At 44.2% G+C, this 288,358-nt stretch overlaps 3 protein-coding genes across 3 annotated transcripts; 1 reads left to right on the top strand and 2 right to left on the bottom strand.

Annotated features, from left to right (window-relative positions):
* Positions 1-75,914: 75,914 nt before the first annotated feature.
* Positions 75,915-169,058, bottom strand: LOC308308347 (1-acyl-sn-glycerol-3-phosphate acyltransferase gamma-like). The gene is made up of 10 exons (XM_080753767.1): positions 168,928-169,058; positions 121,342-121,399; positions 114,112-114,324; positions 110,883-111,052; positions 107,386-107,547; positions 101,310-101,463; positions 99,353-99,455; positions 97,491-97,566; positions 91,939-92,137; positions 75,915-76,265 (listed from the first exon to the last, which is right to left on the bottom strand). The coding sequence occupies exons 3-10, from the start codon at positions 114,284-114,286 to the stop codon at positions 76,174-76,176; spliced, it is 1,131 nt and encodes a 376-aa protein (XP_080609893.1). The 5' UTR covers positions 114,287-114,324; positions 121,342-121,399; positions 168,928-169,058; the 3' UTR covers positions 75,915-76,173.
* A 3,274-nt stretch (positions 169,059-172,332) lies between these two features.
* LOC308307868 (pyridoxal kinase-like) lies at positions 172,333-202,488 on the bottom strand. The gene is made up of 11 exons (XM_080753185.1): positions 202,285-202,488; positions 199,503-199,557; positions 193,704-193,808; positions 187,595-187,678; positions 186,458-186,492; positions 180,899-180,984; positions 178,762-178,807; positions 177,901-178,012; positions 177,278-177,414; positions 175,905-175,971; positions 172,333-175,338 (listed from the first exon to the last, which is right to left on the bottom strand). The coding sequence occupies exons 1-11, from the start codon at positions 202,366-202,368 to the stop codon at positions 175,226-175,228; spliced, it is 924 nt and encodes a 307-aa protein (XP_080609311.1). The 5' UTR covers positions 202,369-202,488; the 3' UTR covers positions 172,333-175,225.
* A 12,252-nt stretch (positions 202,489-214,740) lies between these two features.
* On the top strand, positions 214,741-232,998 carry LOC308307747 (mannose-1-phosphate guanylyltransferase regulatory subunit alpha-A). The gene is made up of 12 exons (XM_080753023.1): positions 214,741-214,895; positions 216,193-216,290; positions 216,963-217,066; positions 218,213-218,405; positions 219,133-219,192; positions 221,029-221,159; positions 225,240-225,374; positions 226,797-226,894; positions 227,014-227,060; positions 227,726-227,818; positions 229,144-229,312; positions 231,966-232,998. Exons 1-12 carry the CDS (start codon positions 214,856-214,858, stop codon positions 232,064-232,066), a joined length of 1,269 nt encoding a protein of 422 aa, XP_080609149.1. The 5' UTR covers positions 214,741-214,855; the 3' UTR covers positions 232,067-232,998.
* The last annotated feature ends 55,360 nt before the right edge of the window (positions 232,999-288,358 follow it).

Raw genomic sequence — 288,358 nt, forward strand, 5'->3', positions numbered from 1 at the left:
GAAAATAGCAGATCTACAAGCTCGAGCGACGCGTTGTGAGCTTGTAGATTGGCTATTTTCAGCATGCAACTAAGTGTAAAATCAGTCATTACGATGCCATCAAGGCCTGCCACAATACATTTTAGTTGACTAAATCAGCTGTAGATTTAGTCAACTAAAATCTCATGATATTTAGTCGACTAAAATTAGACTAAAACTAAAACTTTTCAGGAGACTAAATTATGACTAAAACTTAATGAGATTTTATTCAAAAGACTATGACTAAAACTAAATTTGCTGTCAAAAACAACACTGAGTAACAGTACAAGTTATGCTTTCAAAGTAACTTCCCCAACACTGTCAATTGGGTATGCAGCTGCGATACCCTGGGTCCAGGGGGGGGAAATAAAAGTTACTTTTAAATATAAATTCATGAATGTCTCTTTGTCTATCTGTGCTGGTTATTATGTTGTTACAGTAAAATAACTATAAATGCAAAATTTAACAAAATGGTCACTTTAACAAGGTAGGCTATTATTATTATATTCTCCACACTTGTATTCTCCCCATCTTGACAAAATGGTATATTCCCAGGTTCCGCAGGTCAGCTGCACAGGTGCAATTCATTATTGTTAATTGTGGCACATTTTAGTTACTAACATGCGCTGCCATATGCAAAATAAAATGTACTTCTTAAACTAAATGTATCATGCCTGTTGCTAAGGTATGTACCTTCGCTTTTTCTGAACTGACGCCACTGTCCTTGATGGGGTAACAGTCTAAGTCTACACAATGTAGAATAATTTATATTTTGACTAATGTTTACCTGTGGCACCACGTCAAACAATGGAGCATTAAGTTTTGGGTCTGAGAGGCTAGATCAGCCTACGCTGCTATGCCTTGTGACCTCGTAGGCCTATGCAGTACTGTGGGTGACACAAAGGACAAAACAAAGAAAAGATAGATAGGTCTACATTGTTTATTTGCAATAGATGCCAAAATCCCTTTTGTGTCAGTTATTGGGGCACACCCCCCTTCAGAGGTGGCGTTCTTCGGGACTGATGACTTGATGCCAGGGCCGGAATGCCTTTAGCACTAGGTGGGGCAGGAAGAAATGATAGGGGGACACTTATAAAAGAAATGGGGGGACAAACCGCCTAACACCTGAAATGCATAGAAAACTAAGCATTTTGGCACACCTATACCTATAACACGCAATACAAACAGCAGGTCTTACACCTATCTCTCTCTCTCTCTCTCTCTCTCTCTCTCTCTCTAATATCTTATCAGTTTATATATCCGGCATCTACCTAGTTGTAGCATAACATTTTCAAATAGTTTAATATTTTTGAAATTTTAGACTTTTGCATGCCATCATGTTTGGTGGGGCAGACAGGGCATTGCCCCCCCCCCCCCCCCCCCCCCCCCCTTGCCTATCCTAGATCTGGCCCTGCTTGATGCGCTGCATGGCTGCTGCCCCCCTGCACGTATCGATACACACACAAAGACAACACAAAAACAGAATCATGTCATGATTAGTCACCATGCATGCATGCACTCCCCTCCCTCGGTGGTGTGGTGGCCTCTGGCAGTCTGGCGGCAGTGTGTGTGTGTGTGTGTGTGTGTGTGTGTGTGTGTGTGTGTGTGTGTGTGTGTGTGTGTGTGTGTGTGTGTGTGTGTGTGTGTGGTGCTGCTGCTGCTGCTGTGGAGTTGTTGTTTTCTTTTTTTTTAGTTTTCACTGTGTGCAGTTTCAGAGGCATGTGCTGTACTGTACTACAGTAAAGCTCCAACCAATCACAATTAACTGTGTCAGCAGCACCACAAGCCAGTTGCCATGCAGAGGAGAGGAGAGGAGAGGAGAGGAGAGTAGAGGAGAGGAGAGGAGAGGAGAGGAGAGGAGAGGATGTCTGCACTGTAGTGGAGAGGAGAGGAGACACTGCCGTATCTTAGCCAGTTTTCATCTGTTACTATTTCTATTAACCCATTTAGGCCTAGAATTATTGACTGCTTTAACTATTGAAAAACAGCTGAGAGAAAGTACCAAATTGATTACAGGCATCAGTGGTTCTCAAACTGGAGTCCGGGGACCCCCAGTGGTCCCTAGGGGGGGTCCCAGAGGGTCTGCAGCAAAATGAGGAACAGCTGAAACACTTTCCGACTATTCAAACATTGAGGCCGGCTTTACACTGCCACTGAAATCTAGCCTGAATCAGATCTGAGTCACTTCAAAAGTGGAATCCGATTTTTTTAAAATAGTCTAAATCCAAACATGTCACATTCAGGTCACATGAAATCCGATTTTGAAAAACCACATCCAGAGGTAGTTTCAAATCCGATCCATATCGGATCTGAGGACATCTGACTCAGTCTGAAAGCAGCAACCACATCCACCCCATAGAGTTATATGCAGGTCACATTCAAGTCACATCAAACTGGCCAAGCGCCACTTGCTGCGCGAGCAGCGCGACCCGAGCGCGGCTGTAAATTACATCATTACAGAGCGCGAGTATTTACTATTTGATTACAGCGCACTGAGCACATGAGAAAAACAAAAGAGAAGAGAGAAAACATGTGAGCTAAACAGTGAAAACGAGAGAGAAGAACGAAACACAAGAGTAAAGAAAAGAAGAGAGAAAAACAATATTAACGTGTGTTTACTATGGTCTATTATGTCGCATTTCCTGAACGTAATCAGAACGTAATCAACCAGCGTCGACGTAGTGACGTAACGTCATGACGCCTACGTCGTTACCACGGTAACCAAAGCATAGACCCAGAGTCGTCTAATCAGAGAGTTACGTCACTTACGTCGACTCCCATAGTAAGCGTGGAAAGCCTATTTACTCTATGGTGGGAAGCTAACTTAGCCTAGCTTACTGGAGCCTGTTCTCATTCTTAGCGAGCCTCTGCCCCGTCCGCCCCCATTCATTTTGTCACTCGCTGGTAAGTAGACTAAATTACGTCTTTTTCACTCTTTTAATAATGTTTTCTACCTTAGCGAGGCCCGTGAATGCGTTACAATGGTGAAAAAGACGTGATTTGGTCTACTTCCAGCGATTTTAAATGCCTCGGCTAGAATGGGGGCGGACGGGGCAGAGGCTCGCTAGGAATGAGAACGGCTCCATGCGAAGCCACTTCCGGTCTGTGGCGAGTTCAAAGCGTGACGCCACTCTCCTATAGATCGCTCTGCATAGACCTACATGTCGCTGCAGGGCAGCTTTGGGCTGACGCTGTCTGAACGCACAGATCAGATCTGTGTCACTTGCAAATGCTTTGTGAAAACTCTGGCCAAAAGATCAGATTTGACATCAAATCGGATTTGGGCTGGATTTGACTGCAGTGTAAAGCCGGCCTGAAGACACACATATTCTCTTGTGGGGTCCTTCACACAACATACTTTTAGACAGGGGGGGGGGGGGGGGGGGGTCCATGGCCAAATACATATCAGTTTGAGGGTCCTTGATATGGAAATGTTGAGTAACCCTGGCCTATACAGTGTCACTATTTGCAAAGCTAAAAGAATAAGACTGGGGAATGTGGACCTTCCCTCAGTCATCAATGTGTAACAAAAAACTAAAAATGCTTATATGCGTGCATGCGCGTGTATGTGCTAACGCACGCACGTACGCACGCACGCACGCACGCACGCACGCACGCACGCACGCACGCACGCACGCACGCACGCACGCACACACACACACACAAACACACACAGAAGCTGAAGAGTTTCAACAGTTTCCCCAGGGCTCCCGAGGCAGACGTCTTTGTAGAACATGAGTGACACCCCAACCCACGCGGGGGGGGGGGGGGGGCTATGAAAACAAGAGACAACAGACATGCTATCTATTATTGAACACAGACAGCACTGCAGAGACACTACTGTAGTGTAGTGCATAGTGTGGGGTGGCATAGCTGATGGCTCTAGTGAAGCATGCGGTGCAGTCATCAGGGGTGTCACAAGGGGGAGGGGGGAGTGGGACTGAGTTACCAGGGCCCAAGGTGGAGGGGCCTTAATTATTTGATACTTTAGCTATTGAAAAATGTGACTATCTAATGCTGTTTTCAAAAGACTCTTTAGACATGATAAAGACATTCTGCATAATGAGTTGTACTTTTACTTTTGGTACCGTCTTTAAGTATATTTTGATGCTGAAACTGTAGTACATTTTGAATACGGTACTTCTACTTGCGAGTAATTTTTCCACCACTGGTAAACTGCACTCCAGGCACGTGCAGAGAATGTTAGAGAGGCAAGGGGCTGAAAAGGGCCTTTTGGTGAAAATATCGAAAATATCGAAAATAGCAGACCTCCAAGCTCACAACGCGTCGCAGCACGACACGTTGTGAGCTTGGAGGTCGGCTATTTTCGGTGCTTGATACCACACTAAACTAAGCATAAATAATCAAGTCAATACTGGAGATGTGGCGTAACGGCATGGATTTCTACACAGAGAGGGCAATTCTTTCACCATAAGATGCTGCATTCAAGTTCAGGAGAGTTTGGACAAGGCAATTCTCTTCAACGCTGCCTTTGGGTATGGAATGAAAAGAGGGACATTTGCATTTCTTTCAGCATAGTAAAAACTGCATTCTAGCACTTTTTCTAGTCACATGTTCAAATACTGGATTCTGATTGGCTAAATTCCGGAGGTTATGGCAGAACAACCGCCGCAGTTGTGTGAGGACGAGATCAATGCGCCTCAGTGTACATCCGGGGACTTCAGGAGGTAGTCGGAACACCTTTCCCCCAACCAACATATGACGGTCGTAGCGGTCCTATGTTTACTAACGTGCGTACGACGTCGCCGATTTATTTGGATCCAATGCAATCCGCCAACTTTAAAGCCCCTTTTCTCTGAACCTATGCCTTTCTGGAAGCGAACAGCCTCTATTTACGGCCGGAACGGTCCTTCTAACTGACGTTAGCTTAGCTGTATGCTAGACATCTTTCTCTGCATGGAGTTGGCGTCATCTGGTGGTGAGTAGAAGATGTTGTTTGTGGAACTATTTGCTGTCGTCGCGGAAGTTTTATAGGCAATAATGATTGTAACTTAATATCCTTGCAAGTTACAACTATGTGTTTTCTTTCATGTATACGGAAAAAAGTGGTAGAAAAGCTATTTACCACTCGGGGTCGGACATTATGCTCTGATAATGTCCTGTGTGAGGGTGTTATCGGACTCGGCTTCGCCTCGTCCGATCACACCCTCACACAGGACATTATCAGAGCATAATGTCCTCTCACTCGGGGTAAATTGCTTACTTCATGGTCTGGAGAGGGCACTTTTTACAGACGCATAAAAGGGCAGGGGCTCAAGCCCCCTTTGATGTCTATGTGTGCACGTGCCTGCTGCACGCACACACACACACACACACACACACACACACACACACACACACACACACACACACACACACACACACACACACACACACACACACACACACACACACACACAGTAACTCTGAAGCATCACTGCATCCATACACCTGCATGCAGAACAAGCTCAACCAGATGTCAGAGACTGCATGGCTCCTTTGTAGTGAATGCCAGCACAACATCAGGATGGTGTTAGGGTTAGAACTGTGTCCATAACCAAACCCCACACCGCAAAAACACTGTGTTCATTTAAACCATGAGAGTGTACAAATGGACCAAATGGACCATATGTGCATTTGTACACCATACCCTCAGGGGTTTAAATTTGATACATTATAAGAGCATTTCACCCATTTTCAAGCTTAAAAGCGAAACTATGTAACTTTTTTTTTATAAAAAAATAATATTGCTTGGAGATAAGATTAGTAATGGGGAGAGTCGGATGAACGCAACGTCAAAGTGATGCGTGTCGGAAACAACAACGCGCACCTTTGCCGTCTCTCCTACAACTGAACCTGTCACAGCGCTTTACAATGATTGTGCATTGCGTTCACTGGTGGCAGAGGAAACCGTGCAAGTCACTATACCCTGCTCATTTGGAGAATAGAAATGAGGGGTTCGATCAGCGTCTTGCTCAAAGACACTTCGACACTAAACTCTGACGCAGCCCGGGATCGAACCCCTCTCGCACTGTGCAGTGAAAACCCACAGTTCCTCACCATGTATTTAATACTCTCAGGCCCAAATTAAAAGTTAGTTGTAGTGCAGAGAGCTCTGAAGCACCAGAAAATCCTTCAGCAGTGAACACAATTCATCATACAACTACAGGCCGCGCAGGTCTCTCTGCATAGCAGGGACGTGCTGGGCTCCTGATTCAGCCCGGGAAAAAGAGTTGCAGAGGCCCTCATTGCGCGCTATAGAGAGAGATCTCTCTCTATAGCGCTGCTGCTACTCAAAGATTTGTGACAAAGTGACAAGCCAGTGGGCCAATTACATGAGTTATATTTCGTCATTGTCGAGTGGAAACATTCTATGTCCAAAACCATTTTAAAAATGATTTAAACTAGTGAAAACAGCCGATCTACAAGCACACAACGCCTCGCACCGCGAGGCGTTGTGTGCTTGTAGATCTGCTGTTGTCACTACTTTTGTGCGACGGCCTTGTATGATGAAGCAAGGCTTTGCTTTGCAGAAAAATGTACAAATTTGAAACTTGGAGATACGAGGTTTCTGCCCGACAGTGACGATTTACTTTGTTGGCCGCCCAGCCCCCAAAATGGAACAAAGGCAGACTTTTTTTTTTTTTTTTTTTCGAATGGCCGGCCGAGAATGAACCGGCCGTTCGGGAGTTGTCCCACTTTTGCCATTGGCCAGCACGTCCCTGCTACATAGCTTGCATTCACGCAGGTCTCATGTTTCCAACAGATGGAGATACGGTGGGTAAAAAGACCTTTGTAAAAAAAAAAAAACATCTGTCATATAATGCTGTATCTACTGTATCTCTCATCTGTCCTCCATTAGTACTGAAGTGGATATTCCAGGCTACTCTTTAAGAAAGAAAGAACGTATGAAGAATATTATAACCCAAAACCTGTGTGTGCACCAGTTGATACAATCAGGTGTTGACAGACATTAACGGTTGCCGACTGGCAGGTAAATAAAACGTTCGGGCAAGTGGTGCTTGTTTTCAGGTTGGCACGTGCCTCTGAGACCTCAGTGTCAACCCCCTGATAATTCTGTACACCTTCTGATAGCTATGAAGCCACAGGACTTCAGAAAATATAGATAGACTACTACAAAGATGCAATTCTAGGAAATTGCGTTTCCGTTTCTTGAATTTTCCCATTCAAGTCAATGGGGTTAGCCTACTACTTCATAGAATACATTTTAGCCAATGAGGAAGCAGCATAAAGGTGATATGGGCATACGTCAACGAGTTTACGGAGTAATATTTAGCCAATGAGGAAGCAGCAAAAACTGCTTTTATCCAATGAGGAAGCTGTATAACGGTGACTTCCTCGTCACCCTGGGCAAGATATGACTTCCGCTTGGTTCCAAGATTTCTAGCGGAAGTGCTGCGCTTAATGGACATTACGTCATGCGGTGCGGGTCTGTTTACATTCCCCAGCGAAAAAACTAAAATAGATTGTAGCTCTTAACTCGCTCTTAATACTTGTAACATCGCCTGAATCAATGTTTTATTTTATATGTTGTTTATTGCTAACAGAGCAGGAGACGTAGACCAGAGTTTTCCCAGTGGGGAACACGTTTGCAGGAACACCGCACTGTGAAGAAAATACAACTTCCGGGAAAATTCCTAGAACGGTCTCTGCCTCATATCTTGACCAGGCCTTTCTCTTGATGATGAGCAGATGAGTAAGCCTGGCTACGCGAGGCTACTTCCTCGTTGGCTAAACGTAACTCTGTAAACTCGGACCGAGAACAAAACCACTGAGTCGGGACCCATTTGTGGGTCGCAGACAGATTTTTATGGGCCCCTTAATTCTTTGTTTCCTAGATTTATACCGTATATTTAAAAAAAATACATTCACCAAAAAAATGCTGTTTTTCATGAATTAAAAACAAAATGTATTATGATTCATCAATAATTTCATGAAGAAATCAAAGAAAAATCAATGGCATTTCATAAATTAGAAAACAAATGTTTAAATCTACAAGCTCATACGCGTCGCGTTGTGAGCTTTGTAGATCTGCTGTTCTCATTAGTGTGGGTCCTGGGCTAACGTCTAATTTATCTTTTGGGTCACGGGCTAAAAAGTTTGGGAACCCCTGCCCTATGGCCTACACCAGGGGTCTTCAACGTTTTCAGTCCAAGGACCCCTTATAGTTGAGAGAGAGATGAAGCAGGGACCCCCACAACCTTTTCAGGGATTCCCATAGTTTCATCGTTTGACAGCACAATCATCAGTGTATTTTGGATTCATGTCAATTTGTGTTTTCAGATATTTAACCACTTAACAACTGTAATACTTAATAAACTTTACCTTTCACTCTGTACTTAGTCTGCTCTTTTCCCCCCTACACTAAAGCTCTTTGCCAAAAATAGCTGATCTAACAGCTCATAATGCCATGTAGATCTGCTATTTTTGGCTAAAGTTCTCAAAATATGGACATTAGGGTTCAAGTGGTTAATATAAAAAAGAAGAAAAAGGTTTCTGTCACTCAAAGATTTGGAGGACCCCTTGTAGTAACTCTGAGGACCCCCTAGGGGTCCCGGACCCCCTGTTGAAGACCCATGGCCTACACCATACATGGGCACCTGGCGGCCCGGGGGCCACATGCGGCCCTCACCTTCACTTAATGCGGCCCTCAGGTTCATATCTGAATACTGATATATTGACTTCAGCTGTTACAATTCCAAACATGTAAACATGACCCGCTTTAATTACTTCAGTCTATATTAGTAGCTTAACGACTAATAACTAGTCTTGTTTATGTCCAATGTATTTGTATTTAAGTTCAAAAAGTGAACATAAGAACATAGCATTTGAAATTAAATAAAATGTTACTTTCCAATTAAAAAAAAATGCAAAAATAGCAGATCTACAAGCTGAAAACGCGTTGCAGTGCGACGCGTTTTCAGCTTGTAGATCTGCTATTTTTGCTATTTTTGACTGTATAATGCATTGTGGCCCTCTGGAGTGAGTGTGAAAATAGTGGCCTGTGGCCCTCTCCATCATCAAAGTTGCTCACCCCTGGCTACACTGTATCCTTCTTTGAGTGGAGTGCTATATTCAGCTCCTTTCCCCCTCTTTACCAAATCTCGTAGCCCAAAATAGACAATCTACACAATGTCAGCTTGTAGATCGTCTATTTTCACTGAATAGTCGTCCCTGGTCATTTTTCCACCACCGCTAACTGTTCCGTGCAGTAAAGGGGGACCTCTCGTCTCAACAATACTTCTACACTCATTCAGTATTTATTATGGGGGGAGGGGGGGGGGGTGACCTTAGTGTTGTCTGAAGTTCAATCTGAGAAGGACATATTCAGTGTCCCGAAGACAAACGGTACAGCATGAGGCCATCGTCTCCCGCTTTGCCTTTAAAATGACTGCTATAAATCTTGCCTATATGAGCTCAAGGTGAACCCACAAGGAACTGCAGAGGTGTGTGTGTGTGTGTGTGTGTGCGTGTGCGTGTGCGTGTGCGTGTGCGTGTGCGTGTGCGTGTGTGTGTGTGTGTGTGTGTGTGTGTGTGTGTGTGCCTGTGCGTGTGTGTATATATTTGTATATAATACTATAATTAAGTATATCATATTTTGTGTGCTGACGTATTCTATCATATAAATACCCTCTTGTTTCATGACCACAGTGCTTTTAATGTGCTGCTTTGAGCCGACTGATGAAGCATTATGCTGACTCATGGTCCTTATATGAACTCACTCGTATCAAAGAGGCCGTTCCTTTGAGTCCCACTCAACCCAACTCTAAGAGCAAGAAGACTCCCTTTGAACCTGTGTGCTGGCTGGCTGACTGGCTGGCTGGCTGACTGACTGACTGGCTGGCTGGCTGACTGGCTGGCTGGCTGGCTGGCTGGCTGGCTGGCTGGCTGGCTGACTGGCTGGCTGGCTGGCTGGCTGACTGGCTGGCTGGCTGGCTGGCTGGCTGGCTGGCTGGCTGGCTGGCTGGCTGACTGACTGACTGACTGACTGGCTGGCTGGCTGGCTGGCTGGCTGGCTGGCTGGCTGGCTGGCTGGCTGACTGACTGACTGACTGACTGTGTTGCCACAATGTCACTTATTATAAGTGGGAATTTGTGTATTGAATTCGTTTTTCCAGATTTTGTTCTTTTCTTTTCTTTTCTTCTGTAAAAAGCCAATGCATTGGGTTAAAGTGGTAAAGCTGATGGTGGTAAAGAAGTCACTGACTGCAGTCAGTCAGCCAGTGAGCTCCAGTGATTTCAAGGAGCTTTCTGATCGCTGAGGCAGAGACAGTGTGGCCTCATCCATGTCAGCACACATCAAGAGCTCCTTGCAGCTAGCGAGGCCCCTCCCCCGGTCTGAAGTAGTAGGCTGGGTTCACACTGTAATGAGACCCCTGCAATGTGGCCCCTCCCCCGGTCTAAAGTAGTAGGCTGGGTTCACACTGTAATGAGACCCCTGCAATGTGGCCCCTCCCCCGGTCTAAAGTAGTAGGCTGGGTTCACACTGTAATGAGACCCCTGCAATGTGGCCCCTCCCCCGGTCTAAAGTAGTAGGCTGGGTTCACACTGTAATGAGACCCCTGCAATGTGGCCCCTCCCCCGGTCTAAAGTAGTAGGCTGGGTTCACACTGTAATGAGACCCCTGCAATGTGGCCGCACTCAAGGCCCCTTTTGCACGCTTCCTCACAGCAGCTGCTCAGAAGATAGGATACTGTAGCTTTCACACGGTGGTTTGTGTCCCACATTATTTTTATAACTTCCAACTTTGAAATGAAACCCTCTGTGGAATCCTTGGGGTTTTGTATATACATATACACACACATATACATACATATACATATATATATATATATATATATATATATATATATATATATGTCATAGTATATTAGAGAAACAGCACATTCGAGACGCGGAGCACTCGTGGTGCGGCACGGGGCGGAGCAAGCGGTCGCCACAACAACGTACTCCAGGCGGTGCGCCGCTCTATTGTCCACGACACTGCGAGCGGCTACCGAAGCCCCCCTGTATCCACGAAGCCCAAACGAGTTACGAGGCCCCCCTGGGTCCACGAAGCCCCAAGCGGCGCGAAGGCCAGCGGACCTTGGTCCTGCTCTTCGCCCCCGAGCGCCGCAGGCGCGAGTGGCCGCGAAGAGCGGGCCAGGGCCGCGCGGCCGGCGGAGCGCCGCGCGAGTTACGAAGCCGTGGTGAATGCAATCGTTATATTTATGCCCAGGCCGTAAGGCCTGGGCAAGCGCACGTTAAACGCCCTGTCCAAGTGACTACAATGGAGCTAATGGCTAGGCTAGGCTAGGCTAGGCTAGGCTAGGCTAGTAAATAAAGAGTAAACACTTCCGGTCTGCGGCGAGTTCAAAGCGTGACGTAACTCTCTTATATACACTCTGGTGAATGGCAGAGCAGTGGCTGACGTTGCCATCTGGTGGTGATTAGTGTGTGGTGAACGTCAAAACGAGTGCTCCTTGACAACTTTTACTGGTTTCTTGAACATACTGTAACATATATACACACACACACACACACTGTGTATGTGTATAGCTGCTATAACTAGCTGCTGGCGGGTGGAAACCTTATATGTCCAAAACTGCTCCTTTTTGTAAATGATTACTTTGAAAACATTTTAAAATAGTGAAAATGTTTTCACGTTTGTGTGACATTATTGTATGATGAATATAGGGCATTAATTTACCAAAAAAAGAGAGAGAGAGAGAGGGAGAGAAAATAAGTTGAAACATGTAGACTTAAAGAGGCGGTGCCATAGTTGTGTTCTTATGCTGGTTTTCACGTGTCTAAGAGGTTGACAGTACTTCATTAGACCCCCTGGTGTGGTTATTATGAGCAATTATGTATTCCCTTTGTATTTGGGGTTTCTTTCTGGAGGCTGACACCTTGTGGGTCAAAAGTGCCAATCCAAAAACACAGATAAAATGACATCATAAACTCATCCCCTCCCCTTTTACCATTCACCCAACACTGTGGGTGTGGCTAACTTCAGCTGGGTCACCACCCACCATGACAACCAGGCATACCAATGAACTGGTGGGTGTGGCCACATAAAAACCCAACTTTAACTTTCTGTACACCTTTTTGGAAATAATCTTCCTCCTAGTATAATCATAATACCTGATCATAATGTTTTGGGGGAGGGGGAAAATCATGGCACTGCATCTTTAAGACACACGCTATACTAATGCCTGAGTTGCACTGTACTTGGTACACTGTTTTTTCTCATCTACACCGGAAAATAAATCCATCTATAAACTCACAACGCGTTGTTGTGAGCTTGTACGTCGCAGAGGTCCAGGCAGGTACGCTGGACGCAAGGCTTTGAGGCCTCTTGACTCTTCTCTTCTTAACCACTTAAAACCCAATGTGGTTGAGCGGTGTCCCTCAGGGGGACGCGAGGCGTTGTGAGCATGTGGATCTGCTATTTTCACAATGTTCGCCTCTTGCTTACTTAATATTCGACAGTTAAAACGGTCTTGAAAGTCCTTAAATTGTCACTTTAGAAATGTGCAGATACCATGTATACACTTATACTGTGTCTTGGTTTGTTTGCCATTGAGTGAGAAAAAATAAAAAACGACATTAAGCTAATCATCTGGGGACCCCACAAAATAATTTGGGTCCCAACCCCAAGTTTGAGAACCACTGGTCTACGCCAATACAATTGATCCATGTGTTCGGGCAGGGAGGAGGGGGATGTTTTGTGACTGCATGTATTCCTTCAGGCGGAGAGTGTTGGGCTGGAGGAGTGGGACGGAGGCTCTACATCCTCCCGGTGAGGGCTCCTCACTGGTAGGTGAGTCAGGGGGATGCAACAGCAGCGACAACACAAGTAAGCCTTGCAGAGCCATGAGGCCCAAAGGGCAGGAGCCCACATCCTGTTTCTGGAGCTTGAGGCAGTTTGATGTAAGTACACCCGCTGGACATGAAGCTAGTATGTTGCAGGGACTTAATACCACCCCCAATCCAACCCTTGATGCTGAGTGCCAAGCAGGGAAGGCATTGGGTCTTTAATATGACCCGGCCGGGGATCGGACCCGACCTCCCAGTATCTGGGTGGACACTCTAACTACAAGGACCTTCCTGTGGGGAGGAAGTGATTGAAAGGATTGACTAAATTGGGAGAGAAAAGCGGTAAAAAGCAAATGTGCGGGGAATTCAAAATGTTTGGGTAAAATCCTCGGGTTTCCTGTTATTTTTGTCCCTTTCTCCACCTCAGTGTGATAGGATTCAGAAAGCTGCTGTCTTTCTGATGTGCAGGGAATCCAATGAGGAGTGCGCCTCCCCCTTCTCTCTATCTCTCTCTATCTCTCTCTCTCTCTCTCTCTCTCTCTCTCTCTCTCTCTCTCTCTCTCTCTCTCTCTCTGTCTCCTCTATTCTCCGTTTCTCCAAGTGATCAAAGCCCCATGGTGCTCGCTGCTGCAGGAGGCACGGTCTCTCCCCCGCCACGGTCTCTCCCCCGCCACGGTCTCTCCCCCGCCACGGTCTCTCCCCCGCCACGGTCTCCCCCCCGCCACGCCAACATCGTGCAGTCTTTGAGGCACGGAAATGAAAGGAGCCGCGCTGCACACATGGCCCACATCCAGTCATTACAACCAATGCATCAAATTGGCTTTTCTCTCAGTGCTTTGAGAGCAGAGGAAAATATCAAAGGGGGTTCGAGCCGTGGAGGTAGGTGTTCAAAGGCTCCGTTCCGAAAGGTGTGAAGATTAAAACGTGGAGAAAAAAAAAGAAAAGCGTTGCGCAAATCCCCCCCCTGTTCTGAGTGCATACAGTCACCGGGTCAACAAATGTCACTAGGTCAAAGAGTTACTTACCTACTTAATAAACTTTGTTGTACGATGAATGGTGAAGACAGCCCATCATGCCAAGCCAGGTGTTGTGAGCCTGTACTGTATGCCTGCTATTCTTTTTCCAGGGGGTAAAGGAGATAAAACAAAAAACGAATTACCCGAGATAAGATATAAAGGTGAGAGAGCACAAGATATATGTATACTGTGCATACTAGGGCATAAAAAAAAAGTCGACAAGTCGACTTCATTACACAAGTCGACTCCCACCAGAGAAAGTCGAAAAAAAATCCTTAGTATTTTTTTCTATCATTATTTTTGCTCCATGTACATCTGTACAGCAGTCAAACAGTAGGGTTGCTTATTGTTAAGGACAGAATGATCCAATATTAGTGTGCTACATTACATTTGGTATAACATGGTTCTATTGTGAAAATAGCAGATCTACATGCTCGGAACGCCTCGCGATGCGAGGCGTTGTGAGCATGTAGATCGGCTATTTTCACAATTTCTGCCTCTATATATTTGACAATTTGGACAATGTTTAATTTGTCATTTTAGAGGTATTAAAAAGTTCTTAAATTGGCACTTTAGAAATGTGAAGATACCCTCTATACACTTAAACTTTATTATTATAAAATAATTGGGGGGTCGTGTGTGATGTGATGACGTCATCAAACGATAAAGTCGACTTCAACTCAACTTTTTACTGAGTCGAGTCGACTTGCAAAAATCTCAAGTCGTTAATGCCCTAGTCTAGTGCATACTCACATGTACTTATATGCACTTGTCCCTGGCAGGGGCGCTGCAACCCATTTTGGTGCCCTACGCACAACTGCCGTGCGCACACCAAATTGTGTGGGTTTTTTCGAGTCTTGCGCGCTGTAACAGCAACCATGAGCCAGCACTGCCAAAGTTGATATAGTTGTTTTCCAACTAGATCTAAATAAGAATCAGAAAGAGCTGGGCAGAGATAACTTAATTCACATCACATGGAGAAACGTTTGATTCTAATTTTGTCCGATTTTTGTCGATTCTAAAAAAGTCGAAGGGAGCCCAACTTGATTTGGCCGCTGTGGCGACCCCGAAGGTCGCCGACTCGGGCGCCCTAGCTAAATCATTAGAGCATGCCCTGGGCTACATCTGTGCAACATTTGGCGCTTTTAGACGGATTAGCACGAAAAATCCCCAAGGCCTCCGACTAACTGTGGGTGAGTGTCTGTCTGAGAAAGAGTGAGAGGCAGACTGCGCCCCCAGTTCAAATGGATGAAACCATGGCAGGCATCACAACCATTGATCAGGCATGACGCACGCCATGGTTGCTTTTAGGCGGAGCAAATACATATTAGTTATTATGACGATGATCGGCTTGCTTGGCTCTTCTTCTTTTCTTTTTTTGGAGCCCTTCGGCAGCGTGATGCAATCAGAACACGTCATCAAATCGAACGAAGCTCTGAAGACCGAATGTCTGTAGAGCGCAGGGGGTTTGTGTTTGGCCCTGGAGTTCAATTTGCACCATAGGTTTTTGATCGGGTTCACACCCATGGGGAGCCAATGGGATGATGCACGCTCTGTGCAGTCACAGTGGCAGCCATCCAGTCCCCCCCCCTCTCTCTCTCTCTCTCTCTCTCTCTAAAAGGGACTTTTGGTGGAAATATCGAAAATAGCAGACCTCCAAGCTCACAACGCGTCGGCTATTTTCACTGCTTGATACCACACTGAACTAAGCACAATCAAGTTACTTCTGGAGATGTGGGATAACAGCATGGATTGCTACACAGAAAGCAATTCTTTCAACATAAGATGCTGTATTCAAGTTTAGGAAAGTTTGGTCAAGGCAATTCTCTTGAATGCTGCCTTCAGGTATGGCATGGAAAGAGGGCATTTGCTTTCTTTCACCACAGTACAAACTGCATTCTCTCTCTCTCTCTCTCTCTCTCTCTCTCTCTCTCTCTCTCTCTCTCTCTCTCTCTCTCTCTCTCTCTCTCTCTCTCGACACTGCTGCTTGTTGCCAGGCGGGTTGCTTGTGCCCTGCAGGGAAGGAGAGGTGCAACTGGAGCACGACGTGTTGTAATGGAGGAGATGCATTCTGCCACCTGCATGCTGTAGGGCTGAGATGCATCCACTCTACTTCTGCCATCTGCAGTGGTCGGGGAAAAAAAAGGTATTCAAATGTCTTTTTACGTAAGTAAAAGCATCAATACTGCAACCTAGAAATACCCTGTTACAACTTACTCAAGTAAAAATATTGGTACTATCAACATATACTTAAAGTAACACAAGTAGAGAGAACTCGTTATGCAGAATGTCCCATTTCACAGGTGTTCAGATGTGGGCCCAAAAGAAACCTTTGAAAATAGCAACAGACCTGAAGTTTGAGGTTAAAATGCCAAAGATATGGGGGTACAGTAGCAATTGGTCCCAAATGACACCCCTGGTCTCTACTATAGTTTCTGATGGCTCCTCTTCACTCTCCCGGTGTGTCTTGAGTGAAGTGACGAGATGAAAGAGATGCCAACCTGGTTCCTGTTCTGCTGTTCACTTGCATTCTTCATGACCTACATTCCTTTATCACTGCACGGCGGAAACGCTGTGTGAATACATTCAGAGACATTCTCTTCCCTGTGACATAAACTGTATCTTAGGGGTATATTAAAGTCTTAATAATAAATGAGCATGCCGTCTAAAAGTGGTCTAATACCATCTATATTTAGACGACTATTAGACATCTATTAGTCGTCTAGTCTAAGTTTAGACAACTAAAAAACGTTCAAATCTATACCACTATTAGACCACTTTTAGATGGTATGCTCAGTGGGGAATGCGTCTTCTTCAGACGGCGTTTCTGAACACAATCACATGATTGATGACATCTTTGTGTGATTGGAACTTATTTTATTTTTCTTAACATTAACCACTTGTCTTGAACCGTACCTCGCATCCCTATTCTAGGCTCACAATGCGCATGTTCTGAGCTTACAGATCGGCTAATTTCGGCAAACTTTTGACGACGATGTTTGGTGTAGACTGTAGAGGGGAAAAAAAAGAGCAGACCAAGAACTAAGGTCAAGTTTGCAGAGTGGGTTGAGGGTTTAAGTGATTTAATGTCTGAAAACACACATTTAACAATCCAATACGTAGTGAAGAGCCCTGCTGTAGTTCATGGTTCTGACAGTGAACAACAACACTGTAGAATGGAGTTCTGCACCAGGGACGTGCTGGCCATTGGGAAAAGCGGGACAACTCCCGAAAGGCCGGTTCATTCCCGGCCGGTCCAGGCTGGCCATTTGGAAAAAAATGTAAATAAAATGTCAGCCTTCGTTCCATTTTGGGGGCTGGGCCGCCAACAAAGTAAATCGTCGTATCTCCAAGTTTCAAATTTGTACATTTTTTCGCAAAGCAAAGCCCTGCTTCATCATAGAAGGCCGTCGCACAAAAGTAGTGAAAACAGCCGATCTACAAGCACACAACGAGGCGTTGTGTGCTTGTAGATCGGCTGTTTTCACTAGTTTAAATCATTTTTAAAATGGTTTCGGAAGTACAAGGTTTCCACCCGACAACGACGAAATATAACTCATGTAATTGGCCCACTGGCTTGTCACTTTGTCATGATCTGAAATGGCAAATCTTTGAGTAGCAGCAGAGCGCAACGAGGGCCTCTACAACTCTTTTTCCCGGGCTGAATCAGGGGCCCAGCACGTCCCTGTTCTGCACTGTTTAAGGTATCTCATTCCAACAGGAAGTATCATGCCACGCATTATTACTTAAGAGCACTTCCCTTTTCCACTTACATTTCCTGTTCAGAGCATGTTCCTTCTCGGTCGTAGCATAAACCGTCTCCAGGCGGCTTTGAAAGAAAGAAAATAAAGCTAGATGTTCCATTCAAAACGTCTACGCCAGGCAGCCCTTTGTTTATGGAGAGTTGTGGGAATAAATCTCCACTGGAATGTGCACTGTGCCAAAGCGTATAGGCCAGGGTACTGCACGGTGCATTCCCAAAGCATAGAGGGTACTGCAAAGAGGCCAAACATGTCTGAGAACCCTGTCTGCAGGATGCAGACGGCATGCATTGAGAACTTTAAAGTACCACATCTTCACGCTCGTGTCACATCTCGGTGGGGGCTCCTCACTGGCAGGTGAGCCAGTAGGATACAACAGTGTTAATAATAAAAACCTTAGCGGTGCTAAGCCACATACCTAAGATGTGGATGATCTAATCTGACACCCAAAAGGCGAGTTTCTCATAAAAAAAGGAGGGGGGGGGGGGGGGGGTGAAACTCTAAATCCTTGTAGCTGCTTCTCAACATTGGGTCTGAGGACCCCCAAGGGTCCTTTAGGAGGAGTAAAGGGTTTTGCACACAGGCCCGTTGCGTTCTTTCCGTTTGCTGCATGATTAAAACGCATTGGATTTGGTGTGCAATGTAGTGCGGAATCCCTCACTGCGGATCCGAAAAGGAGTCATAAAAGGAGCCAATGAGTTTTTACCGCATGCGAAAAGACGCACAAATCGAACTGGGTTCGATCGGGAAAAAAAGCGCACTGCCGCAGCTACTTGTCGCATGGCAAATTCGGAGGAGGTGTGCATGCGGTCATAGAGAATCTTTTGTTTTCTTTAAAAAAAATTAAATCGTCCGATTTTTCAGTGCGAAAAATCGCGCCTGTCTGCAAAGCCGTTTACAGGCCTTGACCTCTGAGGAGGTTTTCTAGAAAAATAAAAAAGTTTGGCCATCGTTGTCCTATGGTTCAAAGCTTTCTCATTGGTTCAGATCATAAGGCCCCTCCCACTTGTGTGTTCACTTAAAGATGCTCACGTATCCGCTTACGACCCTCCTTCTTCCTGGTTCGGGTAAAGAAAACTCTAAATTGAGAAAAAGCCTCCGACGTCATTTTCTCTAAGCTGCAAAAAGATTCATCGGACACTGGGTGGAGAACTCACAACGGAAGTTCTGTGAAATAACATTGGTGGCTACGTGAGCCACCTGGACAGCGTGTGAGCAAACATTATTTCTGAACGATAGAAACCTTTAAATCGGCTCAGGAAAAGAAGACATCACACATTGCTTTCTGCTGTGTTGCTTTTCGATGTGTACAATGTATCATTTTATAGAGGCATCCAAAGAGCACACCGTTTCTGAACGTGCCAAGTATTGCGAGACCAGCATTATCACCATTATCTGATAACCATGATCTCGCGATACCTCTTAGACAGAAAAGATACCTGCCACTGTTTAGGTGCCTCAATAAAATGTTGTACGGTGCACATTGAAAAGCAAGTGATTATAAAACAACCTGTGAAATGTATTCTTTTATATTCTTGAACCGATTATATGATAAAGGTCGTAATCATTCATAAATGTGTTTGTTCATGAGCTGGTCCAGCCGGCTCAATTCACTGCCATGTATTTCTTCGAACTTCTGTGTTTCGCCACCCATGAGCCTCATGGCGCATGCCCGGCTTCCAAGCAGGTCCTTTCCAGGCACGTGCACACATAGACATGAAAGGGGGCTTGAGCCCCTGCCCTTTTATTCGTCTGTAAAAAGTGCCCTCTCCAGACAGAAAATAGCCGACCTCCAAGCTCACAACGCGTCGCAGCATGACGCATTGTGAGCTTGGAGGTCTACTAGGAGGTCTGCTATTTTCAATACAGTATTTTCACCAAAAGGCCCCTTTCGAGATTTCAGCCCCTGTCTCTCTAACATTCTCTGCACGTCCCTGGTCCTTTCCTTTCATTTGTTCTTTTTTTATTTTATTTTTATACAAATCTTTTTGGGGGGGGTTGTATGCCCCCATTGTTAGAACAGTAGACGGACAGGAAATAGGGAGAGAGATGGGGAGCGACTTGCAGCAAAGGCTGGGTCGATGGCTTTGATGACATCACAGGTTTCATGAGCATGAGCAGCAGCGTCATCGTCATGAACCGCCTGTGAGTCCAAAAGCCTGAAGCGGTCGAGCAAGGAACGCCTTTCCACTGCTTCATGTTTTAGCTTCAGAACCCCCCTCCCCCCCTGATCCCAGGGGGCGTGGTTCAAATGGGGTTGGGGCGGGGCCTAGCGCTCGTCATGTCGACCATCAAGGACGGTGAATGCCATCCTGCTGAGTAAACCTGAGAAGCTGTGGAAGTAAACTTCCTGCAAACAGAAGTTCTTCCGGGTTGTTCACTTCCTGCTAATGGAAGTTCTTCCTGGCAGACTTCCCGCTTGTCTACTTCCTCCTAGAAGCAGACTTCCTGGTTGTCTACTTCCTCCTAGAAGCAGACTTCCTGGTTGTCTATTCCTCCTAGAAGCAGACTTCCTGGTTGTCTACTTCCTCATAGCAGACTTCCTGGTTGTCTACTTCCTCATAGAAGCAGACTTCCTGGTTGTCTACTTCCTCCTAGAAGCAGACTTCCTGGTTGTCTACTTCCTCATAGAAACAGACTTCCTGGTTGTCTACTTCCTCCTAGAAGCAGACTTCCTGGTTGTCTACTTCCTCCTAGAAGCAGACTTCCTGGTTGTCTACTTCCTCCTAGAAGCAGACTTCCTGGTTGTCTACTTCCTCCTAGAAGCAGACTTCCTGATTGTCCTCCTAGAAGCAGACTTCCTCCTAGAAGCAGACCTCCTGGTTGTCTATTCCTCCTAGAAGCAGACTTCCTGGTTGTCTACTTCCTCCTAGCAGACTTCCTGGTTGTCTACTTCCTCATAGAAGCAGACTTCCTGGTTGTCTACTTCCTCATAGAAGCAGACTTCCTGATTGGCTACTTCCTCATAGAAGCAGACTTCCTGGTTGTCTACTTCCTCCTAGAAGCAGACTTCCTGGTTGTCTACTTCCTCCTAGAAGCAGACTTCCTGGTTGTCTACTTCCTCCTAGAAGCAGACTTCCTGGTTGTCTACTTCCTCATAGCAGACTTCCTGGTTGTCTACTTCCTCCTAGAAGCAGACTTCCTGATTGTCCTCCTAGAAGCAGACTTCCTGGTTATCTACTTCCTCATAGAAGCAGACTTCCTGATTGTCCTCCTAGAAGCAGACTTCCTGCTCCTCTCTAGCGCCTCCTCACCCTGCTCCTCCTGCGGACGGTCCTCCTCCTGACCCTCCTGGGAGCGGACCTCCTCCTGACCCTCCTGGTCCTCCTCACCGCCCTGGTCCTCCTGCGGACGCTCCTCCTCCTCCTCTTGGGTGCGGCGCGCCTCCTCCTCCTCCCGGCTGCCCTCCTCTTGGGCCGGGCCACTCTGCGCCTCCTCCTGCGTCCCACCCTCCTCCTCTTGCGTCCGGCGGCTCTGCGCCTCCTCCTGGCGGGCCTCCTGGCCCTCTTGGCCAGGGCCTTCCTGTCCACCTTGAAGGAGCCGGAGGCGCCCTTCCCCCGGGTCCGGAGCAGCCAGCCCTTGCCCACCAGGCTCTTGACGGAGATGCGGATGCGGGCCTTGTTCCTGTTGACGTCGTAGCCCTGGGCGGCCAGGGCCTTCTTGAGGGCGGCCAGCGACATGCCCTTCCTCTCGCGGGAGTCGCTCACCGCCGAGACGATCAGCTCGCTGACCGTGGGGCCCGTCCTGCGGCGCCGCTGCTTGGCCAGGACCTTGGTGGGGGAGGCGGCGGCCGGAACTGGAGCTACCTCTGCCATTGCTGTTGTTAAATGCTCAACTCTCTTTATCGGTTTGTTGGCTAAGCCGTTCGTTTCTTTTTTACAATCTCTTTTAAAATCCCTTTCACAACAAAGTTCTTCTACAATCTCCTACAATGAAGAATGATTAACGCTTTTATGTTCTGTAGGAGGGGACTCATGGCGTCATATGTCTGGGTACCATATATGTACATATATAATACTGGATTTATAGATCTATAGAGATAGATGTATAGATCTATGATAGATTGTGTCTGGGTATCCTATATGGACATACCGTACTTACTTCGGCAGAACCCAAAACAAATTGGTGGTTCATTAAACCGGGGGCAGTGGACGCGATATCACACGCGGCAGAAGCGGGCGTCCTCGATCATCCCTCTGAACTCCTCCCGGTATGGGTAATGTGTATGGGTATGGGTACGGTATGGGTAATGTGTATGGGTATGGGTACGGTATGGGTAATGTGTATGGGTATGGGTACGGTATGGGTAATGTGTATGGGTATGGGTACGGTATGGGTAATGTGTATGGGTATGGGTACGGTATGGGTAATGTGTATGGGTATGGGTACGGTATGGGTAATGTGCGGATGCTCTCCCCCAGGTACCGGTAGGACGTCCAGTCGCCGCCGATCACCTCTCCCAGCAGCACCCAGGGGCGCATATGGCATTTATAAAGTGGAGGGGTCCACACGACTCTACATTTCAAGTGAGTTTTAAGCAAGTCTTTAAAACAATCGACTGACTCAGCATTTTTTATAAGCAGTGGGAGGTTGTTCCATAATGTAGGAGCAACAACTGCAAAAGCCCTGTCACCCTTGGTTTTAAGATTGGATGAGGGGATGTCCAGGAGGCCTTTGTTCCAGGACCTAAGAGATCTAACTAGTACTGTATGTAGGCTAGAGTCACTTGTGTATGATTAATACAGAACTTCATCATTTGCCAGATTGGGCTTAAATTAATGATCCTTTGAAGCATGAATGCTAGCTGGCCTATCAGAACCAGCGGGGGTCAGAGCCCAATTATAAAGCCCCCCCGCTGGGCTGAGGCCAACTTCAAGACGCCTCTGAGCAGTGAGCACGCGACCGAGACCCAGGCCAAAGGGTTAAGTCTTTATACGTCTTTAACGTCCACTCTGAGCTTCCCTTTGTGGGGTAGGATCAGGGGCATAGTTCTGCCGATTTAAAATGACTCCATTACGGAAGTAAAACTTCCTATGATTGGCCGCTAGTTGCTGTTTTCCCCCCCGGCCAATCGCAAAAAGAATTGCTCTGCATTGGATCCCATTAATTTTCCCCTTTCGTTTTCTAACCTTAATTAACATTTTCATGAATACTGTATGGTTCCTATCGCTAGTTAAAAATTGCCTTTCAATCACCATCATATTCGTTTTGTTGAAATGTGGTCCAATTTATTTTTAAATAAATGATAAAGTTGCGGGGGGGGGCGTGGCCAACTAAACTGATACCAGCCGGCAGAGTTCTTCTTCGTGTGCTGTATTTCGGGAGGCTCAGACCACATTCGCCCATGTATCCCTGCCTTGCACGTGACCGTTGGCAGCCAATAGCATCTCTGATGCCTTTACAATTCTATGATGGCGACACCCATTCAAACGGTAGAAAAGGGCCATTTGCGCTGCATAGAAACCAATGGCTTCGCATCGTCCATATTTTTCTACAGTCTATGGGTGGAACCTTGTCAGGTCGCCGTGTTCTCAACGTCTTTGCCCCCAAGTGATCAGTCAGGCTCTGGGACAGCCTTACATAACGTGGCTGTCAAACCAAAACCATTCCTTGTTATGATTTTTTCCTTTTTATTAAAACGACTGTTTAACTTTGAAATAGAATTTTGTCTAAGCAGTGTGGTGGAGTATGTTAATGCAAAATAACTCATGCAATTGGGGTGGTTGTATTTTGTCTCCCACGCTCTTCTACATGAAGATTATTATTTTGAAGATTATTTTGTCTCATCACAACGGGTTGTGCGCTGTTTATTTTTGTTTTACTTATAGGGTGCGTTCGGAAACCCGCACCGGGTGTGTGCTCAGTGTAGTCGTGAGTGCAGTGGGCGTGACGTTGTAAAGTGCGTTCAGTGTGGCTTATTTACGAACGACCAGTTAAGAGGCAGCTGTGTGCTTTTTCACTCTGAACTCTGAAGGTAAACTTTCTGAAAAGCAGCAGTTGCTAACGTAACGTTGCTATTGAAAGGAGATGTAATTCATAACATTGGCATACCTGCTGTTAGTTTACATGTTGATGTGTGTGAAACTATCAAGCCCAAACGACCAATTAAGCTGCAAGTGCTGCATTTTGCGGTAATTTCCTCCATTGTTCACAGCTGAGAAGCGCTCGAGACACGGCCATGAAACCACCAATCAAAACACCGCACTGACACACCACACTGTCAAACCCCATCTTCTGAGTAGGGTCGGTGAGTGGGTGCCCTCAGCACACCGGTGCGCCGCGCACTGGATTTCCGAACGACAACGCACCAAGCGCACCGAATAAACGAACGACAACATGGCACACCAGTGCGTTGAGTGCGCATTTCTGAACGCACCCATAGTTGAAGCACGCAGTGACCACTTATTATGGTGACTTAATCAAGTTGTAATATTTACGGTTTCTTATACAGATATCCACAGTTTTGCTGTCATATAAGTAGTACTGTATGTTTTTAAGCATTATAGGGATGCATAGCAAGTGTTAACAAAAGGTTTGACAAAATCAGAGTACTTTTACTTTGGTACTTAGAGTAAAGAAATCAGAATCCTTCTTCCACCACTGCTGGTGTCGTGCGAACGGTAGGGCTACTTGTTTTTGAACGTGTCTGAAAAGGGACTCGGCGTACCGACCCAAGCACACGTACAACATAACATTTCCCCTGCTCAGCAGCCTGTGTGTTGATTCTGGATGAGGTGGTCTGTAGCTGCAGATAGCAGCCGGCTGCGGCGGTGCCCAGGAGTGCATTAACCTGGCTCATGTGTGTTATCGCTCAGCTCGCGTTCCGCTGCAGATTGGAGTCTGTACAAAAACACTCAAGATGTGAGACACATTGAACCACTTGAACCCTATTCTGGCCATGTCCTGATACAGAGGTTCTCAACCTGTGGGTCGGGACCCCCAGGGGGGTCCCCAAATTATGTATGGGGGTCCCCAGATGATTAACTTAATGTGCAATGTTGTTTTTTCACTCAACTGTAAACAAGCCAACATAAAGTTTTAAGTGTATGGAGGGTATCTATGTACACATTTCTAAAGTGACAATTTAGGGACTTTTTAATACCTCTAAAATTAAACATTGTGAAAATAGCCGATCTACATGCTTACAACGCCTTGCAACGCGTTGTGAGCATGTAGATCAGCTATTTTCACAATAGAACCGTGTTATACAAAATGTAATGCCTCAACTCTTAGTGCTCGTCAGGGTCGGGGGGTCCCCAGTTAAAATATGATTATTTTTGGGGTCGCGGCCTGAAATGGTTGAGAACCACTATCCTAATAGACTAACTTGTTTGCAAAACATAGCATAATCTCCTTCTTAAACTAATGGCCTGTGTTTTTTGTCAGCTTCTCATGCCACTGGCCACCTCTGGTAAAATCACCTGGTTGAAAAGGATCATGCTGTTCCTGCCCCTTTCAGTATAATGGCCTATCTCCATAGTGTAACTGAGTACATTTTATTTTGGAAAGTAAATAGAATGTCCATTTTGGCCCAAGTCAAATAAATCATTTTGCCTAAATCATATTTTAATTTAGCCATGCAGCAAACAACAACATAATAGATGTTTGTTCTTGTTGACGTTATCAAACACGTTTAGGTGTCCAGTCTGTGTGTCCAGGGGCCTGTTTCACGAAGGAAGGATTAAAGGAGTAGTTCACCCCCAAAATGACTTTTTTTCTATTGATTAGTCACGCCATGGAGAGTAGAGTTCAATAATATTTTTTGGTTTTAGTCACATTCCTAAGACAAAAATTTGATTCGAGTAAATTTACCCCCATTGATTCCGGATGGTGACCCGTTTCGAAACGGGTCACCATCCGGAATGAATGGGGGTAAATTTATTGTTATCACATTTTTGTCTTAGGAATGCGACAAAAACCAAAAAATATTATTGAACTCTACTCTCCATGGCGTGACTAATCAATAGAAAAAAAGTCATTTTGGGGGTGAACTACTCCTTTAAGGTTTAAACCTGGATTAACCAGCTAGCCAGATTAAAGTTAGCCGTGGTCAGGGCTCAATCGGTTTCACGAAAGCTGAATTATCTTGGCAGATTAACCTTGCCAGTAAACCTTTTTTTTCATGAAAGTTACTGTATCCCACATTAGTTACCATGTAGATGAACCTGTGAAGCTAGCCTGCTCTGGAGCAGGCTAGAAACCAAGATTAGTTAATCCAGTGCCTTTTGTGCAAGTTTTGTGAAATGGCTGGGGACGGAAGAATGCCGCTCTGTTTGGTTCCATGATTGGTCACGATCAAGGAATCTGCACTCGACCGCATGGGCTTTTCAAGGGATACGTGAACAAGCTTTTAGCCAGCTTCAATGATCCTGGCTCGCTAAAGCTGCTGCTTCTCAGCCTGGCTTGGCGTTAGTGGAACGGAATAAACCAGGCTAAACGGAGGAGGCTTTGGCAAACCTGGATTAGGCTTAGATCCGGGATTAACTCAACCTCTGTTAGTGAAACAGGCCCCTGCTGCCGTCCATGACGGGAACGGGGAGTTCAGCTGAGCCTCTTTCATTCAGCTGGTTCTCAGGACATCCAAAGACACAAATTAGTACCCTTCCCTTCCGCCCCACAGCAGCCTGCCTTCCAGGGACGTGCTGGCCATTGGGAAAAGCGGGACAACTCCCGAACGGCCGGTTCATTCCCGGCCGGTCCGGCCATTATGAAAAAAAATTAAATAAAAAGTCGGCCTTCGTTCCATTTTTGGGGGCTGGGCGGCCAACAAAGTAAATCGTCACTGTCGGGCAGAAACCTCGTATCTCCAAGTTTCAAATTTGTACATTTTTTTCGCAAAGCAAAGCCCTGCTTCATCATACAAGGCCGTTGCACAAAAGTAGTGAAAACAGCAGATCTACAAGCACACTGTGTGCTTGTAGATCGGCTGTTTTCACTAGTTTAAATCATTTTTAAAATGATAAATACAAAACAAACGGTTTTGGACATACAAGGTTTCCACCCGACAACGACGAAATATAATAACTCATGTAATTGGCCCACTGGCTTGTCACTTGTCATGATCTGAAATGGCAAATCTTTGAGTAGCAGAGATCTCTCTCTATAGATCGCAATGAGGGCCTCTCCAACTCTTTTTCCCGGGCTGAATCAGGGGCCCAGCACGTCCCTGTTCTCAGGACATCCAAAGACCCAAATTAGTACCCTTCCCTTCCGCCCCAGAGCCGCCTGGAGCTTTGAACTGCTGCAGAGCGCAGGTTTAGTTCCACTTCCATTAGCTGTCACTTCCCATCCACACCCTGGGACTCTGAGGGTTGGTGGGTTTCTTTGAGTTTGATTTTAGAGAGCAAGGTTTACGTGTGTGCAGGGACGTGCAGAGAATGTTAGAGAGGCAGGGGCTGACATTTCTAAAAGGGCCTGTTGGTGGAAATATGGAAATTAGCAGACATCCGAGGAGGAGGAGGAGGTCTTCTTGATACCACACTAAACGAAGCATAATCCAGTGAATACTGAGCGTTTGGACGAGGCATTTCTCTTGAATTTGTGCTTCTATTCTTTCACCCTAGTAAAAACTGCATTCAGGATGCCTGGAGAGGGCACTTTTTACAGAGGGATAAAAGGACAGGGGCTCAAGCCCCCTTTGATGTCTATGTGTGCAAGTGCCTGTGTGTGTGTGTGTGGGGGGGGGGGGGGGGATAATGAGTGAGGGGCTTAAGGACAGGGCAAAAATGTGTTGAGATGAATGGAGAGCAGATAATAGGGGGCTCACGGGTAACAGGTGACCTTTAGTACAACACGTTGTGAACAGAGGAGGCTCTCCAGAGGTCACCGTGTCCCGTATCATAGTCGGGTCCGCGGTGGAAGGCTTTACACCGCGGTGTAGTCTTTTCGATCTTTTTGAGTCATGAAACTACAACGTTACATCATTCCTCGTGGTGGAGAGCTTTCCACCGTGAGTCCCAACACATCTCTCTGTTTTTACTATCAGACAGACAGGCTCTACACCCCGTTCACTGATTGGTCGACCTGAACCGGTCTAGACGGGGTAAAGGACTTCACCGTGGGCCGTGACTATGATGGCCTGCACTTATTTTCTGACTTGAGGTGGAAAGCTTTCCACCTCAAGTCTCCACCGTAGACTCTGATACGGGCTTGACTCTAAACAGAGGAGGCTCTCCAGAGGTTACCGCGTGACTCTAAACAGGGGAATGAACGGCGGTTCTCTTCCGTTTCAGGCAAAAATGTCACCGCATTCAAACGGAGAGGAAAGTAAGCGAACGTTGGATTAAATCCTCGGTAGCATTCCTGAGAAGGGTGTCAGAGAAACAAGTTCTCTGTTTCCTCAAGGAGTGTGCGATTACTTTTTCCTGTGGATGTGAATCCCGAGTAGACTGACTGACTGAATTTCTTTCTTTCTTTCTTTCTTTCTTTCTTTCTTTCTTTCTTTCTGATTATAGGAGTAGGAAAGGCTTGGCCACGCCTGTGCAGCCAATTAAGCCTTATTAACAGTCAAAACAGTACAGTCTCCAACCCCAGTAATTAGTGTGGTTGCTAGGCAACACCCTATTGTTCTTGGTCCGAGAACTTTTGTGCCAGCTTAAGTGAACCTGTCTTTAAATCCCTGCCTTTTGGTGAATGGACAAAAGGCTTGTCCAGATAGTCTCCCCTAAACCGAACTTTCTGTCGGAAAGGTCCTGTTCAACTACAAAATGGCCAGGGAACTGGTGGCCAGGGGGAGGCATTATTGAGACCAGGATTACTGCATGTTTTTGTGAGGGTATCAACCCTATAGGAGACACGGGGAGAACATGCAAACTCCACACAGAAAGGCCGTATCGCCAACCCCACCTAGGGTGTGGGCGCTGATGATGCGGAGGAGGAACACGCCCAGCCCCAAGGCCATCGTGTGTTTGTCGAGGTCGCGGCAATAGGAAATGATATCCGCCAATCATAGTAAACCACACACACCGGACAACTAGATCGAGTCCAGACGGAGCCTTTATACCATAACGTAACCATAACACATTAACATGAACGTGACATGAAGTAATACTGCCCTGTCCCTGTGATTTTTATATGCAAACTGCTATTAAAGTATTCAATCAAAAGAACGAGAGATTTATCTGGGTGACTTACAGTGCGTGCGCCGCCGTTTTGGCAGAGGCGCGAGAGATTTGACTGGTCCGTTTTCCGGCGTAGCGTCGGGAAACGGGGACCGCGTTTGGCCCGCCAACCTCGACAGAGAAGTCACAGCAGGCGCCACCGTGCCCCTTAGAGGTTCCTTTTGACATGAATAAAACACACTGACCCTCTAGAGTGGCAGAAACCTCTTATCTCCACACTCTTTTGTTTACTTTTTTTGAACGCCCGACTTGATCATAATATACTACAGCGTCACAGCATCAAAAGTATAGCAGATCCGCATGAAGCTCGAAATGCGGCTGCGAAGAGACGCGCTATGAGCTGCTATACTTCTGAATCTGAATTCTGAAAAGCAGGGACGTGCAGAGAATGTTAGAGAGGCAGGGGCTAACATTTCTAAAAATGGATGCTTAGTTAAACATCGTTGAAGGGTCACGACGCACTTGGCCTTGCAGTTGGTTTTGGAACAGAGGGAGGTGGCCCGGGTGTAAATAAGTATTCAAATGTTTTACTGAAGTAAAAGTATCAATACTGCAATGTAGAAATCCTGTTACAAACAGTCCACAATTCAAACAAAAGTACAAAAGTATTGGTGTCAAAATGTACTTAAAGGTCCAAAAGTAATTATGCACAAAGTCCTGTTTCACAAGTTCTCAAATGCATATAAACATCTTTTGAAAATAGCAGATCTACAAGATCACAATGCATCGTGAGGCTTGTAGATCGGCCATTTTCAAATGGCCGAAATGTATGGTTGAAATGGTTAATGTACCCCTACCAGTCAGAAGTTTGGACACAGCTTCCCACACACATTGAATGAGAGCTGTGTCCAAACTTTTGACTGGTGGTAGGTTTTGTAATAATAGTCCTAATATTCAAAGTAACTCAAAGTTTTCAAATAACTGTAGTGGAGTAAAAGTAAAAATGTTGCCTCTGAGATGTAGCAGGGTAGAAGTAAACGTACTGACAACTGACAAAAAATACCTCAAAATGTACTTAAGTACAGTACTTGAGTAAATGTACTTAGTTACTTTACAGCACTGGGGAGAGGTGGGGGTGGAGGAAGGAGGGGTTCCATCATGACGAAGCCCGTCTGCACGGGGCGGGTCGGAGCCACAGTTGACGGGGCTGCTTTCTGCTTTTCATGAATCATTTTAACTTCCCGTTACTCATAGCCTCATAACCTCCACATCCACAGCCAAGATAAAGGGGCGGCGTTATTATTGCATGTTTGTTATGAGTGTCCACGGGGACATTCTTTATGATGTGGTTTATTAGAGCAGTAGCCTAATATACAGTTCCCAAACTGCTCAGCTCCAGACATAAAAGATAAACCTTCGTGAATTGATCACTTATTAAGCCCTATTTAAAAATAATTGTGAAAATGGTAGATCCACAAGCTCAGAAACAGTAAAATGGTCGGTATCATGATCAGTATGGTCAGTAGCATGTCAGTTGCATTGTCAGTATCATGTCAGTATTATGGTCAGTATCATGTCAGTATCATGTCAGTATCATGGTCAGTATGGTCAGTAGCATGTCAGTAGCATGGTCAGTATCATGTCAGTATCATGTCAGTATAATGTCAGTATCATGGTCAGTATGGTCAGTAGCATGTCAGTTGCATTTTCAGTATCATGTCAGTATTATGGTCAGTATCATGTCAGTATCATCAATCAATCAATCAATCAATCTTTATTTGTCACATCACATTACAGGTAATATGGGTGAAATTCTTATTTGTGTAGACCCATCATTGCAGTGAAGAAAAGATAAAAAAGCATAAAAAGCAAGAGCATAGGGGGAAAGGAGACAATAAAGTGCATGATACCACTAATCTGCCTAATAAATAAAATAGGAATGTATCTAGTGCTTGTTAATAAGATATATATATATATATATATATGTGCAAATTCTGTTAAACACAGTGCAATCCAATCAGTCTCTGAGGTGGCAAAGATTAGCTCTTATTCAGCCTTCTGATAGCTGATAGGTAAAAACTGTTCAGGAGTCTTGTGGTGCTGCTCCCGATGCTCGTGTATCGTTTGCCTGGTCGGGGATGTGGGAGTGGTTTAAACAGACCGTGGCTGGGGTGGTTAATTATACTGCCAGCCTTAGCCACACAGCGTTTCTCGTGTATGGCCAGGAGGGGAGGAAGCTCACTTCCCACAATTCGCTGCGCAGTGCGCACCACTCTCTGCAACGCCTTCTGTTCAGCAGTGGTGCAGTTTCCGAACCAGGCAGTAGAGCCGCTCATCAGAACGCTCTCGATGGTGCTGGTGTAAAAGGCCTTGAGGATGCGTGGGCTCACCCGGAATTTCTTCAGGCGTCGTAGGCAGTAGAGGCGTTGTTGTGCCTTTTTCACCACCTGTGTGGTACGTGTGGCCCACTTAAGGTCTTGGGAAATGTTAATTCCGAGGAATTTAAAGTCACAGACCTGTTCCACTGCCACGCCGTCGATGAAAATAGGTGTGTGCTCTCTCTTCTGTTTCCTGAAGTCCACAATCAACTCTTTGGTTTTGCTGACGTTAAGAGCGAGGTTGTTTTCCTGGCACCACTTTGTCAGCTTGCCGACCTCAGCTCTGTAGGCCGTCTCATCGTTGTTTTCAATATGGCCCATCACTGTCGTATCGTCTGCATACTTAATGATGACGTTTGAGCTGTCTGTGGCTGTACAATCATGTGTGTACAGCGAATACAGAAGAGGGCTTAGCACACAGCCCTGTGGGGCTCCTGTGTTGAGGATCAAGGGGTCAGATGTGGTGTTCCCCATTCTAACCACCTGTCGGCGGCCCGATAGAAAGTCCAGTATCCAGCTGCACATGGATGTGTGCAGGCCCAGGTCCCTGAGCTTCTTGTCCAGTCTGGTGGGAATGATGGTGTTAAAAGCAGAACTGTAGTCTACAAATAGCATTCGGACACATCTGTTCTTCCCCTTATCAAGGTAGGTGAGTGCAGAATGTAGAGCCAAAGCAACAGCGTCATCGGTGGATCGATTCTGCCGATATGCAAATTGCCATGGGTCCAAGTCGGCCGGCAGCACAGAGCAGATGTAGTTCCTCACCAGTCTTTCGAACACCTTACTGACTTACTGACTTACTGTCATGGTCAGTATGGTCAGTAGCATGTCAGTTGCATTGTCAGTATCATGTCAGTATCATGGTCAGTATCATGTCAGTATCATGGTCACTATGATGTCAGTAGCATGGTCAGTATCATGGTCAGTATCATGTCAGTAGCATTGTCAGTATCATGTCAGTATCATGGTCAGTATCATGTCAGTATCATGGTCACTATGATGTCAGTAGCATGGTCAGTATCATGGTCAGTATCATGTCAGTATCATGTCAGTAGCATGGTCAGTATAATGTCAGTAGCATGGTCAGTAGCATGGTCAGTATCGTGTCAGTAGCGTTGATCAGTGTCATGGTCAGTATCATGTCAGTATCATGTCAGTAGCGTGGTCAGTATCATGGTCAGTATCATGTCAGTATCATGTCAGTATCATGTCAGTATCATGTCAGTATCATGGTCAGTATCATGGTCAGTATCATGTCAGTATCATATCAGTATCATGTCAGTATCATGGTCAGTATCATGTCAGTATCATGTCAGTATCATGTCAGTTAGTAGCATGGTCAGTATCATGTCAGTAGCATGCTCAGTAGCATGGTCAGTATCATGTCAGTAGCGTTGATCAGTGTCATGGTCAGTATCATGTCAGTATCATGGTCAGTGTCATGTCGGTATCATGTCAGTATCATGGTCAGTATCATGTCAGTATCATGTCAGTATCATGGTCAGTATCATGGTCAGTATCATGTCAGTATCATGTCAGTGTCATGGTCAGTATCATGGTCAGTATCATGTCAGTATCATGTCAGTGTCATGGTCAGTATCATGTCAGTATCATGGTCAGTGTCATGTCAGTATCGTGTCAGTATCATGGTCAGTATCATGTCAGTATCATGTCAGTATCACGGTCAGTATCATGTCAGTATCATGGTCAGTATCATGGTCAGTATCATGTCAGTATCATGGTCAGTATCATGTCAGTTAGTAGCATGGTCAGTATCATGTCAGTATCATGGTCAGTATCATGTCAGTTAGTAGCATGGTCAGTATCATGTCAGTATCATATCAGTATCATGTCAGTATCATGGTCAGTATCATGGTCAGTATCATGTCAGTTTCATGGTCAGTATCATATCAGTATCATGTCAGTATCATGTCAGTATCATGGTCAGTGTCATGTCAGTATCATGTCAGTATCATGTCAGTATCATGTCAGTATCATGTCAGTATCATGGTCAGTATCATGTCAGTATCATGGTCAGTATCATGGTCAGTATCATGTCAGTATCATGGTCAGTATCATGTCAGTATCATGTCAGTATCATGGTCAGTATCATGGTCAGTATCATGTCAGTATCATGGTCAGTATCATGTCAGTATCATGTCAGTATCATGTCAGTATCATGGTCAGTATCATGTCAGTATCATGTCAGTATCATGGTCAGTATCATGGTCAGTATCATGGTCAGTATCATGTCAGTATCATGGTCAGTATCATGTCAGTATCATGGTCAGTATCATGTCAGTATCATGTCAGTATCATGGTCAGTATCATGGTCAGTATCATGGTCAGTATCATGTCAGTATCATGTCAGTATCATGGTCAGTATCATGTCAGTTTCATGGTCAGTATCATATCAGTATCATGTCAGTATCACGTCAGTATCATGGTCAGTGTCATGTCAGTATCATGTCAGTATCATGTCAGTATCATGTCAGTATCATGTCAGTATCATGGTCAGTATCATGTCAGTATCATGGTCAGTATCATGGTCAGTATCATGTCAGTATCATGGTCAGTATCATGTCAGTATCATGTCAGTATCATGTCAGTATCATGTCAGTATCATGGTCAGTATCAGTATACAGTATCAGTATCATGGTCAGCATTTGTTTTTGTTTTTTAGGTTTCTTTAGAACTTTGATTATATTGTGTTTTCTCTAGATAGATATCCATTTACATTGTTATATTGCTGTTAATGTACTGACCTATTATCTTGTTTATTATTGTGATGTTGTATCTGCTTATTGTAAATCGCTTTGGAGTAAAAGCGTCTGCTAAATGCCTAAACTGTAAACTGTAAACTGTATCATGTCAGTATCATGGTCAGTATCATGTCAGTATCATGGTCAGTATCATGTCAGTATCATGGTCAGTATCATGTCAGTATCATGTCAGTATCATGGTCAGTATCATGGTCAGTATCATGTCAGTATCATGTCAGTTTCATGGTCAGTATCATGTCAGTATCATGTCAGTATCATGGTCAGTATCATGTCAGTATCATGGTCAGTATCATGTCAGTATCATGTCAGTATCATGGTCAGTATCATGGTCAGTATCATGTCAGTATCATGTCAGTATCATGTCAGTTAGTAGCATGGTCAGTATCATGTCAGTTAGTAGCATGGTCAGTATCATGGTCAGTATCATGTCAGTATCATGTCAGTTAGTAGCATGGTCAGTATCATGTCAGTATCATGTCAGTTAGTAGCATGGTCAGTATAATGTCAGTATCATGGTCAGTGTCATATGAGTATCCAAATGTGTCTCTATCTAGTACAGCACACTTGTCACTGTTGGGCAGAAACCCCGTCTCCAAGTTTCAAATGTGTACGTTTTTTCGCAAAGCAAAGCCCTGCTTCATCATACAAGGCTGTCGCACAAAGGTAGTGAAAACAGCTGATCTACAAGCACACAGCGCCTCGCACCGCAAGCCGTTGTGTGCTTTAGATCATTTTGTGTGCTTTAGGCATTTTGTGTGCTTTAGGCATTTTAGATCATGTTTAAAATGATTAACACAAAACGAACACTTTCTCTTCTTTCCTGGGAGGCCCATTGAAACGTTCTGACTGCTATCATCAGAAACGAGGAGGGAGATGAGAAACACACATTGTGCTGAGAACATTCTGCAAGTCATTAAATCCGCTGGGAAGGACATCAAAGGGAAAATGCCGACTCACTCCACCACGCTCCGCATACTTTTCTAAACTCCCTGGCCTCCGTCCACCGGGTGCACGTCTCACCGCTTTATCTCAGAAACCTGAGGACTGGGAGCACTTCCAGGGGTGTCGCACCAAATCCTGGGCCCTGGGTACAAGGATTCACCGCGGGCCCCCCCCCCCATGAATGTTAACTATTGAAAAATAGCAGATATTTTTGAAAAATCATGAAAATCTTTGAATATTTCAAATCCTTCTGAGTTTTTTTTTGAAAAACCTATGTTTCTATGTCAGTGGAGCTCAAACCTTTTCATGTGAAGGACCCCCAAAATGTTATATATTTGGCCACGGAACCCATCTCAAAATATTGAGTTCAGGGACCCCCCCAGAAGCAAAATTTGAGTTACAAATGTTCGCTTAAAAAATACATATATTCAAATATTTGCGACTTTTCAAAAATAGCAGATCTACAAGCTTGCAGCGTGGCACTCGGTGCCGCGCTGTGAGCTTGTATATCTGCTATTTTTCAATAGCTAAAAGTATAAAATAATTAAGGCCCCTCCACCACCTTGGGCCCTGGTAACTCAGTCCCACTTTCCTACCCCTTGTGACGACCCTGAGCACTTCCATTCCAAACGGGAACGGCGGTGCAATTATTACCCTCTGTGACTGTGACTCTGTGACTGTGACTCTGTGACAGCGCGACCACATCACAGCTAGTGATGCCGACAGTGATGGAAAAAAGTACCCACATTTCTTACTTAAGTAAAAGTCCGGAATTAAAAATGTACTTAAGTAAAGGTACAAAAGTATTGGCATCAAAATTTACCAAAAGTAGGCTCGTCGTGTAGAATGTCCCATTTCCGGTTCATATCTGATAACGCAGCGTCCAAATGACACGCGTGTGTGTACTTCAAGTACTATGAATGAGAGGCTCAAAAGTAGAATTTGAGAAATATCAGGAGGACAGTCTTCCTGATCCTCACAAGAGAAATTTATATTTTATGGCAAAAGGATTAGATATAATAGAGGTTAGGTTTAGGGGTTAACTTGGAGCCAAAACTGAGGCTACGTTTACACGGCAACGATCAGAACAGAAAACGGCAAGGCGCGTGCACATTTTATTCGGAGACAGTAGTGCTTGAAAACGCTGTAGTGCGCAGGCCAGGTGGCCAGGTGGCGGTGACGCACTGCTAGATAGATTCTCACGCATGCATTCTATCACATCTGGCCGTTTGTTGTGTACATCCATGGCGTGTGCGTGAACCGACGTGAGCCATGACGCCTCGCGTTTTGTTGTTTCCTCTGTTTTGTCTCTTTTACATGGAGACGGGACCCAGCGAGTCTTCAAAGATTTCCACTTCGGAAGGTGGTTCCACTTTTTGCAGATTAATGTCCTTACAAGTATAGCAATAAAACCTGTGTGTGTGTGTGTGTGTGTGCGTGCGTGCGTGCGTGCGTGCGTGCGTGCGTGCGTGCGTGCGTGCGTGCGTGCGTGCGTGCGTGTGTGTGTGTGTGTTGAGTGATGATGACATACTCTCTGCAGGAATGTATAACACATAGCGGTGTAATGCTGTGGTGACTGATAAAGTGTAAGAGTGTTTATACGAGCAGCCGGAGGAACTGACAGGAGATTCCGGCTGCGGTGCCGACCGTACTAAACACTTCTGCACTGTCCTCGGGTGTTGTTTGGAGAATGGCACAATGCGTCGTCTAGGCTGCCTGCAATTAACTCTGGGCTGACCAAGTGCTTTCAACCAGGCATGTGCACACATAGACATCAAAGGGGGCTTGAGCTCTTTATCCGTCTGTAAAAAGTGCCCCCTCCAGACCATAGATGCAGTTTTTACTAAGGTGAAAGAAATGCAAATGCCTCCTTTCCATGCCATACCTGAAGGCAGCATTCAAGAGAACTGCCTTGTCTAAACTCTCCTGAACTTGAATGCAGCATCTTATGTTGAAAGAATTGCCCTCTCTGTGTAGAATGGGGGGGGGGGGCTGTATGCCAAATGTCCAGTATTGCTGACCTCCAAGCTCACAAAGCTCATAAGCTTGGAGCGCTGCTATTTTCAATATTTTCACCGAAAGGCCCTTTTAGAAATGTCAGCCCCTGCCTCTCAAACATTCTCTGCACGTCCCTGCTTTCAACCACTTTGAACCTGGCGTCCTCTATTTTGAAATCTGTTTCTTTTCAGGATTCAAAAATATCAAAAGTAGCGGTAACGCAAGCTGAAGACGTGTCGCTTCAGGCGTGTTTTGAGCTTGTGGATCTGCTACATTTGAATTTGATGCTTTCGTTTGGCACCGTAGAACGATAACAGACATCAGGGACGTGCTGGGCCCCTGATTCAGCCCGGGAAAAAGAGTTGGAGAGGCCCTCATTGCACGCTATAGAGAGAGATCTCTCTCTATAGCGCTGCTGCTACTCAAAGATTTGCCATTTCAGATCATGACAAGTGACAAGCCAGTGGGCCAATTACTGTACATGAGTTATATTTCGTCATTGTCGGGTGGAAACCTTGTATGTCCAAAACCATTTTAAAAATGATCTAAACTAGTGAAAACAGCCGATCTACAAGCACACAACGCCTCGCGGTGCGAGGCGTTGTGTGCTTGTAGATCGGCTGTTTTCACTACTTTTGTGCGACGGCCTTGTATGATGAAGCAGGGCTTTGCTTTGCGAAAAAATGTACAAATTTGAAACTTGGAGATACGAGGTTTCTGCCCGACAGTGACGATTTACTTTGTTGGCTGCCCAGCCCCCAAAATGGAACAAAGGCAGACATTTTATTTATATTTTTTTCCTAATGGCCGGACTGGACCGGCCGGGAATGAACCGGCCCTTCGGGAGTTGTCCCGCTTTTCCCAATGGCCAGCACGTCCCTGACAGACATCCCAACCTGGAGATTTTCATTTCCGGGAGGTCCTGGTGGGCCCAATGTGTGCGCAAATGTTTTTGAAGAACATTCCTACTCAATCTCTGCATCTTAGACCAGTTGTTGGTCACTGTTAGACAGGCTGGTAAGCTGAGTAGAAGGCGACAGACATGGACCACCTGTAAATCATGTCATGGACCATTAGTGGTCCATGGACCACTACTTGAGCAGTGTACTAAATGACCCAGTGACCTAAAGATGACGAGTCAATGAAGTCAATTACTGGAAAGTCCAAGGTCAACTCAAGACCTTCCATAGAGAAGGGAGAAGGTGTCATAGGACATGTGGACGTTTGTTGTCATGTGTTTGCTCACTCATAAATGTTACACATCAGTAGTATCAGTTAACATGAGTTTGAAAGGTTGGATACAGTAAGAGAACTAGATAAGGTTGGATACAGTAAGAGAACTAGATAAGATGGGATACAGTAAGATAACTAGATAAGGTGGGATACAGTAAGAGAACTAGATAAGGTTGGATACAGTAAGAGAACGAGATAAGGTTGGATACAGTAAGAGAACTAGATAAGGTTGGATACAGTAAGAGAAGTAGATAAGGTTGGATACAGTAAGAGAACTAGATAAGGTTGGATACAGTAAGAGAACTAGATAAGGTTGGATACAGTAAGAGAAGTAGATAAGGTTGGATACAGTAAGAGAAGTAGATAAATGAAGCGACTCCGTTAGTTTATGCAGGACATGGGAGTCAGCTGTCAGTCAGCTCTGTTCTCATTCCTCATTCTCATATCTGCTGGTCACATGACTGCCATACTCCAATTAAATACGTCTTGCGTCCTCTACCTATGCTTGGTTTCCGAAGCTTCGGAATCATTCGCTGCTAGCTGCCTCCTCCACCCCAGCCACCACCTTTGCCCGATCAGTCTGGCTAAGCTCAAATATTTGTGATTGTCGGATTAAGTTACATGTCAATGTTGTTAAGCTCAAATACTGGGATTTTGACTAAGTTACATGTCAAAGTATTGATATTGTTCTGCTATTGTATCCCTATGTGGGGTATTGCTTGGCATTCCCCGATTTTGCTTAGCATGCTCAAAACGAATGCACAAAATTCAGGGAACATCTCCGAATGCGGAGCCCATTTAACGCCAAGATTAACTGTATTCCATTTATGCAATAAATGGTTAAATCTACTTAGACGTGAGTGTTCCTGACTAAAGTGGTTGTTTCTCAACCTTTCTGAAGCGCTGGATCACTAGCATATTTCAACCAATCTTCACCACGCCATCAGCCCTGTCATAATGGCTGCGTTTATATGGGCAGGTACAATATATTCCACTTGTATTCAGAATGACTGCTCATTCAGAATGAAAATGCTCATGTAAACACCTCAGAATGCAATCAAATATTGCATTCTGATTCAGGTTTGGAGGGGTGGTAAGGTATATGCCGCTTGATACTTTTATTCAGGTTCCATGCAAACACTTGGATATGAATCTCTGTTCGGAATGAGTTCATTCTGAATGAATAAATATTGTAACCGCAGCCATTGACAGACAGTGAGGGAATAGAATAGACTAGACTAGACTAGACTAGACTAAACTAGACTAGAATAGAATAGAATAGACTAGAATAGAATAGAATACTCTATTGGCAGTTTAAATAAATCACATCAATGTCACCGTTTAAAAAATGCCAACGTAGATTGTACACCCAAAAAGCCGAAGCTTGTTTCTATTGTGGTTCCACCTTGAGAATTGGAACACGCTATTGGACAAACAACCCATGAAACCCAGAAAATGTAATCCTTATATAAAAGTTAGAAGCGATACATATATAGGACAAAAGGTACCCTACGAGAAGAACCCAATGCAGAGTGGGCTATCCGGGGTGCTTTTTTGGAATCCGTAGGAGAAGCTTGTGGAAGGAGCGTTTGTTTTCGGGTCACCAGCGTCGGCAGGTTAGCTACTCGCCAGCGTCAGGGTTACTGAGGTTAGGGTTTGGGTTAGGTTTAGGCATAGAGGTTAGATAGATAGATACCTTTATTATCCCAAGGGGGAAATTCAGTTGTCCAGTTGTAGCACAGCAGTTTACAGTTATTTACAAAGTTACAGAGAAGTAAGAAAAAAGATAGATAAGAGGAAAAAACAAGAGCAGTACAGTACCAATAAAGAGAAGGTGCATCAATAGAGGGGGTGAATAATATATAAGTATATATACATAAAGTGTCTTACAAAAAGAGACCATGGCAGTCAATGCTAGTTAGAGCAACAATTATCTCTGTCATTGTTAAACAAAGCAAAATACTCAGAAACTACCAACACAACCTAATAGTGCACCAGTGTCGACCAGTTCGCTTTTCACCAGGTTTACATTCACTCGCGTGGTCCAAGTGAACACAGAGGAGCTCCTCCCGACCTCCGCTCCAGCCAATCAGCCGTGCCTTACTGCCTCCTAATTTATTCAACCCCGCCTCCGGGGGAGGGATCTAACTATGACCAGTTAGTGTTTTGCGATGGAGCATTGATTTAACGTTGGAGTTTGGAAGCGCTCGTAGGAAATCACTCAGTGCTCCTGTGTACCACCTGCGGTGGTAGCGGGACGTTGCGTTATTGAAAGCAAGCGCTTCCAAAGTTCAACACTTTATAATCACTTAATAATCACCTGCATGGAATTTATTGACAGAAAGTTAAAAAAAAATCCACCATAGACATGTGTCTATGGTGGATTTTTATGAAACAAACACTTTGCAGATAGAAAGAGGATAATTCAAGCTATTATGTCTTTAAAGTCTTGCTGCTACAGTTTGGGTGCGTTCAGAAATGCACAATTTGAACTAACACACTATTTAGTCTTGGTCTTCTGAAATTGTTTAGTTTTAGTCAACTAAATATCAAAATCTTAATCCTATAGCCAACCAAATGAACACTGACCCACATAATGCGAATTCCCACCGCCTGATGACGTAAAAACTACAAAGGTTATTTCCGCTCCCGACCGGATAAGAAACACGGAAATGGTAATTGATCTCTGGCTCCACTTTAGTACTTTGTGGTGAATCAAAATGTAAAGAGAAGTGGAAGAGAAGAGCAGGCATAAGCCTACTTTTATTGAGCAACCTAATACTGCCCTCTAGTGACCAAGTCCTGCTTATTGCATGTTGATGCAAATGTGAGCAAAAGCACAGTAAGTACAGTGGGCCTACACTGAATAAATAAACAACTGTTTGTGCGCATGCGTGCTTTCAGGTCCCCATAGGCACTGTGGTTCGTACTACGCCTTGTGAGCTTGTAGATCGGCTATTGTTTAAAGATTTTGACCAATTATGAAAAAAAAGAACAAGAAAAATGCGTGTGGTTGCCGCAACGCAATAGGTCACACTTGCAAATGAATTCTGTCCTTGTCCCTTTTATTCCCATACATACAGTATATGGCTGTACTAACTATGGGGGCTACACTTGCAACAGCTAAAATGCTGGTAGAGAAGAAGTTAGGGGGGAGGTTGTTGAGGGCCCTTTTCTTGAGCAGAAGCCAGTGAGGGTCTTGGAGGTCTGCTGTGTTGTGGTCGGTGCTGATGTAAAGTGAGCAGATGGGTGCTGAACATGTTGGAGTTGCAGTAGTCAAGCCGGGCTTTTGTGATTTGACTCTTCTCCTCCTTATAGTCTATGATCTTGAAACAAGACAAAGAACATGTATTTATGGGGTAAAATAAAATCAATTTACTCTGAGAATGGACACATTGAATGAGATTGCCAAAAGTTACCTTAATGCCTCCCACCATTCACTGGCCTCCCACCATTTACTCCTCCACAATGTCCACCAGATACCGGAGATCAAGGTCAGCCGGCTCTGAGGACGAGAGAAAAGAACAAATTACAGCCTTCACTGACTGTAGGCCTACCTGGTAGTGATGCGCGGGTCATCTTTTTTTCATAACCCGCACGACCCACAGCCCGCACGGAACCTAACCTGCCCACGCCCGCGCCGCAGAACAATATAGACCTACAAATCAACGAATCCGCCCGCCCCGCAACCTGCATAAAAAAAAAAGATGGTATATCATCTCCACAATAGCTCATCTTTATATACGGCTCTTCTAAGTACCCAAAGTCGCTTTACAGAAACGTTTACAGTAGCACAACATAGTCATGGGCTAAATAAACAAACGTGTTGTTCAAATTGGGGTTTAGCCTAAAAGACATTCATTCAAAGACGTTCATTCTCTTTCCCTCTAAATCGCCGGGCATCGTCGGGGTAAGAATGGCGGTTTTATGTCAATCATATTTATACAGCGCCTCGCACTTTAAACAAACAGCAAAAGACGGACAATATTAAATCCTGTTGGTTATTGATTAATCACCAGATTGGAGAGATGGGAGCGACTCGAGGTAAGCGTGGTTGGTTCATTCAGTCAAAAAATCCGCCTCACTTGCGAAAGTTGTGTTTGAAATCGTATCCGTTGACTGGCTGGTTATATAACTTAACCGACACATAGTATTTATAAACAGACTTGTGTGGATGATCCTGATCAGCGACACGCGCTGAATTGTTTGTGCATCTTCTCTGCTGTGCTCATGTTGTGTCAAATGTTGGCAAGATGTGGTTCGCGGCCCCAACAGGAGCGGAATTGGGACGGTCCTCGCACCAAAGGAGCGGAGGAGAAACCTCGCTCCTCTCTGGCGCATTTTAAAACTCGCTCGTTCATGCTCGTATTCAAACATTGTATTCTTATTCTTATAGGCCTACTCTTATTAAGAATAAAAGGCAAATAAGAACAGGTGATTATTCGTATTTATTTTTTGCACGTGATTGTGGTGATAACCCGCCCGCCCGCCGCCCGCCTGAAAAGGTCTGAAACCTTGACCCACCCACCCGCTTGCGGGCGGGTTGGCGGGTGGGTGGGGGCACCGGGTCAGCCCGCGCACCACTAGTACCTGGTCATTAAACCATAAACAGACAAACAGCACATATTGGTGGAAATTAAAAAGGTTTGAGAACCACTGATCTACAGTTTGTTTGTTTGTTTAGTCCTCTTGCACTTCAAGGCGCGTAGAGCCAACCATGGCAACCAGGTCTCTCCATCTGGGTCTGTCGTGGGCAAGGTGTTGAGCTTGTGCCAGTGTCATATTGCATGACTCTATAATTCCAAACCCACCTCCTGGCACTGAGCCAACAGCAGCTGGCAGACCGGGGCAGGCAGAGCTGCTCCCACCAAACTGGATTAAGCACAGGCCAGTTTTGACGATGGATCTGATCCACTCCTCGAACCGGTCCACTCGGGCATAGATGCCGGGCAGTCCGGGACGAGCACAGCCATCACCCCAGCTAACAACTCCAGACTGGACCCATTCATTCCACGGTTGCATGCGGCTGACCATTGGACCTCCAGAATCGCCCTGATAAGACAGATTTCTATTTTTTTTTTACTATTCACTTCTACTCAGTTATGGCTAATAGTTGAATGGAAGAATGGCAAATTATACCTGACACGAGTCTTTGCCTCCCTCCCGCAAACCAGCACAGATCATGTCGTTGGTGATCTGTCCTTCATAGCTACGGTTGCAGGATTCGTTGTCAACAACTGGAACCTGGACTTGCTGCAGAACCTCAGGGTAAGGCAGAGGGTCTGTGGATGGAGACAATACACAGAACAGATCAGTGTGCAGCCTCTCACTGACTGTAGTGGCTGCCTTAAGACAGTTATAGTATTAATCACTTTCAACCTTGCGCCCATATTTTGTATCCTGACTTGGCCAAATGGTGGCATATGGAGTGGCTAGTGAGGAACTCAATGCGCCACCATCTGGCGGAGTCAGGTTACATATTTTGGGCATGTACTATTAACAACTTGCCAGTCTGTCAAAATATTCAATAGAATTCTATTTAACTTTTGGATGACTTGGTCACCAAGTTGTCATTTTCACACCACTTCAAGTGACATTGTGACGTCACGCTCACCTCCCTCGTGTATGTTACCCCAGCCAAGGACCCAGCTGGGAGTGCCGTGGCTGAACACGCTGCCAGCGGCTGCCAGACACACAGGTTTGATCGTGTAATTGAACGAGACCGGTGAAGTCAGCCGGAGGAGAGCCACGTCCATGGTTGGATGACCGTCTGTGAAGTTAAATTTTGGATGAGGCAGAATTTCAGCCACACCTCTGGACACTCCAGGTGGGCCAGTCATCAGGTTTAGCTTCCCCAAGACGACGCGCAGACCTTCTGTGCTGGAAAACAGAACATGAAATATTACGTTACTTGTCTTTGTGTTCATCTTTTCTGGAAACTAGCATCAGATCTGGAAACTAGCAGATCTGCAAGCTCACAACGTGTCACATTACGACACTTTGCATATGAGTCTGTACCCTAACCCCCATTTTAACTGTTTGAAACAAGTGGCAGAAAAATGTGGGGAACGGCTGCACTTAGAAGTTACTTGTTCTATCAAAGTCAGGCCCCCGTTTCCAAAGTTTAGGTCAGGGGTCAGCAACCTTTTTGAAATGACGAATGTGTGTTTGTGTTTCTAGATAGTCAGTGTGCCATGTCGACATACATTTTAATGACACGCCATCAAAAATTCAGACACATTTTGATTGGCAGGACATTGTCATAACGATCATTAGCAATAATATACACATATCTCCCCGACTCCCTCCCCAGTCAGAGTTCAACGAGACTCATGATGGTCGCTTGCCAAGGCCTAATTGGATTACCTAGGACAACTGTTACCTTGCACTACTGGAACAAAAGTTGTACTGACTCTGTCCTCTAACGTACTTTTCCCTGAGAGGGTTGCTGTGGCGTCTTGCTGTGGCTCCCATTATTGCTTTAAAAGGAAAAAAATATATATATATATATATTCTTGACTTATTTGCACTGACTTTGGTCACTTTTTTTCAGGCCCTGCACTATTGGGTTGTGTTGGTTGTACTGTGTATTATTGCGGTGTTGATATGGCGGTGCGATACTTGTGTTGCATGACTGCATTGACTAGCAGTGACTGTTATGTGCACTCTTTTGTTTGGCACTGTTTGCTAAGTTATGCTTGAGTATAGCTTTTTTTTGTGTGTGTGTGACGTGTCACTTATGAGCGTTGAATGTTTCGTGGTCACTTTATGTATATATTCTTCTTCTCTTTTTGCAATAGCTTTCGACACTTTATGTTTTATTTATCTTTTTTTTTGTGCTTGCTCTTTGGACTGTACACTACAGTACTCTTTTTCTTTTTCTTACTTCTCTGTAACTTGTAACCTTAGCTGCTGTGCTGCCTCTGGGCAACTGAATTTCCCCTGTGGGATAATAAAGGTATCTATCTATCTATCTATCTATTTATCTATCTATCTAGAGTTTTAAAAAGGTATTATGTGCAGGATTCCATTTGCTGTAAATTAGGTGACTTCATTTAATTGAAAATGTCTCTCTCACACTTCCGCCAGTGTGCCAGTGATCACCCTCCACTGTGCCAATGTTGGCACCCGTGCCCAAGGTTAAGTGATTCATTCATAACAATTGTTTTTTTGTTTCGTTTTTAAACTTTTCTGTCTAAACTGAAACAATTAGCTGAAAGATATGGGGAACGGCTGCACTTAGAAGTTGCTTGTCCTATCACAACTCAGGCCCCTGTTGCCAAAGTTTAGGCTATAAATTACCTGTTCTGTCTCGTGTACCTTGTTCTGCCCGCGACGCAGTGTCCAGCAGTGAGTATCCATTCACTGTTGATCAGTGAACCACCACAGAAATGTTCACCATCCGACTGAAGACTGACCATGAAGGGCCAGCTTCCTTCCTTGGCATCGTCTCCTCCAACTATGGAGACTTTGTTGTCCAAGGAGGTTCCAGGTCCAGGAGCAGCTGTTGCAGGACCTGGGGAAGAGATCAGTGATATCAGATTCATATATGAATGATATAATGTGTTCATACAGTACAGTATATATTGGACTCCATTATAAAGTTACATTTATAGTACAGCCTGCTATATACCAAGTTACCAACCAAGGGTTAAAAAGTGAAAGTAGGCTACCTAATACGGTAATATTACTAATAGCATACTGTATATCATCACTGTCGGGCAGAAACCTTGTATCTCCAAGTCTCAAATTTGTATATTTCTTTGGTAAAGTAAAGCCCTGCTTCATCATACAAGGCCGTCACACAAAAGTAGTGAAAACGGCAGATCTACAAGCACACAACGCCACTAGTTTAAATCTTTTTTTAAATGATAAATGCAAAATGAACGGTTTTGGACATACGAGGTTTTCACCCGACAACGACGATATGCTATTGTACCATGAACATTATTAAATAAATATGTGTGTGTGTGTGTGTGTGTGTGTGTGTGTGTGTGTGTGTGTGTGTGTGTGTGTGTGTGTGCGTGCGTGCGTGCGTGCGTGCGTGCGTGCGTGTGTGTGTGTGTGTGTGTGTGTGTGTGTGTGTGTGTGCGTGCGTGCGTGTAAATAATAAAACACAGTTATGACTTGTCTTACAGCTGAAGCCAACGATCAAGCCGATGATGCCGAGAAGCCTTCCAGCAAAGCAGGCGTAACGACTGGACCATCTGAAGTGGGCTGGACGACCTGGAGAGATGGAGGAGAGCAGAGGGTAAAATCTTTGATCCTAACATGTAGTTTAGTTGTATTTGTCTGTCATTTCTAGTTGTAGTAACCAAGGTTATAATAGTTTGGGATTTTTCCTTTAGTTTTTATTTTTATTAGTTTTGAGGTTTTGTTTTCAATTACAGTTTAGTTTTAAGGGTTAGGGTTCGTTTTTAATGTGAGGTTGCTAGTTTCGTTTTGTTTTTTGAAAATGCTTAGTTTTAGTTTCGTTTTTATTTAGTTTTAGTATTAGTTTTAGTCTTTTACGTAATATGGGGTATTTGTCAAGGGTGAGATTAAAAAAAGCTCCGGAAAAAGTATTGTCTAATAAAGAAAATCAACAAAACATCATATTGTTGTGAGTGGCAGTTGTGAGTGTTGAGACATACAACTTCTCTCTTTGACCTCACCAACTGGTGTTTTTTATGTTTTATTTCCACAATAGACAAAAGACGAAAACTAAGGAGATTTTCTCTTTAATTTAATTTTATTTTAGTACGTTTTGTCAACACACAATACCGTTTCAGTTAGTTTTCGTTTTTTTTTAAGCTTAGTTTTTATTTTTATTTCAGTTAACTAAAATGTTTTCGTTTTTTAGTTAGTTTTCGTTTACTATAATAACCTTGGTAGTAACATCTCTTACCATCTGTCTCTTCAGCAGCATTGCCAGTCAATTCAAGCTCAGAGCCTTGCGTGCTGCCGATAGCCATGATGCCGTCTGGTCTGTGTCACCAACAAGATACGTCTCCCGTCTTTTATACACGTTCTGACATTCATGAGGGGAAACTCCTACGCTACCAAACTCTTACTTCCTAAAATGACATTTTGGACGAGAGGAAAAGAGGATGCATCTCTGAGAGATGGTATTTCCTGCCACACCGGTTTATACCTGAAGAATATTCATATTCATACAGAAAATTAAAAATTAAAAAACTCTGTCTCTGACCACCACTATCGCCAAGAACATACAGACACGGACCACCTGTAATCATGCAATTGAATAGACCATTAGTCACTTCTTGAGAAGTCAATGAAGTCACTTACTGGAAAGTCCGCACACTCCCTTTAACATGTGCCTGTCATAGCGCTACCAGGATCCACCGTGTGTAACCAAATTTCCCTTAATTTTCCCATCTACAGTAGGCCTATATGACCATCTACAGTAGGCCTATATGACCATCTACAGTAGGCCTATATGACCATCTACAGTAGGCCTATATGACATCTACAGTAAGCCTATATGACCATCTACAGTAGGCCTATATGACCATCTACAGTAGGCCTATATGACATCTACAGTAAGCCTATATGACCATCTACAGTAGGCCTATATGACCATCTACAGTAGGCCTATATGACATCTACAGTAGGCCTATATGACCATCTACAGTAGGCCTATATGACAATTCCTTTGCAAGACAATTCTTTTAAGTGTTATTCAACCCATTTAGACCTGGTGCTACCTATACATTGTTTTACCTTTATGGCCGGGGGTGACCTGTGTCTCACATTAGTATTTGCTATACATACGGCAACATCGTTTATTTTACATTTTGGGAATACAAATTTGAAGGTTTTCAGAAACCTCCGGTTGGGAAGATTAAAAGTCAGCTGATTCACCAATAGATATGATTTCAGTTCCTTGTTTATTTTTCTCAGTTCTCTATCTGCTGGAAAGCTTTAGTCAAATGATTTGTGGTTTGTCAGAAAGTGTCGTTCCAAGTTCCCTTTCTTCACCATCACGGCATAGTTTTTGGCCCAAAAAATATTGTCTTGTCTTTTGGCTCATGACGTCTGTTCCCCAACTCATTAGCTGTGGTTGAAAATAGCAGCTTAATAAACCGGTAACACATCTGTAGGGGAGAACAGGGTAAGATGAACCACTTTTCGCTTAAGTTACCCTGGATGCAAGAAAAAGTGAGATGGCAGTAAATTATAAACATCTAGACATATTTCAGGATGTCTTCTATAGTTTGAAATTCACCCTTTGTTAGCCTTCTGGTTGGTCCCTGACTGACCAACCAGCAGGCTCTATCTGCCCTGGTTCCGCCTTTTTTATGTTGAATTTGCTAAAACATAAATTTTAGGGAAATAAACACATTTAAAAACATGCTGAGTCACAATACTGCCACTGAGCAGCTCCATTTGACTGAAACCAAGTTTGAAATTAGAATTGAACACACAGAATAACAATACGAAGCAACTGAATTACAATGGTAGTGGATGGAGTGTCCCACCGAATGTCCCACCAAGACACAGCAACCAATGGGTGTGAAGAGGGGCGGGACAACGGGCGGGATTTGACAAAGGGTGAATTACGAGTAACCATCTATGACAAAGGGCCATGAAAATATGACTTATTAAAAAAAATTCTAACCTCAGTTCGAAGTGGAGCGGTGAATTTGAGCAGCCATACCCTGTTTGTGTGTGTGCGTGCGTGCGTGCGTGCGTGCGTGCGTGCGTGTGCGTGCGTGCGTGTGTGTGTGTGTGTGTGTCTAGCCTGCACAACAGTGGTCTTCTCATTCTGTTCCTGTTTTCATAGTTTAAAAATCCGGCCACGCACCGTTGTACTAATGAAACATAACTCCAGCCAAGCACCGTTGTACTAATGAAACATAACTCCGGCCACGCACCGTTGTACTAATGAAACATAACTCCGGCCACGCACCGTTGTACTAATGAAACATAACTCCAGCCAAGCACCGTTGTACTAATGAAACATAACTCCGGCCTTACACCATTGTACTAATGAAACATAACTCCGGCCATATATGATGTACTAATGAAATATAACTCCAGCCATATACGATGTACTAATGAAATATAACTCCAGCCTTACACCGTTGTACTTATGAAACATAACTCCGGCCATATACCATGTACTAATGAAATATAACTCCGGCCATATACGATGTACTAATGAAATATAACTCCGGCCATATACGATGTACTAATGAAATATAACTCCGGCCATATACGATGTACAAATGAAATATAACTCCGGCCATATACGATGTACAAATGAAATATAACTCCGACCATATACGATGTACAAATGAAATATAACTCCGACCATATACGATGTACAAATGAAATATAACTCCGACCATATACGATGTACAAATGAAATATAACTCCGACCATGCACCGTTGTACTAAAGAAACAGCGCGCCTAGTGTGTGTGTGTGTGCTCTGATGCAAGCCTTGACAGCGTGTCGCAGGTTCGAGTTCCGATCCTGACGACCTTTGCTGCATGTCGCTCCCCATCTCTCTCCCCATTTCCTGTCAGTCTACTGTCCTATCAATAAAGGCACAAAAGCCTCAAAACAAATCTTAAAAAATAGAGAAAAGAAAAATAAAGTGATGAAGTTGTCCTTTGAAACCCAGGGCTGTTAAACCTAGATAATCGGGGGATATCTTCAAAAGTCCTGGAATAAATTCCTTATCAAAACATTTCTTCACCAATGTGTTTGTAAAGGTGTCTAGTAACATATCTAACAAAGACTGAAATTCAGTTTCCCTAGGAAAGTCTTTGACAGCTAGGGTAATTCTGGGTCTCATTCACTCACTATATATTATACTATAGGGAAAAAAATCACTCCCAAAGAATATGCTTTAAGTGGGATGTGAGGGGTGAGAGGTGTTTTTAATTATTCTGAATCCATTGCAAGCATTTGTTTTGCACAAAAAAACATTCATTGGGTTAAAAACAGCCCATAAAATGATGGTTTAGTGATGAGTCATCACTTTTTACAGTGGTATGGGCGTCCATTTCTAGCCCACGGAATGTTTTTGGTGCAAAACAAATGCTTGCAATGGATTCAGAATAATTAAAAACACCTAGTTAGACACCTCACTTTCCCACTTAAAGCATATTTTTTGGGAGTGATATTTTCCCCTATAGTAGTGTATAGTGAGTGAATGAGACCCAGAATTACCCTAGCTGTCAAAGATTTTCCTAGGGAAACTGAATTTCAGTCTTTGTGAGATGTGTTACTAGACACCTCTACAAACACATTGGTGAAGATTTTTTTTGGTAAGGAATTTATTCAAGGATTTGACACTATTTCTAAAGATATCCCCCGATTAAGAGCCCACCACCCAGTGTCTAATAATACTCCAGAATAATCTAATAATATACCATCATCATAAGGACTCCTGGTCAATGGAACCAGCCTTTGTCTCTAAAATGAAATTAAATAAAAAGTTAATCTATACAGAAATCTGAAAGATCCTGGTCATAACATAAAATGGTGTGCAGTCTCATAATCGTTAAACTGATAACTGCATGATAACTTATGCAGATGATTTTCTCCACTACTAATACCTTTATTTTATTATACTAGAAGCTGGGCCGCCCTTCGGGCGGCCCAGCGTCTAGTCGGCGACCTGGCCAACTCGGAACAATGTAAATAGGGAATGAATGCCCCGCCCTTTAATGCAAACCCCATTATACCTGTTTTCATAGGACCCGTTTTGACCATTTGTCTGCCTGTGTCCATTTATGCCCATATATGGAGATATCTGTATCTGTCTGTCTGTCGGTGTCCATTTTATGTCCATATATGGAGATCACTGCAGTTATAGTTCTGGGTCCATTTTATGCCCATATATGCCCATATATGGAGATATCTGTCTATCTGCGTCCATTTTATGCCCATATATGGAGATCTCTGTATCTGTCTGTTTGTGTCCCTTTTATGCCCGTATATGGAGATCTTTGTGATTCTGCATCCATTGTATGCCCATATATGCCATATATGGAGATATCTGTTTATCTGCGTCCATTTTATGCCCATATATGAGATTTCTGTCGCTTTTTCAAACAGATGGTCAAAACGGGTCCTATGACAACAGGTATAATGGGGTTTGCATTAAAGGGGGAACCGGCACTGTGTCTGCAACACAGTCGGAGGCACAGACAGATACAGAGATCTCCATAATGGGAATAAAGGGACACAGACAAACAGATGGAGGAGGAGACAAACTTAATGCAAACCCCATTATACCTGTTGTCATAGGACCCGTTTTGACCATCTGTTTGCCTGTGTCCATTTATGCCCATATATGGAGATATCTGTATCTGTCTGTCTGCGTCCACTTTATGCCCATATATGGAGATCTTTGACCATCTGTTTGCCTGTGTCCATTTATGCCCATATATGGAGATATCTGTATTTGTCTGTCTGCATCCATTTTATGCCCATATATGGAGATCTATGCAGACACAGTGCCAGTTCCGGAAAATCCTGATGTCAGACATCAGAATCCGAACCTTTCGTGCTGGTTCCAGAAAATCGTGTATCGGGTCGGGTCGGGTCGAGGCCGAGCACTGCACTACCTGCTGCGGTGGGGAACGCACGTGCCGAATTTGAAATAGGGAATGAATGCCCCACCCTTTAATGCAAACCCCATGAATGCCCCACCCTTTAATGCAAACCCCAATATACCTGTTGTCATAGGACCCGTTTTGACCATCTGTTTGTCTTTGTCCACTTATGCCCATATATGAAGATCTCTGCACACACAGTACCGGTTGCAGAAAACTCTGATGTCAGACTTTATGCCCATATCTGGAGAACGCGCGTGCCGGTGGGAAGAAGGGTTCTCGAGATACGCGGATTACATACATACATACACATTCACAGAGATTTTTTGTTGACTCCTGGCGTACGTGATGTCAGAGCCTTTTATGAAGTGATGTCACAATGAGTCAGCGATTGTGCCGATTTCCTCAGGAACAGCCTGATGTTAACAATCAGCTCCGCGTAAGGAGATTCCGAACGTTTCGCGCCGCTTCGGGAAAACCGCATGCCGAGTCGGGCCGAGGCCCGGCACTGCACTCCGCGCCGCAGCGGGGAACGCGCGTGCCGAATCTGAAGCCGGTGGGACGAACGGTTCTCGAGATACGCGGATTACAAACAAACAGACAGACAGACAGACAGAGATTTGTCGCATTTATAGATAGATTATAATGTGTCTTGTCTTGCACTTTGTGCACTGCACTTTGTGGTGAATCAAAATATGTAAAACAGAGTGGAGGGAAATATATATATTTTTTTATTGAGCAACGTAATACTGCCCTCTAGTGACCAAGTCCTGCTTATTGCACGTAGGTACAGTAGTACACTGAATAAATAAATGACTGGAAGTGCCAACATTTTCTTCAACTGAAGTCATTGTTTTAAAAAAAAGAAGAAAAAAGCTCCTCATGTACTGTAGGTATAACTGATGTTAAAAACCACAAACCAAATCTTGGTGTAGTCATGAACTCACATTGTTTACATAAGTATATATATATATATATATATATATATATATATATATATATCTTACTATTACACAAGCAAATGTCCGTCCGTCCGTCCGTCCGTCCGTCCGTCCGTCCGTCCGTCCGTCCGTCCGTCCGTCCGTCCGTCCGTCCGTCCCATGAGGAGGGGAGGACAGGAGAAGTGAGGAGGGGGAGGTGAGGACTAGGGTGAAGTGAGGAGGGGGAGGTGAGGACTAGGGTGAAGTGAGGAGGGGGAGGACTTCTCGGTGTCTTGCGTTTCCTCGTTGGAATCAAGGAATATTTTAAGAAGGAATGGAAACATGTGACCACCGGGCATGCGCCATGTCTGGCTATGAAGCTCACCATGGGTGCCAGAACTCGCACCGGAAGTGCGATAAAATACATGTCAGTGAAGCCACCGCAGTTTTCCCAATGACCCTGAGCGCAACGGTGGGGGCCGATGGGCAATATCGCCGTGGACTGAAGACTCACCTTTTCAGACTCCACCTAAACCCTTAGCACTACAGTAAAATCAATGACCATACATGAAGCTAGTTAACATTTGTTTTTTAGGTTTCTTTAGAACTTGATTATATTGTGTTTTTCTCTAGATAGATATCCATTTACATTGTTATATTGCTGTTAATGTACTGACCTATTATCTTGTTTATTATTGTGATGTTGTATCTGCTTATTGTAAATCGCTTTGGATTAAAAGCGTCTGCTAAATGCCTAAACTGTAAACTGTAAACTGTAAACTGCAATAGGCTTCCCACACTCCTGCGCCCCCACTGTTGCGCTCAGGGTCGTTGGGAAAACCGCGGTCGCGTCAGTGAATGGAGCCGGCTTGATCAGCTCATGAACAAACCTGGAACAAAAACTATTTATGAACGACTGAGACCTTTGTCATATAATCTGTTCAGGAATATAAAAGAAGACATATCAAAGGTATTTTTACAATCACTTAATTTTCGATGTGCACAGGACATAATGAAATAATAATAATAACAGTAAATAATCATTGTTTCTGTCTCCGAAGTATCGCAAGACAGGAAACGGTGGATAGTCTCGCGATACTTGGCACGTTTAGAAACATACTTTTTGCTCTTTAGATACTGCTATAAAATGACACAGTGCACACATCGAAAATCCACACAGCACAAAAAAAATGTGTGACATGCCTTCTTTTATTTTCCTGAGCTGAGTATGTTATAAAGGTCTCACTTTTTCATAAATAGTGTTTGTTCATGTTCATGTGAGCTGCTGGGAGGCTGCTCCACAGTCTTCCACCGAACATCGGAATACTTCCGCCTACAATACGTTATGTCCTAGTATGAGCGAATAGCGAAGTGGATCACCGTCACATGATATGTTCGGCCATTTTCACCCAGTAAGGAAAGCGATGAGATTCCGAGACAGCTTGAGTAAACATTAATTTATTGTAAACATAATATGGACTAACACATGCCGACGAGTGGACGGGTCGGTAGAAAACTGTTTGGACAATGCGGTGAGCACCTTATATATTGATTTGTACTTGTTTTGAGCCGAAAATGGACGGAAAGGCTCAACCAGCAAGAGCCTTCTGACTCCCCTTTATAACTCTTGTAGAGAGATAACGTCCCAAAATAAAAGCACTCTACAAGAGTTATGATTTATGGCTTAAAGGACAACTTTAGTTTCTTACAACAAGGGTTCATATTTTAGATTGTAATTAAAGAATATTAACACATCTGCCGCCTTACACGTTTATAAACGTTCTATTTTGCCCAGCTATCTACCGCCTTACACGTTACTGTACGTTCTACCGTTTTTGGCCACTGGGGGGCACTGTTCACTAATATATGAGACAGCAATGTGTTCACAGCTCTTTGGGCAGCCTGTGATGCTGATAAAAAATTATAAAAATGTTATTCATGTAATCAGCTTTCTGCACACCTTCTTCAAGATGGCTGCCAAAATGGCCACCATCCACATGCTGTAATTGTTTGTGTGTGTTAATCTAAAAATAGATTTTTCTTGGGGTTGATTATATTTTTCTGCCAACTGCAAGGGGGCAATGGACATCTTCTGAGAGCTTATTTTTTTTCAAAAAATGTTTAATTTTTTATTTATTTTCATTTTAATTTTTTGTAAAAAGCCGGGCAGTACTAAGATAGATTTTTTTTTAACCCTTGGCAGGCATTGTGTTAAAGATGAGTGTTAAAATTATTTCATTTACTTCTTTCTATTGTTTTAGAGATTCTTATTTCAGTGGTTGGGGGCATGCGTACAAGTGGCTAAATATGTCATTTTCACACAGAATAAGCCCATTCCCAAGATACAACGCAACCTTTCATGGTTGGATGTGACTTATGGGGGCTAGAAGTGTTACTGTAAATAGCAATAAAGAAACTGCTGGCTTATTGTGTCTAAAAGTACATATTTAGCCACTTGTACGCATGCCCCCATGCGTACGCATGGAACACGATAAAACAATAGAACGAAGCAAATGAAAACATTTTAACACTCACTTTTTCTTTTCTCTAATTACAATCTAAAATATGAACCCTTGTTGTAAAAAAACAAAGTTGTACTTTAATGCTGCTGTATGATTCTGTACAAACTCATTTGCAGCTGGTCTCTGACTCCACAGTCCTCCGCCGAGGCCTGGCCTCTTGTATGCAGGGGCGTCACAAGGGGTAGGAAAGTGGGACTGAGTTACTAGGGCCCAAGGTGGAGGGGCCCTAATAACTTTATCTATTGGAAAATAGCAGATATACAAGCTCACAGCGCGGCACCGAGTGCCGCGCTGCGAGCATGTAGATCTGCTATTTTTGAAAAGTTGTGAAAATGTGTGAAAATCTTTGAATATATGTATTTTTAAGCGAACATTTCTAACTCAAATTTTGCTTCTGGGGGTCCCTGTAACTAAATATTTTGAGATCGGGGTCCGTGGCCAAATACATATCATCTTGGGGGTCTTTGACATAGGTTTCTTGCACACATTTTCCTGATTTTTCAAAAATAGCAGATATACAAGCTCGCAGCGCGGCACTCGGTGCCGCGCTGTGAGCTTGTATATCTGCTACTTTTCAATAGTTAACATTCATGGGGGGCCCGCAGTGAATCCTTGTACCCAGGGCCCAGAATTTGGTGTGACGCCCCTGCTTGTATGAGCAACGTCCCCAGCAGAGCCCCGGTCGCGGCCCCTACAGCCGCCCCCATGGCCGCCCGCAGAGGGGCTCCGACGGAGCCTGCAGCCATGATGGCCCCGAAGGCTGCTCCCAGCGCAGCCCCTCCGCTCCACCACCATGGCTCTTTAAAAGCCTCTCCTCGCTGCCAGACACTCCTTCTCATTCCTCCCCCTGCGGTCTCTCTCTGCGTCCCTGCATCAACCTCTTCACCTGGCAAAACAAGTGCATCTGTCTGCAGGCGCTCCGCTTGCTGATGTCGCTGTGTCTCTGTGACAGAGTGAGGGAGAGAGAGAGAGAGAGAGAGAGAGGGAGAGAGAGAGAGAGAGAGAGAGAGAGAGAGAGAAAAGTTCAAAAAAGGTTCAGTCAGTTACTGTAACATAAGTCCACATCCTGCACATAATTCTACATTCATCAAACAGATAACTCTGAATGGGTAGGGAGTCTGGGACATAGGTGGGTTATAGTCTAATGATAATTACATCCTGATGTGAAAGAAAATAATAGTATGTCTAAAGAATAATAATAATATTCATAAATGTTGTTGTGTATATTGCCTATGGACAATCAAAATCAGTTGGAAATATTTCAATGTGATGAGGTGTCACAATGAAACTTGGCACGCTGACTATCAAGGAAATGAAAGCATGGCACTACATGTCAAAACGGTTGCCGACCCCCCTGCTTTAGTGAATCAAAGGAAGGGGTGAAACTGTATAATAATCACCCATGGGTTTTATAAACAGATCAATGGTGAGTATCTCTTACTGAGATCTGTGACGTCCGTCTGGCCATTCAGAGGCACTCTGAGCGCCCACGTCTGCTTCCTGGCGAACTCGTCCTTCACAGAGATGACGCTAAACCTCACTCCGCCGCAGCCGCTACCCTTGAGCAGGTTCGTCTCGAGCCGGGTCGGTGCCGTTCTCTCCTTTGCGCCGTCTTCTTTGCCACTCTCTTGTTCCTGGAAGTGCTTCTTCTGCGTTCCCTCTGCGGCGGCTTTCAGCATCCGCTCTTTCTTTTCCCTCTCCAGTCGCTCCGTCGCGTCTCTGAGTTCCTCCGTTTGTCTTTGGTGCGCCGTCTTCATGCGCTCCACCTCCTCGTCTTTCCTCTCGCACGTTTCCTTGAGGGCGTCGATTTCGCGTTGGCGTTTGGTCCTCTCCTCCTCCAGTCGTTTCTCTCTAGCCTGATGTTAGGGGTGGGCGATATGGTGATAATTATCGTTGAGACGATACAATGTCTCCACGATATGCCTTTTCAGAGATATCGTATATATCGTGATACAATTGAGAGAGCCTTGTAAAAGATCTAGTCTAATCGTTAATACAGAGATTTCATTGCAGAATTCAATTAAACCTGCATTTTGGTCAAAATCATCAGTTCTCAAACTTTAAAATGTCAAGGTCTTAAAGGAGACATCCAGACCAAAACACATATAGGTTAAATCTGCCTTTTATCATACCCCTTCATACCTGCTTTAGTCGATTTTTTTCATTGCGGCCCCTGTTGCTAGATTTCGGCTGCCCCTGTTGCTAGATTTCGCGGGCTCTCTCATAACTAACACAGTGGATTGTCCTTAGACTAGTGCGGTTATTTCTTTAGCTTCAAAGTTAGTATTTTTTGATTGGATTGTGTTTACACAACGTCCTGAGACCAACCAAACCGCTGTTTTGACCTCACAGGCACCCTTACTTGTCAAACGGCTTCTGCTCTGCACCAGAGCAGGGAGAGGAGAGGCTAGAAAGGGAGGGGAGGGAGGGGTCTGTTTGACAATTAAAGGTAACTGTGAGGTCAAAACAGCGGTTTGGTTGGTCTCAGGACGTTGTGTAAACACAATCCAATCAAAAAATACTAACTTTGAAGCTAAAGAAATAACCGCACTAGCCTAAGGACAATCCACTCTGTTAGTTATGAGAGAGCCCGCGAAATCTAGCAACAGGGGCAGCCGAAATCTAGCAACAGGGGCAGCTATGAAAAAAATCGACTAAAGCAGGTATGAAGGGGTATGATAAAAGGCAGATTTAACCCTATATGTGTTTTGCTCTGGATGTCTCCTTTAACTTTGACAGTATACAAATGAAATACTGTCAGAGTTACATACTTGTAAAGTTCAATTTAGACATCCCAAAAGGAACCCAGAGAGTCTAGTTTTCGTCAAGTAACTTGACAAAGAATCGTGATAGAACATGAAAACATGAAAAAGAATCGTGTATCGTGATACAGCTTGGGAAAATATCGTGATATTGTATTTTTTCATATCGCCCACCCCTACCTGATGTCTCTGCTTGGTCTCGTTCATCTGTTCATCTCCCTCTGCACATCTGCAGTGCAGCTGGCTCACCTCCATGTCCTTCTCTAAAACGATGCGCTTTAGCTCGTCGCGCTCCCTCTCAAACTGCAGCGATCGCGTGTGGATCTCTCGCTCATAGTCTCTGGTCCTCTCCTCCTCATAGTCTCTGGTCCTCTCCTCCTCATAGTCTCTGGTCCTCTCCTCCTCATAGTCTCTGGTCCTCTCCTCCTCATAGTCTCTGGTCCTCTCCTCCTCATAGTCTCTGGTCCTCTCCTCCTCATAGTCTCTGGTCCTCTCCTCCTCATAGTCTCTGGTCCTCTCCTCCTCATAGTCTCTGGTCCTCTCCTCCGTTTGCCTCTCCGCCACGGTTCCTCTCTGAGTCAGGGCCTTTATGTCTGCATCTCTCTCCGCTGATGTCCTCCTCATGTCTTCCATCATCCCGTCCTTCTCCGCGAGCATCTGCGTCAAGCGCTCGTTTTCCATCTCAGCTTTCTGGAGTCTGTCTGTGATCTCTGTGGAGCTGCACGCCAGCTTCTCGTTGCGTTCCTGGAGCTTCCGGAACACGCTGAGAAGGTGTTCCGTGTCGCTCCCAGCCGCGGTCTCCTCGATCTTGTCCAATAGTTCCGTAACTTGAGCGTCTCCTCCAGCCGTCTTTTCGCTGTCCAAAACGTGGTACCTGTTCCCACATTTATCCACCAACCGCCGAAGCGCGGGCCACGTCTCGATGTGCTGCTCGATGGCCGTGGCGCCGAGCTTGTCCCCCCAGGTGAACAGCACGACGGCTCGCGACCACGCCCAGTGTCCAAACAAGCTCAAGAGTTCGCTCACTTCGAGGCCGTCGGTTTCGGTGAAGGTTTCGTCGCAGCGTATCGCCACGAGGAAGGCGTGCGGGAAGGGGGCACACAGAGACGCGCCGTGCGCGATCTGGTGCCGCACGTCCTGCGGCGTGTCGCCAGAGCAGTATCTGCCGTGCCAGCCAGGCGTGTCGACCACTGTGACCCGTCTAGCGCCACCCACGTCCTCGCCCCGGGCCTTTGTGCTGCCGGGTGTCGGGTGCCCGGAGCTGAAGACCCTCTGGCCTAGGATGGTGTCTCCAGCGGAGCTCTTCCCAGCTTGCTTCGGTCCCACCAGCAGAATCCGAAATTCTGAAATGCGGTTTGACTTTCCTAAAAAAGAAAAACAGAAAACAGAACTGAATTTTTTTTTTTTTAGTCAGTAAAAAGTGAAATTGTTTACATGCACCTTTTTTTTAAGTGAATATAAAATGAAGGCTCAGGGATTGGTTAGGTTTTAGGGCAGGGGTGGGCAACTTTGATGATGCAAGGGCCACTTTCCACTTTCACTCCAGAGGGCCACATTGCATATTGCTACATTCTAGTATCTCATACAAAAGAAGCAAAAATAGCAGATCTACAAGCTCAAAACGCATCGCGTAGCTTGTAGATCGGCTATTTTTGCTTCTTTTTACGCATTTAGTTATATATTCATGCTAACTTTGATGCTGAACTTTATGAACCTAAATACAAATACGTACATTGGACATACAAAAAAATACATTTTAATACTACTATACTAGTCATTAAGCTACTAATATAGACTGACGGAATTAAAGGTCATTTTTGGAATTGTAACAGCTGAAACCAATAACATATCAGTATTCCGGTATTAACCTGCGGGCCGCATGAAGTGAAGGTGGGGGCCGCATGTGGCCCCCGGGCCGCCAGTTGCCCATGTATGTTTTAGGGGATCCATTAGATTGTCCAAAGCGGTGACTTTTTTTTAGAAATTCCGAAATAGCAAAAGTAGCAGATCGACAAGGATCTGCTACTTTTGATGCTTTCGTGTAAAACTGTATAGAATGATCAAGTAAATAAGTAAGCAAGCCACGCCTTACCGAGCCACGCGGCCCATAGGGCCCATAGGGCCCATAGGGCCCATCTCCTGTTTCTGTAGAGGGAGGCAGCATGATGGACAAGTACACCCCCTGGACATGATTTCTTTATTTTTAAGATTTGTTTTGGGGCTTTTTTATGCCTTTATTGGACAATACAGTAGACTGACAGGAAACGGGGGGGAGAGAGACGGGGAGAGACATGGGGCAAAGGTCGTCCGGGTCGGGAATCGAACCGGCGACGCCGCCAGGCATCAATGCCTATATGGTATGCGCTTAGACCAGTAGGCCACCGGGCGCCCCAGCCCCTGGACATGACATAACCCTAATCCAACCCTTGATGCTGAGTGACAAGCAGGGAGACACTGAGGCCACATTCTCATAATATAATTCGGTTTAGTCGTGCGAATGGGAGGGGTGAAGTTGCCACATTCTTGCATATTTAATTGATACGTTTGCCCTCACACTGCACATTATCATCCGAAACAAGGAATCACTGAGTCCACGTCTGTCCACGGGACATACAGTATATCCAAGCTGCATAATAATGCCTCCTCCATCTCCCTGTGTTTATTAATTCTTCAAGTTCAACTCACAATGTAACCACAGGACCCCTGCAAAATTTGCCGCGCAGGCGTTAGCCGATTTATCTGCGGTCGAAGGTCGTCAACGAGCGATCACAAAATAAAACCAGCGGAGGGCGGAGGGACTCCCAAAATCTACCAGCAATAAACCAGACAGCAAATACTTTTAATTGCAAGATATGAATATCTACGAAGAGGAGGACGTCAACGTCTCTCTCTCTCTCTCTCTCTCTCTCTCTCTCTCTCTTGCCCTCCGCTGGCTGGCTCCCTCTGCGCTCCGCGCATAACAGCGTTAAGCGTCTCCATTTGGACATGATTTGGCACAGAGAGCGCGCGCGCCAGCAAGGGCGAGAGAGCCACACATCGGCCTATATTTTATTAGGCCTATAGCCTATATATGATATACAAGTGACTCCAGTGGCACTTTCCTTTTATCTAACTGTGAGCAACAACTCCTCACAAATAATACACCATGTGCGATCGAGGGAGCGGTGATCAGAAATCAATGAGGGGAGGAGGCGGCCAGAATCGTCAGAAATCTAATGAGAACAGACGGGGGGATTTAACCTTTTATAAATAACTATGGATTTAACCCGCACATGGCTCTATATAGCCTACCACAATGTTTCATTGCCTGTATTTGAGACGGATGGATTCACACCAACAGGGAAGCGTTTGCGGTAGCGCATCGAAACCACCGTTTTTTTGTGGATTTGCATTCGTTTCTTTTATTCGAAAAAGAATACGGATGCGTCTTCACACATGCCCAACCGTTGTGTATTTTCCAACAATACGTTATAGGATTCGTTTTAATCGTCATAAAACGTGCCTGTGTGAATGTCGCCTGAGTCGCATTCAGATTCTGATCTGAGTCTTTGGTATGACCCGACCGGGGATCGAACCCCAACCTCCCAGGTTCAGGCCAGACACTCTAACCACAAGGCATTTGATCAAGTATGATTAAGTAGGAGCATTCATTGAAATATGGAGATAAGGTTAGGGCTGTCAGATATGACATTTTACATGACGATTAATTGTCACTCAAATAATTGGCGATCAGCGATTTAATTGTGTTTTGTCGTTGATAATTTTACATCTCTGTTTGGCTTTTAGGCTTTGAAGTTGTACATGGTAGATGTGACACATAACCTAAATATACAAAGAAATTACTGACATATTTGACAACTTACTACTTAAAAAATAACTTTGATTGTGGAAATAGCCGAACCACAAGCTCACAACGCGTCGCGATGCGACGCGTTGTGAGCTTGTAGATCTGCTATTTCCACTATTTCGGACATTTTTCAACATTCACGATTATGACGATTATGACAAAATAATTGCGATAATGTCAAATAATCACGATTGGACGATTATGTAATAATTGTGACAGCCCTAGATAAGGTTATAACGACATGGTTGTACCCATCAGAGACGTCAACGTGGTCCTGGTCCGCTGCATCCTCGCCCGCCTCAGTGTCGCCCTATCGTCCACCTCCGCCCTCCTCCCGGCCATCGTCGCCCGGTTCCACCCGTCGATCGCCGGCACGTGACCCTCTCCGTCGCCCGCTTCTTCCTTCGCGCTCCTCGCGACCATCGCGTCGACCTTCCCCAAGATCTCCGTGACCTGGGCCACGTCGCCTTCCCCCCAGGTGCTGGTGTCCAGGGCGTGGTACCTGTGGCCGCACCTCTCCAAGGCGGCCTGGAGGAAGCCGTGCGCGGCGACGTAGCCCTCCACGGGCGAACCCCTCAGCCGCTCGTGTCGGGTGAACACCTAGTCCGGTAAAATTAAGGCAGAGGTTGGACAAAATTTTATTATTTAGTTTTTCAACTGATTCTGTTAGGAAATTAGGTCTACTAGCCAGGATAAAAAAATCTACCATGATCTGCTCACTGCAAATACCCACAGTGGCCAAATCAAGTTGGGCTCCCATCGACTTTCTATACAGGAGGAAAATACACAGAAAAAAAATCTGCTTTAAGTAGGATGTGAGGGGTCTAACTAGGGGTTTGTCATGATGCTGAATCCATTGCAAGCATTTGTATTTGCAGTGAGCAGATTATGGTAGATGTTTTTATCCTGGCTAGTAGTAGACCTAATTTCCTAACAGAATCAGTTGAAAAACAAAATAATAACATTTTGTCCAACCTGAGTGTATTTTTTCCCTAAATTTACTAGACTAACCACGAGTGTGTTCCTCCAGACGCCGACGCGGTCCAGCAGCTCCAGCAGTCCCTCCACCCTCCACTCCCTGCCTCTGTGAGCGCCCGCGGCCGCGCCCCCCACGGGGATGACCAGGAGGAAGGCGTGAGGCCCCGGGCGGCACAGGGCCGCGCACTCCGCCACGTTGCGCTCCACCAGGCCGGGGTCGCCCACGGAATAGCGGATCCACCGCTCGGGCGTGTTGACCACGGTGAGCCGGCGTCCCGTGGCCCCGTGGACGCCCTGTCTCCTCACGCACATGTCCACGTCCCGCGTGGTGTCGAACAGCCGTCTGCCCAGGAGGGTGTTTCCTGTTCACGACATACAGGGTTATCAATCATCATCACGACCACCACATTTGGTAATTATGTCCAAAACGGTTAATTTTCAGAATAAGGATGAAAAAGAAAGATCAGATCTAAAGTAGCAACAAGCTCAAAACGCTTCACGTTTCGATCTTGTGGATCCTTTTGCACAAAGTAGCGCATTGCAAGATAGAGGGCGCCATATCCCTTTTAGTCACACTGTGCCACTACTTCCTGTTCATCCACAGAGCATTGATTCTAGTTGTTTTCTCCATTAGATTAAAGTGCTTTCTTTTCACTTTTTTCAACTTTTATTACTTGTCAAAATACATTGTATTTGTCTGCCTCATCTTTTTTACCATCCCATCTAATACAAGTTGAAAAAGGTGAAAAGATCTAATGGAGAAAACAACTAGAATCAATGCTCTGTGGATGAACAGGAAGTAGTGGTAGGGTGTGACTAAAAGGGATCTGGCGCCCTCTATCTTGCAATGCACTACTTTGTGCAAAAGGAGAATAAGTTAAAATATGGAGATTAGAGCAACAATATGCAAAGAAAGGACTGAAGATGACTGGTACAGAAAACCAAACATGAATAATGTTGTTCTATGGCCAAAATAGTGATAATCTCACATGACTGCGATTGTGGAATAATCGTGACAGTGCTACCCAGTGTTGCCATGTCTGCTTATTATAAGAGACTTTGGGGCTTGTGTAAATATTGGTTAGTTGAGGGTTGCAGTTTTTGGGGGGGCTCGTTTCTAAAGTGTAGTTTGGACTTGCTTCCTAATGCTGTTTAAACCAGTGGTTCTCAATCATTTTCATGTGAAGGACCCCCCAAATGATATGCTTCGTCCATGGACCCCCCAAATGATATGCTTCTTCCATGGACCCCCCAAATGATATGCTTCGTCCATGGACCCCCCAAATGATATGCTTCGTCCATGGACCCCCCAAATGATATGCTTCTTCCATGGACCCCCCAAATGATATGCTTCGTCCATGGACCCCATACAAGATTATTTTTTTGTTACAATGTTTAAAAAAAGATTAAACATTTTTCAAGATTCGTTTTGAAAATGGCAGATCTATATGCTCACAACGCGTCACATCGCGTTGTGTTGTAAGTAAACCTATAGATCATAGCTATTTTCAGATAGCCGATGTATGTACTGTAGGTTTAAAGTGCTCATGTGGCCTATAAAAGACGCTTCCTTTTGGGCTGGTTTTCATAGGCCTAGTTGCTTATTCCTCTCCTACCAACCTGTCAAACTCTTCTCCAGCCAATCACGGCCCAGCAGAACTATCCTCTGGTCCTGATGACCGCCACGCTGGTTTCCTGTGAAAGGTCAAAGTTCATCATGGCTCGGGTTCTTATCAGTGTGAAAACAATGAGTGCATCATCATCATCAGGTTAATGAGTAGCAAAGGAACTCGTGCACAGAAACTATTATATGATGTTTAGAAGACTTGAGCAACAAGCTTCTGACAAATTGACAAAACTATCCTGTGTTTCAGACAGAAAGACCCACCCTAACATAGACAGACGGACACACACACACACACACAGATGATTAACTTAATGTGAAACATTGTTTTCTCACTCAACAGTAAACAAACCAACATAAAGTTTAAGTGTATAGAGGGTATCTGCACATTTCTAATGTGACAATTTAAGTACTTTTTAATACCTCTAAAATGACAAATTAAACATTGGCCAAATTGTCAAATATATAGAGGCAGAAATTGTGAAAATAGACGATCTACATGCTCAAACGCGAGGCGTTATGAGCATGTAGATCTGCTATTTTCACAATAGATTTTTTTTTTTTTTACTTCGACTTTCTCTGGTGGGAGTCGACTTGTGCAATGAAGTCGACTGAGTCGACTTTTTCGTTAAATGCCCTAACACGCACGCACGCCCTAACACGCGCGCGCGCGCACGCACACATTTTCAGATTGTTTACACACCATGATTCATGCTCCCATGAGTGTAAGGACCTTTAAACGCGACATTAAATAAACACATGCAGTCACAGACGATGCTGTAAGACACATTAAATAAACATGCAGTCACAGACGATGCTGTCAGACACATTAAATAAACATGCAGTCACAGACGATGCTGTAAGACACATTAAATAAACATGCAGTCACAGACGATGCTGTAAGACACATTAAATAAACATGCAGTCACAGACGATGCTGTAAGACACATTAAATAAACATGCAGTCACAGACGATGCTGTAAGACACATTAAATAAACATGCAGTCACAGACGATGCTGTAAGACACATTAAATAAACACATGCAGTCACAGACGATGCTGTAAGACACATTAAATAAACATGCAGTCACAGACGATGCTGTAAGACACATTAAATAAACATGCAGTCACAGACGATGCTGTAAGACACATAAGAGTGACGTACCAATAAGAGTGACGTACCAACCTTTCATTGGGTCTCCTCCTCTGCTGCACATCTTAATGTTGTCTTCAAGGATTCATTGCAAACCGTCATCCATTTACAGTAGGTTGATACCACACACACAGTCTCACAGTGAGGCCACCTTTACACTCCACGTTCAATACCTCTACTACTTTCTTTTATCTGTATCTGCTTGTGACCGAGGGTCAAATTCCACCCCCTCCCCCCCCCCATGTAAAGCTTAAGACTACAAAGGAGAACCTTAACGAAAACATTAATCATAGACCAATCATAGATACCTTTAGAAATGGTGTTGATGAAGTAGCTTAGTGTGGGAGAGTATCAGTGAGCTCTGTGGCTAAATGCGTTTATAGCTCATCAAGTAGGCCTAATAGAATAGTCCCAACTCTTTGGGGTGTTTTTTTGTCGTGTGTGTGTGTGTGTGTGTGTGTGTGTGTGTGTGTGTGTGTGTGTGAGAGAGAGAGATATTCTGTATTTTCACTACTTCTTAAACATTTTTATTTATTTATGAAAATGTTTTTAATTTTATTTATGAAATACTTCAGAAATATGTTTGATTTCATTCAATTGATGAAAAGTTGTGATACAAAGGCCTATGAAATACGCTTTCTTAAAAGATTCAAGACAAAAACACAAATTTACTCGCGGCCCATACAACATCTGGTCGGCGACCCAAACATGGGTCCTGGCCCACTGTTTGGGAAACACAGTGTTAGTTTATGAACGACCAAATCATGTGTACCAAGTGAAGACAATAAGACATCAGAAAATACAAAATACAAAAACTCATTCACCTTCTTCAAAAAGCCTTTTTATTCAGATTCATATTGAGATTGAACGAAGCGGCTGTTCCATTGTCCGACCGAGTCTGTAAAGGAATCATCGAGTTTGAATCAACTCATTTTTGGTGTCTGTACAATAACTGCACAGCATGCAAAAACAAACAAAAAAAACTAAACCAATAAAAGGTCTACAGGTAGGGCTGTCACGATATGACAAATTACATGACGATTAATTGTCACTCAAATAATTGGCGATTAACGATTTAATTTTGTTTTTGTCATTGACAATTACATTTCTGTTTGGCTTTTAGGCTTTGAAGTTGCACATGGCAGATATGACACAAAACCTAAATACACGAAGAAATTACTGACATAATTGACAACTTACTACTTAAAAAATAACATTGATAGTGGAAATAGCCGATCTACAAGCTCACAACGCATCGCGATGCGTTGTGAGCTTGCAGATCTGCTATTTCCACTATTTCTGACATTTTTCAACATTCACGATTATGACGATTATGACAAAATAATTGTGATGTCAAATAATCACGATTAGACGATCATGTAACAATTGTGACAGCCCTATCTACAGGTGCTTAATTCTGTAAGAAAACCAAATTACAAAGTCATTGTTGGGGGGAAAAGAAAAAGGCTTCATAAGCAGCCAGGTTCAGGACAAGAGCTCCCCCTTGCTGCAGGGCGTTGGCATGACGGGAGTTGCTGAAGATATTTACAGCTCAAATAAACGCCGAGTCATACTGTGCCAGAAACGGCAGACCTACAGTACCTGCTCACGAGATTTATGGCCCTATCATAGTGTGGTCCACGGTGATGGTTTATCATCGTGGTGTAGTCTTTTAAAGTCAGAAAACTACAGCCTTACGTCATTAGCCGCAGACCTAGACACATCTCTCCTCTGTTTTTACCATAGAGTATATATATAATAGAGAGTGGACCAGCCCCGCCCCCAGCTATCATTTCAATGCAAGTGCTCAGTGGCGTTTTGAAGCAGAATCCAGGTGCATTCTGGGGGAAATTGGTCTCTACCTAGAGGCCAAAATATTTGACGTCGAGACGTAATGACGTCACGAACGACGTCGACGTCCATTGAACCCTATTGTAGACCCCAGCGGCGAACTCTTATGCTCGTGCATGTATGTTTCACCCCGCCTGAAATTCCAGCTTCGGCCAGTAGGGCGGCCGCTTCAATGTTTACAAGCCGTTCTGGGGGCTTGGTTTTTACTTTCAGACATCTCCCCATCACCCCGTTCACTGATTGGTCGATCCCATCAGTGTGCCCCCTGGTTTTAGAGGCGCGGTGATAGGACTTCACCGTGAGTCCATCACATTGTTAGGTGATAGCTTATCACCTAAAAGTTGAGGTGATAGCTCTTCACCTCAGACTCTGATAGAGGCTTCAGAGAGAGGCTGCAGTGTTGCCAGATTTCGCGAGAGAAATCAGCAACCGGGCCTATGAAAACAAGCCCAAATTAAGAGACTATAATAGGCCACACGAGCACTTGTCGGCTTGTTGCGGGTTGCGTTTATTTTTTGGGGTCTCGTTTCCAAATCACAAGCAAACTTTACGGAAAAACAAGCCCTAAGGCGCTTATAATAAGCAGCCCTGGCAACACTGGTAGGTAGGTCTGCCAACCCAATCATTGGAGCATAATACTACTGCATACAGGCTCATAACTGTAGCTGTAGCTTCACTATTCCAGAAGGTGGCGTACCTGTTCCAGTTCATTTAGCGGTCAGCTTCATTTGATTGGCTGAGAACTGGAAAACAGGTGCTTTTGTTTCTTTTTTCTGTTCCAAATCTTCTGCTGAGCCAATCAGAATGAAGCACCTGCATGGAAAACTGATCCGGATCAAGAAAAGGGTTTATGCCATCTTCTGTAAGCAGGGTCGTCACAAGGGGTAGGAAAGTGGGACTGAGTTACCAGGGCCCAAGGTGGTGGAGGGGCCCTAGTAACTTTAGCTATTGAAAAATAGCAGATATACAAGCTCACAGCGCGGCTGCGAGCTTGTAGATCTGCTATTTTTGAAAAGTCGTGAAAATGAGCGCAAATCTTTGAATATATGTATTTTTTAAGTGAACATTTGTAACTCAAATTTTGCTTCTGGAGGGTCCCTGGAACTAAATATTTTGAGATGGGGGGGGGGGGGGGGTCCTTCACATGAAAAAGTTTGAGCATCACTGACATGGAAAGGTTTCTTGGCACACATTTTCACAATTTTTCAAAAATAGCAGATATACAAGCTCTTGTATATCTGCTATTTTTCAATAGTTAACATTCATGGGGGGCCCGCAGTGAATCCTTGTACCCAGGGCCCAGAATTTGGTGTGACGCCTCTGTCTGTAAGGAAATACAAAATAATAAATATAGCATTTTTTATAACGATTACTCACCCAAGGAGACTTGAATTCATGCCCATTTTTAGTTTTTGTCTGAGCCTCCTTTGTTGTTGCCTGGAACACACGTCTCCTAAAATTATTAGCTTAGGAATGCGATAAAAAAATGATATCTATGAATTCAAGTCTTCATGTGGTAAGAGTAATTGATAGAGAAAAAAATATATATTTTTCGGGGTGAACTTTTAAAGGATAACTTTGTTTTTTTACAACAAGGGTTCATATTTTAGATTGTAATTAGAGAAAAGATAAGATGAGTTTTAAAATGTTTTCATTTTGGCCTACTGGCTTTCTATTGTTTTAGCAAGTTTAGCTATTTTGATTTCAGTAATTAGGCGAGTGATTTCTTTATTACTAAGGAGCACTATTATCCCCCATAAGTCATATCTGCCCATGAAAGATTGTGGTGCATCTTGGGATTGGTCTTACATATTTAGCCACTTGTATGCATGCCCCAAACCACTGAAAGCAAAATCACTCAAATGGCTAAAACAATAGAAAGCAGTAAATGAAAAATGTTTTAAGACTCAGCTTTTCTTTTCTCCAATTACTAAAATCTAAAATATAAACCCATGTTGTAAAAAAAGACAAAGTTGTCCTTTAAGCATTGAGTCTATTAGGCTTTATTGTTCAACAATATCTTTTGTAGATACTTTTGGAAAGCGTACACGGGTGGCCCGTTTGGTTCATCTTCTGACATAGCTTCTTTTTTCTCTTTTTAAGAGAGTAACATAATGTTTCAATTACTCATTTGGTACTAGCCTCAATGCATGGCCTGCCATGGGGAGAACAGGAACAGCTAGGTACATTTGTGTCATTTCTAAAAGAGTTATGTGACATTCATCATTTACATTATATACAATATTTTCAGTTTATACAGTCTTTTGGGGGCCACTGGCACGGCGATTATGTGCCTTTTACATCAAGGTTGTGGGTTTGGATCTACCGCCATCGATCCAGAGTCAAAGTGGTGTGCGGGGATTCTATTGACATCAAAAAGTCCGGTGTGTGCGTGGGATGTGGGTGTACATGGGGATGATGATGTGTGCGTGGGATGTGGGTGTACATGGGGATGATGATGTGTGCGTGGGATGTGGGTGTACACGGGGATGACGATGCAGAGATGGTAATGGTGTGAAGACGAAAGTCTTGAGAATCCAAAATCACTTAGGCCTGGAATTATTGAATGCTTTAACTATCGAAAAATATCAGATCTACAAGCTCACAGCGCGGCACCGAGTGCCGCGCTGCGAGCTTGTAGATCTGCTATTTTTGAAAGAAATCTTGCAAGTCTTTGAATGTATCTTTTTAAAAGCGAATGTTTGTAACTCAAATATTTGCTGCTGGGTGGTCCCTGGAACAACATATTTTGAGACGGGAGGTCCACGGCCAAATGCATGTCATTTTGGGGGTCCTTGGGGGACATGAAGAAGTTTGAGAACCACTGATTTAGAAGAAGGATTTAGAAGACAGAATCGGGTCAAACATATTCAAAGACTTGAACACGTGTTCAAGATTTTTCAAAAATAGCATTTTTCAAAAAATAGCAGATCTACAAGCTCGCAGCGCGGCTGTATATCTGCTATTTATTTAATAGTTAAAGCATAAAATAATGAAAGTGGTTCAAATCCAAAGTGACGCAGATTTGCGTTCCCGGTCGAAATGGCTTACAATAAATTGAAATACCAAATCAAGTCTGTGATCAAATCCTTTAATATTCTTAAGTTGTTTTAAATTGAAGAAAAACACAGTTACAAATAGACTTAAAAAAAAAAAAAAAAAAAAGAGAGACAAATAAATAAAAGCTGACTCGAGGCTGTTCCTAAGTGAATTACTTAGTAAAAAAAATAAAAAAATACCAAATTGCAGTGTCAATTTTCTAATTGCAGTGTCAATGATTAATTACAGTGGGACTTCTATTCCTTCAATAATAAAACAAAAAGACCATGTAAGAAATTTGCTTCAATAAACGGTTGAATTGTTTTGCGTGTCCGTTTCGCTCAGGAATACACGCCTTTTAGCCAATGACTAATAGGCTACCTGGAGTATGGGGGGCGGCAGCTGCACTATGCTGGGGTTAAAACAGAACAGACACAACAGAAATGTCAGAATAATGGTCTTCTAGGTAGTGTTAAGATACTCAAGCTTGTGATGGACCTTTTTCCCGTAAAATGCAGCTCAACGTATTGCCGGGTGAAGAATTATGGATCGATCAGGAGCAAAAAAAGGCTCTAAGTTCTACAACTATGAGAATACTTTCTCACAACCCTTTAATCCTTAAACCACTCGAGCCCTATTTTACACTGTTGTACAACAGTGTTGCACAAATGCAACATTGTCCACAGTTTTAATTTTTTTATACTGAAGCCAGGTTGGTACAGTTGGAAGGGTTAGGTAAAGGCCAATACATGCTCCTTCCGATGTCGAGCGGCACGGGTTCCGAGACCGGCGGCCATCAGAAGTTCTGAACGACGTCGATTTGTAGTTTTGTCACCTCCCTTTCCCCAAGAAAAAGTCGAGATGTCATAAAGGAGCATGTTATCGCGCTTTACGTTTGCTGTTCAACTCCTCACATGATGTTTTTGCCGGGAGGAATGGAGGGCGGTGCATCTCTAAGCACGTCTATTAAGGCTCGCAAGAAACTGAAGTTTGAGGTTGTACTAAAAGGACAACATCAGCAACCAAAAAGGGTGATGCTTGGAGAGGAGGAACGATGACAATCTGCGTCACAATCATGAACGGGGAAACTCAACCGAATACATTTCATCAGTGGTTCTCAAAACATTTACATTTCAAGGAAATGAGTGTGCAAGGAGGATGTCCATTTGGTTCCATTTGTACACTCACGAGTTCCAGACCTGGCACTCCTCATCCGCACTGCACACGAGCGAAGCGAAATACAGTCCGCATATGGTGCGTCGGCCATTGCGTTGCGACGTAGCCTGAACCAATCAAATAAATACACAATAATATAAAGTGTATGGGGGGCGGGACATGGCCATTTACCTCTATGGATGTTGGCGCTAAACCTCGCCCAAATAGAGGCTCCGCGAGCAAAAAAAACGGAGGGGTGGACGACGTCGCGGCACGACGCGTTGTCGCTCGCGGTAGGTCAGGACGTCCTCATTGAAACACATGTATTTTTATGAGATTTCATCGCTCGCGTCGCGTCGCTCACGACGCATCGCGGGCAGTGCGGATGAGCCGTAAGGGTCCATTTGGAACCCCATCAAGGAACTGTGAGACCCCTACTTTTGAGAACCACTCATGTGTAGAGGAGAGGAGAGGGCATGACATGGGACAGGGGTGAAGCAACGTTTCCATGATAGCAGGAACCCCAACAGCCACGGTCCCCTTACCATCTTTTCTTAAATAGCTGATGCACGCTTTGTTTGCGGATCTATTTTTGAAAAAGCTCTGATAAATTTGACAATAATTACATGATTAATGACATGGATATATATATATATATATATATATATATATATATATATACATATACATATACATATATATATATATATACCGGTATATATCTTTTTTGCAATTTAGATTCAGGTAATGCTTCCACTTGGAGAAAGTGCACTCGGGTAGGAGGAGCTAGTGCATACATGGAGTAAATTGAGATAAACTCTAAAATAAAATAAAAATAAAACAGGTGAAATCCACCCTTTTTGACAGCATGTGCAAGTAACAGTCAAAATCCCAATTTTATCATTTGTTGCACGACCGAAAATAATTAACTTTTCAAGTTTTCCGGCGTGTGACGTATGTATACTCACGCGGCAAAGTGAAAATTAGGCTTAAGCGTGGGGGTATCGATGCACCGATTTACAGCACATGCACGAACCGAGACGGAGTGTTAGCCCAGCGGAGTCCTGCACGCTGGAAGCAGCTTCACTAGAGCAGAGCGCGCGTCCACGAGGAGGCCGATATAAACAGCTTAACATCTTAAAACCCTATATACTTAATTGACCGGGATCTATCCATGGCCCTTCACCCCCTCCACCGAAAATAGCCAACCTACAAGCTCACAATGCGTCGTGTAGACCGGCTAGCCAACCTACAAGCTCACAATGCGTCGTGTAGACCGGCTAGCCAACCTACAAGCTCACAATACGTTGTGTAGACCGGCTAGCCAACCTACAAGCTCACAATGCGTCGTGTAGACCGGCTAGCCAACCTACAAGCTCACAATGCGTCGTGTAGACCGGCTAGCCAACCTACAAGCTCACAATGCGTCGTGTAGACCGGCTATTTACGGCACATGTTCACCAATTATGACATGGCCAGAATAGGGCTGCTAGAGTTTGGCCCTTGACCCACAAACTGATTATATTTGGCCCCCCGCGGCGCCACAGATGACAGAGCAGGCAGAAGAGTGGGCGCGTGGTGCTATTCCAATGGCCTTAAAGTCAGAGAGAGAGAGAGAGAGAGAGAGAGAGAGAGAGAGAGAGAGAGAGAGAGACATCCGCAACGAGCTGTGATGAGCTTGTACTTTATATCAGCTGTTATCGTGTGCGATGTTGTTGCAGGGTTTACGTCGCTACAGTATGTGGAGTGGAGCGTCTTCTCTTCTCTCTCTTTTATCTTACTTATAAAGAGGCCTATGAAATCTATAGGCTGAAGAGCCCTGGGTTAGAGTGCATGTTCAATAATGTGTCTCACTTGACTGGTAAAATAGCGCCTGTCCGACATGAACTATCTTCCAAGAATCACATTTTATCAGTGAATGGAAACAGGCAATATGCACATTTTCTTGATTCGAATTTCTGTTGATTCGCTTCCTATTTCCATGCCGCTGCACACACACACACACAGGAAAACAAAAAGACCGTAAAAGTAAGTCAAAGTGAGCCACAGCTGGTCTGACTCTGGTCTCGCGAGTTAGCCTAATAACTTAGCAGCTCTGCTCCCCTCCAACTCCAAGTAACATTAAACCATAACGTATGGTTCTCACTCTCAGCAAATGTATGAAGCCTGTGCATTCTCCATGTGTCCACCTACAAAATGCTGGATTATAGTTCTTCAAATGGACCCGACCTCTCTCTCTCTCTCTCTCTCTGGGTCATCGGATTCGGATCTCCGTGCCATCGGATTTTCAGGCCATCGGAATATGGAGATTTAGCCCAGAAGAGTAGGGAGGAAGTTCATGAAATATGGAGTACATACAGGGTGAGAAGAGGGTGGAGGTTTTTTAAAAGGGGTATAGCAAAATGAGCGCTCCCTTGCCAAGCCAGCTTGATTTAAGGCAAAGGTTACACCTTACTACTGTTGCATTCTAAACGTGGACAGTAAGAAAAAAATTAAGACAAATTAATCTCAACAATCTGCTAGATTACATGAGCGGGTGGGTGTTAACTTTTTCTTCTGTAAAAAAGGAAGCATTCGACAGAAGGCAGGAGAAACTTGACAACGTGAAACGTGAACTCACTCACTGTGTACTGCATTTCAACTGTAGTAAACTCCAGGCGCGGTAGAGAGGGAACATAGCATGTTCTTCCAGTGTAACAGACCGATGTAACAAACTGCTGCTGGTCAAAAAATACGCTCACATTCTGGGATCGAGAGACGGTTAAAGATGACCGGATGAAAAACTAGAACGAGTCATGGATGTGTGCAATGCCGACGAGTGAAAAAAAAAAAAAAAAGTAAATAAACTTGAAATGTGGTAATTTAATGACTTGAGGGTTAAGTGACTACCTGTGTGTGTGGGATCGGTGCTACTCCATGTTTGCATCTTTTTTTTTAGGACGAGTCCATTAAAGTCAGAGCCCTTACTGTGGGTAAAGCAGACTCACTTCCAACCCTCTAGAAGCCATGTAGTGCTTGTCTCCAGCTGATCAACACAGCTTGCTTGACATCAGGTTTTCATACAAAACTTGGGAACGTTGAGCTCTATCCTCCCCCCCCCCATCAAGAGAGGTTGAGCTCAATCTAGCCTAGTGGTTCTCAAGATGGGGGTCGGTCCGAGGGGGGGATTCCGGGGGTCCCCCGCTTCCAGCAGGATGACTGATCATTAGGAACCAAATGAACCCCTTCATCGGGGCCTGAGAGTGTAAAAACAGAACCGAATTGGAACCCGGTTCCATTTGTAAACTATCAGTTTGGGAGGGGGGGGGGAGGGGGGTCCAATGCCCAAATACCGAACTCGGAAATCCTTCTCTAGTCCAATCAGAATTGCTTGCAACGCCGTGGGGCCATCGAAAACCACGCCAAGCTTTTGCAGCAGCAGGAAGGAATAAATAACCCCCACCTCTTCCCTTCCCACCAACCACAGACCAGAAGGAATAACCCCCACCTCTTCCCTTCCCACCAATCACAGACCAGATAAGCTTGCTGAAGTCGCTTGGGTTTTCCGAGGGCAATGAGGATGAGCTGCCTCATCTCAATGACAGCTGGTGGGTGGGGGGGTGGGTGGGGCCCGGCCCAGAACGGGAAATGGGCTAATTCTCGCTGATTGGCTGAGTGTGTCATGGTGTGTCACCTCGGGGGGGGGGGGGGGGGGTTTCGAGGGGGACTTTACAAGGACTTAAAGGGTGGGGTCGGGGGGTTATGATGCATGGGGCGTACAGCAGTGCACACCTGCCCTTCTTCTTCTCACATTCTTAAGTCCTTGAGTTCCTCCAGTCCAGAGCTTTGGGTCCACACAGACTACATTCTCTCTCTCTTTCTCTCTTTCTCTCTCCATTTCATTTTGTGGCCATCTCTCTCTCTGTCTACTGTGGTTATTTAAACCCACTTAGGGCCTAGAATTATTGAATGCTTTAACCAGTGGAAAAATAGCAGATATACAAGCTCACAGCGCGGCACCGATTGCAAATGTCGTGAAAATGTGTGCAAATCAAATTTTGCTCCTGGGTGGTCCCTGGAACTAAATATGTTGGATGGGGGGGTCCGTGGCCAAATGCATATCATTTTGGGGGTCCTTCACATGAAAAGGTTTGAGCCCCACTGACATAGTAGTCTCTCAAGAACAGACTAACTGAGCTCCAGTTAAGTGAAAAGGAGCTTTTCTTTGACGATGGCTGGCCAGATTGCCGACATAGAAACATAGTTTTTTCAAAAAAATCTTAGAAGGATTCAAAAGACACTTATAGAATCGGGTCGAAATTCAAATTTTCACGATTTAAAAAAAATAGCAGATCTACAAGCCGCGCTGTGAGCTTGTATATCTGCTATTTTTCAATAGTTAAAGCATAAAATAATGATACACAATACTGTGTACCCGTTCTGAATGGGTTAATCTGTCTAACTTGCATCTCTCTAAGGTTTTAATGGGGTTCAGAGCCCCCCCCCCCCCGCCGGCCGGTCCCCCTTCCTTTGTCCCGCTGACTGACTCTCGCAACGGGTGGAGAAATGGAGTGAGTGGAGCGGCGTGGTGGTGGTGGTGGTGGTGGTGGTGTTGGTGGTGGTGGTGGTGGGGGGCTAGCGGGGTGCGACCGACCGACCGACCGCCCACACTGGGACCAGCGTAGAGACCACCACCACCACACGTCGGGGGAGGGGTGGAGTGGTTCGCGGGCGTGTGGGAGGTGGAGCAGGGCGCTTCTTCTTAGTTTTGTTTCTTGGCCCCCGGGTCGCCGTAGCTGGAGCCCGTTTTCTTCACCTCGGTGACACCGATGAGGCGGCGGATAGCGATGGAGGCTAGAAGAGAAAAACACACCCGTTATTATGATAGCGATGGAGGCTAGAAGAGAGACGCAATGACACAAAAATACACCCGTTATTATGATAGCGATGGAGGCTAGAAACACAGCCGTTATTATGATAGCGATTAGGGATGGGTATCGTCTGCGATACTTTTAATGGTATCGATTGCATGACGTCGATACTATCGGGTATCGGTTCACGTAAAAATGAACGATACCTCGTTTCGATACTCTGGAAGGCACCCCTGGCCGGTCGCATCTGTAACAGTTGGGCTACTTAGAGTTTAATGACTGCTTTAGTAGGTTACACTCGTTACTGTGGAAAATAGCCGACAATAGCCTATAATGTTTATTATGATGATGATTATCCAACGTTAAACTTAAATAAAAAGTAGCAAAAATGGTATCGAAAAGGGTATTGTATCGATTCCCAGGTATCAAAAAAGGTATCGTATCGATTCAAAGGTGAACGATACCCATCCCTAATAGCGATGGAGGCTAGAGGAGACACAATGACACAAAAACACACCCGTTACTAGGGCTGTCACGATTATGACATTTTACATGACGATTAATTGTCACTCAAATAATTGCGATTAACGATTTGATTGTGTTTTTGTCGTTGACAATTACATTTCTGTTTGGCTTTTAGGCTTTGAAGTTGCACAAGGCAGATATGACACATAACCTAAATATACAAAGAAATTAAGGACATATTTGAAAACTTTATATTTAAAAAAGAACATTGATAGTGGAAATAGCCGATCTACAATGTGAGAAGCGTTGTGAGCTTGTAGATCTGCTATTTCCACTATTTTTGAATATATATTTTTTAAATATATGAACATTTTTCAACATGGAAACGATTATGACGATTATGAAAAATAATCACGATTATGTCAAATAATCACGATTAGACGATTATGTAATAACTGTGACAGCCCTACCCGTTATGATAGCGATGGAGGCTAGAGGAGACACAATAGCCCCTTTTCGACAGCAAATTTAGCACCACACCACACCGCACCACATACAAATATCTACATTTTCCATACACAAAAGTACCCCTGTCGGTAAGAAACAAATTAACCCTTTCAACTGTGATTATTGTGACCGAAGGTCGCATATACTCTGAAAAAACGTGTCGCTTGAGTGACCTTCCTTCCTTCCTTCCTTCCTTCCTTCCTTCTGTAACCTTCCTTCTGTAACCTTCCTTCTGTAACCTTCCTTCTGTACGGGAGTGATGTCAGTGTGGCGTTATTTGAAATGACGCCGCAGCTCCAGGCGGAGCCGCTCGATTGTCCACGACATTGCAAGCGGCGCGAAGGCCAGCGGGCCTTTGTCAAATAATCACGATTAGACAATTATGTAATAACTGTGACAGCGGCCAGGGCCGCGCGGCCGGCGGAGCGCCGCGCGAGTTACGAAGCCGTGGTTAATGTAATCGTTATATTTATGCCCAGGCCGTAAGGATTGGGCAAGCCCACGTTAAACGCCCTGTCCAAGTGACTACAATGGAGCGCTCCCTAGCTCCGGTTCAGCCAATCAAAAGCTTCCGTGGGCGGGGTTTCCCTGGAGCTGCGGTGTCATTTCCAATAACGCTGTCAGTGTGATGTCAGCGAGTTGTGACATCACTTCCTGTACGGGGCGGCTACACTAAATGTGGATAACACTATATATGGAGATAGTCCAGTCCATCATGTCATATGGGACTACCGTCATAGACAGTAGCCAAAAGAGAAGGAGGATACACAAGAGAAGGATACACAAGAAAGACTAAGAAAGACAAAAAAAGGAGGAGGAGGATAAAGATACCAAAAGGAGAGAGAAGAAAGGGTGGATGAGGTACAATGTGTCTCAGAAAAGAAAATGTAACAAGGAGGTGGCAATGGGGCGGCTAGATAAAGTTATTTGACCTGGATCCAACTTTAAGTCGACGCACAGGATTCCAGAAGTGTAGCGCTTATTCGCTCTTGTATCAAACTGGTACTCGAAACGTTCTTAGAATTTAATATATCTTTTCTAAAGTAAATATGGGGGTTGGAGGCGGCTGTGAAAAAAAGAGAAGAATAAAAAAGAAAAAAAGGAGGAGGAGGATAAAGATACCAAAAGGAGAGAGAAGAAAGGGTGGATGAGGTACAATGTGCGGTATCCTCCTTGTCAAGCTCGACGTTGGGCATTTGGACCTATACATGGAGAAATGGAGCGAACCTGTTTGGCCTAAACATGGAGATGTGGTACAGAATGACTCATATATGGGCATAAAAAGTATGTCATGTGACATCACTTCCTGTACAGACAGTCAGACAGACAGACAGACAGACAGACAGATAGACAGACAGACAGACAGACAGCCATTGACTCCGGCCTAACAATGGCTACTGTCTATGACGGTAGTCCCATATGACATGATGGACTGGACTATCTCCATATATAGTGTTCTCCACATCTCCATTTTTAGGCCCTATCGCTCACACCCTAGGTGGGGTTGGCGATAGGGCCTTTCTGTGTGGAGTTTGCATGTTCTCCCCGTGTCTCCAAGGGTTGATACCCTCACAAAAACATGAACAAACTCCCCCAGAATGACAACTAGAATCGTCAGAGAAACGCTGGGGTTGGCCAAGATGGTAAAGAATTGGCGCGACCTCGCCCTTTAGGGCGAGGTCGCATGTCACCCTGAGGTCGCATTCCACCCTCAGGTGTCTTACTAGTGATACATAATACATAATATAAATAATACATATACATAATACTGGATGTACATAACGATACCTTGTGAAACCACATTCTGCATGACGAGTACCTTTATTTTTGGCACTTTAAGTACATTTTGATGCCTCTCCTTATATGTACTTTTACTCTAGTAAATGTGTAATTCTGGACATTTGATACTGTACACTTACTGTAAGTCCAAAATGTGAGTACTTTCTTCCACCACTGCATGCACCCACGCACGCGCACACACACACACACACACACACACACACACACACACACACACACACACACACACACACACACACACACACACACACACACACACACACACACACACACACACACACACACACACACACACACACACACACACACACACACACGACTGTCGTGTTCTTGGGACACTTTACAACCATGCATGTATCGTCTCTGTCCGGTGGAATAACCTTGTATGTTGGCCCGTCACGATTATTACATATCATCTAATCACAATTCACCCTTTGTCAAGTCCCGCCTGTTGTCCCGCCCATCTTCACACCCATTGGTTGCTGTGTCTTGGTGGGACATACGGTGGGACACTCCATCCACTACAATTGTAATTCAGTTGCTTCGTATTGTTATTCTGTGTGTTCAATTCTAATTTCAAACTTGGTTTCAGTCAAATGGAGCTGCTCAGTGGCAGTATAGTGACTCAGCATGTTTTTAAATGTTTTTATTTCTCCAAAAAGAATGTTTTTGCAAATTCAACATAAAAAAGGTGGAACCAGGGCGGGACAAGGCAGAGAGAGCCTGCTGGTAATACAATTTATACATTTGTATTACAACTATCCTAATTATAATGAACTATAATGGATTATAACTGTGATTATAATACAATATAAAGTATTAATGTAAATTATAATACAATATAATAGATTATAACAGTGATTATAACACAATAGAATCAATTATCATGTATATACAAGCCCAACTTTTATATCTGCTATTTTTGAGCGGTGGTAAACAGCTCCATAGAGCGGCAGTGCGTGTGTCTGTAGCCACGCGTTTTGCCATAGCAATGTGTGTGTGTAGCCTGTATTACATCACCAATTAAATCCTAGACCTATATCATAGTCTGAAGACGTTATGCAAGCACGACCACCGCTCACTTCACATTGGGTGTGATTTTTCAACAGTTAACATTCATGGGGGGCCCGCAGTGAATCCTTGTACCCAGGGCCCAGAATTTGGTTTGACGCCCCTGGGTATAGCGATGGAGGCTACAGAAGACTAGCCTGGGATCAAGCCTGATTCGCTACGTTTGTCTTTTCCTCACGTCACTTCTCAGTCTGGCACGCAGTAGTCTCGCGTGGCCAGACTGTTGCCTCCGCGATTTGGTCAAATGCTCCCGGCATACAGTCTGGTAAAGGGAAATGGAAACGATGAGTGCGAGATAAAGCGGAAGTGAAGCCCCCTCGTCACTTCCGTTTCAGTCTCCCATCGCACACATTTATCATTATATAAACAAGTCAGTCATAACCAATCTGGAGTCTGCATATATGGGCATCTCCATATATGGGCATCTCCATATATATGCATCTCCATATATGTGACTGAGGCTGGAGGAACCGTCCAAATGTCAGCGATTTTAAAACGGTAGAAAAGTGAGAAAATGAAGTCAATGTCGTTTTTTGTATTTTTCGTTTTTTTCCAATTCACACAAGTTCGAATTTAGAACAAGGGTTTCGTGTCAAAAGATAGTTGTTTTAAGGTACTACAATGGCTAATTTTATTTGTTAAACTAGGCTGCTTTTGGAAGGAATTGTACATGGTTTTTGGGGGAGGAGAGATTGCACTCTGAGAACTCATTGTCTCGAATTTCACGCTTTGAGCACCGCCCCATACAACGTGGTGCATCTGGTTGTAGTGTGTAAACACTCTCAGTGACTAACTTCATCTCGCTAATGTTATTGGTTTGCAGAAGACAGTATTCTGGAAGGATTTATTTTTTGATTTATACGTCGTGATCTGACTCTCTGAGTCGCTCTCGGGCACACAAAGAAAGACGCAGCGATGATGTCTTCTCGTAATGGAACAGCCGGCGCTAATGGGAAGCTAACGCTATACAGCGTATCTCACAACTCAGCCTCTCGTCTGTGGTAAAAAATAAAGCCCCGCCACTCAAGAACGGTTCTTACCTTTTGTGAACATTCAGTCCAAAAAGTAAAGGTCCTATACACTTCTCTCAACTGTTTACTTTTCAAGCGTGGAAGAAAATCCAATCAGCGTGTTGAAATAAAGAGTTTATATCACTCATTTTGTCAGCCGGTGCATTATTTTCCCCTCTATTATTCGTTGTGTCTATACCACGTGACCAGGGGAGGTAGCGTGTCTAAAAACAAAGGACCGGCTGACAAAATGAGCGATATAAACTTTATTTCAACAAGCTGCTTCGATTTTCTTCCACGCTTATGAAGTAAACAGATGAGAGACCGGCATAGGACCTTTACTTTTTGGATATAATGTTCACAAAAGGCAAGAAGCGTTCGAGAACGGCGGGGCTTTATGTTATACTACAGACTAGTGGCCGAGCTGCGAGATACGCTATAGCGTTAGCTTCACGCTAGTGCTGGCTGTTTATTATGAGAAGCAGTGGCTAACGGCTAACGCTAACGTTAGCTAGCGCTAGCTGCAGGCTAACGCAGGCATCGTATACACAACTGGAATTGTTGCTCTATTGTTGCTCTTCTACAAGCTCACAACGCGAGGCGGTTAAGCCTGTCAGAACCGTCAGATTATCCTTCTGACTGAAGTTACACAAACACTGATGATGTTACATGAAGCACAGTTAGCCGACCAATTTCGATAGGTCACGAGTTACGGTGTTGCGCACGTGCATTCCCGTAGAGCAACGTGGACTGACGAAAACTGGTGCCCCATAGAACTTTGTGCCACTATAGGAAGAATACTTTCCTTTTCTCATTTACTTAAGTAAAAGTATCAGTAGGCAGTAGCACTGCAAATTAGATATACTCTGTTACAAGTAGAAGTCCGGTATTAAATAAATATATTTTTAAGATAGCAGATCTACAAGCTCACAATGTGAGCTATTTTCAAATGGCCAAAATGTGTATAGGCTACAATAACAGCTGAAGTGGTTAATGTATGTGTTGGACTATTAAAATCAAAATCTACAAAGCAATAACTAAAGTTTAAAACATACATAAACCACTTTAGCCCTATGTTATACCAGTAAGACTCCCTAATCGGGAGATAAGCGACCGTAGGTGGCTTATCTCCACAAATAGGGCAAAAATGTGTTTTTCCAAAATCTTCCTGATCCATGTTGATGACATGAGTGTAGACATGCTGTGTAGTGATATTCGTGATTTTAGGGCAAAAACTGTAGGAGCAGTGTCCAAAAATGTGTTTTAAAAATCGGCCTGAAGGTGGCGCTAGAATAGGGCCATGTGAGAAATGAGGGGTGGGGTCTCCGCGTTGCCTTGGCGGACGAATAGGTACCGGCCCCGGCTCTCCCGGACGCTCCTAGCCCGAGTTACGGCATTTTATGTGCGCTGCAGTGGTAGGGGGTCCTCCACTGGGGGCGCCACCACTTTTGCATCCGTTCTGGAGCACCAGGAGTCGGTGGTCCCCGGGAATTCCCCGTGAGCAGCCCCGTTGGGGTGGTCATTTGGTCATTTTTGCACATTTGGTCATTTTTTACATCCGGGGGTCCTTGGAGGTTGTAGTTTGGCAGGCAAGGAGTGTGTGTGTAAAATCTGGCATGGATGGGGTCAACGGGTGCGGAGATATAAGCAGGGAAAAAGTGTGACGTGTGAGCACATTTGGTCATTTTTTACATCTGGGGGTCCCCCAGGGACCTGGGGGTCCCTGGGGCTCCGGGGGTCCTTGGAGGTTGTAGTTTGGCAGTCAAGGAGTGTGTGTGCAAAATTTGGCATGGATGGGGGCAACGGTTGTGGAGATATGAGCAGGGCAAAAGTGTGACGGACTCACTGACTCACTCACTCACTGACAGACAGCCGGTGGAGGTTTTGGTAGTAAATGCGACCTACGGTCGCAACCAAGGCTATTTGAAAATAGCCGATCTACAAGCTCACAACGCATTGCGGTGCGACGCGTTGTGAGCTTGTAGATCTGCTATTTTCAAACATTTTGTACATTTACTTTTGGTACTTTAAGTACATTTGGATACCAATACTTTTGTACTTTTACTCAAGTACATTTTTAATTCTGGACTTTTACTTGTAACAGAATGATTCTACATTGCAGTATTGATACTTTTACTTAATTATAAAATGTAGGTACTTTTGTAATACACTATTTTAATAAAAAATAAAAACTACAAAAAGAAGAAAATGACAGGATGAGCATATAAGGAGGGGAGGAGGTAGAAAAGACCACTGGCCACTATTTCTGACATGGCTGCAAGCACTATAGCACAATATATTACCACAGGTCTACTACCAGTAAGACTCCCTAATCGGGATAGGCCAAAAGTTTGTTTTACCAATTATCAAGACATACGGGCAGTTGACAGTTTGCCATGGTTACTCATTGAAGTTGAATCTCCATATATGGAGATAACCTACGCATCACACTAAGTCTGACCTCACCAGCCCATATTTGGGCATGAGCAACTTATGTCTCCATATATGAAGATATGATGACATCACACAGTCCTCAGCCGATGATGTGGCGTGATGTCATACAATACACAAACGAGCCCTACAGTATAAAGGGGCAATTCTTGCCAGGAAAGAAGCATTTCTTCGACTCAGACCTTATCGCCAGGGTTGGCTTATAGCAGCTGTCGGTAGGACCATATATGGATTATGTTAGTGTGGATCTCCTAACAGGGCATCATCTGGGATACAATCCCTTTTATGCCCATATATGGAGATCCCTAACAGAATCCCTTTCATGCCCATATATGGAGATCCCTAACAGAATCCCTTTTATGCCCATATATGGAGATCCCTAACAGCATCCCTTTTATGCCCATATATGGAGATCACTAACAGCTAACAGAATCCCTTTTATGCCCATATATGGAGATCCCTAACAGAATCCCTTTTATGCCCATATATGGAGATCCCTAACAGAATCCCTTTTATGCCCATATATGGAGATCCCTAACAGAATCCCTTTTATGCCCATATATGGAGATCCCTAACAGAATTCCTTTTATGCCCATATATGGAGATCCCTAACAGAATCCCTTTTATGCCCATATATGGAGATCCCTAACAGAATCCCTTTTATGCCCATATATGGAGATCCCTAACAGAATCCCTTTTATGCCCATATATGGAGATCCCTAACAGAATCCCTTTTATGCCCATATATGGAGATCCCTAACAGAATCCCTTTTATGCCCATATATTATGGAGAAATCCCTGCTCTGAGTATCTGACATCAGTGTGATGTCACCTGTTTATGCAAAACTATGACGATAAATGTTCGTCGACTACTTTTTTTTCACTGACGAAAACTAAAGAGACACGAAATTAAAACTAAGCAATGATGACTAAAACTATGACAAAATATATTGACAATTTTGTCAAGAAATAAAAACGAGAACTAAAGTCATTTTATGTTTGGTTGCACTCAGGTCTTGCACTCGGAAAATAGCCGATCTACAAGCTCACAATGCGTCGCGGCACGACGCGTTGTGAGCTTGTAGATCGCCTATTTTCAGATGCAACAAAATGTGTAAAATCAGCCAAAAAGACACCATCAAGGCCCGCCAAAAATGTTTTGTCAACAAACAACTAAAAACGTTTCAGATGACTAAAATATGACTATAAAACTAAATCGCATTTTATTCAAAAGACTAGTCTACAACTAAAACTAAATCAAAAATGTGCTGCCAAAATCAACACTGCTTACAAGGAGGATGCTGGCTAAAACAAAACTAACTCTCCCTCTCCCTCTCCCTCTCTCTCTCTCTCAGATGTCTCAGTATGACGGTTCAACCTCAGAAGCGTGGCCGTGGCCGTCCCAGGAAGAACCCTGTCTGTCTGCCCTCCCCTGCACTGCAGTGTGTGGTGAACCAACCTCAGAAGCGCAAACCTGGCCGTCCCAGAAAGCATCAATGTGGCGGTGAGTCACAATTCTAAATAATTCTCAGCCCTGATTTACCGTTGGCGCGTAGCACACTCACAACCAGCAGATCGTTTGATCTACAAGGTCATATCGGGATCACGCAACGCTATATTTTAGCGGTAATTACGAGACAATTTCACCTAAATTATTACAAAACAGTACCCCAGGGAAATGGGAATACATGTAAAATTAGATATAAACATTTTTACTTGTTTTATTTTCACGGCATTAAATTCACTGGCCCAAAAGGGCAAGTCCCTGGTGAGTTCTGGTGGCCCTGTCACTCTAAAAAGTACATCCGGGCCAGCGGGCCATTTATAATGTCGAGCCCTGCCATATATGGAGATCCCTAACAGAATCCCTTGTATGCCCATATATGGAGATCCCTAACAGAATCCCTTTTATGCCCATATATGGAGATCCCTAACAGAATCCCTTTTATGCCCATATATTATGGAGAAATCCCTACTCTGAGTATCTGACATCAGTGTGATGTCACCTGTTTATGCCCATATATGGAGATCCCTGCTCTGCGTATCTGGTTGCTATGGTAAACAGTTGGTTGCTAGGGTAAAAAAACATGGTTGCTATGGTAAACAGTTGATTGCTAGGGTAAACAGTTGGTTGCTAGGGTAAAACCATGGTTGCTAAGGTGGTTGCCAACGTACACTAACAAACCAGCAACAACAGACTGTTGCCACAGCAACGTACACAAAGGTTTGTGTACACATGTGGTGTGATGTCATACTGATGCAGAGATATGAGCAGGGCAAAGGTGTGACGTGTGACGTGTGACGGACGGACGGACGGACGGACGGACGGACGGACGGACGGACGGACGGACGGACGGACGGACGGACGGACGGCCGGTGGAGGTTTTCATAGTAAACTGCTCCCTGACGGTCGCAACTAAATAGTAGTTTTAAATAATTGTAGTGGAATAAAAGTAAATTTGAAGTTGACAGCTATACCACTGTGGGTGTGGTTTGACTTGGGGGGAGTGATTTAGGGGTGTAGGTAAGTACCTATTGTCCCTCCCATTGTCACACCCACTTCTGGCTACCTAGAGGTGTCAAAATGTTCCTTGCATTCAAATGGCTTTTTAAGCACTTTGGGTTTTATGGTGCTACAAGTTTAAAATGTCCATAACTTCTTCAAATATGCTCCAATTTCAACAAATGATACATCATATGAAAGCTTAGATTCTGTACTTGGATAATCTGTACAAAAAAGAAAAACGACCAATGCAGACATAAGGAACAAAGTACCAGACCTAGTCACATGTGGGCATCCAAGGCCATAATATGGCCCTTAATTTATTGATGAATACATTCAAATGGTAAGACAGATTCATTTGCAAGTGTTATTCGTGTCACGGCAAACATGCTTCTTCTTCCTAGTTCTCAGTTAAGGCTTTCACAGCCAGTTCCCATCTGATGTCATGTGGGAGCTTTGATTTCTCCAGACGATGCTGAATAACTGCTAGCTTGCATAGCGTCTTAAGACTTAGTCTAAGATGTACAGGTTAACATTGGGTGTGTTGTATCCTGTAACTCCTCCGAAGATGATGACCCGATCTCCCACCACGCAGCAGCAGCCGCCTGCTCTCCAAAATGAGTCGTTCACCTTGGGCTTAACCTCCTTCCAGGAGAAGGTGTCTGCACTGAATTTCCACATATCCTTGCAGAGTACAGGTCCATTGACTTCATCACCCCATTTCACGCCACCACCTATGTACAGCTCTCCATTGTAGGCAAAGAATGAATGAGCCGCACGTCCTTCTGGAAGAAGCTGTGTAGAAGGAGTGCTGCTGAGCCAGCAGTTGGTTTCCGTGTCAAACACACTGACGTTGTTGTAGCCTCCGTTGTGGTGTTCAGCTGCTCCACCAAATACAAACATCTTTGTCCCGATGATGGTGGCAGAGTGTGATGCAGAAGCAGGAGGCAGAGTGCCTCTGGTGTCAACTAAAGACCAGACCATCGTGGTGGTGTCCAGCTTGTAGAGGTCATTAGTGCATGCCAGCAGCTGCGTCTGTCCTCCATAGACGTACATGGCCTTCCCCAAGACACAGGCTGAGTGGTGGCACCTCGCCTCTGGAACGCTCCCAGAAACCTCCGGCTTGAGCCATCTGTGGGTGTTGACATCAAATGCATAAAGAATGTTGTTGCAAAGCTCTTCATCATTATCCATGCAACCACCCCAGATGTAGACGGCATCTCCAATCAGCACACCTGTGTGGTTCATGCGCATGCAGGGAACCTGACGGGGGCGTTGTCCTCTTGTAGTCTTCACTGGGGGCAACGTCATCCAACTCAGAGACACTGTGTCGAAGACGTACACATTGAGCTGATCTTTTGGAGGTTTCCCATTTACAATAAAGCTACCTCCAAAGGAGTACACTTTGTGTCCCACTGCTACAGCAGCATGACTACTGCCATTATATGGGGCTACTCGGAGCTTCACTGTACAGTTCAACATACTAAGAAAGGACTGTTATTCAAAGGTTGGAACTGGGACCTTCGACAGTGGTGTCCAACTGGATTTAAACCGGGATATTCAACGATATGGTCAAGGTAGTCAAAGGTTTGTACGGTACAAAGATATCTGGGTTGTAAGGCCAAATATCTTGGGTACTGAATATTAGTTGTTTGAGGTTGAAGTGTCCTTGAAGATCTGTGGATAGTCTTGAAGACTCGCTGGTAGAGTTGGAGATTCTCGGGTGCGATGGTTGATTCTGAACATACCATTGGAATGAGGACTGCTTTTATACCCACAGTGGTTGAGTCATTCTTGGTGATGTCATGATGACGAGTCAGGGTGGTTGAGTCATTCTTGGTGATGTCATGATGACAAGTCAGTCATAACCAATCTGGAGTCTGCATATATGGGCATCTCCATATATGGGCATCTCCATATATAGGCATCTCCATATATGGGCATCCAGGGCTTAGTGAGGTCGGTGTCGAGATATCCATATGTAGACGAGGTCCATGTAGGAGGGAACAAGCAAGATATAGAAAACCTTCGTAAAACCAAACAAAAATCAAACTGCTTTCAAGATTGACTTTGCTGTCCACCTCTGTAAAAGGAACAGTCTTATTTTGCGTGAGCTACTGCTTATATTGGGCTAAGTCTATGAAGTCAGTCATCTATGACTTCCCTACTTTGACATCGGTAGCATCATATTTTAGAATCTCTATTTTTGGATAAAGTTTCAAGCCAAATATGGAGCTGACAAAGTACACTTCTTTTTTTTTAAATTAAGTTCTACTAGAAGCTGGCCAACTCGGGAACGATGTAAATAGGGAATGAATGCCCCGCCCTTTAATGCAAACCCCATTATACCTGTTGTCATAGGACCGTTTTGACCATCTGTTTGCCTGTGTCCATTTATGCCCATATATGGAGATATCTGTATCTGTCTGTCTGTCGGCGTCAATTTTATGTCCATATATGGAGATCACTGCAGATATAGTTTTGGGTCCATTTTATGCCCATATATGCCCATATATGGAGATATCTGTCTATTTGCGTCCATTCTATGCCCATATATGGAGATCTCTGTATCTGTCTGTCTGTGTCCCTTTATGCCCGTATATGGAGATATCTGTTTATCTGCGTCCATTTTATGCCCATATATGAGATCTCTGTCGCTTTTTGTTTGTTTCTTCTTTAAGCAGAATACACAGCCTGCTTAAATCTGCATCATTCAATTTCATTCTAATATCCCGGACACTTGTATCAGATGCAACGATGATAAAGGCAATCTGTTCCATTGTTTGTGGGCATGTCCAAGAATTAAGGAGTTTTGGGAGGAGGTTAGAAAGGAGCTACAACGGATACTACTTATTAACATTGAGCTAGATCCAAAACTCTTCTTATTAGGCCTTTACCCGATCGGCCATAGGATAAAAAAACAACGAGATAACATTTCTGGATCTTGGGTTCCTACAAGCCAAAAGGGTTATCGCCCCCCTTTCATGGAAAAAGAAAGGGAAACCTAGCATAGCTCAGTGGTTTAAGGAACTGTCTTTGTGCCTTCCATTAGAAAGAATCACATACACTCTCAAAAACAAACAAGAGCTATTTGAGAAAATATGGGGAAACTTTATCCAGTATGTCAAGGGCAATGATCTCTCCTATTTAATGGAGGAACCAGGTGTGGGGTAGCTGCATTTCCTCTGCAGTCATTTGTCCGGCCATAAGGCATAGGACACTGGGTGTAAATAGTGTAAATAGTACATGTGCTCTTTTATTTAATACTCTTATGTGTCGTGTTAAAGGAGTCATCCAGACCAAAACACATATAGGGTTAAATCTGCCTTTTATCATACCCCTTTATACCTGCTTTAGTCCATTTTTTTCATAGCTGCCCGTGTTGCTAGATTTCGGCTGCCCCTGTTGCTAGATTTTGCGGGCCCTCTCATAACTAACAGAGTAGATAGACTTTATACTAGTGCGGTTATTTCTTCAGCTTCAAAGTTAGTATTTTTTTATTGGATTGTGTTTACACAACGCCCTGAGACCAACCAAACCGCTGTTTTGACCTCACAGGCACCCTTACTTGTCAAACGGCTTCTGCACCAGAGCAGGGAGAGGAGAGGCTAGAAAGGGAGGGGAGGGAGGGGTCGGTTTGACAAGTAAGGGTCAAAACAGCGCTGTCGTTGGTCTCAGGACGTTGTCCATGTTAAAATAATTTACCGGGTCGCTGTAAAAAAGAAAAACATTTTAAAATTCCACAGACACCACCATTGTTCATGGGTGAAAGCATCCTACTTTACCCTACGTTTACACAAATAAAATCCATGTAGAAAGTCTTAAACAGGCGATAGAAACGTCAATGTTTTGATTCCCCCGACGTCTGACGCCATTTTGCGTGCCCAAATTCATTAGGGGCACATGTTTTAGTAGTTTTAGTAGTTCCAAGTTCAAACATTAGCCAAATTGTAAAATAAATATAAGAAATAGGCAAACATTTTGAAAATAGCCGATCTACAAGCTCACAGCGCTCGAAAACATTGTATTGAGGACTCATAAAACTTTTCTGGGACCCATTTGAATGACCACCTGTGGGTCCAGGGACCCATTACATTGAAAACCTAGTAACATCACTGAAGAAGCCAAGCGCAGGCTGTATCCCAAGCTAACAGAAGACACAATGACACAGAGATTATTAAGGAATAAATAACGCCACTGACATCTCAAGAGGTTTCAGCATCTCTTTGGCTTCATCACGGCAGGTCAGCGACCAATTCATTAAAAAGCACATTTTCTCTACTTAACTGTTCTGCTGCTGTAGACGATCCTCACCGTCATTCAAATCGGTGACTACATGACGCCGTTGACAGCGCTCACCGTCAATCTTACTGTATTTACAGTAAATGTATTAATACTTACATAATGTCGCTCCGGTCACGGCCGCATCGGTAATGTCGGCGATTTGTTTAAAACGCACGTTGGGCGTGCACGCGAAGTGAAGCTCCTCCATGTTAAGTCAATGGAGAGGCCCATAAAGAAACTTCATTTAAACAAAATAGCCATTTTGAGCCATTTTGCACCAGATCTAAATGTAAACAAGGCACAAGGCAGGGCGCAGCCATCTTCCTCTTCTTGTCCCACACTGTCATGTGACTAGATGACATAATCGTTGCCGTCAAGTGATAATCCAAAAAAACAAAAACAACCCCCTTCCAGCCCTTCAAAATAATAGCGGCGGCCGACGGAGGAAACGACGCGGCACCAAGGCAACAAGCAACCTTCAGATTAAGAGGCACGGGTTGTGTTAAAGCAAAAAAACCTGCTGCCGTCAGCCGGGGCCAACTCCCTCCCTGAAGCAATTTAGCTGCACCATTTTCTCTGAGCTGCACCATTTACTCTCTCTCTCCCCCCTCTCTCTCTCTCTCTCTCCCCCCTCTCTCTCTCCTCTCTCCCCCCTCTCTCTCTCTCTCTCTCTCTCCTCTCTCTCTCTCTCTCTCTCTCTCTCTCTCTCTCTCCCCTCTCTCTCTCTCTCTCCCCCCCTCTCTCTCTCTCTCTCTCTCTCTCTCTCTCCCTCACTCTCTCTCTCTCTCTCTCTGTCTCTCTCCCTCTCTCTCTCTCTCTCTCTCTCTCTCTCTCCCTCCCCCTCTCTCTCCCTCTCTCTCTCTCTCTCTCCCCCCTCTCTCTCTCTCTCTCTCCCTCTCTCTCTCTCAGCAGTCGGTGCACAAAGCGTCCAGATTGCCTCACCTTGCCTCCCGATGCAGGAAGAGGAAGGTCTGTCCTTACCTACGATGAGGAAGAGGAAGGTCTGTCCTTACCTACGATGAGGAAGAGGAAGGTCTGTCCTTACCTATGATGAGGAAGAGGCAGGTCTGTCCTTACCTACGATGAGGAAGAGGCAGGTCTGTCCTTACCTACGATGAGGAAGAGGAAGGTCTGTCCTTACCTACGATGAGGAAGAGGCAGGTCTGTGTCCTTACCTACGATGAGGAAGAGGCAGGTCTGTCCTTACCTACGATGAGGAAGAGGAAGGTCTGTCCTTACCTACGATGAGGAAGAGGCAGGTCTGTCCTTACCTACGATGAGGAAGAGGCAGGTCTGTCCTTACCTACGATGAGGAAGAGGAAGGTCTGTCCTTACCTACGATGAGGAAGAGGCAGGTCTGTGTCCTTACCTACGATGAGGAAGAGGCAGGTCTGTCCTTACCTACGATGAGGAAGAGGCAGGTCTGTCCTTACCTACGATGAGGAAGAGGAAGGTCTGTGTCCTTACCTACGATGAGGAAGAGGAAGGTCTGTGTCCTTACCTACGATGAGGAAGAGGAAGGTCTGTCCTTACCTACGATGAGGAAGAGGCAGGTCTGTCCTTACCTACGATGAGGAAGAGGAGGAAGCCGATGATGAGGAGGGGCGATCCGCTCACCGCCACGCCGCACGCAAAGTTGATGAGCGGCGACAGCAGCAAGGTGGCCCAGAACAGGAAGTTGAGGAGGGTCCAGGGCCGGCGGGGCGGGGTGATGGTGGGCCCCGGGTAGCAGCCCTCTGTCTGGTAGTGCTCCTGTAGTGCATCCTGGACGGGGGAAAATAAAAACATACATTGGGTAAATACAAAGAAGGGTCAGGGGAGGGGAGGGCTGGGCTATGTTAAGTCGCTTTTCAGGGCGATTTTAAAGGATGCTAGTGATCCACAATCCTTTAAGGCCTTTGGTAAGGCGTTCCACATTTTGGTTGTATAGCAGAAGAACGAGTTTGACCCTTTCTTTGAGGTGACTCTGGGTTGAACGTGATCTGTGGCGCTGCCTCTGGTGTTGTAATTGTGGACGTCCTTAACCTTTATGAAGTATTTTGCCAGGTACATGGGTATCTTAGTGGTGTAGTGTATCTTGTTGACCAGTATTGTGCCACGTACATGGGTATCATAGTGGTGTAGTGTATCTTGTACACCAGTATTTAGTCAAGTACTTGGGTATCATAGTGGTGTAGTGTATCTTGTACACCAGGCCCATTGCAAGTTGCTGTACTCTGTCATCTACTCTGAGCCACCCCACTCTTAACTGGTGAGTAGCGGTGAGGTGAGTCTGATAGGGAAGGTTAAGCAGGACCCTAATTAGTTTGTTTTGGGCTGTTTGGAGCTTTGTTTTTAGAGCTTGTGGGGCATCCCGATACCATACGTGGACTCCGTAGTCAAAGAGGGGCTGGACTATTGCACCAGCTATGGTCTTCAATTCACCTTTAATTTGCAGAGCTGCACACCTGGTACCACTTAAACCCTATATAATTGGTAAAAGGTACTTACAGTATAATATACGTACTTGATACAGTCTTTTTTCCACTCATGTCTTTTCCAAAAAATAGCCGAGCTTGTAGATCTGCTGTTTTTTGGCAAATGTTTTGCCCCAGGATAAAAGATTTTGATTATGGCGATAATATCGTAAATCGCGATTTCTTTTGTCACAATAATCGTGATATGACATTTTCATATCGTCCCATCTCTAGCCTGGATGAATCGACTCTTCATTTAATCTCAGGAGAGGAGGGATCATCTCTCTTCACTACTTTTGTTCCTTTTTGGCAACTTTTGTGAACGACTGACTCTTACATGGTCTCTGTCGGCTGTAAACCTCAGTGTGTTTCAAGATTCAAATAAAAAAGCAATGGCAAAAGTAGTAGATCTACAAGCTGCGAGAGCGACGATATGATGAAGTAGTGCATTCATTGATGAAAACAACTGCCGGACAGCAACTAAAATAATGTAAATGGAACGGTGGGAAACTGCTTGTCTGAGTCCTTGGGAACTGATCTTGGAAACCGCTCGAAACCGCTGTGTGTGTGTGTGTGTGTGTGTGTGTGTGTGTGTGTGTGTGTGTGTGTGTGTGTCTGTGTGTGTGTCTGTGTGTGTGCGTGCGTGGCCGGCAGAACAAGGAAGCAGCTCCCAGTATTTTTGTATTCATATATTATTTGGAGTCACAGACGTCACAGATGGCCGCCCTCACAGACAGACTTCACAGATGGCCGCCCTCACAGACGGGCCCACATGGAAGCCAAGCTGTTACCAGAGGCCACCTTGTTCTTTTTTCCGTCTCCGTCGGGTGGAAACCTCATAATGTCCAAAATTGTTACTTTTCGGGGTTCAAATCAAATAATAAAAGTAGCAGATGTACAAGCTCGAAGCGTGTCGCTTCGCGCCACGCTTCAAGCTTGTACATCTGCTACTTTTGATGCTTTTGCATGACCATTCAGGGATGTCAAACTCAAATGCACAGGGGGCCAAAATTTTAAAATGGTACAAGTCGCGGGCCGGACTGGTTCAATGTTTTTTTAAACGCGGGCTTGTAGTCACAGGCTCTCGATACGCGCCAATGCACTAGCAGTGCATTGTGGGACTTGTAGTATTATGGTGGTGCATGTGTAACAGAGTGACTCATTGCCTCAGCTTGATGGGCTCAAAAGTCTAATATCTCCCCCTGTCCATAGGGATATCTATTTGGTCTAATGGGTAAGATGTTGGAATTTCATGCGGGAGACCTTGGTTCGAATCCCAGACATTGCATGTGCAATATACAGTGGCCAGTGGGCCAGTTCTAATAGTAATTAAATATCATCCCGCGGGCCGAAGATAATTCAATCACGGGCCTGATTTGGCCCCTGGGCCTTGAGTTTGACATATGTGATTTAGAATGATCACGTAGGGCAGGGGTCTAGGGTTGCAGCTGCACTAAATCCACACTAATGTTTGATCCAACGTGCAGCGGTGTCACGCAGAATGCGCACATTATTCAATCTACAAACTCACAAGGCGTTGTGCTGAGTCTGCTCTTCAAGGAAGGCGGTCGCTCTTTTCCTTCTCTCCCCACCTCGTGTGTCTGCTACTGTCTGCCTGCCTGCTGGAGCGTATCTGAACACTGTCTCTACTCTCGTAGCTATTTGGACCTATTTGGAAGCAAACATGGATCTGGTGAGCTACACACTGAATGCCATGGATACTATTTTTTCATCACGAAAATCTGGTTCGGAGGAATCCAGTTGTCCCGACGGAACTTATGCTTCGGGGTACGTGATCGACTACCGGCAACGGTGGAATTTGATGTGCCTTACGGTTTTGTCCGTCGAAGACGTGGAAGATCTTTATCTTTTCGCTTTCATGATAACAGGGTTTCTGCTGATTGGCATGGGCATTGCCTTGGCTTATCGAAAAATCTGCAAGATGGGTGGACCCCCAGGAGCCCCAAAACTGCCCGTCATGATATTGGAACTGCACAAGGTTGTTTGTGCCCAGACTGTTGCGTTAAATGAACTTAAACGCCATGTTGTCATCTTGATGGAGCGAAACACCGATCTGCATGGAGGGCCAAAACATGGACATTAGAGGGATACTCTAATTCTCTGTATTCCCTCGCCCGAATTACGACGACCGGACCGGCCTGACCTTGGAATACCGCACTCCTCCTGCGAGAGAGGAACTGTGTTGAAGTGCGCTTCCCACCCTCCCACCCTCAAACACCTGTTGTTGTGTCTTCTGGACTGTTCCAGCCAAGGATGTCTCATAGCCCTGACATCGCGGGAGAGACAATTATCGCACTGACACCAGCGGAAAAGACATTCTGATCTAGGCTGCTATCTGGAAGCCTCAACACAGACTCACGCAAACACAAACATGACTTCAAACTTACACGCACGCACACTCACAATCACTCACCCGCCTTTCAGGAAAGGAAAAACATCTAGGTGATATTAATAAAAAGGGAAGACAAAGGTACAGTAGTTACATTGCAAAACAGGGGGTTTCCCCGAAAATATATGTTTTAATTTGTTTAATCCCAGTGGGACAGAATCACTATTGCAGATTCTTTTATAGTGGAAGTGGATGGGATTTTTTTTTTTTCATAGCCTCATTACAGCTATATAAAGTACCAAAAAAAAACACATCTACGTGATATTAATAAAAAGGGAAGAAAAAGGTACAGTAATTACATAGCAAAACAGTAGTTTTCCCCCGAAAATATATGTTTTAATTAGTTTAATCCTCTGGATCAGAGAGAGAATAGAAATAGAAAGAGAAAGCGCAGTGCATCTTGGGTAGGAAGATGACAGCCAGATTATAGTTCTCCTCAAATAATAGGCTGGCTTTTCGTAATTCTGCCCATTTAAAATATATGTACCCAATCGTAACTCTTAGTTACATTGATAAGGTCCATGTGAACTAGTTTGTTGAAGCTTATTCATTATGATGAGCGAGATCGCTATCACCTCGCGTGGCCGTACTAGACGCACGCCGTGTCGCGCAGAGCGGACCGTTGTTGAAAGCCTAAAGCAACATTCTCCACTGCACAAACTCCACCCCCAATAGCAAAAAGTGAATGTTTTTTTCTGGTTGGCCAGTCAGGGAGTCTCAGGGACCAATCAGAAGGCTGACAAACGGTGAATTGGCCTGAAAAAAATTGGCCCGTTGCCAAATCTAATTGCCGACCCCTGACGTAGGGCATTCATTTAAAAAAAAAAGTAAAAATATGGATATTAGGTTTATTTAGCAACGTTTTACAAATGTCCCTGTGGGCTTTATTTTATTTTCTGTTCCCTTTTGTTTTCACATCACAACAGCTGTGATGCATTTTAATGACCAACCATGTGATGTTTCTACTCCTGACATGAAATAAAAGCAGTAAGCACACAGTTGACAGATAAAAGGCTTTAGATCAGCTTCCCTGCTGCTTGGCTCTTGATCGATGCATCCGTCAGACTCAGGAAGAAGATGCATACAAACGTAACATATCGACATTCTCATAGGGTGGTACGGCTATAACCAGACACAATATGATGAGGTGATAATATCAGAATACACACATACTGTACATTATCTAGTATGCTACTGTGTATTAGGGCATTCACCAAATATTCGAATATTCGAAAATTCACATATCAAAGTCACTATTCGACGTCCAAAGTCGAATATTCTCTTTTTTTTTTTTTTTTTTTTTTTAATATATACCGGTAGTTTATAAAGCTTGGCTAGATAGGAAGTCATAAGAATGAGTTGTCAATGCCCCTGGTGGATGAATTTGTTAATGCTCTATACCAGGGGTTCTCAAACCTTTTTAGGCCGTGACCCCCAAAATAAACATATTTGAACTGGGGACCCCCACCCTGACAAGCACTTGGAATTGTAGGTAGTCATTTAATTTGACTCTGTTCCGCAGATAAATATTGTGAAAATGGCAGATCTACATGCTCACAATGTTTCACAATGTTCGCCTCTTGCTTACTTAATATTTGACAGTTTGGCCAGTCCTGTCGAATAATTCGAATACTAAAAATCACTATTCGTGAATGCCCTACTGTATGTATGTATGGATGTATGTATGTATGTATGGATGTATGTATGTATGTATGTATGGATGTATGTATGTATGTATGTATGTATACAGTATCTACCATAGTGTTGTGTCGGGTCATGAACCAACGGCTCAAATTAACCGGTTCTTTTTGGTGAACGAAACAAGAGCGAACAATGATCCCTTTCCGCAGCGCGGCACCGAGCTTGTATATCTGCTATTTTTCACTGGTTAAAGCATTCAATAATTCTAGGCCCTAAATGGGTTAATTTACAAAAAAATATATGTTTGATGTCCTCGATGTTGGATCCCGTTCCGGATCCACAACCCACACTGTGCCTATCATGTGAACCACTGATCTAGTATGCAGTCAGGTCTCCCATAACGTTCTATCATGTGAACCACTGATGTAGTATGCAGTCCGGTCTCCCATAACGTTCTATCATGTGAACCACTGATGTAGTATGCAGTCAGGTCTCCCATAACGTTCTATCATGTGAACCACTGATGTAGTATGCAGTCAGGTCTCCCATAACGTTCTATCATGTGAACCACTGATGTAGTATGCATGCAGGTCTCCCATAACGTTCTTACCTTTTCCTGGTAGAGTTTATGGAGCCAGTTGGCACACTCTTTCTCATCGTCTGGGATCTCCTCCACGGGGAACCGCCTGAAGAGGGGAGGAAGAGGAGAAGAGAAGATGAACGATCCATCGTCACAACAACAGTAGTCTCGCGTAGCCAGACAACTATTCCACATTCTCTGAATGCTATATAGAGTCTGGAACAGCAGCTCCCTAACGGCGAGTAATGGAAACGAGCATTACCGTTCAAGAAAATATATTTTAAAATGTCATTTCTGCTAAGCAGCAAGCTAAACATGCTTATATGATTTTTATTTATATCATGATAAATGTGTGCGATGTGAGACTGAAACGGAAGTGACGAGGGGGCTTCGCTTCCGCTTCATCTCGCACTCATCGTTTCTATTTCCCTTTGCCAGACTGTATGCCGGGAGCATTTGACCAAATCGCGGAGGCAACAGTCGTCTGGCCATGCGAGACTACAACAACAGCAACAGCCAGTGAGATGAGGAGTCTACCACCAGGGGTCTACCACCACATACAGGATTAGGATAGCCAGATAGCTACTGGCTGTTTGTGTTTTTGCAAGTTGAGTGGTTCTGACCTCTACCCTCCATGTACAAAGTTATGCATCGCTGCTCACACAAGCACAGGGGCGAGTTTATTAACCACAGTAGTAAACTGGACAGGAGTTGCCCCTGTACTTGGTGTGGGGCAACCTATGAAAGCAAACTCCACCTGCCCCAACATGTATTCACTGCAGTGGGGCAACCTATGGAAGCAAACTCCACCTGCCCCAACATGTATTCACTGCAGTGGGGCAACCTATGGAAGCAAACTCCACCTGCCCCAACATGTATTCACTGCAGTGGGGCAACCTATGAAAGCAAACTCCACCTGCCCCAACATGTATTCACTGCAGTGGGGCAACCTATGGAAGCAAACTCCACCTGCCCCAACATGTATTCACTGCAGTGGGGCAACCTATGGAAGCAAACTCCACCTGCCCCAACATGCAACCTATGGAAGCAAACTCCACCTGCCCCAACATGGATTCACTGCAGTGGGGCAACCGTTAGTGCCAGCCAACCCCTCCAGAGGGACATGCTTTTCCTAGCCTGACTGTGTGCCCCTTCTCTGCCCCTTGTCTGCCCCTTGTCTGCCCCTTCTCTGCCCCTTGTCTGCCCCTTGTCTGCCCCTTGTCTGCCCCTTCTCTGCCCCTTCTCTTGCCCTCTGAAACCATAACAGTTGCTGCTAGGCAAGAATCCAACAGCTTTTAGGGACTCTTCAACCAGTGTTGATTTGGTCGACTAAAACTATGACGAAAAATGTGTGTCGAATGCGTTTTTTTTTCACTGACGAAAACTAAATAAAAACGAAATAAAAACTAAGCTGTGATGACTAAAACTAAGACTAAAGATATTGACAATTTCGTCAACAAAATAAAAACTAGACTAAAACGTTAGGGAGGGACTAGTGGAGGAGAAAGTAATTTTATGTTTGGTTGCTCTCAGGTGTTGCTTGCTGAAAATAGCAGATCGCGTTGTGAGCTTGTAGATCGGCTATTTTCAGCATGCAACCAAGTGTAAAATCAGTCATTACGATGCCATCAAGGCCAGCTAAAATACATTTTAGTTGACTAAATCAACTGTAGATATAGTTGCCTAAAATCTTATGATATTTAGTCGACTAAAACTAGACTAAAACTAATACTTTTCAGGTGACTAAATTATGACTAAAACTAAATGAAATTTTATTCAAAAGACTATGACTAAAACTAAATCAAAATTTGCTGTCAAAAACAACACCGTCTTCAACGCACAGAAGCACATAAATCTCAGTCGCTAGCTACTTGCCACCGTCCGCCACCCACCTCACGCTCAGGTCAGCTTTGTATTTCTTTCCGTTGACGATGCCCAGCAGCGTGGGGGTTTGCTTGTCTTTGAAGTTGAGCGTCACATCGTAGACGGCGCTTACTGCGAACGAGGAGATGGGACAATAGAGCAGCGGTGAAAAAACGAATAAAAAACAGAGAACGAACAAAGAAACCCAGGCTGTTGTGAAGAAGCGGTCAGTGCTGGCTGATTGTGTGCATTGAGTAACCTCGGAACACATCCTGTAAACTGATTTATTGGATAGCCTGCAGTTTATTTAGACTGATGATAGTCTTATAGCTCACCTATGATCCTAGATGACCATTTCCATGCATTTGATGTGTTTTCCCTGCTTATCAAATGCAAATTGTAGAAACAATGAAAATGAGCATTTACCTTTTGAAAAACAACTGCTATTTGTGCACAACCTCTCCTATGTGGATATAGGATATAGGATACAGGCCAACTATTCCGGACAACAAATGCACAATTCCTACGGTTTTGTAAGTTAGATTTGCCATGCACAGTTGAAATGTAACCGCTCTGTGTACAGTGTATGTTTAACTACTGTAAATTACTATGTTTTGGTTGTATTGTTACAACATGGCTTTGGCAATCTTTTAACTTTAGTTTTAAAGCCCTTTGAATTAACTGAGTGGTCATCCAGTCACCTGTGCCCTTGAGACACTGTAGTGTGGTGGTGAAGCCCTACCTGTGTCCTTGAGACACTGTAGTGTGGTGGTGAAGCCTACCTGTGTCCTTGAGACACTGTAGTGTGGTGGTGAAGCCTACCTGTGTCCTTGAGACACTGTAGTGTGGTGGTGAAGCCTACCTGTGAGACACTGTAGTGTGGTGGTGAACCCTACCTGTGTCCTTGAGACACTGTAGTGTGGTGGTGAACCCTACCTGTGTCCTTGAGACACTGTAGTGTGGTGGTGAAGCCTACCTGTGTCCTTGAGACACTGTAGTGTGGTGGTGAAGCCTACCTGTGTCCTTGAGACACTGTAGTGTGGTGGTGAACCCTACCTGTGAGACACTGTAGTGTGGTGGTGAACCCTACCTGTGAGACACTGTAGTGTGGTGGTGAACCCTACCTGTGTCCTTGAGACACTGTAGTGTGGTGGTGAAGCCTACCTGTGTCCTTGAGACACTGTAGTGTGGTGGTGAAGCCTACCTGTGAGACACTGTAGTGTGGTGGTGAACCCTACCTGTGCCCTTCAGACACTGTAGTGTGGTGGTGAAGCCTACCTGTGTCCTTGAGACACTGTAGTGTGGTGGTGAACCCTACCTGTGTCCTTCAGACACTGTAGTGTGGTGGTGAAGCCTACCTGTGTCCTTCAGACACTGTAGTGTGGTGGTGAAGCCTACCTGTGCCCTTCAGACACTGTAGTGTGGTGGTGAAGCCTACCTGTGTCCTTGAGACACTGTAGTGTGGTGGTGAACCCTACCTGTGCCCTTCAGACACTGTAGTGTGGTGGTGAACCCTACCTGTGTCCTTGAGACACTGTAGTGTGGTGGTGAAGCCTACCTGTGAGACACTGTAGTGTGGTGGTGAAGCCTACCTGTGCCCTTCAGACACTGTAGTGTGGTGGTGAACCCTACCTGTGTCCTTCAGACACTGTAGTGTGGTGGTGAACCCTACCTGTGTCCTTCAGACACTGTAGTGTGGTGGTGAAGCCTACCTGTGTCCTTGAGACACTGTAGTGTGGTGGTGAACCCTACCTGTGTCCTTGAGACACTGTAGTGTGGTGGTGAAGCCTACCTGTGCCCTTCAGACATTGTAGTGTGGTGGTGAACCCTACCTGTGTCCTTGAGACACTGTAGTGTGGTGGTGAACCCTACCTGTGCCCTTCAGACACTGTAGTGTGGTGGTGAACCCTACCTGTGTCCTTGAGACACTGTAGTGTGGTGGTGAAGCCTACCTGTGAGACACTGTAGTGTGGTGGTGAAGCCTACCTGTGCCCTTCAGACACTGTAGTGTGGTGGTGAAGCCCTTGGTGCGGGGCAGCAGGTGGTACTTGAGCTTGGGCAGACCTTTACCCTCTGCCACCTGCATGCTGATCTGGTGCTTCTTCTCTGTGAAGCGAGTGCCTTCGCAGTACAGCAGGAACTGTGGGAGGAGAAAACAAAACTCAGTGTCCCTGACCAAGGTCACATGGTCCCAAATGCTGTGCGTCGTTTGCAGGGACGTGCTGGGCCCCTGATTCAGCCCGGGAAAATAAGAGTTGTAGAGGCTCTCATTGCGCGCTATAGAGAGAGATCTCTCTCTATAGCGCTGCTGCTACTCAAAGATTTGCCATTTCAGATCATGACAAGTGACAAGCCAGTGGGCCAATTACTGTACATGAGTTATATTTTGTCGTTGTCGGGTGGAAACCTTGTATGTCCAAAATTGTTTGTTTTGTATTTATCATTTTAAAAATGATTTAAACTAGTGAAAACAGCCGATCTACAAGCACACAACGCCTCGCACCGCGAGGCGTTGTGTGCTTGTAGATCTGCTGTTTTCACTACTGTTGTGCGACGGCCTTGTATGATGAAGCAGGGCTTTGCTTTGCGAAAAAATGTACAAATTTGAAACTTGGAGATGCGAGGTTTCTGCCCGACAGTGACGATTTACTTTGTTGGCCGCCCAGCCCCCAAAATGGAACGAAGGCCGACATTTTATTTTAATTTTTTTCCTAATGGCCGGCCTGGAATGAACCGGCCGTTTGGGAGTTGTCCCGCTTTTCCCAATAGCCAGCACGTCCCTGGTCGTTTGACCGCTCTGGTATTAAATAGATTTTGGGAGAATCAAGACTGTGTGCGGGGCCTTCTCCTTTTACAGTTATTTGCGCGCACACGCACGCACGCACGCACGCACGCACACACGCACGCACGCACACACGCAAGCGCACACACGTGTGTGGGGTTGATTCTGAAGGCGTCCTCATAATTAGGTGACCTGCTTTCTCTTCATCCTCTCCGCTATCATGCCAGTTTTTCTAGGTTGAATTACAGATCAAGTGCCTCCTTCACTGTAACACTAGGCTAAAATTAAGTCTCCATCTCCTCTCAGTGTCTTTGTTCGATGCACCGCGCCCATCCCTTCCACCTCCCTTAAAGAGGTGGTGCCATGATTTCCCCCCCCCCTATAAAACATGATTATCAGGTATTATGAATTTATGATTATACTAGGAGGAAGATTTTTTCCAAAAAAGTATACAGAAAGAGGGTTTTTATGTGGCCACACCCCCAGTTCATTAAGTATGCATGGATGGCATGGTGTTGGATGAATGGTAATTAGGGGAGGAGTTGATTCTGTGATGTAAAAGTATCTGTGTTTTTTAACTGACACTTTTCACCACAAGGTGGCAGCCTCCAAGAGAAAACAAACAAATACTAAGAGAATACATCATTCTCAAAAAAAAAACACATAAGGGGGTCTAATGAAGTACTTTCAACCTCCTAGACTCATGAAAAACAGAAAAAGTACAAAACTATGGCACCACCTCTTTAAAAACAACCCTTTCCGCCTCTCCTAAATCCATCCTTTCCACCTCTCCTAAATCCATCCTTTCCACCTCTCCTAAATCCATCCTTTCCACCTCTCCTAAATCCATCCTTTCCACCTCTCCTGAATCCACATGGGAACATTTGATCGATTTATATTTTTTCCTTGTCCTGCACACAAAGTGCCCAACCCTCATGGGTTCATAAAGACACCACTTTACGCTTACAACAAGTTGACAGTATGTTCACATGCTGTAAAACAGTGGTCCTCAACCAGTGGTCCTTGAGGGGGTCCCAGGTGGTCGCCAGCTAAATGACGGAGAGTCGATGACCAAATGGACCCTTATACAGGGTTCCCACACATCTTTACCGATTAATTTCCAAAACTTTTGCAGAATATTTAACCCCATTTCCAGGACTATATAACAATAATTCAGCTCAATAACGAGTCGCTTACTCCTATTTTTTCCAGGACCGTCCAGGACCCTTGATCAATTCCAAAACGTTTCCAGTACTGGAAAAATATTTTTCTAATTTCAAAATATTTCCAGGAATTCCATGACCGTGGGAAGTCTGGGAACCCTGCTTATAGATCTTAAACTCTTGAGGGTGTAAAATGAAACCAAATGGACCCTTATATTGTGGACAAAATCTTACCCAACCATAACAATATTCTCTACATTTTGGCTAAAGCTCATCAAATTCCAAATCTTTGTGTGATAGAAACTTTTTTTTCCACGTTTTATTTTATTTTATTAACCACTTGAACCCTAGTGTCCATATTCTGAGAACTTTAGCCAAAAATAGCAGATCTACAAGCTCACAACGCCTCGCAGATCGGCTACCTTTGGCTAAAGAGCTTTAGGAGGGGAAAAGGAGCAGACTAAGTTGAAAGGTCAGGTTTTTTATTTGTGGCTCAAACACCGAATAAATAACGGACCTTGATATAAGAAGGGTTTAAAACCACTTGTCATATAATACATTCAATTGCAGCTCAGAATCACAAACACAGTGTTCTCTTTTTCTCCCCCAAGCTTGCCAAATAAAATATGCCACGCCACCACGCCTCCTCGTTAGCTGTGGTCTGATGTAAGACTCGTGGTGGGGGTTAATTAGATCAACCTACCGATTTGCCTAATCTGGCGAGCTCGACAAGCGGGTTAGGAAGTCACAGTTGAAACGTGGGTCTTGAATGCAACGAGCAGAAAGGGAACAGAGCCTGGAGTCACACTGCCCTACATGCCTGTATGTGTGTGTTAGGGCTGCGTCCAACAGCCAAGCCAAAATTTAGGCCTAGAATTATTGACTGCTTTAACCAGTGAAAAATAGCAGATATACAAGCTCACAGCGTGCTGCGAGCTTGTAGATCTGCTATTTTTGAAAAAGTCATGAAAATGTGTGCAAATCTTTGAATATATGTATTTTCAAAAGCGAACGGTTGTAACTCAAATTTTGCTTCTGGGGGGTCCCTGGAACGAAATATTTTGAGATGCGGGTCCGTGGCCAAATACATATCATTTTGGGGGCCCTTCACATGAAAAGGTTTGAGAACCACTGACATAGTAGTCTCTCAAGAACAGACCAACTGAGCTCCAGTTGAAGTGAAAAGGACATTTTCTTTGACGATGGCTGGCCAGATTGCTGACATAGAAACATAGGTTTTTTCCAAAAATCTTAGAAGGATTCAAAAGACACTTATAGAATCGGGGTCAAAATTCAAATTTTCACGATTAAAAAAAAATAGCAGATCTACAAGCTCGCAGCGCTGCGAGCTTGTATATCTGCTATGTTTTTTATATTTAAAGCAGGCGGTGTGTTGGGGCTGCGTCCAACAGCCAAGCCAAGATGCAGGGGAAACCAGTGATGGAAAAAGCACTCCATTTTTCTACTTAACCCATTCAGAACGGGTACACATTTTGTGTATCATTATTTTATGCTTTAACTATTGAAAAATAGCAGATATACAAGCTCACAGCGCGGCACCGAGTGCCGCGCTGCGAGCTTGTAGATCTGCTATTTTTGAAAAATCATGAAAATTTGAATTTTGACCCGATTCTATAAGTGTCTTTTGAATCCTTCTTCTATGTTTCTATGTCAGCAATCTGGCTGGCCATCGTCAAAGAAAAGGTCCTTTTCATTTAACTGGAGCTCAGTTAGTCTGTTCTGGAGAGACTACAGTGTCAGTGGTGCTCAAACCTTTTCATGTGAAGGACCCCCAAAATGATATTTATTTAGCCACGGACCCCCATCTCAAAATATTTTGTTCCAGGGACCACCCAGAAGCAAAATTTGAGTTACAAACGTTTGCTTTAAAAATACATAAGATTTGCACACATTTTCACAACTTTTTCAAAAATAGCAGATCTACAAGCTCGCAGCGCGGCACTCGGTGCCGCGCTGTGAGCTTGTATATCTGCTATTTTTCACTGGTTAAAGCATTCAATAATTCTAGGCCCTAAATGGGTTAAAGTAAAATAATCGATACGGCAATGTAGAAATACTCTGTTACAAGTAAAAGTCTGGAATTCAAAATGTATTTGAGTAAAAGTACAAAAGTATTGGCGTCAAAATGTACTCAAAGTACCAAAAGTACAAGGTATACTCACTATGCAGGATGTCCAATTTCACGAGTTTTCAAACGCATAGTAATGTATGAATATAATGTGAAATTATTTGCACACGTTTTCACAAAAAAAAAAAATAGCAGATCCACAAGCTTGCAGCGCGGCACTCAGTGCCGCGCTGTGAGCTTGTATATCTGCTATCCCCCCCCCCCCCCCTGACACCCCTGTAAGCCAGTGTGAAACACTTTCAAGGCCAGTTCCTCGTCGCGAGCCCCCCCCCCCCCCCCCCCCCCCCCCGTCCAAACAACAAACCACGGACCGCCGCACGGAGGGCTGTTTTAGAAAACAGCTGGTGCACTTTGGCACAGTTCTGGCCAGTGTTGCCAGATTGTGTGAGGGAAATAAGCAAGCAGGTCTATGAAAACAAGAGCAAAAGAAGCGACTGTAGGCCACATGAGCACTTGAGACCTAACTGCATATGCATCAAATGCAACCAGGGTTTCCCAACCTCTTGGGCTGGCGACCTCTGAAATATTTACAAGTGACTTTACAGAAAAAAACAAGACCAAAGCCAATTATAATAAGCAGACATGGCGACACTGCCAATTACCCACACACACACACACACACACACACACACACACACACACACACACCCACCCACACCCACACCCACACACACTCTACAGGCTGCACTTGAATATTCCTCAGTTAATACCAATTCCATCCAACGCCTTTGCTTGCAACTGACAGCCACCCCCCAACTTCCAACAAAACATCTGTGTATAGACAAGCCTTCAGACAAGATCTCAACTGTGTAATCACAGCAGCTTCACAAACCCCTCAGCAGATGACTGGTGAACTGCTTGACCCATGTGCACACACCCAGGGTATTTTCTTAACCTTACGTATGTCGCAATGCGATGCTGTTTGAGCTTGTAGGTCCCTAATTTGCGCTACTAAAAACATACTGAAGATCTGGACAAACTTTGATACTTTGGGAAAAACAGGAATGGCAACTGTTCATGTGGTTAAAAAAACATTTGAATTAAATTGTCAAATGCCGTGATGATATTATTATTCATATAATCAAATGTAAATCGTCTCTAAACTTCCCAAAAGGAGATTCAGGTCGTTTTTTTCTTTACATTTAATTCAGTCTGACAAGAAGCAGAGATCCCCAACCCAATAAAAATGAAAGGCCGGTGGGGTTTGGGGTAGTCTACAAAACTCTGGTAGTCTACATATGCAGATGATACGTACCCACATGAACTCTGGTAGTCTACATACAGTATACGTACCCACATGAACTCTGGGTAGTCTACATACAGTATACGTACCCACATGAACTCTGGGTAGTCTACATATACGTACGCACCTAAACTCTGGGTAGTCTACATATGCGTACCCACATGAACTCTGGTAGTCTACATACAGTATACGTACCCACATGAACTCTGGTAGTCTACAGATGCAGATACGGTACGTACCCACATGAACTCTGGTAGTCTACAGATGCAGATACGTACCCACATGAACTCTGGGTAGTCTACAGACGCAGATACGTACCCACATGAACTCTGGTAGTCTACAGATGCAGATGATACGTACCCACATGAACTCTGGGTAGTCTACATACAGTATACGTACCCACATGAACTCTGGGTAGTCTACAGACGCAGATACGTACCCACATGAACTCTGGTAGTCTACAGATGCAGATACTGTACGTACCCACATGAACTCTGGTAGTCTACAGATGCAGATACGTACCCACATGAACTCTGGGTAGTCTACAGATGCAGATACGTACCCACATGAACTCTGGGTAGTCTACAGATGCAGATACGTACCCACATGAACTCTGGTAGTCTACAGATGCAGATGATACGTACCCACATGAACTCTGGTAGTCTACAGATGCAGATACGTACCCACATGAACTCTGGTAGTCTACAGATGCAGATGATACGTACCCACATGAACTCTGGGTAGTCTTTCAGCTGGTTCAGGCCTTTGAAGACGGTCTCTCGGTCTTCCTCCCACTTCCTCCTGCAGAAGACGATCTCCAGGAAGTACCAGGTCCAGCCAATCAGAGGCACCTTCAGTAGCTCGTGTTTGGCCAACACCTTTGAACTCTGGGGGAGGGGGGAGGGGGGGAGAGGGGGGCGGGGGGAGAGGGGGGGGGACGGGACAGACAAGCCACATCAAATCACAATTTTTTCTTCTTCATTCATGGCCTTGGAATCAACCCCAGAAAGGTCACATGAGAACAAAGCCGTAATTCAATTCTTGCTCACGATGAGTGGATTTGTGTGCAAGTGCATTCAGCAATCTGATGCGTTGGGGGTTTTACTGCTAGCTCTTACAGTTGTGATTGATGACGGAAGACACTGAACTGTATTTATTTTTCTTCTGTTCTTTAGGCCAGTGGTTCTCAAAGTGGATTCCAGGGACTCTGTGGGTTCCTTTATGGGTGTGCATTTTGACCCATAAAAGTCTGTAACTCGGACAGCATACAAATGGAACCAAATGGACCCCGACGGGTCCATTTGGTTCCATTTGCACACAGTCAGAGTTAAGGGGAAACCTTGAAATGCGAAAGTTTGAGAAACACTGCTATAGGCCATGCCAGCCGCCAGGGCATTTCTTTTTTTCAGATGCAAATCTCAAAGATAAGAGCCAGTAGACTGTGGCTTGTTTTCACCCAAAATCAGCACAACGCAGAGAAAATGGACCCATAGCCTATTTTTTTAAACAAAAGTAAACAATCTGTGTGTAGTTAGGGTTGTCACGATTATGACATTTTACATGACAATTAACAGTTCTGGGAGATGCGTTACGGGAGATGTTTTTACTGTACACGGCGGCACAACCAGTTGTCAGCTTACAGTCATCAAAAGTAAGTAAATGAACAAGCGTTTGTATCGGCAGCGAGCTAGGGTCAAAATTGGGGCGAACGGGAACATCCGAAGCAGTAAAAGAGCTAATTGTCACTCAAATAATTGTGATTAACGATGTAATTGTTTTTGTTGTTGACAATTACATTTCTGTTTGGCTTGCACATGGTAGATATGACACATAAACTAAATATACAAAGATATTACTGACATATTTGACAACTTTATAGTTTATACTTAAAAAAAGAACATTGATAGTGGAAATAGCCGATCTACAAGCTCTAAGAGCTCTACGAGCTTGTAGATCTGCTATCAAAATATCAAAATAACCCCACGTCCATAATCCTGGGGAGGAACATTTGCCAAAAGAAATAGCAGATCTACAAGCTCATGACGTGTCGCAACACGATGCGTTGTGAGCTTGTAGATATTTTTTGGCAAAGAGATTGGGTGTGGGAAAAAAATACTAAATCAAGTACGTTATTTAAAGGTCCGCTTGACCCGTTATAGAGGGTTTAAATGGTACTGGATATGCAGCTCGGCATATAAAAGTTGAATTGATCCCAGTTCAATGTCACGAGAAATTTTAATCTCCACAATACGATTATTGTGAGCTAATGTCTGGCCCCCACCAACCCCAGTAATAATGGTGGTATAAGAGCAGCAACAACACTAGTATATCGTCGTTGTTGGGTGGAAACCTCGTATCTCCAAATGTGTACGTTCTTTCGCAAAGTAAAGCCCTGCTTCATCGTTCAAGGCTGTCTCACAAAAGTAGAGAAAACAGCAGATCTACAAGCACACAACGCCTCGCGGCGCGAGGCGTTGTGTGCTTGTGGATCGGCTGTTTTCACTAGTTTAAATCATTTTTTAAAATGATAAATGCAAAACAAACGGTTTTGGACATACAAGATTTTCACCCGACAACGACGATATCTGAACTGTCGCTGGAGTAGCGGGAACGCCACCGTCGCCCCCTGCAATGTTGTGGCCCTCGGCTTGGTACCCTAGACATGATTCGGCCCTTGAGGAAAACTAATTGGGGAACCCTGCCCTACACCCAGGATCCCATATCTTTCACACATGGTCCTAGTGTTTACCGACCCCTAGGATCCCATAGAGCATCGCAGTGAGGTGTCGGAAGCAAACTCGCCATTCATTTTGACCATAGGGTTTTTCATTATCAGCCACAAAGTCGTAGCAATTCAATGTACACTTACCACTAGGCTGGTGGTTGTAAAATGGTTCTATATGCTCCTGTAGAACCCCCGAGTATGTATGCAATCACTCTAGTTTTAGTAAAAACACGTTTTAATCAAGATCGCACGGAGAAGAACTGCATTACCCATACTGCTAAACATGTACGTCCCTTAAAATCGACGTCTGTGATTGGTCTAGCTTCTTCTTCTTTCACATATCTTGCGGTTACCGCGAAGTAGCTACAGCCCCCTGTCTGCCCGGCAGATTATTGCACTTCAGCAGAACTCCGTGAGGGATCGTCTTTCTTTTACAAATATGATGAACTGTGTTAATGATGACGATAAGAGCGTCCACAGAGATGACAATCACTACATTTCAGGCCATATGCTGGCCTGGATAACTAAACTGAGCGTGATTTAAGGGCTATATTTCAGGAAACAAGTGTCATTCGCAATGCATTCTGGGAGTGTAGTTTCCGCAATTTTAAAAATAATGATGTACACAGTCTTGTACCCTGCCCTTTTTTTCAGCGTTCTAATTAATCTTTGCATTCAAAAAAAATTGAATATTGTCATGATTCCTCTCCAGCCGAGGTGGCTTTGTCCAAGGCTTAAAAACGTTTAAATAAATACTTTATGAAATGTCTATGGAAGAAATGAATGCGGAAAACGCTTCCGACACCAGAGTGAGGACGGGGTGGGGCTTCAACTGCGATGCTCTTTATCAGGGGTCTTCAACGTTTTCAGGCCGGGGACCCCCAAACTGATGTGGAGATGGAGCAGGGACCCCCTACCACCTCGTAGGCTGGGGGGTCGGGGCTACGACATATTCTTTATTTTAAACATGTACAAGTTACAGCGAGCAGGGTGGGCCGTACCACTACCATTTCAAAACATACTACTTATTAACTGAGAACAAATGTCAATAATATCAACAATATGTCAATTGCATAGTAATCATGTATTCAAGCTATTCAAAATGGATAGAATCATGATTCATTTTTTAACATAAATGTGGAAAATGGCAGAAAAAAAAAATTGAAATATTTTTTTTTTCTTTTTTTTCAATCAATAATTTCACAGACCCCCTGCAGTACCTCCGTGGACCCCCTAGGGGTCGCGGACCCCCTGTTGAAGACCCCTGCTCTATATCTTTCACACATGGTCCTCCTAGTGTTTACTGACCCCTAGGATTCCATATCTTTCACACATGGTCCTAGTGTTTACTGACCCCTAGGATTCCATATCTTTCACACATGGTCCTATAGTGTTTACTGACCCCTAGGATTCAATATCTTTCACACATGGTCCTAGTGTTTACTGACCCCTAGGATTCCATATCTTTCACACATGGTCCTCCTAGTGTTTACTGACCCCCAGGATTCCATATCTTTCACACATGGTCCAGCCGCAGAGGAAGTCGATCTCAAAGTTGTGGTTGAGGATGACGATGACGTGTTCCTTGCCGAATTTGTCCACCGTGGCTTGGTCGGTGTAGAGCGTGCATTCTGTGCCCGACCACCACTCCAGCAGCATCACCAGCTCTGAAAACGCGCACACACACACACACGCACCCACGCACCCACACACACGCACCCACACACACACACACACACACACACACACACACACACACTTTATTTATGTTCATATAAGAGACTCAATATAAGGACACACATATTTACTAGGTGCTGTAAAACAATGGTTCTCAAACGTTTTCGTGCTAAGGTCCCCCAAAATGACCGTGAGCCCCCCCATCTGAAAATATTATTTTCCAGGGACCCCCAGATAAAAAAAATCGAAATCTGCCAAACATTTTTTTTTTATATATTTCAAAATGGTAAAAACAAAATAGCAATTTTTCATAAATGAATACCCTACTTGATCATACTACAGCGACACACAAAAGCATCAAAAGTATCTACAAGCTCAGCTTGTAGATCTGCTACTTTTCCATCCTGAAAAGTAATAGTTTTGGAGATGGGAGATTTTCCACCCGACTGAGACAGAGAGTGGAGCACAAAAGTATAGCGTAGTGAAAATAACAGACCTACAAGCTCACAACGCTTCGCTTGCTGTTGTAGGTCTGTTATGTTCAGCACGCTATTCAATCAGTCATAGGACGGGGTACACATTTAAGACACACTAGTACCCAACCTGCCAATAAATGCCTATTCAAAATGGGTCTGGGTGGGGGCACGGTGTTGCAGTGGTTAGCAATCACAGCTAGAAGGTCCTGGGTTCGATTCCCGCCGCGGGACGCTGTGGACGCTGTGGGCGCTGTGGGCGTGTTCCTCCCTCCACGTCATCAGCGCCCACACCCTAGGTGGGGTTTGGCGATAGTGCCTTTCTGTGTGGGGTTTGCATGTTCTCCCCGTGTCTCCTAGGGTTGATACCCTCATAAAACATTCAGTAATCCTGGTCTCAATAATGCCTCCCCCTGGCCAGCCGGGGCGTCTGATGGAGGGGAAAGGAACTGGTTGGAATAACGTGTTCCTTCCACGCGCTATGTCCAAACCGGGGAAATCTCCACTGTCAGGTGAAAAGAAAAAACTTGGACTACTCATGCATAGAAGGAAGCATGAGGTCAGTCCGTTGTCTCCCCAGGCGCGGCAGAGGGAGAGCAGAGCCCAGGATTACATAGGCAATTGGCACTGGGTGAATATGGGTTGCAAAATCGTGGGATAAAAAAATCAAAATAAAATAAAAAAAGCTGGTACTACATTGTCCAATTTCACACATAGATTTTAATGAATGACATGAATGTTTACATCCTCTAAAGATATCGAAAAATAATATCATCTTCATAGTAGCTTCCAGCAGTGAAAAGGGGGGATATAATTCAACAAATAATCTCTACCTCTGTCAGTCTTTCTTCGCAGTGCTAAAAACTATAAAATATCAGCAGGTACAGGCCTACACTCAAAACTCATTTCTAACTTTACGACACTGGATTTGATCAGACGACGGATATAAATCGATTTGTCTCCATTAAAAAAAGATTTAATGTCCTTTTATTTGGGGGCGGACATGATTAAATGGTTAGTCCTCTCTCCCTGGCTGAGCCCTGTATTTATTCACCGATAACAGTGTTCTGCTCAGCAAAATCTGACCAACGGGGGATCCCAAAAAAGCAACCACATGGAAAATAGCCTGACTATGAAAGACCCAATCTAGCATTTAACCATTGTACTGGTGTGAAGTGAATTTAAACATTTAACCATTGTACTGGTGCCAAGTGAATTTAAACATTTAACCATTGTACTGGTGCCAAGTGAATTTAAACATTTAACCATTGTACTGGTGCGAAGTGAATTCCTGTGAATTTGCAGAAGTTGGTGTGAGGAGAACAGTGGTGAAAGTTCCTTCTTTACTAAAAGGCATAGTTCACCCCCCAAATTACTTTATCACAGTCCTATGCCAATCATTTAAGGAGGCTCTTTGTGTCTCCATAGGGAACCACTATTGATCAAATTATTGGCTTAGGAGTGCGACAAAAACATAAACATATCCATGAATTTAAGTCTCCATGGAGTGAGTAATCGATAGAAAAAAAAGGAACCTTTAGGGTGAACCATCTCTAAATTCAATTGTCTTTTATTCAGATGGCTAACAATGCTCCATAGAGAGATCTAGTCTCTGTGACTGGCTGCAGAACTACTCTTTTATCTGTGAGAAGCTGTGTCATTGGTCCAGAAATACCTGCCCACTTACGAGTCGCAACTGACCAATCAGGCCAGGGTGCCTCTCTTTCGGATTGGTTAAACTTGTCTGTCAATCATTTTCGCCCCGGGTCGGCCGGTTCATGCACCAATGAGCTTCTACTGCGACTATCGAGCAACTTCAACACGATCTGGGGCGCTCAGAGGTCTGAGTAGACCATAAAATGAGCCAAAACTACATTTGAAAGTGAAATATCCCTTTAAAGTGGTTAAACCGATTTTGATGCCATCAACACATTTTGCTGGGGACCCCTTGTAGTCTAGATGGAAAGGGGGGTCCGCAAGCATAGGGTGGATCACCTAAAAATGGCCCCACAAAACTATGGTTTTGCGATGAAAAGTGATGAGTCATCATTTTTCACAGTTTTGTGGGGTCCATTTTTAGCCCAAAGAATGTTTGGGTTTGAGAACCACTTCTCTGTACTCCAAGGGGTCTTCAACGTTTTCAGGCCAAGGACCCCTTAGTTGAGAGAGAGATGAAGCAGGGACCCCCACAACCTTTTCATAGAATCCATATAGTTTCATCGTTTGACAGCACTTTGACAGTATTTTAGAATCATGTCAATTTGTGTTTTCAGATATTAAACCACTCGAACCGTCAATACTTAGTAAACTTGACATTTCACTCTGTACTTAGTCTGCTCTTTTCCCCCTCTACACCAAACCTCTTTGCTGAAAATAGCCGATCTACAAGGCGTTGTGAGCTTGTAGATCTGCTATTTTTTGCTAAAGTTCTCAGAATATGGACGCTAGGGTTCAAGTGGTTAATATAAAAAAGGAGAAAAAAAAAGTGTTTCTATCACTCAAAAGATTTGGAGGACCCCCTGTAGTAACTCTGTCTGGGGACCCCCTAGGGGTCCCGGACCCCCTGCTGTACTCACGGCTCCAGAGGGAGTAGGAGAGCCGGCAGTTGATCCTGCGGTAGAGCTGCTTGTCGACGGGCCACAGGACGCAGGTGCACAGCTGGATGAAGTTGATGATGAGGCCGCTCACCACGAACACAAAGCCCATCAACAGCTGCAGGACGAACAGGCTCTTCAGGTAGGCCAGCATCATGGCTGAGGAGCCTGGTCTCCACGCACACTACCACCAACCTGAGAGAGAGAGAGAGAGAGAGAGAGAGAGAGAGAGAGAGAGAGAGAGATGAGGAGCCTGGTCTCCACACACACTACCACTAACCTGAGAGAGACAGAGAGAGAGAGACACACAAAAATGTTTATTTGTTTATTTGAAAAGGATCCCCATTAGCTGATGCCGTAGCAATCCGCTAGTCTTCCTGGGGCCTAGGGATGGAAATCGGAATCGGACAATATAAAAAGAATCTGGAAGTATGAAATCAAACCGTCCGAATCGGTGACCGGCAGGTCACTGACATAATTACCGGTTTTATGCCAATTGTGTCTATGGCACTGCACAGCATGATGCTCTGGTCCTGTGACTAAAGTAAACACTAGCAAGTAGCAGCCAGTCTACTTAGTGGCAGCCTACAGAATACAGATGGTGCCGATTACCTTTGCAATGTAAGGATATATTCCATAATCCTGGGTCAATGTCGTCTCCAAAAAGAAGGGGGGAAAAAAGCATGTGTCACCTGCTTTCCTCATGCCTAGTCCAGACGGTCATATCTCACTTAGCGCCGAGCGACTTTCAGAGCGACTTCCTAATTAGGGCGTTTAGTGCCGAGCGACTTAGAGCGACTTTTATATAAAAGCATTGTTTAAGCTTTTAATTTGGGTTAATAGACAGAGCGAAATGCTTAGCTTACCTTCGGAGGGTATCCACACGTAAACCGTGAAAAAAAAGGATACGATTATGACGTCACCTTTAAACCATAGCTTCCTGTTTACGCAGGCATCTGCTAGCCGCTTGGCTCAATGCAAACCATCCGACCCTCACGTAGCTTCACTAGGTCGGATTTTGATTCGGAAACTTTCTGTGTGGCATCTATATACGTTCCGGTGCCCATACCAATGGTGGTTTGAGACGATCAAGCACGAATTGAACAGTATTGAGCTCAAATGGCAACACGCGGCCCTTCCATTCAATGTCAATGGGGAGCATGTCATCGTCCCATCCTTGTATGCTATGAACCTCGTTTTTAACCTGGCTTAACATAGGGCCATCCACAGTCTATGGTCTATGGCTCTCTCTAGTGGTCATCTTGTGGTATGGTATTTCAACGTGCACTTGGTAGAGTAATGTGATTTTGGGGATTCAATATAGCTATTTCCTGGCGTTATAAGCGCACATTCATATTGAAATCTGGCTGGATATTGTCTGCGATTTTGAATATTGTACTATTGATTGATTTGGCATTAGTCTTCTTCTAGCTTATTGCTACTCAAATTGAACTATGTCTTGAAGGCCTACTTGGCCTGAAAAAAGGGTATTATTGGAGCAACCCTATTTTCTAGTTCTTAGCTAAAGAAATCGGTATCAGAAAAATCGGTTTTGGCAGGTCAGACCTTCATAAAACTAGGTGGATCGGTATCGGCCAAGAATTTTGCAATCGGTCCATCTCTACTGTGGTCCATACAAAGACATATTACAAATACATTTTTAAAAAGCAATGAAAATAAAATAAACTACAACATTAAATTGCATTAATTCACATTAGTACAATAATATGATATAGATTAAAACAAATACTAGTAGGAAATGCGTTTTACCACTTAATTTATCCTGAAGCTATTCCTAACTGCTTTCCAGGAAATACCTCAGCACTTTTTTCTTAAATGCCGATTTATTTTGTTCATGTACTGTAGATATCAATTATTCAATTATTCAACATTTTCTAATACTTTTAAGCTTGCAAAGATGGCATGAAGCGGCTTGTACATCTGCCCTTTTTATAATAGCCAAGGTATAAAATATTGATGAATTAGGTTGCAATGATTGTGATGCTGCCACCCACAAACAGACAGACAGACAGACAGACAGACAGACAGACAGACAGACAGACAGACAGACAGACACACACACTAATTAAATAATGAATCAATTACTAATGAGAACAGCCATAAAATAAAATCACCAAGAAAAGAATGGATAGCTGCAGGCCTGCAGCCCTAGACAGAAAGAGAGAGAGCAGTGGAGAGAGCGAGCGAACGAGAGGTGTGGAGGTGAGGCAACAGAGTGTAAACTAGAAGCAGTGCTCTTCCGAGCACAGGTCTCCACCAGGTCAGGCGGCCTGTTATAGCGCCACCATGAGGCTGATTTGAAAAGTTTGAAGTGGCATTTCTTCCTCGGCCTAGTGGGAATGTGCGTGCACAATTTCACAAAAATTGCACGCTGTGTTCGTGATTAGAGGCATTTTGTTCAAAACTTACCAATCTTACCAACTTTGAAAGCCAATCTCAGCCAATCAGGATGGTATATGGACAATCAGACAGATCCATGTCCATCACATGACTGTAGAGATACTGTCTGCGTGATTTTTGGACAAAATCTGTAGGAGTACTGACCACCAGTAAGACTCCCTAATCGGGAGATAAGCGACCGTTGGTCGCTTATCTCCACAAATATCACAACCTCCACCTCTCACGTCATACGGGTAGCCATAGTTACACCTGGAATGTTGAATCTCCATATATGGAGATAACCTACGCATCACACAAAGTCTGACCTCACCAGCCCATACTTGGGCATGGACGACTTATATCTCCATATACGGAGATGGCCATATATGGAGATACGATGACATCACAGAGTCCACAGCTGATGATGTGGCGTGATGTCATACAATACACAAACAAGCCCTATATAAAGGGGCAATTCTCACCAGGGAAGAGAGCATTGCCTGGAATGTTGAATCTCCATATATGGAGATAACCTACGCATCACACAAAGTCTGACCTCACCAGCCCATACTTGGGCATGGACGACTTATATCTCCATATACGGAGATGGCCATATATGGAGATACGATGACATCACAGAGTCCACAGCTGATGATGTGGCGTGATGTCATACAATAAACAAACAAGCCCTATATACTGATGCGATACGATGACATCACAGAGTCCACAGCTGATGATGTGGCGTGATGTCATTGCGACCGTCAGGGAGCAGTTTACTATGAAAACCTCCACCGGCCGTCCGTCCGTCGGTCGGTCACACGTCACACGTCACACCTTTGCCCTGCTCATATCTCCGCATCAGTATATAGGGCTTGTTTGTTTATTGTACCAGTAAGACTCCCTAATCGGGAGATAAGCGACCGTTGGTCGCTTATCTCCACAAATAGGCCAAAAAATGTGTTTTACCAATTATCAAGACAATACGGGCAGTTCCCTAATCGGGAGATAAGCGACCGTTGGTCGCTTATCTCCACAAATATCACAACCTCCACCTCTCACGTCATACGGGTAGCCATAGTTACACCTGGAATGTTGAATCTCCATATATGGAGATAACCTACGCATCACACAAAGTCTGACCTCACCAGCCCATACTTGGGCATGGACGACTTATATCTCCATATACGGAGATGGCCATATATGGAGATACGATGACATCACAGAGTCCACAGCTGATGATGTGGCGTGATGTCATACAATACACAAACAAGCCCTATATAAAGGGGCAATTCTCACCAGGGAAGAGAGCATTGCCTGGAATGTTGAATCTCCATATATGGAGATAACCTACGCATCACACAAAGTCTGACCTCACCAGCCCATACTTGGGCATGGACGACTTATATCTCCATATACGGAGATGGCCATATATGGAGATACGATGACATCACAGAGTCCACAGCTGATGATGTGGCGTGATGTCATACAATAAACAAACAAGCCCTATATACTGATGCGGAGATATGAGCAGGGCAAAGGTGTGACGTGTGACGTGTGACCGACCGACCGACCGACCGACGGCCGGACGGCCGGTGGAGGTTTTCATAGTAAACTGCTCCCTGACGGTCGCAACAATACGGGCAGTTGACAGTTTGCCATGGTTACTCATTGAAGTTGAATCTCCATATATGGAGATAACCTACGCATCACACTAAGTCTGACCTCACCAGCCCATATTTGGGCATGAGCAACTTATGTCTCCATATATGGAGATATGATGACATCACACAGTCCTCAGCCGATGATGTGGCGTGATGTCATACAATACACAAACGAGCCCTACAGTATAAAGGGGCAATTCTTGCCAGGAAAGAAGCATTTCTTCGACTCAGACCTTATCGCCAGGGTTGGCTTATAGCAGCTGTCGGTAGGACCATATATGGATTCTGTTAGTGTGGATCTCCTAACAGGGCATCATCTGGGATACAATCCCTTTTATGCCCATATATGGAGATCCCTAACAGAATCCCTTTCATGCCCATATATGGAGATCCCTAACAGAATCCCTTTTATGCCCATATATGGAGATCCCTAACAGCATCCCTTTTATGCCCATATGGAGATCACTAACAGCTAACAGAATCCCTTTTATGCCCATATATGGAGATCCCTAACAGAATCCCTTTTATGCCCATATATGGAGATCCCTAACAGAATCCCTTTTATGCCCATATATGGAGATCCCTAACAGAATCCCTTTTATGCCCATATATGGAGATCCCTAACAGAATCCCTTTTATGCCCATATATGGAGATCCCTAACAGAATCCCTTGTATGCCCATATATGGAGATCCCTAACAGAATCCCTTTTATGCCCATATATGGAGATCCCTAACAGAATCCCTTTTATGCCCATATATTATGGAGAAATCCCTGCTCTGAGTATCTGACATCAGTGTGATGTCACCTGTTTATGCCCATATATGGAGATCCCTGCTCTGCGTATCTGGTTGCTATGGTAAACAGTTGGTTGCTAGGGTAAAAAAACATGGTTGGTATGGTAAACAGTTGGTTGCTAGGGTAAACAGTTGGTTGCTAGGGTAAAACCATGGTTGCTAAGGTGGTTGCTAACGTACACTAACAAACCAGCAACAACAGACTGTTGCCACAGCAACGTACACAAAGGTTTGTGTACACATGTGGTGTGATGTCATACTGATGCGGAGATATGAGCAGGGCAAAGGTGTGACGTGTGACGTGTGACGTGTGACCGACCGACGGACGGCCGGTGGAGGTTTTCATAGTAAACTGCTCCCTGACGGTCGCAATGACATCACGCCACATCATCAGCTGTGGACTCTGTGATGTCATCGTATCGCATCAGTATATAGGGCTTGTTTGTTTATTGTATGACATCACGCCACATCATCAGCTGTGGACTCTGTGATGTCATCGTATCTCCATATATAGCCATCTCCGTATATGGAGATATAAGTCGTCCATGCCCAAGTATGGGCTGGTGAGGTCAGACTTTGTGTGATGCGTAGGTTATCTCCATATATGGAGATTCAACATTCCAGGCAATGCTCTCTTCCCTGGTGAGAATTGCCCCTTTATATAGGGCTTGTTTGTGTATTGTATGACATCACGCCACATCATCAGCTGTGGACTCTGTGATGTCATCGTATCTCCATATATGGCCATCTCCGTATATGGAGATATAAGTCGTCCATGCCCAAGTATGGGCTGGTGAGGTCAGACTTTGTGTGATGCGTAGGTTATCTCCATATATGGAGATTCAACATTCCAGGTGTAACTATGGCTGCCCGTATGACGTGAGAGGTGGAGGTTGTGATATTTGTGGAGATAAGCGACCAACGGTCGCTTATCTCCCGATTAGGGAGTCTTACTGGTACAATAAACAAACAAGCCCTATATACTGATGCGGAGATATGAGCAGGGCAAAGGTGTGACGTGTGACGTGTGACCGACCGACGGACGGCCGGTGGAGGTTTTCATAGTAAACTGCTCCCTGACGGTCGCAAAAAGGTTGATTTGCACAAATTGGCCTCCTGGTGGCGCTAGAACAGGCCCATGTGAAAAATGTGGGGCAGAGGTTCTGAATTGGCATCCAGGGAGTGTGTGTGCTCAGTTTGGCAGCGACTGGGCCAACGGCGCCGGAGATTAGCAGGTAACAAACTGAAGGACACACGGACGCACGGACGGACGGACAGACAGGGGCGAAAACATACTCTCCCCCATGCCTTCGGCTGGTGGAGAGAGGGAGTGTCTGTCAAGGGATCAGAGAGAGCGGAGAGAGCGAAAGGAGGGGGGGAGGGGGGGCAGGTGGAGAATGGATGCAGGTCGTTTTCAAGAGGATAAACATGGGTGGAACATGCTCAGTTAGAGCCAAAGGCATTGATTCTCAACCCCCCCCAAAAAAAATAATCAAATTTGAACTGGGGACCCCCCAAAATAATCAAATTTGAACTGGGGACCCCCCAAAATAATCATATTTGAACTGGGAACCCCCCCAAAATAATCATATGGGGATATTCATTTTGGGACCCCCCCCACGCTAACAAGCACTTGGAATTGCAGGACTTGAGGCATTACATTGACTCTGTTCCACAGATAAATATTGTGCAAATAAACAAACTACAAGCACAGTGAGCTTGCCTCATTCTTGCCTCTTTATTGTGTTATTTGACAATTTGGCCAATGTTTGATAAGCTTTTATAGCATAGTTCATTACTGACCAATTAGAAAGGTCTTTGAAATCCTTAAGAACGGGTACACATTATTGTGTATCATTATTTTATGCTTTAACTATTGAAAAATAGCAGATATACAAGCTCACAGTGCGGCACCGAGTGCCGTGCTGTGAGCTTGTATATCTGCTATTTTTGAAAAATCGGGAAAATTTGAATTTTCACCCGATTCTATAAGTGGACCCCCAAAATGATATGTATTTGGCCACGGACCCCCATCTCAAAATATTTAGTTCCAGGGACCCCCCAGAAGCTAAATTTGAGTTACAAACGTTAGCTTAAAAAATACATTGTATTCAAAGATTTGCACACATTTTCACGACTTTTTCAAAAATAGCAGATCTACAAGCTCACAGCGCGGCACTCGGTGCCGCGCTGTGAGCTTGTATATCGGCAATTTTTCAATAGCTAAAGCAGTCAATAATTCTAGGCCTAAATGGGTTAAATTGACACGTCACGCACAAAGTCTTGTGGAGGTTGATAAGCACTGGGGCCTGGGGTTCAGGTCAGGACTGTGAGTGAATAACACGGTTTTCTTACCACGGTGGGATCCTTTTACAAGCCTCGCTTACACGGCCCTTCAGCCAATATGACGGACCTGAGAGAGATGAGACAAAACAAGATCAGGTCAACAACATCACAGCAGGAGGAGGAGGACGACGAAAGAAACCAAAAGCCTCGTGAAAAAAAGGTCACTTTGTCACAGCACACCTAAAAGGAGAAACTGTCATTATTATGTGATACCTTAGGGGGCACATTCCACCCAATGACAGGTTTGACATTGGTTTCACAGAGAAACATACAGAAGAACAGAAGCCATTATTGCAACTACATGATTATGAATTATCCACTAGTGTTGTTTTTTACAGCAAATTTTGATTTAGTTTTAGTCAGTCTTTTGAATAAAATGTCATTTAGTTTTAGTCATAATTTAGTCACCTGAAAAGTCTAATTTTAGTCAACTAAATATCATAAGATTTTTGTTGACTAAATCTACAATTGATTTAGTCAACTGAAATGTATTTTGGCAGGCCTTGATGACATCGTGATGACTGATTTTACACTTGGTTACGTGCTGAAAATAGCCGATCTACAAGCTTGTAGATCTGCTATTTTCAGCACACAACACGGGAGAGCAACCAAACATAAAATTACTCTAGTCCCTCCCCAACATTTTAGTCTAGTTTTTATTTTGTTGACAAAATTGTCAACATATTTAGTCTTAGTTTTAGTCATCAAAGCGTATTTTTTAATTTGTTTTTATTTAGTTTTCGTCAGTGAAATAAACACAGTTTTTATCAGTGAAATAAACGCAGTCGACAAACATTTTTCGTCATAGTTTTAGTCGACGAAATCAACACTGGAATTATCTTCTCCCATCAGATAAATTCACAATCATCTTCTCCTATCAGATAAATTCACAATCATCTTTTCACATCAGATAAGTCTTCACAATCCTAACAATAGGGTTTAGGGCAGAATAAAGTGCAGAAGCACTCCTCCCTTGACCACAGAGTCTGAGTGTGCGTGTGCATGTGCGTGTGTGTGCATGTGTGTGTGTGTGTGCATGTGGAGGGATTAGGCAACATGCCTTTGACTTCTCTCAGACTCACTGGAAGGAGTTTTGTGTCCTAAATTTGACCTGTAAGAGAAAATAACTGCCATTGAGTGTATCTGCTGTCTAAGGCCACGTTTACATGACAACGATCAGAATAGAAAACCCTGTTTACACGGCAACGATCAGAAAAGAGAGAAATGACTGCACGGCAGAGAGCCCGCCAACACTCCAGATTAAATTAAAGTCATGAAAGTGAGGAAATAGCCAGCAAGTGTTTGAAACACTGTAGCGTGCGGCGCATGCCAGGTGGTGGTGACGCGTTGCCAGGTAGACAGGTCACACAAGCCTAGAACCACTCCTGTTTCACTTCCTGTCAGATGTGTCTTTACGTCGCACACAGAGCGTTTCCAAAGAGTTCCACTCTGGAAGAAGGTTTCACTTTGTTGTGTTTCAACCCCCAAAACACTGTAGCCGTCTAAACTTCTCAGGCAATGCCCCCCAACATAATCCCAAGTGGGCCCCCTCCCACCCCCACCCTACCCTGACAAGCATTCAATTTAGGCATTCAATTTAGTTTGATTCAGTTCCACATGTAGATACATACATAGTGGAAATTAGCCTGAACTACAAGTTCACAATGCCTTGCACTGCGAGGCGCTGCCAGCTTTTGGATCGGATATTCACAATGTTTGACTCTTTGTTACGTACAATTTGACAATTCGGTCAATTTGGTATTCATCAAAATGATTAGATTAATAGTTAGACTTCATCCCAGAACCCATTTTCTCCCTGCACATTTTCGTCAAGGAGAAAGTATCGCACACGAACAAGTGAGGTACCCGAGTGTCTAGTCAAGCACTTCGTAAATGTCAGAGACACCCATCAGTATAACACAAGAGGTAGCTCTTCAGACTTTGTACAATACAAATATAACAGCTGTAAGGGCAAGAGTATGTTCTTGTACTTCCAATACATTATCTGGAAATAAGCAACCAGGTCGATGTAAACATGACAGAAAGAAGCGACTATATAGGCTACACAAGAACTTTAAACCTAAAAGGTGCATCGGATATTGGAAAATAGCCGATCCACAAGCTCACAACGCGTTGCATCGATTTTCAAAGGAAAACTGTGAAAGAAGAGGTGCTAAATCACTCCTACATCTGGCTTTGTCTGTGTGTCCGCTACGCAAGCCCCGCGTCTGCATTTACAATGACATTAACTTAAATGGCACTGCTCACTTCACACTGGGTGTGATACTATTAGAAAACCCTTGGAAAAAACACAGGTTCATACTAGAGTTCTAAACGGGCCTGAAAATTAAGGCCAGCCAACTAATATATTTTAGGGTGGGGGTTACACAACGTCGGGTCGGGTAGTGTCGGGTTCGGGAAGATTTTCAGAACTCTATCATAGAGTAAAAGTAATATAAATAAAACAAAAAGTATTTATTTTTTCATTGAGCCCAACGCCTGGCCCGGCCCGACTAATTAACATACATTTTAGGCCCTGAACTACCCTAAATGTCAGGTCGTTGGAGCGGTTGGGATGGCTCAAGACCAGGGGCATAGTTCTGCCCATTTAAAATGACTCCAATACGGAAGTAAAACTTCCTATTATTGGCCGCTAGTTGCGCTGTTTCCCCCCCCGGCCGATCGCAAAAAGAATTGTTCTCCATTGGATCCCATTCATTTTCCCCTTTGGTGTTCTAACCTTAATTAACATTTTCATGAATACTTTATGGTTCCTACTATCGCTAGTTAAAAATTGCCTTTCAATCACCATCATATGCGTTTCGTCGGAATTTGGTCCAATTTATTTTTAAATAAATGATAAAAGTTGCGGGGGGCGTGGCCAACTAAACTAATACCAGCCGGCTGTGTTCTTCTTCGTGTGCTGTATTTCGGGAGGCTCCGACCACATTCTCCCATGAATCCCTGCGGTTGCACGTGACCGTTGGCAGCCAATAGCATCCTCCGATGCCTTTACAATCTATGATGGCAACACCCATGCCAAGGACCCATATTGTGTCATTTGCGCTGCATAGAAACCAATGGCTTCGCTTTGTCCATATCTTTTATACAGTCTATGCTCAAGACATGCACAAAGACGCCTATAATAGACAGAAATGGCAACACTGCTGGCAGCTCCACTCTGCCCCCATCTCCACATGCACTGAATAATTTGTGTTGACGAATGAAGAAGGGTCGGCGCAACAACAGCCATGTGTGTAGGACAAGACTCTGACAGACGAACACCACCCAGAAACACTGGGTGTGCGACTGTGCGTCACAAACAATAATAGTCCCAGATGCCACACATCAATCTAGTTAACAAACAGCGTCAATCAGTGCCAATCATCACGCTAAAGTGCTTAGCATCTCTCTCTGCATGTTTTGTGTCAGGCAACTCCCAGAAGAGAGGATTTGTGTTAAAAATTCCACAATTATTCAACAGAATCCGTCCGCTCTGCAGGCTATGGCTCTACCCCTGAGCCATAACCACCCCGATGCAGTGATGGTATTTTTCTTTTCTTTTCGGTATCAATATATTCACCACCAAAATCCAACGGTTCACCTCAAAGGACAACTTAACACTTTGAGTGCCAGGGCGTCATATGACGTCAGACACGCACTTGGCAATGATGCCAGAAAATAATATTGGCGTCATATGACGCCAGATGCTTTTTTTTCATATTACAGTAGTACAGTGTTGGATCTATGCGGTAACCAAGATACAGCCCTTTTGGACGATGGGACGGTCGTCATGCATGACAATTCAGTGGCGTCAGTTCAGAACAAGCTAAGGTATGGCAACATGACTGGTGTCTGCTGAAGACACCAGTCATGTTGCCATACCTTAGCAACAGGCACGATGAAAAGTACATTTTTATTATTTCCCCCTGTCAAGGTATGGCAGCTGCATACCCCTGCCATACCCAATTGACGCCCCTGCATGACATCACACGCTTATGTGACCAAATTCAAGCATGCTGATTGGCCGGTTCCCCCCAGAAACAAGGGTCTCAAAGAGTTCAGTGACTTTTACCGTAACCGGACACACAGCAATCAGAGGGAGAGAGAGATATATTGAGAGAATGAGCTAGAATTAGTTATAAAATCATTAGATGTAGTATTATTTAGAGAGATAGAGATAGAGAGAGAGATCGGAAGGTAGAGGTTTTACCTAGGAGGAGTGGGGGAAGGGAAGGGCTAGTTTCTTTGTAGGTTGGGGGCGTCCATTTTGTAAAAAAAGAAAAAGAAAACGCCGTCCCAGTTACCGGACCGTTGCTCCGCTGATCAGAGAGCAAGTCATGGCCGCACATGGAGACCAAGCAGGCAGCCGAACCATGCCCCGTGGCCGTGGACACCAAGCCCGCAGCCTGCTGCTGCCCAGCGCCGCCACCGACCATAATCAAAACCCGAAGCACCAGTTGGACTTTCGTTTGTTGCTGCGCGGCTGCGTTTGGGACTTGACTGAGGCGACGCGTGAGGATGAACGGTGATGCCGTTGAACGCTGATGCCGGCGATTTGAAGAGAATTCTGTGTTTTTGCTGCTGTGTCGGGGGAGCCAAGGAACGTCGCCAGCCATCCACAGTGGACGGAGGAGCTACGGCGGTGATCCGGACCGGAGGCAGGCTGTTTGGAGCAGTGTATCATCTTACGGCGCCCACCGGCTGCACCGATAGGTATGGCCCCGGAGAGCGGAGTTGCAGCGGGCGCTAATACACCCAAATGAGGCCGTGCGTGGACTTAGCCGAGGAGGACGACCCGGTCGCTGCGGTGCTCTGTCTCCCCCTGCCCTGAAGGAAGCACTGCTGAGGTGTGCTGCGATCAGCGAACCGGGTAAGCATTATAAAGCTATGCTTTTTACGTTTCAATATGTTCTATACGTCTGTCTGTCTTTCAATGTTATATGAGATCAGTGCTGTGTTCTGGGGACTCACCGGGGACTACCCTCCACACCTCGCCCGACTTGGGACACCCTCGCAGGCACGGCGCCAGCAGGCGCCGGCCTCTATACCTCCGTGATGGAGGAACAATAAAATATGAACGGCGTCTGCCCTCGTGAACCTTTCAAAGTAGCGTATTTGATAGGGATTATGTACTATAGCGTCTGCCCTGGCCAAACGAATAGTAGCTGATCGTATGCCCTCAAAAAAAGTCTAGAACACACCACTGTATGATATGCATAAAGTGTGTTCCTGTGGAAATGAGCCATGAATCTGTAGGTCTACTCTAATGCAAGCTTGTAATACATTCTTCAATCAATCAATAACCGATGTCAATAAGCCTGACCTGCTATTGTTTTTTTTCCACGTAGGGTGCATTTGGTAATATACAATTCAATTCAAAGGAGCGTTATTGGCATGAGAAAACATACGTTTACATTGCCAAAGCAAGTATCACAAATACAATAAAAAAAACAGTTGAAAATATACAGTTGGAGGGGGTACAGCATTGTTCAAACAGAGCTATGTCGCATTGTCATTTTATATATATACAGGGTACAAATAGCAGCATTATTTTCCTCATAGTACATAAAGGTATCAGCTCTGTTTCATACTGTATGTGCAGTAGGTCTAGATGTCAATCCATGGTTTGTAGTAGGTGTATGAAGTTCCTCCAACTTCTTCCAGTAAGAATACATTTCTTTATAGTTTAGTTTTTTATTGTGTGTGTATACCTAGATAGATAGTTTAGTAATACAATCAGTGTGTGTGTGTGTGTGTGTGTGTGTGTGTGTGTGTGTGTGTGTGTGTGTGTGTGTGTGTGTGTGTGACATAATAATCTATCAAATCGATCTCAAATCTGTATCAAATTTGTACCAAAGCAGAGCCTATAGAATTCAGTGGCCACGTATATATACATATATACATTTGAAATTATTTAGACTAGTGAAAACAGCCGATCTACAAGCACACAACGCCTCGCTTGTAGATCTGCTGTTTTCACTACTTTTGTGCGACAGCCTTTGCTAAAGAACATACAAATTATACAGAAGCACGTTCATTTAGTATTTTGTATTTATTTCTATCATATACAGGGCCCGTGGAGTCTGACTGGATGGAGGAAGGATGGGAGCCCGATCTGCAACCAGACCAATGACAACGCAGAGGACAGTATGATGGCGGAGATAGCGAGAGCGGAGGAGTCAGGCATAGGTCATACACACTGTAGGTTCGCTGCCTGGACCAATGTCACTCTAGGGGAGCTGAAGAACTTTCTGGGACTTCTCTTCCTCACAGCTATCGTTCACAAGCCGGAGATTGCCATGCAGTGGTCAAAAAAACATTGCCATGCCGTACTTTCCCAGAACAATGGCAAGGAACAGGTACCAGGCCATTTTGAGGCACCTGAGGTACACACACACGCACGCACGCACACACACACACACACACACACACACACACACACACACACACACACACACACACACACACACACACACACACACACACACACACACACACACACACACACACACACACACACACACACACACACACACACACACACGGTGAACAGTACCATCTTTGACCTTGATTTGTGGTGCCTTTGACTCCTGAATGTTGGCTTGTTGAATGCCTTTTTTTGACTTTTATATTATTTTATTTATTCTTTACTTGCTGCACATTTATTTTATTTTACTTTTATCCAGTTATATTTTATTTTTGTGAAGTCATATTTGTGATTTTTTTTTTTGGAAATATTTGTAAATATTGTTGAACATAAATATGTTCATGCTGGATGTGTGAGGTACTCACCAGGGTTAGGGTTCGATGTTGCCATAAAATAAAAGGTTGACATCGCTTTTCTGACTTTTTGTCTTCCTGACCTTCTAGACCAGGTAAAAACACAGTGAATTCACAGTGCATAGTTCTATCAAAATGTAAGGCAATTTCCACCTTCTGAGTCATTTCATACTTTTTCACTTTGCCCCCTTGAAACTAGACGATGGTACAATATTTTTTTCACTTTTTTTGCAGAAAATAAAGTAGGCATGCTATTCTTTCTGTCAAGGGTAGTTGTGTTCCGTTTCCATTTACCAATTTGTCGCTATGGCTTCCTAAAGTTTTTTTTCTTTGAACTCAAATATCTCAGAATCTAGATTTCTGAGGTTATTGACTGGTTTGCGCAGTGCGCACTCTCGAGCACCTATCTCCAAAACCGCTCACCGAAATCACTCCAAAGATTTTTTGGTAAAAAAAAAATCCTCTTTTACCAAACCTCCCATTTTTGTTCCGATGTGAATATCGGATCATTTTCAATATATTCCCTGGAATCGGGGCAGAATGAATGGGACCTAATGGTGGCACTGGTAAGGGACGGGGGCCAGGGGGGGCTGGCACTCAAAAGTGTTAAGTCGTCAAACAGCTTTTTCAGTGAATCGCTGTAGGGATGGCCAACGGTTAAACGTTAAGAAATTGGTTACCGGGAAACACCAACGGTTAATGGTGACCGTTAATAATAAGCCGTTTTAAAATGCGCCAGAACGGCTTGGAGTGATCGAGGACCGTCCTCCAATTCCGTGCCTGTTGGGGCCGCGAACCACATGCATGTACTGCGCCTCGCTGACAACGCTCTTGCCAGCGAAAATAATCTAAAAACACAGAAAAACGTGTCAGAGGAGAATTAATTAATGTTATTAACACATTGACCGCCATTTTAACATACCTCCGTACTCCCACCTGCCATTCGTCTCCATAGACTTCCATGTAATTGGGTGTGCACGGATCATGCACACCCATGCCTAGATAATGCACCACGTGTGTCCACATTGCTCACAGCTTTCAAACAAAAAAATCCGAATGGAAATCCGTTCAGGCATTCATGAGATAACAGCCACTATGTTTAACAAAGATGGCTGCCAAAATGGCTGCCATGCTTGAAAGATGGGGTTGCTATGGGGGTTAAACATGCAATTTCGCGATTGCTATCATGCCTACTCCATTTTTGGGGGTCAAAAAAAAAAATTATTATTATTATTATTATTTTTTTTTTAATTCTCGGGACTATCGGGCCTGGCGGGGAAAGACATTGGAATAATCTCGGGACTATCGGGCCTGGCAGGGAATGAGTTAATACATGGCAGTTAATGTGTTAACACATACAGTATGGTGCTAACCCAGAGTTTCCCGAGTTTGTGTATAGCTGTGCCAAGCCGGAGTTTCCCGTTTTTGAAACGGCCAACTCCCTACTCTCCTTACTTCCTACTTCCGGTTTCGGCATGATCGCGATCGCTAAATGCATGTTTGACTCCCAGACAGCCCATGGCAGCCACGTTTGTTTACATTTGAAGAAAACACTATAGCCTATATCTTTTAAATGCCTGAGCGGATTTCCAAGCGGATGTTTTTGTTTGAAAGCTGTGAATGGCATGCACACGTGTGGTGCATCATCCATGCATTATCCGTGCATGACCCATGCACATCCTGCACATTAAAAGGTAAGAATCTAAAGATTCTGGCAATGGAAGACATTGAAGATTTTAATGCTTGGCAGCAAGCAGGTTAAGACCTTTTTAAAAGTCCTTAAATTGTAATGTCACCGCCATCTGGGGACGCCCCAAGAATTAAAAGATTGTACTTCCGTACTAGCCTGATTTCAGACTCAGCTGAAGCAGTCCGCTCAGAGAGTGGCCGGGTCTATGGCTGGAGCCAGGCTACTTCCGTTCCGTACAGTAAATGTTCTTTAAAGTACTGTTACTTTCCACCACTGTACACAATGCTAATTCAATACGACCATGTAGCAGGCTTGTGTTAGCTCAAACAACCACTAGGCCACAACTATAAAACTATTACATAACCGCCTAATCAAAATTATTAGAAATAATCACAATTATCTTTTGCATATTGGTCATTATCATTTCCATTTCCAAAAATAGTGGAAATAAACATTATAGTCGGAGACCTTAAGGATATCTCGCGCTAATCAGTCTAAAAGCGCAAAATTTTGCACAGATGTAGCTCAGGGCATGCTCTAATGATTTAGCTAGGGCGCCCGAGTCGGCGACCTTCGGGGTCGCCACAGCGGCCAAATCAAGTTGGGCTCCCATCGACTTTCAATACAGGAGGAAAATACCCAGAAAAACACTTTTTTTCTGGGTATTTAAGTAGGATGTGAGGGGTCTAGCTAGGGGTTTGTCATGATGCTGAATCCACTGCAAGCATTTGTTTTGCACAAAAAACATTCCTTGGGCTAGAAATGGCCTCAGAGAACGATGCATATATGGGTGAGCATTCATGTTAGTCGGAGGCCTTAGGTTTTTTTTTCTCGTGCTAATCAGTCTAAAAGCGCCAAATTTTGCACAGATGTAGCCCAGGGCATGCTCTAATGATTTAGCTAGGGCGCCCGAGTCGGCGACCTTCGGGGTCCCATAAAACTATGGTTTAGTGATGAAAAGTGATGAGTCATCACTTTTCAGAGTTTTGTAGGTGTTTTCTGGAGCTGTGGCGACCCCGAAGGTCGCCGACTAGGGCGCCCTAGCTAAATCATTAGAGCATGCCCTGGGCTACATCTATGCAAAATTTGGCGCTTTTAGACTGATTAGCACGAGAAAAAAAAACCTAAGGCCCCCGACTAACATGAATGCTCACCCATATATGCATCATTTTCTGAGGCCATTTCTAGCCCAAGGAATGTTTTTTGTGCAAAACAAATGCTTGTAATGGATTCAGCATCATGACAAACCCCTAGTTAGACCCCTCACATCCTACTTAAATACCCAGAAAAAAATGTTTTTCTGGGTATTTTCCTCCTGTATTGAAAGTCGATGGGAGCCCAACTTGATTTGGCCGCTGTGGCGACCCCGAATGTCGCAGACTCGGGCGCCCTAGCTAAATCATTAGAGCATACCCTGGGCTACATCTGTACAAAATTTGGCGCTTTTAGACTAATTAGCACGACATTACCATGACATTACCATGTTGATACACGTCGCTCCTTGAGGGCAGACGTGTGTCCAGTGGAGCTCCTGCAGTTTCTTCCTTCTTTTCTTTTTTTCTTCTTTTTACGCGTTTCTTTCCTTCTGTGTGACCCTTCTTCACACGGGCCAGACCTGGCATCTGTCTGGTGGTCTTTGTTTTTATTTCTTTTTAGTGTTTACGTGTTTTTATCCGTGTTTTTATTTTTTCATTGTTCTGACCGGCTGGTCAGCGACCGTGAACAATGAACCTCTAAGCCCAGCCTGTTTAGCGCGCGGTGTACCCGAACGGTGCCGTGTTTTTTTACCCTATAAAGGAGTGAGTCGGGCCGTACACGGCTCTCGGTGCCGTGAATCGACCGGTGGAGGTCGTTGGATTCGATCCGCGACGGCCGGTTGGGCTGGAACAGCCCGGGAGTTTAAGGACACGATCACCGCTGGGACTACTTTTACGCGCGGACTTGCGGATGTAAGTCCTTTTTAAAGACGTGGAACTGGACAGTTACAAGGTACACGGTGCACGCTTTCGGTTCACGGAGTGAACCATGGACATGAACATTATCGCGGGAGACAAGGAGCCGCGGAGCGAGGCGTTGTGGACGGATAGGACCGTCGTGACGCACGGGGCGCAGATGGCGCATGGATACGTTCAACAACAACCGGCGCACGGAGACGCTCGTCTACAGTACAGTCGTGAGAAACTTCTCTCACTCAAGGATCAATACTCTTTACCCAGTAAAGACATTATTCCCTACCTGAGGACTGGAAGTAGGAGGAAGACTGGAGGTAGGAGGAAGAGAAATGGAAGGAGGAAGAGCAGTGGAATTCACAAAGGGAAAAAGCGTGCCCTGTGGAGAATCAAAAACCCCTCTAGCTCCCCTCCCCTCCCCCCTCTCCCCCCCTCTAGCTCCCCTCCCCTCCCCCCCTCTTCTACACAGCACTGTCTCCCTTCTGTTCTTTTGGGGAATGTTAGATCAATTCAGGATATTGATAAGGCGGACGAACTGGTAACTCTCATGTTATCTCAGAGTGAATACAAAAATGCCAACATTATCTGTCTTACAGAATCATGGCTGAACAGTTCATGTCCAGATAACTCTATCTCTGTAGATGGTTTTTGTATGATAAGAGCAGATCGAGAGATAGTGAAAAACAATGGCAAAATGAAAAGAGCGGGTGGGATACTTGTTTACTTTAGCAAGACCTGGTGCAGGGAAGAACACGCCACAGTGAAAAAGGTAATTTGTAACCCAGACATCGAACTACTGGGGGTCGTTTTTAGACCAATTTATCTACCACGGGAATTCTCGTGCGTCGTCCTGTTGACCGTGTACTGTCCACCTAGTGGCAATGCAGCGGTAGCTCGGGACACTATTTTTTCTACTGTGGCCAGTTTTCAGACGCACTACCCTAGCTCCCTTATTCTGCTGAACGGGGACTTAAACCAGGTGAATGTTGCTAAGGGCCTGTCTGATTTCTCCCAGTATGTCACTTGCAAAACAAGAGGTGAGAACACTCTTGACCTCCTGTATGCTAATGTTAGGAACGCATACAGTTGCGTCTCGCTCCCCCCTGTGTGTGGCTCTGATCACTCCATGGTGAAACTGGAGCCCTCGTATCTTCCTGTCGTGAAGAGAGTGCTTCCATTCATCAGGGAGGTTCAATGTTGGACGGGGGAGGCGGAGGAGAGACTCAGATTTGATTTTGAAATGACAGACTGGGAATCATTTTTCAGTGAACATGGGGATGATGTAGATAGCCTTTATCAGGTTATCACTGACTATATCTGCTTCTGCGAGAAGGTGTGTGTTCCTACTAAGAAGGTTCGCTGCTTCTCTAACAACAAGCCGTGGATGACAAAAGAAATCATTCACCTCCTTAAGAGAAAAAGGGATCTGTTCCATGCAGGTGACTCGGAGGGCGTGAGGGTGGTGGTGGAGGAGCTTAAAACAGTCAAGGCTCAGGCAAAAGGGAGCTACAAAGCTAAGCTGGAGAACTCTCTGAGGGAGAACAATACGAGACAAGTGTGGGGTGGTTTTAGGAAGATCACAGGGTACGGCTCTGCCAACTCTACTGTGTCAGGCACGGAGGAGCTGGCAAACGAGATGAACCGTTTTTTCAATCGGTTTGACGGTGCTCCTGTTAATGTTCAACAAGCAGCGGCTGGGTCAAACGGTGTCCTCGGTTGCCGCCCTCTTTCTTCCCCTGCACCATCTCCCCCTCCCCCACCCACCCTGTTTCTCACCACCGAGCAAGTGAGGCGCCAACTCGGAAAAGTCAACACCAGGAAAGCAGCGGGACCTGATAACATCAACTCTAAGGTGCTTAAGGCTTGCGCGGAGCAGCTTGCTGTCCCCCTCACGCATCTCTTCAACCTCTCCCTGAGGACGGGGAAGATACCACAGCTGTGGAAGTCCTCCTGCATTGTCCCAGTGCCTAAGAAGACCCGTCCCTCGGTCCTCAATGATTACAGACCAGTCGCCCTGACATCACAGGTCATGAAGGTCTTTGAACGGCTGGTTCTGAACCTACTGAGACCGGCGGTCAGTGATCACCTGGACCCCCTTCAGTTTGCCTACCAGGCTGATATTGGGGTTGATGACGCCATCACCTACATGCTCCATAAGTCTCTCACCCATCTGGAAGATCTGGGCAGCACAGTCAGAATTATGTTTTTTGACTTCTCCAGTGCTTTCAACACTATCCAACCGTCTCTGCTTGCGGAGAAGCTTACGCTGATGGGGGTGGACAAGGGCTTTGTGGCATGGATCACAGACTACCTTTCAGAAAGACCACAGTCTGTGAGACTGCAGGGCTGTCGGTCCGATGTGCTGGTGAGCAACACGGGGGCCCCTCAAGGAACTGTGCTCTCACCCTTCCTGTTCACTCTCTATACATCGGACTTCCGCTTCAACTCCAAGACCTGTCATCTGCAGAAGTTCTCAGATGATACCGTAGTGATCAGCAAGATCTCGGGTGACAACACGGCTGAGCACGATGGTGTGGTTAGGGACTTTGTGCAGTGGAGCGAGGACAACCATCTCAAGCTCAACGCAAGCAAGACTAAGGAGATGGTGGTGGACTTCCGCACCTCCAAGAGAGTCCCCCCGGTGCCAAGCACCATTAACGGTGAGGTGGTTGAGCTCGTGGATAACTACAAATTCCTCGGAGTACACCTGAATAGTTCACTGGACTGGTCGGACAACGCGCAGGCGATTCACAGCAAGGGGAAAAGCAGGCTGTTCCTCCTGAGAAGACTGAGATCGTTTGGGGTGTGCAATAGGATGCTACAGATGTTCTATCAGTCTGTCATGGCAAGTGTCCTCTTTTTTGGCATAACATGCTGGGGTGGCAACAACAGAGCAGGTGACACGTTTAACCTAAACAGACTGGTGAAGAAAGCTGGCTCTGTCGTTGGGTCCTCTCTGCAGGGGGTGGAGGAAGTAACCAGGGTGCGCACTGGGAAGAAGCTAGATTCCATCTTGGAGAACTCCTCCCACCCCCTCCATCTAGAGATCACCAGTTACTGGAGTAAGAGAGGAAACGACCGCTTTACCTACCCAGTACGGAGATGTGAGAGATTAGGAAAATCTTTTGTACCGGCTGCCCTTAAGCTGTACAACGAGACACATAACGGACGCTTGAAAAGGTCTCCCTTCCTAACTTAGACTTCGGAACCATTGCTGTATTGACTCTAAGGAACAATTGCTGTATTGACTTTGAACTCTAAGGACCTTCCAGGAAGAGTGCTCAGGTGCGCCTTGCGGTGACACGCTTCCTAGTTTCTTCGTTTTTTCGCACTGATTTTTGACACTGCACTATTAGGTTGTTAGTGTTGGTAGTTTCTGAGTATTTTTGCTTTGTTTAACAATGACAGTGAGATACTTGTTTGCACTAACTAGCATTGACTGCTATGGTCTCTTTTGCAAGACACTTTATGTATATATACTTATATATTATTCGCCCCCCTCTATTGATGCACCTTCTCCTTATTGGTACTGTACTGCTCTTGTCTTTGTTTTGTTTTTTTTCCCCTCTTATCTATCTTTCTTACGTCTCTGTAACTTTGTAAATAACTGTATACTGCTGTGCTACTACTGGACAACTAAATTTCCCCCTTGGGATAATAAAGGTATCTATCTATCTATGTCATCTCCCTAACGTCTCCGACTATTACATTCAACGACAAGTACGCAATAAAATGCATTGCAATTATTTGAGCCTCAAGTAAAATGTCATAATCGCCACATCCCTAAAAACCACGGCAACACAAATAATGCACACACACACCCAACATCTGGCCTCTGTCTCTGTCTGTCTGTCTTCATCATTCTCCGAATTAAACAAAAGAACGTGCACACACACGCGCACGTAACCACCATTTCATATTCCATCATTCATTTCAACCTCCTACTCTGATAAATAGAGGGCCATTTCTCAACCTTCAAAGCGGCAGACAGAGTGGCGTGTTGAAACGCCATCAGGGAGGGAAGTATGTGCAGGAGCAGGAGAGATGGGCAGCATGCCACCAGCAGCTGGTTCCATGATAAGAGATGGGCAGCATGCCACCAGCAGCTGGTTCCATATAAACCTCCAGGCCTCCTGACGGTGCATAGCTTGCATTCTGTTACAGCCAGGGGCGTCGCACCAAATTCTGGGCCCTGGGTAGTGGGTACAAGGATTCACTGTGGCCCCCCCATGAATGTTCTTCATAGGGGGAACTGGGAACGCATTATTATGCATTGTTTTGTGCTTTAACTATTGAAAAATAGCAGATCTCACAGCGCGGCACTCGCTGCGAGCTTGTAGATCTGCTATTTTTTGAAAAACCTTGAAAATGTGTGCAAGTCAAATCCTTCTAAGGTTTTTTTGAAAAAACTGCCTCTATGTCAGTGCTCCTCAAACTTTTGCATGTGAAGGACCACCAAAATAATATGTATTTGGCCACAGACCCCCATCTCTAAATATTTAGTTCCAGGGACCCCCCAGAGGAAAATTTTGAGTTACAAATGTTTGCTTAAAAATACATAATATTCAAAGATTTTGACACATTTTCACGACTTTTCAAAAATAGCAGATATACAAGCTCGGCACTCGGTCTGCTACTTTTCAATAGCTAAAGGCCCCTCCACCTTGGGGCCCTAGTAACTCAGTCCCACTTTACCCCCCCTTGTGACGCCCCTGGTTACAGGCATGACCCGCACCCCACAGAGGGAGAACATAGAGAGAGGGGTCCCGTTACGGTACACTCACTCATGTGGCTGAGACAATGCTATCCTACACCTACAGTATTCAAAGAACTATGGCTGAGACAATGCTATCCTACACCTACAGTATTAAAAGAACTATGGCTGAGACAATGCTATCCTACACCTACAGTATTCAAAGAACTATGGCTGAGACAATGCTATCCTACACCTACAGTATTAAAAGAACTATGGCTGAGACAATGCTATCCTACACCTACAGTATTAAAATAACTATGGCTGAGACAATGCTATCCTACACCTACAGTATTCAAAGAACTATGGCTGAGACAATGCTATCCTACACCTACAGTATTCAAAGAACTATGGCTGAGACAATGTTATCGTACACCTACAGTATTAAAAGAACTATGGCTGAGACAATGCTATCCTACACCTACAGTATTAAAAGAACTATGGCTGAGACAATGCTATCCTACACCTACAGTATTAAAAGAACTATGGCTGAGACAATGCTATCCTACACCTACAGTATTAAAAGAACTATGGCTGAGACAATGCTATCCTACACCTACAGTATTAAAAGAACTATGGCTGAGACAATGTTATCCTACACCTACAGCAGGGGTTGACACTAAGGTCTCAGAGGCACTTGCCCATTGGGCAAGTACAGGTCATGTTCTACTTGCCCGAAGGTAATGCCCACTTGCCCGAAAAGTAAATCGTCCATTATAAAATGATAGGTACAATTTTAATTACCGCTCAATTTAACACTTATTTCTTTACTTTCTGGGGCTGTGCGATAAAATGTCATACCTCAATACCTCCAAATCCAAATACCAAATACTATGATTGAATATGTCTATGGTTTCACACTTGTTATTTTATATTTTTAAATGTAGCAACAGTAAAAACAGCACATTAGGTAAATAGTGCTCTTATTTTACATTCCACAGACCAGAAGACAGCGCACTGGCCACGTTCAGGTGTTTAGACAGATATCTTGTGTTGTGTTTAGAGACATTTGTGTCCCCTCTCAAATGAGCACTTGCCCTGTCGGGCAACCTGAAAGCAAACTTCACCTGCCCTGATGTTTTATTTACCTGCCGGTGTCAGGTGGGCAAGCCTTAGTGTCAATGCCTGTACAGTATTAAAAGAACTATGGCTGAGAGACAATGCAATCCTACGTATCAAAGAACTAAAGAATGCTGTTTGTAAATGTTATTGAAAGTACTATATGGTTGCGTCAGGCAGGGGTTGACACTAAGGACTCAGAGGCACTTGCCCATCGGGCAAGTACAGGTCATGTTCTACTTGCCCGAAAAGTAAATATACTGTAGGTAATTAGTGCTCTTATTTTACATTCCACAGACCAGAAGACAGAGCGTGCTGGCCACGTTCAGGTCTTTAGGCAGATATGTCTTGTTGTGTTTATAGACTGTTCAAATGAGCACTTGCCCAGTCGGGCAACCTGAAAGCAAACTTGACCTGCCCGAAAGGTTTTATTTACCTGCCGGGGGCAGGTGGGCAAGCCTTAGTGTCAATGCCTGAACTTTTTTTCTTTTCTCGTAAATTAATGCCATACTTGATCATACTACAGCGTCACACAAAAGCATCAAAGGTAGCAGATCTACAAGACCAACAAGCTGTGGCGCGAAGTGACATGTTTTGAGCTTGTAGATCTGTTAACCAATTTGAATCCTGAAAAGTAGCGGTTTGGACATAATGAGGTTTCCACCCAACAGAGACGTCATCAGATCATTGATAACCGATAATGTAACCACTTTCACCCTGGCATCCTCATTTTGGGCAGGCTTCGATTGGCTATTTTTAAAATATCCGTCTACCAGTCAGTATCAAGGAATATACCTATTCCTAAAATGTTGACCAACATGGAACCTCGTCTACAACAAACCCATGACCCCTTCAAAATGTGAAAAGGTTGCCAGTATTAGGGTCGTTTCACACTCTAATAAAGATCCTAACTAATTTCGGTTCGGGAGGGCTCCCCGACCCGAAATTATTTATATACTTTCTTAACGGCTAGTGCCAAAGTCGCATGTAAATATTGGAGGTCTGTGGCATGAAAACGTTTGTGGCCGAGCAATGAGCGTTGCAGGGCGGATACATATCTGACTGGCCCTCGCGGCTGCACGCTGGAGGTCCAGTGACTGGCAGTGAGCAGCAGTGCAGCGGGGTCTCTCTGTCTCTCTCATCACTCTCACAAACGCTCGAGCTCCGTCGAACACATTCAATCTACCAGCTCACATTATAGACGTGCCGCGGCCGCCTCTCTTGCTGCATGCATATCATCACGCAGTCACAACTCGTTGTGGAAAACCTATCAACACGGAACATTAGCCACGTTGTGTCTATGCTTTTCTTTTCTCTTTAAAACGGTCGGCGAGTAGCAAGACATGTACCAAAGCTGTGTGTGTGTGTGTGTGTGTGTGTGTGTGTGTGTGTGTGTGTGTGTGTTTGTGTGTGTGTGTGTGGCGCGCGCCCGCCAGTGAGACCCAGCACTGTCTGTATTCGCTATGAAACACTCAATACACCGCGTCCACAATCATTTGGAAGTCGGCGTGTCTCCCTCCCAAACGACCGCTGTTTCCTTGGATTCACAGCCGAGAATATGAACGTGAAGCCGGGCTGAATGAATGAGAAGACACCGCTGAGTACCGAAATTAAGTCGGGAGGTCACAACATTTCGCCAGCACCGTGGAGCCGAGTTTAGTCGGTTGACGCCCCCCCGAACCGGGAACGACTACCCATATTTGGGTCTGGCCAGTGCCGAACCGAAATTAGTTAGGCTCACTATTAGAGTGTGAATCGACCCTTAGTGCTCCCATAGTTCACGATAAGATAAGGGTTCCCACACATTTTTACCAATTAATTTCCAAAACCTTTCCAAAACTTTTCCAGAATATTTAACCCAATTTCCAAGACTATAGAACAATAATTCAGCTCAATAACAGGTACTCCTATGCGCAATGCCCAAAGACAGGTAGTGTATGCCAGTGGTTCTCAACCTTTTTAGGCCGTGACCCCCGAAATAATCATGTTTTAACTGGGGACCCGGCACCCTGACGAGCACTAAGAGTTGAGGAACACGGTTCTATAGTTGATCTACATGCTCACGATCTACTCACGATCTACATGCTCACAACGCCTGCGAGGCGTGAAGAAAATTGTCTCCCTATAGTCCCTAAAAACTGTGTGACATGGAGGAACGGAGGGATAAGGGCTATACGGGGGCTGGCATGGTTATTAAAGGACCACTTCTGCCATTTTCAACTTATCTTCACATAATTGGTCCTCACTATTAATGCTCATTAACATTTTTGTAAACTGTGTGTGTCTCAGAGGACACTGTTCAGAAACCTGCCTAGCTATGATATGATATCATCGGTAGGCGGGTTTGTTAGTTCCAGAGACAAACGCAATTTCATTTCTTTATTATTAATGTGAGAACAATGGCTTCTATCATAGCATGCTGACTTTCCAGGAATAGAAAGCCTGCAGTTGTTAGCTTGGATTGATGATGTCACTCACTAGGTTTCTGAACTTGTCCACAGCCCTCTAACCCTCTGATATGACAGAGTAGACAAAAATGGTGCCATAAGAGTAATGTTGGTTCACTCCTCACCTATGCTGGTGGACATATCACCTCCACTGTCTATGCAATCTGAATCCACACATGTATCAATTAAAAAAGTACACTGCTAATGTTTTGTCTGTTTGTCTTTGCAAATTAATAATTGTCAAAACATGGTTACATACAATCACATGAAACAATAACACTAAAAGTTGCCACGCCGCATGAACCTACTTTTACTGGAGTCCCCATAAGGGGTCTACACTTGGTCCCCACCTTTTTCCCCCTCTACACCAACAGTCCTTGCTGAAAATATCTAATCTACAAGGCATGCCCACAACACGTTATGGAAATGCAATTTTTCATCCAAAATTCAACTATTTTTGCAGAACGTTTTCCTATAATGCCATGCCCATTATAGTGATCCTTTACAGTATAGACACTAGGGTTGCCAGAATTTGCCGAAAGTGACGTTCGAATATTCCTTTTAAAACACCATGTGGATTCGAACCTTTTGAATGTATACCAGTATTCGAATTTCAAATGTATATACATTTTTAATATAAAATATTGTATGCAGACCTGCCAACCCTGGCAAATTTTTTTGAGTACTCATGCGCGCCCGCGGTGCAATTTTTGTTGTTTTCCCGCACAAAACAGTGTATATTTTGGGGGGTTCCATGCACCTTTTTGGGTGGGACCTTTACCAGCTATGTTAACGAAATTTCACACCAGAAAGGTAGCACATTGCATGTCTTGACTTACACTAGTAATAATGGAGGCAAGATGTTATAACAACCTTTTAAATAAAAATGCCATTTGGTCCTGAGAAAAAGTAGGCTAGTATTACCAGGCAATACAATAATGTTGCATTAGCAATTCTGACAAATCTTCAATAAAATATACTAACTGCCCTTGCTCAGAGTTAGTTAACAATAGACTAGCAAAACAGTCTATCACCAGTGACTATATGAATGAACATACATCAATATAATCATGTTATTCAAATTGCAAAATAGCTTTTCATTGTCAAGTAGGCTATTTACATAAACCTGTGTCTTTGTTAATTGAGCAGCCTAAATAAATCCACATTTCTGTGCATGATTTGCATCATGAAGTTGAAAGTATTCAACTCATGTAGGTTTCTATTCCATCCATTAATTGATATAATAGGCCTACAACATTGTGTATAGATCACATACAGCCTAGTCTGTATATTCATTCATATAGGCTGCAGGCTACTCATTGTTGATAGACCATTAATATCTTCATAGATTCACAGGTGATACATAATTTGTTCACTGTTAATGTTTTTGACAATACACATCGGCATAATTCATATACTCGAGTTAAAGTGGAACAGGCAGCCCAGTATTTTATCCAATCGTGGCCAATGTATGCGTCAGTTCATTGTACTAAGAAAGAACTGGGTCACACGTTTTGACATTTTCCGACATGGTTGCTCGCTGCAACACCGTCGCATGACGAAGTATAACACAGACTTCATACACAACAGCTCCAGGCGGAGCCGCAGCCGCTCGTTTCGTTTCACCAGCGTCGCAAGATAGGTTTAGGTTAGGCATAGTACAAGATTTCACCAATTCTCACCATCGTGGCTGCTATGACATGTGAATTCACCTCAGAGGAGGGTTTTAAAACTTTATTATTACCTGTTAGGGCGTTGGCAGCACTGAGGGGGGGAACAGTCGATGTGCATCGACTCGCACGACACCACGGCCCTTCTCCGTATCATCTTCTTTATACATTAATCTGATTAATATCGCCGTTATGTATCCGATCGATAACTCGTCGGCGCCGCTGTGAGATGCGTGCATGCTGAACTAAACCAAAACCTTCTTATTATAACTCTATGACCAAAACAAACAGACTCTGTTCGCCAATAGGTTAAATTCTTCTTCTATCGACAAAACGAGCATCGCTTCCGTTCTAGTGCTCCCCAGCGCCATGCGCCCCATTCACACACCATTCATGTGGTGCCTGGGAGGAACTACACGGCAGGGAGATCTTTTTTTTGCCTCACTTTAAGCCACAACACAACCGAACACAACGCAGAATGTGTTGTGTTACCATCCCCCGATAATGCGTATCCGTTAGAGGAGTTTGCGTACCTGCGTACAGAGACTAAAAATGCGTGCTTACTACGCAAAATGCGTACAGGTTGGCAGGTCTGTGTATGCAGTAAAACCTAATAAGTCAAACACAGCACTAGCAGAAGTCTATTTCTTTCTCTATAGCCTATATAGGCCTACGCTGGCCGCGGATGCTGAGAAATGCAATCTCTTGCTACATCAAATGAATGATTCATACTTATTTTATTCTATAGCCTAATTTTAATTAAGCTGTATGGTTTTGATACCGGACTTGTCCGGAGAACAGGGACACATCGCGCATAGCTCCAACGATGCGCTCATTATTCTGTGATGGAAGTTGGAAACAATCTTTACAACAACATGAAATGGGCAATTATAATCAAACCAATGGATTTGTTTTTCTGTTTAAATCAAATTAAGGTAGGCTACAAGCGAAATGCGACATGGAGGAAGTTTTACCGTTAGAGACAAAGACAAGAATCCATGCATAGTTTTTACATTGTGTTTTCGGTGGTCCAGTCTCGTTAAAGAGTCTGCCTTCACTACCAAATGAATCGCCCGTTTCAGCTTGACTCGTTATCATTTTGAATCAATTAAAGATACATTGTGTGATTAAACGTGTGTGGTTTCTAATACAGTTCAACTGCAAGTCTAAAGCCTGTACGACTCCGAGGCAGAGGCACTGTGTTTTGATTGATTGATTATTCTATTAGACAAAAATGGAGAACAGTTCAAGTATAGTCAATACAATTGAAATGTAATACAGTACAAGTACAGTTAAACACCCTGCCTAAAAGGAACATCCCAAATAAGACCTTTTAAGGTCTTTTTTACGTTGGAAGCCCTCTGTATTTAATTCATGGACATAATAAATAGGAAGCAAAGAAAACATTCAACAATATCGCAGTTATAAAGACACTATTTGTACAGGATAGGGGAAACAAGGGGGTGGGGCTAAGGTAAGGGGGGGAATCACAGACTGTGTCTGTCTGCCAGTCAGACACTCAGTGACAGTGTGACTGTCTGCCAGTCAGACGCTCAGTGACTGTCTGCCAGTCAGACGCTCAGTGACTGTCTGCCAGTCAGACGCTCAGTGACAGTCTGCCAGTCAGACGCTCAGTGACTGTCTGCCAGTCAGACGCTCAGTGACAGTGTGACAGGCAACTTGCAGCGAAGCGGCAGCTGGTTTAGTCTTCGTTGTATAGCGGTGTCGCAAGACGCAAACTACCGCTAAGCTACAAGCCCACAACACGTTGCGTCAGCGACACATTGTGATCGGCTCGTGTTTGCACGCGGCACAGTCAAAACTTTACAAGTCTCGCAAAGAACTCCAGCAGATTGTTTTAAGCTTAATTTGTTATAGTCGAATATTCTTAGATTTTTAATATTCGAAGGCATATTCGAATATGGAATATTCGAATATGGAATATTCGTTGGCAGTCCTAATGGACACTTCCTTATTGCCAGACTGGCCTCATTTTATGCATTTGTGAAATAGCCTTTAAGACATAAATAGGCCTACAACATGTTACATCCACACATACAAACCATACATCCATGATTTCACAAATGGGTGCACAGATACAAAAAATCAAACCTCGGTTCGAAGTGGAGCGGTGAATTTGAGCAGCTGTACCCTATGTGAGTGAGTGAGTGAGTGTAAACTGTGCCTGTGAGTGAGTGGTGAGTGTGCCTGGCCTGCACAAAACAGCGCCCCTCCTTTAACTAGTGTGTTGTGTGTGGCCACTAGGGGTGCCACGGTTCGTGTAGTCCACGGTTCGGTTCGTACCTCGGTTTTGGGGTCACGGTTTCGGTACGGTTCGGTACGTGTTTTCCATAAAAAAAACAAGAAGTTTGACTTTCCAAAAATCTCTTTTTATTTTGCTTCTAAGCAAATTGAATTATGACAGTGACTCTTAGCCTTAACGTGGGTTAAAAAAAATAACAATATAAAATAAAAATAAAAAAGGGGGAAAAAAGATTTTCTTTTCTATTATCATTATCATCAATATTGGCCATCGTCTTCAGTTACAAGGTGCTTTATTTATGAACAAATTGTTTTGCACACAACAAGAGATACTATAGTAGGCTTCAAGCTTGAGCAAATAGCCTCTGTAAGTTTTCAGTCATTACTACAACCAAAATAGACTGGTGTGAGACTGTGAGTGTGTTCAGTGTTGCCAAATTTTGCGAGAGGAATAAGCAACCAGGTCTATGAAAACAAGGCTTAAATAAGTGAATATAGGCCACGTGAGGTCTTTAAACCTATATACGTTGGCTATTTGAAAGTGGCCGAGCCTATCTACAAGCTCACCACCGCATCCACCATTATTTAGCATACAAGCAACTTTACATAAAAACAAGCTCAAAGTGGCTTATAATAATCAGACATGGCAACACACCATGCGTTGTTCTTCCACTATGCAGTCAGTCACTGACACTAGCGGGTGTCTGACTGACACTCTTGCTGGGGGCTACGCTACGTTTGGCTTTGTTGCTTGCTAACGGTGCCTTTTATGGCCAGTCTAAAAACAGTCTGTAATGATATATGATGCGAAGGAGTGTAATGACGAAGCGAGTTCGGGGGAGTGTTCTGGAGGTTGCGTGCGCTCACGTGGTCGGGACCTGCGCGTCCCGCCCCCTATACAATATATAGGTAGACCTGCCTGTAGGTAAGGTATTGTTGCGCAAGCTACTGCTGCTGCTACGCATGGCTGTCTCGAGGGGCTACTGGTTGGTTGTGCTGCTGACTTCTGCTTGGATCATGTCTTTCGCGTCTTTAGCCGCTGTCTACGCTAGGATCAAGGGATTCAAGGCAAGGTTGTATGGGAAAAACTTTGGGATTGTGGATTTGGGTAGACACTGCTGTGTTCTAGTACTGCTTCAACAAGTGTGTGGGTCTCTGCTAATGTTGCTAATTCCCAGCTGATTTCTGCAGTGCAGTGCTGCTGATCCTTGCGGCAGTTGTTGTCGTGGCTAGGCTAATTTAGTGTGTTTGTGCTGTTGTTGTTGTTGCTTAGCTAACTTAATTGTGCCTTTGTAGGCCATTGCTCTTCTTGTTTCGGCTGCTCACTATTGCTAAAGCGCATTTTTAGCTGCTGTGATCAAGGCAAGGCTTATGGCATAACTGTTGGGTTTGTTGTTTGTAGTAAACACGGCTGAGGTCTACTTCTAACTACTGTTTCATCAAGGTCATGTTGCCCATTCCAGCGATTTTTGCATACTACAGATCAAGATGGAAGTAGTTGTGGCTACTGGCTAATGCTAAAATAACTTCATTGTGCTTGGCTTGCTTGCGACCGTTTGCTATAAAGGTAAACTCAGTTGGTTGTGCTTATCGGGAACAGTGGTGTGTCGTCGACGGAGCTAGCCGTATCTGCTACTGTTGAGCAGCGTTCCTTTCTTCAGTCAGCCAAGGGCTAGCTTTGCTTGTTGTTAGCCGGCTAGCTTCTAACTTCTGTAAGGATAGCTGTTAGCTGGTAAAACAGCTTGCTAGCCATGTTCTAGGCACAAGTATGGCCCCGTGTGAAAACGTTGCCTCTATTAACAGTAATGTCTCATGTCAGGAGGAATAAATTAATATGTAGGTTGCGCGTGTCAGTAAGCGGCATATTATAACTCTATGAATCTACCTAGCAGAGCTTTACGTCTTCACGGAGGAGGTTTACGGTAGCACATACTAAGCGCTGCGTGTGGGAAATGTAGTTCTCTATCATGCCAAGCCTCGGCGTTGTGCTAGAAGTAATAGTCGTATGAACTACACGTCGGGCCAGGAGGAAAGCATTCGATTCAGGCTTCGTCGCAGCGTGCTTAATCTAGTTAGTATCTGGGGCCTATATTGCTTCTGCCTCTCCTTGGGTTATGTGTATGTTTTGCACTGTCTGGCCCTCGCGGGATGAATGATTAAAACATTAATCGCCGCTCGCTATTATAATTCTATGGCCGCTCGTTTGAGAAGCTATAAAGGATGTCTGTCTGCGCGGGCTCCTGGAAGGAGGAACCCGCTAGCTCATAGGTGCCATAGTTTACGTGCGATCAATGTTTTGCTTCCGCTAACGCAAGTCGTGCCTGTCTGACCTGACGTCACCAGTTGAGTCGCTAGTGCATGCAGGGAAACGTAGTCTACTCTAAAGCTAACCATTCTCTTCAGTTTTCAGCATCCATCAGCTGCAGCTCATCAGCTTTTTTCTTCGCATCGCAGGCTATTAGTTAAAGTTGATAAGTTCTAAGTTGTCAGTTGTGCTGCTATATTAAATGCTAAATAAATACGCCAATTGTTGCTGCTGCCGCAGTCTGATACTGTCATGTCTCCGTGGTTTCGGCGGAGGCTAGCTCTACTCAAGCTGCTAATGCTGCTGTTATGGCTGCTAATAATTACAACTGACGCTTCTGCTTGTAGGATGCTGACATCATGTTATCTGTGCAGTTCATGCTCAGTGCCACGTGTCTGATACTAACATTATTTGTATCATTACAGCTCCTGGCTAAAGCACTTCTGGTCCGCTGCAATCGTTACTGCTTCATGTTAAAGCTTCTACCAGTGTATCAGAAGTAAAAGTGATTTAATTTAAATGTCGTTTCAAACTAAGGTTATAGTATTGGGTCACATGGCACACTTTATGTTTTCTTACAGCTCATGCTAAAGCTAATACATGTTGGTTGCTAACATCCTGTTTATTATTTCAGCTCAAGGCCGGAGCGGCTGCAGGCCCACGGCTTCGGCATCAGGTTATCATGGCAGCTTTATGCTAAAGCGGCTACATGTTCCACTAATCATGTTTTACTTTATAGCTTCTTGCTGCGGCTGCTACATGTCTGCTGCTAACATTTCTATATTTTCAGCTCGTGCTGGAGTGGCTGCATAGCTGCTACTGCAGCAGCTAACATAATCTTTATCACTGCAGATCCATGCCGGAGCTGTGGCAGGCCCGCTACTACAGCAGCATTTTGATCATTGCAGCTTCTGGCTAATCTCCTACAGCTTCTGGCTAAGCTCCTACAGGTTCCGCTAACAGTGCGTTTTTCTTCATAGCTTCTTGCTTCGGCTGCCACATGCCTGCTAACAGGTTTTCAGATTCGGGCTGGAGCTGATGCATGGCTGTCGCTACAGCATGTTTGCCATTGCAGCGTCGTGCTGCAGCGGCTGCGTTGTCTATTAACATGTTATCTTTATAGCTTCGTCCACGGCTGTAGAATACCATGAGGCCAGTCAGGAGTCGATTAGCACTGCAGAGGGCTTTGCTTCTACAGCATCGGCCAACCCAAGCAAGGCGGTCGTCACGCCTGCCAGCCCACCCGCCGCCTGCCTGCTGCCCGCTAGCCCGCCGCCTGCCTGCTGCCCGCGAGCCCATCCGCCAGCCCGCTGCCCGTGAGCCTGCCCGCGAGCCCACCCACCCGCCAGCCCGCCGTGTCGTGCTAGAAGCTCATGGGGCGCAGGCTCGTCTTCCGGAGGCGCAACACGCCGACGCCGCCATCATGCCGCAAAGGAACCTGGGAACTGCAGTTCCAGCACCAGTGGCGGGAACTCCATTCCTCTCACCAGCAACAGCTATCCTAGAAGCACTGCGGAGCCAGACTCTAGCAGGTAAATAGCAGCGCATTTGCTTGTTCGGTGCTGTTGGGGTTTCAGTCGCTTTAAGCTTGGAAACAATAGGTAGCCTTAGTAAATAGCAGCACATTAGCTTGGTTGGTATATTGGCTTGGCCGCTCTTGCATTGCTTGACTTAAAAGTCAAGATGTGGTTTTGTTGAGTTTCTTATATTACGCATCAGCAGACTCTGGAGCAGAACTAATCACTTTTCCGTCCTTTATTTCCATGCTGAAACATCCGCCTGATGTCTGCCCCCGGCACCCATGACACGAGCCTGGTACGGCATAAAACCGAGAGAGCTGCGGCCTGCCCAACCAGCTGCCCACCTGCACGCCGCCCCCCACCCGGCTACCCGTCCACCCGCATAGCTCTCTCGCTGGACCGGGGCAGTGACAACAGCAGCGCTCCGGGTGCTGTCATCAACCAGGAAATCCTCTAGCCGCCGGGCATCGGCAGCTATGTCCGTTACGTCAGACTCGGCAATCTGAAATCCGGCACGCCCAGCTACCAATGAGCATCAAGCCATGCAACTCGGGACTGAGCGGCTGTGCTACTAGCTCAGGTTTCATAAGGTTACATTATGCCGTTCTGCTTCGGCGTGTACCCGATATGTTTGTGTGTTTATTTGCCGCTGCGCTTCACATGTCTAATATGCAAAGCAAGGTGTTTGCTGGGGTGTCTTTTTAGGTTAATGGCTGCCTCTCTGCTGCGCTTCACATGCATTTTAATATGCAAGCCAAGGTGTCTTTTAGGTTAGATGGGTAAGTTTAACAGTATAAACCAGTGTTATATGCAGTTGCTCCTGCTCAGTATAGCATCGCTAAAATGACACCTACCTTCATTGTTGGTTGGCTGTTGCTAATATTAATACACTTCAGTACTACTGTGTATTTCTATCGCGTTTGCCCATTCTAGTATAGCATAGCGCTCGAGTTCTAGTGTTGGTCGGCGTATCTACACTTTAGTTGCCTCCTGCCCACCGCAGTAATCGCTAAATTGCAGCAGTGCTACCTTCGTCGCCGTTGGTTGGCCTTTGGCAAGCTGCTAATATTAATAAATGTCAGTACTACAGCGTATTTCATTTGCTGTCCATTCTAGTATACGTTTTTATGAATAGTTGATTGCTCTGCCGCACTCCATTTTCTCTGCAAAGCAAGGTGGTTGCTGGGGTGTCCCTTTAGGTAGGATGTTCTGAGCTGTCCCGCCGCCTTTACTTTAATAACTGAGCTTGGCCTTTCCAGAGTATTGTGTTAGGTAGTTATATAGTTCAGGGCCTCCTGCTCACAGTAAGCGCTATAGTACAGCAGCGCCACCTTCCTCACCGTTGGTTGGTCTTTGCACGCTGTTAGTATTCATTAATTCCAGTATTACTGCATATTCATTTGGTATCGCTCTAGAGTATTAAGGTTAGGCAGTTAGTGTAGTTGTGCTCAGCACTAGTCGCCTATTTACAGCAGAGCAACCTTCACCGTTGGTTGGCATTGGCAGTGGATTCTTAGCTTTTGCTTGTGTTGGGGGTTGTTGTTTTGGGGGGTCTCGGGTCATTGCCTGCAGAGATATGTTAAGCCCACGACGTACACAGCCATACATGTACTTCGCCGTACATGGTACACGTGTGATCGTGGGCCTGCAGGAAAGGACCCGAATACAGAATCCATCGCCAAAGTTATGCTCCTGCCTAAGTTGCCATAGATGCCTGTTCTTATTCCTAGGCTGTTGGTATGCTGCGGCCTTAGTATAGTATCACAGTATACATGTCATGCATTTGTCGCTCTCCTGCTGCCGTTAGTATGCCTAGTGTATGCTGCTGCCTTTATGTATCGTGCTGCTGCCTTCATATCTTGCTGATGTTTATATGCTATGTTGCTGCTGCCATTCTTGTCAATAAAGTATAATCTAACCTAAAGAACGCTCCCCTGAAATGGGACTAACAACAACAAGCAGACTTCTCCTGGACTTGTTCTCCACGTTACAACAACTACAATGCGTGCGCTCCGCACTGCACAGCTTAGCGATTAGCAAGGCTTCGTTTTGTTTTTCCATCTCTGTGAGGACTCAACTGCTCTGCTGCGAGTGTGAATATCGGCACTTGTTACAGAGTAGGTGGGGGTGAGGGCTACGGTGATTTGACATTAGTGCGTGTTTACTCGCGTAGCAGGGTTTTGTGGAGATTGTCTTGTGCACGATGCACAGTGTCTGTCCAACTGTAAGAAATTAATTAATTGCAAAACCGAAAATCCGCGGTTCATAAAGGCGTATTGAACCGTGCAGGGCGTACCGTACGGTTCGGTTTTATACCGTGAACCGTTGCACCCCTAGTGGCCACTCAAGGTATTGCCAGGCTACGGACATGGCCAGCCAGCCACCCAGCCAGCCACCCACCCAGCCAGCCACCCACCCACATACCCACGGACATACCTGTCTATTGGGAGTGCTTTCACCGCTCCAACAAGCCTTCCGTGCCCAAACGTGTACTGTGTGGCATTCAGCAGGGGCAATTTGTTCAGTGTGGCTATGGCTGAGGGGGACAAAGCGAACTGTCAAAGCAAGGCCCTTTAAAACCAGTTTACGGCGTTGTATCTGCATCCAGATGGACAGCAGGGTGAAGAATGGGTTGAGGGGGCTGACCCGGGGGTCACAGGCTACTATATGGTTGAGGGCTTTGTCGTCGTGGTCTGGAAAGGCAGGAGAGGCCAATAACTTTGAAGGTAGTTAACGAACTACTGCTCAATTTGTTCTCGTTGGGAAACCGTTAACATACAGTAGCAAATAACAGGGGAGCAGCAGAGTAAAACTGGGTTCAATTATGCTTTGGTAGAGCAATAATATAAAGATGGTGTGCAGGGGGGGTATACAGTATCAAAGTGCTTTTAATTGTAGTGTTTATTGTGTCATTAACCCATTTAGAACGGGTACACATTATTGTGTATCATTATTTTATGCTTCAACTATTGAAAAAGCAAACCTCGGTTCGAAGTGGAGCGGTGAATCTGAGCAGCTATACCCTGTGTGTGTTGCTAAATGCCTAAACTGTAAACTGTGCCTGTGAGTGAGTGGTGAGTGTGCCTGGCCTGCACAAAACAGCACCCCTCCTTAAAGGGCCTCCCAGACGAAATGCGATTTTGCATCAGATCAGATGTCGTGCCCGGGGGTTTATCGGTGTTCATTTCAAACGACAGCGATCCTCCGTCTTGAATTCGGGCCCGGTATATCCCGCTGTGCCAAGTGAAATATCTGAGACCATTACAAATGAGCGAGATATCCTGGATGACCACCCCTAGCGATCTCGGGCCAGAGTTGATTGGGGAAAAAGTTTTATTTTATTTTTTCTGGCAGTTGATTGAATAAAGAAACAAGGCTCCAGCCTCGGTTCTCAAACTATGTGTCCCGACCCAACGTGGGGTCGCGGAAGGTGCCATGGGCTCGCACATTGACGACCATACTACTGTGTATAACCGCCCTTCAACTATAAAATATATATTGTTTTTTATGAGACACGGCTATGCTTCCAAATCCATTTTATTACCTTCTGTTTGCATATGCAATGAGTCCTGCAGTGCTGCCAATCTGTTGAAGGTGAAAATCATGGAGGTTTTTTAGCGAGGTGAAACGCCATCAAAAGCCACCTCGAAGATGCAGGTTGGAACTCACTTATATGGAGCTCAAATTAATCATTACATCATTGCGCGAAACTAGGTGAGATAAATAATTAGCGCATCAGTTCCAGGTGGTGGTCCGCTCTCAAAAGTGGCCAATCATTGAGAATCATTGAGAATGCTTGCAGGTGTGCATGTTCAATATAGGAAATTGCCCATTACATCAAAGTGAGCCTTTCTCCGCACAAAAAAAGAAAGAGAGGTTTAAACTTGAACTCAGTCTGTGACTGTCCCACCTTAAGCGCCTTCAACCAACACTGTCAGAGTAGCACTTGTATAGGTCGATTTAGAACCCTTTTAATTCATTAATATATTAGGCTGAGTCGTGAACCTTTTTCATGTAATATCCATCTTCGCGTTCATTGATAGCCAAAAAAGCACTGCGTGCATGGCTGCGTCTACAGAGAACAGATCTGTTATTTTGGGAACATATGCTGCGCATTTTGATGACCAAATAATCCTGCGTGCACTGTAATATTACGTGGGAATGATATACCTTTTTGAACAATAGCCTAAATTGCGTGGTGTTAATGAGTTGTGGTCATACAACACCAAACAAAACAAGAAAAAAGACCGCACGTAGTAAAAAAGAAAAAAAAAATCCCAAGGAATGTATGTCTCTCTGACTTTGAGTATGATGACATTATATGAATAATAATGTGGCATATAGCATCAACCAGCATTTTAACGGCAACCAGCCAGACATTAAACAGACATGAGCTTAATCAGCTAATAGCAATTATGAATGTCCAAACCTCGCCGTTGTGTGCGTGCAGTCGCAGAAAAAAAAAAGTTTAACCCTCTCGCTTTTTTTTTACTGTCCCACCACCTCATCCAAGCATATAGAATAGGGACAGGCCTAGGTTCCTCAATATCATTTAGCTGGGGACCCCCTGGAACTCCCCAAGGACTGGCGGTCCTCTTTGAGGACCAATGAACAAACTGACAGCACGAGAGACGCAATGACGTGCCCGCAGCCCGCGCGTAAAAGTAAAAAAATAAATAAAGGAATGCAATGGAATGTCTCTTGAGTATTACATTATATGAATAATGTGGCATAGTAGCATCAACCACCATTTTAACCAGCAACCAGCCAGACATTACACAGACATGAGCATAGGCTATGTCTATATAGCAAGATAGAGCAGAAGAGAACTTCAACTCCGCCAAATGACTGCGCAGAAGAAAAAAAAAGGAAAAAAAAGAACGCTATAGGCTATAACGTTTTTGAACAAGTGATTACAACATTTTAGGGAGAAAGTAGGCTAAAGTAAAAAGTAAGTAGGTAATAATAATAATAAAAGTGTAGGCTATTCTATTGTGAGGTGACAGAATAGCCTACACTCTGCGCAGCCTAAAAAAAAGGGAAGAGCTGGCTTCATATAATCTGAAGCAATCCCGTGGGCTCATTCAGACGACATTAATTGTAAAGGATTCCTACCCGATGACCCGAGAATATCAAGCTTTTTTGATATTATCGTGAGCGCTCCCGACGAGTCCCGATGTCATAAAAAACTAATTAACATAATCTGTTCGTGTCGGGGTACCGTTCAGAGTGAAGACCGATTCCGGGGCCGACCGAACGATTTTCGGCCCCGGGGGAATCGGCCCCGGGATCGGCCCAGTGTGCACGGGGCTTTAACTAGTGTGTTGTGTGTGGCCACTCAAGGTATTGCCAGGCTACGGACACGGCCAGCCAGCCAGCCACCCACCCACGGACATACCCACGGACATACCTGTCTATTGGGAGCGCTTTCACCGCTCCAAAAATAGCAGATCTACAAGCTCACAGCGCGGCACTCGGTGCCGCGCTGCGAGCTTGTAGATCTGCTTTTTTTGAAAAATCGTTAAATTAGAATTTTGACCCGATTCTATAAGTGTCTTTTGAATCCTTCTAAGATTTTTTTTGAAAAACCTATGTTTCTATGTCAGCAATCTGGCCAGCCATCGTCAAAGAAAAGGTCCTTTTCACTTCACTGGAGCTCAGTTAGTCTGTTCTTGAGAGACTACTGTGTCAGCCGTTCTCAAACCTTTTAATGTGAAGGACCCCCAAAATTCTATTTATTTGGCCACGGACCCCCATCTCAAAATATTTAGTTCCAGGGACCACCCAGAAGCAAAATTTGAGTTACAAACGTTCGCTTTGAAAATACACGTATTCAAAGATTTGCACACATTGTCACGACTTTTTCAAAAATAGCAGATCTACAAGCTCGCAACAGTGCCGTGCTGTGAGCTTGTATATAAGCTATTTTTCACCGGTTAAAGCATTCAATAATTCTAGGCCCTAAATGGGTTTTAATGGAGCTTTACAACCAAGTCCAATTATACTACTGAGGGTCTAAATGTCAACCTTAACCACTTGAACCCTACACACTTCAGTTGACTGGTTGGGGTTCCCCAGGGGTCTGCACTTGGATGGGTGGACACCCCCTTTATCCTTCTAGGCCAAATCATTTGTCAAGACTCAAAATAACTGATCTACAAGCTCACAACGGGTCTTGCTTTGAGTTTTTAACACGCTGTGATCTTGAAGGTCTGCCTTTTTTTCCAGTGAATAATATTCACCCATTTTCACCCAAGAAGTGACATCTTGTAATTTCTCGTCATGGCTGTCTGCTTCTGCAGCTATTCGATTAGGCTATTAATACTGTACATGTATGCATTATATTGGCCAGTCGCATCATTCACATATGACATTTTTACTGAATATACCGTATGTCATTCAGTGAGTCAGTGCTCCATCTCAACCCAGTACTTTTCCACTCGTCAAGTGGTCTGAATGAGTGTCAAATCCCCATGATAGGCAACGGGTGCCATCTGGGTATTTATTGTCACACATACTATTCTCCCTTTACCCTGAAGAAGGCAGCTTGTCTGTCCGAAACGTTGGGTCAGTGTGCCTACGATACAAAAGTTGCATTGTGTGCGGCTGTACTCAGCAGGTATGAACATCAAAGTCAAGATCTGTCATTTTCAGCCAATGTTTCCCTCAGAACAGGGATGCTAGGTTTCCTAGCAGCCGCAAACAACATTCTATTTAACTCATACCCTGCCAAACCCGAGGAACCCGAGAATTTCGCGATGTCCCTCCCTGCCACGCCCGAGGAACCCGAGAATTTCCGCCATTTTGAAAAAAAAAAAAAAAAAAAAAATTCAAAAAATTTTTTTTTTCAAAAAATGTTTTGGGACCCCAAAAACGTTAGTAGGCATGATAGCGATCGCGAAATTGCTTGTTTAACCCCCATACAACCCCCATACAACTCAGGTAGCAGACCTCCAAGCTCACAACAGTGTAAAACATAATGGCTGCTATCTCATGAATGCCTGAACGGATTTCCATTCGGATTTTTTTGTTTGAAAGCTGTGAGCAATGTGGACACACGTGGTGCATTATCTAGGCATGGGTGTGCATGATCCGTGCACTATGAATTACATGGAAGTCTATGGAGACGAATGGCAGTTAAAGAGTACGAAGGTATTGTTAAATGGCAGCATATGAGTTAAAGGACAACTTTAGTTTTTTACGGGTTCATATTTTAGATTGTAATAAAAGAATATAAAAGATGAGTGTTAAAATGATTTAATTTACTTCTTTCTATTGTTTTAGAGTTTCTTATTTCAGTGGTTGGGGGCATGCATACAAGTGGCAAAATATGTCATTTTACACAGAATAAGCCCATTCCCAAGATACAACGCAACCTTTCATGGTTGGATGTGACTTATGGGGGCTAGAAGTGTTGCTGTAAATAGCAATAAAGAAACTGCTGGCTTATTGTGTCTAAAAAGACATATTTAGCCACTTGTACGCATGCCCCCATGCGTACGCATGCCCCACATATTAGCACGGCAAACGCGATAAAACAATAGAACGAAGCAAATGAAAACATTTTAACACTCACTTTTTCTTTTCTCTAATTACAATCTAAAATGAACCCTTGTTGTTAAAAAACAAAGTTGTCCTTTAACTTCACTGAGGAGGCTAGATCCAGAAGGAGCCAACCATCAAGTGCACACATGGGCAACTGGCGGCCCGGGGGCCACATGCGGCCCCCACCTTGATTTAATGTGGCCCACAGGTTGATACCGGAATACTGATATATTATTGATTTCAACTGTTATAATTCCAAACATGACCTGCTTTAATTCCGTCAGTCTATTAGTAGCTTAATGACTGGTATAGTAGTATTAAAATGTATTTAATATGTCTTTAAATGTCCGATGTATTTGTATTTAGGTTCATAAAGTTAACATGCGTATATAACTAAATGAACTTAAATCAAAATGTTACATTTCAGGATTCCAATTAAAAAAGAACAACAACTAATTCAGGATTCCATTTCAAAAGAAGCAAAAAATAGCGGATCTACAAGCTCAAAACGCATCGCGTTGCGATGCGTTTTGAGCTTGTAGATCTGCTATTTTTTTGCCTCTTTTGTATGAGATACTAGAATGACAAAGTACGACATAGCAATATGCGATGTGGCCCTCTGGAGTGAAGGTGGAAATACAGTGGCCCTCTGGAGTGAAGGTGGAAATATAGTGGCCCTCACCATCATCAAAGTTGCCCACCCCTGATCAAGTGGAACACTCCCGCAGGTGTAACCGTACTCCATGCCGTCCCCTAAGGGCCAGGGCTGACCGAGCCTGGGTCCACCTGTTATCAAACTCCGGGGGTCGGAGGGAAGATTAGACCTGCTGACTGGGTTAAAGCTGCTTACAATAGAAGAGGGCAGCTGCTTGCTTCTGCTCTACCTCACCTGGATGCAACACACCCACGTTGCCACTGGAGCCTCTCACAGACAGTTAGTGGTCGTGAGGATTGAAATGAGAATGACCATGGTTAAACAGTCCCGCTTTTAAAAGAACAGGTAAAAGGTACTTATAACATACGTACTTGATACAGTTGTTTCACTCTCTAACAAATCTCTTTGCCAAAAAATTGCCGATCTACAATCTCATACTTGATACAGTTTTTTTTAACTCTCTAACACATCTCTTTCCTGACCGCATCACTGTCGTGCAAATAATTCAGTTATCCCACACCCTCTCGTGTAATATTGCTTAATTATACAACAAAGTATAAATAAAACGGGGCTTCAGTGGTTAACACAATGCTACCTGCTACGCTAAAAATACTAATAAATCTGTATTTGCTGGCCTTGGTGGTAATTACAAAAAAAAATGTAACTCTCTAACACATCTCTTTGCTAAGAAATCTACAAGCTCGCAATGCGACGCGTTGCGAGCTTGTAGATCTGCCATTTTTTTGGCAAATGTTCCGCCCCAGGATAATGGATTTTGATTATCGCGATAATATCGTAAATCGCCATTTCTTTTGTCACAATAATCGTGATATGAAATGTTCATATCGTCCCATCCCCACACAACTAGGGCTGTCACAATTATTACATAATAGTCTAATCGTGATTATTTGACCTTATCGCAATTATTTTGTCATAATCGTCTTAATCGTGAATGTTGAAAAATGTCAGAAATAGTGGAAATAGCAGATCTACAAGCTCACAAGGCGTTGTGAGCTTGTAGATCGGCTATTTCCACTATCAATGTTCTTTTTTAAGTGTGAAGTTGTCAAATATGTCTGTAATTTCTTTGTATATTTAGGTTATGTGTCATATCTACCATGTACAACTTCAAAGCCTAAAAGGCAAGCCAAACAGAAATGTAATTGTCAACGACAAAAACACAATTAAATCGTTAATCGCCAATTGTGACAATTAATCGTCATGTAAAATGTCATATCGTGACAGCCCTACAAACACCTCCATGACACATTTGGTCCCTGGAACTGACTGACCACCACAGGCCCACTGACCACCACAGGCCCACTGACCACCACAGGCCCACTGACCACCACAGGCCCACTAAACTTACCAGTAGACGTAGTAGGCCATGGCCAGGACCACCAGCGCCCCACAGATCCCAGTGAAAATCATCACCGCACTCTGGTTCAACATGGTGGCTTCTGGTTGTTGTTCCACACACCAAAAACCAGAACCAAAATTAAGTCCTGAATCAAAAACAGCAGCAGCAGCAGGCCTGTATGAAAACAGTCACAGCCTGTTGTGTTTCATGGTCACGATATAATCCCACAGAAAGAGATAGGGGAGATTATGATGATCACAGCAAGAATGCAGCCAGATCCCGCTAGGTGGATCTGCTCAATCAGCGTACGGGTGGACAGGGCCCCTGCAAGGAGGAGTCCCTGGCACTTCCAAAAGTGCCAAAATAAAGAGAGTTCCTGATGGAAGAAAGTGGAGGAAAAAAAGGGAGCCTGTAAAAGGAAATAAAGTCCCTCCCGAGTCCACAGTAGATGTTCAAGCATACGCTAGTATTGAACGCGAGTCAGATTGGAAAGATGGCTGACTTGTGGAAGACGCATGCAAACTGTATGTGCAGCGCATCCAACCCTTCTAATCCAATGGATCAGATTAGCGCTGATTAGCGAGCTACAGCTACCCTGGATACGTCTCATCTGATTATCGTCAGCAAAAGGAGGGATGGGCGCTCCCGGAGCAAAGGATGAGGTAGACACTTTCAACCAGTGCTGCTATTCCAAAGCCTCCCTCAGGCCCTCAGCTAAAACATTTTGGATGGGTAGATCATGTCGAGCGAGTCATTTTAAAAGTAGATCACACGTCAAAAAAGTTTGGGCACCCCTGTGCTATAGGCATTCACCAAATATTTGAATATTCGAATATCATAGTCACTATTCGACATTGTTCACCAAAGTCGAATATTCTGTTTGTTTGTTTTTTCTCTTTAAAACAAAATATAGTTTATAAAGCTTGGCTAGATAGGAAGTCATAAGAATGAGTAACTTGTCAATGCCCCTGGTGGATGAATTTGTTAATGCTCTATACCAGGTGTTCTCAAACCTTTTTAGGCTGTGACCCCCAAAATAAACATATTTGAACTGGGGACCGCCACCCTGACAAGCACTTGGAATTGTAGGTATTACATTTAATGTGACTCGGTTGTGCAGATAAATATTGTGAAAATAGCAGATCTACATGCTCACGTTGTGAGCATGTAGATCGGCTATTTTCACAATGTTCGCCTCTTGCTTACTCAATATTTGACAGTTTGGCCAGTCCTGTCGAATATTCGACTATTCAAATACTTTGAGGTCGAATAATTCAAAAACTAAAAATCATTATTCGTGAATGCCCTGCATGTGCATTGGGGGGCGAATTTGTAAAAAGATCTTTCAAAAATAACCAAAAATAAAATGTGCTGACAAGCTCATAACTTGTCGCAACCTGTCTATGCGTTGTGAGCCTGTACTGTAGATCGTCGATTTTTGCTGTGCAATAAATACCATTATGCAACAGGTAGTCGGGCTCTCAATGGAAAACAGGCTCTCCATCCGTGCATATAACGAGCACAGATGCACGGTCTCTCATCAAGTAAAGAAATCAGCTGTGTTGGTCACGAAAGACAGCAAGCGCTCCTCTCTCCCCACACTATGCTAGGCGGCTAGGCTTGCGGTTTTCATGTGACGTTCAGGGACAGAGTAGCTAAATGTGGCATTAAAAAATTACAAATTCCTATCGAATATCTTAATTACAATGAAATAAAGTTGACGTGTTTTTTTTTTAAGGGCAACAGTTGTATAATTGTAATATTTCACTCGAGGGTGTGGGATAACTGAATTATTTGCACTCCAGTGATGCTCGGCGGAACTCGCCTACTGCTCGTTCCTGACCGCATCACTGTCGTGCAAATAATTCAGTTATCCCACACCCTCTCGTGTAATAATGCTTAATTATACAACAAAGTATAAATAAAACGGGGCTTCAGTGGTTAACACAATGCTACCTGCTACGCTAAAAAGACTAATAAATCTGTATTCGCTGGCCTTGGTGGTAATTACAATTACAAAAAAGATCACTAGTGGAGCAAAAAAGATCACTAGTGGAGCAAGATACAAACAGTGTGCAAACTAGCAGACTCCCACTTTCCTTTTTTTTGTCATTCCTGGCCTTACCGTTGGCCACCTGTTGATGCCACTCAGAGCAGCGACCTCAAACATACAGGTCAAAGAGTTTACCTGCATACTGGATGTGGGAGAAGTGCTTTGCCGGCTCTTTGTTGTTCTTTTTTCGCGTCTCTCTCCAGACCAAGTCTGTTGAGAGGCTAAATAAACCCAAAGGCCAACAGCCGGGTTCCTCCCGCCTCTCAACTACACACAAGACAAGCTAAAGAGAAACCCATGCATGCCCACGCAAACTGCGTTAATGGCTTTTGCCCGTCAAAACAGGACAAGTATGACTGTGTGAGCTGGGCTGTGGGCAGGCTAACAAAAGCCTTAGGCTCGGTGACAGAGCTATGGTGTCAGACATGGTTCATGCTGCGTACAAGCAGGCTGGGGGACCGAAATAAACCGTCAGCCAATATTGAAGAAAACCGAATCAAGCATTCTGTGGCCCGAGCACAAGCCCTGTGCTACACCGCTGGGCCTAAGAGTGGATTATTAATGGAGATGGAAATACATTGTGATAAGCTGGACAATGAAGGTCATTCAGATGCCAAAGCACAGTGCATTCAAAGCTATAACACTAGTGTGCATGGACTACACTACATCCACAGACTGTTGTCTGAGAATGGTAGATGTTTTCCCGTTTCTTTTCAATAAAGATCAATGCTGTTAAAGGAGTAGTTCACCCCCAAAATGACTTTTTTTCTATTGATTAGTCACACCATGGAGACTAGAGTTCAATAATATTTTTAGATTTCTGTCGCATTCCTAAGACAAAAATGTGATAACAATAAATTTACCCCCATTCGTTCCGCATGGGGACCCGTTTCGAAACGTGTCCCCATCCGGAATCAATGGGGGTAAATTTACTCAAATCAAATTTTTGTCTTAGGAATGTGACAAAAAACTAAAAATATTATTGAACTCTACTCTCCATGGCATGCGTAATCAATAGAAAAAAAGTAATTTTGGGGGTGAACTACTCCTTTAAATTTGTATCTCAGAAGCAAGACACTTTTTTTAAGCTGTTGTCCCTGTTTTGGTCCCTCAACGCAAATGCGATGCGCCATACCAAGCTTGTAGGTTGGCTATTTACTACTTTCTTTTCTTTTATATATATTTTTTTGTTTGGGGGTGGGGGATTTTTTTTATTTTTTAGCATTTCCAGGTCTCCTACCCACCTCTATCATCATCATTTGCTAAGGCAGTGTTTCTCAAATGGGGGCATGTGTACCCCTAGGGGTACGCAGAGCTACTACAGGGGTTACTTAGAGAAAATGGAGACATTTATTTTACTGTTATGTTTAATGATAAAACATTAGTTTAAAGCTCTGTAAAGCTACTGTCACACTCTGACTCTGAGTGTTAGTAGTGTTTGTGTTTTGCCACAAGGCTCGTGTATTTATTTATACCCAAAAATACTTGATAGTCAAAATACTCCAAAAACTAATAGCAAAATATTCAAAAGTAGAGGTCAGAGAACGATGTTGCAAAAAGCCCAATGTTTTATTCACCTCTTAACAGTGTCCAGGCAAAATGATCAAAATAGGCACAGCACAAACTTATATATGTCATAGTATATTAGAGAAACAGCACATTCGAGACGCGGAGCACTCGTGGTGCGGCACGGGGCGGAGCAAGCGGTCGCCACAACAACGTACTCCAGGCGGTGCGCCGCTCTATTGTCTACGACACTGCGAGCGGCTACCGAAGCCCCCCTGTATCCACGAAGCCCAAACGAGTTACGAGGCCCCCCTGGGTCCACGAAGCCCCAAGCGGCGCGAAGGCCAGCGGACCTTGGTCCTGCTCTTCGCCCCCGAGCGCCGCAGGCGCGAGTGGCCGCGAAGAGCGGGCCAGGGCCGCGCGGCCGGCGGAGCGCCGCGCGAGTTACGAAGCCGTGGTGAATGCAATCGTTATATTTATGCCCAGGCCGTAAGGCCTGGGCAAGCGCACGTTAAACGCCCTGTCCAAGTGACTACAATGGAGCTAATGGCTAGGCTAGGCTAGGCTAGGCTAGGCTAGGCTAGTAAATAAAGAGTAAACACTTCCGGTCTGCGGCGAGTTCAAAGCGTGACGTAACTCTCTTATATACACTCTGGTGAATGGCAGAGCAGTGGCTGACGTCGCCATCTGGTGGTGATTAGTGTGTGGTGAACGTCAAAACGAGTGCTCCTTGACAACTTTTACTGGTTTCTTGAACATACTGTAACATAATACATCTCACTGGCCAGCAGTTGGCATTAGGTCTTAACTCAACCCCAGTCCTTCATTGACTGCCTTTAGAGCAATGGCAGGTCTCCCTCTTAAAGGTTAAGCCCCTCCCATTGGACCATACCAACTCTGAATCGATTCCACGATTATTTATAAACCAGACTCTTTTCTTGTCCAAAGACATTACAGGTACATTTAGGCGCCACCACATCAACATAGAACAATAACATTAGATAACCTAATCACTCTTGAACATGAATACAATCCTCCTGCTCTGTAGTACTTGGCAACTTCCCCACTCAATCAAGAGGTTCACCACAGCACTGCAGGAGAGACAGGTGCCAACCAATCATAATTAATCACCCATGATTACCACCACCACAATGCAAAACATTTCAACCATTAAAATGCATAGGGAAATAAATTCACTGTTCAAGAACAAAACTTTCACCCAGCCATCTTCAAGCCGGCCGGCAACTAGGGTTGGACACGGTAACCGCCGTACCGCCGTACCGCGGTAAACCGAGGTCTACCGCGGTGTCAGTGTGCTTACCGCGGTAAAAAAAGACAAAAAAAAGTCTATTTTTTATTGGAAAACAAGCGAGTTTTAAAACAGGGGAGAAGCGAGGACCGCATGCGCTCCATGCCGCTCTGCTCTGGGCCATGTACCACAGTTTGGAAGCCACATACGTCACTCTCACTCTCAGAGACACAGACAGTCACTGCTGCTGCCTGCGTAGAGGAGTACAGACTAGAGCAGCGTAAACTTTCTTTGTAATCCACACGACACAAGGATGTTAATACATACCTTGTGTTGTGGCATATCTTTTTTTATTCATACGGATTACTGGCGGAGCGCGGGCCGCGTGGACTAAAACCGAAAGTGAAACTATTTTACTTTTTCCATCGCGTCGCACGTTGTGCCCGTTCGGCGGCGCGTCGGAGATTTTATAACCTTTTCTGTCAAGTCTTGTAACTAAAACCTGTATATAGCAGCACTCAATCACTGGGATTTGAGAGTTGAGACGTGACGTGAGTTTACAGAATCACTGTACACGATCTGACTACCCGTCCTCTTCTGGTTTGTTCACACAGCTGTTTGTGTCTGAAAAGCCTACTAGCTAGCCTACGTTACTATGGTAACCCGACAGTGCAGATCTAAAAGCTCAGAACGCGTCGCGGATGCAATGTGTTGTGAGCTTGTAGATCTGCTCCTTTCAAAGCCATACCCGCTGTGCTGTACGGAGAAGTATAACTCGGGCGGTCAGGCTGTGTCGCCTCTCCACTGTGGAGAGGCGACTTTAGGGAAGATGATTGCAATATTTTGGCTTATCGCCGAACCTTAATTAATAGATACGGGGGTGCGGTAATTACCGCAGTACCGTCGGTAAATGGGAAGACGGTAATCGCGGTAACAAAATGTCAATACCGCCCCAGGCCTACCGGCAACTTAGTAAAATGGAAACGTAGGTGGGTGCATTGTCCTCAATCCAGGTGTACATGAATAGGGCACGGGCTGCCCCGTGACAGCTACTTCATTATTTTTCAACATTTTGACATCAAAACTGTCAGTATTTTCTAATCAAAATGTTGTTGTTGATTAGAGGGGGTACTTGGATTCAGCAATCAGGTAAAGGGGGTACTGAATCCCAAAATGTTTGAGAACCACTGCCTAAGGGCTCTTAGTCCTACACACTAGTTTTAAGCTGAAGGCAGAGATGACTGCCTGGTAAGAAGTTAAGATTCCCAGAGATGACTCTTTTTGCTCACGTCAGCAGAAGGGCAAAAAGCATCTCTATCTATCTAGGCCAGGGGTTCCCAAACTTTTTGTCTCAGGGCATCCCATGAAAATGTGTTTTAATCCGAGGCACCCCTACATTATAATTTTCACACACAGGCCAGCACCTTATATTTATAGCATATCGTCGTTGTCGGGTGGAAACCTTGTATGTCCAAAACCGTTCGTTTTGTATTTATCATCTATAAAATGTACTAAACTAGTGAAAACAGCAGATCTACACGCATACAAGTGTACTTGTAGATCAGCTGTTTTCACTAGTTTTGTGCGACAGTCTTGTATGATGAAGCAGGGCTTTGCTTTACCAAAAGACGTACACATTTGAAACTTGGAGATACGAGGTTTCTGCCCGACAGTGACGATATTGTAGTGATTGTGTTGCGTGGAAAATGTTGAGATAATAGCCATTTTGGTTAGAACTGACTGAAAATAACTTTGTACTTCCAAGTTTAAAATGATTTTCAAGTGTCCAAATAAATTCCAAATATTATCAAATGATCTCGCGGCACCCCTGGACTGCCGTCGCATCACCCCAGGGTGCCCCGTCACCCACTTTGCAAACCCCTGATCTAGGCAGGAGTGAATGGATGAAGAAGAGGTCAGACTTGCTGTCAAGTACCGTGCAGTTTACGTAACGGGTGTCTCTATTCACCAAATATTAGAATATTCTAATATCAAAGTCACTATTCGACGTTGTTCTCCGAAGTCGAATATTCGCTTGTTTTTATTATTATTGTTTTCTCTTTAAAAATATATATGGTTTATAAAGCTTCGCTAGATAGGAAGTCATAAGAATGAGTTGTCAATGAGTTGTGAATGAATTTGTTAATGCTCTATACCAGGGGTTCTCAAACCTTTTTAGGCTGTGACCCCCAAAATAAACATATTTGAACTGGGGACTCCCACCCTGACAAGCAATTGGAATTGTAGGTATTACATTTAATGTGACTCGGTTCCGCAGATAAGTATTGTGAAAATAGCAGATCTACATGATCACAACGTTGCGAGGCATTGTGAGCATGTAGATCGTCTATTTTCACAATGTTCGCCTCTTGCTTACTTAATATTTGACAGTTTGGCCAGTCCTGTCGAATATTCGAATACTTTGAGGTCGAATAATTCGAATACTAAAAATCACTATTGGTGAATGCCCTAGTCTCTGCTACACAAGTTACAGTACACAACATGACTGTTTTTGATGAAGCAGCATCACGCGCTGCAAGAAAAGCATGGAATTAATAGTTCGTGGATCATTTATCCTTTTATGGCAATTTATTATATAGCTTTGTAGCAGTCTCTTTCAGTGCTACAGTAGCCTGGTTCCAGCCCATAGACCCCAGCCACTCTCATAGTGGACTGTTTCTCTGGTCTGGAGCTGAGTAAATGAATCGGCAGTTTAGCAACCCAAAATTGTAGCTTTCCAAAGAGCGCAGGGGGTGGGGGTGGGTCTAACGAATATCCAATCTGCGCGGCAGTTGAAACGATTCAAACGAAGTTCACACACACCAGGCAGGCAGGCAGGCGCGCACACACGCGTGCATGCTGATTTCACCAAGCTGTTAATGTTGATTACATGATCTGGTTGCAGTTCTGTGTGGAAGCAGTCGCTGGCACAGACAGACACACACCGCGCATCGCGTTCACGGTGCGCCACGATCACTCGCACAGGCCTTTTGGACACGTCATTTAAGGCAAAGTTTCCAAAGATTTCAAAAGGTGAAAATAGACGATCGACATGAATCGCATGTGGCGTGTTGTGAGTTGGTTGATCTACCTTTTTTTTTTATATTTGTTTTGGGGCTTTTATGCCTTTATTGGATAGGACAATAGACAATAGAATCTACCATTTTTAGCATTAAAAATAACTAGGGATGTCCAACCATGACTGACCAAAAGTAAAGTCTATTATCTTACTGCTATTAATAACAAATTATTTGACCACGATGACAAAATAGCCTTTGTAAAAAACAATAATACTTTCAAATAATGTAATATGTTTTAATATTACATTTTTATCCACGTGGCTCATTAAACGAACCACATGGATTAAATTCAAATATCATACATTTTATGACGGAAGACGATTAGGGTGGATTAGGGTTACCTAAAGTCAAAGTGAAGGAAATGTATTCTAAACAGTATTCTGTAAATGCTTATTAGTCTGCTAATGGTTCATAGCGAACACATTAATCTGACAAAACCGCCACAACAACAACATCCTGCAATGGAGAATGAAATGTCTTAATTAAAACGTTGACAACAGGTTGTCTCCAGGCCAGCCGACACGAGACCAGAGAATAGAGATATGTACCAGCATTCTAATCTCTCCCAAGGGCAGCATGGTCTTTCATTGTCCAAGCACCCCCCTCCCCTTCCCTCCCCCCATGGATTAATGAGATTACCGAGGCTAGTTGCTAACTAGACCCAGCTCTGAGAACCCCCTTCCGTGTTGCCATGTGTGCTTATTATAAGCAAATTAGGGCATTTTTTTCTTCTTCTGTAAAGTCGCTTGTAAATATTTGTTAGTTGCTAGTTTCTAATATGTTATTTTGGGTTTGTTTCCTAAAATGCTGTTTAAGCCAGTGTGGTTCAAGCATTTTCATGTCAAGACCACCCAAATGAATATGCAATTGTCCATGACATGAACTCCCATCTGAAAACATTTAGATTTTGATTTGTTTAGATTATTATTATATATATATTTTTATGGTAGATCTCACAGCTTGTATATCTGGCAACACTGGGAGCACCCACTGGCCTAGCGGTCCAGGCACATACCACATACTGGCTCTGATGCCCGACAACGTGTCCCAGGTTCGACCTTTGCTGCCTTCGTCACTCCCCATTTCCTGTCTGTCTACTGTCCTATCAATAAAAGGTATAAGCGCCCAAAAATAGGTGCATTTATATAGCGCTTTTATCCAAATCGCTTTACAGAGATTGTGCATTACATTCACCCATTCACGCACACATTCATACACCGGTGGCAGAGGAAACCATGCAAGGCACCAACCTACTCACCGGGAGCAATGTGGGGTTCAGAGTCTTGCCCAATGACCCTTCGACATTAACTCAGGGGGAGCCCGGATTCGAACTGGGAACCCTTTCGGGAACCCTTCGTGCTCTAATAATGGTTTCTCTACCCCTGAGCTATGCCGCCCCCAAAAACCAATCTAAAATAATGACAATAATCTGGTAACACTGAACCCCTCGCAATGTCAACACACATTACAATTCTCTCTGTATATAAATGATCAGACAACTCTCAAGCCCTGCTGCATACATACATAGAATCTACTCACACACACACACACACACACACACACACACACACACACACACACACACACAAAGCAAAACAATACAATAGTGAAGTGACTGTAATGCATTTCTTTATCATTTGTTCATACCCTGCAGTTTTGTGTGCAGCTAGGAGCCACTTTGGAAGAGACTGGGCTACACGCCAAAGACAGTATGTACCAGGGACTCTACACAGCCATACTGTTATGTGAAATGGATCTAAGAACATTGTGTATTCCCCCCCCCCCCCCCCCCCCCCTTGCTCACGAAAAAATAAAAAATAAATAAATAAAAATGTGTATAGCATGCACAATATCGTATTTGTTTAACCTTTATTTTTTTTGCCAGGTAGTCAATAGAACAAAGATCTCTTTATCAAGAGAGACCTCAAAATGGCAAATGATAAAACCCAAGACACAGAACTAAAAGGCAAACATTTAAGGGTGAGGAGGGTTGATAACTAAGAGGTAAGGATTAAGGAAGGAAGGAAGGAAGGAAGGAAGGCATACCAAGAATACCAAGGCTAAAGCAAATAATAATAAAGAACCGTTATAGCTCCACAATACAAAGTAAATGTTGGAAGTTATCCTCCAATTGACTTGAGTGGAGTGAACTCCAGTAACCCTGTCCTGTGTGCTGGTGGTGGTGCGACACCGTTACAGCAGCACAGCACAGCACGTCACACTCACAGCGACACAAAGCGCACATGATGGGACACACACACACACACACACACCCTCCTAGGACGAAAGATCGAATAAGAGAGGTAACTATAAAGTAACCAAGTACATTTACTAAAGTACAATTTTGAGGGTACTTTACTGGAGTATTTCCGATGTTCCATATACTTTTCCTTCTTCTCTTTGAGGAAAATATTGTACTTTTACTGAACTCCATTATTTGAAACCTTTAGTTACTACTTCGCAGATATAAATTATATTATAACATACATAAAACACAATTAAGCATTTTTTCCCCCCACCACCACTGAGGAAGGCTATAATATAAAACACACCACCACCACAGTCACAGCATAATAATAGGCTAATAAAATGAAATACCAAATGAACAGACTGTCAAAGTGACAACAGAGCTGGTGTAATAATGGTCCACACTTGGCACAATGCTTTCACACCTGCGACAATAAAACATGGTTTAATGTGAGTCCAGTGAGATTGTTGGTTCAGGCTAAACACTTTAGGCTAACAAACAACTCCAGGCAGTATTAAAGAAGAACGTTGGGTTTCGTACTTACACGTTCAGTCACAGTCAAGCTGTCTGTAACACTTTGGCTGCTTTCATACAGTGTGTGACTGAACGTTTTTTTTTGTGTGTCGATTTTTCTTTTGGCTAACATTATGCTAGTTAGCAATACGCCACGCAGAAACCGGTGGCCCGTCGAATGTTGAGACTCTAGGTGTCGCTGTCGCGGCCCCGCATCTCCCGTCTAATTTAAAAGGAGCTATAATATTAGTCAACTTGTTCTTGAAAAACCGACGCTAAAATAAAAATAATGTTTCGAAAATATTTTATAAAAAAAGATTAAGGTTCATATATGTGTTTCTATTAAAAAAATGACAGCAAAAAGCGTAAAATAATGATAAAATAATCATTTTGGCCATTGTCGGCCGACTTTGTTTATATCCCTCTTCTATGGATTGATAAGGGATGTAAACAAAGTCGGCAAAGTGGCCAAAATGATTATTTTACCATTATTTTATGCTTTGTGTGGTCATTTCTGAATAGAAACACATATTATGAAGCTTAATCTTTTTTATAAAATATTTTCGAAACATTATTTTTATTTTAGCGTCCGCTTTTCAAGACAAAGTTGACTATTATAGTTCCTTTAAGAGCCTTTAGCCTAATCTCACCTAAACTGGGGGAAATAATGTCACGACATAAAACCACATTAAAAAAAGGGACAAAAACGAACGACTCAAATTCTCAAAATCAAGTCAGTAGACACCAAACACCAACCCAAGACAACAAGTACCAACGAACTCGACACGACCCCAGGAGGAGTAGCGGCCCGCAGTTCATTTCAACGGCAACGGGTCACCAATGTCGGTGTAACGGCAGCCGGCTAACCGGTTGCCTCGCCGCTTTGCTTGCTGACAGCCCTGACTGTTATTATGTGTTTATGCTGCTGCTGCTGCTGCTGCACCTTACCTGGTCTATTCCACCCCGAGGAGGAGGACAGGAGGACGCCAAGTCTTTTCTTTCTGCAGATGATAACGTGGCGGTCATGTGTTTCACTGTTTCCCTTCGTCAACATAGAAGTGTAAAAGCATCTAAAAGCCGAGGCACAATGACTTTAGGATGTGTGTGTGTGTGTGTGTGTGTGTGTGTGTGCAGACACTAAAGCCCCAGTCTCCCCTACTCCCCCCCATACAGCAAATCACAGATTTCCTACATCCGGTCCGGCGCCTATTATCCTTTGATTATTATTCTTTAATTATTCACAAACTATTATAAGTAAATTCAATAATTAAAAAAAAAAAGAATGTGTTTTTGGCATTGTAAAATTGTATTGTGGCAGCCTATAAATAATTATGTTCTCTGATATATATATATATATATATATATATATATATATATATATATATATATATATAGTAGTTATGAGCTGCCACAATACAGCTATGGCATTTATTGAGCAACATTTCAAATTAGACTGTTATTAATCCTAAACTGTTATTGCATCCGCCTGGTATTAAAGTAACCAACATTACAAATTAGCTGGACCTGGGCAAATATTGCGGCATGGTCATGCTGGAACTCCAGAAGGCATTTGACACACCGTAAATCAAATCACCCTATTTTGATTGATAAACTAAAAGCAATCGGTATTGATTGCACAGCAGTGAGCTGGATGTAATCTTGAAAGAAGAGGAGGTTCGCACAATGTTCCAGAGCTCCAGTCAATATTTTATTGCGATACATTACGATATACTATAGACTGGAGCTCTGGAACAGACAGTGTGCGAACCTCCTCTTCTTTCATGGTGTGTGTATATTCCTTGGTTCAGCACCTGTAAATCGTTGGAGATGTGCGTGCTTCCCTCTCTGCTCTGGATGTAATCTTACCTGGGGGGAAGAGGTGAACCATGAACTATTTAGTGTAACACTATTATACTATTACTCTATTATTCTATTACACTAGTCTAGTACACTGTTACTATACTCTGTTACACTAATTACACTTACTTTTACACTATTACACTTATTACACTATTACACTTATTACACGTATTGCACTATTAAACTTATTAAACTATTACCCCATTACACTATGACACCAATTACACTATTACACAATTACACCCTTACACCTCTTACAGTATTATTACACTTATTACAATATTACACTCTTACATTTATAACACTATAACACTATTACCCTAATTACACTATTCAACAAGACTCTGGTAAAAAAAAAAGCCTATCCTTATGTCCACCTTAACTTTTTACTGTAAATACCATTTATTTGTTATTCTGTTTCCTGACTGTCCTATGATTATTTATGTTGCATAGTACTGTGTTTTATTTGTCTGTCATTGTTGTATGAATTAAGTTCAAAGGGACTCCAATGCAAACAAGCCTAACAGCTTTCTGGTGGTCTTTATCCTTTTGGTTGACCTTGTATCAGTGAACTGTACTGTCCTGTACTTTTTCCTATGCAAACGTCTAATAAAGTATTCAATCTATCAATAAATCAGATGGGGAATGCATTTGAGATAATAGACACCTATTATGTTATGTTCTTCTAATAAAAACCTGCAGTTGTAACAGATCAGATTATCCTTATAGCAACTTAGCAGGTGTGATGGGACCCAGGCTTAATCATAAAGAACATTTTCTCTTTTTTTAATAGGATATTGAATGTAAGATTTAACAAGGACAAGTGTCCATTAATGAATTGAGAGGATGTAATCCACACATCTCCTATCATGTGACTCTCTCTCTCTAATCAACAAATGCCCGATTATCTTCAAGCATTCTTCAAACCACTTTAGACCTCTGCTGGTGAGTTTGCAAAACTGCATTCAGACTGAGGTCTCTCAAGGCCCCCAAGGAGGGCATTGGGTTCAATAACTTCAACGCTGAAATAAATTGTATGTTGACCTGAAGTGAGACCACTGAGTAACAAATAAGACGTAGGCCAATACAAACACTACCCTAGTCAATTCAGCTTATTGTTCTTTTTTATTAATAGAATAGTGAACATAGGCGATCTATACTCAACTCGTGAGCTTGTAGATCTGCTATTGAATTCTCACTATTTTTTTAAAAGATTTCCACCTATAATGACATGCCCTAAATAGGGATTGATTATTTTATTAGATGATCAATTATCTCTCTCTCTCTATATATATATATATATATTAAAACACTATTCAAAACTTCACTTTGACACCTCACAGGTAGGGCTGTCTTGCACTATGCAAGCATGACTCATTCTCTCGGTGGGGGTGCGGTGGCTGTCAGGTCAACCTATTGGCCTACCGGGTTATTTGGGTTAATGCAGGCTATCCTTATTGTGGCTTAGTGGCAGCACACTGAACCGGTGTCACTCTCTCCTATTCACACAGCACAACACAACAGCCACCCAACAGCACAGGTGGGATAATTATATTCATTTTCCCTCTATCTTTGTATTCGTCGCTGGTTCCTGGTGATACAAAGTATTGTCATGTTCAGAAAATGGCTTAAATTAACTGACCAAATGGCTCATGTCTCATATTGATAAAACACGTTTCCCTTTCAAAGCCCAGATATTTAAAGTATTTTTCTTCCCGTAGGGAATAGAGGGTTTTGATCATTATCGACAGTATGATGTCAGAAATTGAAATCTTACTGATAATTCCACACTAAGATGAGGGAGGGGGGAAAAAATGAAATTATCATAATCGTTTATTATTCTCATATGAGATGCAGATGTTAGAGCAGGGGTCTTCAACAGGGGGTCCGGGACCCCTAGGGGGTCCTCAGAGTTACTACAGGGGGTCCTCCAAATCTTTGTGATAGAAACTTTGTTTTCTCACTTTTTATATTAACCACTTGAACCCCAACATCCATATTCTGAGAACTTTAGCCCAAAATAGCAGATCTACAAGCTTACAACGCCTCGCAGTGAGCTCGTAGATCGGCAAAGAGGTTTGGTGTAGAGGGGAAAAAGAGCAGACTAAGTACAGAGTGAAAGGTCAAGTTTATTAAGTATTGACGGTTCAATTGGTTAATGTCTGAAAACACAAATTTACATGAATCCAAAATGCACTGATGATCGTGCTGTCAAACGATGAAACTATATGGATTCTATGAACAGGTTGTGGGGGTCCCTGCTTCATCTCTCTCTCAACTAAGGGGTCCTTGGCCTGAAAACGTTGAAGACCCCTGGTTTAGAGGTTAGGGACACCTTGAAACATTCCAGGGCCGGGAATCGGACCTGTGACCTTCTGCTTTTCACAGGCGTCCACAGACACACTGTCACCTGAAACACTTACAGGCACACACAGAAATGAGACCATTTAATGAAAAGATTAGTCTTTAATCAGTACTCTTCCTCTTCAAACATCACTATCAGAACAGCAGCTTCGGGTTTGGCACTTTCTTCTCGCCAACGGTTCGTGAGGATTGACATTGGTAATAACAAAAAGACATTCGGCTTGCACTGTTCATCTTACAAAACCCTGTTAAGGCCATTTTAACAGCAAGGTCTCCTGTACTGATACAGTACCTAGGACTAGGTGCTTCTCAAACCTTTTTGTGCCAAGGACCACCAAATAGATTTGTCCACGGACCCCCCGCATCTGAAAATATTTTGTTCCAGGGAACCCTACAAGATTTGTGTTGAATAAAAAATGCAGATCTACAAAGCTTGTTCTGAACTTGAAGATTGTCTATTGTGAAATGGTTGATGTATACAGGTTTAAAGTGGTTAAACAGATTATGATGCTATACAGACTCATTTTGCTGGGGACCCCCCGGAACGCCCTCAAGGACCCCCCATGGGGCTCTACGGAGAGCGGATCACCAGGGTTGTAGTTCTCAACATGTGGGTTGGGACCCCCAGGGAGGTCCCCACATGTCCCCCCCCCCAGATGACAAAATGTAACGTCTCAACTCAGCGTGGGGGTCTCCAGTTCAAATATGTTTATTTTGGGGGTCTCCAGTTCAAATATGTTTATTTTGGGGGGTCCTCAGTTGAAATATGACTATTTTGGCGGGGCCCCTGTTCAAATGTTATTACCATATTTTGGGGGGTCCCCAGTTCAAATATAATTATTTTGGGGGGTCCTCGGTTGAAATATGTTCATTTTAGGGGGGTCCCCAGTTCAAATGAGATTAATTTGGTGGATCGTGACCTGAAAAGTTAGGGAACCCCTGACCTAGGAGGAGGAATGACCCTGAAGGGAAGTGAAATGAGGACACAGAGTAAATATAACTACGTGATCATCTGTGCAAATAGCCACGTCTCAATTTGAGATGCTTAAGACATTCATCTAACATGTGTAGAGAGAACCGCATACATTGATAAGGTCATTGCATAATTTAAAAAGGAGAGACAGAAATCAATTGATTAAAAAAAAGATTGTAAAAGAATGACATGTTACGTAAAATAATTACATTTCTTGTCTGAGACGAGGTGAAATAGAATTGAATGAGGGCACATACACAGGTCAGAATCAGGTAATAAAAATGATAGAGGCCGCGACTCATTGCTCTCCCATTTAAATGCTAAAGGTGGCAGAACTGTACTCGAAGTGCATTGTGTGAGGCATCATAAGTGCAATATAGGCATACAACAATGCTTACATGCACAATCATTTCATTTACATCAGATAATTATAACGCATTATAACGCAATATTATACGACTGATACGATGTAGTTATTAGATAGAGTTAGAAAGGTTTTCACATCTGCTGGAGTTCTAAAACTAATTATACCATGCTGTGACTATGTTGCACTCATGTTGTGCTTACATTTACAGTGATGATGACTTGGAATCGAGACAAAAAAACAACAGGTAGCGGTTTGTTGTTTTTAGTACAGTGGTTCTCAAACCTTTTCATTTCAAGGACCCCCATAACTCTGAGAGTGTATAAATTACTCCATTTGTACACTCTCAGAGTAACAGACCTGTAAAGGGTCCATTTGGAACCCCCTCCTCAAGGACCCCTGAGGGTCCCTGGACCACACTTTGAGAACCACTGGTTTAGTATAATTTGCTGTCATTGGGTGAATGACGATTCAAGTACGCACAGACCGCTAAACTACCTTTATGCCTAAACATAAGACAACCTACAGAATGCCCATTTAATTACTACGGGCAGAAAGGACGTCGACCCAGGTCATACCACACACGCGGATATGGCAGTGATTAGAGCGCGTGTGTGTTTGTGAGAGGTTACAGAAAGAGTGGGCACTAGGAAGAGTGGGGACCTTGATCTAAAATTGGCTATTTTGTCCAAAATGTTACACATTAAAAAGTATACATGATTTGAACATGCACCACATTTATCCTTCCAACTTGTTGTTTATGCCTAAAATGATTGGATTAACAGGTTCTGTAGCAATTTGGTGTTAATTGTAGAAATACTAGACCTTAAAGGAGCTATAGTCAACTTTTTCATTGTAGGGCCGACACTTTGTTTACATCCTAGTCTATAGACTAGAATGTAAACAAAGTGTCAGCCTGACAATGGCCAAGATGATTATTTCATCATTATTTTACGCTTTTTGTGGTCATTTTTGAATAGAAACACGTATGAAGCTTATTTTTTTATAAAATATTTTCGAAACATTATTTTTATTTTAGCATCTGTTTTTCAAGAAAAAGTTGACTATAGCTCCTTTAATTGGCGAATGTTCATTCATGGTCCATGAATTGAATACCAAGGACCTCCAACGTAAACAAGACCGTAAAAGATTATTTGTGCCGTTCCTTTTAGGCAGGGTGTTTAACTGTACTTGTACTGGACTACATTTCTTTTTTGTTTTGACTATTACTTGTACTGTTCTTACATTTTGTCTAATAAAATATTCAATCAATCAATGAATGTTCTAATCAAGTATACTTTACATTTTACATGATTATTCTTTTTAATTTGGGGGAAAATAGCCAATTTTACATGAGGTGCCCACTCTTTTAGTGCCCACTCTTTTAGTGCCCACTCTTTTAGTGCCCACTCTTCCTGTTACCGTGTGGTACAGCATATCATTTACATTATGGTAAAACCTACTGGCCTCTTGTGGTACTGCTCCCTAAGAGTAAGGCAGAGAGACACGCAACGGTCCATGACGTAATTATAAAAAATAAAACCTACAGTACATGTCTGTGTCGGTCCGACCGCCTGCTGTCCGAGCCGTTTCACCCACCGTTTCAATGTGGCGTGGCGTGAATGTGCATTATTACAGAAGTATTGTCATCATCGTCCTCTGGGTCAAAAAACCCCCCAGGCTTTCTATAAAACTGTAGCTTCCACAACGATGGCAGGATTCTCGATGTCGGCTTTGCTCTGGATCATCCTCAGTTCCAGCTGAGCGGGGTTGGGTTTCTTCCCGGGACCGGCCATCTCTGAGAAAGAGATATAAGGCATTATGTTAACTCATTTGCTGCCGCCTCCCGAGTTTCCCCGAGTTATTCCCGTACCCTGCCGCTGCCACGCCCGAGATTCCTGTTTTTTTTCTTTTTTTCTTTCTTTTAAAAAAAAAAATATTTTTGGACCTCCTTCTATCTTCTAGGCATGATCGCGATCGTGAAATTGCATGTTTGACCCCCATATCAAACCCATCTTTCAAACATGGCAGCCATGTTTGTTTACATTTGAACGGATTTCCAAGCGGATTTTTTTTGTTTGAAAGCTGTGAACAGCGTGCACACACCTGGTGCATGAATCATGATCTATGCATGGGCGTGCACGATCCGTGCACTGTGAATTACATGGAGGTCTATGGAGACTGGGGGCATCCAGGCACTTCAAAAAGATTTTAAAAATGCAGCGAATGAGTTAAGAAAGAGGTAAACAGCAAATCCGAGAAAAGTGTATTTTTTCTGACTGAAAGAAAAAAGAAGAACAAGTAAAACACGTCTTTGGCGCTCTGGGATTAAACCACGTGGACAAAGTAACACAAGTACAATACCGTGTGCATAGGTCATGGTCCTCTTGATGACGTGGTGCATCACAGACAAGGTCTTTTCACAGGCAGCCTAAAACAAAGATAGGGAGAAAGAAAGAAATCGTTGGTGTCAAGCAGAAACCGTCTTTCTACACATTCTAACCTTTTGTGTCTTTTCGTAAGTAATGCCCTACTTGATCATGAACGCGTTTGGAGCGTGTAGATCTGCTACCTTTGATGCCTTTGAATCCTGAAAAGTAACTGTTTTGGACAAAAGTACTCACAGTTTGTACTTGAGTAAAAGTATCAATACTGCAATGTAGATGTACTCTGTTACAAGTAAAAGTCTGGAATTCAAAATGTACTTGAGTAAAAGTACAAAAGTATTGGCATCAAAATGTACTTAACTCATTTCCTGCTATCCCCGTCGAAACCAGAGATTTCCAGCTGTACCACTCTGCGATGCCCGAGGAGCCCGAAGATTTAATTAGCTTTAATCATTATGAAACGATTAAAAGTATGATAGCTGATTATAGCCGATTCTGGCTCTTTAGGCCCGCCTCCTAACTGTATCCGGTCGTATTTCCGGTTTGGACCTCATCTAGGTTTCCATATCCGGTCTGAGGTCCAATCGTAGCTCCGGTCGCATCGCTTTCCATTGTAAACAAGGAAGCTGACTGCACGGCCATAGAATGGTATTTTTTCATGTGTTTTATTTTTATTTTGTAGCTGTTTGATTCCTCTACCCGCCTGGCATATGATCTGCGCACATATCGTCTGCTATGTGCGGGGACGTGTCCACGTGTTACCATAGCGCACAGCTGGCTGTTTCCAATGTTTTTTATGTAAACACTGGCGGATACAGCAGGGGTAACAGCCTGGCAACGGATATGTCTATTTCAATGGGTTTTTTTTTTATTCGAAAGCTGTCACCGAGTCTACACGTCTACTAGATGAGTCGCGCACAGATAGTGCACGATGCGTGCGCGTGCCCACGTTAAAAGGTAAGGACAATTTGGCAGGAAAACAGTTCAGCCTATGACCAATTATTAATCTACTATGTTATTAAATGATCATGTGTTATTAAATGATCAACTATTAATTGTTATTTCTTATAATGGATTCGTTCGATTGAGTGTTCTACACCTTATGTTATGTGGCGTCAGATGTACTGTGACCTCAACAGCAGAATCTGTCAGCACCACGACGGACACAAAGTGCTGCTGTCGCTGGGATCAAACACCGAAGCACCCCGGAGGAAGTGGACCAAAACAAGTTCCCGTTCCCGCCCAGAAGGCAACTCATTTTACCCAATGGGTTTCCCAGGTTGCGTGCACTGTTCACCTTCAGGTCATGGGGGTGCTCATGGGGGTGCTCATGGGGGTGCTCATGTTCACCTTCAGGTCATGGGGGTGGTGGTGAGTCCAGGCCAGCAGCAGGGCAGCAAACAGGTCTCCGGTCCCCACAAACACGGCGTCTACTTTGGGGATCTCCATCCGTATCTTCTGCCTGCCTTTGGTCCCATCAGCTCTCACTGTGCAGGGAAGGCAGGGATCAGAGTGTGGGGTCAAAGCCAACCATACTATTAACTCATCGGATACCCACGCGTTGTACAGGAAACTATACTGTACTGTAGCTACTAGAAATTGTGAAAATAGCAGATCTACATGCTCACAACGCCTCGATCTACATGATCACAGTGAGCATGTAGATCAGCTATTTTCACAATAGATCCGTGTTATACAAACTGTAATGTCTCAATTCCAAGTGCTAGTCAGGGTGGGGGTCCCCAGTTCAAATATGATTATTTTGGGGGTCCCCAGTTCAAATATGATTATTTTGGGGGTCCCAAGTTCAAATATGATTATTTTGGGGGTCGCGGCCTGAAAAGGTTGAGAACCACTGGGATAAGAGGTTTCTGCCCCACAGTAAGCACATGCAAGTGCATTGGTAAGGCAGATCTGCTTCGCTGTGCAGTTTGTCTATTCCTCTATGTTTTGCCCATCCTATATATCTGTACCTATCCTTTTACTCCCGAGGGCCACCAGGAACTGCTCCCCGCTTTGAGAGGGCAGGTCTGTGCTCGTAAGCACCACCGTCTCTGGTCCCATCTGGTGCAGCAGGTCCATCACCTGGGAAGCAACAGGACAGAATTACTACTGGACCTTCTTTTACAGCCACCATGACTGATGCTTTCTCATCGGGTGGATCTATTCTGAGCGGGGGTGGACCAAGAACAATTTACATGGGTCTTCAACGGGGGGTCCGGGACCCCTAGGGGGTCCTCAGAGTTACTACAGGGGGTCCTCCAAATCATATTCGGAGAACTTTTGCCAACAATATCAGATCTACAAGCTCACAACGGCTCGCAGCGCGAGGCGTTGTGAGCTTGTAGATCGGCTATTTTCGGCAAAGAGCTTTGGTGTTGAGGGGAAAAAGAACAGACTAAGTACAGCGTGAAAGGTCAAGTTCAATAAGTATTGACGGTTCAAGTGGTTAAATATCTGAAAACACACATTATGAATGCAACATACACTGATGATTGTGCTGTCATACAATGAAACTATATGGAATCTATGAAAAGGTTGTGGAGGTCCCTGCTTTATCTCTCTCTCAACTAAGGGGTCCTTGGCCTGAAAACGTTGAAGACCACAGATTTACAATTTAGGCATTCAGCAGACGTTCTTATTCCAGAGCGATTTTCAGTAAGCAAGGTAAAGACAAGGTACAACGTCAAATGCATAGGGATAGTGATCTAGGAATCTGTAGTTTTTGCCAACTGTTAATAAAGTATTCAATCAATCGAAGTAAGGAATCCAAATGGGTTCCATTTGTACACTTAGGGTCCTTGAATGTCTGACGGCTGATCTGTGACACCCACCTCAATAGCATCTTTCTCCGTGCTGATTTTCCTCCCAGTTAGCAGTCTACGAGAGACAATTAGAGAGGTTACACAAAATATGACCCGAGTGAAGTACAGTACCTTTTCTGTCACAACCATCCAAGTTGATGAGGTGGCCATGTGTATACGGTAGGGCTTGGCAATATCCATATTGTGTCCATATTCTAAAGGCCTCTCCATACTTCGACAGAACCGAACTTTTCGGTTGAAAAATAAACTTTTTTATTTTTTATCTTTTCCGAAAAAAAAAGCGTCGGATGTTCATACTTCGCTCCTGTTCGGAGGGTTGGCACGTTGGAAGTTGGAAGCGGTGGCACGTATTGTGGAGGTTATGGAGGAGGAGGAAGACGAGGAGGAAATGTTAGAGGAGGCAGAGGAGGAGGAGGATTTTGCCCTGCTTTGTGCGGCTGAGGAGGAGGCGAGCACATCTAGCCGTCGGTGGTATGTCCGCCCGCTAAATACGACAAGGCATGAGGGGCATGGACGAGGAGAAACATTTTGAAATAATGAGAATGTCTGCCAGTCGTTTTGACGACCTTCTGCGTCGTGTCGCGCCGCTCATTGAGCATGCACCGACACACAGTACAGTAGTTTTCGCGGGTCGCAAAGCAAAAACAAAAGCAATGTACAGTAGCCTCGCGTCACCAGGCTTTCCAATCCAATGAACAGTAGCTTGGGGGGGGGGGGGGGGGGGGGGTCCAACCGACCAATCACGTTTGCCGTTTCACCGAACCTGATTTCGGCGAGTGACAACATCTCCTTGTGCAAATTTCAGAACTATTGTTCGGAGAAAAAGCATTCCAGAACTTTCGAGGAATTAAAATTTATAGTTGAAAAGGACCTTTTGACCGAAAACGGCGGTTTCGGTCAAAGTATGGACAGGCCTTAACTTTTGGTGGGGTTATTTTTGTGGATTTTCTTTTTGTAAATTAACCCCCCGGCCGTCATACTGCAGTGTCACACAAAAGTTATCAAAAGAAGCAGATCCAACAGTTTCGAGCTTGTAGATAATACCCTGCGTTTCTGTGATGAAAAAAATTAAAAAATAAAATGTATGTTCCGATTGTGATTATTATTACTATGACCGCAGCGCAGCACCGACTCTGCCTCAAACTGGTTTAGGATGAGGATGTAAGCCGTGGGGAAGAGTAGTTACTCACTCTGCTGCAAACTATCCTGGGATCAAACTATCCTGGGATCAAACTATCCTGGGATCGGTCGCATTTGGGGTTTCTGATCGAGTCGGGAGCAGAAACGACCTGCTGTACGTCATGTTGTCGTCATCAGACGGACTACACTTTGGCCGGAACTATCAAACCGGACGGAACTATCAAACCGGAAACAGTTTTAACCCAAAATAATTCCCCGTGCTCACGGGCATAATTTTAGGGACTACCCAACAAAACCTGTGATGCGGCGTAGTTTTGCGTAATTTTTGAAAAGTTTGTTTGGTATATCCATCTTTTGGTCCAACTCGTAGCGACTGGCAAGACTACACTCCTCTAGCATTTAAATGGGGATTGGGGAAACAAACAGGGGCGACCAAAACAAAGCGACGCCGCTTCTTCTTCCTGTTGCCGGTTTAGACCACGCCGAGACCGGGTCACACAGCCCGTTTAAAACTAATACCAGGCGGGCACGGTGGCGCAGTGGTTAGCGGTTCGCGTCACAGCTAGAAGGTCCTGGGTTCGATTCCCGCCGGGGGACGCTGTGGGCACTGGGGGCGTGTTCCTCCCTCCACGTCATCAGCGCCCACACCCTAGGTGGGGTTGGTGATAGGGCCTTTCTGTGTGGAGTTTGCATGTTCTCCCCGTGTCTCCATGCATTGAAGGAAGCATGAGGTCAGTCCATTGTCTCCCCAGGCGCGGCAGAGGGAGAGCAGAGCTCAGGATTACGGTACATAGGCAATTGGCACTGGGTGAAAAATGGGTTACAAAATCGTGGGATAAAAAAAATTAAAAATTAAAACAAATACCAGGCTTTGCCTGGTGACGCAAGGTTAGCTTCAAACTGGTTTGGGGTGACAATGTGTACTCACTCTGCCTCAAACTGGTTTGGGGTGACAACGTGTACTCACTCTGCTTCAAACTGGTTTGGGGTGACACCGTGTACTCACTCTGCTTCAAACTGGTTTGGGGTGAGGATGTCAGCCGTGGGCACCACTTTGTCCCTGTACACCGGGAGCAGGTTCTCTGGAACGTACTGGGAACACACCACAACACATGGACAGGTTTGTAATTATAAATGGTAAATGGTGCATTTATATAGCGCTTTTATCCAAAGCGCTTTACAGAGATTGTGCATTACATTCACCCATTCACGCACACATTCATACACCGGTGGTGGAGGAAACCATGCAAGGCACCAATCTACTCACCGGGAGCAATGTGGGGTTCAGAGTCTTGCTCAAGGACCCTTCGACATTAACTCAGGGGGAGCCCGGTTTCGAACTGGGAACCCTTCGTGCTCTAATAACGGTTTCTCTACCCGGTATGACGGTCATTATCCAGTCCAGTCCATACAGTGCAGGACACACACACACATACTGTACACCAGCGGTTCTCAAACTATGGGTCGCGAGTCGCGACCCAGAGCGGGGTCACAGGAAGGTGTCGTCGGGGTCGCGCATTCGAGGTGTAAAAAGGTTTGAGTGCCACCGCTGGTACTGGTTCTCAAACTTTTTCATGTCAAGGACATAAAAAAAATGATCTATATTTGTCCACGAACACCCCATTTGATAATGTGCTGTGCCAGGGACCCCGCGAAGAGAAGATTTGTGTTTAAAAACGAAGAGACGTGCTGAGAGCTTGTATGTCAGCTATTTTAGAATAGTCAAAGTATAAAATATGGATAAAGTGGTTAAAATGATTGTGATGGAAATGATTGTTCCCAAAGAACCACTTTGAGAAACACTGCTGCAGTGCACACACACGCACGCAGACACACACGCACGCGCAGACACACACGTGCGCACGCACGCACGCACAGACACACACGTGCACGCACACACGGACACACTTTTTGCAACACTTTCATTGAGTTATACACGTTTTTTTTACAAGCACAAGCTTATTGTTAGTCAATTTTCCTCATCACAATGCAAATTAAATCACACTCTTGAAAAGAAAAACTATCAAACTAAAGAAGGTTCACCAGCTTAGGGCGCTCATTCTTCTGGAAACAAAAGGAAAGTTCATCAATCAATAACAAGTGAAATGAAAAAGCAACCTCAATCAATGCAAACTATATCAATGTCCAGTCAGTGTCAAGGACATTTTTACAGATCCGCTTTTAATTATCAATTCAGTCAATCAAAAATAAAACACAGTCCCCCAATCTGAGTTGGTCACAAAGAAAATACCAAAAGAGAAGGTCCTCCAAAATTAAACTCATTGTCCCACCCGAGTCTATGTAAGGATGATTGTTATAGCTTTGTCAGGGACGTGCTGGGCCCCTAGATCAGCCCGGGAAAAAGAGTTGTAGAGGCCCTCATTGCGCGCTATAGAGAGAGATCTCTCTCTATAGCACTGCTGCTGCTACTCAAAGATTTGCCATTTCAGATCATGACAAGCTCAGCGAGTATTGGAGGAACAAAAGAATCCCGCAAGGCCTACGCATCCAGAAAGCCCCTACTCTGGGTAAGACCGATGAACAGTTCATGAAACGATGGGGAGAAATCCTGAATAAGTGCTCTTTTGATCTAATGCTTCTCATAATTGAGCAATGCTCAGCTGATGCCCTGCTTGTTAAAAATGAGATAGAGATGCAGGAGACTGAGCTACGCAGTAAATTTGGCAATGAGTACACATCCATTGACTCTGCTCTAAAAGACTCTATTGCTAAATATAAAGAGAGGCTGCATGCAACAAAATTAAAAAAATACAAAAGAGACGCCGATGACTATTTGAACAATGAGGTCTATGATTGGGACATTAAAACACCCTCCTCCCCTCAACCCACAGAGACCCAGCGGCCTGCAGCTACAGCTAAACCCCCTCGGGGCAACCGAGGACCGGCTACTGTAGCCCATCATCATCAGAGAGGACATCGTTTCGGTGACGATTCATCATTTTACGGACAGAGACAGTGACTCTAGTAACCCAGCCCGGCCGCCTTTTTTAGGGCAACACAAGGCAGCACACCAAAGAAAAAGAGGTGCAGGCGGGGCAAGCGCGCATCCAGGACCAGGGCACCGTCCCTGGACACGCAGTCGCTCCAACAAACGGTAATCAATATATCATCAAAAGATCTGACGACTGACCAACTTACAGTCTTATCTAAAGGACTTTCCTTTGTATCGAACTCTAGTGGGGTCAACTCGTTTGGCCTGAAAGTAGATTTGTTCAAGTGTTTCCGTCAGATCAAATTAAAATACTTTTTTTCTAAAAGCCCTACAACTACTGTTACTTCTATTAATTCTATTAATCGTTTTAAACCCAAGAGCAGTTTTTGTCCTAATGTATTTAATCACTCTATTAATACTTTTTGTAGACTCGTGGAACAGGATGTTCTGAAAGCTAATGAACAACCTTTCCGGGTGTCTAGTAATCTGTCTCAGGGAGAAAAGGAAGCCCTTAAGGAATTACTTGGTGATAAAGACTTGATTTTTAAACCCGCAGATAAAGGTGGAGGTCTAGTGGTCCAAGATGTTCAGAAATATCGCTCAGAGATTTTGTCTCAGTTGACTGATGAGAAGTTCTATAAAAAACTTAAAAGTGATCCTACTTTGTCATTTCAGCGTGAGATTATGATTTTTTTGGAAGATGCTATGACTAATGGTTTTATTTCCAAACCTGAATTCGAATTCTTATATTGTCAACATCCGATTAGACCAGTGTTTTATACACTTCCTAAGATTCACAAATCTATCATTGATCCTCCGGGACGACCCATTGTGGCACAGATCAATTCACTCTTGTCACCGCTGTCTGAATATGTTGATTTTTTTATAAAATCTTTTGTTCACAAATTACCTTCATACATTAAAGACTCTACAGATTTTATTAACAACATTTCTGGTATTTCTGATCTGACAGAGGATACGTGGTTACTCACTCTAGATGTCACAAGCCTGTATACCAATATAGCACATGATGCTGGACTGGACGCTCTTAATCATTATTTGTCCCAACGAGACCACACAGCCACACCGCCTAATCAATTCTTAATCGATTTAGCCTCTTATGTTTTGAAATATAATTATTTTAGCTTTGACAATGAGTTCTATTTACAGGTATCTGGTACGTCTATGGGCTCCATTTTTGCACCTAATTTTGCTAACCTTTTCATGGGTCATTTTGAAGAAAACTATATATATAATTCAGAAAAGAATATGTATCAAGAAAACATTGTTAAATGGTACAGATACATTGATGACATCTTTTGTATCTTTAAAGGGAGCTCAGATGAAATCCAACACTTTTTAACTCTGTTGAATGGCTTTGATCCTAATTTGAGGTTCACTATGGAATGTAGTCAATCAAAGGTACACTTTCTAGATATGTGGATAATGGTTAATGGAGGCAAGTTATCTACTACTCTATACCAGAAGGAAACAGACTGTAACACGTTTTTATTGGCCACTAGTAACCACCCTCCTGCCCTAGTCAAGTCTCTACCCATCAGTCAGTTCTATATACTAAGACGAGTGTGCTCCTCTACTGAGGATTACATTGAAAAATCATCTGAGATGAAGGTTAAGTTTGCACAAAGAGGGCATTCAATTGAATGTATTGACAAAGCATATACTGTAGCTTTACAGAAGCCCCGTGCAGAACTGTTGAAAAAGACTAAGAAAAGGGAGAAACAGTTTTCTGTTACATGTGTATCAACATATTCTCCTCATTCTTATAAGATAAAGTCTATTTTTAATAAACATTGGAATATTTTAACTTCTGACCCAGAATTGACTTCACTGTTTAAGTATCCCCCTCTGTTCTCCTTTAAAAGGGGAAGGAATCTGAGAGACCAGCTTGTCCATTCAGATTTCCAGTCTCCCAAGATCTCTCAGACAGACCTTACTGAGTCCGCTCCCAAAGGGGAGTTATCCTTGTGGCAATTGTGCCCAGTGTGGCAACACACACAAGACCACATCTTTTAATCACCCGCATACCGGCAAGAAGTTCAAGATTAACAGTATAATAACCTGTGTCTCGACCCATGTAGTGTATATGATCAGATGCCCGTGTGGTCTGGCATATATTGGTAAAACTACTAGACAGTTGAAACAGAGAATGAGTGAACACAAGAGCTCTATCCGCAGAAATGACCGTGATTATCCAGTTGCTATCCATTTTAATGACTGTAAACATGACATCTCTACTTTTCGTTTTATTGGCATAGAACAAGTCAGTCTACCAAGGAGAGGTGGTAACCATGATCTTCTACTTAAACGCCGGGAAGCATACTGGATACACACCCTACAAACCCTACACCCTAGAGGGCTTAATGATGAATTTCTATTGAATGTAATGTTATAATTCAATCATTCCTAAAACTACTTCACTTCCTAGCCGGTCCCTGCATATTGTGTATTTGTATTTCTTTCTTTTTTTATTTTTTTTATTTTCCTTTTCTTTTCCACTCTTATTTTGAGAGTAGGTTATTATGATATTATTGGAATTGTTTTGTATTGTTGACTTCTTTGTATTATTTTGGCATGACTGTAAGAATTCCTTGTATTGTTTTTTATTTTCAATGATACTAAAGGACATCATAGGCACTGTATCTTTAACTTGGTCACATGACTGTTAACACAGCTGCTCTAAATGATTGATCACTGCTTCTGATAGGTTGTTGTTACCAGTGGAAATGTTTATAGTGAATGTGTCAGCCACTTTTAAATCAGCTTGAGAAAGGTCTGGTGACCGAAACGTTGCTCCATTAATAAATCTTCTGAAACGGACAAGCGGCAGTGTGCGGGTCAGTCTGTCTTCTAGTCAGATCTCCTAAAGATCATGACAAGTGACAAGCCAGTGGGCCAATTACATGAGTTATATTACGTTGTTGTCGGGTGGAAACCTTGTATGTCCAAAACCGTTTGTTTTGTATTTATCATTTTAAAAATGATTTAAACTAGTGAAAACAGCTGATCTACAAGCACACATGTGTGCTTGTAGATCTGCTGTTTTCACTACTTTTGTGTGACGGTATGATGAAATTTGAAACTTGGAGATACAAGGTTTCTGCCCGACAGTGACGATTTACTTTGTTGGCCGCCCAGCCCCCAAAATGGAACGAAGGCTGACATTTTAATTTTTTTCCTAATGGCCGGCCTGGACCGGCCGGGAATTAACCGGACGTTCGGTTGTCCCGCTTTTCCCAATGGCCAGCACGTCCCTGAGCTTTGTTAACATGTAACTTTATAACTTTGTGATAAAAGTTATAGTTCTGCTTTAATAAATAACCTTTTCTGATAAGGTGTTGTTGCGTTCTAAGATATCCTCAAGCATGAGCAGTCACTTTTTTCACCATTCCTTAAATGCTGTAATGTCACAGAGCTACCAGTAGATGTCACAAATAAAAAGAATTACAAATAAAAAAAGACTACTGAAATTAATGTTACACAGTATATGGCACTAAGTCTAGATGATCGATTCTTTTTTTATCAAATCGATTAAAAAGATTAGTTTGATATTGTTGCATCCCTAAACAGATAAATGAGGGTAGAACTCACCATGGCACCGTGATCTCCCATAACTGGATCACAAACTGAGGAGAAGACAAGAGAAGGTGAAATAACCCTTTAAATTAAATTAACACTCAGGGTTTTACGGTGTTGCAGTAAATCTGATCTTCATAACACTCACCATCAGTGGTGGAAAAGGTACTCACATGTTTTACTTTAAAGTAAAAGTATCAATACCGTAGAAATGTAGAAATACGCTGTAAGGGTGCCCTCAGACCAAAATACCTATGAGAGTGGAATCCGCGTTCCGCCAATGCATTTCAATGAGAAGGGGGCGGTTTCATGTCAGTGGAGGACCTTGCGTTTATGCAGGAGCAAAGAAATTCTCCACGCAGATTCTGGTTTCCCCCCCTCTGTCCAATCAATGTTTGAAAATAGCCGATCTACAAGCTCACAACGCTTGTAGATTGGCTATTTTCAAATAGCCTAGGGATAAAATAGGGCTGAAGTGGTTAGTGTATGTTTTATAATATTATAATTTATACCTGCAAAGTAACTAGTAAGTAACTAAAGTTTTCAAATAAACGTAGTGGAGTAACAGTACAATATATTTGGATCTGAGATGTTGTAGTGGAGTAGAAGTAAAAGTATTGGAAATTGGAACTATACTCAAGTCAAGTACAAATACCTAAAAATTGCACTTAAGTACGGTACTTAAAGGAGTAGTTCACCACTTTTCAACCTGTCTTCATATAATAGGTCCTCACTAATGTTCATAATAAAATAGCATTTTTTTTTCTAGTTTTTTTCAGTCTGGGTCTCATAGGAGAGCTGTCAAATCCTTCCTACCGGTGACATCATCGTTTGACAAAAGAAAATTTAAAAATATTTTTGAGAAAAAAAAAAGATTTTTATTATCACGAGAACAATGGCTTCCACTTTAACATTGCAACTTTTTCAGGAATAGAAAGCCTGCAGTTTCTATTAGCTTGCATTTCCCATTGATGATGTCACCGGTAGGAAGGATTTGACCCACCCACAGCTCTCCTATGAGACCCAAACTGAGTAGAAAAAAATTGTGATATTTTATCATGAACATTAGTGAGGACCTATTATAAGATAGGTTGAAAAGTGGTGAACTACTCCTTTAAGTAAATGTACTAGTTACTTTCCATCAGTGCTCACCATAGACCAGACTGGGGTTGATCTTCTTCAGCTCCTGAATGATGTCCACCACCATCTCCAAGAAGGACTCGTCTCTACTGTAGCCTTGAGAAGAAGACAGGAGGGGGAAGAAAAGATGGAAGTCAGAAATAAAGTCCTCTGCATTTCGGTACACCCTTCCACTAGTGTTGTCAAAAAATATCTTATAGTATCGATTTTCAATATGACTTTTCCATAGAATCGATAATATCGATACTCAGTTCTTACCTCTCTCGTTGGTTTACACCAACTAGGGCTGTCACGATATGACATTTTACATGACGATTAATCGTCACTCAAATAATTGGCGATTAACGATTTAATTGTGTTTTTGTCATTGATAATTACATTTCTGTTTGGCTTTTAGGCTTTGAAGTTGTACATGGTAGATATGACACATGACCTAAATACACAAAGAAATTACTGACATATTTGACAACTTACTTAAAAAAATAACTTTGATAGTGGAAATAGCCGATCTACAAGCTCACAGCGCGTCGCGATGCGACGCGTTGTGAGCTTGTAGATCTGCTATTTCCACTATTTCAGAATTTTTTCAACATTCACGATTATGACGATTATGACAAAATAATTGCGATAATGTCAAATAATCACGATTAGACGATCATGTAATAACTGTGACAGCCCTAACACCAACGTTACTTTTATGTGTATCCTTCCTACTTTGGATTTTAAAGGCCTATTTGTACTTAGAATGTGAAAACGTCAAAGGCAGGCCTTTAAAAAGTGCACTACCATCTACCTCAAGAAGTTCTGTATTTTTCTTTAAATGAAAATAAACATTTTTGCAATAAAATCGCCGTAGTTGCGTGGTATCGAATATGGTATCAACTATCGAGTATCAAAATCTTTCAAAATATCGTATCGAAGTTAGAAATCCAGTATCGTGACAAGCCTACCTTCCACTTTAACCTGTTAAATCAGGGGTCTTCAACGTTAGTTGAACGAGAGATGAAGCAGGGACCCCCACCACAACCTTTTCATAGATTCCATATAGTTTCATTGATTGACAGCACAATCGTCAGTGTATTTTGGATTCATGTCAATTTGTTTTCAGATATTTTACAACTCGAACCGTCAATACTTAATAAACTTTGTATTTCACTATGTAGTTGTACTGCTCTTTTTACCCTCTACACACCAAAGCTCTTTGCCGAAAATAGACGATAAAATAGACAAGCTAACATAAATCTGCTATTTCTGTCTAAAGTTCTCAGAATATGGACGTTAGGGTTCAAGTGGTTAAAAAAAAGAAGGAAAAAACAAGTTTCTATCACACAAAGTTTTGAAGGACCCCCTGTAGTAACTCTGAGGACCCCCTAGGGGTCCCGGACCCCCTGTTGAAGACGCCTGCATTCAATTAAGACCTGGAACACATTATTACGCATTATTACTTTAACCATTATTTAAGCTTTAACTATCAAAAAATAGCAGATCTACAAGTTTGTAGATCTGCTATTTTTGAAAAATGTGCTTCTCGGGGGGTCCCTCGGCCTGATACATGATATTTGGAGATGGGGGTCGGCAGCCATACACATAATTCTGGGGGTCCTTGACATTAAAAACTTTGAGCACCACAGATAAAAAAAAACATACGTTTTTCAGAAAACCATTAGAACTTAGAAGATATTTTATTTATCATTTATTTTTCAGATCATCCACATGAACCAAAGATCACATGTACAAAGGACCCCAATGGAAACAAGCCATAGTGCTTTTTTTGGGGTTAAAATCCTCTTAGCAATCCTCGTATTGAACTGTACTTTCCTGTACTTTTTTGTTCCTGCAAACTGCTAATAAAGTATTCAATCAATCAATAAACCGCCAGCATCCATATTCTTCTGGGCATGTCACAAATAGGTGAACATTCCCAGAGAAAAATAGCAGATCTATAAGCTTGTAGCACATTTATTTTTTGGCAAATATATCTGTGTACTGTAGCCATGGAAAAAGGAAGAAGGCCAAGCAAAGGTCTACTCCTACAGTACTGTATATCCCAACACATTTCAATACAATCATTTCATCCGGGGAATTGTGAAAAGAAGACTTGGGCACAGTCACCCAGTTCCTTTCAAGCAGGTGGGTAGGCAACAAGACAGTAGGCTATACGTAGTAGGATGAATCTATGACAGAATAGTCCCACACACTGCCACTAGCAGGCTCAAGAGAACAATTTATTAGAGTGACGTTTGGGTCGTGAGAGGCTGACATCATCACTAAATATCTTTCGAAAAGGCACAGACAGCCAATCAGAAACAAGGTGATAATTCATGACAGAAATGTGCTGACAATGGTCACGTGACCTGAAGGTTACAGTATTCCAACACCATCTGGAATATCCTAATGCATCACTGAACGTTTAAGTAACAAAATGGCAATAATAAAAGTCATGCCAGAAAATACAAGGAAATCAACAATGTACAAATATTATGTCCTACTCCCAATGTCAGAGTGGGGGGAATTGTAAAACTCAAATGTAGACAACAACTTGAAAATGGATTGTGTGCAAAACCGCTCTCAGGTTAAATAGTCTCATGACGTCACATTTTGCTCCAACAGTTTTAACTACAGAGGCAATTCAAAGGTTAAAGAGCTACAACATACGAGTGACACTAAGACACTTTGTAACTGATTACACGTGAGCCAGGTACAGTACAGTACAGTACAGTACAGTACAGTACAGTGTGCCACCTCTGTCTTCATAATGTCTGACATGTCATGTTCTGTGACCATCATAGGAGGTGGTTAATTGCGACCGTCAGGGAGCAGTTTACTATGAAATCCTCCACCGTCCGTCCGTCCGTCCGTCCGTCCGTCCGTCCGTCACACCTTTGTGACCATCAACAAACGTCACACCTTTGTTGATGTTTAAATCGAAGAGTCTTGGTCAAATACTTCTGTTGGTTTCTGCACTGATCATTTATACAATTCAGCTGTGTTTGCTCGTGTCATCATGATGAGGTCATAAATCAGCCATGCCCAAATATAGATTTTACGGGTTTACATGCTTACTCAGTTATTCGTTATGTGAAAGTCCTATGACGTCTATGATATCTGACATCATCATACATACATTCCCTTTTATGCCCATAAATGGAGATCCCCTCTGTAGAACCAGCCACTGACATCACTGTAATGTCAGGGGAACCAAATCCCTTTTATGCCCATATATGGAGATCCCTGTGATGCCAGGGGAACCAAATCCCTTTTATGCCCATATATGGAGATATGGAGATCCCCGTGTTGCCAGGGTAACCAAATCCATTTTATGCCCATATATGGAGATCCCTGTGATGCCAGGGGAACCAAATCCCTTTTACGCCCATATATGGAGATCCCTTATGTCATCAATATTAAGCCCATATCTGTGAATATCTTTGGGTACCAGATGTCTCCATATATGGTTAAATGGTCCGATATACATCACTGGCCAGAAGACCAAGAAATGGTGCAACCTCGCCCTTTGCTTTTCTCCCTATAGGCATCTTACTGGTAGGTAGTTTAATGAGGAATGCAGTATGGTGGTAGGTAGGTAGTTATGGCCTTTGATGTAAGATTTTCACTTTCTAGGATAACTATATTTGCTATTCCCAGATGATGCCCTTTTAGGGTACCCCTCATGCCCATATATGGAGATCCCCAGGCTTTACTAATTAACATAAGTTTTATGCCCATATATGGAGATCAGTGTCCCAATGTCATCAGATATATGGGCATAAATGGACACAGGCAAACTAGATGGGCTGTATGGATATCCAGATGTGTGATGTAAGTGTTTTATTCCAAATGTGGCACCCCACAGACATATTTCCAGAAACAAAATCCCTTTCATGCCCATATATGGAGATTTCTGATGTCATCAATCCCAGGCCCTGTAAAAAACATGGTTGCTATGGTATGACGTATGAGCAACTTATGTCTCCATATATGGAGATTCAACTTCAATGAGTAACCATGGCAAACTGTCAACTGCCCGTATGTCTTGATAATTGGTAAAACAAACTTTTGGCCTATTTGTGGAGATAAGCGACCAACGGTCGCTTATCTCCCGATTAGGGAGTCTTACTGGTGTACTGCAGGCTAGAGAAGGCTAAGGTTTATGCTGGTTATTGTGCACACTAAATATATAAACTCAGCAGAAAAAGAAAGGAAACTTGACTTCGGTCCATTATATCTCCCCTTTAATAATACCAATTTGTATTGTGTTTGATATCATTGCTATCGTTGATTCGTCACCTTTACAACGAGGTACGGTTTGTAAGCATCGGGCATTCGTGGGATGAGCACTACAGCCAAACGTGTGGGTAGCGCCGACCCAAAATTTGCCAACATTCGGTCCGTTATATCCCCCCTTTAATTATGCCAAATGGTATTGTGTTTGATATCATTGTTATCGTTGATTTGTCACCTTTACAACGAGGTACAGCTTGTAAGGATCTGGTATTCGTGGAATGAGCAACACAGCCAAACGTGTGGGTAGCGGCCCTCCAAAAATGGTCAAAATGGCCTGGCAGGCCTGCAATACTGTTCTTTTGGTGTTCACCTTTGTTGCTTGGAGCATTGAATGATTGCACTCTCCCACAGTAATAAGGAAAAGAGAAAAACAACACATATTGGCCATTTTCACACTTTGTTAATGTTAAGCTCAATGTATGTCAGGGAAGCCCAACACGAGAGTAAATGCCAGCAGAACAGAACAGTATTGCAAGCCATTTTGGCAAAATGTTGGTCTGCGCTACCCTTACCCACACGTTTGGCTGTGTAGCTCATGCCTCGAATGCCCGATGCTACCTCGTTGTAAAGGTGACGAATCAACGATAAAAACGATATAAAACACAATAAAGTTTGGTATTATTAAAGGGGAGATATAATGGACCAGAGTCAAATTTCCTTTCTTTTTGTGCTGAGTTTTATATAGATATGCCTGAATTGTGGTCAAACTGTATATTGTAGTGGTTCTCAACCTGTGGGTTAACTGACTTGGACTCTATCTCTCATCTCAGCACACACAGCAAACAAGCAGAAATGGAGCACACAGACACGGAGATGAGGGGAGACAGACAGACAGACAGACAGACACACACGTGACAGAGACACACAGAGTGAGCACCCAAGTGAGCAAGCTTTCTTGCACCTTGGATACCGGTAATCATTTCTAGATGCATTCAAGTGGTCTGATTATTAAATGTGTTGTTTGAATAAGAAACAGAAGCACCGTGTTGTGTTGTGTTGTGTTGTGTTGTGTTATAGCCTGTCCAAAAAGCCGCTGCATCAATTAACTTCATTTCATGAAGGTCAGTGGCTTCATCTTGACGCTATTTGTTGGTCAATTATTAATCAGCCTTCTTAAACCTCAGGCTGACCCGCTGCGTATGGTTACTATGTTACAAAACACAAATATGGTACTGTATGTACAGTAACTGAAGCAGAAAAAAAATATGTGAACTATGCATGGCTTGCACAGTAAGACTATTTGTCTTGAGTGACTCTTTAGCCCGAGACCCAAAAGAGCAAAGAAAAGTTTTGTGATTATCTCAAATAATTGTGACAGGCATGGTTGTATGTGCATCAGTGTAGTTTTTGACAGCAAATTTTGATTTAGGAGCTGGATATTTCATATATCCTGTTTTTTTTCAGATATCCACATAGAAAAATATCTAGGTCCACACGACAAAGATATCTAGGTCTAACAAGCACACACACAGTAAAGTCTTCAGAGATATCCGGGTTCCCTCACGGATCCAGTGAAGCGGATATTTTTCAGTGTCTTCACTTATTTATCCGGTTTCAAAAATATCCAGCTTCGCGGCCGAAATATCCAGCTTCATGTGGCTGCAACGCGAGGCGTTGTGAGCATGTAGATCTGCTATTTTCACAATTTCTGCCTCTAATATTTGACAATTTGGCCAATGTTTAATTTGTCATTTCAGAGGTATTAACAAAATCCATAACCAAAGACAATGCATAGCTATTTTTTCAATCAATTCCAAAACTTTTCCAGTACTGGAAAAATATTTTTCAAATTTCATAACCGTGGGAAGTTGGGAACCCTGAGTATGCTACCTCTCACCTGTCAGGACGTAGTCATAGTGGTTGACGTTGTTCAGTTTGATGCCCTCGTACAACACGTTCAGCTCCTCTGCCGTCAGCACCTGGCCCTTCCAGTGGGCGTAACCTAAAAAATAAAACACACAAAAGATTCATAGTGAGGAGGACAACAACACGGCGCTTGCGCTATTTTCACAACCTCTTAGACATTTGTTCTCTAATTTATGGAATTTCTTTTATTTCTTCATGAAAGTACTGAAAATAATTGTACTTTGTTTTTAATTCATGGGAATGTTTTTTGAAAATGTTTTGAAATAATAATAATGAAAAACTAAACGTAGGAAACCATGAAAATGTGTCCGTGACCGACAAATGGGTCCCGACCCACGGTTTGGGAAACAGTCCCCTATAGAAGTTGTTAAAGGGAACCGTTGAGAGGGAATCATTAAAGGAGTAGTTCACCCCCAAAATGACTTTTCTTCTATCGATTACTCACGCCATGGAGACTTGAGTTCAATAATATTTTCAGTTTTTTGTTGCATTCCTAAGAAAAAGATTTGATTGCAAGAAATGTACCCCCATTGATTCCAGATGGGGACCCAAATCCATTCGGGTCCCCGTCTGGAATCAATGGGGGTAAATTTACTATAATCACATTTTGTCTTGGGAATGCAACAACACAAAAAAAAAAAAAAAAAAAAAAAAAAAACATTATTTAACTCAAGTCTCCATGGCGTGAGTAATCAATAGAAGGGGGTGAACTACTCCTTTAAGGCAGTGGTTCTCAACCTGTGGGTCGGGACTCCCAGGGGGGTCCCCAAATTATTTTGGGGGGTCCCCAGATGATTAACTTAATGTGCAATGTTTTTTGTCACTCAACAGTAAACAAACCAACATAAAGTTTAAGTGTATAGAGGGTATCTACACATTTCTAAAGTGATAATTGAAGGACTTTTTAATACCTCTAAAATGGCAAATTAAACATTGGCCAAATTGTCAAATATTAGAGGCGTTGTGAGCATTTAGATCGGCTATTTTCACAATAGAACTGCGTTATGCAAAATGTAATGCCTCAACTCTTAGTGCTCGTCAGGGTGGGGGGGTCCCCAGTTAAAATATGAATATTTTGGGGGTCGCGGCCTGAAAAGGTTGAGAACCACTGCTTTAAGGAACCACAATCGTTCCTTCGATCCCAACCCTGGTCTCAACAGCATTGGTTTCATCAGAAATGTGTGACTATAGACTTCCAGCCTCTCGTGTGAACACATCGACTCCAGTGTTTGTGCTCCAGTAACAACAACATGGCCTCGCTCCAGCTCCACTTTCACATCAGTGTTCTGTTAAGACTCCACTACGGGAGGCCTTCTCCTACTGACACTGGGGTCACATTCTGGGTTCAACCAGAACCCTGTGCACCAGGGTTCAACCAGAACCCTGTGCACCAGTACGGACAACAAATACAAGAGGGCCTGTGCGTATAGCGCGTGCGTCTCCAGCCTGTATGCAGCCTTCTGTGTCAGTCAATAAAAACCAGTGGGTTTACTTCAGGTTAAACGGGGGGACGGGAAAGAAAAGAGAAAGAAGCAAGGAGAGGATTTACAGCCTGGGAGGGGAGGGGAGGGGAGGGGAGGGGAGGGCAGGGGAGGGGAGGGGAGGGGAGGGGAGGGGAGGGTGCCCCCTTTGGCCTGGAGCCCAAGAACAGAGAGGCAAGTGGGGCTCAGGGGCTGGAAGAGAGAGTAATTAGTAAGCCCAAATAAAAATTCCCTAAGCAACCGTCACGTAGCATACACACACTTTAGAAGGCAGTCGTAGCCAATCAGGAGGGAATATGGGAAATGGGACAGATCCATGTTGATGACATGACTGTAGAGATACTGTGTACCGCTTTGCGTGATTTTAGGCCAAAATCTGTAGGAGCAGTGTCCAAAAATGTGTTTTGCTAAAAGTCAGCCTGATGGTGGCGCTAGAAGAGGGCCATGTGAGAAATCAGGAGGTTGTGATTTGCCATCCAAGGAGTGTGTGTGCAAAGTTTGGCATTGATAGGGCCGACGGTGGCAGAGATAAGAGTAGGGGCAAAAGTGTGACGTGACAGACACACTGACTGGCAGCCGGTGGAGCTTTTCATAGTAACTTGCGACCTGACGGTTGCAATAAACCAGTAAGACTCCCTAATCGGGAGATAAGCGACCGTCAGGTCGCAGCGTGATTTTAGGGCAAAATGTGTAGGAGCAGTGTCCAAAAATGTGTTTGAAAAAATCAGCCAGATGGTGGCGCTATATGGGACAGATCCATGTTGATGACATGAGTGTAGACATACTGTGTACCGATTGGCGCCGCCGAGGCGGACGCGTGGGTACCGGCCCCGGCTCTCCCGGTTGCTCCTAGCCCGAGTTACGGCATTTTATGTGTGCTGCAGTGGCGGGGGTCCTCCACTAGGGGCATCCATTCTGGAGCACCAGGAGTCGGTGGTCCCCAGGAATTCCCCGTGAACAGCCCCGTTTGGGTGGTCATTTGGTCATTTTTGCACTTTTTGGCGGCTATTTTCAGAGTGCTGATATGGATGGAAACAAAGAGCAAGTACAGAGACAACGATCAAGTTGACTTAACTCATTTCCTGCGATCCCCGTCGAAACCGGAGATTTCCCGCTGTACCACTCTGCGATGCCCGAGGAGCCCGAAGATTTAATTAGCTTTAATCATTATGAAACAATTAAAAGTATGGTCGCTGTATATAGCCGCTTCGGAGACTTTAGGCCCGCCTCCTAACTGTATCCGGTCGTATTTCCTGTTTAGCCCGGATCTAGGTTTCCATATCCGGTTTGAGAGCCAATCATAGCTCCCGGCCCATAAGTTTCCATGTAAACAAGGAAACATCCTGCTCGGTCATACCATCGTCTTTTTCACACGTTTTTTTTATTTATTTGATAGGTGTTTGATTCTTGTGCCCGCCTGGCATATGATCCGCGCAGATATCGTCTGCTATGTGCGCGAACATGTCCACGTGTTACCACAGCGCACAGCTGGCTGTGTCCAATGTTTTCTTATGTAAATACTGGCCAATACTGCAGGATACTGCCTGGCAACGGATTTGTCTATTCCAATGGATTTTTTTTTTATTCGAAAGCTGTCATCTTGTCTACCGGTCTACTACATGAGTCGCGCACAGATCATCGTGCCCACGTTAAAAGGTAAGGACAATTTGGCAGGAAAACAGTTCAGCCTATGTTTAAAATAGCAGCATATGAGTTAATATTGAGGGTTTAAGAGAATAATTCTCCTATCTGAAAATGTACTGTAGCAGGCATCCAACGATCGATGAAATCTATGAATATTTTGAATCTGCGACAGTTCTATACAATATGTAGCGGGGGTCTCTCAGCTAGGGGGTCCTTGGGCTGAAAAACGTTGAAGACGATAAGCGATATTATCGTATATTGTGATAAAAAACAGATCTGGTCCCCATGCCTAGAAGACACCCACCAGTCTGCCATGGGTTTCACTGGACCTGTGTTGTTAGTTAACTAGTTAAGTAAGGACCTGTGTTGTTAGTTAACTAGTTAAGTAAGGCACAAAGTGCAAGCACATGGCCTTGTGGATCCCCTCCTCCAAACTACAGCATGAACATTCTATTTATAGACCGAGTAAAATAAAGCATGCATCCATAGGATTATTGTCCGTGACGGCCAGAAACCTCGTATCCATGTTTCAACTTTTAGATCATTTTTAATTAATTGGCGAAATAGCCAATTTGTGAGCTTGCAGATGCTGAAGTTTAAAGTGAAGCTGGTTAAGTGCGTCTGTTTAATACAGTAAGTATTGAACCAATGAAAAGTGCAATTACTTGTGTGACAAAATAATAACTATCTTGGATCCACTAGAACACGGGTTCTAATTTTTACGTTTACGTTTTCAGGAGTGATTTAAAAGGTGACACTGACTGAGCTAGCCCTATGTCCATAGGCAGGGCATTCCAGAGCCTGGGCGCCCGGGCCGTAAGAGCCTGATCGGTGACAAGGTTAGTCGAACGGCCTGTGTGGTCCCTGCATATCGGAGATATAGCTGGGAGCCAGGCTTTGCAGAGCTCAATCAGATATTAAAATCAACTCTAAAGTTCACCGGCAGGCAGCTAGGATCTGTGTTATGTGCTCCTGTCTCCCAGACCTTGTCAGTAGTCTAGCTGCAGAGTTTTGCACATATTAAGCTGAAGATGGGAGATGACTATTTGGAGGAGCCCAGAATATAAGGAGTTGCAGTAGTCTAGACGAGATGAAATAAAAGCATGAATGACTTTGAGGTCTGCAAATGATAGAAATTACTTCATTTTTCTCAGTTGGAAGAAACACAAACCCGGACTGTTTCTTCTGAAGTGTGAGCGGTGAGCAGCGCTCACTTCACACACTTCAGAATGGGTTCATGGACAATACAAGGTTTCCGCCCGACAGTGACTGACGATAATAATAGTTCTCCAGTGAGTCTGTGCATGCAAGGCAAAGTCCACTCACAGCACACACCCTGCTGTGTGCCTTACATACAAAACCATCTGATCTAAGCATGTTGAGGAGGGTCATCTGATCCTTGCATGTGCTTCATGTGCCAGGCAGGAAGAATGTGTCATTTAAGCCAGGCACAACCAGAATAGGAAGGACAGCACAAAGAGGGGATTCTTCTCCGGGAGAAAGTGGGGCAACATATGGGAACAGATTCGCCACGGAGCAGAGCCCCCCCCCCCCCCCCCCCCCACAGTTGGAGGATGAGCTATGCAAGGGGTTGTGAGGTGGAACCAGGGGCATAGTTCCGCCGATTTAAAATGACTCCAATACGGAACTAAAACCTCCTATGATTGGCCGCTACTTGCGCTGTTTTCCCCCCCGGCCGATCGCAAAAAGAATTGTCCTCCATTGGATCCCATTCATTTTCCCCTTTCGTTTTCTAACCTTAATGAACATTTTCATGAATACTGTATGGTTCCTATCGCTAGTTAAAAAATGCCTTTCAATCACCATCATATTCGTTTTGTCGAAATGTGGTCCAATTTATTTTAAAATAAATGATAAAGTTGTGGGGGGCGTGGCCAACTAAACTGATACCAGCCGGCTGTGTTCTTCTTCGTGTGCTGTATTTCGGGAGGCTCCGACCACATTCTCCCATGTATCCCTGAGGTTACACGTGACCGTTGGCAGCCAATAGCATCTCTGATGCCTTTACAATTCTATGATGGCGACACCCATTCCAAGGGGTAGAAAAGGGCCATTTGCGCTGCATAGAAACCAATGGCTTCGCATCGTCCATATTTTTCTACAGTCTATGGGTGGAAGGGGGTGTGTATGTACCGTAGTGTTACACAACAACTAGGGCAGGCCGGGGTTTTCAAACCTTTTTCACCCACGGCACCCCTGAATTAAACTGTTATTACATTTTAGAATCTTACATCATATTATGCAAGGTAAAAATGCACATCTTTCCACCTGAGATACGGTAGGCAATGTCAAGGAGAAGTATCAGAAAATAACTTTATACGTTTAACCACTTGAAGCATCCCTATTCTGGGGGGGGGAAAGGTTCACCAAATATAGCCGATCTACATAGAGCTCACAGATCTGTAGATCTGCTATTTTTGGTGTAGAGAGTTGCCTGTAGATGGAAAAGTACAGTGCAAATCAGGTGTGTTTTACTAAGCATAGTGAAGTGATGCTGATGTAATGGTACTGATGAATTCCAAATATTATCCAATTATTCTACGGCACCCACTTTGGGAAACCCTGAACCAGGGGTCAGGGGTCAGTGAGATGAAGGTTGAGGAAGAATTAAAAAGCTTGCTAACCTGTGTGATTGGAGAACTGCACGGAGTTGATGGAGTCCACCTCAAAGCCCAGCACCTGCACGGGAACACCAGGGGTCAGAGGTCAGAGAATGAACACCAGGGGGTCAGAGGTCAGAGAATGAACACCAGGGGGTCAGAGGTCAGAGAATGAACACCAGGGGTCAGAGGTCAGAGAATGAACACCAGGGGGTCAGAGGTCAGAGACTGGCCAGACAGGCGTTAATGCGCGTGTATCTATAATAAAGCATCTTGGGTAAGACTCCACTTCTTGTAAAGGAGCGCTTGTTTTCGTGTATCTATAATAAAGCATCTTGGGTAAGACTCCACTTCTTGTAAAGGAGCGCTTGTTTTCGGTGTAGACGACAGAGGAGCGCCATCTCAAGCGGACTTGATCCACGCGAGACACCGCCGAGCGAGCTAAAGCGAGCTAAACACTCGCCGTGTCGAGTGTTTTTGCGAACACCCATATGTAGGGCTGTCACGATATGACATTTTACATGACGATTAATTGTCACTCAAATAATTGGCGATTAACGATTTAATTGTGTTTTTGTCGTTGATAATTAGAATTACATTTCTGTTTGGCTTTTAGGCTTTGAAGTTGCATATGGTAGATATGACACATAACCTAAATATACAAAGTAATTACTGACATATTTGACAACTTTATACTTAAAAAATAACTTTGATAGTGGAAATAGCCGATCTACAAGCTCACAACGCGCCGCATCACGACGTGTTGTGAGCTTGTAGATCTGCTATTTCCACTATTTCGGACATTTTTCAACATTCACGATTATGACGATTATGACAAAATAACTGCGATAATGTCAAATAATCACGATTAGACGATTATGTAATAATTGTGACAGCCCTACCGGAGCGCTCCCTACCTCCGGTTCAGCCAATCACCAGCTTCCGCGGGCGGTTCTTGCCTTACCCAAGATGCTTCAGATACACACGGCTTTAATACAATAGAGCAGTGTGGCTGCCTCTCTCTTCGATGCAGTCTAGTGTTTGTCTAGTGTTGTATGTCCTTTTGAGCGGTGGTAGACCGCTCCTATATGTGGCTGTGCGTGTGTCTGTAGCCTTTTTACTCAGCGTTTTGCCATAGCAAAATGTGTGTACGTAGCATCATGTTTGTCTAGTGATGTCATATGTCGTATGTCTGTAGCCTTTTTCCTCAGCATTTTGCCATAGCAAAATGTGTGTGTGTGTGTGTAGCAGTGTATAGCATAGACTCCTAGACTCAAATCCTAGTCTGAAGACGTTATGCAAGCACGACCACCGCTCACTTCTCATTGGGTGTGATTTTTTGTTTGTTTTTTGAATAAAGAAATGATGTCCTCTGCTCTGCTGTGTGAATCACATGAACCAGCAGCTATTGTGACAGTAGTTGTAGACAGGGAGGGTAGGAAGGAATTTCAGGGAGGCCACGAAGGCAATGGTTGTCGTTGCCCCTCAGTTTGGCCTTGTGCCCCTCAAAAGAAAAAATGGCATGCCCTGAGGTCACAGTGGCCTTAATGCCCCGGCTGAGTGTACCACTTTCTGCTCCGTCTCTTGCTTGTTAATATGTAGACGTCAATGTCTTTCGGAATCCCCATCTTTAAACCAATCCAGTAACTTTGATTGGTGCAGGGCTGAGCATGGATCAGATTGTAAACACCATAATTTATTTATTTCACTGCAGCTAGTCTATATATTACATTTAAAATTCATAAAAAAATCATCTTTAAATTCAATAAATTCCTTTCAATGGATTAAAATCATGTTTTATTTGATGGCTTTCCTGCCCTGGCATTTGGCCTTTGTGCCCTCAAGAGATGGGCAACTCCAAAGGCCAAGTGGCCTTGCCCCTGAAATGACGAAATTCCAGGCCTGGTTGTAAATGTCATAAACCACAGTTTTGCTATAGCTTTCAAGCGTTTTAATAATGCTAAGAAATAAATTTAAAAAAGCATTATTATCCAGCACTATCAAAAGGGCTGATCTTTCCATTTTTCCCGGTACTAATTATTTTTCTAATTCATACATTCAAGTTTTGTTGAATGAGTAGGTCACCCCAATTGATATTTAGCCTACAGTAGAAAGTTATAATAATATAATAATTATGTATTTATTACACTGATGTGTATTGTATCCCAACATAAGACATGACCACTTCTGGTTACATGTGTCTCAATCGGTGTGACATGTGGGGAAAGCAGTTCACGCCTCTTGACCATCAACTGTCATCTATACACTTAAAAGAGTCTTCACTCATAAGCTCTATTCATTCTCATGCCATGCAGTAGTTCTCAAACTTTGTTTTCTTCCAATGACCCCTGCATGATAGTCAAGACTGAGTTACAGACAATTACAGACAGTCAGTTACAGTCAGAGTATGGACAGTTTAATTATTTGAAAACTTTAGTTTAGTTCCTTTGCAGATCAGGGCTAATATAACACATGCCTTTTACTTGTGACATTTCTACTTTGTGGTATTGCTACTTTGTTTTATTTGAGTAAAATATCAGAGTACTTCCACAACTGAAGCTTAATTATGATTGATTGATTGATTGATTGATTGATTGATTGCCTTCATTCATTGAATACTTTATTAACAGTTTGCAAAGACAAGCACAGGAAAGTGCAATGCAAGGTCACCTAAGAGGATTTTTGAAGCCCAAGAAGAACACCCATAATGGCTTGTTTCCATTGGGGTCCTTTTTGTACTCCATTAATCAAAAAAAGCTCAATTGTTTCCTCATCACGTGCCAGATCAGATGCTGTTGTTTCTTACCTGCAGAGGGAACGTTGCAGACTTGTTCCCCACGTATCCCCTGACAACATGACTCTGAATGGACAACACACGGCACTCCTCCATGTCGCCCAATGCGAGGCACAGAACGTTGTTGCTGCTGCTGTTTCTGTAGCTTAAATGCGTTTAAAATGACAATCACGCAATAAGTAAGAAAGCGACACTAAACCAGGAAACTTGTGGTTGTTACAGGACAGGAGAGAGAGAGAGAGAGAGAGAGAGAGAGAGAGAGAGAGAGAGAGAGAGAGAGAGAGGCTGCAGCCACACTGACATTTCCACACAAGCGAGCGAAGTGAAGTCTCTACACATCCCATCCCATAGCCCAGGTGGGAGCACCCACGCTGTGATTGGTTCGTTGGTTGCCGAGCAACCGTCTTAAAACGCCCCCGATTAAATCAGCGTTGCCAGGTTTCGCGAGAGAAATAAGCAATTTGAAAATGGCAGATCTACCCAGGAACACATCAACTAGACTAGACTGTCATGTATAGCTATATGTATTCGTAGTTCACTTTAGCATCGTCACTCATCAATAAAACCTTAATGTTATATTTAAAGTTGTACCATGTAACTTTTTTTATAAAACAAATCTTAAAATTGTCCTAACTGTTAAATCGCTAAAGTTTTAGAACACCCACTCCGTTATTTTCAGCTTCTGAAGCCTTCTCTTTATATGTTTTCTATGATCCTGGCCGTGGACCGGATTTCGCGCCAAAATGACGTAATCTGCATCATCTGTATACGTTGTGTATACGTTGCCCAATCACATCGCCGATCATGCACACATGGTACACTACCGGCCAATCACAGCGCATCTTGAAGTGGGGTCGCCATATTTGTAGTCGCCCGTGTGTCTCTTTACTCAAAAGGTAATCTCGCCTACCAGGCAGGGTGAAGTAGTCCGTTTCTCCGGAATGCCTGAACGCACAGGAACCAGGGACCCCTCTAAAGATAGCTCTCGGCGTTGTGGAGGCAGACGCGAAAAACGGGCGAAAGACGCGAACGCGACCGCGGTTTGCTATAGGGCTACTGACCACTAGTTGAGCATCTTACACAGTATAGCTTTAATACAAAAAAAAGAACTAGCCCCGAATGACCAACTGAGAGTGTACAAATGATATGCTCAGAGAGGGGGCCCTCCTTGAAAATAAAACGTTTGAGAACCACTACTAGTGGACTCCTAATAGTGCCATAGTGTTTTAGTAAATCAGTGCCATACAAAGGTGAGTGGTTCTAGTCTGGGATCACTTCACTTTTCGAGGTTTGATCCGGTCGGGAGAGGAAACCACTTTACGTCATGTTGTTGAACTCAAAGGACTACAATTTGACGGAACTATCAAACCGGATTCAGTTTTAACCCAAAATAATCCCCCTGCGCTCAAGGACATACTTTTAGGGCCTACCTATAAACTCCTTGATGCGGCGTAGTTTTGCTTTTGAAAAATGTGTTTGGGATATGCATCTTTTAGTCCAACTCGTAGCGACTGGCAAGACTACACTAGGCTACTCGAGCATTTTAATAGGGATTGGGGAAACAAACGGAGCGAACCAAAACAAAGCGACGCCGCTTCTTCGGCTTGTGGTTTACGCCTAGACCGGATCAAACCGCCCGTTGTTAACGATCACCAGGCTTTCCCTCAGAAAGCCTAGTGGGCGAGGTTAGAGTGGTTCAAACCCTGCCTAAGCCGACGTCAGCAAGGGGGGAAGACGACAGCCAGCCCCAAGTAACAAGAAATCTTGTGAAATAAAATGTCGTCAACCAATCATCAATCATCAGCGTGTAAAACAGAAAATCGATTTGCCATGGACAAGACTTGTACCGTATGTACATACCTCAGACCAGTTACCCATATATGGAGACCCCTGGTACCCATAATATGGAGATCTATGACATGTACTGTATATGGTACATCCCTTCTATGCCCATACATGGCCCGAACCAGCCACACAGATATGGGCTGGCTTCCTCCATATATGGGCATTCCCATATGAAGTCCTGTTAGATATGGGCTTAATATTGATGACATCAGGGATCTCCATATTTGGGCATAAGAGGGATTCTGTAGAGTGGTTCCCAGGATGACATCACAACATACGTCACCGGTGATATCACTTGTGATGTCACAGTGATGTGTCAGGGGAACCTCAGTGTGAGGCGTGACCTTCAGAGATACACGGATAGGCGGACAAGATGTCCCGGTTTTCATAGTAAACTTGCGATCTACGGTCACAATATTAATCATAATAGGTCCTCATTAGTGAGGAGGACCTATTATATGAAGACAGATTGAAAATGTCTGAAGTTGTCCTTTAATGTTTTTCTTTTGTTTTGTTTTCTTATTTATTTTTATTTTTTATTTTTTTCTTCTTTGATGGTGAAGCGCATTAAGGGTTGTACGAAATGTGCAACAATATAAATAAAGTTTGATTTGGTTTGACCATAGATAAGCCTGTCTTGTCCACGTTAATTGATTCTGTCAACAATGTCAAATGGCTGTGTGTGTGTGTGTGTGTGTGTGTGTGTGTGTGTGTGTGTGTGTGTGTGTGCGTGTGCGTGTGCGTGTGTGTGTGTGTGTGTGTAGAAAGTGTGTTGCCACTGTTGCCTGGCTATGTATGTCTTATTACACTATATTATTATACATGTATAGTATCTATTTTTCTTTTTTTTTTTGCGTTTGACAGATGAATTCCTGCTAAACACCAGCAATTTAGCCAATCACAACGCGAACGTCCCTCCCGGGGATGGGTCGGGATGGATCTAGCCGGTTTCCTTAAAGGCCGCTTGCAGAGTGCAGACGTTTCAGGCAGAGCCCTCTATTGGAGAGTCTCGCCAACTCCGTTCACTTCATGGGGCCAGCCAGGAGAATAAGCTAGTAGTGACAGGTTAGTGACAAAGCGCTGAACCTGAGGTTTACAGAATGCATTGAAGTCTATGAGGGAAAAAGTGACATTTCGAGTTACGTCTTACGTGAACCACGTGACCAGCGCTGTGTTTCTGACCGCGCATTGGCAGAACTATGTTCTATCCGTCTGTCTTTCAATGTTATATGAGATACTTAAAGTGACCTGCGTGAAGTTGGCACCCCATATGATGAAAAAATATATAAAAATTGTGTCATTCTTTAGTGCTGAATTTGTGCTGAATTGTGCCCTAAATTTCATAATTTGTGCTGGTACCACTTTTTAGTTATTCTACATAACACCACTGTTTTGCTCCTATGTTCTACCATTATCTCTATCGCCCTCTTCTGGCCACACCACTGTAATGCTGCTGAATCTGCTAATTCATAACCATATAAATATTTATATATATATAAATATATATAAAAGCATAATTGATGATTTCAACGGCACAAATTAGAGCACATCCAGCACTAAAGAATGAGACCCTTTTTTCCCGATTTGGAGCCAAAAAATTGGGGGTGCAAGGCTCAGCAAAACTATAACTTGAAATACCAGCAAAATTTCTAAAATTTACGGCACAATTCAGCACAAATTCAGCACTAAATAATGACACCATTTTTATATATGTTTTCAACACATGGGGTGCCAACTTCACGCAGGTCTTAAACCGTGGTTCCTGCGGAAATAAGCCTCGGATTGCTAGGATCTCCTTTTAGTTGACCTTGTACCAGTGATTTGTACTGTCATGAAACTGTACTTTTTTCTATTGCAAACTTCTAATAAATTCTTCAGTCAATCAATCAAAAACTCTCTCATACAAGGATCTGGTTTCAGGCAGCTACACGGACACCTCGAGTTGCCGGGGCAACCACCCGACTTCCAATTTATTTACCTGCCATTTATTAGTTTATTATTTTGACAATGTCTTTCTCTTTACACATGTTGTTATCATATTTTAGTTGACCAACAAGGACCAAAAAAGAAACAAAGAAACAGTGCCACAAATAATGAATGATTATTGAATACAAATATAAACTGGCACAACTCCCACTAGTAAAATATAGGTTATGACTTTTGCTTTTGTTATACAGTCATGGATGTGTGTGGCTGGATGTCATGTGGATGTGTGTGGTTTATATTTTAAACAGTAGTAGCCTAATAGAAAAAGTAATAGTAAAAGTCTCTATGGTAAAAGTTAGCAGACTGGGTCCTTCAAGGGTAACGTGTTTGTAGTTGTAGTTCTTCAGAACACTGTTGTTGTAGCCTACATGTACAAAGTATTCTGTCACAACAGCGCCTCTACGTGGACACTCATAGTAAGTAACACAATACAGTTGGATGAAATAGACTTTTAAAATGACCAGCTCAACATGATCTACCCAAAACAATGTATGTATCTAAGGGGGCTTTGGAATAGCTGCACTGGCATTACATAATAAGACAAACACTTTTAAATAATGGGGAAAAATAGAGAAACAGTGAGGGAAAAAGTCTTCATCCCATTCTATGGAAGTGGTAGGTTTTCGGGTTTTCTGTAATGCTATACTGACTCTTGAAAATAAAGCATTGCATTTGGGGTTTGCCTACTGGGCCCTTCTGGACCTTAATTCAAGTGACAATTACCAAAGGGGTTTTATGATTTTTTGATTATAGCCTAAATATTTTTGGTTATATTTTAATTATATGTTTAGGGGGGCATGATACCTGCACATGCAGCCTTTGTGATCTACTGTCTGCAGTAGGGAGTTGGGGAGTTGATTTATTAACTGATTAATTTAGATTATTTAATTACAGAAAATGTTTGTGATTAAAAAAATAACACATTTTAATGGTACTTAGTTTTTGCAGCATAGAACCTCTCTCACTGGACAAGTAGGATTTTCCCCTTCAAAATGTGACTTCAGCACCCGGGGGATGCTGAGTGGGCGGGCCGTGAATAAGGCTAATGGGAGAAGTTTTGATTAAAAAAAAGAAACTCACTCGTATTCATGGGTTGCATTTGTAGTCCTACACCAGCCATTTTGAGGACCAACACAGGTGTTTTGATTAACGTAGTACATTGGTTCTATGCCAATCAGACACATTGAACACCTGTGTTGGTCCTTAATATGGCTGGTGTAGGTCTACAAATGCAACCCATGAATACCAAAATGTGTTCCCAGGCAGCCCTAGATTTAACATATAGGCTACTCTCTCAAGCAAGGCCCTCAATGTGTGTGTGTGTGTGTGTGTGTGTGTGTGTGTGTGTGTGTGTGTGTGTGTGTGTGTGTGTGTGTGTGTGTGTGTGTGTGTGAGAGAGAGAGAGAGAGGGAGGGGGGGTCCCCAGCAAAAGTATAGCTAACATTGCATCACTTTGAAACCACTATCCATTTACATGTTAGCTATTCAAAAAGCAGATCTACAAGCTCACAGTGTGTCACTTAGTATGGAGAGTATGGGCCAAAAGTGTGACGTGACGGACAGACGGAGGGACGGCGGGTGGAGCTTAGATCATCAGGCTGAGCCACTCTGCTACAGGGGCGTCACACCAAACTCTGGGCCCCGGGCACAAGGATTCACTGCGGGGCCCCTGTGCTTTAACTATTGAAAAATAGCAGATATACAAGCTTACAGCGCGGCACCGAGTGCCGCGCTGCGAGCTTGTAGATCTGCTATTTTTGAAAAATCATGAAAATCTTTTAATATTTCAAATCCTTCTGAGGTTTTTTGAAAAACCTATATGTTTCTATGTCAGTGGAGCTCAAACCTTTTCATGTGAAGGACCCCCAAAATGGTATGTATTTGGCCACGGAACCCCATCTCAAAATATTGAGTTCCAGGGACCCCCCAGAAGCAAAATTTGAGTTACAAATGTTCGCTTAAAAAATACATATATTCAAAGATTTGCACACATTTTCACGACTTTTCAAAAATAGCAGATCTACAAGCTCGCAGCGCGGCACTCGGTGCCGCGCTGTGAGCTTGTATATCTGCTATTTTTCAATAGCTAAAGTATAAACTAATTAAGGCCCCTCCACCACCTTGGGCCCCAGTAACTCAGTCCCACTTTCCTACCCCTTGTGACGCCCCTGCCTTTGCTACAGATGCAGAGACAAATGGGCCTCCCCGCCTGGCTGCATGCATGGAGTGGTTTGCTACCATTTGTGGATTTCTGTTAGCAGACAAGCGGAAAAAAGTCTCCTTTCCCATTGAAATGCATTGGCAGAATCCGGCCTCATGTGTAGAATAAAAGTGCGGTGTGACCGTGCCCTTACTGCTAAAAAACATTACTGACAAGTGTAGTGATACGCGGAAGCAGGGATTGATCCCCGGACTCCCACTCGCCAGTCCAACGCACAACCAGTCGTGCTAATAGGGCTGAGCCCAATAGGGCTGTTGTCGCTGGTTGCTACATTCACCCCCCTGGTCTTTTGGAGCACGCCCTCGCGCTTCACACATCACGCCGCGGACCGCCGCACCCGACGTGGCACTGTTCCCTCACGCGAGGACATCACGCTCCTCATCCTGCCGACAACGCCAGATATAGTGATACGCGGAAGCGGGGATTGAACCCAGGACTCCCACTCGCCAGTCCAACGCACAACCAGTCGTGCTAATAGGGCTGAGCCCGATTAGCAGGGCTGTTGTCGCTGGTTCATGGCTGGGTGCTACACAAGCACAACTGATAGTATGTTGGTGTGGTTAGCTAAATTGTATCTTTCTATCCACAACTTTCCAACATCCATCCATCCATCCATCCATCTTCAACCGCTTATCCGGAATCGGTTCGCGGGGGTAACAGTTCCAACTGAGACCTCCAGATTTCCTCATCCCGAGCAACTTCCTCCACTCCCTCAGGGAGCATACCGAGGCGTTCCCAAGCCAGTTTGGAGATATAATCCCTCCATCTGGTCTTTGGTCTGCCACGGGGTCTCCTCCCAGTGGGACGTGCATCGAGGACCTTCCTAGGAAGGCGCTCAGGAGGCATCCCATCGTGCATTGCGCCGAATGTGCAGGCAGCTTCCGGCGCCGCTGCCGAGTGTGATCTACAAGCTCACAGCGGTTGCTAGGGATGGGTATCGTTCACCTTTGAATCGATACGATACCTTTTTCGATACCTGGGAATCGATACGATACCCTTTCCGATACCATTTTCGATAATTTTTATTTAAGTTTAACTGCTGCGGTAGAGCAGAGGTGATGATGATGATCACACAGTGTGGCGGAGCGGAGAGTATAGACGTTGGATAATCATCATAATAATAAACATTATAGGCTATTGTCGGCTATTTTCCACAGTAACGAGTGTAGCCTACTAAAGCAGTCATTAAACTCTCAGTAGCCCAACTGTTACAGATGCGACCGGCCAGGGGTGCCTTCCAGAGTATCGAAACGAGGTATCGTTCGTTTTTACGCGAACCGATACCCGATAGTATCGACGTCATGCAATCGATACCATTAAAAGTATCGCAGACGATACCCATCCCTAACGGTTGCATCTGCGATGCGACGTGAGCTTGTATGTCTGCTGTTAACCGGAAGTGTCCCGCAAATAATGCTACAGTGAATTCTCCCAGAAAAAGGTGGATAGGTCAAAGGGAGGTGCATTTAGAAAGCAAGGAAGGCATCAATCATACTAGCTTTAATGTAGCCTTTAATATAGCCTCAAATATTAAGAATTGTGATACGCTACAACCCTATAACTACTGACCCCTAGGAGGGAAGCTAGCATGTTATTGTTATTGTATATATTGAGTACTAAAAGTTGAATTAAATAGTGAACAGTGTGCAGTAAATGCATTGTATACTGACAGTAGTTTGGTAACATGCAGTGTACCACATACTGTCGGTGTACACCAGTGTTTCTCAACCACTGTGCCTGGGGACCTTTGGTGTGCCCCTGAGAAGGGTCAAGTGTGCCCCTTGAAACTGCTTGAAAGCCAGTATTGTATTTATCATTTTAAAAATGATTTAAACTAGTGAAAACAGCCAATCTACAAACACCGCGAGGCGTTGTGTGCTTGTAGATATGCTGTTTTCACTACTTTTGTGCAACGGCCTTATATGATGAAGCAGGGCTTCTGCCCGACAGTGACGATTTACTTTGTTGGTCGCCCAGCCCCCAAAAATGGAACGAAGGCCGACATTTTATTTTAATTTTTTTCCTAATGGCCGGCCTGGACCGGCCGGGAATGAACCGGCCGTTCGGGAGTTGTCCCGCTTTTCAGAATTGACCGAATTCACGTTACGCAACTTCCTGGCGCTGACGTCACGGTAGAAGGGGAAAAACTACTAATATCCCATAGAGTTAACACAGAAATCGCAAATTTAATGCAATTTCCGAATAGTAATGTATAAAATACGGCTAGCATGATCAAGAACACAAGATAGTAAAAGGCACAAAGCGGTATAATTTACTTTACCGTGCGAAATAATGATTTGTTGGCTTTAAGTCCAGCTATTTCTATGTTATTTTACCCTCCAAAGCTGACGTCAGCACCAAGAAGTTGCTGAGAAATTCGCTGAGTGCGCGTGCGTGGGCGGGCTGTGAATAGGGTCTATGGCCAGCACGTCCCTGCCTCCTGGGCGCTAGTATGTTGCAGGGACTTACCCCCAATACAACCCTTGATGCCAAGCAGGGAGGGGGGGCACTGCGTCCCAGAGTCTTTGTTAATACCTGAACAGGGTTTGAACCCCGACCTCCCAGTCTCAGGGCGGACACTCTAACCACAAGGCATTATTTTCACTTCCCCAGGGCAGCACCATGGCTCCTATCTCTGTGTGCTGCTTTCTTTCCCTGGCAGGAAGCCTCATTGGCTAATGGTGGTCAAGGCCACTGATACTTTAGGTATATTTGACACCTGTTTTTGGATGAGGTTTATATCTGACCATCAAGTCATATTTTCTGACATCTGGCCTAAACTCTTCATGTCAGCAGCATAGTGTGACAATAAATAAATAAACTACTTGACAAACAGGAACACATCAGACACAAGTGGACACCTCACAAAAGACCAGGATCGACAACATACATGAGGGAAAGAGTTGTTTTTTCTTTTTAGATTTGTTTTGTTTTTTATGCCTTTATTTGATAGGATAGTAGACTGACAGGAAATGGGGAGAGAGATGGGGAATGACATGTGGCAAAGGTCATCCAGATCGGGAATCAAACCAGCGGCGCCAGCAGGCATCATAGCCTGGTATGTGGTATGCGCCTTAACCACTAGGCCAGCGGGCGCCTGAGGGAGAGAGTTCTTATACTGTACATGTTCATTGTACATCTGATGGCAGTTGGCAAGAAAGAGAGTGTATTTTCGGGAGGAAAGTCATCCCCTGGCTGAAGGTGCTCACCCTATCCTGCAGATCACCATAGAGTGGATGGGAGGGGTTAAAACCAGAGGGCACGAAAATATCAAATTACGTTTTCAGTATAGGCTACTCACCATGCAACACTTTTAAAAACACGCAGCAGAAGAAGGAAATGTTAATGTTTCTTAGAGATATTTGGGTGTGAAGTGTGGTTTACATAGGATATTATGCAAGTAACACTCAAAAGTGTGAACTTGCTACTGTAGGTTCTTTTGACAGGCTTTTTAATAGATTAAACTATCAAAATCATTAGGGCTTATCTGTGGATCACTATCATTCAAGAGGTGTCCCTGACAAGAACTTCAAGCCACTTTCACCCCTGGTTTTGGGGGGCCACCAAAATAAATGAGCTTCGGCTTCAGTCTGCGCCTTTTTCGGTGTTACCAAATGTGTTTAAAATCAAGATGAAGTGATTTTTTTCTTTGTAATGATGTAAGGCACAGAAATAAAATTCATATTCATATTCACATAGCGGAGTAGTGGTGCGGTAAGCAGTAATATTTGATACAGGGAACATCATGGCTTCAATTAAAGAAAAGGTGCAATTATGGGAAATTGCAAGTGTGGTTGCACTGTGGCACGAGTTGCGAGGAATTCACTGGGAAATGAATTCCTTTTACCATTTACAGTATTAGATATTGTGATGTCAAGTGAAGCATGATCAATTCTGTCTGATTGGACATGATATTGTCCAATCAGAAAAGGGACAAAAAACTTCCATTGAACTCAACCCAGCAACCACGGTCAGGACCTGGACCAATCAGTGACGTCTCCATTGGGGCCAGATCAAGTCAAACCATGACTAGTCAGATCTGGCCTAGAATATCACCTGATTTCAACCAACATAAATCCTGCCCACGAAAACGGACGTCCTGGATTAATCAGAGAGGGTCCGATCGAGGCCAGATAACTAGTCAGATATGTCCCAGAATATAACCTTATATGCTCATATGTCAACTAACATTACAAACAATAACAATAATCCTATAGTCCATATGACGTCCTGGTAATGACGTCAAGATCATCCCCATATGGGCTGTGATCTGGCCGAGTTCTGAACGTCACCGGTGTCACCGGAGGACGTTATCATAACGTCATCATGACGTCATTTGGCTTGCTGGGAATGGACTTGTGAAATTGTAAATGAAAACAGGTTTTACTTTAGGTGACATAAAAGTTTACAGTAAAAAAGGTTAAATGAAAACAGGGTTACTTTAGGTGACATAAACGTTCTCAGACCTAAAACAACTATAGTTAAATGAACAGTAGAATGATGGAAACGGTGTAGGCCTACAGTAGCCTACAAACAACACCAGAAAAGCAGAAAGTCAGTAGAGTAATGAGCAGGAAGCTGTGCACCACAGGTGGTTTAGGCTTATGGTGTTTTTATTTTATTGTATTTATTTATTTCTGTACTGTACCATACCATATAGACTATCAGGGGGTTTGATAATATTTCGAATTTATTTGGACACATTTGTATCATTTTAAACTTGAAGTACAAAGTTATTTTCAGTTCTAACCAAAATGGCTATCATCTCAATGTTTTTTGATTGATTGATTGATTGATTGATTGATTGAAGACTTTATTAGAAGTTTGCATAGGAAAAAGTACAGTTTCATGATGGTACAGTTCACTGCTACAAGGTCTACTAAAAGGAGATCCTAGAAAAGACTAAGCTTATTTCCATAGGAAACCATTGAAGTATCTCATATAACATTGAATGACAGTCTGATAGAACACAGTAGGCCTACTAGCCTACTATGCAGTAGATATAGTCAGGAAAAAAAGGGGGAAAAAATAAAATAAATAATACAGTACGGCTGCTGCCTGTAGGCCTAAGTGGTTTTTCAGGGCGATTTTAAAGGATGCTAGTGATCCACACTCCTTAAGGCGTTCCACATTTTTGTGGTAGCAGAAGAACGAGTTTGACCCTTTCTTTGAGGTGACTCTGCGTTTTCTCTCAACATAATCTTGGGGATAATAATGACAAAAATGCCCTTATGTTGTTAATTTGAATGTAGGGCTACAACACAATTCTGATTTACTCAATTAAACACAAAGCTGGGAGTGAAAATTATTAATATAATGTAGGAGTGCCTTGGAGTAAAAACATATTTAGGCCTATTATTATCTGAGCCAAAAAGGTTTGGGAACCCCTGCCATATATTATGGACATGACATGCACCGCTTTACAAATATTCTATTTACCTGCAGTGCAACAGTAATAGTCTTTAGATGGCAATGTTACAAATATAACATTTTGTATTTGCTTTAAAGACTAGATAGGGATTTTCCTTCCTGACACAAATGTAGCCAATCAGCGTGGACCGTCCCTCTGGTCTATGGGACGCAGAGCTCCGGAAGAAGGAAGTGCAGACGCTGATAGTAGAGTGACGTGTCAGATAGAGTTGGGATTTATGGCTCTTTGAAGTGAGCCGGATCTCTGGGATCCGTTCCTTTCAAAAAGTCGTTCAAAAGACTGGCTCATTCTAGTTACTAGTTTGTACATTTTGATTATAATTACAAATAACTTCAACCCTATATACATTTATTTCGGACATATAGGTACATACCTGCTATTTGAAAATTGCCGATCTATTGCGACACATTGTGAGCTTGTAGATCTGCTATTAAAAAAAAAATCTACATTTTACTCATTGGAAAACCTGTGAAACAGGACATTCTGCATAATGAGTAGGCCTACGTTCTAATATTGGTACTTAAATACATTTTGATACAAATACTTTTTTTTACTTTTTTATGATTTTTCTGCTTTTGAAATTGATGTTATCCTAAAAGTACTATGTTCTATCCGTCTGTCTTTCAATGTTGTATGAGATACTTAAAATAAAGTGTGGTTCCTGTGGAAATAAGCCTTGGCTTTCTAGGATCTCCTTTTAGTAGACCTTGATTTGTGCTGTCATGATGAAACTGTACTTCTTTCTAATGCAAACTTCAAATAAATTAAAAAAAAAAAAAAAAAAAAAACTTCTACTTGATTGCAGTATTGATATTGTTTTACTCAAGTAAAGAAATTGAGTATTTTTGTCCACACCACTGTTCATTTAGAAAGGAACGGCTCCCCTACTACTGCGAACCGAATCCCATCGTTCATTGCAAAGAGCCGTTCAAAAGACTCGATTCGTCCGCGAACGTCCCACATCTGTAGTGTCAGAGGAGGAGGAACAGCTGAGGCTGTCAGAGAGACCAGGGTTCTTCTTATTATAACTCTATGGTTCTTCTACATGTTTATGTCTCACCTTCTCATCTTCAATCAACCTTCTCTCAGCTCTGATCAACATGTTGAAGGCAGTCATTCTAATCGGGGGTCCGCAGAAAGGTGAGGATCTGTTCATTCACTTTATGTTAGACTGAACGCTGTGTGCTGTAGTCTGTTCTGTTGTGTTGATACTGTATGTGTGTTATGATGGAGAATTGATTGATTGATTGATTGATTGATTGATTGAAGACTTTATTAGAAGTTTGCATAGGAAAAGGTACAGTTTCATGACGGTACAGTTCACTGGTACAAGGTCTACTAAAAGGAGATCCATGAAAAGACTAAGCTTATTTCCATAGGAAACCATTGAAGTATCTCATATAACTGAATGACAGACGGATAGAACACAGTACTATGCAGTAGATATGTAAAGAAGAGTGGGCACTGCATGGGCACTTCCATGTAAAATTGTCTATTTTGTAATATTTGGGAAATGTTCTCAAGTATAATGTCTACACCAGGGGTCTTCAACGTTTTCAGGCAAGGACCCCTTAACACACAGAGAGAGAGAGAGAGAGATGAAGCAGGGACCCCCCCACTAACTTTTCGTAGATTCCATATAGTTTCATTGTTTGACAGCACAATCATCAGTGTATTTTGGATTCAGTATATAAAGTGTACTTGATACAGTAGTATGGTTTACTGTAAATGTCTTTCTATTTTCTATTCCTGATTTCTGACTGTTATATGATGTATTTTTGCATAGTAGCTACTGTGTATATTTGTCTGTCATTGTATGTCTATGAATTGAGTACGATAGGACCCCAATGTAAACAAGCCATAGTGATTTCTTGGGTTTAAATGCTACTAGTAAACCTTGTATCTGCTGTCCTGTGCTTTTCCTTTGCAAACTGCTAATAAGGTATTCAATCAACCAATCAATCAATCAATCAATGATGTGAACATTATTATCAAACCAATTTATCATTATTTCTTTGACCAAAATGACTGGATATACAGGTTTTTTTTAGCACTTAAAAAATATTAGACCTTACATTTAATGTCCAAACATGTTCTAATCACCTATAGGCTAGTAGTTAGTTTTCCACATATTTTATTCTTCTAACATTTTGGACTAATAGTCAAATGTATATGGAGGTGCCCACCCTTCCTTAGTGCCCACTCTTCCTGTAATACCATTATGAGCGTGTATTTGTGTGGTGGTAGGTTTGTTTAAATGAATGACGTGTTCATAACATGATAACACGCAAACAAACAAAGCAATTTAGCCTTTGTTTTGGTTGGATTTTAGGTACAACAACAGAACAGTAAGCAGTAGCCGATCTGTTCGTCATTGAGGCCACATGTACATTAAATTAGTTTAATTAATGTTTAATTAAATGCTATTGTCTTGCAGGCACAAGGTTCCGTCCGCTGTCTTTTGAAGTTCCCAAACCCTTGTTTCCAGTAGCTGGAGTTCCAATGCTCCAGCATCACATCGAAGCATGTGCAAAGGTGGGTGACTTCACTCCATGTAACCCTTTATGTCTGGGGTCTTCAACGTTTTTTTTTCCAACCTAGGACCCCTTAGGACCCCTTAGGACCTCTTAGGACCCCTTAGCTGAGAGAGATGAAGCAGGGAACACCTTCTACACATTGTATACAATTGTGTTGAAGATTTAAGTTTTTCATAGATTTCATAAACTTGTTTGACAGCACGGTCATCAGTTTTGTGTAAATTCATGTTTTAGTTTGTTGGCTTGACTTATCTTTTCTATTAATATTTTGTTTAATTTTCAGACATGTAACCACTTAAACCCTCCCTCAATACTGAGTTAGTAAACTTGACCAGTGGCTCTGTACTTGTTCTGCTATGTCCCACCGACTACTCCAAACCTCTTTGCCGAAAATAGCCGATCTAAAAGCTCACAATGCCTTGTGCCGCTTAATTTTCTTTTTCCAAAATAGTAGATCTATGTAAAAGCTCACACTGTCTTGCATCGCGACACGCTGTGAGCTTAGTATTTTTGAAGTATAAAATATAGGGTGTTCAAGTATTGTTGGAATACACTATAGTCTTTCTTATTAATGTCCTGGGGAAATATACAATATTTTGTTTGAATCAGCCTGCGTCTCTAGTTTCTGATGTACTTCTGTCTGATATGTGTGCTATTATGTGTTCCCAAGGTTCCCAACATGAAGGAGATTCTGCTCATGGGCTTTTATCAACCAAACGAAGAACTCACCAGGTTCCTGACCAACGCACAGCAGGAATTCAAGATCTCCATCAGGTAAACCACACAGCCAGGAGGAAAGTACACACACACACACACACACACACACACACACACACACACACACACACACACACACACACACACACACACACACACACACATACATTATGGTTGCCAGTGGTCCTCAAACATCTTCATGTCAAGGACCCCCGAATTGTATTTGGCCATTAGACTCCTATCTGAAAATACTTTGCGTCAGGGACTCCCATAAGGGAACATTTATGTGAAACAAGTACAAAAATAAATAGCTGTGTTTTTCCGACGATGATGTAAATCCTAGTCTACATGGCCTCAGGATCACTGCAGGACAAAGACTAAAAGAGAGAGAGACAGACAGACCGTAGTCTCCCGTAGCCAGACAACTATTCCACAACCTCCTGAATCCTGCATAGAATCTTGAACCACACCTCCGGAAATCCAAGACGGGGAGCTGTAATCTTGTTTGTCATTTCTGTCGTTTAAAACTTGTGGGAGGCAACAGTCTGGCTCAGGAGACGAGATTGACTTGCTTTTTAATGGCTCACAACCAATCAGCCCAGTCAGACACGTTTGAAACATGGGGGGGGCTCTCCCAATGCACCCAGCATGAAAGTGAAACCACACCCAAACCACACCCAAACACCACACTTTTGTTGTTCCATCTGTTTTTATGTAAAGATCCCAGTCTTTCTAAATTAACTAAAAAATATTCTCATTTGAAGAATTTAGATCTATTTATTGTGTGCTCTAGAGCTTGTAGATCGGCTATTTTCAAGTTCAAATTCTTCAAAGTAACTAAAGTTTTCAAATAATTGTAGTGGAGTAAAATGACAATATTGGCCTTGGCTCTGAGATATAGTAGAGCAGAAGTAAAAGTACAGAAAATTGCAAACACTCCAGTAAAGTAAAAAAGAAATCATCAAAAGTGTACTTAAGTACAGTACTGGAGTAGAAGTACTATTACTGTAGTTGCTTCACTGCTGTTGCACACCAGCAGAAGTAAAGCTATAACTTCCATGTTGCTGTTGACCGTGTGGTTGGACAGGTATCTGCAGAAGTAAAGCTAACTTCCATGTTGCTGTTGACCGTGTGGTTGGACAGGTATCTGCAGAAGTAAAGCTATAACTGCCATGTTGCTGTGTTGACCGTGTGGTTGGACAGGTATCTGCAGGAGTACGCGGGCCTGGGCACCGGAGGGGGCATCTATCACTTCAGAGATCAGATTCTCTCCGGCAGCCCCGAGGCCTTCTTTGTCCTGAACGCTGACGTGTGCTCAGAGTTTCCTCTGCCGGAGATTCTCAGCTTTCAGAAGGAACACGGAGAGCCCGGCAGCTTCGTGATCCTGGGGACAACGGTAAGGCTTCTCTTTGTGACTGACGAGCTGGGCTTGTATTTAATCTCTGGTGCAGTAGTTGTGAAAAAGGTTTAGTTATCCAGGGTTTTTCCAAGTCGAGGACCCCCAAATTGATATTTATTTCTATTTTCGATATATACATATATACATTTATATTTATAAAAAATAGCAGATGTTTAAGCTTGCAGTGCACTTATCATCTTTGTGAATTATTCTATCAATCACTTTTTTGTTATTATTAATAGATTTCTGATTTGTCATAAAACCACAAATAGCTGATAATCAAGCTCATGTATCACATTGTGACACGTTGTGAACTTGTAGATCAATTATTCTTTGAGGATCATCCTCTAAATTGATTTTCTTTATATACTGTATATAATCGATTAGTTTGACTGACTGTTGCACCCCTAAAGGAAATTCTGTGCAGCAAGAAGTGATAGATGGATGAAGTGGTTAAAATATTTGTGATTCTGTATCAACTACTTTCGCTGGGGACCCCCTGGAACCCCCTCTAGGACCCCTGGGGATCCACTGGAGTTATCAGCAGTTAAAGCATCTCAGAATGTTTCCCTGATTTTGAGTTTTGGATTGTGCCCTAGTTTTGGCATCACTGATTATTGTTTGCAGATTGTTATGTTGGAAATAATGCTGGCTGTGATCCAATAATTGTGCTGTGAACATTGTGCGATGACAACACCACCAACTCTCTCCTTCTACTAACCAGGCCAACAGGAAGCAGTCTATGAACTATGGCTGTATTGTTGAAAACCAGGAAACAAATGAGGTACGGATCCAGTTCTGTAGATGTTGTTTATGATCAATAAACTAACAATGCTCCTGACATATTAGTGTCTATGTACAGTATTCAAACTTAAATGGTGCTTAATTTATGATCAATCATGCGTCAAAAAGTAGCAGATCTACAAGCTCAGTCAGAAATCCTTTAAAGCTACCCCCACATGCAAAGACCCACCTTTTCACTGTAGAGGTCTTCTATGTTCACTTGTTGTTTTGTATTTTGTGGGTTGTTTGTGTGTTTAGTTTCTGCACCCTCCGGTTGTGACGGACTGAAAGTGTGACTGAGGACTTGTCTAGTCTTCGTTGTCTTTTCCTATGATGTTATTCTCCTGTCTCTTCCTTCTCTCTGGTCCTTCGGACTGCGCCCAGGCAGGGGGCACAGGGGTTAAAGCTCTGTCCTGGGGACTGATTTCAGTCTTGAGGATTCCATAGGGGCTATTCCTGAGATCAGTGCAGATCTGCAAAAACATAAGGGGGAGGTGTAGCGATGAAGTCGTCAAAACTCTAGTCAAGTTGATCTCCAAACTAAAAAGCAGTTATAATTTCAAGATCAGAGTTTTTGAAATGGCCAGACTAGCAATATAATACAACAGAACTTCAGAAGATACTTCTATAAAATGAAGCATGGAAACACCCCAAATATTGGTGTGCGCTGCACCCGCCATGTTTCAAAGATCACATATTGGGCCATTGGTCTGAAACTGTTCAGTCTTGGGATTTATTTTGGCTTTAACCAAACTGGGGGCAGTTTAATAACTGGATGGGGGGGGGGGGGGGGGGGGGGCACACTAATACCAAACCTATGAACTTACGAACACTTTGTGAGCTTGTAGATTGGCTACTCTGTGCAATGCAACGCAGTCGCACGACGGAGAATGAATGGCTTTTCTTCCTACGTTTCACCGACAATTCGATACCCTCCTTGAGGACTTCTTCTCTCAGGTCCAGGGATGAGACGATATGAAAATGCCATGTCACGATTTATTGTGACCAAAGCAATACAATTGCGATTTACAATTTAATCGCGATAATCAAAATATCCCCAGCATTCATTTATCCCGGGGTGGAACATTAGCCCAAAAAAATCTACACGTTCACAACGTTGTGAGCTTGAAGACCGGCTATTTTTTTGGCAAAGAGATTTGGTAGAGAGTGAAAAAAGACTGTATCAAGTACGTTATTTCCAAGTCTGTTTTACCAAACCTAGAGGGTTTAAGTCAGACCTGGGCATTGTACAGCCAGCCCTTTGGTTCACTCTGACCTGCCCAAGCAAAATGACAAAATAAACACATTTTCTAATTTTACCTCATGCATGGACTAAAGCTGCATTGCTTTTATTTTTACGTTTTTTTATTCACGTACATAATGGACGCAATGCGTACATCAGCACGTGTGCGTGATCATTGGATCGTTGTCTCAATAACAAGCAGGTGGTCAGACTGGTCACACGTCAAGACGACCTGCCTTACCTTACCCATCAAAAATGGTTTAAGTGGCTAAAAAAAGAAATGTTGATGCCAAATGCATCAACAACAATTGGACTGCTAAGTATTTATTTACTGAAGTCGGAGGTAAAGCTGTGTGTTTAGTTTGCGGGGAGCACTGCCTTTTGGCCCGGCCCTCCACAATATTTCCTGTTGTTGTGGCCTCATGGAAAACATTATTGCCCACCCCTGGTTTAAGTGCTACCAGATGTGCAGTTCAGCAAATAAAAGGTGAATCGATCCCAGTGCGTGATGGAGGATAATTTCACGATACATTTAAACCTCTGTGATTATCGCGATAAACGATAATAACGATCATCGATCCCATCCCTACTCAGGTCTTGCACTACGTTGAGAAGCCCAGCACGTTTGTGAGCGACATCATCAACTGCGGCATCTACCTGTTCACGCCGGCCATCTTCCAGCACATCGGCGCCGTCTTCCAGAAGAACCAGCAGGACATGTTGTTGTGAGTGGGAGGACCAGGGCCTCCTGGGGGGTCCCTGATCTGAGTGCATGTGAATACCATTAATTCCTTTTTTCCTTTTGGGTCTCTTCATTTGTCTTTTTGTTTTCTCCTTCTTCCTCCTCCTTCTCCTCCTCTTCCTCCGCCATGATTTCTGTTTCCCGTTCTCACCCCCTCCTCCTACATTGGTCAGATATCCATACGATGGGTAAGTTGGTACCAGCCAGGTTGTTACGGTGTGGTCGTAGACTAGAGTGTCACTGGTGTTGTCGGTGTGTGATGTGGACAGACAGTGCCGTAGTTTAGCCAGAGAACTAGCGGAATCTGTCCTGTGTTCTGTTACTGTTACTGTATTCATCCGGGATACACTGTAGTTCACCCCCCCAAAAAAATAGTTTTCCTATCGACTACTCAACCCATGGAGACTTGAATTCATGTATATTTTTTAGTTTTTGTCGCATTCCTTTGCCACTAATTTCATGACCATTTTTGATTGATTGAAGAATGTATTAGAAGTTTGCAATAGAAAAAAGTACAGTTTCATGACAGTACAAATCACTGGCACAAGGTCAACTAAAAGGAGTTCCTAGAAAGCCGAGGCTTATTTCCACAGGAACCACACTTCAAGTATCTCATATAACATTGAAAGACAGACGGATAGAACATAGTACTTTATCTAGGATAATATCAATTTCAAAAACAGAAAAAGCATAACATCAAATACAAAGGCAGAAAAAAAGGGTGGGGGGAGCATGGGGGCTTAGTCTATTTACAAGTCACGGGTAGCAGCCGCCTGAAGGTGACTTTTCACACCGATATATCTTCATGATTATTCTATCGATTGCCTTTTTTGTTATTATCGATTTCTGATTTGTCGTACAACCACAAATAGTCGATCGTCAAGCTCACGTTTGACATCGTGACACGGTCAATGACTATTTTTAAATAATCTATTAGTTAACTGGAAATTGTGTTTTGGCTGGAGCAAAGGGTCGACCACACAGTGACACTTAGTTCAGTGAACTGATAAGACAAGGCTTACACAACACAACCTTCCCAGGATCTCATTACTTGCCATGGCATGCTTCGCTTTCAACCACACAGTACTCCTCTTTGGATAAACTTTCATTGTGGATATTACCATATGGCTTTTTATTAATATTCCTTTCATTCATATATGTTTTTTTTTTTTTTTTACATTTCCTTTCATCTTTGGGCTCTCATACATCAACTAGAAGAGAAAATTTCTAAGAAATTTTAAGTGTGCCTGCAGCTCGCTAAGTCTGTGCAACCTTGTGTAGCGGTTGGTGTTAGCATTAGCGTTATTTCATTTGACGCAACCCGCGTGTCTGTATGACAAACGGTTCACGAGATCAAGGGTCACTTCCTGTTTGGTGAGGGGCACTTCCTGTTTGGCGAAATAGGCCCCAATTAAGGTCATGGACGATTAATGAATTAAAGCTGCAAGCAGCGATGACCAGGCCCTCGCAGCTCTACCCACGTCACAAGGCCAGCAGCCAATCAGAAACCAAACAGGAAGTCAGCCATTTCGACTAATTAGTGGCGTTTTGGAGCATTTTTGGCCGTTATCACGGGTCGCACTTTAACGACAGTTTTTTGAGAAAAAATTGTTTTGTGAGAAAAAAAAATTGAGAAAAAAACTTTTTTGAGAAAAAGAAATTTTGAAAAAAAAATTGAGAAAAAAAAATCTTGAGAAAAAAAAATGTGAGAAAAAAAAATGTTGAGAAAAAAATAATTTTGAGAAAACAATTTTGAGAAAAAAAAATTTTGAGAAAAAAAAAATTTTGAGAAAAAAAAAATTTTGAGAAAAAAAAAATTTTGAGAAAAAAAAAATTGAGAAAAAATTTTTTTGAGAAAAAAAAAATTGAGAAAAAAATGTTGAGAAAAAACATTTTTTGAGAAAAAAAAATTTTTGAGAAAAAAAATTGAGAAAAAAAATTTGAGAAAAAAATTTTTTTGAGAAAAAAAAATTTGAGAAAAAAAATTTGAGAAAAAAAAAATTTGAGAAAAAAAAATTTGAGAAAAAAAATTTTTGAGAAAAAAAAAAATTGAGAAAAAAAAATTTGAGAAAAAAAAAATTGAGAAAAAAAAAAATTGAGAAAAAAAAAATTGAGAAAAAAAGAAAAGGTATGACACCAGCCGCAAGTCTGTACGACAAACGGTTCATGAGTTATAGAGGCACTTCCTGTTTGGTGAAGGGCACTTCCTGTTAAAGAGGGGGCGAGGCTTAATCAATTACAGCTCATCCCTATTGGTCGGAAAAAGACCAAAGTTGTGTGAGCATTTTACATTTTAAATGACGTTGCTAGGCAAAAGTATGGCAGAGTTATGTGGCGCCAAAGTTTCTGGGTTTTTTTCGGAGTCCCCCATTCAAAGTCAATGGAGTTTTTGGGCGTTGTTTTTTGCGAATTACATCGCAATCGGAAAGCGGATCGGAAAGAAAAGTAATAGCACACCATTCCCGGCCGAGCCGCACATTTTGATGTATATATTGCGGGGGTGGCGTAAATCGTGCGGCAGTTATTACGTGCCGAAGTTTCCCCCATTCTAAGTCAATGGGGTTTTTTGGCGTCGTTTTTTGCGAATTACGTCGCAATGGTAACGCGGATCGGAAAGAAAAGTAATAGCAACCTATTCCCGGCCGAGCCGCACGTTTTGATGTATATATTGCGGCGGTGGCGTAAATTGTGCGGCAGTTATTACGTGCAGAAATTCGTGGCGAAAGACTTAATTAATGACTTAAGTATGGCGGATTACAATAAGTGTTTTGCTATTGCATAGCAGGCACACTTAATTAACCATTGTGGATGTACAGTACATGTACAGTACATCAGTCAACCAGAGTGGGCAATTAATGATTTATTTGACCTGCCAGGCATTAGTACTATGGGCGTAGGCATGTGGTGGTGGTGGTGGTGGTGGTGGTGGCGCAACCTTGACAATCTGGAGGATTTCCACCTTAACTGTTTTACTGCTACGGACGTTACCGTTCGCCCCAATTCTGAACGTCGCTCGTCGCCAATACGGCCGTTCGTTCGTTTACCTTGTTGATGTCCATAAGCTGATGAGGGGTCGCGCCGCCGTGTACAGTGAACACATCTGCCGCAATGATGGTCTAAAAAATCCATTATGCGTTAACATCAACGGAGACCAATTCACTTCCTTGTTGATTTCTCTGGCCCTGTGGCTTTGTGGCGAGTGACTGGTCTCAATGGATGGCAACTCAGAACGGCCAAATTCACATTAATTCTTGCATGACGCCGCCCTCTGCTGCCAGGTCCGCCAAAGTGCATGTTGCGCAATCAAAAAAAATTAAAATTAAATAAAAAACGTCTATATATCTACTATAACATCGCAAAGGTAAGCCGCTTTTTGCTGGCAAAAGACCCAATAAATAAATAAAACATCTGGCAGTAAAACTGTTAAGGACATCTGAAGGATTCTCACAATACCACGCCTGGGAACCAATCAGGGCTTATGAGCGAGGCTGGGAACCAATCAGGGCTTATGAGCGAGGCTGGGAACCAATCAGGGCTTATGAGCGAGGCCACTGCATTGGAGCTCACACTGATTGGAAACGGCGCCACAAAATAATGACCAGTGGAAAGAAGTTAATTTTTTTATTTTTTACTTGAGTAAAAGTAGCAATACCGCAATATAGAACTCTGTTCTCTGTTGCAAGTTGAAGTCCAGTATTCAAAATGTTGCTTGAGTAAAAATTACAAAAAGCTTTTTCAGAAAGAAATAGCAGATCTGTAACCTCACATCGCATCGCATTGTGAGCTCGTAGATCAAGCTATTTTCAAATATAAAATATGAATCGCAAACCATGTACCATGCACCTCTACACCAAACCTATTTGCCAAAATTAGCCGATCTACAAGCTTGTAGATCTGCTATTTTTGGCTAAAGTTCTCCTCAGAATTGTTCATTTAAAAGAACGATCTTATCACGCAAATATTTGGTGGCCCCCCTGTAGTAACTCTGAGGACCCCCTACGGACCCCTTGTTGAAGACATGTGGTCTAATGTGTTTCGTTGGTTGTCGTTGTCCGTTATGAAGAGAGGAGCCCACCAACGGCTGGCACCGCGCTGAGGCCATCCGGCTGGAGCAGGACATCTTCACGGCCCTGGCGGGACAGGGCAAGCTCTACGTCTACAAGACCCTGAGCTTCTGGAGCCAGATCAAGTCTGCTGGGTGAGAGAACACGTCACGAACCTGTAAGACTCCCTAATCGGGAGATAAAGCGACCGTCGGGTCGCATACACAAACTTTAGAAGACAATCGTAGCCAATCAGGAGGGAATATGGGAAATGGGACAGATCCACGTTGATGACATGACTTTAGAGATACTGTGTAACGCTTTGCGTGATTTTAGGGCAGAATCTGTAGGAGCAGTGTCCAAAAATGTGTTTTGTTTAATTAAAAAATTATAATTTATCGAAGCCGAACTGAAATAGGACGGAACTAATGCTCCGGGATCGGTTTCGGACACATTATGGAGCGGACTGATTAACATTGAGGCCGCAAACCGGAAGCGGATGGTCCGTCCTCTAATCCGGCCTGTTAGCTTTACAAGGCTTACAGATGGAGAACGGATTGATACATTCTCAAATTTTCAACGGATTTGAGAAGCTGATGGAATACGTGAACACACGATGCATAGCAGTGTCCGATCACGCACGATGGGAACTGGATTAGCACCCGCGTTAACAGGTAGGAGAAGCCAGCAGTGAAAGACATAGAAAGATCTTCGGTTTCCTCGGCTGTATACAACCAATGAGTTAACACTTCGCCAGCCGAAATAGAATGGCTTGTTGGTAGATTAGCCGTGAAATTTCTATTATTATAATTATTATGATCTGAACAGCATTCATTTTACAAGATCCATCAACGCAATATCATGTATTCTCCATCCCCCCACCCCCTTCACGATTCCCCGTTGAAATCTCACCACGATCAGCCGTGAAATTCCTCAATCTGCATTGGCATAGAGTGGAGGTTTTGGCCGAGGCATCTTCTCCCTGTGCGTTTCGCGTGTGCGATCCGTTCACGTAAATGTGGGCGCAAATAATCCAAGTATGACTCTACAGTCAATGTGAACATTTTCGCTAGCTTAACCCCTAGCACTCCAGCTATGCTAACGCTAACGTCTAAACCATGAATGGATGGGAGCTGGGAAGCTCTAGCAGGGAAAGGACCTGACGTCACTTCCGCTTCATGTCAGAGGAGCCATGCGCTATCGATGGACGAGCGGTGACTAGGGAAGGTTAGACAATCGACGATTTTCGGATAAAAAACATTTATTTCGTTTTTAATGACCCAGTACGGTAAATTACGGCGCGGCTGAGACTCCTTGCTCAGATGTTCGGTATAAAACGGTTTTAATATGGGCATCTCCATACGGCTGTCGAATATTCCACTATTCGAATACTTTGAGGTGGAATAATTCGAATACTAAAAATCCCTATATATTGGTGAATGCCCTAGTGTGAGTTCATGGGTGAATCTCTGTAAAGAGATGTTGGCCTCTCCCTGGGCTGTGTTTGATGTTGTATTCTCTCCCTCTCCCTGAGCTGTGGTTGATGTTGTATTCTCTCCATCTCCATCTCTCAACAGCTCTGCTATTTACGCCAGTCGTCTCTACCTCAACCAGTACCACAAAACCCACCCTGAAAGACTGGCCTCAAATAAAGAGGGCGGGCCCAAAATAAGTGGTATGTGTGCATGTTAGCTTAGCCACGAACACACTACAGTATTGTAACTACTGTTTCCTTTCTTTCATTTGGATGTACGATTGATGAGTCTAATCACGCTGCATTCCGTGTTCCTTTAGGTAATGTCTATATTCATCCTACAGCCAACATAGACCAAACTGCTGTGGTAAGGCTCTACACTGTCTTCCATAGTTCATTACTTAATATTATTAGAAATGTTTAGGGCTGGAACTACCAATCTTAATGATTATTCTGTCCATTACATTTTCGATTACCCATATTTTCCGGACTATAAGGCGCACCGGACTATAAGGCACACTGTCAATGAATGGTCTATTTTCGAACTGTTTTCATATATAAGGCGCACCGGACTATAAGGCGCACATAATAGACGCTACCGTTGCGTTATGCATCCAACAGATGGAGCTGTGCTAAAGGGAATGTCAATGTCAATGAATGATCCATATATCAGGCGCACTGGACTATAAGGCGCACTGTAGTTTTTTGAGAAAATTAAAGGCTTTTAAGTGCGCCTTATAGTCCGGAAAATACAGTAATCAAATAATCAAGAAGGGTGTTATGTGTGCATCGGATTGTGACTTTTATAGATCTACTATATTATCTTTTTCTCACACATCTGCATTACGTAGAGAATGTAGAATAATTGTTATTTTGTTTGCCTGTTATCTCTTACTACAAATATTCTAAGTCAAATCTCATCAAATGGTGGTCCGCGGCTAAAATGCCCAATAACCTTGATAGGAAAAGGGTTGTAAACCACTGGTTTAAAGTAAAACCATGCGATCTCTGGTGTGGTTCCTCTCTCCACAGTTGGGTCCCAACGTGTCCATCGGCACCGGGGTAACGATCGGAGCTGGAGTGAGAGTGAGAGAATCCATCATCCTGCACGGTGCAGCTCTGCAGGTAAACACACACTGTTCTGCACGGTGCTCTGCAGGTAAACACACACTGTTCTGCACGGTGCTCTGCAGGTAAACACACACTGTTCTGCACGGTGCTCTGCAGGTAAACACACACTGTTCTGCACGGTGCTCTGCAGGTAAACACACACACTGTTCTGCACGGTGCTCTGCAGGTAAACACACACTGTTCTGCACAGTGCAGCTCTGCAGGTAAACACACACTGTTCTGCACGGTGCCGCTCTGCAGGTAAACACACACTGTTCTGCACAGTGCAGCTCTGCAGGTAAACACACACTGTTCTGCACGGTGCCGCTCTGCAGGTAAACACACACTGTTCTGCACGGTGCTCTGCAGGTAAACACACACACTGTTCTGCACGGTGCTCTGCAGGTAAACACACACTGTTCTGCACAGTGCAGCTCTGCAGGTAAACACACACTGTTCTGCACGGTGCCGCTCTGCAGGTAAACACACACTGTTCTGCACAGTGCAGCTCTGCAGGTAAACACACACTGTTCTGCACGGTGCCGCTCTGCAGGTAAACACACACTGTTCGCGTCAGGAAACATTTTATGTTGCACTCTCTCTGGCACGGAACACATGAAGTACTTTATTTTTGGATTCTTGGATGGCTGGACTTTATTTTTTTAATAATTTATAATTTTTAATTTATAATCACATTCAAACATAATTATTACCAGTAAGACTCCCTAATCGGGAGGTAAGCCATGTTGATAACATGACTGTAGAGATACTGTGTACCACTTTGCGTGATTTTAGGGCAAAATCTGTAGGAGCAGTGTCCAAAAATGTGTTTTGCAAAAATCACCCTGATGGTGACGCTAAATGGGACAGATCCATGTTGATAACATGACTCTAGACATACTGTGCATCGCTTTGTGTGATTTTAGGGCAAAATCTGTTGGAGCTGTGTCCAAAAATGTGTTTAGCAAGAATCGGCCTGATGGTGGCGCTAGAAGAGGGCCATGTGAAAAATGAGGGGTGGAGGTTGTGGTTGGCGTGTGCAAAGTTTGGCATGGATAGGGGCAATGGTGGCAGAGATACGAGTCGGGCAACAGTTTCACGTGGCATGACTGACAGACGCTGGAGGTTTTGATAACCGATATATAATTATGATATCGGTTTGATACTGATAGTACATTTTAAGGCCAACATCGTCCGATACCAATTCGATGACCGATTATTATTATTATTATTGTCCATCCTTACAACTGCCTTTACACTCAACCTGCTATTCGAATAATGACCTTAACTTTTTGTCTTCTACACCCTTGTCTCTGTCTCCGCCCTGTGGCTCTGTGAAGGATCACAGCTGTGTGCTGAACTGCATTGTGGGATGGGACAGCACCATCGGCAAGTGGGCCCGGGTGGAGGGGACCCCCAGCGACCCCAACCCCAACGACCCCTACGCCAAGATCGACAGCGAGACCCTGTTTAGAGAAGGAAAACTCACACCGTCCATTACTATCCTGGGTAAGAATGGGTGAATGTAATGCACAATCTCTGTAAAGCGCTTTGGATAAAAGCGCTATATAAATGCACCATTTACCATTTAAGAAGACTGGCTGCAATGTTAAGTGTGTGTATTGTTGCTGTCGGACAAAATGATATGATATAGTACTACTGATATAGTACTACACAGCAGCCATGTATTCAAAACATATATACAAACATTTGCAGGAATGCTTGGGTGATAAAAACCTCTTAAGCACTAAGATGTTAACTATAATGTAAGATTAATAACAACAACAAAAAATATGTTAAAAAAAAAACCCTATCTTTATCTTTATTTAAAACCTTAAAAATGTGTTTTCGTTGTGATGCTGATTTAAATATGAACATAAAGTATACACTGGGTATTCTTTGTAACACGTTAGTTCTGTTGATCAAAGCCGAAACAGCACAATGTTTTGTGTGTGCATTTTCAGAGCATGTTTAGTGTGGCCCTGATCCAGAAGAAGGGGTTGGGAGTAGCGTTGCAACGGTACGAGATTTTAACACCGAAAATACCGTCCGTGTCAACAGCGGCGGTTATCGGTAACACCGTTTCAACCACCATTGCGTGTCTTGTCGTCTTGTGAGCACTCAGTAGCAGCCAATGCTACCTCAAGCTACAACCATCCGACCATATTAAAAATTCAGCTTTGTAAAAAAGCAACAACACTGTTAGTGTTACAACAACCCAGCGTTTTCTTGTTTGGCTAATCGTTGTTTATCTTCCTACTGCGTGCTGTGACATTATAAAGCCACAACTAGTGTCCTGGAACGTGCCCTGCGAGTGGGGAGGAGACATCATGCAGTCTGATGGGCTGTGCCTCGCCCGTGGATGATCCTTTGATTCTGAATCTGTTCTCTTCACTCCCACACAAGGAACGGCTCCCGGCCTCCCGCGATTGGGAACCGAATCCCATCGTTCATTTAAAAGAGTTGTTCAAAAGAGTGGAATCGTTGGCGAACGTCACATCTCTACTGCGCTTTTACACGTTTGGTTTAGGGCAGTGGTTCTCAACCTGTGGGTCGGGACCCCCAGGGTGGTCGCCACTCGCCAAATTATTTTGGGGGCGTCCCCAGATGATGAGCTTAATGTGCAACATTGTTTTCTCTCTTAACAGTAGACAAACCAACATAAGGTTTAAGTGTATAGAGAGTACATACATAATATGCCATAATATGTCAAATATTATTTCTAACATGACAATTTAAGGACTTTTTAATACCTCTAAAATGACAAATTAAACATTGGCCAAATTGTCAAATAAATCGTGAAAATGGCAGATCTACATGCTCACAACAAATTGTCAAATAAATCGTGAAAATGGCAGATCTACATGCTCACAACAAATTGTCAAATAAATCGTGAAAATGGCAGATATACATGCTCACAACAAATTGTCAAATAAATCGTGAAAATGGCAGATCTACATGCTCACAACGCCTCGCATTGCAAGGCGTTGTGAGCATGTAGATCGGCTATTTTCACAATAGAACAGTGTTAGGCCTATAAAAAATGTACTGCCTCAACTCTCGTCAGGGTGGGGGGGTCCCCAGTTAAAGTATGATTATTTGGGGGTCGCGGCCTGAAGGGCACGCTATGCCCTTTGGTCTGGTATCATTAACCGCCGGACGTACGCCTGTCTGGCGGTGATGTCCACCCGCGTCCCTCGATAACACTTTCCACGAGATGGAGACGTTTGTCGCTCCCTGACAGGCCCTGTATCTGTCTGTCTCTCGGGGAACACGCGCGCCGAATCTGAAGCCTGTGGGACGAACGGTTCTCGAGATACGCGGATTACAGACAGACAGACAGACAGACACGCACGCACGCACGCAGGGACTTCTCGCATGTATAGATAGACGTGTCATATCTGCCGTGTGCAACTTCAAAGCCTAAAAGCCAAACAGAAATGTAATTGTCAACGACAAAAACACACTTAAATCGTTAATCGCAATTATTTGAGTGACAATGAATGGTCATGTAAAATGTCATGATGGTGACCTGTAGCGCTTTGGAGGCCGGACGCGACCGGACATCGTGTGGTCGAAAAAATCCCACACGGACGCATGGACGGCGTGTAAACGCGTGCATAGCCTACCCCCCCCCACCCGCGCGAGAGCCGCGCCAACACCCCACCCTGCGAATCCGCGATAACTACAAGCAATACTTTAATCAGTGGCTACTACTTTGCATAACAGGTTTCTAGTGGTGAATGTGTGAGCGTCCTCAAGCCCCCTCTATTCATATTATGGATATAGGTTTCCAGCTGTGACTGCATGTGCATGTGTCGATGTGTGTGTCCTCATACATGGCTCCATTACTGTGGTATTTAGTGTTTGAGATTCATTCAAGGCAAACTTTGTTTCTCTAGCCTACTGCAGCGCTGTATTTTCTAAATGAATTAGAAGAAAGTAGAACATAAAATCTTAAGTAACAATGCAAATGTAATTAAAACTAGAACACTATTGTTTTCCCACCATTAGATCTGCTGACATCCTTTCTATCTAAATAGCCTCTAGAGGCGCGTGCACGTGACGTCAATAAATGACCGTCCGCCAGGAAAAGAAAATCCCAAAGCACCACTGATGGTGACAGCCCAGGTCTGAATCCTTTGTGTCTCCTCTCCTGCAGGTTGCAACGTGACCATCCCCGCCGAGGTCATCATTCTCAACTCCATCGTCCTCCCGCACAAAGACCTCAACCGCAGCTTCAAGAACCAAATTATCCTCTAGTTATCTGTGCCTGGACGCTGGCTGTGTGGCTCCGCTTACACTGCCGTGAATGAAGGATCCATTTCGTCTAGAGCCGGCCGCCCCTGATAGTTAGGGAAAATTAGCAGAATATCTGTCAAATCTGGGAATAAATTCCTTACCAAACAATTTCTTCACCAATGTGTTGGTAAAGATGTCTAGTAACATATCTAACAAAGATTGAAATTCAACATCCCTAGCAAAATATTTGACAGCTAGGGTAATTCTCGGTCTCATTCACTTACTATACACTGTACTGTAAGGGAAAAAAAATCACTCCCAAAAATATGCTTTAAGTGGGATGTGAGGGGTCTAACTAGGTGTTTTTATTTATTCTGAATCCACCTTGTGAAAAGTGATGACTCATCACTAAACCATCGTTTTTTTGCGTCTGATTTTGGCCAAATGGATGTTTTTCGTTCAAAACAAATGCTTGCAATGGATTCAGAATAATTAAAAACACCTAGTTAGACCCCTAACATGCTACTTAAAGCATATTCTTGGGAGTGATTTTTCCCCCCTTATAGTACAGTGTATAAGTGAATGAGACCTAGAATTACCCTAGCTGTCAAATATTTTGCTAGGGATGTTGAATTTCAATCTTTGTTAGATATGTTACTAGACACCTTTACGAACACATTGGTGAAGAAATTGTTTGGTAAGGAATTTATTCCCAGGGTTTTATTAAAATTCCCTGACTATGACACTGCCTCTGGAGTTACTGTATATAAGACATCACAAGAGAGAAAAGATACTGGGACATTTGTTTGGTTGTTTTGAAAGGAAGATACAGGAATATTTTGATTATCATAATTAATAATGATATTATTATTGAATGAGAGCTTTGCTTTTTTCTTTTCTTTTTTTTTTTACAGGCAAGAATCTTTATTTTTATCTTTATTTTCTTAACAACCCAACGCGAGGGGGGGGGGGGGGGTCGTTCATGTGGGGGCGAATAACTTTGCTGGGTCTTTTCTTTGTTTTACAGCGTCTGACAAACAAAGATAATCAAACTAGGAGAGGTCTCGAAAGTGGATAAAAGAAAAGTTAACCTGACCTAACTTAAACCTGACACGGTCGTATGGTGAAAAATAGATTGACTGTGTAAGATCTGCTATTTTCTCCCTGTGTATAAAATAAGCATAATAAAAGGCCTAGGCTATTTTTGAGAATTTCCTCCTATAAACGAATCGTCTCTGTCGGGTGTAAACCTCACACGTCCAAAACTTTAAATTTTCAGGATACAAATTCAAAAGACGCAGATCTAGAAGCTCAAAGCGTTTTGAGCTCGAGGATCTGCTACTTTTGCTTTTGTGTGACGCTGTAGCATTTAATTTTCAAAAATAAAAAAACACATAAAGTTAGACTATTATGGAGATATGAGGTTTCTTCCTGACGCTGGGTTTTAAACCGGGCCTTTGTCCTCCCGCGAGACGACCTCACCCGCTGCTTCAAAATCCGCAGGTTATTATTGGAATACTGATATATTATTGATTTCAGCTGTTACTATTACAAACATGCAAACATGACCCACTTAAATTAGTAGCTTAATGACTAGTATAGTAGTATTAAAATGTTTAGTCTTTTTCATGAGTATAACTAAATGCATTTGAAATTAAATCATAATTACATTTTACGATTCCAATTAAAAACATGACAAAAAATAATTCAGGATTCCAATTCAAAAGAAGCTAAAATATCTGCTATTTTTGCTTCTTTTGTATGAGATATGACAAAGTAGGACGTAGCAATATGCAATGTGGCCCTCTGGAGTGAAGGTGGAAATATAGTGGCCCTCTGGAGTGAAGGTGGAAATATAGTGGCCCTCTGGAGTGAAGGTGGAAATATAGTGGCCCTCTGGAGTGAAGGTGGAAATATAGTGGCCCTCTGGAGTGAAGGTGGAAATATAGTGGCCCTCTGGAGTGAAGGTGGAAATATAGTGGCCCTCTGGAGTGAAGGTGGAAATATAGTGGCCCTCTGGAGTGAAGGTGGGAATATAGTGGCCCTCACCATCATCAAAGTTGCCCACCCCTGGTCTAGAGCGTCCCTGGCGCCACCTCCCTGAGTTACTGTATATAAGGTGTCAAAAGAGAAAAGATATGGAACGTTTATTTTGCGGTTTTGAAAGGAAAAGATTTGTATGTATTGTTCGACGTGGAAGCCGCTGTGCATTCTCCGCCTGTCGGCAACAATGGGACAAAGAGGGGGAGGCTAATCGCCTCTCCCGCTTGACTCACCTTGAAAACCTTTCCCTGAACTTTATATTGGATTTTCGTGGAGAATTACTGACACCCTTGTAGTGTAATGCAATTAGCTTGAATTTAGTTTGATTTAGGCAAAGTTTTATTTGACAGTCGTGTTCTTTTTCCTCAAGGGAACCTCTCTGTTGTTGGTTGGATGGGGGTTGGGTTTGTTACTTGCACTAGTGGCTGTTTTTTTTTTTTAATGAAATAAAAAAAAACCTTGGGTCACCCACTGTGTGGTAAATGAGTGGATGTAATCATTTAGGAGGCTGTGATTACATTGTTTGCAGCATTTTAATTGTGACTCGCCTTATAGCCATACTGACTAAAGAAATGGGATCTTCGATTTAGCTATGTTGTCTTTATAACGTGAAACTAGAATGAGGCATCGAGTCTGATGCTTGGAATAGTCTGTACCAACTTAATTAGAAGCCTTTGATTTCAGAAGGTCATGGCAAAAAAGGCTTGTAGAGTTTATGATCATTGCGACCATCTTACTATCAAAACCTCCACCAGCTGTCCGTCCGTCAGTCCGTCAGTCTGTCTGTCACACGTCACACTTTTGCCCTGCTCATATCTCCGCAACCATTGCCCCGATCCATGCCAAATTTTACACACATACTCCTTGCCTGCCAAATCACAACCTCCACCCATCAATTCACACATGACCCTCTTCTAGTGCCACCATGAGGCTGATTCTTGCAAAACACATTTTTGGACACAGCTCCTACAATTTTTGCCCTAAAATCACGCAAATCGGTACACAGTATGTCTACACCCATGTCATCAACATGGATCTGTCCCATATAGCGCCACCTTCAGGCCGATTTTTTAAAACACATTTTTGGACACTGCTCCTACAGATTTTGCCCTAAAATCACGCAAATCGGTACACAGTATGTCTACACCCATGTCATCAACATGGATCTGTCCCATATAGCGCCACCTTCAGGCCGATTTTCTCAAACACATTTTTGGACACTGCTCCTACACATTTTGCCCTAAAATCACGCTGCGACCTGACGGTCGCTTATCTCCCGATTAGGGAGTCTTACTGGTAATGTGAAACTAGAAGGAGGCATGGAGTCTGATGCTTGGAATAGTCTGTACCAACTTAATTAGAAGCCTTTGATATGTGTTCATTTATATTCCTGAACAGATTATATGACAAAGGTCTCAGTCGTTCATAAATAGTTTTTGTTCCAGGTTTGTTCATGAGCTGATCAAGCCGGCTCCATTCACTGACGCAACCGCAGTTTTCCCAACTACCCTGAGCGCAAGGGTGGGGGCGCAGGAGTGTGGGAAGCCTATTGCCCATCGGCCCCCACAGTTGCGCTCAGGGTCATTGGGAAAACGGCGGTCGCTTCACTGACATGCATTTTATCGCACTTCCGGTGCGAGTTCTGGCACCCATGGTGAGCTTCATAGCCAGACATGATGCATGCCCGGTGGTCACGTGTTTCAATTCCTTCCTTATCTTCCTTGGATGTGAGGCCAAAAAGGTGCCCTCAGGATATCACGTTATCATGAGCTCAAGGCCTGGAGGCCACTGTTGACCTTGGCTTGGAGCAAGCCCTCAGGTATTTCAAGACACTTCCCTCTCCATAGCTCTGTTTGTGCGTGTGCGCGCGCGCGTGAGAGAGAGATGTCTGTCTATGCAAAGCCGTGCCGTGCGCGACATACATTTGTTGAGCGTGACACACACACACACACGAGTCGTGCGCATGCGCGCATGTTAGGGGGAACATGAATAGGGGCAACGGTGCCATGTATTATAGGCCTACACAATAATGTTGTCTACAAAAAGCAACCTCATGGTGGCGCTAGAAGAGGGGCATGTGAGAAATCAGGGGCTGTGGTTTGCCAGCCAAACTTTAGTGAATCTGTGAATCTTAGAATCTATGTGTTCTAGAGTTATGAAATCTGTGTTCTGGATGTATACATTCTGTGTTCTAGATCTATACTTTCTAAGTGCTTTAGTTCTATATTTTTATGAATTCTGAATGAAAGATTTTGTCTGGAGGGCCAAATTGTCATGTGAAGCTTGACCAATCCTCAATTCTGTATGCACAGGACATGTACGGGACATGTACGGGACATACAAAGCCACACCTTGGAAGCGGCTTTCAAATAACTGTACTCTGTCGAGGTACCAACTTTGCATCTTGTGCACAAGTTGAGATGTGCCGTTTCAACTCCTCAATATTCACTGCTATTTGGAACTAAATATTTTGAGATGGGCGTCCGTGGCCAAATAAATATCATTTTGGGGGTCCTTCACATGAAAAGGTTTGAGAACCACTGACATAGTAGTCTCTCGAGAACAGACTAACTGAGCTCCAGTTAAGTGAAAAGGACCTTTTCTTTGACGATGGCTGGCCAGATTGCTGACATAGAAACATAGTTTTTTCCCAAAAAATCTTAGAAGGATTCAAAAGACACTTATAGAATCGGGTCAAAATTCAAATGTTCACGATTTTTCAAAAATAGCAGATCTACAAGCTCGCAGCGCGGCACTCAGTGCCGCGCTGTGAGCTTGTATATCTGCTATTTTTTCAATATTTAAAGCATACAATATTGCGTTATAATGTGTTCAGGCCTAAATGGTTTTAAAGATTCCTCACAGACACTTCATGACTTCATGAGTGAACTACTAGCACTCCCCAGTGAACTCAATAAAGATGCAGGATGGACTGGAATCACACAATTGACTCACTGCTTATTAGTGTAGCATCGTTTTGTATTCTAGCACCGCTCCTTCAATGAAATTAATGTACTGCCTATTTCTTCATCTGAGGTCACAAAAACTGCGTCAGCAATGAGCTTACGTCATCGATCAATGAGCTTACATCATCGATCAATGAGCTTATGTCATCGATCAATGAGCTTACGCCATCGGCCCGTAGTTTAAAAAGAGATGCCTTTCAACGTTAGTCTCTGTGCCGTTAAAGCTTGTATCGTTACTTTTGGTTAATTAGTATTCAGTTTCATCACTTGTAACTTCAAGAGCAGATCAAAGCACATTCAGCTGAATCAAACTCTCAGTTTGATTCAGCTGAAAATGAACTCATTTAAGAAGGTGTTGCTGGTTCTTTGCTTTCTACAGAGCACTGCATGTCAGCTCAGAGACCCGCTGAACCAACACATCTGCCATCATGAAGGCCTGTCATATGACAGAGAGGCCCTGCAGAAGACAGCAGCATCTGAAGACGGCGTCCTGATGCTGAACTTCAAGGCTTATGGAAGGATCTTTAACTTGAAGATGAAGAGGGACAACAGCCTGTTGTCTCCACACCTCATGCTGGAGGCGCCCAATGCCAGCGCTCACATTTACACCGTAGAGGCCTTGGGTGAGAATGGCACCGTAACCCATGGCACTGTGATCGATGGCCGCTTCGAGGGCCTGATCCACACGGGTCAAGGCACATACCATGTGGAACGTTCTGAGACCTACTTCAATGTGAGTGTTCCCCATCACTCTGTCATCTTTCATGAGAAGGACACCAGCTATCCTCATAGTGGCTCCCAGGAGGGTGGCTGTGCTGACCACTCACTCTCTGTGGAGGAGACGGCGTCCCAGCCATCAGACCCGATTAAAACAAGGTGGTGCGGCATGTACCTCCAGGCTGACCACCTCTACTTGAGGAAACACAAGACAGAGGAGCAGGTCGCGAAAATGCTAAACGAAAACATGAAGTTCCTCAACAAAGTGTTTGACAGGGTCACTTTTGAGGAATTCCTGGGTGGATCAACGAAACTCCAATTTTATGTGAAAAAGATGACCATCTACGGAGATTCAAACAATGACTTCAAGGATGAGCGCATGAATGTAATGCAGGTTTTGGATGTCCTCTCAAAACAGAATCACGACGACTACTGCCTTTCCTATTTGTTCACCAGCAGAGTGGACAGGTGGACAGGGTCGATTGGCGAAGCTAGTCTTGGGCAGCCGGAGGTAGAGGCGGGAATCTGCGCAAAGAACTCGATGTCGTATCCAAATGGCCCAACCCGACCCCCATGTAAAGAACTTTGGTCTAAGAACACAGGCGTTGTTACTGACCTAGACAAATATGGTCAAAATATCAGACCTATAACCACACATATCAACTTTGCCCATAATATTGGACACAGCCTTGGCTCCCCACATGACGATGTGGTACATGACGTCTGCAACAAGCTTGGCAAACACAATGACGAATGCAATAAGGTGAAGGCTGACTCATTCATTATGTATTATGGAAACACACCAGGGAACCGGCCAAACAACATCTTGTACTCACCATGCAGCAAGTGCAGCATGTATACTGTGCTAAACGGCTCTAGGTTAGCAACTGGCGAATTAGGAGAAAGACCAAGAAGATGCTTAAGCTTCAATAAACCTCGTTAAATACCTCTGTTAGTATTCTTTAAAACTAATAGAGATGAGACGGTTGTGTGTCCTTTTGGTAGCTTTATTGACATCCACTCCACCTCTCCTGAGTGAAATGTCTGGAGCTGGAGTCTGGTGCAACGCACAGGTCCTGGACCTGGTGAGACGTAGGAGGGGCCCGGACAGGAGTCAATCCACAGAGCCTGGTCCTTCCTTGCGCCAGATTTCCTCTCCCAGCCTCGGCAGAGTAGTTCCAGAGTGGTGGAGTGAGTGGCCCTGTCTTTCCCTAATAGGACTGAGAGAGAGAGAGAGAAGTATAGAGCTAAGACTTAGCCACCGCTCACTTCAAACTTGCTTTGATTTTTTTTTTCAAAATGAAAATGCATTTCAACACGTGAGTTGTGTCATTAAATCAGATCTGTCTTTCACTCACTGTTTGACTGCAATGCATGCATGCAAGATGCACTGCATGGCTGCCCTGCCTCCCCCCCCCCCTCCCTCTTGACTTGCCTTCACCAATAGCGTTGTCAGGTCACTGGTGCATCAGGCTTGTGCCACTTGTTTTTTTTTGTGCCGATATAAAGTATAATTAAAGCAAGACGGAGGCACGCCGTCTCAGGTGATCTTGAGCACCGTGGGACACCGCTGAGTGAGCGGCAGCGACCGAGTGGCCGTGTCGAGCGGTGCGAAAGTTGCATGATGAGCCGACTCAGACAGATGGTGACTCTTAGTTGGAGAGACAGCCGCTGGCCGCCGCGTCCACGTCCAGTGTGGGAAGCCTATTGCCCATCGGCCCCCACAGTTGCGCTCAGGGTCATTGGGAAAACGGCGGTCGCTTCACTGACATGCATTTTATCGCACTTCCGGTGCGAGTTCTGGCACCCATGGTGAGCTTCATAGCCAGACATGATGCATGCCCGGTGGTCACGTGTTTCAATTCCTTCCTTATCTTCCTTGGATGTGAGGCCAAAAAGGTGCCCTCAGGATATCACGTTATCATGAGCTCAAGGCCTGGAGGCCACTGTTGACCTTGGCTTGGAGCAAGCCCTCAGGTATTTCAAGACACTTCCCTCTCCATAGCTCTGTTTGTGCGTGTGCGCGCGCGCGTGAGAGAGAGATGTCTGTCTATGCAAAGCCGTGCCGTGCGCGACATACATTTGTTGAGCGTGACACACACACACACACGAGTCGTGCGCATGCGCGCATGTTAGGGGGAACATGAATAGGGGCAACGGTGCCATGTATTATAGGCCTACACAATAATGTTGTCTACAAAAAGCAACCTCATGGTGGCGCTAGAAGAGGGGCATGTGAGAAATCAGGGGCTGTGGTTTGCCAGCCAAACTTTAGTGAATCTGTGAATCTTAGAATCTATGTGTTCTAGAGTTATGAAATCTGTGTTCTGGATGTATACATTCTGTGTTCTAGATCTATACTTTCTAAGTGCTTTAGTTCTATATTTTTATGAATTCTGAATGAAAGATTTTGTCTGGAGGGCCAAATTGTCATGTGAAGCTTGACCAATCCTCAATTCTGTATGCACAGGACATGTACGGGACATGTACGGGACATACAAAGCCACACCTTGGAAGCGGCTTTCAAATAACTGTACTCTGTCGAGGTACCAACTTTGCATCTTGTGCACAAGTTGAGATGTGCCGTTTCAACTCCTCAATATTCACTGCTATTTGGAACTAAATATTTTGAGATGGGGGTCCGTGGCCAAATAAATATCATTTTGGGGGTCCTTCACATGAAAAGGTTTGAGAACCACTGACATAGTAGTCTCTCGAGAACAGACTAACTGAGCTCCAGTTAAGTGAAAAGGACCTTTTCTTTGACGATGGCTGGCCAGATTGCTGACATAGAAACATAGTTTTTTCCCAAAAAATCTTAGAAGGATTCAAAAGACACTTATAGAATCGGGTCAAAATTCAAATGTTCACGATTTTTCAAAAATAGCAGATCTACAAGCTCGCAGCGCGGCACTCAGTGCCGCGCTGTGAGCTTGTATATCTGCTATTTTTTCAATATTTAAAGCATAAAATATTGCGTTATAATGTGTTCAGGCCTAAATGGTTTTAAAGATTCCTCACAGACACTTCATGACTTCATGAGTGAACTACTAGCACTCCCCAGTGAACTCAATAAAGATGCAGGATGGACTGGAATCACACAATTGACTCACTGCTTATTAGTGTAGCATCGTTTTGTATTCTAGCACCGCTCCTTCAATGAAATTAATGTACTGCCTATTTCTTCATCTGAGGTCACAAAAACTGCGTCAGCAATGAGCTTACGTCATCGATCAATGAGCTTACATCATCGATCAATGAGCTTATGTCATCGATCAATGAGCTTACGCCATCGGCCCGTAGTTTAAAAAGAGATGCCTTTCAACGTTAGTCTCTGTGCCGTTAAAGCTTGTATCGTTACTTTTGGTTAATTAGTATTCAGTTTCATCACTTGTAACTTCAAGAGCAGATCAAAGCACATTCAGCTGAATCAAACTCTCAGTTTGATTCAGCTGAAAATGAACTCATTTAAGATGAGATGTTTGAAGGTGTTGCTGGTTCTTTGCTTTCTACAGAGCACTGCATGTCAGCTCAGAGACCCGCTGAACCAACACATCTGCCATCATGAAGGCCTGTCATATGACAGAGAGGCCCTGCAGAAGACAGCAGCATCTGAAGACGGCGTCCTGATGCTGAACTTCAAGGCTTATGGAAGGATCTTTAACTTGAAGATGAAGAGGGACAACAGCCTGTTGTCTCCACACCTCATGCTGGAGGCGCCCAATGCCAGCGCTCACATTTACACCGTAGAGGCCTTGGGTGAGAATGGCACCGTAACCCATGGCACTGTGATCGATGGCCGCTTCGAGGGCCTGATCCACACGGGTCAAGGCACATACCATGTGGAACGTTCTGAGACCTACTTCAATGTGAGTGTTCCCCATCACTCTGTCATCTTTCATGAGAAGGACACCAGCTATCCTCATAGTGGCTCCCAGGAGGGTGGCTGTGCTGACCACTCACTCTCTGTGGAGGAGACGGCGTCCCAGCCATCAGACCCGATTAAAACAAGGTGGTGCGGCATGTACCTCCAGGCTGACCACCTCTACTTGAGGAAACACAAGACAGAGGAGCAGGTCGCGAAAATGCTAAACGAAAACATGAAGTTCCTCAACAAAGTGTTTGACAGGGTCACTTTTGAGGAATTCCTGGGTGGATCAACGAAACTCCAATTTTATGTGAAAAAGATGACCATCTACGGAGATTCAAACAATGACTTCAAGGATGAGCGCATGAATGTAATGCAGGTTTTGGATGTCCTCTCAAAACAGAATCACGACGACTACTGCCTTTCCTATTTGTTCACCAGCAGAGTGGACAAGTGGACAGGGTCGATTGGCGAAGCTAGTCTTGGGCAGCCGGAGGTAGAGGCGGGAATCTGCGCAAAGAACTCGATGTCGTATCCAAATGGCCCAACCCGACCCCCATGTAAAGAACTTTGGTCTAAGAACACAGGCGTTGTTACTGACCTAGACAAATATGGTCAAAATATCAGACCTATAACCACACATATCAACTTTGCCCATAATATTGGACACAGCCTTGGCTCCCCACATGACGATGTGGTACATGACGTCTGCAACAAGCTTGGCAAACACAATGACGAATGCAATAAGGTGAAGGCTGACTCATTCATTATGTATTATGGAAACACACCAGGGAACCGGCCAAACAACATCTTGTACTCACCATGCAGCAAGTGCAGCATGTATACTGTGCTAAACGGCTCTAGGTTAGCAACTGGCGAATTAGGAGAAAGACCAAGAAGATGCTTAAGCTTCAATAAACCTCGTTAAATACCTCTGTTAGTATTCTTTAAAACTAATAGAGATGAGACGGTTGTGTGTCCTTTTGGTAGCTTTATTGACATCCACTCCACCTCTCCTGAGTGAAATGTCTGGAGCTGGAGTCTGGTGCAACGCACAGGTCCTGGACCTGGTGAGACGTAGGAGGGGCCCGGACAGGAGTCAATCCACAGAGCCTGGTCCTTCCTTGCGCCAGATTTCCTCTCCCAGCCTCGGCAGAGTAGTTCCAGAGTGGTGGAGTGAGTGGCCCTGTCTTTCCCTAATAGGACTGAGAGAGAGAGAGAGAAGTATAGAGCTAAGACTTAGCCACCGCTCACTTCAAACTTGCTTTGATTTTTTTTTTCAAAATGAAAATGCATTTCAACACGTGAGTTGTGTCATTAAATCAGATCTGTCTTTCACTCACTGTTTGACTGCAATGCATGCATGCAAGATGCACTGCATGGCTGCCCTGCCTCCCCCCCCCCCTCCCTCTTGACTTGCCTTCACCAATAGCGTTGTCAGGTCACTGGTGCATCAGGCTTGTGCCACTTGTTTTTTTTTGTGCCGATATAAAGTATAATTAAAGCAAGACGGAGGCACGCCGTCTCAGGTGATCTTGAGCACCGTGGGACACCGCTGAGTGAGCGGCAGCGACCGAGTGGCCGTGTCGAGCGGTGCGAAAGTTGCATGATGAGCCGACTCAGACAGATGGTGACTCTTAGTTGGAGAGACAGCCGCTGGCCGCCGCGTCCACGTCCAGTGTGGGAAGCCTATTGCCCATCGGCCCCCACAGTTGCGCTCAGGGTCATTGGGAAAACGGCGGTCGCTTCACTGACATGCATTTTATCGCACTTCCGGTGCGAGTTCTGGCACCCATGGTGAGCTTCATAGCCAGACATGATGCATGCCCGGTGGTCACGTGTTTCAATTCCTTCCTTATCTTCCTTGGATGTGAGGCCAAAAAGGTGCCCTCAGGATATCACGTTATCATGAGCTCAAGGCCTGGAGGCCACTGTTGACCTTGGCTTGGAGCAAGCCCTCAGGTATTTCAAGACACTTCCCTCTCCATAGCTCTGTTTGTGCGTGTGCGCGCGCGCGTGAGAGAGAGATGTCTGTCTATGCAAAGCCGTGCCGTGCGCGACATACATTTGTTGAGCGTGACACACACACACACACGAGTCGTGCGCATGCGCGCATGTTAGGGGGAACATGAATAGGGGCAACGGTGCCATGTATTATAGGCCTACACAATAATGTTGTCTACAAAAAGCAACCTCATGGTGGCGCTAGAAGAGGGGCATGTGAGAAATCAGGGGCTGTGGTTTGCCAGCCAAACTTTAGTGAATCTGTGAATCTTAGAATCTATGTGTTCTAGAGTTATGAAATCTGTGTTCTGGATGTATACATTCTGTGTTCTAGATCTATACTTTCTAAGTGCTTTAGTTCTATATTTTTATGAATTCTGAATGAAAGATTTTGTCTGGAGGGCCAAATTGTCATGTGAAGCTTGACCAATCCTCAATTCTGTATGCACAGGACATGTACGGGACATGTACGGGACATACAAAGCCACACCTTGGAAGCGGCTTTCAAATAACTGTACTCTGTCGAGGTACCAACTTTGCATCTTGTGCACAAGTTGAGATGTGCCGTTTCAACTCCTCAATATTCACTGCTATTTGGAACTAAATATTTTGAGATGGGGGTCCGTGGCCAAATAAATATCATTTTGGGGGTCCTTCACATGAAAAGGTTTGAGAACCACTGACATAGTAGTCTCTCGAGAACAGACTAACTGAGCTCCAGTTAAGTGAAAAGGACCTTTTCTTTGACGATGGCTGGCCAGATTGCTGACATAGAAACATAGTTTTTTCCCAAAAAATCTTAGAAGGATTCAAAAGACACTTATAGAATCGGGTCAAAATTCAAATGTTCACGATTTTTCAAAAATAGCAGATCTACAAGCTCGCAGCGCGGCACTCAGTGCCGCGCTGTGAGCTTGTATATCTGCTATTTTTTCAATATTTAAAGCATAAAATATTGCGTTATAATGTGTTCAGGCCTAAATGGTTTTAAAGATTCCTCACAGACACTTCATGACTTCATGAGTGAACTACTAGCACTCCCCAGTGAACTCAATAAAGATGCAGGATGGACTGGAATCACACAATTGACTCACTGCTTATTAGTGTAGCATCGTTTTGTATTCTAGCACCGCTCCTTCAATGAAATTAATGTACTGCCTATTTCTTCATCTGAGGTCACAAAAACTGCGTCAGCAATGAGCTTACGTCATCGATCAATGAGCTTACATCATCGATCAATGAGCTTATGTCATCGATCAATGAGCTTACGCCATCGGCCCGTAGTTTAAAAAGAGATGCCTTTCAACGTTAGTCTCTGTGCCGTTAAAGCTTGTATCGTTACTTTTGGTTAATTAGTATTCAGTTTCATCACTTGTAACTTCAAGAGCAGATCAAAGCACATTCAGCTGAATCAAACTCTCAGTTTGATTCAGCTGAAAATGAACTCATTTAAGATGAGATGTTTGAAGGTGTTGCTGGTTCTTTGCTTTCTACAGAGCACTGCATGTCAGCTCAGAGACCCGCTGAACCAACACATCTGCCATCATGAAGGCCTGTCATATGACAGAGAGGCCCTGCAGAAGACAGCAGCATCTGAAGACGGCGTCCTGATGCTGAACTTCAAGGCTTATGGAAGGATCTTTAACTTGAAGATGAAGAGGGACAACAGCCTGTTGTCTCCACACCTCATGCTGGAGGCGCCCAATGCCAGCGCTCACATTTACACCGTAGAGGCCTTGGGTGAGAATGGCACCGTAACCCATGGCACTGTGATCGATGGCCGCTTCGAGGGCCTGATCCACACGGGTCAAGGCACATACCATGTGGAACGTTCTGAGACCTACTTCAATGTGAGTGTTCCCCATCACTCTGTCATCTTTCATGAGAAGGACACCAGCTATCCTCATAGTGGCTCCCAGGAGGGTGGCTGTGCTGACCACTCACTCTCTGTGGAGGAGACGGCGTCCCAGCCATCAGACCCGATTAAAACAAGGTGGTGCGGCATGTACCTCCAGGCTGACCACCTCTACTTGAGGAAACACAAGACAGAGGAGCAGGTCGCGAAAATGCTAAACGAAAACATGAAGTTCCTCAACAAAGTGTTTGACAGGGTCACTTTTGAGGAATTCCTGGGTGGATCAACGAAACTCCAATTTTATGTGAAAAAGATGACCATCTACGGAGATTCAAACAATGACTTCAAGGATGAGCGCATGAATGTAATGCAGGTTTTGGATGTCCTCTCAAAACAGAATCACGACGACTACTGCCTTTCCTATTTGTTCACCAGCAGAAAGTTTAAGTGGACAGGGTCGATTGGCGAAGCTAGTCTTGGGCAGCCGGAGGTAGAGGCGGGAATCTGCGCAAAGAACTCGATGTCGTATCCAAATGGCCCAACCCGACCCCCATGTAAAGAACTTTGGTCTAAGAACACAGGCGTTGTTACTGACCTAGACAAATATGGTCAAAATATCAGACCTATAACCACACATATCAACTTTGCCCATAATATTGGACACAGCCTTGGCTCCCCACATGACGATGTGGTACATGACGTCTGCAACAAGCTTGGCAAACACAATGACGAATGCAATAAGGTGAAGGCTGACTCATTCATTATGTATTATGGAAACACACCAGGGAACCGGCCAAACAAAATCTTGTACTCACCATGCAGCAAGTGCAGCATGTATACTGTGCTAAACGGCTCTAGGTTAGCAACTGGCGAATTAGGAGAAAGACCAAGAAGATGCTTAAGCTTCAATAAACCTCGTTAAATACCTCTGTTAGTATTCTTTAAAACTAATAGAGATGAGACGGTTGTGTGTCCTTTTGGTAGCTTTATTGACATCCACTCCACCTCTCCTGAGTGAAATGTCTGGAGCTGGAGTCTGGTGCAACGCACAGGTCCTGGACCTGGTGAGACGTAGGAGGGGCCCGGACAGGAGTCAATCCACAGAGCCTGGTCCTTCCTTGCGCCAGATTTCCTCTCCCAGCCTCGGCAGAGTAGTTCCAGAGTGGTGGAGTGAGTGGCCCTGTCTTTCCCTAATAGGACTGAGAGAGAGAGAGAGAAGTATAGAGCTAAGACTTAGCCACCGCTCACTTCAAACTTGCTTTGATTTTTTTTTTCAAAATGAAAATGCATTTCAACACGTGAGTTGTGTCATTAAATCAGATCTGTCTTTCACTCACTGTTTGACTGCAATGCATGCATGCAAGATGCACTGCATGGCTGCCCTGCCTCCCCCCCCCCCTCCCTCTTGACTTGCCTTCACCAATAGCGTTGTCAGGTCACTGGTGCATCAGGCTTGTGCCACTTGTTTTTTTTTGTGCCGATATAAAGTATAATTAAAGCAAGACGGAGGCACGCCGTCTCAGGTGATCTTGAGCACCGTGGGACACCGCTGAGTGAGCGGCAGCGACCGAGTGGCCGTGTCGAGCGGTGCGAAAGTTGCATGATGAGCCGACTCAGACAGATGGTGACTCTTAGTTGGAGAGACAGCCGCTGGCCGCCGCGTCCACGTCCAGTGTGGGAAGCCTATTGCCCATCGGCCCCCACAGTTGCGCTCAGGGTCATTGGGAAAACGGCGGTCGCTTCACTGACATGCATTTTATCGCACTTCCGGTGCGAGTTCTGGCACCCATGGTGAGCTTCATAGCCAGACATGATGCATGCCCGGTGGTCACGTGTTTCAATTCCTTCCTTATCTTCCTTGGATGTGAGGCCAAAAAGGTGCCCTCAGGATATCACGTTATCATGAGCTCAAGGCCTGGAGGCCACTGTTGACCTTGGCTTGGAGCAAGCCCTCAGGTATTTCAAGACACTTCCCTCTCCATAGCTCTGTTTGTGCGTGTGCGCGCGCGCGTGAGAGAGAGATGTCTGTCTATGCAAAGCCGTGCCGTGCGCGACATACATTTGTTGAGCGTGACACACACACACACACGAGTCGTGCGCATGCGCGCATGTTAGGGGGAACATGAATAGGGGCAACGGTGCCATGTATTATAGGCCTACACAATAATGTTGTCTACAAAAAGCAACCTCATGGTGGCGCTAGAAGAGGGGCATGTGAGAAATCAGGGGCTGTGGTTTGCCAGCCAAACTTTAGTGAATCTGTGAATCTTAGAATCTATGTGTTCTAGAGTTATGAAATCTGTGTTCTGGATGTATACATTCTGTGTTCTAGATCTATACTTTCTAAGTGCTTTAGTTCTATATTTTTATGAATTCTGAATGAAAGATTTTGTCTGGAGGGCCAAATTGTCATGTGAAGCTTGACCAATCCTCAATTCTGTATGCACAGGACATGTACGGGACATACAAAGCCACACCTTGGAAGCGGATTTCAAATAACTGTACTCTGTCGAGGTACCAACTTTGCATCTTGTGCACAAGTTGAGATGTGCCGTTTCAACTCCTCAATATTCACTGCTATTTGGAACTAAATATTTTGAGATGGGGGTCCGTGGCCAAATAAATATCATTTTGGGGGTCCTTCACATGAAAAGGTTTGAGAACCACTGACATAGTAGTCTCTCGAGAACAGACTAACTGAGCTCCAGTTAAGTGAAAAGGACCTTTTCTTTGACGATGGCTGGCCAGATTGCTGACATAGAAACATAGTTTTTTCCCAAAAAATCTTAGAAGGATTCAAAAGACACTTATAGAATCGGGTCAAAATTCAAATGTTCACGATTTTTCAAAAATAGCAGATCTACAAGCTCGCAGCGCGGCACTCAGTGCCGCGCTGTGAGCTTGTATATCTGCTATTTTTTCAATATTTAAAGCATAAAATATTGCGTTATAATGTGTTCAGGCCTAAATGGTTTTAAAGATTCCTCACAGACACTTCATGACTTCATGAGTGAACTACTAGCACTCCCCAGTGAACTCAATAAAGATGCAGGATGGACTGGAATCACACAATTGACTCACTGCTTATTAGTGTAGCATCGTTTTGTATTCTAGCACCGCTCCTTCAATGAAATTAATGTACTGCCTATTTCTTCATCTGAGGTCACAAAAACTGCGTCAGCAATGAGCTTACGTCATCGATCAATGAGCTTACATCATCGATCAATGAGCTTATGTCATCGATCAATGAGCTTACGCCATCGGCCCGTAGTTTAAAAAGAGATGCCTTTCAACGTTAGTCTCTGTGCCGTTAAAGCTTGTATCGTTACTTTTGGTTAATTAGTATTCAGTTTCATCACTTGTAACTTCAAGAGCAGATCAAAGCACATTCAGCTGAATCAAACTCTCAGTTTGATTCAGCTGAAAATGAACTCATTTAAGATGAGATGTTTGAAGGTGTTGCTGGTTCTTTGCTTTCTACAGAGCACTGCATGTCAGCTCAGAGACCCGCTGAACCAACACATCTGCCATCATGAAGGCCTGTCATATGACAGAGAGGCCCTGCAGAAGACAGCAGCATCTGAAGACGGCGTCCTGATGCTGAACTTCAAGGCTTATGGAAGGATCTTTAACTTGAAGATGAAGAGGGACAACAGCCTGTTGTCTCCACACCTCATGCTGGAGGCGCCCAATGCCAGCGCTCACATTTACACCGTAGAGGCCTTGGGTGAGAATGGCACCGTAACCCATGGCACTGTGATCGATGGCCGCTTCGAGGGCCTGATCCACACGGGTCAAGGCACATACCATGTGGAACGTTCTGAGACCTACTTCAATGTGAGTGTTCCCCATCACTCTGTCATCTTTCATGAGAAGGACACCAGCTATCCTCATAGTGGCTCCCAGGAGGGTGGCTGTGCTGACCACTCACTCTCTGTGGAGGAGACGGCGTCCCAGCCATCAGACCCGATTAAAACAAGGTGGTGCGGCATGTACCTCCAGGCTGACCACCTCTAGGCCTACTTGAGGAAACACAAGACAGAGGAGCAGGTCGCGAAAATGCTAAACGAAAACATGAAGTTCCTCAACAAAGTGTTTGACAGGGTCACTTTTGAGGAATTCCTGGGTGGATCAACGAAACTCCAATTTTATGTGAAAAAGATGACCATCTACGGAGATTCAAACAATGACTTCAAGGATGAGCGCATGAATGTAATGCAGGTTTTGGATGTCCTCTCAAAACAGAATCACGACGACTACTGCCTTTCCTATTTGTTCACCAGCAGAGTGGACAAGTGGACAGGGTCGATTGGCGAAGCTAGTCTTGGGCAGCCGGAGGTAGAGGCGGGAATCTGCGCAAAGAACTCGATGTCGTATCCAAATGGCCCAACCCGACCCCCATGTAAAGAACTTTGGTCTAAGAACACAGGCGTTGTTACTGACCTAGACAAATATGGTCAAAATATCAGACCTATAACCACACATATCAACTTTGCCCATAATATTGGACACAGCCTTGGCTCCCCACATGACGATGTGGTACATGACGTCTGCAACAAGCTTGGCAAACACAATGACGAATGCAATAAGGTGAAGGCTGACTCATTCATTATGTATTATGGAAACACACCAGGGAACCGGCCAAACAACATCTTGTACTCACCATGCAGCAAGTGCAGCATGTATACTGTGCTAAACGGCTCTAGGTTAGCAACTGGCGAATTAGGAGAAAGACCAAGAAGATGCTTAAGCTTCAATAAACCTCGTTAAATACCTCTGTTAGTATTCTTTAAAACTAATAGAGATGAGACGGTTGTGTGTCCTTTTGGTAGCTTTATTGACATCCACTCCACCTCTCCTGAGTGAAATGTCTGGAGCTGGAGTCTGGTGCAACGCACAGGTCCTGGACCTGGTGAGACGTAGGAGGGGCCCGGACAGGAGTCAATCCACAGAGCCTGGTCCTTCCTTGCGCCAGATTTCCTCTCCCAGCCTCGGCAGAGTAGTTCCAGAGTGGTGGAGTGAGTGGCCCTGTCTTTCCCTAATAGGACTGAGAGAGAGAGAGAGAAGTATAGAGCTAAGACTTAGCCACCGCTCACTTCAAACTTGCTTTGATTTTTTTTTTCAAAATGAAAATGCATTTCAACACGTGAGTTGTGTCATTAAATCAGATCTGTCTTTCACTCACTGTTTGACTGCAATGCATGCATGCAAGATGCACTGCATGGCTGCCCTGCCTCCCCCCCCCCCCCCTCCCTCTTGACTTGCCTTCACCAATAGCGTTGTCAGGTCACTGGTGCATCAGGCTTGTGCCACTTGTTTTTTTTTGTGCCGATATAAAGTATAATTAAAGCAAGACGGAGGCACGCCGTCTCAGGTGATCTTGAGCACCGTGGGACACCGCTGAGTGAGCGGCAGCGACCGAGTGGCCGTGTCGAGCGGTGCGAAAGTTGCATGATGAGCCGACTCAGACAGATGGTGACTCTTAGTTGGAGAGACAGCCGCTGGCCGCCGCGTCCACGTCCAGTGTGGGAAGCCTATTGCCCATCGGCCCCCACAGTTGCGCTCAGGGTCATTGGGAAAACGGCGGTCGCTTCACTGACATGCATTTTATCGCACTTCCGGTGCGAGTTCTGGCACCCATGGTGAGCTTCATAGCCAGACATGATGCATGCCCGGTGGTCACGTGTTTCAATTCCTTCCTTATCTTCCTTGGATGTGAGGCCAAAAAGGTGCCCTCAGGATATCACGTTATCATGAGCTCAAGGCCTGGAGGCCACTGTTGACCTTGGCTTGGAGCAAGCCCTCAGGTATTTCAAGACACTTCCCTCTCCATAGCTCTGTTTGTGCGTGTGCGCGCGCGCGTGAGAGAGAGATGTCTGTCTATGCAAAGCCGTGCCGTGCGCGACATACATTTGTTGAGCGTGACACACACACACACACGAGTCGTGCGCATGCGCGCATGTTAGGGGGAACATGAATAGGGGCAACGGTGCCATGTATTATAGGCCTACACAATAATGTTGTCTACAAAAAGCAACCTCATGGTGGCGCTAGAAGAGGGGCATGTGAGAAATCAGGGGCTGTGGTTTGCCAGCCAAACTTTAGTGAATCTGTGAATCTTAGAATCTATGTGTTCTAGAGTTATGAAATCTGTGTTCTGGATGTATACATTCTGTGTTCTAGATCTATACTTTCTAAGTGCTTTAGTTCTATATTTTTATGAATTCTGAATGAAAGATTTTGTCTGGAGGGCCAAATTGTCATGTGAAGCTTGACCAATCCTCAATTCTGTATGCACAGGACATGTACGGGACATGTACGGGACATACAAAGCCACACCTTGGAAGCGGCTTTCAAATAACTGTACTCTGTCGAGGTACCAACTTTGCATCTTGTGCACAAGTTGAGATGTGCCGTTTCAACTCCTCAATATTCACTGCTATTTGGAACTAAATATTTTGAGATGGGGGTCCGTGGCCAAATAAATATCATTTTGGGGGTCCTTCACATGAAAAGGTTTGAGAACCACTGACATAGTAGTCTCTCGAGAACAGACTAACTGAGCTCCAGTTAAGTGAAAAGGACCTTTTCTTTGACGATGGCTGGCCAGATTGCTGACATAGAAACATAGTTTTTTCCCAAAAAATCTTAGAAGGATTCAAAAGACACTTATAGAATCGGGTCAAAATTCAAATGTTCACGATTTTTCAAAAATAGCAGATCTACAAGCTCGCAGCGCGGCACTCAGTGCCGCGCTGTGAGCTTGTATATCTGCTATTTTTTCAATATTTAAAGCATAAAATATTGCGTTATAATGTGTTCAGGCCTAAATGGTTTTAAAGATTCCTCACAGACACTTCATGACTTCATGAGTGAACTACTAGCACTCCCCAGTGAACTCAATAAAGATGCAGGATGGACTGGAATCACACAATTGACTCACTGCTTATTAGTGTAGCATCGTTTTGTATTCTAGCACCGCTCCTTCAATGAAATTAATGTACTGCCTATTTCTTCATCTGAGGTCACAAAAACTGCGTCAGCAATGAGCTTACGTCATCGATCAATGAGCTTACATCATCGATCAATGAGCTTATGTCATCGATCAATGAGCTTACGCCATCGGCCCGTAGTTTAAAAAGAGATGCCTTTCAACGTTAGTCTCTGTGCCGTTAAAGCTTGTATCGTTACTTTTGGTTAATTAGTATTCAGTTTCATCACTTGTAACTTCAAGAGCAGATCAAAGCACATTCAGCTGAATCAAACTCTCAGTTTGATTCAGCTGAAAATGAACTCATTTAAGATGAGATGTTTGAAGGTGTTGCTGGTTCTTTGCTTTCTACAGAGCACTGCATGTCAGCTCAGAGACCCGCTGAACCAACACATCTGCCATCATGAAGGCCTGTCATATGACAGAGAGGCCCTGCAGAAGACAGCAGCATCTGAAGACGGCGTCCTGATGCTGAACTTCAAGGCTTATGGAAGGATCTTTAACTTGAAGATGAAGAGGGACAACAGCCTGTTGTCTCCACACCTCATGCTGGAGGCGCCCAATGCCAGCGCTCACATTTACACCGTAGAGGCCTTGGGTGAGAATGGCACCGTAACCCATGGCACTGTGATCGATGGCCGCTTCGAGGGCCTGATCCACACGGGTCAAGGCACATACCATGTGGAACGTTCTGAGACCTACTTCAATGTGAGTGTTCCCCATCACTCTGTCATCTTTCATGAGAAGGACACCAGCTATCCTCATAGTGGCTCCCAGGAGGGTGGCTGTGCTGACCACTCACTCTCTGTGGAGGAGACGGCGTCCCAGCCATCAGACCCGATTAAAACAAGGTGGTGCGGCATGTACCTCCAGGCTGACCACCTCTACTTGAGGAAACACAAGACAGAGGAGCAGGTCGCGAAAATGCTAAACGAAAACATGAAGTTCCTCAACAAAGTGTTTGACAGGGTCACTTTTGAGGAATTCCTGGGTGGATCAACGAAACTCCAATTTTATGTGAAAAAGATGACCATCTACGGAGATTCAAACAATGACTTCAAGGATGAGCGCATGAATGTAATGCAGGTTTTGGATGTCCTCTCAAAACAGAATCACGACGACTACTGCCTTTCCTATTTGTTCACCAGCAGAGTGGACAAGTGGACAGGGTCGATTGGCGAAGCTAGTCTTGGGCAGCCGGAGGTAGAGGCGGGAATCTGCGCAAAGAACTCGATGTCGTATCCAAATGGCCCAACCCGACCCCCATGTAAAGAACTTTGGTCTAAGAACACAGGCGTTGTTACTGACCTAGACAAATATGGTCAAAATATCAGACCTATAACCACACATATCAACTTTGCCCATAATATTGGACACAGCCTTGGCTCCCCACATGACGATGTGGTACATGACGTCTGCAACAAGCTTGGCAAACACAATGACGAATGCAATAAGGTGAAGGCTGACTCATTCATTATGTATTATGGAAACACACCAGGGAACCGGCCAAACAACATCTTGTACTCACCATGCAGCAAGTGCAGCATGTATACTGTGCTAAACGGCTCTAGGTTAGCAACTGGCGAATTAGGAGAAAGACCAAGAAGATGCTTAAGCTTCAATAAACCTCGTTAAATACCTCTGTTAGTATTCTTTAAAACTAATAGAGATGAGACGGTTGTGTGTCCTTTTGGTAGCTTTATTGACATCCACTCCACCTCTCCTGAGTGAAATGTCTGGAGCTGGAGTCTGGTGCAACGCACAGGTCCTGGACCTGGTGAGACGTAGGAGGGGCCCGGACAGGAGTCAATCCACAGAGCCTGGTCCTTCCTTGCGCCAGATTTCCTCTCCCAGCCTCGGCAGAGTAGTTCCAGAGTGGTGGAGTGAGTGGCCCTGTCTTTCCCTAATAGGACTGAGAGAGAGAGAGAGAAGTATAGAGCTAAGACTTAGCCACCGCTCACTTCAAACTTGCTTTGATTTTTTTTTTCAAAATGAAAATGCATTTCAACACGTGAGTTGTGTCATTAAATCAGATCTGTCTTTCACTCACTGTTTGACTGCAATGCATGCATGCAAGATGCACTGCATGGCTGCCCTGCCTCCCCCCCCCCCCCCTCCCTCTTGACTTGCCTTCACCAATAGCGTTGTCAGGTCACTGGTGCATCAGGCTTGTGCCACTTGTTTTTTTTTGTGCCGAGGCACGCCGTCTCAGGTGATCTTGAGCACCGTGGGACACCGCTGAGTGAGCGGCAGCGACCGAGTGGCCGTGTCGAGCGGTGCGAAAGTTGCATGATGAGCCGACTCAGACAGATGGTGACTCTTAGTTGGAGAGACAGCCGCTGGCCGCCGCGTCCACGTCCAGTGTGGGAAGCCTATTGCCCATCGGCCCCCACAGTTGCGCTCAGGGTCATTGGGAAAACGGCGGTCGCTTCACTGACATGCATTTTATCGCACTTCCGGTGCGAGTTCTGGCACCCATGGTGAGCTTCATAGCCAGACATGATGCATGCCCGGTGGTCACGTGTTTCAATTCCTTCCTTATCTTCCTTGGATGTGAGGCCAAAAAGGTGCCCTCAGGATATCACGTTATCATGAGCTCAAGGCCTGGAGGCCACTGTTGACCTTGGCTTGGAGCAAGCCCTCAGGTATTTCAAGACACTTCCCTCTCCATAGCTCTGTTTGTGCGTGTGCGCGCGCGCGTGAGAGAGAGATGTCTGTCTATGCAAAGCCGTGCCGTGCGCGACATACATTTGTTGAGCGTGACACACACACACACACGAGTCGTGCGCATGCGCGCATGTTAGGGGGAACATGAATAGGGGCAACGGTGCCATGTATTATAGGCCTACACAATAATGTTGTCTACAAAAAGCAACCTCATGGTGGCGCTAGAAGAGGGGCATGTGAGAAATCAGGGGCTGTGGTTTGCCAGCCAAACTTTAGTGAATCTGTGAATCTTAGAATCTATGTGTTCTAGAGTTATGAAATCTGTGTTCTGGATGTATACATTCTGTGTTCTAGATCTATACTTTCTAAGTGCTTTAGTTCTATATTTTTATGAATTCTGAATGAAAGATTTTGTCTGGAGGGCCAAATTGTCATGTGAAGCTTGACCAATCCTCAATTCTGTATGCACAGGACATGTACGGGACATGTACGGGACATACAAAGCCACACCTTGGAAGCGGCTTTCAAATAACTGTACTCTGTCGAGGTACCAACTTTGCATCTTGTGCACAAGTTGAGATGTGCCGTTTCAACTCCTCAATATTCACTGCTATTTGGAACTAAATATTTTGAGATGGGGGTCCGTGGCCAAATAAATATCATTTTGGGGGTCCTTCACATGAAAAGGTTTGAGAACCACTGACATAGTAGTCTCTCGAGAACAGACTAACTGAGCTCCAGTTAAGTGAAAAGGACCTTTTCTTTGACGATGGCTGGCCAGATTGCTGACATAGAAACATAGTTTTTTCCCAAAAAATCTTAGAAGGATTCAAAAGACACTTATAGAATCGGGTCAAAATTCAAATGTTCACGATTTTTCAAAAATAGCAGATCTACAAGCTCGCAGCGCGGCACTCAGTGCCGCGCTGTGAGCTTGTATATCTGCTATTTTTTCAATATTTAAAGCATAAAATATTGCGTTATAATGTGTTCAGGCCTAAATGGTTTTAAAGATTCCTCACAGACACTTCATGACTTCATGAGTGAACTACTAGCACTCCCCAGTGAACTCAATAAAGATGCAGGATGGACTGGAATCACACAATTGACTCACTGCTTATTAGTGTAGCATCGTTTTGTATTCTAGCACCGCTCCTTCAATGAAATTAATGTACTGCCTATTTCTTCATCTGAGGTCACAAAAACTGCGTCAGCAATGAGCTTACGTCATCGATCAATGAGCTTACATCATCGATCAATGAGCTTATGTCATCGATCAATGAGCTTACGCCATCGGCCCGTAGTTTAAAAAGAGATGCCTTTCAACGTTAGTCTCTGTGCCGTTAAAGCTTGTATCGTTACTTTTGGTTAATTAGTATTCAGTTTCATCACTTGTAACTTCAAGAGCAGATCAAAGCACATTCAGCTGAATCAAACTCTCAGTTTGATTCAGCTGAAAATGAACTCATTTAAGATGAGATGTTTGAAGGTGTTGCTGGTTCTTTGCTTTCTACAGAGCACTGCATGTCAGCTCAGAGACCCGCTGAACCAACACATCTGCCATCATGAAGGCCTGTCATATGACAGAGAGGCCCTGCAGAAGACAGCAGCATCTGAAGACGGCGTCCTGATGCTGAACTTCAAGGCTTATGGAAGGATCTTTAACTTGAAGATGAAGAGGGACAACAGCCTGTTGTCTCCACACCTCATGCTGGAGGCGCCCAATGCCAGCGCTCACATTTACACCGTAGAGGCCTTGGGTGAGAATGGCACCGTAACCCATGGCACTGTGATCGATGGCCGCTTCGAGGGCCTGATCCACACGGGTCAAGGCACATACCATGTGGAACGTTCTGAGACCTACTTCAATGTGAGTGTTCCCCATCACTCTGTCATCTTTCATGAGAAGGACACCAGCTATCCTCATAGTGGCTCCCAGGAGGGTGGCTGTGCTGACCACTCACTCTCTGTGGAGGAGACGGCGTCCCAGCCATCAGACCCGATTAAAACAAGGTGGTGCGGCATGTACCTCCAGGCTGACCACCTCTACTTGAGGAAACACAAGACAGAGGAGCAGGTCGCGAAAATGCTAAACGAAAACATGAAGTTCCTCAACAAAGTGTTTGACAGGGTCACTTTTGAGGAATTCCTGGGTGGATCAACGAAACTCCAATTTTATGTGAAAAAGATGACCATCTACGGAGATTCAAACAATGACTTCAAGGATGAGCGCATGAATGTAATGCAGGTTTTGGATGTCCTCTCAAAACAGAATCACGACGACTACTGCCTTTCCTATTTGTTCACCAGCAGAGTGGACAAGTGGACAGGGTCGATTGGCGAAGCTAGTCTTGGGCAGCCGGAGGTAGAGGCGGGAATCTGCGCAAAGAACTCGATGTCGTATCCAAATGGCCCAACCCGACCCCCATGTAAAGAACTTTGGTCTAAGAACACAGGCGTTGTTACTGACCTAGACAAATATGGTCAAAATATCAGACCTATAACCACACATATCAACTTTGCCCATAATATTGGACACAGCCTTGGCTCCCCACATGACGATGTGGTACATGACGTCTGCAACAAGCTTGGCAAACACAATGACGAATGCAATAAGGTGAAGGCTGACTCATTCATTATGTATTATGGAAACACACCAGGGAACCGGCCAAACAACATCTTGTACTCACCATGCAGCAAGTGCAGCATGTATACTGTGCTAAACGGCTCTAGGTTAGCAACTGGCGAATTAGGAGAAAGACCAAGAAGATGCTTAAGCTTCAATAAACCTCGTTAAATACCTCTGTTAGTATTCTTTAAAACTAATAGAGATGAGACGGTTGTGTGTCCTTTTGGTAGCTTTATTGACATCCACTCCACCTCTCCTGAGTGAAATGTCTGGAGCTGGAGTCTGGTGCAACGCACAGGTCCTGGACCTGGTGAGACGTAGGAGGGGCCCGGACAGGAGTCAATCCACAGAGCCTGGTCCTTCCTTGCGCCAGATTTCCTCTCCCAGCCTCGGCAGAGTAGTTCCAGAGTGGTGGAGTGAGTGGCCCTGTCTTTCCCTAATAGGACTGAGAGAGAGAGAGAGAAGTATAGAGCTAAGACTTAGCCACCGCTCACTTCAAACTTGCTTTGATTTTTTTTTTCAAAATGAAAATGCATTTCAACACGTGAGTTGTGTCATTAAATCAGATCTGTCTTTCACTCACTGTTTGACTGCAATGCATGCATGCAAGATGCACTGCATGGCTGCCCTGCCTCCCCCCCCCCCCCCTCCCTCTTGACTTGCCTTCACCAATAGCGTTGTCAGGTCACTGGTGCATCAGGCTTGTGCCACTTGTTTTTTTTTGTGCCGATATAAAGTATAATTAAAGCAAGACGGAGGCACGCCGTCTCAGGTGATCTTGAGCACCGTGGGACACCGCTGAGTGAGCGGCAGCGACCGAGTGGCCGTGTCGAGCGGTGCGAAAGTTGCATGATGAGCCGACTCAGACAGATGGTGACTCTTAGTTGGAGAGACAGCCGCTGGCCGCCGCGTCCACGTCCAGTGTGGGAAGCCTATTGCCCATCGGCCCCCACAGTTGCGCTCAGGGTCATTGGGAAAACGGCGGTCGCTTCACTGACATGCATTTTATCGCACTTCCGGTGCGAGTTCTGGCACCCATGGTGAGCTTCATAGCCAGACATGATGCATGCCCGGTGGTCACGTGTTTCAATTCCTTCCTTATCTTCCTTGGATGTGAGGCCAAAAAGGTGCCCTCAGGATATCACGTTATCATGAGCTCAAGGCCTGGAGGCCACTGTTGACCTTGGCTTGGAGCAAGCCCTCAGGTATTTCAAGACACTTCCCTCTCCATAGCTCTGTTTGTGCGTGTGCGCGCGCGCGTGAGAGAGAGATGTCTGTCTATGCAAAGCCGTGCCGTGCGCGACATACATTTGTTGAGCGTGACACACACACACACACGAGTCGTGCGCATGCGCGCATGTTAGGGGGAACATGAATAGGGGCAACGGTGCCATGTATTATAGGCCTACACAATAATGTTGTCTACAAAAAGCAACCTCATGGTGGCGCTAGAAGAGGGGCATGTGAGAAATCAGGGGCTGTGGTTTGCCAGCCAAACTTTAGTGAATCTGTGAATCTTAGAATCTATGTGTTCTAGAGTTATGAAATCTGTGTTCTGGATGTATACATTCTGTGTTCTAGATCTATACTTTCTAAGTGCTTTAGTTCTATATTTTTATGAATTCTGAATGAAAGATTTTGTCTGGAGGGCCAAATTGTCATGTGAAGCTTGACCAATCCTCAATTCTGTATGCACAGGACATGTACGGGACATGTACGGGACATACAAAGCCACACCTTGGAAGCGGCTTTCAAATAACTGTACTCTGTCGAGGTACCAACTTTGCATCTTGTGCACAAGTTGAGATGTGCCGTTTCAACTCCTCAATATTCACTGCTATTTGGAACTAAATATTTTGAGATGGGGGTCCGTGGCCAAATAAATATCATTTTGGGGGTCCTTCACATGAAAAGGTTTGAGAACCACTGACATAGTAGTCTCTCGAGAACAGACTAACTGAGCTCCAGTTAAGTGAAAAGGACCTTTTCTTTGACGATGGCTGGCCAGATTGCTGACATAGAAACATAGTTTTTTCCCAAAAAATCTTAGAAGGATTCAAAAGACACTTATAGAATCGGGTCAAAATTCAAATGTTCACGATTTTTCAAAAATAGCAGATCTACAAGCTCGCAGCGCGGCACTCAGTGCCGCGCTGTGAGCTTGTATATCTGCTATTTTTTCAATATTTAAAGCATAAAATATTGCGTTATAATGTGTTCAGGCCTAAATGGTTTTAAAGATTCCTCACAGACACTTCATGACTTCATGAGTGAACTACTAGCACTCCCCAGTGAACTCAATAAAGATGCAGGATGGACTGGAATCACACAATTGACTCACTGCTTATTAGTGTAGCATCGTTTTGTATTCTAGCACCGCTCCTTCAATGAAATTAATGTACTGCCTATTTCTTCATCTGAGGTCACAAAAACTGCGTCAGCAATGAGCTTACGTCATCGATCAATGAGCTTACATCATCGATCAATGAGCTTATGTCATCGATCAATGAGCTTACGCCATCGGCCCGTAGTTTAAAAAGAGATGCCTTTCAACGTTAGTCTCTGTGCCGTTAAAGCTTGTATCGTTACTTTTGGTTAATTAGTATTCAGTTTCATCACTTGTAACTTCAAGAGCAGATCAAAGCACATTCAGCTGAATCAAACTCTCAGTTTGATTCAGCTGAAAATGAACTCATTTAAGATGAGATGTTTGAAGGTGTTGCTGGTTCTTTGCTTTCTACAGAGCACTGCATGTCAGCTCAGAGACCCGCTGAACCAACACATCTGCCATCATGAAGGCCTGTCATATGACAGAGAGGCCCTGCAGAAGACAGCAGCATCTGAAGACGGCGTCCTGATGCTGAACTTCAAGGCTTATGGAAGGATCTTTAACTTGAAGATGAAGAGGGACAACAGCCTGTTGTCTCCACACCTCATGCTGGAGGCGCCCAATGCCAGCGCTCACATTTACACCGTAGAGGCCTTGGGTGAGAATGGCACCGTAACCCATGGCACTGTGATCGATGGCCGCTTCGAGGGCCTGATCCACACGGGTCAAGGCACATACCATGTGGAACGTTCTGAGACCTACTTCAATGTGAGTGTTCCCCATCACTCTGTCATCTTTCATGAGAAGGACACCAGCTATCCTCATAGTGGCTCCCAGGAGGGTGGCTGTGCTGACCACTCACTCTCTGTGGAGGAGACGGCGTCCCAGCCATCAGACCCGATTAAAACAAGGTGGTGCGGCATGTACCTCCAGGCTGACCACCTCTACTTGAGGAAACACAAGACAGAGGAGCAGGTCGCGAAAATGCTAAACGAAAACATGAAGTTCCTCAACAAAGTGTTTGACAGGGTCACTTTTGAGGAATTCCTGGGTGGATCAACGAAACTCCAATTTTATGTGAAAAAGATGACCATCTACGGAGATTCAAACAATGACTTCAAGGATGAGCGCATGAATGTAATGCAGGTTTTGGATGTCCTCTCAAAACAGAATCACGACGACTACTGCCTTTCCTATTTGTTCACCAGCAGAGTGGACAAGTGGACAGGGTCGATTGGCGAAGCTAGTCTTGGGCAGCCGGAGGTAGAGGCGGGAATCTGCGCAAAGAACTCGATGTCGTATCCAAATGGCCCAACCCGACCCCCATGTAAAGAACTTTGGTCTAAGAACACAGGCGTTGTTACTGACCTAGACAAATATGGTCAAAATATCAGACCTATAACCACACATATCAACTTTGCCCATAATATTGGACACAGCCTTGGCTCCCCACATGACGATGTGGTACATGACGTCTGCAACAAGCTTGGCAAACACAATGACGAATGCAATAAGGTGAAGGCTGACTCATTCATTATGTATTATGGAAACACACCAGGGAACCGGCCAAACAACATCTTGTACTCACCATGCAGCAAGTGCAGCATGTATACTGTGCTAAACGGCTCTAGGTTAGCAACTGGCGAATTAGGAGAAAGACCAAGAAGATGCTTAAGCTTCAATAAACCTCGTTAAATACCTCTGTTAGTATTCTTTAAAACTAATAGAGATGAGACGGTTGTGTGTCCTTTTGGTAGCTTTATTGACATCCACTCCACCTCTCCTGAGTGAAATGTCTGGAGCTGGAGTCTGGTGCAACGCACAGGTCCTGGACCTGGTGAGACGTAGGAGGGGCCCGGACAGGAGTCAATCCACAGAGCCTGGTCCTTCCTTGCGCCAGATTTCCTCTCCCAGCCTCGGCAGAGTAGTTCCAGAGTGGTGGAGTGAGTGGCCCTGTCTTTCCCTAATAGGACTGAGAGAGAGAGAGAGAAGTATAGAGCTAAGACTTAGCCACCGCTCACTTCAAACTTGCTTTGATTTTTTTTTTCAAAATGAAAATGCATTTCAACACGTGAGTTGTGTCATTAAATCAGATCTGTCTTTCACTCACTGTTTGACTGCAATGCATGCATGCAAGATGCACTGCATGGCTGCCCTGCCTCCCCCCCCCCCCCCTCCCTCTTGACTTGCCTTCACCAATAGCGTTGTCAGGTCACTGGTGCATCAGGCTTGTGCCACTTGTTTTTTTTTGTGCCGATATAAAGTATAATTAAAGCAAGACGGAGGCACGCCGTCTCAGGTGATCTTGAGCACCGTGGGACACCGCTGAGTGAGCGGCAGCGACCGAGTGGCCGTGTCGAGCGGTGCGAAAGTTGCATGATGAGCCGACTCAGACAGATGGTGACTCTTAGTTGGAGAGACAGCCGCTGGCCGCCGCGTCCACGTCCAGTGTGGGAAGCCTATTGCCCATCGGCCCCCACAGTTGCGCTCAGGGTCATTGGGAAAACGGCGGTCGCTTCACTGACATGCATTTTATCGCACTTCCGGTGCGAGTTCTGGCACCCATGGTGAGCTTCATAGCCAGACATGATGCATGCCCGGTGGTCACGTGTTTCAATTCCTTCCTTATCTTCCTTGGATGTGAGGCCAAAAAGGTGCCCTCAGGATATCACGTTATCATGAGCTCAAGGCCTGGAGGCCACTGTTGACCTTGGCTTGGAGCAAGCCCTCAGGTATTTCAAGACACTTCCCTCTCCATAGCTCTGTTTGTGCGTGTGCGCGCGCGCGTGAGAGAGAGATGTCTGTCTATGCAAAGCCGTGCCGTGCGCGACATACATTTGTTGAGCGTGACACACACACACACACGAGTCGTGCGCATGCGCGCATGTTAGGGGGAACATGAATAGGGGCAACGGTGCCATGTATTATAGGCCTACACAATAATGTTGTCTACAAAAAGCAACCTCATGGTGGCGCTAGAAGAGGGGCATGTGAGAAATCAGGGGCTGTGGTTTGCCAGCCAAACTTTAGTGAATCTGTGAATCTTAGAATCTATGTGTTCTAGAGTTATGAAATCTGTGTTCTGGATGTATACATTCTGTGTTCTAGATCTATACTTTCTAAGTGCTTTAGTTCTATATTTTTATGAATTCTGAATGAAAGATTTTGTCTGGAGGGCCAAATTGTCATGTGAAGCTTGACCAATCCTCAATTCTGTATGCACAGGACATGTACGGGACATGTACGGGACATACAAAGCCACACCTTGGAAGCGGCTTTCAAATAACTGTACTCTGTCGAGGTACCAACTTTGCATCTTGTGCACAAGTTGAGATGTGCCGTTTCAACTCCTCAATATTCACTGCTATTTGGAACTAAATATTTTGAGATGGGGGTCCGTGGCCAAATAAATATCATTTTGGGGGTCCTTCACATGAAAAGGTTTGAGAACCACTGACATAGTAGTCTCTCGAGAACAGACTAACTGAGCTCCAGTTAAGTGAAAAGGACCTTTTCTTTGACGATGGCTGGCCAGATTGCTGACATAGAAACATAGTTTTTTCCCAAAAAATCTTAGAAGGATTCAAAAGACACTTATAGAATCGGGTCAAAATTCAAATGTTCACGATTTTTCAAAAATAGCAGATCTACAAGCTCTTTCAAAAATAGCAGATCTACAAGCGTGAGCTTGTATATCTGCTATTTTTTCAATATTTAAAGCATAAAATATTGCGTTATAATGTGTTCAGGCCTAAATGGTTTTAAAGATTCCTCACAGACACTTCATGACTTCATGAGTGAACTACTAGCACTCCCCAGTGAACTCAATAAAGATGCAGGATGGACTGGAATCACACAATTGACTCACTGCTTATTAGTGTAGCATCGTTTTGTATTCTAGCACCGCTCCTTCAATGAAATTAATGTACTGCCTATTTCTTCATCTGAGGTCACAAAAACTGCGTCAGCAATGAGCTTACGTCATCGATCAATGAGCTTACATCATCGATCAATGAGCTTATGTCATCGATCAATGAGCTTACGCCATCGGCCCGTAGTTTAAAAAGAGATGCCTTTCAACGTTAGTCTCTGTGCCGTTAAAGCTTGTATCGTTACTTTTGGTTAATTAGTATTCAGTTTCATCACTTGTAACTTCAAGAGCAGATCAAAGCACATTCAGCTGAATCAAACTCTCAGTTTGATTCAGCTGAAAATGAACTCATTTAAGATGAGATGTTTGAAGGTGTTGCTGGTTCTTTGCTTTCTACAGAGCACTGCATGTCAGCTCAGAGACCCGCTGAACCAACACATCTGCCATCATGAAGGCCTGTCATATGACAGAGAGGCCCTGCAGAAGACAGCAGCATCTGAAGACGGCGTCCTGATGCTGAACTTCAAGGCTTATGGAAGGATCTTTAACTTGAAGATGAAGAGGGACAACAGCCTGTTGTCTCCACACCTCATGCTGGAGGCGCCCAATGCCAGCGCTCACATTTACACCGTAGAGGCCTTGGGTGAGAATGGCACCGTAACCCATGGCACTGTGATCGATGGCCGCTTCGAGGGCCTGATCCACACGGGTCAAGGCACATACCATGTGGAACGTTCTGAGACCTACTTCAATGTGAGTGTTCCCCATCACTCTGTCATCTTTCATGAGAAGGACACCAGCTATCCTCATAGTGGCTCCCAGGAGGGTGGCTGTGCTGACCACTCACTCTCTGTGGAGGAGACGGCGTCCCAGCCATCAGACCCGATTAAAACAAGGTGGTGCGGCATGTACCTCCAGGCTGACCACCTCTACTTGAGGAAACACAAGACAGAGGAGCAGGTCGCGAAAATGCTAAACGAAAACATGAAGTTCCTCAACAAAGTGTTTGACAGGGTCACTTTTGAGGAATTCCTGGGTGGATCAACGAAACTCCAATTTTATGTGAAAAAGATGACCATCTACGGAGATTCAAACAATGACTTCAAGGATGAGCGCATGAATGTAATGCAGGTTTTGGATGTCCTCTCAAAACAGAATCACGACGACTACTGCCTTTCCTATTTGTTCACCAGCAGAGTGGACAAGTGGACAGGGTCGATTGGCGAAGCTAGTCTTGGGCAGCCGGAGGTAGAGGCGGGAATCTGCGCAAAGAACTCGATGTCGTATCCAAATGGCCCAACCCGACCCCCACGTTGTTACTGACCTAGACAAATATGGTCAAAATATCAGACCTATAACCACACATATCAACTTTGCCCATAATATTGGACACAGCCTTGGCTCCCCACATGACGATGTGGTACATGACGTCTGCAACAAGCTTGGCAAACACAATGACGAATGCAATAAGGTGAAGGCTGACTCATTCATTATGTATTATGGAAACACACCAGGGAACCGGCCAAACAACATCTTGTACTCACCATGCAGCAAGTGCAGCATGTATACTGTGCTAAACGGCTCTAGGTTAGCAACTGGCGAATTAGGAGAAAGACCAAGAAGATGCTTAAGCTTCAATAAACCTCGTTAAATACCTCTGTTAGTATTCTTTAAAACTAATAGAGATGAGACGGTTGTGTGTCCTTTTGGTAGCTTTATTGACATCCACTCCACCTCTCCTGAGTGAAATGTCTGGAGCTGGAGTCTGGTGCAACGCACAGGTCCTGGACCTGGTGAGACGTAGGAGGGGCCCGGACAGGAGTCAATCCACAGAGCCTGGTCCTTCCTTGCGCCAGATTTCCTCTCCCAGCCTCGGCAGAGTAGTTCCAGAGTGGTGGAGTGAGTGGCCCTGTCTTTCCCTAATAGGACTGAGAGAGAGAGAGAGAAGTATAGAGCTAAGACTTAGCCACCGCTCACTTCAAACTTGCTTTGATTTTTTTTTTCAAAATGAAAATGCATTTCAACACGTGAGTTGTGTCATTAAATCAGATCTGTCTTTCACTCACTGTTTGACTGCAATGCATGCATGCAAGATGCACTGCATGGCTGCCCTGCCTCCCCCCCCCCCCCTCCCTCTTGACTTGCCTTCACCAATAGCGTTGTCAGGTCACTGGTGCATCAGGCTTGTGCCACTTGTTTTTTTTTGTGCCGATATAAAGTATAATTAAAGCAAGACGGAGGCACGCCGTCTCAGGTGATCTTGAGCACCGTGGGACACCGCTGAGTGAGCGGCAGCGACCGAGTGGCCGTGTCGAGCGGTGCGAAAGTTGCATGATGAGCCGACTCAGACAGATGGTGACTCTTAGTTGGAGAGACAGCCGCTGGCCGCCGCGTCCACGTCCAGTGTGGGAAGCCTATTGCCCATCGGCCCCCACAGTTGCGCTCAGGGTCATTGGGAAAACGGCGGTCGCTTCACTGACATGCATTTTATCGCACTTCCGGTGCGAGTTCTGGCACCCATGGTGAGCTTCATAGCCAGACATGATGCATGCCCGGTGGTCACGTGTTTCAATTCCTTCCTTATCTTCCTTGGATGTGAGGCCAAAAAGGTGCCCTCAGGATATCACGTTATCATGAGCTCAAGGCCTGGAGGCCACTGTTGACCTTGGCTTGGAGCAAGCCCTCAGGTATTTCAAGACACTTCCCTCTCCATAGCTCTGTTTGTGCGTGTGCGCGCGCGCGTGAGAGAGAGATGTCTGTCTATGCAAAGCCGTGCCGTGCGCGACATACATTTGTTGAGCGTGACACACACACACACACGAGTCGTGCGCATGCGCGCATGTTAGGGGGAACATGAATAGGGGCAACGGTGCCATGTATTATAGGCCTACACAATAATGTTGTCTACAAAAAGCAACCTCATGGTGGCGCTAGAAGAGGGGCATGTGAGAAATCAGGGGCTGTGGTTTGCCAGCCAAACTTTAGTGAATCTGTGAATCTTAGAATCTATGTGTTCTAGAGTTATGAAATCTGTGTTCTGGATGTATACATTCTGTGTTCTAGATCTATACTTTCTAAGTGCTTTAGTTCTATATTTTTATGAATTCTGAATGAAAGATTTTGTCTGGAGGGCCAAATTGTCATGTGAAGCTTGACCAATCCTCAATTCTGTATGCACAGGACATGTACGGGACATGTACGGGACATACAAAGCCACACCTTGGAAGCGGCTTTCAAATAACTGTACTCTGTCGAGGTACCAACTTTGCATCTTGTGCACAAGTTGAGATGTGCCGTTTCAACTCCTCAATATTCACTGCTATTTGGAACTAAATATTTTGAGATGGGGGTCCGTGGCCAAATAAATATCATTTTGGGGGTCCTTCACATGAAAAGGTTTGAGAACCACTGACATAGTAGTCTCTCGAGAACAGACTAACTGAGCTCCAGTTAAGTGAAAAGGACCTTTTCTTTGACGATGGCTGGCCAGATTGCTGACATAGAAACATAGTTTTTTCCCAAAAAATCTTAGAAGGATTCAAAAGACACTTATAGAATCGGGTCAAAATTCAAATGTTCACGATTTTTCAAAAATAGCAGATCTACAAGCTCGCAGCGCGGCACTCAGTGCCGCGCTGTGAGCTTGTATATCTGCTATTTTTTCAATATTTAAAGCATAAAATATTGCGTTATAATGTGTTCAGGCCTAAATGGTTTTAAAGATTCCTCACAGACACTTCATGACTTCATGAGTGAACTACTAGCACTCCCCAGTGAACTCAATAAAGATGCAGGATGGACTGGAATCACACAATTGACTCACTGCTTATTAGTGTAGCATCGTTTTGTATTCTAGCACCGCTCCTTCAATGAAATTAATGTACTGCCTATTTCTTCATCTGAGGTCACAAAAACTGCGTCAGCAATGAGCTTACGTCATCGATCAATGAGCTTACATCATCGATCAATGAGCTTATGTCATCGATCAATGAGCTTACGCCATCGGCCCGTAGTTTAAAAAGAGATGCCTTTCAACGTTAGTCTCTGTGCCGTTAAAGCTTGTATCGTTACTTTTGGTTAATTAGTATTCAGTTTCATCACTTGTAACTTCAAGAGCAGATCAAAGCACATTCAGCTGAATCAAACTCTCAGTTTGATTCAGCTGAAAATGAACTCATTTAAGATGAGATGTTTGAAGGTGTTGCTGGTTCTTTGCTTTCTACAGAGCACTGCATGTCAGCTCAGAGACCCGCTGAACCAACACATCTGCCATCATGAAGGCCTGTCATATGACAGAGAGGCCCTGCAGAAGACAGCAGCATCTGAAGACGGCGTCCTGATGCTGAACTTCAAGGCTTATGGAAGGATCTTTAACTTGAAGATGAAGAGGGACAACAGCCTGTTGTCTCCACACCTCATGCTGGAGGCGCCCAATGCCAGCGCTCACATTTACACCGTAGAAGCCTTGGGTGAGAATGGCACCGTAACCCATGGCACTGTGATCGATGGCCGCTTCGAGGGCCTGATCCACACGGGTCAAGGCACATACCATGTGGAACGTTCTGAGACCTACTTCAATGTGAGTGTTCCCCATCACTCTGTCATCTTTCATGAGAAGGACACCAGCTATCCTCATAGTGGCTCCCAGGAGGGTGGCTGTGCTGACCACTCACTCTCTGTGGAGGAGACGGCGTCCCAGCCATCAGACCCGATTAAAACAAGGTGGTGCGGCATGTACCTCCAGGCTGACCACCTCTACTTGAGGAAACACAAGACAGAGGAGCAGGTCGCGAAAATGCTAAACGAAAACATGAAGTTCCTCAACAAAGTGTTTGACAGGGTCACTTTTGAGGAATTCCTGGGTGGATCAACGAAACTCCAATTTTATGTGAAAAAGATGACCATCTACGGAGATTCAAACAATGACTTCAAGGATGAGCGCATGAATGTAATGCAGGTTTTGGATGTCCTCTCAAAACAGAATCACGACGACTACTGCCTTTCCTATTTGTTCACCAGCAGAGTGGACAAGTGGACAGGGTCGATTGGCGAAGCTAGTCTTGGGCAGCCGGAGGTAGAGGCGGGAATCTGCGCAAAGAACTCGATGTCGTATCCAAATGGCCCAACCCGACCCCCATGTAAAGAACTTTGGTCTAAGAACACAGGCGTTGTTACTGACCTAGACAAATATGGTCAAAATATCAGACCTATAACCACACATATCAACTTTGCCCATAATATTGGACACAGCCTTGGCTCCCCACATGACGATGTGGTACATGACGTCTGCAACAAGCTTGGCAAACACAATGACGAATGCAATAAGGTGAAGGCTGACTCATTCATTATGTATTATGGAAACACACCAGGGAACAACAAACAACATCTTGTACTCACCATGCAGCAAGTGCAGCATGTATACTGTGCTAAACGGCTCTAGGTTAGCAACTGGCGAATTAGGAGAAAGACCAAGAAGATGCTTAAGCTTCAATAAACCTCGTTAAATACCTCTGTTAGTATTCTTTAAAACTAATAGAGATGAGACGGTTGTGTGTCCTTTTGGTAGCTTTATTGACATCCACTCCACCTCTCCTGAGTGAAATGTCTGGAGCTGGAGTCTGGTGCAACGCACAGGTCCTGGACCTGGTGAGACGTAGGAGGGGCCCGGACAGGAGTCAATCCACAGAGCCTGGTCCTTCCTTGCGCCAGATTTCCTCTCCCAGCCTCGGCAGAGTAGTTCCAGAGTGGTGGAGTGAGTGGCCCTGTCTTTCCCTAATAGGACTGAGAGAGAGAGAGAGAAGTATAGAGCTAAGACTTAGCCACCGCTCACTTCAAACTTGCTTTGATTTTTTTTTTCAAAATGAAAATGCATTTCAACACGTGAGTTGTGTCATTAAATCAGATCTGTCTTTCACTCACTGTTTGACTGCAATGCATGCATGCAAGATGCACTGCATGGCTGCCCTGCCTCCCCCCCCCCCCCTCCCTCTTGACTTGCCTTCACCAATAGCGTTGTCAGGTCACTGGTGCATCAGGCTTGTGCCACTTGTTTTTTTTTGTGCCGATATAAAGTATAATTAAAGCAAGACGGAGGCACGCCGTCTCAGGTGATCTTGAGCACCGTGGGACACCGCTGAGTGAGCGGCAGCGACCGAGTGGCCGTGTCGAGCGGTGCGAAAGTTGCATGATGAGCCGACTCAGACAGATGGTGACTCTTAGTTGGAGAGACAGCCGCTGGCCGCCGCGTCCACGTCCAGTGTGGGAAGCCTATTGCCCATCGGCCCCCACAGTTGCGCTCAGGGTCATTGGGAAAACGGCGGTCGCTTCACTGACATGCATTTTATCGCACTTCCGGTGCGAGTTCTGGCACCCATGGTGAGCTTCATAGCCAGACATGATGCATGCCCGGTGGTCACGTGTTTCAATTCCTTCCTTATCTTCCTTGGATGTGAGGCCAAAAAGGTGCCCTCAGGATATCACGTTATCATGAGCTCAAGGCCTGGAGGCCACTGTTGACCTTGGCTTGGAGCAAGCCCTCAGGTATTTCAAGACACTTCCCTCTCCATAGCTCTGTTTGTGCGTGTGCGCGCGCGCGTGAGAGAGAGATGTCTGTCTATGCAAAGCCGTGCCGTGCGCGACATACATTTGTTGAGCGTGACACACACACACACACGAGTCGTGCGCATGCGCGCATGTTAGGGGGAACATGAATAGGGGCAACGGTGCCATGTATTATAGGCCTACACAATAATGTTGTCTACAAAAAGCAACCTCATGGTGGCGCTAGAAGAGGGGCATGTGAGAAATCAGGGGCTGTGGTTTGCCAGCCAAACTTTAGTGAATCTGTGAATCTTAGAATCTATGTGTTCTAGAGTTATGAAATCTGTGTTCTGGATGTATACATTCTGTGTTCTAGATCTATACTTTCTAAGTGCTTTAGTTCTATATTTTTATGAATTCTGAATGAAAGATTTTGTCTGGAGGGCCAAATTGTCATGTGAAGCTTGACCAATCCTCAATTCTGTATGCACAGGACATGTACGGGACATGTACGGGACATACAAAGCCACACCTTGGAAGCGGCTTTCAAATAACTGTACTCTGTCGAGGTACCAACTTTGCATCTTGTGCACAAGTTGAGATGTGCCGTTTCAACTCCTCAATATTCACTGCTATTTGGAACTAAATATTTTGAGATGGGGGTCCGTGGCCAAATAAATATCATTTTGGGGGTCCTTCACATGAAAAGGTTTGAGAACCACTGACATAGTAGTCTCTCGAGAACAGACTAACTGAGCTCCAGTTAAGTGAAAAGGACCTTTTCTTTGACGATGGCTGGCCAGATTGCTGACATAGAAACATAGTTTTTTCCCAAAAAATCTTAGAAGGATTCAAAAGACACTTATAGAATCGGGTCAAAATTCAAATGTTCACGATTTTTCAAAAATAGCAGATCTACAAGCTCGCAGCGCGGCACTCAGTGCCGCGCTGTGAGCTTGTATATCTGCTATTTTTTCAATATTTAAAGCATAAAATATTGCGTTATAATGTGTTCAGGCCTAAATGGTTTTAAAGATTCCTCACAGACACTTCATGACTTCATGAGTGAACTACTAGCACTCCCCAGTGAACTCAATAAAGATGCAGGATGGACTGGAATCACACAATTGACTCACTGCTTATTAGTGTAGCATCGTTTTGTATTCTAGCACCGCTCCTTCAATGAAATTAATGTACTGCCTATTTCTTCATCTGAGGTCACAAAAACTGCGTCAGCAATGAGCTTACGTCATCGATCAATGAGCTTACATCATCGATCAATGAGCTTATGTCATCGATCAATGAGCTTACGCCATCGGCCCGTAGTTTAAAAAGAGATGCCTTTCAACGTTAGTCTCTGTGCCGTTAAAGCTTGTATCGTTACTTTTGGTTAATTAGTATTCAGTTTCATCACTTGTAACTTCAAGAGCAGATCAAAGCACATTCAGCTGAATCAAACTCTCAGTTTGATTCAGCTGAAAATGAACTCATTTAAGATGAGATGTTTGAAGGTGTTGCTGGTTCTTTGCTTTCTACAGAGCACTGCATGTCAGCTCAGAGACCCGCTGAACCAACACATCTGCCATCATGAAGGCCTGTCATATGACAGAGAGGCCCTGCAGAAGACAGCAGCATCTGAAGACGGCGTCCTGATGCTGAACTTCAAGGCTTATGGAAGGATCTTTAACTTGAAGATGAAGAGGGACAACAGCCTGTTGTCTCCACACCTCATGCTGGAGGCGCCCAATGCCAGCGCTCACATTTACACCGTAGAGGCCTTGGGTGAGAATGGCACCGTAACCCATGGCACTGTGATCGATGGCCGCTTCGAGGGCCTGATCCACACGGGTCAAGGCACATACCATGTGGAACGTTCTGAGACCTACTTCAATGTGAGTGTTCCCCATCACTCTGTCATCTTTCATGAGAAGGACACCAGCTATCCTCATAGTGGCTCCCAGGAGGGTGGCTGTGCTGACCACTCACTCTCTGTGGAGGAGACGGCGTCCCAGCCATCAGACCCGATTAAAACAAGGTGGTGCGGCATGTACCTCCAGGCTGACCACCTCTACTTGAGGAAACACAAGACAGAGGAGCAGGTCGCGAAAATGCTAAACGAAAACATGAAGTTCCTCAACAAAGTGTTTGACAGGGTCACTTTTGAGGAATTCCTGGGTGGATCAACGAAACTCCAATTTTATGTGAAAAAGATGACCATCTACGGAGATTCAAACAATGACTTCAAGGATGAGCGCATGAATGTAATGCAGGTTTTGGATGTCCTCTCAAAACAGAATCACGACGACTACTGCCTTTCCTATTTGTTCACCAGCAGAGTGGACAAGTGGACAGGGTCGATTGGCGAAGCTAGTCTTGGGCAGCCGGAGGTAGAGGCGGGAATCTGCGCAAAGAACTCGATGTCGTATCCAAATGGCCCAACCCGACCCCCATGTAAAGAACTTTGGTCTAAGAACACAGGCGTTGTTACTGACCTAGACAAATATGGTCAAAATATCAGACCTATAACCACACATATCAACTTTGCCCATAATATTGGACACAGCCTTGGCTCCCCACATGACGATGTGGTACATGACGTCTGCAACAAGCTTGGCAAACACAATGACGAATGCAATAAGGTGAAGGCTGACTCATTCATTATGTATTATGGAAACACACCAGGGAACCGGCCAAACAACATCTTGTACTCACCATGCAGCAAGTGCAGCATGTATACTGTGCTAAACGGCTCTAGGTTAGCAACTGGCGAATTAGGAGAAAGACCAAGAAGATGCTTAAGCTTCAATAAACCTCGTTAAATACCTCTGTTAGTATTCTTTAAAACTAATAGAGATGAGACGGTTGTGTGTCCTTTTGGTAGCTTTATTGACATCCACTCCACCTCTCCTGAGTGAAATGTCTGGAGCTGGAGTCTGGTGCAACGCACAGGTCCTGGACCTGGTGAGACGTAGGAGGGGCCCGGACAGGAGTCAATCCACAGAGCCTGGTCCTTCCTTGCGCCAGATTTCCTCTCCCAGCCTCGGCAGAGTAGTTCCAGAGTGGTGGAGTGAGTGGCCCTGTCTTTCCCTAATAGGACTGAGAGAGAGAGAGAGAAGTATAGAGCTAAGACTTAGCCACCGCTCACTTCAAACTTGCTTTGATTTTTTTTTTCAAAATGAAAATGCATTTCAACACGTGAGTTGTGTCATTAAATCAGATCTGTCTTTCACTCACTGTTTGACTGCAATGCATGCATGCAAGATGCACTGCATGGCTGCCCTGCCTCCCCCCCCCCCCCCTCCCTCTTGACTTGCCTTCACCAATAGCGTTGTCAGGTCACTGGTGCATCAGGCTTGTGCCACTTGTTTTTTTTTGTGCCGATATAAAGTATAATTAAAGCAAGACGGAGGCACGCCGTCTCAGGTGATCTTGAGCACCGTGGGACACCGCTGAGTGAGCGGCAGCGACCGAGTGGCCGTGTCGAGCGGTGCGAAAGTTGCATGATGAGCCGACTCAGACAGATGGTGACTCTTAGTTGGAGAGACAGCCGCTGGCCGCCGCGTCCACGTCCAGTGTGGGAAGCCTATTGCCCATCGGCCCCCACAGTTGCGCTCAGGGTCATTGGGAAAACGGCGGTCGCTTCACTGACATGCATTTTATCGCACTTCCGGTGCGAGTTCTGGCACCCATGGTGAGCTTCATAGCCAGACATGATGCATGCCCGGTGGTCACGTGTTTCAATTCCTTCCTTATCTTCCTTGGATGTGAGGCCAAAAAGGTGCCCTCAGGATATCACGTTATCATGAGCTCAAGGCCTGGAGGCCACTGTTGACCTTGGCTTGGAGCAAGCCCTCAGGTATTTCAAGACACTTCCCTCTCCATAGCTCTGTTTGTGCGTGTGCGCGCGCGCGTGAGAGAGAGATGTCTGTCTATGCAAAGCCGTGCCGTGCGCGACATACATTTGTTGAGCGTGACACACACACACACACGAGTCGTGCGCATGCGCGCATGTTAGGGGGAACATGAATAGGGGCAACGGTGCCATGTATTATAGGCCTACACAATAATGTTGTCTACAAAAAGCAACCTCATGGTGGCGCTAGAAGAGGGGCATGTGAGAAATCAGGGGCTGTGGTTTGCCAGCCAAACTTTAGTGAATCTGTGAATCTTAGAATCTATGTGTTCTAGAGTTATGAAATCTGTGTTCTGGATGTATACATTCTGTGTTCTAGATCTATACTTTCTAAGTGCTTTAGTTCTATATTTTTATGAATTCTGAATGAAAGATTTTGTCTGGAGGGCCAAATTGTCATGTGAAGCTTGACCAATCCTCAATTCTGTATGCACAGGACATGTACGGGACATGTACGGGACATACAAAGCCACACCTTGGAAGCGGCTTTCAAATAACTGTACTCTGTCGAGGTACCAACTTTGCATCTTGTGCACAAGTTGAGATGTGCCGTTTCAACTCCTCAATATTCACTGCTATTTGGAACTAAATATTTTGAGATGGGGGTCCGTGGCCAAATAAATATCATTTTGGGGGTCCTTCACATGAAAAGGTTTGAGAACCACTGACATAGTAGTCTCTCGAGAACAGACTAACTGAGCTCCAGTTAAGTGAAAAGGACCTTTTCTTTGACGATGGCTGGCCAGATTGCTGACATAGAAACATAGTTTTTTCCCAAAAAATCTTAGAAGGATTCAAAAGACACTTATAGAATCGGGTCAAAATTCAAATGTTCACGATTTTTCAAAAATAGCAGATCTACAAGCTCGCAGCGCGGCACTCAGTGCCGCGCTGTGAGCTTGTATATCTGCTATTTTTTCAATATTTAAAGCATAAAATATTGCGTTATAATGTGTTCAGGCCTAAATGGTTTTAAAGATTCCTCACAGACACTTCATGACTTCATGAGTGAACTACTAGCACTCCCCAGTGAACTCAATAAAGATGCAGGATGGACTGGAATCACACAATTGACTCACTGCTTATTAGTGTAGCATCGTTTTGTATTCTAGCACCGCTCCTTCAATGAAATTAATGTACTGCCTATTTCTTCATCTGAGGTCACAAAAACTGCGTCAGCAATGAGCTTACGTCATCGATCAATGAGCTTACATCATCGATCAATGAGCTTATGTCATCGATCAATGAGCTTACGCCATCGGCCCGTAGTTTAAAAAGAGATGCCTTTCAACGTTAGTCTCTGTGCCGTTAAAGCTTGTATCGTTACTTTTGGTTAATTAGTATTCAGTTTCATCACTTGTAACTTCAAGAGCAGATCAAAGCACATTCAGCTGAATCAAACTCTCAGTTTGATTCAGCTGAAAATGAACTCATTTAAGATGAGATGTTTGAAGGTGTTGCTGGTTCTTTGCTTTCTACAGAGCACTGCATGTCAGCTCAGAGACCCGCTGAACCAACACATCTGCCATCATGAAGGCCTGTCATATGACAGAGAGGCCCTGCAGAAGACAGCAGCATCTGAAGACGGCGTCCTGATGCTGAACTTCAAGGCTTATGGAAGGATCTTTAACTTGAAGATGAAGAGGGACAACAGCCTGTTGTCTCCACACCTCATGCTGGAGGCGCCCAATGCCAGCGCTCACATTTACACCGTAGAGGCCTTGGGTGAGAATGGCACCGTAACCCATGGCACTGTGATCGATGGCCGCTTCGAGGGCCTGATCCACACGGGTCAAGGCACATACCATGTGGAACGTTCTGAGACCTACTTCAATGTGAGTGTTCCCCATCACTCTGTCATCTTTCATGAGAAGGACACCAGCTATCCTCATAGTGGCTCCCAGGAGGGTGGCTGTGCTGACCACTCACTCTCTGTGGAGGAGACGGCGTCCCAGCCATCAGACCCGATTAAAACAAGGTGGTGCGGCATGTACCTCCAGGCTGACCACCTCTACTTGAGGAAACACAAGACAGAGGAGCAGGTCGCGAAAATGCTAAACGAAAACATGAAGTTCCTCAACAAAGTGTTTGACAGGGTCACTTTTGAGGAATTCCTGGGTGGATCAACGAAACTCCAATTTTATGTGAAAAAGATGACCATCTACGGAGATTCAAACAATGACTTCAAGGATGAGCGCATGAATGTAATGCAGGTTTTGGATGTCCTCTCAAAACAGAATCACGACGACTACTGCCTTTCCTATTTGTTCACCAGCAGAGTGGACAAGTGGACAGGGTCGATTGGCGAAGCTAGTCTTGGGCAGCCGGAGGTAGAGGCGGGAATCTGCGCAAAGAACTCGATGTCGTATCCAAATGGCCCAACCCGACCCCCATGTAAAGAACTTTGGTCTAAGAACACAGGCGTTGTTACTGACCTAGACAAATATGGTCAAAATATCAGACCTATAACCACACATATCAACTTTGCCCATAATATTGGACACAGCCTTGGCTCCCCACATGACGATGTGGTACATGACGTCTGCAACAAGCTTGGCAAACACAATGACGAATGCAATAAGGTGAAGGCTGACTCATTCATTATGTATTATGGAAACACACCAGGGAACCGGCCAAACAACATCTTGTACTCACCATGCAGCAAGTGCAGCATGTATACTGTGCTAAACGGCTCTAGGTTAGCAACTGGCGAATTAGGAGAAAGACCAAGAAGATGCTTAAGCTTCAATAAACCTCGTTAAATACCTCTGTTAGTATTCTTTAAAACTAATAGAGATGAGACGGTTGTGTGTCCTTTTGGTAGCTTTATTGACATCCACTCCACCTCTCCTGAGTGAAATGTCTGGAGCTGGAGTCTGGTGCAACGCACAGGTCCTGGACCTGGTGAGACGTAGGAGGGGCCCGGACAGGAGTCAATCCACAGAGCCTGGTCCTTCCTTGCGCCAGATTTCCTCTCCCAGCCTCGGCAGAGTAGTTCCAGAGTGGTGGAGTGAGTGGCCCTGTCTTTCCCTAATAGGACTGAGAGAGAGAGAGAGAAGTATAGAGCTAAGACTTAGCCACCGCTCACTTCAAACTTGCTTTGATTTTTTTTTTCAAAATGAAAATGCATTTCAACACGTGAGTTGTGTCATTAAATCAGATCTGTCTTTCACTCACTGTTTGACTGCAATGCATGCATGCAAGATGCACTGCATGGCTGCCCTGCCTCCCCCCCCCCCCCCTCCCTCTTGACTTGCCTTCACCAATAGCGTTGTCAGGTCACTGGTGCATCAGGCTTGTGCCACTTGTTTTTTTTTGTGCCGATATAAAGTATAATTAAAGCAAGACGGAGGCACGCCGTCTCAGGTGATCTTGAGCACCGTGGGACACCGCTGAGTGAGCGGCAGCGACCGAGTGGCCGTGTCGAGCGGTGCGAAAGTTGCATGATGAGCCGACTCAGACAGATGGTGACTCTTAGTTGGAGAGACAGCCGCTGGCCGCCGCGTCCACGTCCAGTGTGGGAAGCCTATTGCCCATCGGCCCCCACAGTTGCGCTCAGGGTCATTGGGAAAACGGCGGTCGCTTCACTGACATGCATTTTATCGCACTTCCGGTGCGAGTTCTGGCACCCATGGTGAGCTTCATAGCCAGACATGATGCATGCCCGGTGGTCACGTGTTTCAATTCCTTCCTTATCTTCCTTGGATGTGAGGCCAAAAAGGTGCCCTCAGGATATCACGTTATCATGAGCTCAAGGCCTGGAGGCCACTGTTGACCTTGGCTTGGAGCAAGCCCTCAGGTATTTCAAGACACTTCCCTCTCCATAGCTCTGTTTGTGCGTGTGCGCGCGCGCGTGAGAGAGAGATGTCTGTCTATGCAAAGCCGTGCCGTGCGCGACATACATTTGTTGAGCGTGACACACACACACACACGAGTCGTGCGCATGCGCGCATGTTAGGGGGAACATGAATAGGGGCAACGGTGCCATGTATTATAGGCCTACACAATAATGTTGTCTACAAAAAGCAACCTCATGGTGGCGCTAGAAGAGGGGCATGTGAGAAATCAGGGGCTGTGGTTTGCCAGCCAAACTTTAGTGAATCTGTGAATCTTAGAATCTATGTGTTCTAGAGTTATGAAATCTGTGTTCTGGATGTATACATTCTGTGTTCTAGATCTATACTTTCTAAGTGCTTTAGTTCTATATTTTTATGAATTCTGAATGAAAGATTTTGTCTGGAGGGCCAAATTGTCATGTGAAGCTTGACCAATCCTCAATTCTGTATGCACAGGACATGTACGGGACATGTACGGGACATACAAAGCCACACCTTGGAAGCGGCTTTCAAATAACTGTACTCTGTCGAGGTACCAACTTTGCATCTTGTGCACAAGTTGAGATGTGCCGTTTCAACTCCTCAATATTCACTGCTATTTGGAACTAAATATTTTGAGATGGGGGTCCGTGGCCAAATAAATATCATTTTGGGGGTCCTTCACATGAAAAGGTTTGAGAACCACTGACATAGTAGTCTCTCGAGAACAGACTAACTGAGCTCCAGTTAAGTGAAAAGGACCTTTTCTTTGACGATGGCTGGCCAGATTGCTGACATAGAAACATAGTTTTTTCCCAAAAAATCTTAGAAGGATTCAAAAGACACTTATAGAATCGGGTCAAAATTCAAATGTTCACGATTTTTCAAAAATAGCAGATCTACAAGCTCGCAGCGCGGCACTCAGTGCCGCGCTGTGAGCTTGTATATCTGCTATTTTTTCAATATTTAAAGCATAAAATATTGCGTTATAATGTGTTCAGGCCTAAATGGTTTTAAAGATTCCTCACAGACACTTCATGACTTCATGAGTGAACTACTAGCACTCCCCAGTGAACTCAATAAAGATGCAGGATGGACTGGAATCACACAATTGACTCACTGCTTATTAGTGTAGCATCGTTTTGTATTCTAGCACCGCTCCTTCAATGAAATTAATGTACTGCCTATTTCTTCATCTGAGGTCACAAAAACTGCGTCAGCAATGAGCTTACGTCATCGATCAATGAGCTTACATCATCGATCAATGAGCTTATGTCATCGATCAATGAGCTTACGCCATCGGCCCGTAGTTTAAAAAGAGATGCCTTTCAACGTTAGTCTCTGTGCCGTTAAAGCTTGTATCGTTACTTTTGGTTAATTAGTATTCAGTTTCATCACTTGTAACTTCAAGAGCAGATCAAAGCACATTCAGCTGAATCAAACTCTCAGTTTGATTCAGCTGAAAATGAACTCATTTAAGATGAGATGTTTGAAGGTGTTGCTGGTTCTTTGCTTTCTACAGAGCACTGCATGTCAGCTCAGAGACCCGCTGAACCAACACATCTGCCATCATGAAGGCCTGTCATATGACAGAGAGGCCCTGCAGAAGACAGCAGCATCTGAAGACGGCGTCCTGATGCTGAACTTCAAGGCTTATGGAAGGATCTTTAACTTGAAGATGAAGAGGGACAACAGCCTGTTGTCTCCACACCTCATGCTGGAGGCGCCCAATGCCAGCGCTCACATTTACACCGTAGAGGCCTTGGGTGAGAATGGCACCGTAACCCATGGCACTGTGATCGATGGCCGCTTCGAGGGCCTGATCCACACGGGTCAAGGCACATACCATGTGGAACGTTCTGAGACCTACTTCAATGTGAGTGTTCCCCATCACTCTGTCATCTTTCATGAGAAGGACACCAGCTATCCTCATAGTGGCTCCCAGGAGGGTGGCTGTGCTGACCACTCACTCTCTGTGGAGGAGACGGCGTCCCAGCCATCAGACCCGATTAAAACAAGGTGGTGCGGCATGTACCTCCAGGCTGACCACCTCTACTTGAGGAAACACAAGACAGAGGAGCAGGTCGCGAAAATGCTAAACGAAAACATGAAGTTCCTCAACAAAGTGTTTGACAGGGTCACTTTTGAGGAATTCCTGGGTGGATCAACGAAACTCCAATTTTATGTGAAAAAGATGACCATCTACGGAGATTCAAACAATGACTTCAAGGATGAGCGCATGAATGTAATGCAGGTTTTGGATGTCCTCTCAAAACAGAATCACGACGACTACTGCCTTTCCTATTTGTTCACCAGCAGAGTGGACAAGTGGACAGGGTCGATTGGCGAAGCTAGTCTTGGGCAGCCGGAGGTAGAGGCGGGAATCTGCGCAAAGAACTCGATGTCGTATCCAAATGGCCCAACCCGACCCCCATGTAAAGAACTTTGGTCTAAGAACACAGGCGTTGTTACTGACCTAGACAAATATGGTCAAAATATCAGACCTATAACCACACATATCAACTTTGCCCATAATATTGGACACAGCCTTGGCTCCCCACATGACGATGTGGTACATGACGTCTGCAACAAGCTTGGCAAACACAATGACGAATGCAATAAGGTGAAGGCTGACTCATTCATTATGTATTATGGAAACACACCAGGGAACCGGCCAAACAACATCTTGTACTCACCATGCAGCAAGTGCAGCATGTATACTGTGCTAAACGGCTCTAGGTTAGCAACTGGCGAATTAGGAGAAAGACCAAGAAGATGCTTAAGCTTCAATAAACCTCGTTAAATACCTCTGTTAGTATTCTTTAAAACTAATAGAGATGAGACGGTTGTGTGTCCTTTTGGTAGCTTTATTGACATCCACTCCACCTCTCCTGAGTGAAATGTCTGGAGCTGGAGTCTGGTGCAACGCACAGGTCCTGGACCTGGTGAGACGTAGGAGGGGCCCGGACAGGAGTCAATCCACAGAGCCTGGTCCTTCCTTGCGCCAGATTTCCTCTCCCAGCCTCGGCAGAGTAGTTCCAGAGTGGTGGAGTGAGTGGCCCTGTCTTTCCCTAATAGGACTGAGAGAGAGAGAGAGAAGTATAGAGCTAAGACTTAGCCACCGCTCACTTCAAACTTGCTTTGATTTTTTTTTTCAAAATGAAAATGCATTTCAACACGTGAGTTGTGTCATTAAATCAGATCTGTCTTTCACTCACTGTTTGACTGCAATGCATGCATGCAAGATGCACTGCATGGCTGCCCTGCCTCCCCCCCCCCCCCCTCCCTCTTGACTTGCCTTCACCAATAGCGTTGTCAGGTCACTGGTGCATCAGGCTTGTGCCACTTGTTTTTTTTTGTGCCGATATAAAGTATAATTAAAGCAAGACGGAGGCACGCCGTCTCAGGTGATCTTGAGCACCGTGGGACACCGCTGAGTGAGCGGCAGCGACCGAGTGGCCGTGTCGAGCGGTGCGAAAGTTGCATGATGAGCCGACTCAGACAGATGGTGACTCTTAGTTGGAGAGACAGCCGCTGGCCGCCGCGTCCACGTCCAGTGTGGGAAGCCTATTGCCCATCGGCCCCCACAGTTGCGCTCAGGGTCATTGGGAAAACGGCGGTCGCTTCACTGACATGCATTTTATCGCACTTCCGGTGCGAGTTCTGGCACCCATGGTGAGCTTCATAGCCAGACATGATGCATGCCCGGTGGTCACGTGTTTCAATTCCTTCCTTATCTTCCTTGGATGTGAGGCCAAAAAGGTGCCCTCAGGATATCACGTTATCATGAGCTCAAGGCCTGGAGGCCACTGTTGACCTTGGCTTGGAGCAAGCCCTCAGGTATTTCAAGACACTTCCCTCTCCATAGCTCTGTTTGTGCGTGTGCGCGCGCGCGTGAGAGAGAGATGTCTGTCTATGCAAAGCCGTGCCGTGCGCGACATACATTTGTTGAGCGTGACACACACACACACACGAGTCGTGCGCATGCGCGCATGTTAGGGGGAACATGAATAGGGGCAACGGTGCCATGTATTATAGGCCTACACAATAATGTTGTCTACAAAAAGCAACCTCATGGTGGCGCTAGAAGAGGGGCATGTGAGAAATCAGGGGCTGTGGTTTGCCAGCCAAACTTTAGTGAATCTGTGAATCTTAGAATCTATGTGTTCTAGAGTTATGAAATCTGTGTTCTGGATGTATACATTCTGTGTTCTAGATCTATACTTTCTAAGTGCTTTAGTTCTATATTTTTATGAATTCTGAATGAAAGATTTTGTCTGGAGGGCCAAATTGTCATGTGAAGCTTGACCAATCCTCAATTCTGTATGCACAGGACATGTACGGGACATGTACGGGACATACAAAGCCACACCTTGGAAGCGGCTTTCAAATAACTGTACTCTGTCGAGGTACCAACTTTGCATCTTGTGCACAAGTTGAGATGTGCCGTTTCAACTCCTCAATATTCACTGCTATTTGGAACTAAATATTTTGAGATGGGGGTCCGTGGCCAAATAAATATCATTTTGGGGGTCCTTCACATGAAAAGGTTTGAGAACCACTGACATAGTAGTCTCTCGAGAACAGACTAACTGAGCTCCAGTTAAGTGAAAAGGACCTTTTCTTTGACGATGGCTGGCCAGATTGCTGACATAGAAACATAGTTTTTTCCCAAAAAATCTTAGAAGGATTCAAAAGACACTTATAGAATCGGGTCAAAATTCAAATGTTCACGATTTTTCAAAAATAGCAGATCTACAAGCTCGCAGCGCGGCACTCAGTGCCGCGCTGTGAGCTTGTATATCTGCTATTTTTTCAATATTTAAAGCATAAAATATTGCGTTATAATGTGTTCAGGCCTAAATGGTTTTAAAGATTCCTCACAGACACTTCATGACTTCATGAGTGAACTACTAGCACTCCCCAGTGAACTCAATAAAGATGCAGGATGGACTGGAATCACACAATTGACTCACTGCTTATTAGTGTAGCATCGTTTTGTATTCTAGCACCGCTCCTTCAATGAAATTAATGTACTGCCTATTTCTTCATCTGAGGTCACAAAAACTGCGTCAGCAATGAGCTTACGTCATCGATCAATGAGCTTACATCATCGATCAATGAGCTTATGTCATCGATCAATGAGCTTACGCCATCGGCCCGTAGTTTAAAAAGAGATGCCTTTCAACGTTAGTCTCTGTGCCGTTAAAGCTTGTATCGTTACTTTTGGTTAATTAGTATTCAGTTTCATCACTTGTAACTTCAAGAGCAGATCAAAGCACATTCAGTTGAATCAAACTCTCAGTTTGATTCAGCTGAAAATGAACTCATTTAAGATGAGATGTTTGAAGGTGTTGCTGGTTCTTTGCTTTCTACAGAGCACTGCATGTCAGCTCAGAGACCCGCTGAACCAACACATCTGCCATCATGAAGGCCTGTCATATGACAGAGAGGCCCTGCAGAAGACAGCAGCATCTGAAGACGGCGTCCTGATGCTGAACTTCAAGGCTTATGGAAGGATCTTTAACTTGAAGATGAAGAGGGACAACAGCCTGTTGTCTCCACACCTCATGCTGGAGGCGCCCAATGCCAGCGCTCACATTTACACCGTAGAAGCCTTGGGTGAGAATGGCACCGTAACCCATGGCACTGTGATCGATGGCCGCTTCGAGGGCCTGATCCACACGGGTCAAGGCACATACCATGTGGAACGTTCTGAGACCTACTTCAATGTGAGTGTTCCCCATCACTCTGTCATCTTTCATGAGAAGGACACCAGCTATCCTCATAGTGGCTCCCAGGAGGGTGGCTGTGCTGACCACTCACTCTCTGTGGAGGAGACGGCGTCCCAGCCATCAGACCCGATTAAAACAAGGTGGTGCGGCATGTACCTCCAGGCTGACCACCTCTACTTGAGGAAACACAAGACAGAGGAGCAGGTCGCGAAAATGCTAAACGAAAACATGAAGTTCCTCAACAAAGTGTTTGACAGGGTCACTTTTGAGGAATTCCTGGGTGGATCAACGAAACTCCAATTTTATGTGAAAAAGATGACCATCTACGGAGATTCAAACAATGACTTCAAGGATGAGCGCATGAATGTAATGCAGGTTTTGGATGTCCTCTCAAAACAGAATCACGACGACTACTGCCTTTCCTATTTGTTCACCAGCAGAGTGGACAAGTGGACAGGGTCGATTGGCGAAGCTAGTCTTGGGCAGCCGGAGGTAGAGGCGGGAATCTGCGCAAAGAACTCGATGTCGTATCCAAATGGCCCAACCCGACCCCCATGTAAAGAACTTTGGTCTAAGAACACAGGCGTTGTTACTGACCTAGACAAATATGGTCAAAATATCAGACCTATAACCACACATATCAACTTTGCCCATAATATTGGACACAGCCTTGGCTCCCCACATGACGATGTGGTACATGACGTCTGCAACAAGCTTGGCAAACACAATGACGAATGCAATAAGGTGAAGGCTGACTCATTCATTATGTATTATGGAAACACACCAGGGAACCGGCCAAACAACATCTTGTACTCACCATGCAGCAAGTGCAGCATGTATACTGTGCTAAACGGCTCTAGGTTAGCAACTGGCGAATTAGGAGAAAGACCAAGAAGATGCTTAAGCTTCAATAAACCTCGTTAAATACCTCTGTTAGTATTCTTTAAAACTAATAGAGATGAGACGGTTGTGTGTCCTTTTGGTAGCTTTATTGACATCCACTCCACCTCTCCTGAGTGAAATGTCTGGAGCTGGAGTCTGGTGCAACGCACAGGTCCTGGACCTGGTGAGACGTAGGAGGGGCCCGGACAGGAGTCAATCCACAGAGCCTGGTCCTTCCTTGCGCCAGATTTCCTCTCCCAGCCTCGGCAGAGTAGTTCCAGAGTGGTGGAGTGAGTGGCCCTGTCTTTCTCTAATAGGACTGAGAGAGAGAGAGAGAAGTATAGAGCTAAGACTTAGCCACCGCTCACTTCAAACTTGCTTTGATTTTTTTTTTCAAAATGAAAATGCATTTCAACACGTGAGTTGTGTCATTAAATCAGATCTGTCTTTCACTCACTGTTTGACTGCAATGCATGCATGCAAGATGCACTGCATGGCTGCCCTGCCTCCCCCCCCCCCCCCTCCCTCTTGACTTGCCTTCACCAATAGCGTTGTCAGGTCACTGGTGCATCAGGCTTGTGCCACTTGTTTTTTTTTGTGCCGATATAAAGTATAATTAAAGCAAGACGGAGGCACGCCGTCTCAGGTGATCTTGAGCACCGTGGGACACCGCTGAGTGAGCGGCAGCGACCGAGTGGCCGTGTCGAGCGGTGCGAAAGTTGCATGATGAGCCGACTCAGACAGATGGTGACTCTTAGTTGGAGAGACAGCCGCTGGCCGCCGCGTCCACGTCCAGTGTGGGAAGCCTATTGCCCATCGGCCCCCACAGTTGCGCTCAGGGTCATTGGGAAAACGGCGGTCGCTTCACTGACATGCATTTTATCGCACTTCCGGTGCGAGTTCTGGCACCCATGGTGAGCTTCATAGCCAGACATGATGCATGCCCGGTGGTCACGTGTTTCAATTCCTTCCTTATCTTCCTTGGATGTGAGGCCAAAAAGGTGCCCTCAGGATATCACGTTATCATGAGCTCAAGGCCTGGAGGCCACTGTTGACCTTGGCTTGGAGCAAGCCCTCAGGTATTTCAAGACACTTCCCTCTCCATAGCTCTGTTTGTGCGTGTGCGCGCGCGCGTGAGAGAGAGATGTCTGTCTATGCAAAGCCGTGCCGTGCGCGACATACATTTGTTGAGCGTGACACACACACACACACGAGTCGTGCGCATGCGCGCATGTTAGGGGGAACATGAATAGGGGCAACGGTGCCATGTATTATAGGCCTACACAATAATGTTGTCTACAAAAAGCAACCTCATGGTGGCGCTAGAAGAGGGGCATGTGAGAAATCAGGGGCTGTGGTTTGCCAGCCAAACTTTAGTGAATCTGTGAATCTTAGAATCTATGTGTTCTAGAGTTATGAAATCTGTGTTCTGGATGTATACATTCTGTGTTCTAGATCTATACTTTCTAAGTGCTTTAGTTCTATATTTTTATGAATTCTGAATGAAAGATTTTGTCTGGAGGGCCAAATTGTCATGTGAAGCTTGACCAATCCTCAATTCTGTATGCACAGGACATGTACGGGACATGTACGGGACATACAAAGCCACACCTTGGAAGCGGCTTTCAAATAACTGTACTCTGTCGAGGTACCAACTTTGCATCTTGTGCACAAGTTGAGATGTGCCGTTTCAACTCCTCAATATTCACTGCTATTTGGAACTAAATATTTTGAGATGGGGGTCCGTGGCCAAATAAATATCATTTTGGGGGTCCTTCACATGAAAAGGTTTGAGAACCACTGACATAGTAGTCTCTCGAGAACAGACTAACTGAGCTCCAGTTAAGTGAAAAGGACCTTTTCTTTGACGATGGCTGGCCAGATTGCTGACATAGAAACATAGTTTTTTCCCAAAAAATCTTAGAAGGATTCAAAAGACACTTATAGAATCGGGTCAAAATTCAAATGTTCACGATTTTTCAAAAATAGCAGATCTACAAGCTCGCAGCGCGGCACTCAGTGCCGCGCTGTGAGCTTGTATATCTGCTATTTTTTCAATATTTAAAGCATAAAATATTGCGTTATAATGTGTTCAGGCCTAAATGGTTTTAAAGATTCCTCACAGACACTTCATGACTTCATGAGTGAACTACTAGCACTCCCCAGTGAACTCAATAAAGATGCAGGATGGACTGGAATCACACAATTGACTCACTGCTTATTAGTGTAGCATCGTTTTGTATTCTAGCACCGCTCCTTCAATGAAATTAATGTACTGCCTATTTCTTCATCTGAGGTCACAAAAACTGCGTCAGCAATGAGCTTACGTCATCGATCAATGAGCTTACATCATCGATCAATGAGCTTATGTCATCGATCAATGAGCTTACGCCATCGGCCCGTAGTTTAAAAAGAGATGCCTTTCAACGTTAGTCTCTGTGCCGTTAAAGCTTGTATCGTTACTTTTGGTTAATTAGTATTCAGTTTCATCACTTGTAACTTCAAGAGCAGATCAAAGCACATTCAGCTGAATCAAACTCTCAGTTTGATTCAGCTGAAAATGAACTCATTTAAGATGAGATGTTTGAAGGTGTTGCTGGTTCTTTGCTTTCTACAGAGCACTGCATGTCAGCTCAGAGACCCGCTGAACCAACACATCTGCCATCATGAAGGCCTGTCATATGACAGAGAGGCCCTGCAGAAGACAGCAGCATCTGAAGACGGCGTCCTGATGCTGAACTTCAAGGCTTATGGAAGGATCTTTAACTTGAAGATGAAGAGGGACAACAGCCTGTTGTCTCCACACCTCATGCTGGAGGCGCCCAATGCCAGCGCTCACATTTACACCGTAGAAGCCTTGGGTGAGAATGGCACCGTAACCCATGGCACTGTGATCGATGGCCGCTTCGAGGGCCTGATCCACACGGGTCAAGGCACATACCATGTGGAACGTTCTGAGACCTACTTCAATGTGAGTGTTCCCCATCACTCTGTCATCTTTCATGAGAAGGACACCAGCTATCCTCATAGTGGCTCCCAGGAGGGTGGCTGTGCTGACCACTCACTCTCTGTGGAGGAGACGGCGTCCCAGCCATCAGACCCGATTAAAACAAGGTGGTGCGGCATGTACCTCCAGGCTGACCACCTCTACTTGAGGAAACACAAGACAGAGGAGCAGGTCGCGAAAATGCTAAACGAAAACATGAAGTTCCTCAACAAAGTGTTTGACAGGGTCACTTTTGAGGAATTCCTGGGTGGATCAACGAAACTCCAATTTTATGTGAAAAAGATGACCATCTACGGAGATTCAAACAATGACTTCAAGGATGAGCGCATGAATGTAATGCAGGTTTTGGATGTCCTCTCAAAACAGAATCACGACGACTACTGCCTTTCCTATTTGTTCACCAGCAGAGTGGACAAGTGGACAGGGTCGATTGGCGAAGCTAGTCTTGGGCAGCCGGAGGTAGAGGCGGGAATCTGCGCAA

Source organism: Nannobrachium achirus (genome assembly GCF_963921795.1).
Source record: "Nannobrachium achirus genome assembly, chromosome: 22".
NCBI lineage: Eukaryota > Metazoa > Chordata > Actinopteri > Myctophiformes > Myctophidae > Nannobrachium > Nannobrachium achirus.

Excerpts from the sequence above, each read along its gene's own strand:
- LOC308307868 (XM_080753185.1), bottom strand. The coding sequence starts at position 202,368 with ATGGAGGAGTGCCGTGTGTTGTCCATTCAGAGTCATGTTGTCAGGGGA. Across the intron at positions 178,808-180,898 it reads CCAAACCAGTTTGAAGCAGA|ACTGCTAACTGGGAGGAAAA; the intron begins GTGAGTACACGG and ends TGTCTCTCGTAG. Across the intron at positions 175,972-177,277 it reads ACCACCCCCATGACCTGAAG|GCTGCCTGTGAAAAGACCTT; the intron begins GTGAACATGAGC and ends TCTTTGTTTTAG.
- LOC308307747 (XM_080753023.1), top strand. The coding sequence starts at position 214,856 with ATGTTGAAGGCAGTCATTCTAATCGGGGGTCCGCAGAAAG. Across the intron at positions 218,406-219,132 it reads TCGTGATCCTGGGGACAACG|GCCAACAGGAAGCAGTCTAT; the intron begins GTAAGGCTTCTC and ends TCTACTAACCAG. Across the intron at positions 221,160-225,239 it reads AACCAGCAGGACATGTTGTT|AGAGGAGCCCACCAACGGCT; the intron begins GTGAGTGGGAGG and ends TCCGTTATGAAG.
- LOC308308347 (XM_080753767.1), bottom strand. The coding sequence starts at position 114,286 with ATGATGCTGGCCTACCTGAAGAGCCTGTTCGTCCTGCAGCTGTTGATG. Across the intron at positions 111,053-114,111 it reads CTCCTACTCCCTCTGGAGCC|AGCTGGTGATGCTGCTGGAG; the intron begins GTGAGTACAGCA and ends GCGCGTTTTCAG. Across the intron at positions 107,548-110,882 it reads AAAGATATGGAATCCTGGGG|AGTTCAAAGGTGTTGGCCAA; the intron begins GTCAGTAAACAC and ends CCCCTCCCCCAG.